The sequence below is a fragment of the Gorilla gorilla genome, chromosome 5 (assembly GCF_029281585.2).
Source record: "Gorilla gorilla gorilla isolate KB3781 chromosome 5, NHGRI_mGorGor1-v2.1_pri, whole genome shotgun sequence".
NCBI classification, from domain to species: domain Eukaryota; kingdom Metazoa; phylum Chordata; class Mammalia; order Primates; family Hominidae; genus Gorilla; species Gorilla gorilla.
The window spans coordinates 121,292,040-121,580,397 of NC_073229.2; the positions used below are offsets into that span (position 1 = coordinate 121,292,040).

General features: G+C 36.8%; 1 protein-coding gene across 6 annotated transcripts; it reads right to left on the minus strand.

Moving 5' to 3' along the window:
• Positions 1-1,721: 1,721 nt before the first annotated feature.
• MMS22L (MMS22 like, DNA repair protein) lies at positions 1,722-138,944 on the minus strand. 6 transcript variants are annotated; one of them, XM_019028661.4, is made up of 25 exons: positions 138,704-138,944; positions 137,980-138,218; positions 136,903-137,028; positions 134,494-134,543; positions 128,611-128,698; positions 128,340-128,517; positions 125,531-125,621; positions 123,528-123,658; positions 118,997-119,110; positions 110,247-110,423; positions 102,296-102,358; positions 89,082-89,201; positions 86,641-86,867; positions 84,083-84,592; positions 41,693-41,886; positions 37,109-37,259; positions 34,609-34,760; positions 33,643-33,785; positions 28,288-28,447; positions 23,305-23,474; positions 20,476-20,687; positions 17,222-17,385; positions 6,964-7,060; positions 5,043-5,210; positions 1,722-2,073 (listed from the first exon to the last, which is right to left on the minus strand). In XM_019028661.4, the coding sequence occupies exons 2-25, from the start codon at positions 138,183-138,185 to the stop codon at positions 1,992-1,994; spliced, it is 3,774 nt and encodes a 1,257-aa protein (XP_018884206.3). In that variant the 5' UTR covers positions 138,186-138,218; positions 138,704-138,944; the 3' UTR covers positions 1,722-1,991. The 6 variants fall into 6 exon arrangements, with proteins under 6 accessions (XP_018884206.3, XP_055247979.1, XP_055247977.1 ...); XM_055392004.2 differs by having other exon boundaries at positions 138,763-138,915; XM_055392002.2 differs by having other exon boundaries at positions 138,646-138,912.
• Positions 138,945-288,358: the final 149,414 nt, after the last annotated feature.

The window sequence follows — 288,358 nt, forward strand, 5'->3', positions numbered from 1 at the left end:
AAAAGCTTTAAAAAAAGTTACTTATACATAAATACAAAACATATAATACACACACATATTGTTACAGACTTTGTTGTTACCATTCTTAAGTACAAATTTTAGTTATTCTTAGTATCTATAGATATATGTCCTAAAGCATGATTCAGTAGCAGCTTTTCCTATCCTTTAAACGTTTCATACTCTAAGGAGCAAGATTCTCAAAGGTATCTTTATCAATCTCCTTTGGAAAAAAAAAACCCACATATATACACACACACACACACACATATACACATAAATAACCTCTTTGAAGGCATCACCTTAAATAGATAAAACTCCTTAGTGACTGCTGGAACTTTCCAAGCCATACATTATTTGTTTAGTAAGTCATTATCATGATGAAAAGAAATTCAGTGTTATGAAGTCTATTAAGCAGCCTTAAGCTTTCATTTATTCCCTTTGATGAAGCTGATTTGAAAGAAGGACCATTTATATGTTATGAAAATAACAGATACTCCTTTGGATTTCACAGATTATAATTAAGAGAACGCTATTAACTACAGAATGCTGATTGCAAAGTATTTCATTTTTAAAGATACTCCTTGAGCCAGAGAAGTGTTGAAATGTTTTCTTGAAGGAAGAGTAGAACCATGATAAAGACTATAATCCCAAGAAGGAAACAAAGTATTTCAAAGTTAGAAAACATGATGTAAGAAAACATTGGAAAGTGTGATCATTCAGCTGGGACATATCATTAGAGAAAGATAAAATTGAGAGGTGTTCTTTGCCTTAATTGTGCACGAGTAATAAACTAATCATGTCTGTACATTTCCCAACAGAATTTGGGCCACCAAATATTTTCACCTACATTATCCCATTGATTCTCACAATAACACTGCCAAATAGTAAAGGGATTCTTCTTTTCTTCTCCATGAAGAAACTAGACTGAGAAAGGTTACATAATTAGCTCAAGATCATAAAGCAAAGCTGAGTTTGAGACCCAGGTGGGTTCCCAAAACTACGACTGGAGCTCTTTCAACCAAATAATGCTCAATAGGAAAAGGAGTCAAGGACAAGCTCCAATTGGTAAAACAATCTGGATGAGTTAAGAGTTCAAAAGTTGAGAAACAATGTTGTTAAAGGAAACTAAACAGGTTTCTTGGATAAAATGCTAAGTTATAAGAAGCTCTGGCTAAAGAGCAAGAAGATAGATCAGCTGACTTCTCAGACCACTACTATTGTTACTTTTCTAGAATATTTTTATTTACTCTCCTCTTAAAGTCTCCTTTATTTCCTCCTCCTGATATGATTTTTTTTAAATGACGACTCCAAAAGAAAGGATGAATAAAAAAAAAATTTGGCAACTCTTGGAACCTAAATACAAACCCTGTTGGCATGTTTACACTTCTTTTTGGATATCAGCTGTATAATCCTTTAGCCAGATTCAGTCTCATTCCTAACACAGTTAAGTGTGCTTTGTAAGGGTTTTCTTTGTTAACTTGCCTCACACATATAAAAAAGAAAAACAAATACACAGTCACGTTTCCCAACACCTTTCCCCCACCAAAAACACAGTATAGGGTAGCCAGGTACTTTGAAAAAGTATCATTTTAAAACATAACTATTATTGTAAAAATAAAAAATAAACATGACAAATCAGTCACAAGGCAGGGAGGCAGGAAGTCATACTACAACAAAAAGTCTATGGATGAAGTATCTGCTTAATACTCATACACAGAAAACACTCTCAGAAAATGTTTCTTTAATTTAGTTTAACTAAAATTTCATCAAGGTAGAATGCAGTTTTGTAAAAAGTTCCAAGGATCCTATTACACAGTTGCTAATTAACCTTCAGTTCCTTATTTATACATTTTTTACTTACAGATATAAAAGGAAAAAAATCCTAGAAATTATTTTAAACAGAACATTATACAATTAATTAAAAGTAGGAATTAGAGTGGAACAATGTGGCTTTAGATACTGATAATTAATAGGATGAATCACAAAATATATTAAGTATTATCATTTTCCAGTCTCTGCATCTCATCTTGTCCCATCTGTCCAAGGTGAGACAAAAGTTTGCTATAGGCTTCCCTGTTTAAGGAAAAAGAAAAGAAAGCAAATATATTAACATTTTCATTATTTTTCATTTACGTATTTACAAATTAAGTCTGCCCATCATCCATCCATCCATTTATTCAGCCATCCATCCAGCAGGCTTAGCACAACACTTCTTAAAAAGTAATGCTTTATAACTATTGTGAGTAAACCTAGATGTTAAGATGTATTAAGTATGATTTTTATATATAAAATGTGTGCTAAAAATGACATGTAAAAGTTCATTAACCTTCTGAAATATTATAATGCTCACGGGTAATAAAATGCATTCATGGAATATTATTTAAGGACAATGATGGTATGATTACAATGGGAAGACTTGTATCACAAGCATAAGTATTAAAACAAAAATTCTGTAACCATAAAATAGACCTGTGTAGCAATTTCAGTATATATCCCATTTTCTACTTTTAACTTCTTATAAGTAACAAAGTTTGAAAATAAAATATTGTTTCTCCTCCTACATTCTCTAGTACTTCCCTGTATTTGGAAGGTGTTTTAGATGATTTATTGTGCCTAGTAGTCATCTCACTAGTCTAAATACCTGTTCTATTCAGAATCTTTAGAACCAAACTTCTTATGGGCCTGCATAACCACACAAGGTAGTAGGCCAGAATATTTGTTTTAACAACATACTGCATTAGGGTGGTTCACACACAGCCTCTCTAGTTTTTTCACTCAAATTTGAAGACTGCTCAGAGAAGCCAGATGTGAGACATGTCTGTGCATGAGCTTGTTTTGTGACATGACAATAAACACCATTTCTTCAAGCTACAATTTGAAGTGATTCAATCTTCTCTCTTTAGAAAACCATAGGAGGCTAGCCAAGTCACCATGCAGAAGGAGATGTTCCATTCTGGCATACAAAAGCTTTACAAGGATGATCTCTCCCGTCCGCACCCCCTGCCTTTTATATGGTTTTCATTTACTGTATTGAAAAAATGGATTCCATTAGTTAGCTAAAGCTATAATCAACATAGTTATGTCTTCAAGAAAGATCTCATATATTGTTTAATAAAAAATTTTTGTCTAAAAATTGGAATATGCATATTCATTAGAGTGTGTATTTGTACAGATAAACAGACACACATGCATATGATTATAGTCATGCACTACATTAACAACATTTTGGTCAATGATGGGCTGCATTTTGGTCAATGATGGATCCCATTAAGATTATAATGGTACTGAAAAATTCCTAATGCCTGGTGATGATGTAGCCATTGTAATGTCTTAGTGTAATGCCTTACTCGTGTTGTTTGTGGTGATGCAGGTGTAAACAAACCTATTGTACTGTCAGTCATATAAAAGTCTAGCACACACAACTATACACAGTATATAATACTTGATAATAAGAAAGAATGTTACTGGTTTATGTATTTACTATACTTTACTTTTTATTGTTATTTTAGAGTGCACTCCTCTTTATACTTATAAAAATAAAAGTTAACTGTAAAACAGACTCAGGCAGGTCCTTCAGGAGGTATTCCAGAAGAAGGCTTCCTTATTGCAGGAGACGACAGCTCCATGTGCGTTACTGACCCTGAAGACCTTCCAGTGAAATAAGATGTAGAGGTGGAAGACAGTGATGTTGATCATCCTGACCCTGTGAAGGCTCAGGCTAATGCGTGTGTGTCTTCATTTTTTACAAAATAGTTTAAAAATAAAAAATAATTTAAAAACAGAAAAAAGCTTATTCAAGAATATAAAGAAAATATTTTTGTACAGCTATACAATGTGTGTGTTAAGCTAAGTATTTTTACAAGAGTAAAAAAGTTAAAAAAAGAATAAGTTTAAAAGGTAAAAAAGAGTAAGCTAAGGTTAATGTATTATTGAAAAACTAAAAATTTTAGAAATAACTAATGTACTCTAAATGTATTATGTTTATAATGTCTACTACAATAGTATACAGTAATGGCCTAGGCCTTCACATTTATCACCACTCACTCGCCGACTCACCCAGAGCAACTACCAGTCCTGCAAGCTCCACTCACGGTAAGTGCCCTACATAGGTGTACCATTTTAAAATCTTTGCTACCATATAATTACTGTACTATGTTTTCATATATTTAGATACACAAATACTTACCATCATGTTACAACTGTCTATAGTATTCAGTACAGTAACATGTTATACAAGTTTGTAGCCTAGGAGCAATAGGCCACACCACATTGCTTAGGTGTGTGGTATAGGCTATTCCATCTAGGTTTGTGTAAATATACTCTATTTGATGTTCACAAATGATGAAATCGCCTAACTACACATTTCTTAGAACTTATCCCTGTCGTTAAGCAACACATAACTGTATTTTGATTCTTTAATAACCTTTAGGACACAAAAATTCCACTGTGAGTACTGACTACTCTAAAACAATTTCTTTAAGAAATAAATATAGGCTTATTCCCACAATGTTGAGACTCTAAATAGTCCAGCACTATTTTCAGTTGAGTTATGAGCCTATTAAAAAAAAGTCTTATTTCCTATTTTTGACCAAAACCTATACTGTCTAATTGGGTCACTTATTCACTAGATACACATGGTACAGTTGACTAAATAAATCAAGCATCCCTCAAACGGTTATGATTTGCCACCATAAATTTTATTAAAAAACAAGACATCCAAGGCTATGAAGTCCACTTCCCAGTGAGGAACACTGAAATGCGTTTTGAGCAACAGCAGCACTGCTGAAATATACAGCTTTCTAAAGCGGTCACTTTGAAAGGAAAAACATGCAAATTTATGTATTGATTTTGCTAAGTTTGCTGATGAGCCATGCTACTTCTATTCACACTTTGTAAAACTGATAATCACAGTACTGAAACATTTTTCATCTCAAAAGAACATACCCAAATTTTGGGGAATAAGAAAATAAATCATTTCCATAAAATGAAATATAGATTTTTTAATCACTGCCCCCCCAATGTAATTAAATTATCAAACATACCTTTGTGCTATATTCCTGCCAAGGCCCCATTTCTGCTCTGAATCCTTCAGAGACTGAGTAAGGGTAGAAATCAAGTGGATGACAACCTGCTGGTCCAATGTTGCTACTGTTTCTAAAATGCTGTAAACCTGGTAATAGTACCTCATACCATAATCCTGGATAAACTGCCTGAAAGTAAAACAGGTTTATTTAGGATTACTCCTGGGGCAATTCCTTGTGTTGGTATCTACGTGGCAATCAACTATGAACTGAACATAACAAAGATCATTTCATAAAAGATTACTGTAAGAATCTGGATGCAATATGAAAACTATTTAAAACACTTTAAAATAAAGAATTGAAGTGGCTTATTTAAGTTGAGCCATGACCAGAGTGAAAGCACTGTGGGGAGGAGCGGGGAAGGGAAGAGTTGGAAGCTTGGGAGGGAGAAGAAGGGGTAAAAATCTAATCCCGGGACTTTTTTGCAATATTCTACATATTCAATCTGAGTGGAAAGGATATGGGAGACAGTAACAGAAAAGTCAGATTTCCTAGTTATTTTTTAGTTCTTTGTAGCTCTATATAAGTCAAACAATATTTTTATGAGGACAGCAAGTTATTCCCAATATATTTTATGTTCCTTAACTGAACAAAAGACTTTAGACCCATAGAAGGTCTTTATAAATAAAAATTCTATATTTTAGCCTTAAAACCTCTACCCTCCACTACCAATCAACAAAATGAAAAGCCACCTCGCTTAGTAAATTATAGATAACATTCAATCTTTGATCATAGAAAATCCTTTTCTCCCCTCCTAGGGCTTCACAATTTTCACAAATCCATTGTTACTGACTGATCACAATTTAAATAAACTATAAATAAACACTTGACAGGCACTAATTATGTGATGAGAAAAATGAAGGTATCAAAGATCCAACATAGAATGAAGGAAACGAACACAAATTATTTATCATGGTAGTGGTAAGGCAGAGATAGGAATAATAAAGGTGAACTGGAAGAAATCTTCAGAAAGAAATACAAAAACGTACTGCCCTAACAGCACAAGACTCTAAAGGGAACAAGACAGGGAAGAAAAAGAAAATATGCCTCAAGTTGCACTGTTATTCTTATGAACAATAGATCTACTTCTATAAAGTCCATGCTTCACAAGTTAAACATAACGGAGCTTTCTGAAGCTACAGTTAGTATATTAAAGCAAGTCAGAAAAGCAGTGACATGTACTTCTACAATGGATCCAGCGGAACATGTTTAGCAAGGTCTGAAGGCCTGTGTACCTGTCATCATGACTCACATTTCCCACTTTACTCTCTCAAACCCAGTCTAGGACCACGTAATGACATTTCAGTCAATGACAGATAGCATGTACAATGGTAGTTCAGTACAATAAGATTAAAATACTGCATTTTTACTGTACCTTTTCTATGTTTGGATACATTTAGATACACAAATATTTACCACTGTGTTACAACTGCCTACAGTATTCAGTGCAGAGACATGTTATACTGATTTGCAGCCTAGGACCATTAGGCCATACCATATAGCTTAGGTGCAGAGTGGGCTATAGCACCTAGGTTTGTATAAGTACACTCTATTTGATGGTCACACAATGGTGAAACTGGCTAACTATACATTTCTCAGAACTTATCCCTATCGTTAAGAGACACATGACTATTCATGAAAGATTCTTCCTCACTAAATTCACAGGTAATTTTAAGTACCCTCACTTATCTTTTTCACTGGCACTTTTATTTTTCAATAAAACATCACAATGTAACAAAACTACTGCCAAAAATACAATAATTGAAATACTATGAACAAGTAGTAACACATTATGTTTTGGATAATTAGTTATTTAAAAAACATGTTGGCTGTCAAATGGCTGGCAATAGTTTCCTTGCCAGTTGGCATATTTTCCAGTTACCTAAACACAGAAGTCAGCTGGGAGGAAGGTTCTTCGTCTGACCCCACTTGGCAGGCTTTTACCATGTATTGCAGGTTCTCTGTGGCCAGCCTTTTAACTAGAAGGAAAAATTACAGCATTACGCACTGTGTCTGAATTGACCATCTGGATCCTCATTTTTATGAACACTCTTGATTTAGAAAAATATGTTGTTTTCTTAAAGTATGTACATCCTTTTTCTATTTTTCCAAATGAAATAGTTCTAAGTTTTTGTTTTATTCTAAAGTATACCTATCTTCCATTTTAAGAAAATATAAAAGTTTAAAAGTCTACTTTTTAGTCTGAAGTAATACATGAAGACTTATTTTTCTCTTAGAAAGGTGCCCATATTCAAAAAAGTTACACCATCCTAATCCTACAAACAGTAACATACCGACAAAAGAAAGCCTTTACAAATTCAGCTGATTTACAGACAGGCAGATTGATTTTTTAAAAATTCATAAGCATATTCCTCCCACCCCCTCACAAACATGTAAGTAGCAAACTAGATACCATGAACAATTTCTTTTCACTTAAAATTAGCCAAATATGTATGCAAAAATGTTGTTTGTAATGCTATCTTCCTTTCAAAGGATAACAAAGTATAAAAAGAATACTTACATTCTTTAAATATTTAACTAAATCCTTTAAAATTGTGTGCTTGTACACAAAAATAATGCAAAAATACCAAGAAAGGATGTAGAAAACCCAATATGTTCTGAATGCTACTAAATTCTTATGTTGTTTTTGACACATTAAATATAAGAAACCAGAGGAAAAAAAGTGCTTTTTCCAAGAATAAAAAAAAGTTCAGAAACTGTAACCCTAAATTATAGCAGGAGCACAAAATATATGACGAACATGAACATAATGAATATTAGGTAGTAGAGAATGTTTTCCATGCGATGAGGCTCGTGGCTAAAGAACACAGAGCATCCTTGCCTTTTACTTGAAAACTTTTTACAACTTTTTAAAATAACTTCTCATTTTAGATGCAGTTTATTTTTTCTTTAACTGAACTACCTTTTTTTTTTTTTTTTTTTTTTTAAATGAGTATTTTCTTTTTTTTTTTTTTTTAAGAGGCAGAGTCTTGCTCTGTCACCCAGGCTAGAGAAGTGGTGTGATGATAGCTCACTCTAACTTCCATCTCCTGGGCTCAAGCAATCCTCCCACCTCAGCCTCTCAAGTAGCTAGGACTACAGGTGCATGCCAGCCTGCCTGGCTAATTTTTTTAAAAAGCTTTTTGTAGAGATGGAGGTCTCGCTATGTTGCCCAGGCTGGCCTCGAACTCCTAGTCTCAAGTGATCCTCCCACCTTGGCCTCCCAAAGCACTGGGATTACATGTGTGAGCCACCACACCTGGCCTTTTTATTTGTTAAAAGAAGAGCTTTATTGTCATATAATTCACATACTATATAGTTTACCCATTTAAAGTATACTGTTCGATGGCTTTTAGTATATTCAGAGTTGTACAACCATCATCACAATTTTACAATATTTTCAATATCTTAAAAAGAAATTCCACACTCTTTAGCTATCCTGATTCCTTCTAAGCAATCCCTTAACCTACTTTCCGTCTCTACAGATCTTTTTTTTTTTTTTTTTTTTTGAGACGGACTCTCCCTCTGTTGCCCAGGCTGGAGTGCAGTGGCATGATCTCAGCTCTTTGCAACCTCTGCCTCCCGGGTTCAAGCAATTCTCCTGCCTCAGCCTCCTGAGTAACTGGGATTACAAGTGCATGCCACCACGCCCGGCTAATTTTGTATTTTTAGAAGAGACATAGTTTCACCGTATTGGCCAGGCAGGTCTCAAACTCCTGACCTCAAGTGATCCACCTGCCTCAGCCTCCCAAACTGCTGGAATTACAGGCGTAAGCCACCATGCCTAGACCTGTCTCTATAGATTTAACTATTCTGGATATTTCATACAAATGAAATAATATGTGACTTTTGTGACTGGCTTCTTTCACTGAGAATAATGTTTTCAAGATTCATCAATGTTATAGCATGTTTCAGTACTTCATGCTTTTTTATAGCCAAACAATATTCCATTGTATAAATGTATCAAAATTTTTAAATTGATCCATCAAATGATGAGTATTCTACTTTTTGGCTATAATAAACAATACTGCTATAAAAATTAATTTACAAGTTTGTGTGTGGACATATTTGTTCATTTCTCTTAAATATATATATATATCTAGGGGTGAAATTGCTGGGTCATACAGTAACTCCATATTTAACCGCTTGAGGAACTACTGGACTATTATCCAAAGTAGCAACACGATTTTACATTCCCAACGGCATTAAATGAGAGTTCCAATTTCTCCACATCTTCCCCAATCTTTTTCATTATCTGACTCCCTCATTATAGCCAACTTTGTGGGTATGAAGTGATATCTCAGGGTAGTTTTGATATGCATTTCCCTGGTGACTAATGATGTTGAACACCTTTTCTGGTGCTTATTGGCCATTTATTTTCTTTGTAGAAATGTCTATTCAGATTCATTGCCAATTTTTAATTTCAGTTATTTGTCCACTTATTCTTAAGAGTTATTTATATATTATAGATGCACACTCCTTATCATCACATATAATTTACAAGTATTTTTTCCCATTTTGTGGGTTGTCTTTTCACTTTCTTAACAGTGTCCTTTGAAACACAAAAGCTCCTAATTCTTGATGAAGTCCAATTTATCTCTTCTTTTGTGGTTCATGCTTTTAGTGCCATAGCTAAGAATCTGTTGCCAAATTCGAGGTCATGAAGATTTTTTTCCTATATTTTCTTCAATGACTTTTACAATTTTAGCTCTGACACTTAGGTCTATGGTTCATTTTAGGTTAGTTTTCGTATGTGGTAGGAAACAAGGGTCCAACTTCATTCTTTCGCATGTGGCTATCTGACCTAGCAAAATTTGTTGAAAAGACTACTTTTCCCCAATTAAATTGTCTTGGCACTCTTGTCAACAAACAAAAAAACCCCAGTTGACCATAAACATGGGTTTATCTCTGAATGCTTAATTCTATTCTATTGACCTACATATCTATCTTTATGCCACTATCACATTGTCTTGATTACTGTTGCTTTGTAACATGTTTTGAAATCAAGAAGTATGCGTTTTCCAGCTTTCTTCTTCTTTTTCCAAGATTGATTTGGCTATTCGGGGTCCCCTCTAATTCCATATAAATTAGTAATTCATATGGAGCTATTAGTATAGTCACTTAAGCTTTCTGTGGTTGCTGTTTGCACAACTATCTTTTCCCATCCTTTTACTTTCAATCTATTTATATCTGTGAATCTATAGTGTTTCCTGTAAATATCATATCGGTAGATCTTGTTTTTTTAAGAATCCATTGTGATCATCTCTGCCTTTTCATTGGACTGGTCAATCCTTTCACATGGTATTATTACTGATATAGTTTGATTTACATCAGCAATTTTACTTTTTGTTTTCTTAATGACTCATGTGTTTGTTTCTTTAATCTCCTTTACTGTTTTCTTACTACATTAAGTGAATATTTTTTAACGTAGTCTTCCAAATTTTCAAATTGTTATTATTACTATAAGTTCTGGGGTACATGTGCACAATGTGCAGGTTTGTTACATATGTATACATGTGCCATGTTGGTTTGCTGCACCCATTAACTTGTCATTTACATTAGGCATTTCTCCTAATGCTCTCCCTCCCCCAGTCCCCCACCTCCTGACAGGCCCCAGTGTGTGATGTTCCCCTCCCTGTGTCCATGTGTACTCACTGTTCAACTCCCACTTATAAGTGAGAACACGTGGTGTTTGGTTTTCTCTTCTTGTGTTAGTTTGCTGAGAATGATGGTTTCCAGTTTCATCCATGTCCCTGCAAAGGACATGAACTCATCCTTTTTTATGGCTGCATAGTATTCCATGGTGTATATATGTCACATTTTCTTTATTCAGTCTATCATTGATGGGCATTTGGGTTGGTTCCAAGTATTGATGACTTCAGAATAGACTTCGCTATTGTAAACAGTACTGCAATAAACATATGTGTGCATGTGTCTTTTTAGTAGAATGATTTATAATCCTTTGGGTATATACCCAGTAATGAGATTGTTGCGTCAAATGGTATTTCTAGTTCTAGATCCTTGAGGAATTGCCACACTGTCTTCCACAATGGTTGAACTAATTCACACTCCCAACAGTGTGAAAGTGTTCCTATTTCTCCACATCCTCTCCAGCATCTGTTGTTTCCTGACTTTTTAATGATCACCATTCTAACTGGTGTGAGATGGTATCTCATTGTGGTTTTGATTTGCATTTCTCTAATGACCAGTGATGATGAGCATTTTTTCATAAGTTTTTTGGCTGCATAAATGTCTTCTTTTGAGAAGTGTCTGTTCATATCCTTCGCCCATTTTTTGACGGGGTTGTTTGTTTCTTGTAAATTTGTTTAAGTTCTTTGTAGATTCTGGATATTAGCCCTTTGCCAGATGGATTGCAAAAATTTTCTCTCATTCTGTAGGTTGCTGTTCACTCTGCTGATAGTTTCTTTTGCTATGCAGAAGCTCTTTAGTTTAATTAGATCCCATTTATATATTTTGGCTTTTGTTGCCGTTGCTTTTGGTGTTTTAGTCATGAAGTCTTTGCCCATCCCCATGTCCTGAATGATACTGCCTAGATTTTATTCTAGGGTTTTTATGGTTTTAGGTCTTACGTTTAAGTCTTTAATCCATCTTGAGTTAATTTTTGTGTAAGGTGTAAGGAATGGATCCAGTTTCAGTTTTCTGAATATGGCTAGCCAGTTTTCCCAGTACCATTTATTAAAGAGGGAGTCCTTTCCCCATTGCTTGTGTCAGGTTTGTCAAAGATCAGATGGTTGTAGATGTGTGATGTTATTTTTGAGGCCTCTGCTCTGTTCCATTGGTCTAGATATCTGTGTTGGTACCAGTACCACGCTGTTTTGATTACCGTAGCCTTCTAGTATCGTTTGAAGTCAGGTAGCGTGACAAAGTAGCCTCCTGCTTTGTTCTTTTTGCTTAGGATTATCTCGGCTATGCACACTTTTTTTTGGTTCCATATGAAATTTAAAATAGTTTTTTTTTCCAATTCTGTGAAGAAAGTCAGTGGTAGCTTGATGGGAATAGCATTGAATCTATACTTTGGGGAGTATGGCCATTTTCACGATATTGATTCCTCCTATCCATGAGTATGGAATGTTCTTCCATTTGTTTGTGTCCTCTTTTATTTTATTTTGTTGAGCAGTGGTTTGTAGTTCTCCTTGAAGAGGTCCTTCACATCCCTTGTAAGTTGGATGCCTAGGTATTTTATTCCCTCTGTAGCAATTGTGAATGGGAGTTCACTCATGATTTGTCTCTCTGTCTGTTATTGGTGTATAGGAATGCTTGTGATTTCTGCACACTGATTTTGTATCCTGAGACTTTGCTGAAGTGGCTTATCAGCTTAAGGAGATTTTGGACTGAGACGATGGGGTTTCCTAAATATACAATCATGTCATCTGCAAACAAAGACAATTTGACTTCCTCTTTTCCTAACTGAATATGCTTTATTGCTTTCTCTTGCCTGACTGTCCTAGCCAGAACTTCCAACACTATGTTGAAGAGGAGTGATGAGAGAGGGTATCCTTGTCTTGTGCCGGTTTTCAAAGGGAATGTTTCCAGTTTTTGTCCATTCAGTACGATATTGGCTGTGGGTCTGTCATAAACAGCTCTTATTATTTTGAGACACATTACATCAATACCTAGTTTGTTGAGAGTTGTTAGCATGAAGTACTGTTGAATTTTGTCAAAGGCCTTTTCTGCATCTATTGAGATAATCATGTGGTTTTTGTCATTGGTTCTGTTTATGTGATGGATTATGTTTATTGATTTGCATATGTTGAACCAGCCTTGCATCCCAGGGATGAAGCCGACTTGATCGTGGTGGATAAGCTTTTTGATGTGCTGCTGGCTTCGGTTTGCCAGTATTTTATTGAGGATTTTTGCACTGATGTTCATCAGGGATATTGATCTAAAATTTTTTTTGTTGTTGTGTCTCTGCCAGGTTTTAGTATCAGGATGATGCTGGCCTCATAAAATGAATTAGGGAGGATTCCCTCTTTTTCTATTGATTGGAATAGTTTCACAAGGAATGTTTCCAGCTCCTCCTTGTAACTCTGGTAGAAATCAGTTGTGAATCTGTCTGGTCCTAGGCTTTTTTTGGTTGGTAGGCTATTAATTACTGCCTCAATTTCAATACCTGTTATTGGTCTATTCAGATGTTCGACTTCTTCCTGGTTTAGTCTTGGGAGGATGTATGTGTCTAGGAATTTATCCATTTCTTCTAGATTTTTTAGTTTATTTGTGTAGAGTTCTTTATAGTACTCTCTGATGGTAGTTTGTACTTCTGTGGGATCGGTGGTGATAACCCCTTTATCATTTTTTATTGCATCTACTTGATTCTTCTCTGTTTTCTTCTTAATTAGTCTAGCTAGCGGTCTATTTCGTTGATCTTTTCAAAAAACCAGCTCCTGGATTCACTGATTTTTTTGAAGGTTTTTTTGTGTCTCTATCTCCTTTAGTTCTGCTCTGATCTTAGTTATTTCTTGTCTTCTGCTAGCTTTTGAATTTGTTTGCTCTTGCTTCTCTAGTTATTTTAATTGTGATGTTAGGGTGTCAATTTTAGATCTTTCTGCTTTCTCTTGTGGGCATTTAGTGCTATAAATTTCCCTCTACACACTGCTTTAAATGTGTCCCAGAGATTCTGGTACATTATATCTTTGTTCTCACTGGTTTCAAAGAACATCTTTACTTCTGGCTTCATTTTGTTATTTATCCAGTAGTCATTCGGGAGCAGCTTGTTCAGTTTCCATGTAGTTGTGCGGTTTTGAGCGAGTTTCTTAATCCTGAGTTCCAATTGGACTGCACTGTGGTCTGAGAGATAGTTTGTTGTGACTTCTGTTCTTTTACATTTGCTGAGGAGTGTTTTACTTCCAATTATGTGGTCATTTTTAGAATAAGTGCGATGTGGTGCTGACAAGAATGTATATTCTGTTGATCTGGGGTGGAGAGTTCTGTAGATGTCTATTAGGTCTGCTTGGTCCAGAGCTGAGTTCAAGTTCTGGATATCCTTGTTAATTTTCTATCTCATTGATCTAATATTGACAATGGGGTGTTAAAGTCTCCCACTATTATTGTGTGGGAGTCTAAGTCTCTTTGTAGGTCTCTAAGAACTTGCTTTACAAATCTGGGTGCTCCTGTATTGGGTGCATATATATTTAGGATAGTTAGCTCTTCTTGTTGCATTGATCCCTTTACCATTATGTAATGGCCTTGTCTCTTTTGATCTTTGTTGGTTTAAAGTCTGTTTTATCAGAGACTAGGACTGCAACCCCTGATTTTTTTTTTTTTGCTTTCCATTTGCTTGGTAAATCTTCCTTAATCCCTTTATTTTGAGCCTTTGCACATTGAGATGGGTCTCTTGAATACAGCACATTGATAAATCTTGACTCTTTATCCAATTTGCCACTCTGTGTCTTTTAATAGGGGCATTTAGCCCATTTAATTATTAGTTATTTTTGAACTATTTCCTTTGTGGTCACTCTAAGCTAACCATATATACCTTAACTTATCAGAGCTTCAAATTTATACTAATTCTAGTGAAATACAGAAACATAAATCCTATGCACTATATAGCTCTATTTCTTTCTCTCCCTTTTTGTGGTATTGTTATACTTATTATATAATATCTACAAATGTTAAAACTTAAAAGTATACTGTTGTAATTTTTACTTTATATAAATTTATGTCTTTCAAAGAAGCTAAGAAAAGAGAGAACAGCAAATACATATCTTAACTTCTGCTATATAGGTCCAGCATTCCAAAGATCCAAAATTCCAAATGCTTCCAAATCTGAAAGTATTTGAGCTGACCTGATGCCATAAGTGGAAAATTCCACACCTGACTTCATGTGACAGGTTGCATATACTATTTATAAATATTGTAAAAAATTACCTTCAGGCTACATGTTTAAGGTATATATGAAACATAAATGAATTTCATGTTTAGACTTGAGTCCTGCTGCTAAGATACCTCATAATATATATGCAAATATTCAAAAATCCAAAAGAATCTGATATATAAAACACTTCTGTTCCCAAGCATTTTGGATACGGAATACTCATCCTATACTAACCTTCTTATTTATCATTTCTGTTTTTTTTTTTTTTCATTTATTCCCAGATATTTGAGTTGCCATGTGGAGTCCTTTCCTTAGCCTAATACTGTTTTGCTCTCACCACCTCCTTTTTATTGTTATTGATAAAATACTATATTTCTATAAGTTATAGGCCCAACAATATTATTTTATACAAATGCTTTTTAAAAACCAGTTAAGATAATAAAGACGAAAAAATGTGAATTTATACTGTCTTAATAATTATATGATAATCTTTACTAGAATTCTTTTGTGTGTTATGTGGATCCAAATTACTGCCTGGGGTCAGTCTCAGTCTGAAAACCTTCCTTTAGCATTTTGTTAAAAGGTGGGTCTGTTAGCAACAAATTCTCTCAGTTTTAATTTATTTGAGAATGTCTGTTTCATCTTCAGTTTTGAAAGGTAGCTTTGCTGAAAAAAGATTCTTGGTTGACAGGTCCCCCTCTACACTCCTGCTTTAATTCCTGTGAATGCTATCCCACTGTCTCTGGCCCCCAGTTTCCTCTGAGAAGTCAGCTGTTAATCTTACCGGGGTTTCTTGTAGAGGATGAGTCATTTTTCTCTGGCTACTTCCAAGATTTTCTTTGCCTTTAGCTTTTGGCATCTTTACTATAATGTATCTGTTTGTGGATCTTTTTGCATTTACCTTACCTGGAGTTAGTGGAACTTCCTGAATGTATAAGTTAATATTCTTGAATAAACTTGAAAAAATTTTAGAAATTATATTTTATTTTCAATTTTTTTGGCTTTCTCTCTTCTTCTGGTTCACCTGTTGTATATATGGTGCACTTAATGGTGTTCCATATTTCTCAACAGCTCCGTTCATTTTCTTCATTTTTTTGTCCTCTGTGCTTTAGATTGTATGATCTATATTGATCTATTTTCAAGTTTGCTAATTCTTTCTTCTGCCAGTTCTAATCCACTAATGGGCCCCTCTGGTGAAATTTTCAACTCAGCAAAATTTCCATTTGGTTCTTTTCATAAAATTTCTTTCCCTATTGCCACCATACTTTCCTTTTCTTCATTTATCACACATTCCTTTAGTTCTATGAATATATTTATAATAGTTACTTTGAAGTCTTTGTCTGTTAAAGACAGTATCTGACTGCTCTCACTGGCAGTTCCTGTTGCTTGCTTTTATTCTCAGTATATGGATTGTATGTGTCTGTTTCTTTGCATGTCCTGTAATTTTTTGGTGAAAATTGGGCTTTTTAAATAATGAAGTCCACTCCTCCTCTTGCCCTCTCACTGCCTTAGATATTGCTTCTGAGGTGATGTAACCTCAGGTATGCCCACAGTCTCCACGTGAAGACAATGGTTTTGGCAGGACTCTCTTTGACTGTCCCTTTCCCTGATCACACTCAGCTGTTAAGCTCCACTAATTAATTTCTGGGTGATTGTTTTAATGTTTTTAGTAATACACTGGGGCATAAATTGCTTTAAGGACTAATCTAATCAAATTTAGGCTCCTTTGAGGTCAGTGCTTGAGATTTATTCTGACCTAAGAGCTCTATCCCAAAGTGCTGGGATTACAGGTGTGAGCCATTATGCCAGGCCAATAAATGTTATTTTAAAGCAATCACTGGAAGTAAGGCTGATGAGACTGAAAACAAAAGGAGTAGAATCAAAGGACCCCTACCGGTTTGCCTCAAAAATCAGCTTAGATATTCCAGCAAAAACCTGAATAAAAAAAGTATGATGACCTCTCATTAGTTGATATTTAACAAATTGCCTTTAATACTGAAGTCAAAATGAACAAATATTCTTTGAGAGGTTAACAAATCTAATCAAGGGAAGTAACCCTTAAATAAACTATTTGCCTCAAGGGGAGAAAAAAAGCCAAAACTAAAATGGACCAAAACATCTCAGTTTTTAACCATTTTATCATACTTAATCTGAGCTGCTAGCTGGAGTTTATTCTTTAACCATGACCCATATCAAGAGATATAAAAGAATCACACACATTTTGTAACTATCCATTAAATTGAGGGGAAACAGTAGTTTCTTAACTTGTAAAAAGAAAATGGTAACAAAAATAAGCTTACAAACAAACCTTGTGGTTCACTGACTAACACCAAGCATTTTAAAATGCCAGGGAGGAGTAGTTCAACTTCATAAATGTCTGTGTTAGTTTCCTTGAAGAGTTGGAGGATGAAGGCCAGAATGGATGCTAAGCGAGGAGGAGGTGAGGACCCCTTATACTCAAGGTAGGATTTCCTGAAAAGAAGCAAAATTTTGTTTATTCTCTGCTTAAAGCTTCAATAGAGCAAGACCAAATGGCATATAATTTAAAGATATTGGCAAAATTTACCCCCCAAATTAATACAGTGCCACTTATATAAAATATGTATATTTTACCATGCTATCTTCAAACATAGGATTTTAGAAGCAATGACTGACTGTATATCCTTTTGGTGTGTTCTGAGGGCCAAAGCACAATATAGTCACAAACTAAATTGAAAGCAACCTTGTTTTAAAACGAACTCAAAATCCAAATGAAAGCCTAACTGTTAATTTGTGGGGTTTTTTTTTTTCCCTTTCTAATACAAGTCTGATCTCCTCTATTGGGTCCTCAATGCCGCAACATTTTCTCTAATGTCAAATTTGCATAAAGAAATCTCTCTTCATATCTGTTTATTTAAGGACTTGGAAGGAGTCTTATTTTTCCAAACAAACAGAGGACTGTCCTAGGAATAAGATAGGACATTCAAGCTTTATCTCCTTCCTTCCTCCAGCAAGTTAAAGACTCAGAGAACTAATTTAGGATTTAGCATTATCTCTCAAGACAAGACAAAATTTAGTACTAGAACTCAAGAGAGATCATAAGGATAATAATTTGACCCATCTTTGTATATTCTCACCTCTTAGAACAGGTCCAGGCCCATAACAAGTGTTCAGTATACATTTATTAAGTGAATAAATAAAAGTTGGAATTGCTTAGTTTCTACAAATGTCTAGACAATGTGAAAATCTGTCAAATACAGCTAAATATAAACTAGACATCCATATATATATATATTTGCAAAGTAATAATAACCATAAGGAAGAGAAACCACTAAGTATTATAAACATAAGGACAGGAACTATGTCTTAGTAATTATTTCTATTCCCTACAGTGACTTCCAACAAATACTACATATTAGAAAATTCATTCTTTGAGGTTTTGTCCAATTTTGTTTACTGCTGAATTCCTAATGCCTAGAACAAACATATATTGGGCGCCAGTGGAATGCCAGGTACATGTCTTAAGAACAAGAATATAAAATTGAATAAAATATGGTCTCTGAAAGCAAGAGGCCCACCATTGAGTGGAGAAGTTAAATGAGAAAAAGAAAAAGACAATTATAATATAGCATAATGGTGCTTTTGACAAAGATAAGCACAGAATTCTCAGGAATTCAGAAAAAAGAGCCCTAACTCAGATGAGGGAGTGCAGGAATAGAGAAGCATGGCATGGAAGAAGTCATAGAAGACAATCTCTATATCTTTCCTGAGTATTAAAAAAAAAAAGCCTTCAACTATAAACCACAAGAAAAACATTTTCACTGTGTGTTAAGTAAATAGGAAAGTCAACTAATCCTGGGATCCTAAACACTGGGGTTTTAAACAGTTTTACAGATTCAATTTCACTTCAGCATCTGTCATTTAGTTTGTACTAAAATTACTTCTGCAATATCTCAAACACTGTGTTAGGTTACTACAATCCTGTTGGAAATTCAGATACAAGTAAGGCAAAACTATCATAATTCTGCAAATTGAGCTGTACAGGGCATATGATTTCAAAAAAGGAAACATACATGGTACACTGACATATCAGGTGTAGGTTTTATAAAGGATACGTGGGATTTAGCCCCAAAAAATGACATTTTAATGGAGAAAGCAATTTGAATAAAGCTGTGACATAGGGAGGTATGAGGCATTTTGGAGGGGCAATATGAATCTTATTAGGGGTTGTATGACACCATATGTAATACATTTGGAAACGGTTAAGTGATGGATTGCAGAGAGCTAAGGAGCATGAAATTTATTTCACAGACAAAAAAGATATTGCAGGTTTAATGGCAGGGAAGTTTCATAACGAAAGAGTATTTTAGGAAAAGTAATCTGGGGGCATTGTTCAGGGTGGACTAGAAGAAAAGACTAGAGATGCAGAAAGCAGTCAGGAGATTCTGACAATAGTCTAGGTATAATGCACTAAAGGAAGAGAAATAGGAAAAGGAGGACAGGATTGCCAAAGGATGGGCAAGGAAAGGAAGCAAAGAAGATAAAGCTTCCAAACCTGAGTAACAGGACACTAAGAACTCAAAAAGGTGAGAGGTGAGATAGATTTTAGGCGGAATTCTATGAGAGGTAACAGATATTATTGGGTCATTAAAAAACACAGAAAACTAATACTAGATAAGAATAACATATATCACCATAGCATCTTAAAGTTTAAAAGCTAATTTCATATAAAAATAAATAATACATGAAGACAATGACAAAACATTTTTTATTACTGAACTTTCTAATGTTAAAGTTAAAGGATATGGACTTAGTAGAATATTTAAGAAGTTTTGTTTTTCATTTGCTTAATAAAACTGAGTTAAGACTAAACTAACAAAATAAGACTTCAGGGTGCTTCATTTCCAATATTAGCATTCATTTTTTCACTAAATTATCTTTATAAAATATAATTACTGTATTTTATTTTTTTGAGATGGTGTCTCGCTCTGTCACCCAGGCTATAGTACAGTGGCACAATGTCAGCTTACTGCAACCTCCGCCTCCCAGATTCAAGCAATTCTCCTGCCTCAGCCCCTGAGTAGCTGGGATTAGAGCCATCCGCTACCATGTCCAACTAATTTTTTTGTATTTTTAGTACAGACTGGGTTTCACCATGTTGGCCAGGCTGGTCTTGAACTCCTGACCTCTAGTGATCCACCCACCTCTGCCTCCCAAAGGGCTGGGATTATAGGTGTGAGCCACCACACCCAGCCAAATATAATTACTGTGTTTTATACAGTATAAAATACAAATATTGTTTATCTGATGAAAAACTAAAAAGCAAAAATATACCTTTAGGACATATATAAGGAAGGTAATAGCTACATAGAGAAAAGAGAAGGAATTTAAAGAGCATTGTCTTAGGCTGCCATAAGCAAATGTCATTTTAATAAATTCTTAGATAATGCTTCTCAGGAAAAAAAAAAAGCTTCTGAACTACTAGTATCCTAAGGGTTGCCAATATGTTTGAAATGCCACTTTATCACTTTAATAGAGCTTAATAATTTGTACATACCACCTATATTTAATATTTAGATGTACCTTATGACTTGTACAATGCATTTCTTTAGAGATGGTATTGGCGGAATAGTGGCTGTGTTTCTCAATGCCAACAAAACAGGATGTTGTCCAAGATCTGAAACATATGGTGAAGCTGGAAGAAATCGCCCAATATACTGCTCAATAACATTCCCTAGCAATTGGTTCAAATAGGCATTCGGATTTTGAGATTGACAACACACGATACACATGCCCTACAAGGAAAAAAAGTAAGAAATACTAAGAGGTAAAGTTTCAAAGAACAAACAATATTTAGAAACTCACTAATGAAGTCCCCAGCATTAATAATCATGTGAGAATATAAAAATCAAAAAGGATTCCTCACGTAATCCACAGACAATGTACATACGAATTACAAGGAGTTAAGCCTGGGCAATACATATGATATGGTATCTAATTAAGCATGTGTGTCTTTGAGGCGTGGACAAAGGAAGCAGGGGAGAACAGTAGGAAGACAAAGGCAGATTCTTTTCCTCTAATCATCAGAACACTTGAACATCTTGCTCATCAACTACATTTATGTGTACTTACAAAGTTATAAAACACCTTTAGGTCATTTTTTTCTAGGTACTGGTTATTTTGTCTAAGACTATACAATTTTTGCTAAAAGTCTTCCATGCTAAAAATCTGATAATTTTTTTTAAAGTAATAACAAAGGGCGAGGAATATGGAAATTAAGACTCGGAATAACAATTTACTTAGTTTTCCTATAACAGGCACTGTGCTGTGTGCTTTATATTCACTATTTCATTTAAATTTCTCAAAGAACCATTGAGTTAGTAATATTGTATCTCCATTTTACAGCTAGGATAACTAAGGTTTAGAAAAGTGAAGAGTTTAATACAGTCACACAGAACTCTTGATATCTGGTTGCACGTCTGTTTATTTAATCTCTTACATTTGTATAGCAGTTAACAAAATACTTTCATATATATTACAGTATTTAATACTTAAACCAATGCTCTGAGAGAAAATAATGTTTTCTGCTAGTATTAGTAAATATTAAATGCTACTAAATATAGATAATCACCAACACAGCAATACATTATATTATAAAAGTTAACTCTTAATTTGGTACTTGGTGACTCACAATGTATTTTCCAAGAGAAATAATTTAAAATGTTTGAAGTCTCCATTTTAGTTGTAAACGGGTACTTACCCAATAAGAAATTCTGAAAGTTTATTTGTAATGAAAAATAGCATACAGCTGTTAAAACTGTACCAAATAAACAACTGAAAAAAATCAAACAACGAACCCCTCCCCCAACCCACCCGCCACCACCAACTCTGTTTCTTGAGTGGTTTAAGGAAAAGCACATTAAATCAGAAGAAGATGAAGTAATAAATGAATATTTTCTGAAAATTCCGAAGAGGAGAGCTGGGTACCATGAAGAAATTAAAGACATAGCTCCAGTTCTGCCAAACAGATAATACACCAAACTTTTAAATTTACCACTAACGAAGCTTAAGAGAATTCTTATTAAATGGACTGTTTGGGCTTAGGAGGACCACATGGAAGAAATATTCCAGACTCTCCTGCTGCTCACCACTCCCCTCTATTCATCTCTCCCTCTGTGGGATTGGCGGTTCAGGCTGTGGTGTGGCTGCCTCCCCTTTTTGTCATTCTGCTAGATTAACACACTAAACTTCATTTTAAATGCTATTATGAATAAAAATTAGAGGGAAAATTTAAAACTTCTCAGAGATCTTAAAACTCTGTTAAGAAATACATCTTTGAAAAGAGATTGTTACATAATCAAAATCCATTTTCCCTTTCCTCCTCAGCTTCCCTTGTTGGACCTCAAATTAAGAAGCACTTATCTTTAATATCAGACACTAATGAATAATAAAGTACACCTCCAGTCTCATCCTTTCCTGAATGGCAGATCAATATTTCCAACTGCCTACCTCAAACTAAAGCTGCTCAGAAACCAATCCTTACCTTCATCCCGACATCTCCAGGATTTCCCATGTTAGTAAGTAGAACTACTATCTACGCAGATAGCCACTCTGGAATCTAGGAAGCATTTCACTTCTTTGAGTTCCTCCACAACACTCAATTAGCAAGTACTCTTAATCACAGCTCCCAGATGTTTTTGAAATCTGCTGTTATGGGTTTTATTCCCACTGCCTTAGGTCAAAACCTTCTGACAATATGTGGATTATTACAAGGAACTAGTTATCACTGCTTTCCAAAACCTCCACACCAACTATCTTACATATGGCCACCAGAATCATCTTTCTAAAATGTAAATATCATTATGTCACTTCTACTTCTCTGCTCCAAATTCATCAGGTCCCCATGTAAAAGATTAAGTCCAAACTTCTTAGGATGGAATATAAAGCCCTCCATTACATGGCTCCTCCCATATGACTCTCCAGCCACAACAGAACCATTCCATATTTTCTTAAAGCTCATGCCCTTGTACATGTTGCTCCCTCTGAAATGAAAAGCCCTCCAACTCCTACCCATTTTGCTCTTTTACCTCTGATGTCCTCTACAGTGTATTCTCTTATATCTCCTCACCCATAGTCTAATGGATGAGGTCTGAAAAAAAAAAAAATACTGAGCACACTACCATAAGTGTCTGTGCTCATCTACCTCCTCTCTCAACTTTAAGCTCCTCTGCTTTTTCATTTTTGTTTCCAAAGTCAAACATAAAAGCAATTTAAAATATGTTCAATAAATGTGCCACACAAGCATTTGAGATTATAATGTACAGTTTTTAAATCTGCATTTAGTAAACTATGTTTTTAAGGCAAAGTTTCAATATTTTTTTTTAAACTTTTAAGCAACCACGCATACTATACCTGGAGATACAAAGGAAGACTTTTCTGAATTGCTGACAACATAGGTGCAGGCAGTTCCTTCTCTTGCTGTAATACTGCATGTGGCAGCAGTAAACAATCTATGATCCGGAATAGTAATTTTTGGGCTTTAGAAGTGGCAAAGATTTGTGCCCATGATTTCACAAGAATTCCTAACAAAGAAGAGAAGTAACAGCATGTTGTTGTTATCCTCTGACCAGAACATTTTGTCACTTAATTTAAAAATTTGTATTGAAAGCACATGGGACCAAATTAAAGTAGGGAATAGGAAGAGACATATAGTAGAAGTAACAAATATTTATGTCAATTCATATATTTCACTAAAGAGACAAATTTTTCATAGAGTTCTGGGCCAAGGAAAACATACATTTTCCGAGCAACTGGCATTTAATATATACACTGGTTAAGTATCCCTAATCTGAAAATATAAAATCTGAAATGCTCCAAAATCCAAAAGTTTGTGAGTGCCAACATGATGATCAAAAGAAATGCTCATTAGACCATTTCAAATTTCACACTGTTGGATTAGGGGTGCTCAACTGGTTAAGTATACTGCAAGTATTCCAAAATCCAAAAAAATCTGAACTCCAAAATACTTCTAGTCCCAAGAATTTTAGACAAGGGCTAGTCAACCTGTTTACACTCACACATACAGTGGAATATATTTATACATTATGTGACTACATTGGCTGAATGTTGAAATTATTCAGATTTCCCTTTTTGCTTTCCCTCTGAGTTGCTAGGATGCCCAGATGCAAATTAACAATCCACCTTTTAAAGAATACTGTAGGATTATGCATTATGGTTTTATATGCATACTAATTTTCCCTGGGCCTCATCATGAAACTCTACATTTATTTGTTGGTACCCCTATTTCTTCATATTTTAATCTTACATGTAAGTGGCCTCAATCCAGTTTGCAACAGAAGTATAATTAAATTTAATTGTTAATACATGGAAAGCAGGATTAGCTATAAGCTAATCACTTAACCTCCACAAACTTCAGTTAACCTCCATGAACTTCAGTTTTTACACCTTTCCATTATTTAATATAAACAAACAAAATTTTAATTCTGAATGAAGAGAAACAGATTTCTTTGCTACTTGAAATATATTATGGCTTCCTTGGTGCTAGAAGTCTGTTAATTGCCACATCTGATGATAATAAAGCTTAACAAATGAGCACCTTTTGTTTAATAAAGTAATTAAGAGCAGATATATAATTCCCATTAGGATATATTATTACTATTGAGGTCTCCTTACTGAAAAATGAATTTAAAAACAGATTAAGTGCTTATCCAAAAAGCACAGTGGTACATCTACTGCATAAACTTTTATATTTTATTCCATCCTAGAAAGCAAAAACGGTAAAATTCAAAGTCATTTCCATCAAATAAAGAGTTTAAAATTTAAGCTCTGAAGGAAAACCAAAATATACTTATGGTAAAGTATACTGATGTTAAAGAAAAAAACTCAACAAATTATCACTTCTAAGAACAAACAGCAACATTCATCTTTTGTTATAAAAGGAAGTACAATAATCAATCATAAAGAAACATAATGTTCACTTAGCAAAGTTTTAAATAATGCTGGCTTGCGCCTCATTTCTTCAGTTGGTGGAGAATTTCAGTATGACAGCAATATTAGAAGAACTTATATTCTAATAACATTAATATACCTGTAAGGGAAACTGCTATCATCACTGGCATATGAAATGATTCTTATTACTCTCAGGTGTCATACAGGTATGTTTCACTTTCTACAGTTTTAGTTACCTGTGCTATAGGGTACCACATGGTATAGTTTAGTTACCGGTGATATAGGGTACCACGTGGTATAGTTTAGTTGCCCGTGGTATAGGATACCAATAAGATATTTTGACGAGGGGGTGGGGAAGGCAGTCAGAGAGAGACACAAAGTTCACATAACTTTTATTACAGTCTATTGTCACAACTGTTCTATTAATACTATTATTAGTTATTATGTTAAACTCTTATTTTGCCTTATTTATGAATTAAACCTTATCATAAGTATGTATGTACAGGCAAAAACACAGCATACATAGGATTGGTACTATCTGCAGTTTTAGGCATCCACTAGTGGTATTGAAACATATCCCCCATGAATAAGGGGAAACTACTGTATTTCATTTTCTGCAACGGTTAAAACACTTTGCTGAAGACTGTAAGCTTTAGGAGTTCATATAAGGTGGAGATATTTGTTTTACTGCTTGCTATCAGACACCTACTTTTTAGGTTTCAGCAATGAATATTTGTGTGTGTGTTATTAAAAATGCAAAATGGAAATATAAAAAGATTTTTAAAGTAAAAAACTGGGAAAGGTTTAAATACATACAGTACTTTTGTAAAAACCTAAGTTTTTTTTTTCTTTTCCTGGCTATAAATATATTATTTATTAACAAATAAAACTGAAAATACAAAAAAATTTAATACAATCTCTCCATTCAATGATAACCACTATACAAGCTCTTGAGTATTTACTCATTTTCTATCCTCTGTATTTTCTATCCTATGTATTTTGCCTACTTTCTACCCTACGTAAAAATTGGGATCACTACAATATACATTTTTAAATCTTTATAGTTAGAAAGTAATTTTGTTCATTTAAGAACATTAAAGGCTGCGTACAGCGGCTCACACCTGTAATCCCAGCACTTTGGGAGGCTGAGGCAGGCAGGCTGCTTGAGCCCAGGAGTTCAAGACCAGCTTCGGTAACATAGTGAGACCCTGTCTGTAGTAAAAATACAAAAATTAACCAGGCATGGTGGTGCACATCTGCAGTCCCAGCTACTCAGGAGACTGAGGCACGAGAATTGTTTGAACCCAGAGACAGAGTTTGCGGTGAGCTAAGATCACGCCACTGCACTTTAGCATAGGTGACAGAGGGAGACTGTCTCAAAAACAACAACAACAAAGAAAAACAAAAAGAACATTAAAAAATATATACTATTGCTAGATTAATAAAGTTATTAAATTCCAGAAATATTTATATAGTATACACTATCTCCTTCTTTGGAGCTCTTTAACTAATGTATCCCTAACTCTCAATCCAGCACCTGATACATAATAATTGTTCTTTTTTGTTCAAAATACATGACGATGGGAATAAAAAATTCAAGAGATGGCTACTATGAGTTTGAAATTTGGTGGGGGCATGTCATGTACACAAGTAATTGTAACAAATGGCAAACTATAAATAATATCATATCACAAGAAAAGGATAGATGAAGTGTAACGAGAGAGATGATCAAGTCTACTTGGCAATGTGGGACAAGTGGGGAAATTTGCGCTTGGCACCGAAGGGTCATGACTTGAATTTCAATTACAAAGCAAAATGGGGAAGAATGGCCAAAGAGACAGGGATGATTGAAAGCTTTATACATGGAAACAGAAAACTATCAGATATGAAGAATGAGAAAAACAAAACAAAACAAAATCTACAGAGGAGAGAAGTTGATGGATCCACCATGCCTTTTCAGCAATAACTGAGCTACAATTAAGATCACAGATGCCTTCTCCTTAATATGAAAGGCGATTTTATCAACAGTTCTGTGCCTTTCACTAGCAGTCTTGCAACCTTGTAAGTGAACAGCAGAGGTGTCCCCAGTTAGGAACTGTCAAGGTAAATAAAGTACAGTGTTTCAGTGGTTAACTCCTTCCCTCAAATGGTTATGCTATCCCAACCCCAACACATTTTAAAACACCTTGGAGCTCTCCAAAGTTTATACTTTGCTCTTTCTGTTTTATTCTAAACCTTTAACATGAAGAAATCATTAAGTTACCTATCCTAATTCCTAACAAATAAATGGGCAACACTGTAGCAATATACTCTTCCTAGTCTTTGAAACCTAGACAAAAGGAAAGAATACAGATCTGCCATGGAGACAAAAATCAACAAGGCAGCAAAGCAAAGAAAGTCTTCAATTTTTCCTAAGTAGAATTTTGTCCCATGTCTATATCAGACATTTATCTCGGCAAAAATCTAAATCTGGAAACAGAAAACTTTTGTAGACACTAATAAATTATAAGCATGAATGCCAATATACTTATTAATGTGTATTTTACTATTACACTTATAAATTCTCACTTACATTTTTCTCTAAAATTAAGATGCCTGAATTGCTATAGCTTTTCCTATAATTTACATCTTCTATTTTTACACATTTTCACATTCGCCTTTATCTTTTACAACAAAGATAAAAGGTTTCAGACAGCCCGAATCAGGCTTATTCATAAGATTAAAGGGAACAGATAAAAGGTTTTGACCACAGAGAAATAAAGGAAAAAAAACAAAAAACTTAAATTCTATATAAAAACTTCTAAGGAAATCTTTCTCATTTACCTTTATCCAATTCCTAGTTTTGGTTAGCACCATGGTTTTAGTAAAAAAAAAAATATGTTAATCACTGACTTCCTAAAGAAAGATAAACTCCATTGTTATAGAACAGGCATAGAAAATGATTTCTTTTTGAAAAGGGAAGAGTATTGTGAGAAACAAGATTTGAGGCATAAATATTTTTAGTGCTGTATTAAATCCTATCTCCTTCATACAGAGCAGAGCATAGAAATAGATGTAAGCGATAGTTTTCTGATGTTTTTAATTCTAACAATAGATAAGCGTTTTTTTAAAAAAGGTCCATTCTAGTTATTCAGGCATTGAAATGCGACTCATGACAGACTACTGAAAGCAATTGGTGCTAGCATATTTTCTGTATTGATCATAATTTTAACATTAAAACAATCAAAAGTATTGAAAAGAGATAGAGCAAGACAGAGATAGATTTGAAGGTCAACATGAATTACTTTAAGCTAAATCACTGTATTTCAGATTACTCTTATGATTGTATGGAGGGTAGTGATTTACCCAATATATACCTATCCATCATGATAGTATAGGCTCAACCTAAGGAAATGTTACTAGCAAAATAATGCCAGGAATACATACCCATCATTCCATAAGTCAGCTGCAGCCCTGCACTGAAAACTTTTTTTCCCAAATAAGGCTTAATATATTTTAATACTTCACCAAGGTATTCCAAGGACTTTGTGACCATGGCAGATTTATCAGAAGGTGTCTGGAGATTCCCGTAAGTTACACCAACAGCCTATAAATAAAGAAAAACATTATTTAACTTTCCAAGTTTTATACCATAAAGATTTGGAACATAAAGATAATTTTTTTCTCTTTTTCTACACACGCACCCATAGCCCTTTACATTTAAGCCTTCATTTGTAACCTTCCAATAAAGATACATAGGAATTAAAATACAAGTAAAAAGAATTAAGTCTTGTCTTTTATTATTAAAATAAAGGTTAAAGGAAGAATTTTTAAAAACTCACCAATAACTACTTATAGAAGGGCCGACTTAGCAAAATATCAGTGAAAAAAAAAAATGTGAAACTTATGTACACATACCTTGTAACTAAATCACATCATGACTTCCAGACAGGTTGGCTCACCATATTTCCCAGTAGATTACTAGGAATTCAAAATCCCCAAATTCCCCTACAAGGAAAACCTACAAGTAATGCCAACTTTTTACAAGCAAAACCTCTAAAAAGTTCAGCTTTATGATATGAATTCACTTTTCTTCCTAGAATTTTATGAGCCATCTGATGCCAGCTTAACTTCTCGGAAAAAAAAAGGATGGGCAGAGAAGGTAGAGATGGCAAAATGGAGAGTGGTAGAGAGAAATGTGAGGTGAATCAGTAAGAGAAGAGCAGAGACATGAGAAGAAGAGGAAAGAAAATAAATGAGAGAATAAATTGAGGAAAGGTTAGAATAAGCAAGGGGTGAAAGGTCACAAAAGAATCAAGAGAAGACTGGCTAAGAGATGGATTAGAAAGTTTAAGGAAAGTGGCCGGTGCGGCGGCTCACGCCTGTAATCCCAGCAGTTTGGGAGGCCAAGGTGGGCAGATCACGAGGTCAAGAGATCGAGACCATCCTGGCCAACATGGTGAAACCCCATCTCTACTAAAAATACAAAAATTAGCTGGGCGTGGTGGCGTGTGCCTGTAGTCATAGTTACTTGGGAGGCTGAGGCAGGAGAATGGCTTGAACCCAGGAGGTGGAGGTTGCAGTGAGCCAAGATTGCGCCACTGTACTCCAGCCTGGTGACAGAGCAAGACTGTCTCAAAAAAAAAAAGAAAGTTTAAGTAAACTAATAAAATTTTCAAACCATTTTTGAGAACTTATAATGAATTCCAATGACCCAAATTGGACCATGAATTGCACCAATACAAACAGTTCTGTGATTTTTCTTCTGCAGCACTCAGCATGTAAGACAAAGGAAAGAGAAGAGGTGGTTGCACTGAGCCAAGGTTGAGGGTTTGTAGATGTGACCAAAAGAAAAAAGATTCAAGATTGTGAGAATGTTGGTAAGAGTAGCTGAAGTAAGGCCCCAAGGGGTCTAATTACGGTGAATAGGGAAGGAAGTGAGGCCTTGGGAGAATGTTGTCCTAGGATAACAGAGAGGGGAAGATTACAGTGTGGTCACTCATGAGCTGGAAGGACAGATGATGGTAGTCAATGAGCTTTCAGATGCTCCAAGAGATTCCACTGCTCTGGGTTTAGTCACGGAAGTGGGTGGATGAAGTAGGGCAGAAGTGAAAGACTACTTCTTTCACTGAAAGACTGAAAGAGTACTACAGAAGCTTTGAAATGAAAGCTTAATAGAAGTCATCCATGGTGACATTAAAGTTGGACACGCTGACAATAAAATGTGAAATGAAAAAGATAAGAGAGTCAGTGAACCTAAATGAGTGACTGTGAGATTAGCAGATAAGAACAAGAGATATACTTGACTAATCCCATTCCTCTCTATTTAGCTCTCTTCCCTTTGTTTTCTACACTTCTTTCCCTTGACTAGACGTTCTCAAACTCTTTGGTCTCTGTTCCCTTTTGCACACTTAAAAATGGAGGATCTTGAAGAGCTTTTAATTATTTGGGTTATATCTATTGATATTTATGATATTAGAAAATTTTATTTATTAATTCATTGAAAAGTGATAATGAACATTACATGTAAGTAACATATTTTAGTGAAAGACTATTTCCCAAACAAAAAACAAATTTAGTGAGAAAAGTAGTATTTTTTAACATTTTTACAAATCTCTTTTATGCCTGACTTAATAAAAGACAGCTTGATTCTTGTATCTGCTCCTGTATGATTTATTGTGGTATGCTGCAGATGAAGAAAATACAGATTCAAAAATATATGTGGCTGGAAGAATAAGAAATATTTTGAAAGATTTTTCACATAACCATGAGAATTCCTCTTTGCTATTATACCAAAACTTGACAAGCGGTATTTCCTACAGATTAGTTGTAACTAAACCATGGTGTCTGAAACCATGTCAATAAACATTTTATATTCTGTTAAATTAAAAGCCATTGGTCTACCCTGTATTTTGAGTGACTCTTTTACATCCATGAATGCTTTTTAAAAAGCCTGTATTCGTCATTTGGAAAATTGTGGTTCACTGAGTTACACAGCTTCCCAATGTTGACACACTTCATTATTTATATCAGGAAAAAAAAATCACACCTGCTAATACCACCACCATTCTCATCAGAAAATAAGTATCGGGAAGCTCTCAAGATCACGATGACAAATACAAGTTTCTCAAAATTCTAATTTTCTTGAAAGCTTGAATTATGTTATTAGCAACAAATACTGTCAGTTGTTTGCTTTGAAGTGGCAGGCTCACTTCATTCATTTTTTGAGAAAATGTCTGCCAAATAGCCAAGTCTGAATAACCATACTTTGTCAGTTGTTCTTTTAAGATAAAAGCAGTCAGTTGAGCTTGCAACTCAAATAATCACACAAGTGCTTTTCATTTAGACAACCACATTGCTTTGGTATGCAGCAAAAGTGCTTTAAGTGCACTTTGCATTGTCATTCACGGAATACTGAAAGTACATGTACTCAAGAGTCAAAACGTAATAAAATAAATAATTTTACTGCTTCATTGAAGATATTCTTAAGTGAAACTGGCTTTTTCTTCTGTAAATGCATGGCAGTATCAATTATAATGAATACTAGTATAATCTTGGGCCACAGTGTTGATTCATGTAAAAGATTTTACACTATTTGTGCAAATATTAATACTGTTTTGAGCAGGTGGTATCAGTAATTCCCAGGGGTCTATGGACTACACTTTTGAACACCAGTGCCTTAGACTTCTCAATATTGCTCTATGCTTAGGCTTAACTTCCCTAGCCTAAAAAACATGCATTTCTCGGTACCTTGATAATAATAACTTAGATGTCATACTATCATTTCTGTGCAGAAAAGAGTTAATACAGCAGACCCAAGACTGCTACTCTTAAAATGTCCTGCTTGCAAGGCTGGCTCTTGGCTGGTATTTGGGGTCTTAGATTTTGAAAAGCTTCCTACAATTCCTTGATCCTAAACTGGTCTATGCAAATAATATGGTTTATGCTGAATACCTGCTTTCCTTCTGGAACTGGAATTCTCTAAGTATGAGGCAAAGAGGGCATATGTGACCAGTCCCCAATAATAACCATGGGCACTGAGTCACTAAGGAACTTCCCTGGCAGGTAGTGTTTCACATGTCTTGTCACAATTCCTTGCTGAAAGAATTAAGCATATCCTGTGTAATTTCACTGGGAAAAGAATCTTGGAAGCTGTGCCTGGTTTCTTCAGACTTTTCCTCATGCATCTTTTCCTTTTGCTGATTATGCTTCATATCCCTCTGTTAATAAGTCATAGCTGTGAATACAACTATATGCTAAGTCCTATGAATCACAGAACCGAGGGATAATCTTGGGGAGACCTGACACAACTTAAAAATGAATAAATTTAAAACTGAATTCCTCACCTACTTCTGTCACCCTAAATCATGATGTTCCTATTTCTCCTTAAGGTATCATCACTCTTTTAGTCAAACACAGCATTTATTTCATACCCATTCAGAAATCCCACAACCATTCAATCTTTGATTCCTTCTAAACCTCACTAGCTTTTGGCCAAGAGTTTTCTGCACCTTTAAGTTACACTATTGTTACTTATTTTCATTAAAAAAATTATTTAACCAAATCATATCTACTTAAAAACTTACAAAGCCTTCACAATCTTCACAGGATAAAATCCAAACTTCTTATACCAAAATGCTTTAAATTCTTTACCTACTGATTGATCTGTCAACCAACTGGCACTTAGCATATAATGCCTTGTGTTACTATTTTAGTCTTTGTGTATGTCTTATATACACAGAGAAGTAAAGGCTACCTGAGATAAAAAACTACTTCTTTTGGTTTTTCAAATCACTACGAAGTTCTAGCATAATATTATCTAGCATTCAGCAAAAAACTCATTTTCTTAGTTGTGAAAGAACAATTAATTTGGGCTAGATGAAAATTATCAATGAAGAACTTGATTTCTAGCTCCATTTCTGATCCATTATAGCTCCTAGCACACCACAGGCATTTGATTGCAGGTTCAGATCCAATCAACAACTAAATAAGGGTCCAAATGGAATGTGTATTTTATATCTGCATTTACTATTATCAAATATTTTTAGAGATTGCATGACATCTCTAATTGTCATACAATTGTACCTTAACTTAATAGAAACCAATGGAAGAATTAACATTTATGGAAAGAGCTTATTGATTTTAATTATTTTCACTGCAGCTAATACCAACCACTCTGTGGGAAAATAAACCAACTTTTACAATTAGTAGCTTACAAAAGACACTAATCCAAACACATTAACAACTAGGTTTGTAAAACAAACACTCTCACATAGATAAATTTCTGTACAATAATTAATAATAAAATTTTGAATGGTACTGTTTATTATGGAAACAAAACAAAACAAATGGATTGGATTTTAATGCTCCAACTATACTATCATATGAAGTAGATGGTGCTTATGCCTACACTGTTCGCTACAGGGTGATAAACACTAAGGTGGGAGTATTATGGAATGTTTACAAGGATATTCAGTTCCCAAGCATCTGAACAATGCGGTTGTCCAGCAACTGTGTCAATATTCCTACAATTTAGATTAGCCTTAGAGTAAAGCTTTTTTGTGGTATTCTTTAGTTTTATTATTCTTCATTAATGTAATTTTTCTGCTGTCCTTAAGTGTGAATTGTACTATACCTTAGATTCACATTTTTCTTCCTCCAGAACTTTATAATAGCAGGCAATCAATAGTATGATTCAATTTATAATAATTCATTTTATAGAAAAACTTTAAGAATACTTCAGGTTTTTCTGAAAATTAATTGTAATTAATCTGGACAATTATACTAATAAATGACAAATACCTCAAAGAATCGAACAAGTGCTTTTTTAGGGTCTTCTGAGATGGATAAATATTCAACTTGGGCCTTTGAGAAAATACTCTTTACTTCTGAGAGATTAAATAGTAATCTTGTCAGTTCGACCAACTGTTTCATGTACTCTTTTTCTGTTAAAATAAAATAGTATTTGTTATATCAATTTATATAACATACTATATACATAACCACACGTACAACATATATATAATGTATATATGAGAAGTAATACAGCATTCTTCACTTATGACATGCTTTCTTTTAAAATTCAAATTTCCACACAAGGACTTCAAATTAAATTTCTCTCACTTATGAACATCCTTTCCCCAAAAGTTATTCATGCAACACCAACTGATATAATAAAATATTAAAGTAAATTTGGATGATTTTTTTCAGGCCAACCTTCATGAAAATAACAAGTGGCCACAAACAATAGCTTTGGGAAAAGACATGTCCTACAGACAACAGAACTGCATGGGACATTTTTTAAAAAGTACAGATATCACTCAACGACTACTTGTAAAGCAGAAGAAAGGCAAAATATCTAATATAAAATGGGAGAGAATTATTCATAATTGGGTATTTTTCTTTTTAGGGTGTTCACAGTGTGATATCTGGTTACTCGCTTCAGAGTTCTACTTTTTTCGTGATCAGTTGCTTTAAAAAAAATAGCTTGTCACCTGAGAAGCAAATTTCTGTTCTTGGCTTCCAAGGAAACAAGTTCTTTTATCTTTTATAGCAGAGAAGTTTGTCATATATAGTAACAGGAAAATAAAAAAAAAACAAAACAAAAAAACGGAAACAGGCTACAAAAGGAAATTAAGTTCTGCTTGTATTCATACCCAATTACGAATATTTTGTATATTTTCTATTAATTACATAACAAATGATCTAGACAGCAAATAGCTTTCCATAGATACCCCCATCCTCCCCAAAAAACGTACACTTACTTACCAACTGCCTGTTCCAGATTTTTATCTATGAGCAAATCATCAGGCCCAGAGAGGTTTTTAATATACATTTGCAAAACACAACGAATCCATGATCTTACGGTTAAGGCTTGAAAAGATACATAGCCTGAATGAGAAAGTGCTTCACATAATGTGCTGTAAAAACAAATTGACAAATATTTTTAAAACAAAAACAACGTTTCCTGAGTATAGAGATTAAGAAGTAAAGAAAAACATTCTAACATCCCCGCAACTCCTTGGCCTCATTTATTTTTCAGACAAACACACTAACGTAGGCATGCATTGTTGAAAATGAATACTACAGATAAACCCAAAAAGATGTTAAACAAATATCCTTCTTTTCATTTTTAATGTTATAATTTTCAATTTTCCTTTTTCCACTGATGGCATATGTGTAGGTTTATGTTAAGGAAGAAGACAAGAAAGAATGTGGCTACCAAGGAAAAAGCAAGGGCTTATTATAACTAGCTAGGTGAGATAATAATGAAGGAAGTGGCAAGTAGAATAAATATCAGTGGTCGTTAGAATAACAGAGAAGTAGTCATGAACGTATGCTCTCTCACTATACGGAGAGTTGTTACTAAAAATTACCTCACAAAGAATTCCAAAACCATTTGCCAGATTTAAAAAATAATTATCTATATGAAGACAATGGGCTGGCTAAACTTGTTTTTTTTTTTTTGTTTTTTTTTTTTTTTTGAGACGGAGTCTCGCTCTGTTGCCCAGGCTGGAGTGCAGTGGTGCAATCTTGGCTCACTGCAAGCTCTGCCTCCCGGGTTCACGCCATTCTCCTGCCTCAGCCTCCCAAGTAGCTGGGACTACAGGCGCCCGCACCATGCCCGGCTAATTTTTTGTATTTTTAGTAGAGACAGGGTTTCACGGTGTTAGCCAGGATGGTCTCGATCTCCTGACCTTATGATCCGCCTGCCTCGTCCTTCCAAGGTGCTGGGATTACAGGCACGAGCCACCGTGCTTGGCCACTAAACCTGATTTCTAACCCATTCATTAGTCAGGGTAGAGAGGATGGGGATGGTCTTAACCTAAATATAAAATGTTATGTAATGTCCAAAATTTTTAAAATTCATACAAACCACAAATCTAAAAATGTTTTGAAATACCTCGAATATAAGTTGTCATAAAAAAGTACACAATGAAGAAGAACACAGACTGGTTATTTATTACCTTATAACTTTCCCAAAGCTATATAGCACCTTTGCAATTCAGTTTCTTCAAATGTTACTAATACGCTAACAATATCATTTTTTAAGTAGAAATTATTTCAAATTATTTCAGCAAAAGTCTTTAATGCATAATATAAATGTTCATTACTATTAAAGAATTCTCAAACTGGAAGGGATTGTAAAAGTAATCCAACTGAATTTGAACTCTCTTACTTGACAACTGAAAGGCCAATGATAAAATGTATACTTAATGATACTGCTTATTGAAGCTTCCTTAGGAAAAGACTTAGCTCACCAACTACATCTCTCTTCATTTCCACTGATGGGCAGCTTGGACAAAAACTATGTTAAGATGAGGGAAAATAAAATAAATACACAGGCCTAAGAGGACCGAGATCTCATAAACCTACACATATGCCATATGTACACATGACGTATGTGTAGGTTTATGCTAAGGACGAAGACAGGAAAGAATATGGCTACCAAGAGAAAAGCAAGGGCTTATTATAACTAGCTATGTGAGATAGTAATGAAGAAAGTGGCAAGTAGAATAAAAATAAAAACCCTAGAAAAAGTAAACAGAGAAGTGGTCATGAACATATGCTCTCTCACTCTACAAGCAGTTGTTACTAAAAAGAGGACTAAGACCTCTTAGGCTTGTATATTTATTTTATTTTCCCTCATCTTGATGTTCTTATTCAAGTCTTCCTGACCACTCTACACTATTTCTATTGTAACTTTATTCATTCTATTTTTTTTTCCAATGAGGTTCCTCAGATCTCTTGTGTAATGTGGCAGGAAATACTTATAGATAAGGAAGACATTGTTCAGGTGAAGTATCTTGTTCATGATCTCATGAGTTAAGAGTGAAAACTCATGATCTCATGAGTTAAGAGTGAGTTAAGAGTTAAAAATCTAGCAGTAAAAAGGAAAGCTATCATTAAAACGAAAACTGTAATAAATACCAGTATCTTACAGATTTAGTAATAATAAATGTGTAATTTCTTTCACAGTGGGATGTGTAGAAAGGTCACTTCAGTATGATGATAAGGCAGTCTTACAAAAACAGTTTTGAAAGGGCTTAACAAACAACTTTTTTTTTTAAAGCAGGCCACAAAATATAAGTTAGTGTTCTTACTATTACTACTGTCGAAAGGCTGATATATCTGAAAGTAAAAACCTGACAAAGTGAGAGTATATGTAGTAGAGATCAGTCCTCATTTGTGAAAATTCTTAGCTTCCTAGGATACTGATCTGTCACAGGTTTGCATTAATGTGTATGCCTGAAATAAAAGCACGTACCTATTTTGTAGGACATGACTTAAATATCTTGCTACAACTTGAGGGCAGATGATATCATCCCAACCAAAAAGTTGAATAATTGATATAACTGGCTGAGGCTGAAAATCTGATGGAGCTGTGCTTGGCATGTCCATTGCTAGCAAAGTAAAGTCTAGATTCAAAATGAGAGAAACTTAAGGTCAGGAATCTTTAAAAACCATTTCTGACCCACACACCCCTGGCCAATTATAACAAGTGTTTTTTTTTTTTTTTTTTTTTAGTACCAAATAATAAAATGTTCTACTTAGAAATGTAGAGCAAACAAAAAGCTAAAACTGAACAAATTCATGTTGTCATAGAAATTTCTGTAGCATCTAGATCTCCAAGAAAGGCCTAGAAGAATTTATCTCTGCATTATCATTACAGATCTATAATGGCTCCCTCTAATTACAAATTCTATGCCTGAGGTTTTGGCTAATGTGCCTCCACCATTCAAAAGACCTATTTATAAAATATGTCCAGCATCTAGTCTTCCAAGGAAGCAAATGTGCCTGTCATCTGCCACAGGTGAACAGTTCCTTCTCACCTTAGACACTGGACATTCTCTTCTATTAAACAGAGATCTCCTACAATCAATGACACTCCACTTCCTTTAGAACCCACAAAGTCTAGGAACTAGAATTCCTTAGTTAACCATGCTAAACAAATATGTTTTATTTTGTGATTTTTCTTGGGAACCCATAAACTCATTTTGTATGATATTAATTTGTTTGTCAATACATTATTTATTAAGAACTCCTATGCAGCTTTCCGAAACGGGGTGGCTGTCTATTCTCCCACTCCCCGTATACCACTTGATCTACCAATAGGGTGAGATTACTCCTTGGTCCACATTGCTGCTTCTAGACTATTCTCCCCTCTTCCTCCCTAAAACTGCTAGCTTTGAATTTCATATCATCAGGTTATATTAGTCACTATCTTTGTTGCATTTACCTACTACTTCCTAGTTCACCTCCTCCTCTCATTCTTTGTAGACTGTAGCTCACTGTCATGCTCTCCAACAGCACTCCTGCCATAATCTTTTGTGATTATTTTTCTCCAGTGTCATGGACTCTTGATTTCTTGAACTCCTCTGATTTAATGAATCTATCTTCCATTCTACGTCAGCCATTCACTCCCATGCTGATACCCAGAGACCTTGGCATTACCAGTAACTACACTCTCAGTAATTTCAATTGTAAAGTACCCCAATTTTTGACTCCAAACTAGCTTTCCAACTTTCCTCTTCTCCCCCAACTCCAACAATTCTTTGATTCCCTCAGGACCTACAATCCACTGATCCTACAACCATTTCCTCATCCCTCCTTGTCTCCATGCCTTCCCTGTCCCTCTTTAGGATGCTTGATTGCATGGTCCATTATTATACTCATTCATTTATACTACCAACTCTTGCTCCTTTCTTGATTTGTGTACTTGCCTGGAAAAATCATCACCTGTTTAATTCAAACTCTTGGCCTTTTCCCCAAGTGTACCAGTATTAAATGGCTGAAGAAGAACCATGCTGACTGATACCACTTAACATTTATGACTACAGACTTCAAGTAGGCTCTTAGAATTGGCCAGCATTCCTATGACATTTCCCTAGTCCATTCAGTCTTTTATTCTCTTAGGGTACAATTGCATATCTTCTCTTCACTCTTCATCAACAGCCAGCACCTTCTGCCCCTTCCTCATTTTCAGCTGATGGACTGACTTAATACTTCACAGAGAAACAAGAAACATCAGAAGAGAACTAACAAGCTGCTACCACATTTACCCAGTTGCCTTCATCTGGGCTCACTTAGCCTTCTCTTCTGCTACTAGAGATGAACTGAGGCCAAGTTCTCTATAAGATCCCATTTTCTCTGGGCACTAAAACAAAAGTGACTTTGTACCATGCAATTTTCCTTCACTTTGGAGCATTCCTGTCAGCATTTTAAATATACTGAAATGTCTCCCATGTTATTTAAAAACCAAACAAAAACAAACCTTCCTCTTTGACCCCTCTAGCTACTATCCCCATTTTTCTACTTCTCTTAAACAGTGATATTCAAAAAGATTAATCTAAATTTGCAGTCTGCAATTGCTCTTTTCACATTTTGTCTGGAATCATCCTCTATCAGGCCTTTGCCTCTCCACTACATACAAACTGCTCTTTCAGGTCACCAGTGACTTCCCTCTTATTAAATCCAATGACTAATTCTCAGACCTTATCTCACTTGATCCATCTGTAGAAACTGAGCTGTTGATCACTTTCCTCTCTTTGGGCTCCATGGCACCACATTTCCCTGCTTTTTCTTAACTTACCTTCATTCCTCTCCAGTCTCCTTTCTTGTTTCTCCTGACCCTACAAATCTGAACAAAGGAATACCCTAAGGCCCAGTCCTCAAACTTTTCTTTTCATCCATACTTGCTCTATGGGTGATCTCATCCAGTTTCATGGTTTTAAAGAATTATTTATATATGGATGCTTTCCAACTTCAAATCTCTAGCTTGGACCTCTTCCTGAACTCTAGGATCATTATCTAAGTGCCTACTTAACATGTCTACTTGGATTTAATGAACATCTTAAAAAAAATTACCAAAAATGTTAATCTTCCCTCATAAAATCTGTTCTAGCCTCAATCTTCCTCATCTCAGCAAATGGCTATAGTTACCCTTAATTCCTCTCTTTATCTATTTGGTTACCGTATCTTACCCACTTAGCAAATTCTGTCAGCTCTACCTTGAAAATACTTTCTTCAGATGGGAAACCCGACCACTTCTCACCACCTCTACTGCCACCACTCTAGCCACAGCTGCTCATTTTTGGGTTATTACAATAGTTCCCTAACTGCCTTCCTGCTTTTCCCCTTGCCTAGTCTTCCTACAAGTCTAGCCTCAACCTAGCAGCCAGAGGACTCTTATCACTCCTCTGCTCAAAACTTTTCAACAGCTTCCAATCTCAGAGTAAAACCAAAAGTCTTTATAACCACTTACAAGGCAGAACACAAACTAGCTCTCCATTACCTCTTGATCCATCTCTTAGTTCTCTTTCCCTTTCTCATTCCACATGAGCCTTTGCTGCTTCCCTATAGTTTCTCAAACACACCAGACATGTTCTTGCCTTCAGACTTCTGCAAAGCATGGTCTCTCATCTCCTTCAGTTCTTTGCACAAATATTACTTACTTGGGCCTTCCTGACCACTCTATTTAAAATTACAACTGCCTCTGGCCTTCTGTATTCCTATCCTATATTCCACTCTTTCCCACAGCATTTATCACCACACATTACACTATTTATTCATTTAGTGGTCTTCCTATGCCCCAACACTAGATTATGAGCTCCTTGAGAACAAGTATTTTTGTCCTTCTTCTCCATTAGTATCTCTCCAATGCCTATTAAACTAGGTATTCAGTAACTTTTTTTAAATGAAGAAAATCATTCTCTCCTAAACTATCAAGTCTTTATTTCAATCAAAGCCAAAGTACGCATATTTTGCTTTCTATTTATATACCATTTATCTTCAGCATCTAAGACAGCACTGACTGAACTGATGCATTATTACTTTTGTTGACTGGCAGTTGGGATGATGCATGTACACAAGTTATATCATTAATGACTGCTTAAACTGGTTGAATATCAATATTTATTTTCATAGATATTACAGTAGTTGGAAAATTGTTGTCCTGTCACAATTCTTTAATCTATCATTGTAAAGTCTTAATTATAGAAGTGTTATCAGAATTCAAAATCTTTTCAAATTTAAATCATTAGTCTTTTACACAGCACTTTAAGCTCAGTTTTCCTCGTACACACTAGGATAAATATTGGTTTAAATCTTAGGTTTTTAAAACTATTATTTAAAAATGAATTAAATACCTTTAAATGGACTTCATTCAAGTACATGGAGTTACCATACTAATCACTGTCTATTCCAATACTTCTTAACATATTTTGAGCAAAATACCCCCTTGAGAAGACAATGCCCTCTTCTTAGAAATGATATATATGCACATATATTCAAATTCTTGCCTATAATTTCATGAGATCCAGAGTCCCTTAAAGCCTAAGGACATGTCTTTAAGTTAATAATCAAATTAAGTAAAAATTACAACTTAAAGTAGAATCTAGTAGAAGTCAGAACAATAACATCCTATATATTCAATGTCATTCTGATCTCGTCTTCTTGGGGTTGAAGTGGTATTTATTTTATATTCTTTTGCTCTTTACACAAATTAACTTCATCTTATACCTATATATCTGCTCATACAATTTGAAAATAAACTACTTGAATCACACGTAATCAAATGCTAGTTTACCTTCCAAAATATTACATGCATAAAAAAAGCTTATGTACATTCAATACTTTCAGGATAGAAAATTATCTTATTTTTAGTAAATAATCATTTAATTTTTAGCAATAAATAAGCCAAACGATCCCAATTTATTAATATGTAATTTGTTTCATCTTTCTGGCTGACAAAATGTTTGCTATACAAGAGTTTGTTACTAAGAAAATAAAGGAAAATACTGACAAAGAGTCCGCAAAAAGAGAAATTAGCAAATTAATAATTAATGCTGACCTGCAGCTGCATCCGCAAGTTGTGAGAAAGGCACTACCTGTGACATTCTCTGACTCTTCAAAAATGAAAAGAAATGTCTCCACAGTGCACTGGCAACTGCAGCAAGGTGGCGCTCTTTCGCCGATAATGAAGACTGTACAAATAGGTCCACATTGTCCCTTTGAAGTTCCTGACACAATTGTTGATGCATACTCCTAAAAAGAAATAAAAATACAGCTAACACCCTTCACAAATGCTTACAAAAATCTTCTTAAAGTACATTTTGAGCTTTTTCCATTTATATCATATGAGAAACATTTTATATAATTAAAACCTTTATGCCAAGACATTATGCATTTCTGGTTGTTTGATGGATGAATGATGGCATATTAAGCATCATAAAGTTAATGTTAACTACTAATGTCAACCATTAATTATATGCTTTTTAATATGTCAGATCCAAATGAGAAAGAGGCAGCTTCAGAATGAAGGTCTGCATTTTGCAACTCACACATGACAAGTGATTTTTACTTAAAATCTAGACATGAAAACAATTTTTTAAACAATTTTCTCCTGAGGGCTTTAGGACATGGATGTACCAAGAGGAAGGTAAGTACAACTGGCTTATGCGTGGTATTTTAAATTAAAATACTTTCCTTGTTTAGAAGACACAGGCCTTGTGTAGTAGACAAAACTATGCTAGATACAATCTTACTACTTTGGTCCCAAAAGATTCATAATCATTCTCACTTGGTAGGCAATAATATACAATAACAAGTTACTCTTCATAAAATAATAAAACATAATTCGATACTGCCTCAAATTTTGATTAATCATTTACTCACCTTTGCTGATTAATTCAATCAAAAATTTAGATATCTCTAGACCTTAATAGAAACATGTGCAGGAAATTGAGGTTACCAAAGAGAGGGAAATAAGAGATCTTCTTAGTGATGTGGAACAGAAGGCATTTATGTTGTGCACCCACTGATAATATGATTATTTAAAACTAAATGTACAACCATGCTATTATTCCTGTTTCTGTTTATATTACTGCCAGATCAACTGAGTAGACATAAATGTATGGATACATTTACATTTGCATTTTTTTTTCAATTATACAGAAAGCAGCAAAAAATAACCAATGGAAATGATGGAGAAGACTTCCTTTAATAGAGATAGCATTCCACTAAGAAAAATAATTAAGTACTTTAAAAAAGATGTTTGATGTTTTTAAACAGTTTAGGGGAAGTGGATAACATAAAAGAACTATACAAAACACAGAACTAGCACGTGTATCTAAAGCAATCCCACAAAAAGATCAAGCTGGTTATAAGATCACATCTTAGAATATTTCGCATAACTACCCAAGAGTGAGTAAAAATTCTAAGTATAAACTGTATAACATTAGGGCCTTGAGCCCCTTTACATTGGAATTCCTGGAAAATTATGGGATATTACTTAATACTACATGAAATATTGAAAAAACAAGTGAACAAATGGCTGGGGAAAGAGTATACAGTAAACAATTCTCATAAAAGCTAACCAAATATCTGCTATGTCCTCTCTGTAAAAACTTACTTGAGATGCTTTCAACTTGAACTAGTGGCTGGAGAACCATTTCAGTTCCTTTATCTTAGAGTGAGATAAATAACAAACCACTAAAATCTATCTGGCAACTAACTCAACTGCCTATATCAACATAGCAAATTTCAGAGTACATTTCTACATAGTGGAATCCATGTAAAATAATACCACCATTTCTACTGCCCTTTATAGCTTTTTCAAAGTATATTGGTTTCAAAAGACAATAAATAACTTATGGTACTTGAGTAGGATGGATTTTGCTCACCATATCTAAAAAAGCCATTTTATTTACTAACTAAAACCTATTCCCTAGGAAGGAGTAACATTTCTGATCGACCTCTATATATGTGCTAGAAATTCCTTAAATTAATTAAATTCTTCTAAAATCGGAACAATTCTATGAGATAGGTATCATTAATCCTCTTTATAGATGATGAAGCTAACAGTAGGAAAGCTAAATATGCCCAAAGGTCACATGGCTAGAAAGGGCTGGCCCCATCATCTGAACTTAAATCTGACTCTGAAGCCCACTTTTCTTTTTACACACTAAGACATGCACCCTTATCCACCTACACATACACAAGTTTTAAGTGAATTAAACATTGATAAATTATCTTCTCTTTCTACTTAGGTTAAAGAAATTTCATCCCAGCACTTTGGGAGGCCAGGGTGGGTGGATCACTCGAGGCCAGCAGTTCAAGACCAACCTGACCAACATGGTGAAATCCCCTCCCTAATAAAAATACAAAAAAATTAGCCGGGCATGATGGTACACGCTTGTAATCCCAGCAACTCAGGAGGCTGAGGTAGGAGAATTGCTTGAACCCAGGAGGTGGAGGTTGCAGTGAGCCGAGATTGTGCCACTGCACTCCAACTTGGGTGACAAGAGCAAGACTTTCTCAAAATAATTTAAAAAAATAATAATAAATAAATAAAAGAAAGGAATTTCAAAAAGCTTAAGAAAAGGGGCTGGAAAAGCCACATGTAGCTGTGTCTTTTGAAGGGCCAGGAGCAACATCAGAATTCTAACATTAGGAAAGACTATAAGAAGAGATGCTAGAAAACATGTATTCAAGGCAATAATGAGAAAGGCCAACAAATGTGAACCACCTTTGACCTCTCCAGAACAAAACGTTGAGGTACCAGGGAGTATAAGTATGAGCTAACGTGGGGATAGGATTCAAAGTTCTGAATCCATTAGGTTTAAAAAAAAAAAAAAAGCCGAGTGCAGTGGCTTATACCTCTAATCCCAGCATTTTGGGAGGCTGAGGTGGGTGGATTGCCTGAGCTCAGGATTTCAAGACCAGCCTGGGCAACATGGTGAAACCCCATCTCTACTAAAAATACAAAAAATTAGCCGCACGTGGTGACAAGTGCCTGTAGTCCTAGCTTCTTGGGAGGCTTAGGCTGGAGGATTGCTTGAGGCAGACGTTGCAGTGAGCTGAGATTGCACCACTGCACTCCAGCCTGGGCAACAGCGAGACTATGTCTCCAAAAAAAAAAAAAAAAAGAATAATTAATAGAAAAAAAAAAAAAACCATTGTGAGGTAAAAAATTTTAAAGCTATATATTACATCCTCCAAGGTTGAGTTAAAACAGCTAAGACAAGTTTCAACTAAGGGTAAGACACTGACCCCAAACCACACTTGTTTTGGAAATATGCACCCACTTTGTGTTTTTGGATTTGAAAAGCAGCTAATATCCCCGGGAATATGCAAAATGCTTCCTGCTCAATAGTTTGAAAGTTCAAGCTTTTTCAGTCTGGATAAGAAGAAATGATTACCTGCTATTTTAAACCAGAACCTAGCTGTTTAAGACCTTATAATAATAATTTATTTAAGCATAAAGAAATCAGTGAGTGACAAATACAGGAAATGCCAAGGGTGTACTGTAATAGAAGTCTGAAGGAAGAACCAAATTTTTGCACTATAGCCAAATAGCTAGAAATACTCCTTGCAGACACTGGTAATTTTTAAAAATCACATGTTTGAACCAGAAAACTAATTATACAGACCACTGAAAAATAAATTATATTAGATGTGACCACTGCATATCTGCTGAAGGTACATTTACAAAAATGCAAAGAAGAAGCTCTGTCACTAGAGGTAACAATGTAAAAGAAAACACAAAACATACGTAAAATATTATAAAGAATGTAATATAGTTCTAGGTGATGGCTGTTTTATGAGGCATTATTTACCTTCTTCAACACAAACAGAAATACGTAAGTAGATTTTTTGCATAAAAGGAAAAATATGTGATTTCTGGTCAGAAACTGAAAGACATAACACAAGGATGTAGGATCTCCCAACACTTGGCAATTGTTTTATTTGAGTAAAGACAGATTTCACGTTAAGATCAGTTTGGAAATACAAGATCAGATAAGGAAATACACACATGTAACCAGCTCTCTTACATTATAAAAGATACAATACAGTATAGTAGAAAATAAATTTGCTGAATGTCAAGTTATTCAAATTGCAGCTCTCACGGTGGAAATAACAGCAACATCCAGCATTTACTGGTATTTACTATGAGACCAGCACCATGCAAAGTGTTTTATAAGCATCGTTTCTCATCCTATGAGGTAGGCATAATTATTATTCAAATCTTATATATGAGAAAATTGAGACAAAAGGAGTAATTACGCTGCGTAATAAACATGGTTATTAGCATAGCTATCCAGAGCAGCGTGGCTTTGGAAAAACAAGTAACCTCCCAACTCGCTGTTTTCTTTAGAGTCAAGAACAGGAACAATTGTTGCTATATCCACCTAACAGGGTTATTGTGAAGACCACAGGAAATAACATTCTGAAAAGTTTAGAAGCCTATCATTACACTATATAAACACCCACACTTTCACATACCAATTATCCAGGTATTCCTACTCTTCTATTTTAGCTCAGTTACCCTGCCTCCTTTAGCTTTCCTCATTATCTTCAAGTATTTTCCTGATTCTTTCATCTGACTGCTCTTTTGCCCCACTTTCCAAGATTTCCTGTTTTTATTTGTCTGCTACTTCTTGCTTTGATTTCATGTTTACTTATCCATTTTGCCCCCACCTCTCTACTCCCACACAGATACCTTATCCCCACAGACACACAAATTTATTGAGGCATCTATCATATGAGACGCATGGAACCCTGTACCTGAAACTTCTACCTGCCAGTCTGGTCTCTCAGTTTCTGCTCCTCCCTAGTAACTTAGGCAGGCTTCTGGGAACACTTACTGGACCACTGCTTATAGTTTTCGCCTCTAATCTTGGCATACCATTGTTTCTCCTGTAACTGTTATAGAATAAGGTATGATATCCTATATACCACTTTCCTGGTATTCACAGTTGTATATTAATTGTTTCTAATACATGATGCCTCAAAGTTTAAGGAAAATTAAAATTGTCTATTGATGGACTTTTCTTCATCACATGGAAAAAGCATAATATAATAAATATGACTGGTAAGGATTAACAGCAATAATTGAATTCTTTTAACTCTACTGCAAACATGGTAACTTTTAAAAAATCTTTATTAGTGAAAAATATAATGGAAAATTTTAAGTCAAAAAGTTGTTCCAAACCACTATGAGTAATTATTCCAAGTATCTTATTGATCTGATGGAAAACTAAATGGGAATCAGGACACTCTATAACCATTTTTAGCTTCAGCTAAACTCACTAAAAAACCTTAGACACTGAATCCTCTTGTCATACTTGCTTGTATCTGTGAAACAGGGCTTACTCTGCCTTATTATCCAGGAAGAATATAACATAACTAAGGTAATGGCATTATCAGAAAAACAAAAAAAGCCTGAAATTTAAACAGTGGAAGTTACCCAAAAAATCATCAATCCAATCTTGTCTTCAAAAAATGAGAAAAAACAACAAACAACTTCTAGGTATGAAGAGACTTTTACAAAGCCTCAATTTGAGATAATGGTAGTTTCAATCCTGAGTCCCAATCCTGTGCATGCCCAAATTATCAGGGAGAAACCAGGCTGGCAAGTAGCAATTCAAGCACACTTTGCAATGCCTCCATGTAACAGACACCCCAGTACATCTGTGTGTCTGTGCATATGTGGAGGAGGGGGTAAGTAGGTGGTAGATGGATGGATGGATGGATGGATGGATGGATGGATGGATGAATGAATGAATATGTGAAATCAAAGCAAAGAGTTTATTGACTGTTTTGATGATAAAGCACAGCAGCGGCAATGATGCTTACCGTCACATATAATTACAGAGAAAAATAAGGACTCCTTGAGACGCTAGGAGAATTCTTCAAATGAGCTCTTGTCTAAGACAGAAAAGATCAGCTTGTGACTCTGGAAAACTACTAAGCCTCAGTTTTTCATCTGTTAAATGGAAATAATGCCCTACTTTCCTCTATGGAGCTGCTAAAGCATTAAAGTCACAGCATTTAGGTAAAAATACTTTGTAGACAAGGCAAAATAATATGCACTTTCATAGACTGTAAGGCAAGACAATATGCACTACTGCTTCTAAATCCTAATAAACATGTTCTTAGAGGCATTCGAACATCACTAGAAAGATACAAGCTTTGGAGACTGACATACTAAAGTATACATCCTATTTTGCCAATTAGCAGTTGGATGGTCATTTCCTCATCTGCTGCAAGAATTAAATAAGACATATTCAATAAAGAGTAACTATTATGGTTGGCCAGAGAATTAAAAACTGTTTAATGATAATATATGTACTAGCCCTATTCTAAGTGTTTGACCTTTAATAACTAATTTAATCTGTAGGTACTTTATTGTCCTCATTTTATAGACAAGGAATCTCAGTACAGAAAGGATAAGTAATTTGCTTGGGTCATGCTGAGACCCAAGACCCATGCTGAGCAGCAGAGCCAGGATTTGAACCCAAACTGTCTAGCTTCAATACCCCAATTCATAATTACTATGCTACAGCTGCCTCAAATACCATTTTACTACACAAATAAATAGTACATGCTCCAAATGTCGCATTGCTGTATTCACTCATTCATATGTAAGTTCTTAATAAAGGTAGTTATAAAGTAGTATAACAGCCAATCCCAGGTGATATACCAGATGCATACACGTTAAAAGTTTAATACTTCTGGGGAGTGCCAGGCTCTATAGGGATTCCAAAGGTCAATGATGTGTGATAATTTACAATTTTCCTATGCTCCAAAATTGAGTTAGTTTGCAAGACTGGGAAAGAACAACAAATCAGGAATCCAGTGATGAACCTAGCAAACCAAGCATGCCTATAATAATGCTGTCTTATATACAATAAAAGGGGTGAAGTGCCTAAAATGAAGTTGCTTGCCTGTGTCCCAAAAACAGTAACTAGCACTGGTATGAAAACATACCAGTAAGAAGTCATCATTTTTAGAATTTACCCTCATATTTTCATTAGTCTTGACTTTGTAGATGATTATGAGTATAAAATTACTTAAGTTTTTCAGTTACGTTTCACTGTATTTTATAACACAGTAGTAACAAGGATCCACTTCCTTGTTATTATTGTAAGAAGTTCCCAATGTTGACTACCACCAAAATTATCTGTATATCTTTCTACAAATACTAATGTCTTGGCCTCACTAAAGATCTTTCTGCATCTTCAGCATTGGGCCCAATCATAATATTTACTATTTGTTTTTAATTCCTGATGCAGTTGGTCTGACAGTCTACATTTCATTTGTTTATTTTATTTATTTATTTATTTTTTGAGATGGAGTCTCGCTCTGTCACACAGGCTGGAGTGCAGTGGCAAGATCTCGGCTCACTGCAAGCTCCACCTCCTGGGTTCACACCATTCTCCTGCCTCAGCTTCTCGAGTAGCTGGGACTACAGGCGCCCGCCACCACGCCCAGCTAATGTTTTTGTATTTTTAGTAGAGACGGGGTTTCACCGTGTTAGCCAGGATGGTCTCGATCTCCTGACCTCGTGATCTGCCCACCTTGGCCTCCCAAAGTGCTGGGATTACAGGCGTGAGCCACCGTGCCTGGCCTCATTTGTTCATTTTTGAGACAGAGTCTGGCTCTGGTGCCAGGCTGGAGTGCAGTGGCGCCATCTCAGCTCACTGCAACCTCCACCTCCCAGGTTCACGCAATTCTCCTGCCTCAGCCTCCCGAGTAGCTGGAACTACAGGTGCGCGCCACCATGCCCTGCTAATTTTTGCATATTTAGTAAAGACGGGGTTTCATCATGTTGGCCACAATGGTCTTGATATCTTGACCTTGAGATCCGCTCACCTTGGCCTCCCAAAGTGCTGGGATTCTAGGCGTTAGCCACCATGCCCGGCCGAGGGTCTACATTTCTACCAGGCAGATGCTGCTATCCTATGGTGCACCATGCTGTGGGCAGTCACCTTCTTGGCTTTCCTCATCTAAAAAAAAAGGGATAATAATAGTACCTACAGAATTACATTAATAAAGGCCAAACACTTATAATAGATCTGGCATATATATTTTCAATAAACAATCTTTGATTTTCTGATCAATAATTATTTCATTTATTGAATAGGCCTTATTTAATTCCTGCAACAGATAAGGCAATGACCATGCAACTAGCAGTTCATAGACTAAGTAACAAGATCATACATCATCCTGTCATGGAGGAGGATTGAAAATACTCCTTTACTCTATAGGTATAAGTGCAAAACAAAGTATAAGATTGTTTTACCAACTCAGAGGAGAAAAACCTTTGGGGGGAAGCACAAGAAAATGGGCGTGGAAGAGATTCTCAAAGGATAGGTAAGGAGTGTTTAGGTGAAAAGGAGGAAAGTAAAAACACAAAGGTATATAAAATCAAATCACTTACTCTCTAATTCAACATATACAGCATACGTTCTAAGCAGTAGGGTACAAAACTAGCAAACAGACAAAGTCTCTGCCCTCTGGAACTTATATTCTAATGAGAGACAGATAATTAAACATACAACCATGTAATACCTCAACTTGTGGTGAGTTTTATGTATAAAAAAGAAATCATAGTATGGGGATGATGACTGATAGAACTTTGTACAAGAACATTGTACTTGTACAATGATCAGGAAACATCTTTTAAGAAGGTGACATTTGAGCAAAGAACTAAATAAGTAAGGGAGGGAAACACACAGGTATATGGGGAAGAATATTCCAGTGAGAAGAAAAAGTGCAAAGGTGCTGGGCCTGGCACAGTTTCACAGACTCAAGGAACAACAACCAGGAGTCCAAGGTGGCTGAAGCACAATGGGTGACAGATGAACAGCAGATGAACTGGAGAGGTGGCAGGGTTCCAGACCATGTAAGATCTTGTGAGCCATGTAAGGACTTTGGATAAAATCAAAGTGGATAACAAGCCAGAAAAGCAGAAGTGTAATATAATTTACATCTTAAAAGGAATATATAAAAGAACAAGGTGTTTGAAGAATGAAAAAAAAGTAACCACTTTGATTATAATAGAGAATTTTTATAGTAGCATTGGAAGGCAATAAATTTAAGAATAGAAATGGTGTTCCATTTGTTCAGTCATATGTTTTCTTCATTCACTTCAGAAGAAGTTACTCAGTGCTAGTCACTATGTCTGATGCTAGAGATACAAAAATGGTTAATCCTGCTGTTAAAAGAAAAATCAAGACTTCATTCTTAAAGTGGTAAGAAGACACTGAAGGATTCTGAACTGGAGGGTGATATAATGAAAAAAGTGCTTTGGGAAAGATTAATCAGGTAATGGCAAACAGAATGGGTCAGAATAAGAACTGACTAAAGATAAAAGAAACTAATTAAGAAGCTTCTGTAAACATCCAGGTAAGAGCTAATGTGCATTTTCAGTTACTTTATGAAGGAAAAAGCCAACACTAATTATTTCGCATTTTGTGAGGGAAAGGAAGGAGCAGCCTGTCATTGCCAAATTTTGGGGGAGAAAAACTGAAAGTTATGAGGGACAGTTAATTATAACAGGAGGATATAATTTGATATGAAAAGAGAAAATTGAAGTAACACTATCGAAAATGTTTTTGGAAATCCGGATCTAGAGTCGAAGAGTACAATCAGACTCAGGAATCATTCTACCTAATAGTTCAGATCATCTTAATGAACATGTCAATGTCTGTTAATTACATGAGGCATTGTATTAGATGTTATCAAATATAGTCCTTCCTTTCAAAGAATGTACAGTTAAGTGCTGAGACAGAGGTATGTAAAGAGTAAAAAACAGGATTCGAAGAAGACTTCCTGGAGAAGACATGCCATTACCTGTTAAAGAAGTCATATTAGTTAATTAAAAAAATAATAGAGTTGCAGAAAGTTAAAATAATAGAGTTGCAGAAAGTTAAAATAATATGAGTAAAGCATAGCGACATGAAATTGCATGGTACATGAAGGGATTCACAAACAGTGTGGTATTACTAGTAGATGGTATTACCTTTAGTCAAGTGCCAGTAACTATAGTATTGATAAGGAACTGTAGTACTGATAAGGAACAATGTAACTATACATTTGTATAATGTAACTATAGTATTGATAAGGAACAGGTCATAGAGGATCATGTCATCTCAAAAAGTTGGAGCCAAAAGTAAAGTCTTTAAGGTAGCTGGAAATGAGAGAAAACCAACTTATATACCCAACATATATATTCCTCATGGTTTGTTCCCAGATAATCTAATGCTTATTAAGGATTGCCTAATACATTTATACATTTAAACATCCTCTTTAACTGCACTGTGCTAACGTTACAATGCTAGTTGTCTCTGAAATATTTTCATTAAAAAAACCCAACCTGATGAGTATGTGCAGTGTGACTTTGTACATATACGAATCTATATTACTCATTACAACATACTACACATATATAGATACGTAATTATATCTATACATTTGTATATCTATATCTATACATTTTGCCAATGCTTGAGTGTTATCTTATGCTCTCATCTAATAAAAGTGAGCATGGGCAGAGCCACCCATAAGCTTCAGTGCTGACCCATAAGCATCAGCTTCACCTATAAGCATCATTACGACCAACAAGTTATAGTCCTGAAGTTAACACACACACAAAAATAAAAATTTTCACGCTGGATGTTAAAATTTAAGTTTTACAGCATCACAAGATGCCTTCAAGGAAATGGTTGAGGGTAAAGGCCACAATTAAGGCTTGGGTACATCCTTTGGCATTATAACTATAAGGAACTACAGACGTCATCGTAGCTTAGTAATTTCTAAAAGAAGAGCAGAATGATCATCATCTGATTGTGACAACTTGCACTGCTTGTATTCAGTTAGGGCTCCCATTTCCAGGAACTCATCCTCCAAATTTAATAGCAAGTGTGTGGGTACAAGGTAATGAATGAAAGTAAAAGACGGGGAGATTATGGCTGAATATGAAGCTAGTCAGTCTCCAAGTTTTCTACTACCAGAGTATCATGTGGGTAGTACCACTAGTTAAGGTCCAGGATCTTTGTCCTTGGGGTTAAAGGCACTCAGAGGTGAGATCATCTCCGAAAATAATCTCACAACAAAATGTACATGCCTTATAAAATATGTGAAGTTGTTATACTGGTTTTTGGGATTTCATATATAATTATCTTCCTCTTCAAATGTAAATGGATAGGGTATAACTGTGCAAGCACACATGCACTAGATCTTATCCAAAATGTTATGTATTGAATTCTCATAGAAGAAAAAAGAATGAGCTCAGGCCGGGGGGCAGTTAGGAATTGGTGACTAAAAAAGAAAGTTAGAATATAAGCAACAGTGTGAACAAAATATTTATGGAATATGCCCTCATTTTCATTTTGGAAGAGACCACCAATCTATCTAACTTAGCAGCACTGGAGCCAACAATTACTATGATATTAAGAACACCTCACAATCTTTAATTTTCTTCCTCCTCCCAATCCTCCCCCACCCCGCATCTCTATCTCTGCCTTGCTTTGGCTATTCCACTGTTTGCTGAAAAACGTGTAATTTTTAAAATATGGCCACAATTCTTTGACACTTCTTGATTCTGAGAGATCCTGTGACTGATTTGACCAAAGAGCACAGCAGACATGACATTATGTGGCTATAAGGTTTGGTAATAAAAGGCCATAAAGCTTCTGCCTTGTTTGCTGGGAATACTCACTTTTAGAGACCTGAAATGCAATGTAGGAAGTCCAATGACCCTGAGAATACCCTGTTCGAGAGGCCACAGACAGCACTCAGGTCAACAGTTCCAGCTAAGCTTGTCCACCAGCCATTCTAGCTTAAAAACTAGATGTATTACTGAAGAAGAAGCCATCTAGGAACTGGATCCTCCAGCTTCAGCTGTTCTAGTCTCGGCCTTTAGAGTTACTCACAGACATTGAATTAGAGTTACTTCCAGACATTGAATCATCCTAGCTGAGGCTCCAGACGTGGTAGAGCAGATAAGAGCTGCCCTTGGCTTTTCAAAGTCCTGACCTACAGAATCTGTAAGCATAATAAAAGGATTGCTGTTGTGGTGTTTTACCCACTATGTTATTACATAGTATATTATGCTCTAAAGGGCATATAAGAAGCACTATGTAGGAATTAGAGATTCAAAGATGAAAAAGATGAAGACCTGACCTAAAGGAATTCACACTTGGGAAGGTTGGGGTGGGAGGTGGGAGGAACAAAGAATTTTATTAGAAATATAACCACAGGGTAGTATCTACAATAGTACAAAGGCAGACTTAGACAAAATAGCTGTTTTAAGTCTCCTAGAAGCCGTTCCCAACAATCTAAGAAATTCTGGACTGGTTTCAGGACAAATGAATTTCAGAGATAAGGGTAATTTTAAGAAAAACTACTTTATTTTTCTACCTATCCAGCACAGAACACCTATATGAAACATATGTTGAGACATTTTATGTGTATTATCATATTTCCTCTCAATAAACTTTATTCAGCTCTTGCTGCTTTCAAAAGTTTCATTTTAGTTTTCCCTAGATGTAAGGTATTATGTTTATGAACCTATGGAGACCACCTTTTAAAGCTAATTAATAAAACTATCCTCTAAAAACTAGCTTAGCTCTCACCATCCCAGCAGTCTTTTTCGAAAACAGTAGTACACAGTCACTGCTACCCTCTAATGACAACTGCAATCATTCTACCACATTTTACATGTGGTTAGTGGCTATATGCTATGTGGGGGAGCGTGCATTGCTTCAAAAAAGAAATTTGGAGTCATTTTATTAAAAGTAAAGAGCCAAAGATTTTTGAGGTCAACTATTCCACAGTAAGTAAGCTAGGGCTGAAGTCCATTTGTGAGCATTTTTCCTAATTGTTGGTAATAAATTTTTATAAATAAAGGGTCTAATGGTAATGTTGACTGATTACTAACTACATCAACCCAAATGTTCCTGTCACAGTGAAATTTGCCCTATAATTTACCTTAATGGAATATGTGTATCAATAAATATTCAAAATGTCCAGTCTCTTCCCCCCACCTCCATTTAAATCAAATCCAATTCTATGTGAACAGATTGTACCAATGTATAATTACAATAGCTAATGCACTGGAAAAGTAGTGTTCTTTGATAAATAATTTTTCGAAAGCCTCTTAAGCATTCTGCATCCTCAACATTTCTCTCACACTCAAAAAATGCAGTAAATTATACAACCAGAAACTAGTGACCATTGCCAATTGTGTTAATGGATCTACAAACCTCATCATCAGCTCCAATAGTGACTTGTTTTTTTTTTTTTCTTTTTGGATTTCAAAACTCAGTCAAGTAAGAGTCAAAAACTACCTAGGGATATTTTTTAAAGTGTTTATTCATCAAATAAACACTATATGGAAATAACAGTCTAGTCACCATTGTAATATAGTGCTAAACCTGCAGTACATATATAATCTTTAAAAATCTGCAAACTCCTTGAAATTATGTGTAAAGTTTTGTGTATACATAAATGTGTATAAGCCCCATCCCCTTTCTTCTGCTTTGCACCACTTTATAAATACTTCTAAGTACAAGTTGAATGCCTCCTCTCAATTTCTCTCCCTGACTCCTCTTCTGCCTTATTTTGATCTCCTCACTCTGTGCCTCTGTTTTAGTCAACAATCCAACTGTAACCTCACGTACAAAATGCACTAACTTAGGAGGAATGTTTAATATGAATTCTATGTAGAAAAAGCAGTGACTAATAAATGTTTAAGATCAATTATGAAAATCATCAAAAAGTATAAGCTCGTTTAGAATAATATCATATTTAGCAGTAAATAAATTTCTTAATTTTAAATTATGGTTTTCCAGATACGTAGTTTCATACCACATACATTCCCTATAGAGATGCTATTTACCACTTTTACTGTAGTTCTTTAAAAGGGAGGAAAAGATAGAGGAGGGGAAAAAGTTTCCTAAAAGATTATCCATTGAGTCAATGATCTGTGGGGTTTATTATAAAGCTCCATTATTAGGGCTGAGAGCCTCAAAGGCGTTTATTATAGCACTAATTTCTTTTTGCAAGGCTTCAGCAAATGAACCGATTTATCTGGTATCTGCATGCTTAGGGCTTGATACATGCTATTTGTACATGACAGGTTTCATCTGCGTAGCACCATTGATAACATTTATCTGCACATCAAAAAAGCTCATCTGATGAAAAAAAAATCCATGCATATGCTGGGATAAGAAATGTTAAAGTGGTGAGTAAAAGATCTGTGATATCTCATAAAATGGAACAAAACTACAAAAAGATCACTGATTCAGTATGAATGTGCAACAGTGCTATAGGAGCAGATATAATGTCAAACAAGGAAGAAATGGAAAGATACTTGCTTACACTGATAAAAGAGTAGGGCTTTGTTACCATCCTGTGAATTTTAACTAGAAATTGGAAAAAAAAATTACTTTCAAATAAGACAAAGTTTCATAAAGCTTTAAGAGCAACGCAAAAGTAGTTCAAAATAAATCTTAAGACAGTACCCACTGTTTGTAACTGCCAGTAGAAATTAACCCCTGAAAGTTACTCTTATGGGAATAAAATGTTTAGATTGACTGTTGCTGTAGTTCAAAATTAAAAATCTTTGATAAAGCTTAAAGTCCTTATAAGAAAGTAACTTTAAAAAACACAGAGAAAAAGATGTAACCAAAATGTAAACCTGCTTTCCTTTCAGAAACAATAATCAGCTTAAAACATCTGTGTAAAAGATTGTGAAAGGTGGACACAGCCTACATATTTGAATAATAATGTAATAATAAATTATTTCCAACAGATAATATATAATATATTCTTTTGAGAAAAATCAGTGTTTTTCTTTATGAAGAAGGTATACACTGAGTTAAAGAGCTTGTTCCTATAATTCATGATCTTTCAGAACATGTGGTTACGTTAGGCTTCAATCACCCCTTACTCTTACTCTTCCCAGCATTTGGTAATATAGACAGTGGAGCTAATTTTCTGTCATTCAGGAAGAACTGTTGGATCACTAAACTTGTATCATCATCATCTCTGAAACACAGTAAAAATCACTGTTAGACCCAATAGTTTATTAGATCGAACCCACCACCAACAATGTCAACTCTGCCTGGTCGTGTTAACAGGAAAATGTTTTACGAGTTCCACCACTGGGCATCAATTTAACTTCCAGCACCAGCTATGCTGTAAAACCGTGAATGTAATTCATATGGTGACCCGCGTGTGTGGGAAGCAATATCTAGGGAAACTTCTCACAGTCTGACAAAATGCTTTGATTTGCACCATTCAGATGATTGAGCAAAAAGAGTTTAAGCAATCACCACCAATAGCCTTTATCTCCAAATTCACTAAAAATTTATTACTCTACGAGTGCAATCTATTGCTTTAGAGCCTAGATTGACAGAATAGAAATGATTGGATAAATATTACATTTTCAACTGGTACACATCTTGTCCATTAGGTTTAAATATTGGACAAGCTATGTGTTTAAGATAAATATCAGTCTTAGCTGATTCCCTCGAACAATACTTTTAGAAAGCCTACAAATGTTTCCATAGTAACATTTTTGTGCTTACATATAGCAGAGGACACATGTTCACTGCCAATTAGGAGAAAGTAAACCAAGAGACCACTGTATTCTTCTTATAACAACATACCTTTGTCTTTTACTTAGCACTTAACACAGATGACAATATTTACATATATTTTGCTGTGTACTAAACAACTGAGTAATCACTCAAGCTGGAAAGGACATAAATAGAGCTCACCCACCTATCCTAAATAACAGTTTACCATTCAGGCCTTCCTAGGAATTTTAAACTAGCATAGATTTCATACAGATGGCTTTCCAAGTAGCTACTCCTGTGCACTAACAGAAGGGTGTTTACCTGGCAACCTCTCTATCCACTTGCCTGAGATCATATACCTTTAAATATGGCAATGGATGTTTCAGATCTATATATATAGAGCAAAGCTGCGAAGATCGCTGCAACACAACTTTTAAATATCCTTTCTAGCATTATGGGAGGGATCCTATGCATATAATCTTTAATGACTTTGGGCTCCTGAGCTATTACCTTAGCGTTGACTAACCTGATTAACTCAGTACTACTTTCTACTATTTTCTAATTTGGTTTTTTAGATACTGTAAAGTAAATAATATCATCTACAGTTTGGTGATGAAAAAATGGACTCAGAGGTTAAATAACTTGACCACTAAGTAACAGAAATGGAATTATAACCCAGGTGTATCTGACTCCAAAGCATTTTTCATTATAAACCATCTTTGTTCAAGATTTAACTGTAATAATTAAACTCTTACACTTGAAGGTTTAAAAGAGTACCTAATAGTAAAATAAGACTAAAGCACACACAGAATTATTTATAAGAGGTGTATTTTTATAATACTCTTAATCACCAACATTTATTCATTAAAGAACTATACTACTAATCAAGGGATGATCAGGTTAAGATGACTACTGGTCATTAATGTTGGCAGTTGAGTTCTTTTCCTTAAGGTTTCCAGCCTTGTTTTTACGCATTTTGTTTGCCACATCAAAAAAATAATTGCTTTGTACAAAAAGGATATAAAACAAAAACTTACTACTTAGAAACACATCACCCATATTCCATATACAAAGCTTTTTGTTATTGCACTACTAGAAGAAACTTAAGCATTTAACTTGGAATGCCTAGCAAGATCTTTTAAGCTGTTTTTCTTATCTTGTTCTTCAAAATTCGAAACTAGAAAATCCCACTTGACTAAAAAGGCAAAAAAAGGAGGTTGTCCTTTCTAGGGTTAACAGATGCTTTTTGTAAGATTTTAGGTAAGATTAACCTTTTGCTCACAACAGGACTGGCTATTTATTTATTTTTTTTTTTACTGTCTTTAACTCAGGTAAAAATCAATATACAGCGAGACAAAGGGCTCTAGAGGGTCTGGCTACACCAGCTTTTGGTTTGGCTCCTGCACAATTCTACAACATGCTGAGGCTGGGAAGGATTAGCCTGCTTGTGTTGAGTAAACCGATGATACTCAATAAACAGTTTCTGTTGTAAACCCCTTAGGACGTGCAAAGCCACACTAGTTGGCAATAGACCAGATAAGCTGCAGAACCAGCTGTAATCTCATTTAGACCTGAGCTGATCCTCCTGTCCTTTCATTCCACAGGATCAAAGCAAACCACTGAGGAGGCAGCTGTATTATAGCAGCTCTGCTTGCTGGATGCAGCAAACATTTCATAAATTCCACTCCTTGAAGCAAGTCTCTACCTAATCTACCCAGAGCTGGGACAATCAATGAATTTCTGAATTCATTAGACTGATTATTACAGGGGAACCATTTTTTCTTTGGAGAAATATGATGATTGTATGCCAACTTTACAAAGCAGCTGTTTCTGACCATCTCTTTCCTCTGGAAGGGCCTAAATTTTCCCCCACAATATTGAATAAAAGTGGTTTAAAACTACTTAGCTCATTATATTTAATGCATATTAACAAGTAAACAATATATGATGCTAAATTTCTCCAGCAGTAGTAGCTGACTACCACTTAAAGGCAGCCAAACTTTAACAGTGGCCCATACTTTCCATGTTCAATGACACAGTGAGGAATGCCAAACCCTACTGTAACACAGCAGCATAGATTAACTGATGCTCCGAAAAAATTTACAGAAAAAGTTGCTGTAGTTTATTAAAGAATATTATTTGGCATGTATTTGTATTTTTTTATAAAACAGGATAAAATTTTCAAAGTGTTCCAAACTGACATTGTTAAGTGTTTCAAAGTCAGTCAAGCATTTCATCCCCATGCCTCCCCTTCAATAGAACTGACATCTTAGTATCTGTTACTAGGAATTCCTTTCAGTAGAAACCTAAATTTCAAGTTATGAATCTTCAGAAAATTTACCATCCTCATGGTTAAGATAATATTAACTGGATGTATAATGGACACTGAAGAGGCAGGTATTAGGCATGACACCACAGATCACTCTAAACAGTGAACGTGAAAGAAATGAAACCCAAAACAAATGCATAGAGCTATAAAACATTAGCATTTTAAAAGAATCAACTAGGGCTGGCCACAGTGGCTCATGCTTGTAATCCCAACACTTTGGGAGGCCAAGGCAGGAGGATCACTTGAGCCCAGGAGTTCGAGACTAGCCTGGGCAATAAGTGAGACCCAACCTCTAAAAAAATTAGGTGGGGGTAGGGGGTGGGCATGGTGGCATGCACCTGTAGTCCCAGCTACTCAGGAGCCTGAAGTGAAAGGACCACTTGAGCCAGGGAGATTTAGGCTGCAGTGAGCCATGATCGTGCCATTGCACTCCAGCCTAGGCTATGAAGTGAGACTCAAGTGTCAAAAAAAAAAAAAAATCAACTATAATTTAATACTGAATGTCAATTGAGAGGAGCCTTAGAGAACATCTAGCCAGAGAACTGGCAATTTTTTTTTTTTTTAATATTTGTGCTTTGAGGGCCATGTACAGTGTCATTTTTTTTTTTTTTTTGAGATGGAGTCTCACTCTGCTGCCCTGGCTGGAGTGCAATGGCGCGATCACAGCTCACTGCAAGCTCCGCCTCCCAGGTTCACACCATTCTCCTGCCTTAGCCTCCGGAGTAGCTGGGACTACAGGTGTGCGCCACCATGCCCAGCTAATTTTTTGTATTTGCAGTAGAGACGGGTTTTCACCATGTTAGCCAGGATGGTCTCAATCTCCTGACCTCGTGATCTGCCCATCTCGGCCTCCCAAAGTGCTGGGATTACAGGGGTGAGCCACCACACTCGGCCACATATTTTTTTTTTAAGAGACAGGGTTAAGCATTTAAGTCCCCTATGTTGCCCAGACTAAGTTGCTGTGCCTACAGATGCAATGTCTAGCTCACATATTCTTCCTGTTGTTTTACAATTCTTTAAAAATGTAAAAAATATCCTAAGTTCTATGGCTATACAATAATGGGCTATGGACAAGATCTGACCAACAGTGCCTTAGTTTTCCAATCCTTTCTAGTCTAAACTACTCATTTTTCAGATGACACGACAAACTTTCAGGGAGATGAATTGTTCTGCATAACTAAGCGGCAAGTGTCAGCATCAGAATTTAGATCTCCTGAGACCCACTGTGTCTCTCTACTGTTTCCTAACATTTAACCCAACACTACTTTTCTTAGAAAATGGTGTGAAGATTCTACTATAATTCAGAAACACTTGAAAAAGCACAAAACAGTTTTAAGAATGCCTGTGACACGTCAAAGCAGACAGCATGCAAAAATGACCACACATTAGCTGACCCAATCATTTCCAAGCTAACAAATGCTACATTTAATAATGATTCACCTTCCCTCCAATCCCTTCTTCAGACATAAAATGGTCCCATTTAAGATAATCACCTAATAACAGCAAAAGTGAGAAATATGGAAACCTTAACTCTTCTGTTTGCAAAATCCAGATCTTTGTAATAATAACTCCACAATAGGAAACTGCAAAACTGTGTAATTATACTTTAATTGTATTGTGAGGCATGCATTAATCACAAAGTTTAAGTACCAAGGATAGAATTATAATAATTCTGTAAAACAAATTCAAGCTAGCTAAGTAGGTCAGAACCACTAACATGCAACAGGAGACCTCTGGGAATTTATCAGTTAATGGCTATTTATGTGCAAATGAGTGCCCTCCAACCCTCCAAAATCCTGTGTAGCTGAAGGGTATTTCTGTTAACCAGGAGCACTGCTTAACTGCAGAGGCATAAATTAAAGCATTTTATTGAAATGATTTTTAATTTCTCTACTTTCCTTTTCCACATTCCTTCCTACCTCTTTCAAGAAGCACAATTTATAGCACACATTTAACAAGGAAAAAAAAAAGCCTGCTGGAGAATATTCAAAACTGATTTCTCCTGAACCTCGCATGTACACACACACACACACACACTAGACCTTCAACAAAATTAAAGGAAAACATGTCTCACATTAAATTTAAAAACTTCAATATAAGCACTAAATTAACATGCTTTTTATAATGAACTATATAATAAAACAAAATTCTGTTTTATGTTCTTATATTCTTATCCTACAGAAAACAAAGAAATTCAATGGTGTTTGTATCTATCATAATTCTTGTCCTAACAGTCAAACAATATACCTATCAAAGGTACACTTGGAGAAGTGGGGAAAGACTTTTTTGTTAAAAAGAAAGTCTCTAAGTGTCTCATATCTGATTCACCTTAAAAGAAAATGAAACATTTGGATGTTTTTTGAAAGGGGTAAAAGAAAGGCAGAATACAAATTTTCAATACGATCTAAACACGGCTAAAAGAGACACTAAACGCCCATCATAAGGACCATATCAAATTTACTCAGTACAAAGTTGGCATAAAACTAAGTACTGTCCAATGTTTAGATTTTAGGTAGAATAACAGTTATCTAAAATCACTGTTTTTAATGATTTAATATAGTGGCAATTTAAAAGTTTTAAGTTATGTTAACACTACCTTGGAGCTCTTTCTTTCCCATCATTAACTGAAATAAAATATAACCTAACCCTAAGTTAAAGACAAGTAAAGGCCAAATTAATCATATAATATCTTTAAAATTATAATACTTTTTAATGTAGTGAAACTTCAGCACTTTAAGCTACAGTCAAAAAACTAAAATGTTCGTGAGAATTCTCTATTTTAAATATATAGGCAATACAACTTTGTGGTAAACTCTTTCTCAAAAAGATTTTAATGTTCCACTCATTTTTCCATAATTGAGTTTTCCAGAGTTGTAAGTAAATTATAGCAGAGCAAATGATTCTATCAAGTTTGCTTCTGATTAGTTTGCTCCATATCACTCCTGGATTCAGAGGGCAATAATTGAAGGAATCAAGTGCTCCTCTGGTCAATTGTGTTTGTATATGAAATAGGAAACAGAAGTCTCTGGCCTAATGCTGTGTGTTATACTTCAATGTACAAAACATGTAAGTCATAGGAATTAAGATATATTTCTGGCCTAAAAACATAATTTCATTACAACTATTTGCTTTAAAAAAATTATCCCATAAATGTAACCATCTGTTAAAGGCCATCACCCTATTTCAAAAGGGAACTCTCAGAAGCTGTAAAGCAAGGGCTCACTTGAGGCTCTCCTCTCTCTTTGGTCAGGGGAAATACTGTGGTCACACCAGTCTTCCAGTCACAGGAAGATTCTAAGTCAGATCTCTGTGTACCAAGCACTGCACTAAGGCTTAATTAACCCTGTTCAGAAAAAATAAGACCTTCTCTTAACTGAAGAGACAACAGATACATAGTCAACTTGCTGAAGGAGTACAATTAAGAGGTATGTCTCATATTTGGACTATCCCCTCCAAAATGTCTTAACATTACACATGAAAATAACTATACAGGCATATGGAAATCATTGAAAATTTCCAACCTCTGCATTTATATGGCTGAAACTGAAGAAAAAATGAGATGATATTAAAGTGTTTTGATATCCTTAGGGTGATAAGGTCAAGAGCACCAATGAGAGAAATCTTGGACCACAGGAAGAGTGAAACATTTTATCGGTAGTTAAACATAAGTAAAAGATGTATTTAAGTATAAGAAGCTATTAGGTTTGTCTAAGTCATAATTCCTAAAATTTCCTAATTACTGAAAATGTTGGTTAAATATTATTGCCTGACTACATACAGGACCAACCTGAGTCATCCCTTTCCTTTATTCCCTTCATCACTCGATCCCAGTCATGACTTCAAAACTAATGTACTCTCCTACCTTTATGTATTTTTAAAAATTACTTTGGCATTTTTGTATTATTAGCCTTTATTACCACAATGATTTCCTACCTAGTTTCCTTGCTTAAAGTTTGCTTAAAGTTCTCTTTCAATTCATTGGGCATATTACTGCCAGAACCATCTATATAATCACCATTCAACAGACACGTCATGCACTTTTAGCTGGATACCTAAGTGCTGAAGTTATAATTATGAATAAGACAAATTCCCGGCCCTCAATAAGTATCAGTCTAGTGAAGGAGATATTTCAAGTGGTAAATGTTCTGGGTGATACAAATATGAACGGGGCAAACAAGAAGGACAACACTTGCCTCCTGGGGAACCTGGAAACCCTTAATAGGGGAAACTGCATATTTCATTTACACCCGAAAGGAAATAAACTTTCCAGGCAGAAAAGAAATCAAAGAGTATTTCAAGCAGACGGATTAAGGGAAAGAAACAGGTAAGGTCTTTCTGTCAAGGATCTTATGATTCAGGGAGACAGAACAGCATATGAAGGGTATAAAGAACTGCTCTCATCACACCCCTCTACTTAAAACCTATAGTCTTTGATTTCCTCCTCACCCAGGTCTACACTCTGGCCCTAACTTCAAAGTCCTTCATAATCTGGTATAACTTTCTACTGGAGCATGTATCCTCTGCATTCATCAGACTAGTTTGTATCGCTACCTAAAAAACATTTAACCCGTCCCAACTTCCAGTTCTTAAGTCACTCTCCTGTTTTAGCATTTTTTTCCTCACTTCTCTTCTTCAACAACTTAGGTAATTGCCACTCACATCCAACTTCTTTCAAGAGGCTCTCCCTACCCCTCCTCCTTCCTTATCACAGGTATAAATCCTACTTCTTGAATACCCAGTTCAAAGGCCATCTATTTCAAAATATCTTTCCTAATCCTTTCTTTCCACCCTTTTTCTTCCTTCTACTGATGAATCCCCCAAATATCTTCAAGTGTTCATTACTCATTAATTTTCACTTTACACTAGTTATACACATGTACGGTTTACTAAAAAATAATTTCCCCAAGAACAGAATCTAATCCTTATTTTTGCACACAAACCAAAAAGCATTTTGCACTAATAGCACTCAAAAGCGTTACTGAATTACTACAGTATCCCACTAATACTTTTTAATATTCTGTGTGCTATCATGTACTCCAACTAGAGAATATCTTGTGCTTTTCTCATATCCTATCCAGTACCGGTAAGAGAGTAAGTCCATACAAAGCACCCAAGAAATACTTGCCTGGGTACTCTTCTACCTTCACTGACCTCAAGCTATCTACAATTACAACCAATTTGTTAGTAATTTTCTCTTCAAATCTCTCCCCAACCCAAAGCAAAAGATAATGAGAACTCAAACTGCTTAAGGTCTCTGACATACAAAAGGCCCTAAGCAAATATGCTGTTTAGTAATCAACTATGACATAGTTATTATGTCTCTATCGAAAAAGATTTCTTGAATAACACAGCTATCTCAGTATTTTTTGACTAAATTATTTAACTAATACATATATAAAAATCACTCAAAGTAAAATATTTGATAATATTTGTAGCACTATAAATTGATGCTTAAGAAAAGTCTTTCCTATGTCATTCTTTTTTTGTAATTTTATTTTATGCATGCTACATAAAGTGAGAAAAAGCAGCTCTATATAAGCAGAAAACTAAATAATGGTAATTTAGTAAAATTTAATTTAATCGTGCTGGCAGTGTAAATCACATTTCCATTTCCTATATCAACTTTAAAGAGAAGAGCAAATTTGCTTAAAAATGTTAAAATATTCAATATATAATTGATATAATTAGAAACACTAAAGTAATCTAATCCAATCCTTTATCCTTCAGATGAAAGAAATAAAATATAGGGACCTGCCTGAGGTCCCAGAGTTAGAGCTGCATTAGGTACAAAAGGCTCTTTCCATCACTTCATATCCAACCTTTTGCTTTTTCCTAAAAATCTTATATATCCCTAAACCAGTAGTTCTTGCTCCTAAAATAAATGTAGATACTGTATTAATGAATAACCAAGGAGATATAAAAAGTGCTTAATATGCAAGATAATAAGTGAACAGAATCAGGTATCAATTTTAACCTATCCCCTTCACTTTGAATCTTTGTATTAAACATAAAGAAAAGAACTAAAGCAGACAACAGGGTGAAGAAAGGATTCTCTAACTTCAGGGTTTCCAAAATAAATGCCATAAAAAACAGTAAGAGAAAAGATTCATTTATGTATATGAAATTTAATCTGACTCATTCTCCCACAATCATTATTCCAATGAGAATAAATACATCTGTCCAACATGTAAACAAGTTCATATATTTAAGTTATTCAAGTTCCTGGTGCCCACTAGTACATTCTAAATGACAAATTCAGAACAGCATACCAAAAGACAAGACATGACTGTCTTAGTCTATATAGAAATCATGTAAAGATTGAACTGTGTTGTATTAGTCCATATAGAAATCGTGGAAAGACTGAACTGTGTTGAATCTCTAAATTAGGCAAAATACACTTGCCTTCTGGGAAACAAGGGATATTTTGGTTACACGTTCTCACAAAACTTCTACTGTAATATAATTCTGAAATAGCTGGACCATTAATTCAACCTAATATATGTAATTTCTTATATTCCAGAGGCCACTTACCATCTTCCATGAGTAGTCTGCAGAATGTAAGAGATTCCATATTTTGTATCAAATTAATGGTCCAACCATTTCAGAATTTAAAAAAGAATGACAATGGAGACATAAAAACTTGGTGGCATTAAATGGCATGATAGTATAAACACTTTCTACTATACTATAAGCTCTACAAGTGCAGGAACATTTTCATGTACACAAGAGTACTTACTAGCACAGTTCTGGGACACAGAAGCATTCAAAAAACATTTGCTGAATTACATTGGAATTCCTCTTAGGAAACCACAATTAAAAAACTGTTAGCTGTTTACTTTTGTGTGTGTATATAATTTTTTAAGATTATGACATTTATATATAAAAATCCCTTAAAACTTTTACACATCCAAAAAAATACATAAAATGCAAATTTCAAGTGGGGCCAATATATTTGCAACATACGTAATGTATAGAAGATTGATGTATTTAGTACAATTTTGTGGCAAATTAATATTAAAAGAAAAAATAGATTACTTAATAAGAGGGTATCAGAACAATCCACATTCTGTGTTATAGGCTTTTCAAAGCAAACATATCAAAAGATTTCTTCTTCTTGACTTAATCTTTCATTTCCCTACTGTAAAATCTTCATCTTCTAGTAGTATACCTCAAAAGTGTAATGCATTAGAAAAAAAGTTGCACAGCTCTATGTAGCATCCATGTTGTTAGCATGTACACAAACTTTTTAAAATGCACAAAGCAATACTACATTGGTTTTAGAATCTATTTTTTCATATTAAAATATTCTTCTGACATCTATTTTTCTTCTATTCCCATTCTCTGACACCTAATGTCAGAAGTAGAAAAGTAGACGTCAGAAGAAAGAAATGCGGCAAAGTGTATCAATAACACAGTGCTATAATAACAATTCACTAAAGACCTTAAATATGTGTACAAGTAGCAAAGTTAATTATTTTTATTATTAATGGAATGTGTGAAAGATGTCAGAAAAAACTTTAAAAACTTTTGAACTGCTATCTAAATAAACACAAACTTCTAAAGACTTAAAATTCCTCCCTTCTAATATTTGCCACCTATCATCTATATGACATAGTGTAGCTGACTTACTGCCACATAATCTAATCACATGCTTTATTTTATGTAGGGCAATCTCAGAGAAAATTCTGTAAGTGACATGGAAGTTTTAAGAAAAGTCTCCAACATCTGTCTATTATTCTATCCATCACAGTGTATTTCATTTATTTGTTTATATGTCTACCTCACTACACTGTGGGGCACTTAAGAGCAGCATTCTGATTTTATGCATCTCTACTTTCTCCAAAACCAGCACAAAGTCTGTCATGGCAGGTACTTGATGGGCACTCAATAAGTGTACTGGCTGGAAAATACAGACATTTCTGTTTCATGCATAAGCACAAAATTAATACAGCAGAATTTTCTCCAAAGACATAAGAAAAATAAAAGGGGACAGAGATGTGACCAAGAAAGCAATTTATGTACTTAAAGCATAAATAGTATTCTTTTCATGGAATACCTATCATTATACTGATTCAAAATGGAGCCCTAAAAAATCTTAATTTAGAATGGAAATCTCTGTCTAATAAACATTCTCTCACTTTACTTCTCTGAAACCAACACACAGTAATGATTATAAAAGCAATCACCACTAGGTACTCTGTTAGACATGACATATATTATCTTTTTTATTCTCCAAATCAGCTCTTCAATATGTATCATTATACACATTTTACAGGTTAGAAAGACTGGGATTCAAAGAAGTGACAAGACTTGTTGAAGACTACAGTGAAAGAGCAGAGTCAGGATTCAAATTCACATTTGTAACATTTTGAAAAACACAGTAATTTTTTTTTACTATAAGCAAAAGACTACTCTATGTATGATTCACACATATGAAATGACTGAAGTGAAAATTTGCTCGAATGGTTTTGACAATGGATATATTAATGACCCACAAAATTGAAATACAGTGAATATCCCAGTTAGATAAGCTAAGCAAATCAAATTTTTAAGCAACTAGGATCTTGGAAACAAGAGCCAAGCCAACTAAAAACTATGTACAGTTCCTAAACATTCACTGGGTTAAATGACGTTTGATTTATATACATGAAGTTTGAGATATTACACAGTCTTCAACAGTGCATGAGCACATTGTGTGTGTGTGTGCGTGTGTGTGTGTCTGTAGACAGAGTAACATGTCTTTGATATTTTTTTCTGTGAAGAAAATGAGGTTGCAGCCGGGCATGGTGGCTCACGCCTGTAATCCCAGCACTTTGGGAGGCCAAGGTGGGCAGATCATCTGAGGTCGGGAGTTCAAGACCAGCCTGACCAACATGGAGAAACCCCATCTCTACTAAAAATACAAAATTAGCCAGGCATGATGGCGCATGCCTGTGGTCCCAGCTACTCAGGAGGCTGAGGCAGGAGAATCACTTGAACCCAGGAGGTGGAGGCTGTGGTGAGCCAAGATCGTGCCATTGTACTCCAGCCTGGGCAACAAGAGCAAAACTCCACCTCAAAAAAAAAAAAAAAAAAAGAGGTTGTAGAAATTTCCATAGTATAATCCCAATTTTGTCCCCCCACCCTTCAAAATAAAACAGGTGGTAAAGGAGGCAGTGTAGATAAAAGGAGAAGCAATAGCAGCTGGGAAAAATATTCTCCAAAGTGTTCATAGTGGCTCCCTTTGCGGACGAAGGGTAGGGTTTAGGAAAAGAATGAGTTTCATCTTCTACTATATATAATTCTGTATTATTTACATTCTTTGCAAGATACATAAATTTGATAATATAAAAATGTAAAAGAGAGGCATTAAAAACTCTCTAGAGCCTTCAACTGCTTCAGAAATTACACTGAAAATGTTATTTGATATTTGATATTAATAGTAAGAAAAAAGGCTTAGAGAAATAGTGGGGTACCTATACTAACAAGCATAGAAAATATACTAATACTGGAAAATAAAAGTTAATTTATTAATCTTTTACCTATCATTTCACCACAGGCTCTAGAAGCCTCCTCTCTCTGTTTTTCCATCTACAGAACTACAGCTTTGTTCTAAAAATCTGGAAAAAGTTAAAAAAAATTTTCTTGTCTAAGGTTTTTCTACTAGTTAAAAATTTGCATCTGTTGGATATATGTAATTGGATCTTGAGCATACGCTATGGCTCCCATTCATTTTTAAGAATTACATCTAAGGTTCTATTTTTTAAATCAAATCATTAAAAAAATACCTTCTACACATAATCAAACAAGTCCATGAAGATCAAAGCCTCATTTACACTGCTGTGAATGGTACCCTTGAGGTTATGCAGCACACAATTTGTACAATACCCAAGAGCCCTGCCAAGACACACAGGAGCACATTCCCCACAGCCTTGTATCTAATGGTGAAAAATTCAAAATAGCAAAAGTTTTCACAAATAAGAAATAGTTAATCCACACCATGGAATATTATGGTGTATCTACACAATGAACACCAATAATAACGTAGATGTCATCAGTATGGAAAGCTGTTGATGATATAGTTAAGCGAAGAAGCCAGCCCACTAAACAGCATTTAATCCTATTTTTGGCTTTAAAAAAGTATATGAATAGGAATGTGTAGAAGAATATAACAAAATATCAATAGTAGTTCTCTCAGCATGGTGAGTTAAATAACTTTTTAAAAAATCCATCCACATTTTCTAAGTTTAACACCAGAAACATATATAATAGCAGCCTAATATTGATTTCTTAAAAAATTACAGCTGTAGGAGTAAAATGAAACAAAGAGATCTTATATCATAAGATTTTACTATTTTTTTGTTTTTTTTTTCAAATCATTTGACTTACAGGAGAAACATTTTTCTTCCATCCCACCTCCTCCTTAAGAGAGAGATTTATGCAGCATAAGCCACATAATCGGGGCATTTTTTACTTTATATTTTTATCAGCTGCCTTTCAAACTGTGCTAACACTGTGGTTTCTGGATTTTAAAGATTAGTTGTTTGCACAGTCCTGTTATTGATGATGAAAAAATACATAATTAAGAGATCAACCAACCCAGTTGAGGCCCCCTGAAAGAATATTATTCCAGGAAGTGTGTACAAGGTTTCTTGCCCTGGGAGTTTCACTTCATAAATGGATTAATCCTTGGTTCACTAGAAAATTCTAGAACAATCAACTTCCCAATTTCTGATGTTTTTTCACAATTAATCATGTTTTAAATATATATATATATATATATATATATATATTTTTTGCACTGTTTCACTAGCGGCTGTTCACCACCAAAGAGCTCAAGATTCCTTGAAACCAACAAGGAGGATTTTTTCTTTATAATATTTTACTAGTTTCCAGGAAAACTGCCAGTAGGAGGCAGCAATGACTGGCTGTGGCAACAGCAGTGGCTCTGCTCTGCACAGTAGTTAGCTGCTGACTTCATTCTTCTGTCATTATATAAGCAAGATGACACTGTTCTCTAATCCAGCCAAAGCTGATAAGTACCATCAACCTGTCACTTCCTACATTTCAAATTCTAACATCACAGCATCAAAGAGTTTTTACATTTCGATTTCTTTTGCTGGCAGCAGCCGGTAGCCTCTCATTCTCCCACGGTGTTCTAATGCTGCATTTGCACACCAGGGTTACTCCCAGACTGAATAGCAGGTCATCCCCTGCTCACTGAGCTCATCTGTGGCCCATGTGCTAGGCAATTTAGATCCAATCAGCCCTTATTTAGCTCAAGAGTAATGAGCAGCATAGTGACACAGACTTAAGCCTGACCCTCAGGACACTGCTCATCAAGCAGTAAAACTGTGACAAAATCATTCATCTTCCACCCGCTGGCAAGAAATAATACTCGCACTCACTGTATTACTTTTCAAGATAAAAAAAAAAAAGTCCTGAATTTTCATGATGTGAGACATTAATTTGCAGAAGGCTGAATTCCCTTAAACCCCCCTGTTGCTATGAGCTCACCAGGGGGAAATAGGCCTTAGGAGACTGAAATGGAATAAAGAAAATTGCTCCAGCTTTCTTTTCATTTTAAATAAGCCTTAAATCTGACAAGAGATACCCTAAAGAGAGAAAAATATATATCTTGTAAGGTAAAGAAGAAACAATTGAAATTAAGAGTTTCAAATGCTAGTTTCACTCCTTGTTTGTCCTCAATTTCTTTAAAATATAAATAAAATTTGAAACAGCAGTTACTCACCTTTTTCCACAAGGCGGATGAAGAAAGCTAAGAACTGCTTCCCATAGACAATATGGTGGCAACAGTAAATTCATATCATTAAACATGTACTCTGATGTTTTCTACAAAACACATCTTAAAGAAAATAGCTTTAGGGTAACAGTAAGATGGTGAGAATAGCTAGAAGTATTTTAAAACTATAATGAATCTATTTTTTCCACAATTTATAGTGCCTTCTGAGGTTTTATTAATCCAAAAGTAATTAATTACAAGAATAATTAAGATTGGTTTCCTTCCCTCACTGTCATATCACATCATTAAAAAAAAAAGTCTGGTAGCTTATTCTAGTGCATTTATTGAATATAAATGCTGAAATTTTACTTGCTTCCCAAGTACTTCCCTTTTATAACCAAAAACCACAATGCCAGTTTATCATACTGAGTTTCTTTAAACTAGGTCAATGTACCAAAGTCACAATTTTAGGTGTTTTTAACCTATTCCACAGTCAGAGAAGAGTTAACTTTAACCAATCTGTCACGAATGGGATTTACCAGTCTTCAATATACTTACTATGACAGCCTGTCTTTGGTTTAAGAAACAGCACCGTGTGGTGCCATGAAAGAGCACAGTAGTGATGTCTTCCTACAAACTCATTGCTGAATTTCATCTAAAGCTTCAAAGATCTGGGTGGTCTAAACACCTATAGTGAACCACAGGGTTCAGACTAGGAATCACAGTGACATAAATAAGATTGGGAAAAGTAGCTTTTGCCTCATCCCAGCATCTTTTGATTTACTGCCATTTGCTAAAGAGAAATATTCCAGTGGCTGGTAAAGAAAAATAATCATGGCACTTCTATTCCCTAAACAACTGAATTGATCCACTTTCAAAGGAATGAAATGCTTTCTTTACAGAGTATATTTATTTTTTCCTTCTCCTTTTATCCAATGTTCTTCACTCCAGTTTCTGTTTTACAGTGTTCTTTCTCCACCCTTATGTTTTCTCTTTTTCCTCTGTAATTATGAGAAAACAATTTTCTGGGTTTCATCCTAGAAAAATCATATTACTGGTAACTTCAAATTTTGGTAATAACTATAAATCAGAAATCATAAAGCTCTATTCTAGTCTATGCTTCTTGAAAGTAGGAGTAATCTTGTAAAAATCTAATATATTTTTATTTTTAATTCATTATTTATTTATTTTTTTGAGGCGGAGTTTCACTCTTGTTGCTCAGGCTGGAGTGCAATGGCGCAATCTCGGCTCACTGAAGTCTCCACCTCCCAGGTTCAAGCGATTCTCCTGCCTCAGCCTCCTCAGCCGTTGAGTAGCTGGGATTACAGGTGCCCACCACCAAGCCCAGCTAATTTTTTGTATTTTTAGTAGAGGTGGGGTTTCGCCATGTCGGCCAGGCTGGTCTCAAACTCCTGACCTCAGGTGATCTGCCTGCCTCAGACTCCCAAAGTGCTAGGATTACAGGTATGAGCCACTGCACCCAGCCAAATAAAATCTAATATAAAGCTTCATTCACCTCCCACGTTAATTATATAATTATTAGGAACTGAGGTTAAATATCAGCTCTGACCTAGATTACAACTACAGATTATAATCAGGGGCATAGCAAATAAAAAACCAGAAGACTAACAAGGGTGACGAATGTTTGTGAAAGCTTTGATATCTTTTCTTTGTAGCTAGTATTTTGAATTTCTCACAGATGGGCCCTGCTGTGATTCTATTTTCTTATGTTGTGCTGGAGTCACTCAATAGGCCCTTTCATTACAGAATCTTCGGTTCTGAGAAATTTTCTTAAATTGTTTTATTGATTATTTCCTTCATTCCATTTTCTAAGTTCCCTCTTCCAAATGCCTTCCTTCCACTCTAATCCCAATACAGACAATCTGCACTTGTAGATTCAAAGTGTTCCTGCAGACCCAGCCTTGAGAGACTGGTTCCGAAATGTCTCAAAAGGAAGGTAAAGGCTCAAAGGACCCACTTGCTGCACCTGTTTCCATAGTTCAGTGGAAAAAATTCAATGATAACTAGTGAATTAGAAACATAAAATAATAATAGTCATCCAGAAAATACTAAGGAAAACACACTGAATTTTTCAATAACACCGAAAACCTTTCGACTGGGAAGAACAAACCTCCTATCATCCTCTAGAGGTCCCTTCTACCCATGGGTACTTAGAAGACAATAAACACAGAGATGTAATTCAGATTATGCATTAAATCCGTATCCTGACTGCATGGATACTGTTGTCTGCTTGCATATGGACACTGGCAAGAATTGTTGGATAAGCATATAAAATTTCAGGACAACTATAAACCATTATCAAGTAGTATGAAATGGTGAAAAAGTAATGGTTTAAATAAATACAAGTTTCTTTGTCCTTCCTCTCTACCATCTTAGTCTTTCATGTAAAAAATACATGAGTGCATACTACATATGCTTCATGTGACTGGTTCACTGATATATCCTAAGTGCCTACTATCGTAATAGGCATTCAAAAATAATAGTTAAATTTGTTGAATAAATAGTTTTTCATGAATATGTCTCCCCTTTAGAAAATAATTACAACACAAGGTAAAAAACAATAAAGGACATTAGAGATTTAGTAACTATTCAGGAAATTCAACAGGAATAGAGATTATTCAAGACTGGTGTATTAGTCGGTTCTCACACTGCTATAAACACCCTAGACTGGGTAATTTATAAAGAAAAGAGGTTTAATTGACTCATAGTTCCCCATGGCCAGAGAGGCCTCAGGGAACCCAAAATCATGGAGGAAGGTGAAGGGGAAGCAAGGACCCCTGAATTGAATTTTTTATTTTATATTCACTAATTTAAACTGTCACACATAGCTAGTGCTACCCTACTGGACAGCAGAAATCTTCACATGACAGCAGGAGGGAGAGCTGCTAGCAGGGAAAATGCCAGATGCTTATAAAACCATCAGATCTCGTGAGAACTCACTCAATACTACAAGAACAGCATGTGGGAACCACCCCCATGATCCAATCACCTCTGTCCATTGACACATGGAGGATTATAGGTCTCTCCCTCGACACGTGGGGATTACAATTTGAGATAAGATTTGAGTGGGGACACAGAGCCAAACCATATCAACTGGTAACACACGGATAAGCATACATTTCTCTTGAAATGTACAAGCATGCATTTCAAGAGAAGCTTGACATGAAGCTTCTTGACATGAATATTATTCACAAAAAAATGAAGAAAAGATAAATGAAGAAAACCAACATGTATTGAACATACTGAAAGCTTATTATGATTCATGTTCTGGACAGGTGCAGCATCAAAGTCAGTGCTATCCCTTGGCAAATCTTTCTGCTGGTATCCACTACATTATCCACTAGTTAAATATAGCTATTGAGGACTTGATACATAGCTGGTGTTACAGAACAGTTGAATTTTTTATTTTATATTCACTAATTTAAACTGTCACACATAGCTAGTGCTACCCTACTGGACAGCAGAAATCTAAGCAGATGTTCATGGAAATCCTGTGAGGTGGATATTATTTTACAAAGATGCAGCTGAAACTTAGAAAAGATTAAGTAACTTCCTAAGATTGCACTGTTGGTAAATGAAAGAGAGTGATCTGAACTCAGGTTTACTGACCTTAAAGCTCCTGCTTTTTAATACTATGTTTTGACAGCAGCAACTATCAGGCACTACTAGAGGTTCCTTAAGAAGCAAAGGCAAAAAGCACAACTTGCTGTGTGCCTAAGTCTCCTGCCTGGAATACTGGCTCCTCCCATATATGATGCTCTTTAATTCCATCTCTACCTCTCATCGACATACTACTAACTTCTGAAAACACTTTCCATTCTCCTCAAATACCTCTAGTTTTTTCTTTTTCTATACTCTGCCATCTCACCCCTATGTCTACTATGACCCACACTGACCACTTCTGACTCTTGATTTAGACAATTACTTCCATTCCCCCAACTTAACCTTTTTCTAAGCAGTGACTCTCACATGACATGCTTATTCAGTCCTCAGCTTCAGCTCTGCTATACTGGTCATGCTCTGGCCTGAACCCTCAACTGGTTTTGACAAGAGGTCAAACTTGTCAACTTTGACCCTCAACTTTGTTGGACAAGAAGATATAAATAAAGGTAGAAAGACTTGGGGATTTCTTGAGAACCAGTAGCTCCATCTGACTAAAGGAGAATCACAAGAAAAAGTTACAGATGAAGGTAAAAGAAGACTGTGGATGGCTTTAAAGACCATGATAAGAAATGGGAAATTTTCTACTGTGTCTATTAGAGTGTCACTAAAGGTTTCTTTTTAATGTAATGAAATGTTCTAAAATAGTGGTGATGGTTGCAAAACAACTATGAATATACTAAAAACCAATAAATTATATGGTGTGTGAATTATATCTGAATAAAGCTAGCGAACTCTATGATATGTGAATTATATGTCAATAAAGCCATTAAAAAAGATAATCTGAGGAAGGAAGGCATTGGAGGCAGGGTGATTAGGCAAGTAGTATTAATGTTTTAAAAACAGAGGTAATGACATCTGTGAGAATAAAAGAAAGAAGATAAAAGGAATTCACCAAAGAAGACACACGCTCCCCACCTTACCAAAAGAATCAGCTGGTTATAAAAAGAAAGGGTATACATATATGTCACATTTGTACTTTTAAAAATTACTTTTTCTACAGCAGCACTCAGTAACATAGCATTACAATTTCCAATGGGTCCACTGCAGTGAGGCAATGTTGTTTCCTACAATTCTTTGTTTTTAAAGAAAACGATTCATTACACACTAAAACAACAACAACAACAACAACAACAAAACTTGCTCAATGGTCACTATGCTAGAAGTATTATATTAGGAATGGGTAAAAAAACCATCCAAGATAAGACCCCTGACACACACACACACACACACACACACACACACACACATCCATTGATTTTGCCAGGCATAAAGCATAACGAAGAAATGATTATGAGTTCTTTTGAAAACAATACTTACGATGATGATAGCACTATCTAACATTCATTGAACACTTACTGATATGCCAGGCAATTTGCTAACTGCCTTATATTCATTATTGCATATAATTCCCAAAACATTCTAGTGAGGTAGGTGGTATTATCCTCATTTTACAAATAAGTAAGTCAAGATTTTGGCACATAAGTTTTTCCTCACATTATTTTAAATGAATCGCTTTATACTTATTTAAGGAAAACTCGTATCTATGTACCGGATTTAGATGGGGACTGAAAAAGTGACCCAAATACTAATTCCTATGCGTGAAAAACTGAGGAGATAATCTATGTTTCAGCAAAACACAAAAAAGTGGAACTCTGCAAAGCTAATATACTGAGTAGTTTATATTACTGCATGGGATTATAAAATATGTAATAGAAATACATTATGCCAAATTCAAGCCTGATAAAGAGTAAATAAGGTGAAAATACTAATTTATAGTATATATCTAAATACTCAGCTGAAAGATATAAAAAATATTTAATTAGGAAAAAAAGTTTTTCTTTACATATTTTATACATTCCTGAAATACTAAGATTTATACTGTATTCCCTTAGAGATACCCATGCTTTCTCTGAAGGAATGAAAAATGGCAATGGATCACTCCTTGTAAGCAACAATATCTCTACTTGGTTTTTCAAATAAAAACTGGTAATAGATTTTATTTATTACCATGAGGGCATACACATGTTTCCCAAAAATTATTAGAACACTGCCTCAAAATTTCCATAAAATTATATATAATGAAACAGCAGACATTTTGAGCAAACTATAGAAATAACTCATTTGATTAAAAATCTTATCCGGTTTCAAATTTGTTTGTTGTAAACTGTCAATAATTAAAAGCTGTAACCCATTCATACTAATAGAACACCCAATAACAAAAGAAAGAAAAAGCTTGCATGCTGTCAAAAGTATCATTTCTATTTTTCCTGAAATATTATATAAATTATTTGGCATACAGCAGCCCCTCAAGTGAACAGTTCCTCTTGTACCTCCTTTTTTGCCTAGGCAATCCCCAGTTCTCTTACAGAAGCAAAGAAAAACCAAAAATCTTTGGGGAGAATAAATAATACCATACCAATAAAACTACTGAGCATAAAAATATTTGAAGAGAATAATAAACAGTTTTTCTCTACATGCTCATACACAAACACTTCAAATGTCAAAACAGTTATAAAACAAGCAGATGATCTTCTAGCCTTATAGGGAGAGAAAAAAGGAATTTAAAAATATATATATTTTCAAAATGTATTTTGAAGCCAGGGAAAATAACCTTAATCTTTGAAGAAGTTGTAGTTCAGCACACAGCATCTCAAAAAGGTAATTATCGCTTTTGAACTATTTCTTAGTCTCAGTATTTAGCATTTTAGGCAAGTTCTCAACTGCCTTTAGACATCTTTGAAACTAGTCTCTTGTTTAATATAAAATAGGATGTCAGTTGATCAATATCCATTTGGCTTAAATTCATAAGTCCACAACCTCCCTTAAGTGGCAGAACAAACAGGTACAAATCCTGAAAATTTATTGTTTCTTTTTAAACTCCAAATGGTATTTGCAGATGCCAAAAGGCATTTTGAAATCACTCACCCTTACTTCAGTAAAAATGAAAAAGGGGGATGGGGAGGGAGGGAGAATCTCATGAGGCCTTGTATGTCAAGTTTTTGCCCAGAGCTAATTTTCATAGCTGTGTTATAAAACCCCGAAAATGGAGGTTTATAATGGAAATGCTGACAGACCCTCAACTATAGCAGCATGAATGGATATAATTAAAGGAAAGCTTTTGGCTACACCTAACTCCACAAATGAAAGACTGCCATTTTTATATTAACCTCAAATAACAGCAAGTGAGAACTTAAAATGTGATTCCAGAGAGGTAATGTGAAATGTTAAAGATGACTGCTAAAACTATTTGACATTCGAAGTTTTAAACATAGGCATTTAGTTAACATAACCAAGTCAGTATTTTCATAATGCTACTTAATCAGCAATAAAGAATGCTCTGGTGAGCCATCAGCTCCAGTTAGCAGAAAGAAGCATATGAAGTTATTATTTCTTAACAGCCTAGAGGGAACTGCTTTTCTCTTTAATCAGTGATCTTAGATCCTTCCTACCTATAATTTCTCTGTCATACAGTTATAAAACTATTACCCAGTTCAACACACACACACGCACACACTTTACACACACATTTTTGCAAGGACTGGTACCTATTCCCACCTGAATTTGAAAACAGAAGAGATGGCTAAGGTAAAGTATTTCATTATTTCCCTTGTCAGAGATGCAGCCAGGAATAAATATGATCAATCTATATAATCCATCTTCCTTACCTAAACCCAAATTCAAATAACTTAGCTCTGCTCTTAACTAAAGGGGGCGGCGAGCTTATGCTTTAATTTTTAACAACTATCCAAAATGTTTTTGACCTAATAGTATTAACAGTATATGGCATATCTAAAAAACTACTATCAAAAAATCTTGAATGAAGTTCCAGATTTGGGGTTAAGAAATTAGGAATACATCTCCATAACTGAATACCTAAATAACTTTTTCTTGTTTCCTGTCCAACTCTTCTTCCCTTCTTTCTTTATTTTTAAGGTAAACAATCCTGAATGATCTCTTGGGCCCATCTCCAATAAATCCCAAACTAAAGGCTGGACTGCCTTGATAATATTTGCCTTGGAAATGCTAAAAATTGATGGGATAAAATGAACCTATCCAAGTCACAGTTCCTTTTATTACACACAGTAATCTGTTTGCAAATTACTAAAGTATGTTAGTACCTAAAATACAACAGCATTAATAAAGACTTGCATATTGCTGCACTGTTTTTATTCATACATTGACCTTATACTTGTATCTGTTAAAACTGCTGATTTGGGCAATATAAGCTGAACATGATTTGATGGGTTTTTTATGGCAATTGTTTTCAATCATAGTTGATAGCATAAGACAAAACCAAAACAGACATTTGTGAAAGGAATCAAATGTTATCAACATAAACATCTGATCCTTTTTGCACAGGCTAATCCTGAAGGCCAATAGCACAACCCCCTATCACCTACTCACACTCCAGAGGACAGCAAACTACAAATTGAATCCAGGTGCAGTTAAAAGAAACTCTTCCTATCAATGTAAACTTAACTTCACTTTATATAATTGTCAGTCTTCATCATCCTTTTTTGATTTCTACCTCTGTACTTCTGAATAGTGTCCCATAGACTAACAGATACATCATAACTCACAATATATTTGCAAGAAATATTTTTCTAACACTCCTGAAATAACTTTGGCTTTAACGCTAAAGGATTTCTACTAAATTGAATTTAAGGAGCAAAAATTTGTTTTTATCGCAAGAAGTGAAATTTAGAGGGTTGGAATAGTGCTAAAAAATCAAAGACAAATTATTATAAATAAAATGTGATATACTTGTCTCCACACCTCTCAAATCATTTTTTCCAACTGACTCATTTAAAAAAAAAAAAAACTTACAAAATAAAAAGAAAGTAATCAAAAGTCCCCAATAAGCAACTACCCTTTTTTTTGTAGCAAAAACAAAATGTAAAAGCACTCAGAATTATACAAATAGTGGTAATAATTTCAGGTTTGCAAATAAGTTTGCAGATTTCATTCATTCAATTATCTCTAATCTTTTTTTTTTTTTAATGTAGTGGTATGGTTAGTTTTGGTTTAGTTATCTGTAAACTTATAAAGACAGTATAAGCCATTCAGGTGATGGTTACACTAAAAGCCCAAATTTTACCACTACACAATATATGCATGTAACAAAACTGCACTTGTAACCTCTAAACCTGTAAAAATAAAAAGAAAAGAAAATTAAGTAAGTTAATTAAAAATATAATGTAAGAAGGCAGCTGTGGTATAGTTGGTTAAGAGTCTGAGTGCCAGTTCTGAAATTTAAATGTGTTATTTTAGATGAGCCACAAAAAAGTCTCTGTTTCCATTTTTTTCACCTATAAATAGGGATGGCAGGATTAGTAAAGAATAAAGAAGACAGTATTTATAAGCATTAAATCTTTCAAGAATATAAGAATTATTCTTGTTTCTAGTTACTATTTTTAAAGAATTACATACCAAGAAAAGTTCCAGTTAGGAGATTCAAGATAAGATGAAGTTGGTGAATGAATGTGAAATAGAGAAAAGAGTTCCTCTCTTTTTTGCTTTCTTTGTATTTTTATTTTTAATGTCTATTCAGCCTTCAAATTAAGTCTAATTCGCCTATTACCAAGCTTCAACTGACACTGTTAACAAACTTCTGTGTTTCATTTCTTACCTTTTTTTTTTTCTTTTTGAGACGGAGTCGTGCAGTGGCGTGATCTCGGCTTACTGCAACCACCACCTCCCGGGTTCAAGCAATTCTCCTGCCTCAGCCTCCTGAGTGTCTGGGATTACAGGCACACACCACCATGCCCATAACTTTTGTATTTTTAGTAGTGACGGCGTTTCACCATGTTGGCCAGGCTGGTCTCGAAGTATTTTTTTTTTTTTTTTTTGAGACCCAGTCTCGCTCTGTCACACAGGCTGGAGTGCAGTGGCACGATCTTGGCTCACTGCAAGCTCCGCCTCCCGGGTTCAGGCCATTCTCCTGACTCAGCCTCTCGAGTAGCTGGGACTACAGGCACCCGCCACCACGCCCGATTAATTTTTTGTATTTGTAGTAGAGACGGGGTTTCACCCTGTTAGCCAGGATGGTCTCATCTCCTGACCTCGTGATCCGCCCACCTCGGCCTCCCAAAGTGCTGGGATTATAGGCCTAAGCCACCACGCCCAGCCTTATTTCTTATCTTAGAATGCTTTTCTAAATACACTCCATACAATGATCTAAAAATGAGAATGGAAGCTTTTTCATACATTATCAGTGAGAGTAAAAACTGGTACAATGGGTTTTTTTGGTATGAAATTTGGTAACATCTATTCACATTTAAAATGCACATACACCAATTCATTCTTAAGAATTAATCTATAGGTATACTTCCACAAGTACACAGAAATACATTTACAAAGATGTTAAATAAACATAAACTGGTAAACAATACACATTTCCATTATTAGCAACTGGATAAAGTTTGGCACATCTATATAATGAGACAGTAAATAGTCATTTAACAGAATTAGGTAGGTTTTCATGTTTTAACATGAAAAGCTGTTCAGGAAATATTAAATAAAACAAGGAATTTGCAAAACAAAGATCATCTATTTTGTGTTTTAAATATACGGCTGGGCACAGTGGCTCATGCCTGTAATCCCAGCACTTTGGGAGGCTGAAGCGGGTGGATCACCTGAGGTCAGGAATTTGAGATCAGCCTGGCCAACATGGTGAAATCCTGCTTCTATTAAAACATAAAAATTAGCTGTGCGTGGTAGTGTGTGCCTATAATCCCAACTACTCAGGATGCTGAGGCAGGAGAATTGCTTGAGCCCAGGAGGCGGAGTTTGCAGTGAGCCGAGATGGCGCCATTGCACTCCAGCCTGGGTGCACAGAGTGAAATTCCGTCTCAAAATACATATGTATATATTCTATATACACATATGTATACATTCTTTATACATATATGTATATATATAAAAATACATATATAGTGTGTGTATATATATGTATGTAGGTAGGAAGGAGATATCTGGAAGGTTCTATAGAAACCATTTTATTTCTATGGATTAGAACTAGAGCAATGTATCTCAACCTTAGCACTGCTGAAGATGGGCGACATAATTCTTTGTTGTAGGAGTTGTCTTGAGCACTGTAGAGTGTTTAGCAGCATTTCTGACCTCACCAGTGCTGTTCCCCTAGTTGTGACAACCAAAAATGTCTCCAGGCATCCAAATGTTCCCTGGGGGACAACTCACTCCCAGTTGAGAACTACTGAACTAGAGAATGAAGAAGTGAAGCTGAGGAGACAGATTTACTTGTCACTTTATATCTCTTTCGTCCCCCATTTGTACAATGATAATATATTACACAAACAATATAAAGATAATTTTAACAAAAACCAAAAAGATTGCCAGAAATTTTTAATTAACACATTAAATTTAAAGTACTTGTAGGATACGAACCTATGAGGAAAAAAAAAAACTATGTAAGAAGCAATATAATTGTTAAAAAGAATTAAAAAGGACTTATCTATTTTCAGAAAAGGCAGAAAGATATATGGATTCTGCTACTTTTTTCCCCATGACTGCCTCTTCTGAAGATGCCCATACTCTTTCTTCCTTTCTTATTCCTATGCTCTGACATCTTTTGGAGACTATAGTTCTCCATGACCAGGATGGCTTAGACCAACACCCTCCTCTTCCTTCTTGTTTTGTATATTCAGACAGATATATAGAGACAAACCAAAACTGATATTAGAAACATAAAAATTTCTAATTTTCCCAAGAAGCACAGGGAATCACTTAACATTTATTTAAAAACTGAAGAAATAAAACAAAGTTGGCATTTGGAAGAAGTATAAAACCTGCCATGAAAACACAGCATAGAATAAAGAAAATTAAGCTAGTAATAGAAATAAATTTGATAATAAATAAATTCCCAAAATTTGGAAATCTTGCCAAGCTTATGCACCTCTGAAAAACAGATGCAACATTTGTAATACGATATTAGGAGGAGGGAAGCAGTCTGTTTATCTTTGGACATGATTTCAAATACAATCATTTTCTGTGACAGTGAGTAACTATACTGAGTGGTAGTATTTAACTTCTTAAGAACATGTACTTCAAAGGTAAAACTGCTATGTGAAAAGGGCCTAAAGGCAATAAATATCATAACCATTGTTCTTATCCACATCAAGTTTGTGTCTGAGTGTATTTAACATATCTGCATAATTTAAGTGGATCTGAAAAACAATAAGTTTTGTATAGGTGATTGGTATTATTAATAGAATTATCTATGTTAATTTCAGAGCAAACTGGTTTATTTCAAAGAATTTGATGCAGCTAAGGCTATGACTTTGCTGCAAAAATTTAAAGAAAGTCACTTTTAAAAAATGGTGTAATGTGACCAAAACTTCCTTATGGGCACAAAATTACAAATGCTTCAGTAAAAGCCACCTCAGACATGAGCTCATGATCTTGCTCAGAATATCTGTAACGTATCTCTGGGTAATAATACACTTTTCTGAGAGGTAGCAGGGGAAGGAAGGGCTAAGAGAAAGCATGGCTCTCAGACTGCACCAGAGCTGCTCTTGACTTTAGTTCTGCATCTTGTGTTTGCATATAAGCTTTCTTTTGAAAAGCTATTGTTTGAAAAACAGCTTGAAAACTACAGGTTGAGCCTCACTAATCTGAAAATTCAAAATCCAAAATGCCCCAAAATTCAAAACTTTTTGAGTGCCAACATGACACTACCAGTGGAAAATTGGATCTGGCCTCATGCGATGGGTTGCAGTCAAAACTTTGCTTCATGCACAAAATTATTCAAAATGTTGCATAAAATTACATTCAGCCTATGTGTATAAGATGTATATGAAACATAACTGAATTTTATGTTTAGACTTGGGTCCCCTCCTCAAAATATCTCATTATGCATATGCAAATATTCCAAAATCTAAACAAATCCAAAATTCAAAACACTTCTAGTCCCAAGCTTTTCATATAATAGCATTTTAGTACACGGATATATTCAACCTGTACTGATTTATGCCCATGTAGTAGAAAACTAAATCCTTCCTTACATTTGGATTTCATGTGAATTTGTATATATGTGTATATATAACTTTAATATAAAATCGACATAAGTAATTATATAAAACAAATCATAAATTAGCATATGACTGAAAACCATACCTGATTCTGGCCAGAACAGCTTGTAGAAAGCTCAATACTGTCCTAAGTTCAGATTCTCGACATGCTCGCAGAAGCATACTAAATCCATCATTAAGCAGTTTTTCATGGGAAGGATACAAGCAATAGCTGGTCTCAAACACTTCTTGAACACCATCAATGTATATGGAAAGAAGTGTCCAGATAGTCTGTCTCTGTACCATTTCCTCATTCTTAGACACCAAGAATTCCTTTGCTTTCTCCCGGAAAGCACATGAAAATTTCTCAGCCAAAACACCGATGTCCAGATTTTTCTGGGCATACATCAAGAGGAAGGCCATGTGACCCTTCCAAATGAGGGCTCTCTGAGACGTTACAAAAGCAGGCTTGAGGAAATTCAGGAGGTCTAAAACATGACTTGCAACATCTTCTACCTCTGCAACAGCTGCTAACAGTAGAAAAAGGCTAAAAAAGTTCTGTAGACCAACTTCAGTTAGTTCTTCCATTCTTTTTTGATGGAATTTTGAATATACTCTGTAAAACATTAAAAAATGCTTTAATAAAATTGTTTCATTCACAAAAATCTGTATCTCTTAAAAGAAAATTTGTTTCAATACTCATAACAATCTCATTACATTTTAAGCTAATTCTTCATTTTGATGCTGCCTTGTCACTTTTTTTACTTAGAAAACACATAATGGCCCTACCTTGAAATTTCCCAATGATGCAGCAAATCACCTGTAAGTGAATCAAAGGATTCAATGGCTTTCCCCAAAGGAAAGTAGAAATGTTTTCATATAGTACATGGCTTTTCCTTTTATTCAAGTCCCCCATCACCTTTCTTATTTTGATTAGTAAATAAGAAAGAATATATAATCTTTTAAATACAATTTGATATGCTTTTACAGAGATCTTAACAGGACAATTTTATGTAACAATTTTCCTTAAACTCTTTTCTCCCTGCACCCCCTCACAAACACTTGCTCTTATTTTACTTATACCTTAAGACAATGCAAGGCGTTTGAAAAATTCTTTGTAGCCATCTGCAAAGAACTATGCATTTAAAAATCTCCCATCAATACTATTTAATACAATAGCTGACAAAATAGTACAATAGATAATAATATAGTTAATAGTTGACATTCTTTTCTTTCATCAATTAAGGGGTTAGAATTGAAAACAATTCATCTGAATTCCTACTTACGAATTAAGTTGTTGTTGGTTTTTTGTTTTTTTGAGACGGAGTCTCACTCTGTTGCCCAGGCTGGAGTACAGTGGCGCAATTTAGGCTCACTGCAGCCTCCACCTCCCAGTTTCAAGTTATTCTCCTGCCCCAGCCTCCTGAGTAGCTGGGATTGCAGGCACGCACCACCATGCTTGGCTATTCTTTTTTTTTTTTTTTTTTTTTTTTTTTAGTAGAGACAGAGTTTCACCATGTTGTCCACGCTGGTCTCAAACTCCTGATCTCAAGTGATACGCCCACCTCAGCCTCCCAAAATGCTGGGATTACAGGTGTGAGCCACCACACCTGGCCTTAAGTTTTGCAACTTCTATAACTGGCTTATTCAGGACAGAAATGAGTAATGCTCATGAGAGTTAAATGTTTATAAATACTTAAAAGCTGACAAACTCTTAAAAGTAAAAATCTGTTTAATTATTTTTGTATTGTCTACTACTATCCCCACTATAGTGCTTGACATATAGTATGTGTCTAATAAACAGACTTGTTATTGAATAAATTCCAATGACTTGTTATTGAATAAATTCCAATGACTTCTTTTAGCCATAAAGTTCTGAGTATTATGTCTTCCATAAAATTGCTTAAGATTCAAAAACAAACTGTCAAATAGAACAAAATAAAAAAAACTGTTTAAGCCATGTGATTCTTGTAGATTTAATAAAGAAGCTGCCATTTAAAACAGTATATGATAAATAAAATATCCAAACCATATCACCATACCCTTATAAGAATTACTCACTGTGGGACTCAAACAGGAATTTCATTAAGTGATTCTTGAGAAGTCCCTACCTAGTATTCTCTTCCCTGAGAGGTCTCAACAAATAATCTGAGCAAGTGGTAGATGGTGGTGTACTGCACAAAGAAGGCTAAGAAAAGAGCTAATATAGGCAAAGGAAGTAGAAAAAAGAAAGACAATTTAAAAGTATACTCATTGAACAAGCAAAACTCTCAAAAGAGACAGAGAAAACAATGGACTAATGTGACCAAAGTTTATTTTATCAGAAATGAAAACAGCATAGTTCCCAAATGAGAACATTAGTTATCTGGTTCTACTATACTGTGGTCAGTTCTCATTTAAAAAACAAAACAACCAAAAAAACCAGTGCTTGTGAACTGCTGGGCTCAAAGAACACAAAAGTTTTATATGTTGAAACTATTACCTACCAACGTACAACTTGAAGATGTGTGTTTCTATCACTTTTAATCAAATGCATATAATGGATTACCTAGTAACATTATAACTAATTAAGACTCTAATCCCAAGTAAACATAACAAAATACAAATAGTAACACCTATCCAAAGATATCAGTGCACACTCATGACAGAAGATACTGCATATACCTTCCTTTGACTTGTTTCCAAGGATGAGGGCCATTGCTCTTCATTGCCTTTTTAACAACTTTTGCCAGAATACAAAGAAAAATAGTAAAACTACTGCTGGATTTATATAGCTCCTGATCTTGTTTATCGCAACAGCAAGTCTTCACCATTTCAAGCATAGACAAGGGTGACTTCATGGTATTAGCAAGGCCTTTAAAAGGAAGCCAAGAAATACTGAAGGAACTATTCTAAAAGGTGGGAAAAAAGATAGAAAACAATTATTAGTCTCTTAGTAAATAAAATGGTAAGCTGCAAATCCCAGTTAGTTGGTTCATCAAAAGTCTGACTCATCTTAATCACAAAAACTACATGAACACGATTCCCTAAAATAAAAATTCCATGAAAGTACAGAGCATCAAGAGGTGTCCAAATTTTGGATTGTCCCCCAAATGTGTTTTTAACAGTTGATTTGTCCAAATTAGGATACAAACAAGATCCATACATTGCATTCAGTGATATGCATGGCACTGTGGGCTCTTTTATTCTTTAAGTTTCCCAATGTTTTTGTTATACCACTTGTTTTTAATATCAGGTCATTTGTTGTATAAAATTTCCCATGTTCTAAATTTAGCTGCTTGTATGGCTCTAGTGTTACTTAATCTTTTATCCCTTCCTTTTTCTGTAAATTGGTGGCTATATCTAGAGGTTTCATCAGATTCATGTTGACTTTTTTGACAAGAATCTTTCATCAGTAGTACTAAGTAGTTCCTATTGCATTTAGTAAAAAGGCACATAAGTTCTGACTTTTTGTGATGTTAAAACTGGTCAGGTTATCAGCCTGGTCCACCCATTTTAGTGGTCCCACAAGCCTTTTACTTAACAGTTTTAGTAGCATTGATGATCATTGCCCAGATGCCTTATTTCATTAAATGTACAAAATGGTGACTTCTAATTCTATCATGTTTTCTTAATTAACTCATGAGAAATCTGATTACTCTAAAATATAGTTTGTATTTTCTTTACAGTTTTCAGAATTAGGTGTTTCTTTTTCCAGAGTAACTTTTTACAAAGAAGCATAAACTCAGAGATTTAAACATATTTAATATGTTTTAATCTATTGCAGTCATTATTCTTTCTTATGCTCAAATTTTCCCATTTTCTGGGCAATGAACGTTCCTTCAGGTTGGCTCCTGTGTCCTTCTGACATGACTCTAGCTTAATTTGATACCTTTCCTGCTTTCTGGTATGACAAGACACCCTAGACTCACCCTGGACTCTTCCTGCCTCAAGACTACAATCAGTCATTTCTCCAACTAGCCTAAAATCATGCTTCAGAGAAGGGCATTTTTCTAATTTTTTAATAAGCTCCATTATCCACAAATCCAAACGTTATTTACTTGTAAATCTTCCATTACCATTTTCTATTTTGATTGAGAGGTTCACTAATTATTTACCCCAAACCCAAAACATCCCAAATTTCCTTTCTATACACAAAGTATAAATCCTTTAAATGTACCTTTAAAATTTTAATCTTCCAAACTAATCCTCTCCTTTCTAAATATATTGTCCCTATTTCAGTTCTCAGCCATGGTATCATTTGCTCATACAACTACAATAAACCACTAAGTTGTCTGTACCCAATTCATTTACACCACTTTCAGAAAAAAAAAAAAAAAAAAGCTTTCTCAAACACATACCTAAGTCACATCCTCGCTATTTAGTGTCTCCTGAATAAACCAGAATTAACTGTACATTATCTTCAACCCTTCATAGCCTAGCCCCAGACTGCCTTCTCTAGTCTCCTATCTTCGGTCTCTCCATAGTTATCCGAGGCCTATAATTCAGAACTATTTAACATGGTAGGAATAGACCATTCTTTCTCATACCTCCATGTATTTGTCCATATTGTTCATTCTGCCTGGATCCCTTTTTCTTCTGTTCTTAGAAAATTCTACTCATTCCCAAAGCCAAGTTCAAAAATTATGACCTCATGAAGTCTTCCACAAATACAGATACCGGGTTAGATACCCCCTCCTCTGGAGTTCCACAATTATAACTTTTTTCCCACAATGTATGTATACCCACCCACTAGTAGCCTATAAGCTACTCAAATGCCAGGATTGTTTCTTACTCAGGACAGCAGTGCCTGTTCAATGTGTCATGAGCAATCAATTATTATTAGAAACATTTATAAATGAAGATTTTATAAATATCTGATACATTTTAGCTACTTTGTTTACCCTTGCTCTCAAGAGAAAAAGGATACCAAATGCTGTCTCCCTTATGACAAAGCTCTACAATGTTAAAGATAAAACTATTCATGAGCTACTCCAATCTACTCTGAAAAAAATTAACTTTTTAAGAAAAATCCATAACTATTCATAATTAAACCATAAAGACATTCCTCAAATATGTACAAATTTTTAAAATTCCTGGAGCAAATTCATATTCTATTCACTCACCAGGTTCTTACTATAATATTCCCATAAAATGGTAACAATTGCAATGTTTGGCTCCCAGAAATCACAAAGTGTCAAACAACAGTGAAGATACATTCGTAATTGTTCTTCTAGAATGACACCCTAAAAAATAAACTGAAGTTATGAGAAGGTAAATGGGCTCTGGTAATATAAACATTTTCACTTGATATTGTGCTGTATAACCTGCAGCTAAAAAGAAAATAAATATGTGTCACCCAATCATACCCATTCTCATATGCAGACTAGGTCTAAATCAACATAACACATACTTCCAAAAACATGTTTAAAACACCACTAACACATTCAGATAACAGAAATCACATAACTCGACTTTTAATTCAATTATTTAAAAATTACAGGTGTTTCATAATTGAATGGTACTGGAAACCCAGAAACCAGAAAAGGAACCCAAACCAGAAAGAAGTGGCAAAAATGATGTAATGATTAAGATGTACACAAATTCAGAGTGCTTGGTCATACTTAAGTACTTGGTCAAATCTTTTTATAGGATTATAGGAGTTGTTCTTTCTAAAACCAAAGGATTGTCAGAGTACATCTATTTTAACCTTTTAGGAGATAACAGGAGGAAAAGGAAGTAGAAAAAACATAGATGCTTTTTCTTTGACGATATAGCCATGCACATATTTTTAAAATAACACACTGAATTCCAATCATTCAACAATTGTATTTAAAACTTACCACATACTAGGCACTGTTTTAACGTACTAGGCATAGGACAACAAGTAAGTCAGAGATAGCACATGTACTGGTAGAGCTTACATTTTTGGAAAGAAAAGAAAAGGACACTAAAACAAGATAAATTTGAACAGAAATAACTGCTGTGAAAATGAAACAAAGCAAAGTAATGTGGCAAAGTAATTGGTAAAGGATAAGCATCATTATTTTATTAGCTGCTATGAATGGAAAAGCCTTTTGAAGGGCTGCAGTTGAACTACATGATTAAATGAAAGTCAATAAAGACTTGGAAGAAAAACATTCAAGGCAGAGAAAATGAGTGGAAAGTTCCTCAATTATTAGTAGGCTTGGTATTATAAAATTCCAGACAGGAAGACATCATATCTCATTTGAGGCTTTACTGGTCTTGGTAAGAAATTTGGATTGTATTTTAAATATGTTGGGAAGCTACTGGAAGAGAGTAAGCACAGAAGTGACATGATATGATTGTTTCAAAAACACTGCTCTGGATTACACATAAAGAGTGAATAGAGGGGATAAGAAGAGATGCAGGGAGACCAGGTAGGACGCGATTGTGCGAAACTATAAGACTGAAACTTTAAAGATATGTTTGGAAAAAGATTCAGTGGGATTTGCTGGTAAATTACATTAAAGTATGAAAGAAAGAAGTTTCAGGTTTTGGCATAAGGAAATAGGTCAATGGTGCTATTTCCTGAAATGGCAAAGACTAAAGGAAGAACTTATGAGGTGAGTGTCCAGGGTATACAAGTAGAGCTATTAAGCAGACAATCTGACCTATGGGTCTAGAGTTAAGGGATTAAAGTCAGAGTTGTTGACATAAATTTGGGTCAATGATAAAAGGATCCATAACTGAGAGCCATTTGATATTACAACATTTTCATATGAAGCAAGTGGAGAATATATGCAAAAACAAGTGGTCAATGAATTAAAAAGGAAACCAGGCATTGCGGATGCCAAAAGAAGTACTTCAGAAAAACGACAATGGTGAACAGGATTGACCTCTGCTCAGAGGTTACAAAAAGAAGAAATAAGAACCCTTGGAAGAAACAATATGGAAGTCATTGACGGCCTTCCCAGAGCAGTTTGGGGCTTGATGAAGACTATGATGAAGAAGCTCAACTATGGATGGCTGAGGACATCTAGGAGGTGAGGAAGTAAATATTTAAGTGAAAATACATAAACAATAAAGTCCTTGAACAGGTGAGAAGAGTTAAGATCCAGTGCACGAGGGAAGGAATTAGCTCTTGATAGAAAGTGACACTTCTAACATAAAAGAATAGTCTGAGAGGCTGAATATGAAGCAGATGTGTTGGGAGATTTAAAGCTGTAAAGATAGGAATTCTTAACTGACCAATTCTATTTTTCAATGATTTATGAGGCAAGATGTTAACCCGAATGGATTGGAGAAGAGTACGCATTAAATTTTATGTCAAAGAGAAGTTCTGGGCCAGGCACGGTGGTTCACACCTATAATCCCAGCACTTTGGGAGACCGAGCTGGGTGGATCACCTGAGGTCAGGAGTTTAAGACCAGCCTGGCCAACATGGCGAAACCCCATCTCTACTAAAAAATACAAAAATTAGCTGGACGAGATGGCAGGCACCTATAATCCCAGCTACTCGGGAGGCCAAAGCAGGAAAATCGCTTGAACCCAGGAGGAGCCAGAGGTTGCAGTGAGCCGAGACTGCCATTGCACTGGGAGACACAGTGACACTCTTTCTCCAAAAAAAAAAAAGAGAGAAGTTCTGAAGTAAGTCATTAAGTCATTTTGGAGAGCAGAAAAGCAAACATTCTAGAGCTGATGGCCATTTGAGATTATGATCAACAATTTAAAGTCAATCATCTTAGTAAAAATGAATGTATGATTTTCTCTCACAATATTCAGTTGTGGGTGGTGTGGGAGATAGGAGAGAAAGAATGGCTTTTTCATGGTTAAAACAAGTTAAGGGCTATGGAATTAAAGATGTTTCTTATGGAGTAATGCCCAAATGTAATATGCCTAAATTTGATTGTTCAAAATTAAGATAAGACATTCTTTTAAAAAGGACTAAAGCAGAGATTAAGGCCGGGCACGGTGGCTCACACCTGTAATCCCAGCACTTTGGGAGGCCAAGGAGGGCGGATCACGAGGTCAGGAGATCGAGACCATCCTGGCTAACACGGTGAAACCCCGTCTCTACTAAAAATACAAAAATTTAGCTGGGCGTGGTGGTGGGTGCCTGTAGTCCCAGCTACTCAGAAGGCTGAGGTAGGAGAATGGCAAGAACCTGGGAGGCGAAGCTTGCAGTGAGCCCAAATAGCGCCACTGCACTCCAGCCTGGGTGACAGAGCGAGACTCCGCCTCAGAAAAAAAAAAAAAAAAAGGACTAAAGCAGAGATTAGAAGCAGGCATATTCATTTAATGGACTTATTGGAATATTCATTAAAAATAATTGGTTGTGTACATTGTTTAAGAAACAAAGTGAGGAAATGGAAGAGGACAGAAAAATGAAAAGGTCAACAGTAATGGGCAAAGTGAAAAGAAAAATGAAAAGTGAAAAGCTGTAGAGTATAACCATGGGAGGAGGTAGATAAGGCAAGTAAAAGAAAATCTAATAAGAAGTGAGGCTATTAAGAAATTGAAAGGACAGTTCGATTATACCCAATAACGTCAGGGTGACTAGCAGAAATAGTGTACAGGTAAAGAACAACACAGTGATCTTGGTACAAAACCTTTTCAATGAATGAAGAGTGACCCAAATATGGGTAAAAAACTGCAATGCACAATTTTTTTTGGACAAGGCCTTAACTCTTTATTCATTATTTAAAATACACTTCAAACTACAAGTTCTCCAGAAAACTTCCTAACTCCCCTACTAGATAAGTGGCCTTTCTTTACGCTTTTATGGCACACTAGGCATACCTACATCATCATACTTACCTTGTTAAGTTTAATGTTTATCTGCTTTCAAGTGTCTAAGAGCTCTCTGAAAGATAGAATAATACCCACATGGTATATACGCCATGGTGCCTGTTTCACCAAAGAGCCTCATGAATAAAACTGAGATCTGGGTTCTGATGCTCCTTCCCAACAAGTGGAGTTATGGCTTAGGGAAAGACATTTAGCTTCTCTAATAAACAATTAAGCTTATTTAACCAAAGAAGGCAAGGTTCTGTCCATCACTAATATCCTCTAATTTTATTATGAAAATATTAAACTAGATCCAGGTTCATATTGATTCCTATGGCACACTACTGAATTGAAATAAAGCATACTAATTTTATCATGTTTATAAGGTAAAAAAGTAGGTTATGTTATCAAAGTTCATATTGAAGGGTTTTATTTAACATCTGAAATTCATTTTACCATGTAAAATCCAGAAAAACATATTTAAACTATAAAAAATATACAAAGTTTGGGAAAAGCAAAAGTATGAATGCTAGGTACCAAACAGTGGAGTTAAACATATATGAAAATTCAAATCTCAGTTCTGCCATTTCCTAAGCTAGCTGTGTGAACCTGGACAAGTTCTTCAAACATTCTGGGCCTCAGTCTGTAAAAGTATAAAATGGAAACAGAAATATCACTACACACGACTGTCATAAGTATTAAGTGAAGGTATGTGCAGTAAGTGTTAAGCAGAGTGCTTGCATAGGGATAGCTATCGTTTTGTCATCTGCAGGAGAGAAATGTACTTTAGATCAATGTTACTCTTTTGATGATCAAATAATAAATGCAACAGGGTCATAGTATTGTTCCTAAAGATGATACATATCAATTTTGTCAGTTTTAAGCAAACCCTACCTAATCACAGAGATTTGATTAAAGACATGTAATTCCATGCCCTCTGATTAAAGATTGTTTTTAATAAGCCATAAGGCCTGTGGGCCTCTTTTCCACAAAGCCTTAAACCTGACTGGCTCAAGGAGTACTACTCACCTCCCACATTTTCAGAAGCCCTTATGGGCTCTCAGCGTCTCATCTCCTGTGTGTGTGTATGTGTGTTTGAGTGTATCAGACGGGGAGAGAATATGAGCTATTTAATGAATATTCCAATAAGTCCATTAAATGAATATGCCAGCTTCTAATCTCTGCTTTAGTCCTTTTCTAAAGAATGTCTTATCTTTATTTTGAACAATCAAATGTACGCATATTAATTTGGGCATACTACATAGGTCAAATCTTTAATTGGACTAATAAGGAGCACATTCACTCTTTTAGCTCTTTTTTTGAGACGGAGTCTCGCTCTGTCACCCAGGCTGGAGTGCAGTGGCGCGATCTCGGCTCACTGCAAGCTCCGCCTCCCGGGTTCACGCCATTCTCCTGCCTCAGCCTCCCGAGTAGCTGGGACTACAGGCGCCCGCCACCGTGCCCGGCTAATTTTTTGTATATTTAGTAGAGACGGGGTTTCACCGTGTTAGCCAGGATGGTCTCGATCTCCTGACCTCGTGATCCTCCCTCCTCGGCCTCCCAAAGTGCTGGGATTACAGGCGTGAGCCACCGCACCCGGCTAGCTTAGTTATTACATAGAAATGGCAATTTAACGGCCGGGCGCGGTGGCTCACGCCTGTAATCACAGCACTTTGGGAGGCCGAGGCGGCCGGATCACGAGGTCAGGAGACCGAGACCGTCCTGGCTAACACGGTGAAACCCCGTCTCCACTAAAAATACAAAAAAATTAGCCGGGCACAGTGGCGGGCGCCTGTAGTCCCAGCTACTTGGGAGGCTGAGGCAGGAGAATGGCGTGAAGCCGGGAGGCAGAGCTTGCAGTGAGCCGAGATAGCGCCACTGCACTCCGGCCTAGGCGAAAGAGCGAGACTCCGTCTCAAAAAAAAAAAAAAGAAAAAAGAAATGGCAATTTAACAACTGGTTATTATATATAATTTAACAAAGACTCATTTATTTATGCATAACTAACCTACCTATCAGAAACCATCACAAGAAGAAAATTTATTCACAGTCTAAACAGTAACTGTTACCATAAGTTTGCCTAATTGGATTTATTTTTAGGAGAGAATAGAGTTGGGCTTCAATATCCCAGTTACGATCCTTCTACTCAAGAAACACTGATTTTTAGTTAGTTATTTAAAGACTATTGTCCCACATTATTTAGATCTAATCACATTCTGAGTTGGTTCTACTCCTGGACTCTCCAAATTAATGTGTTTAAAAAATCAAAATAATTTTTTAAAATCAGGCTTACTTTTTAAATACCCTTCCATAACCTTTATAAAACTAAAAATTACTTCTGTGATCTCAGAAAACAATGAGGCTTTTCAAAAGCAGGCAGCAAAAGATGAAAAATCTTTCTCATATGAAAACAATAATGCTGTTCCCAAAGGTAGAACACACATTTACAATTAGCATTCACAAATATTAAATAGGATTACCTCTAAAAAATTGTACTTAAGTAAGTAAAATTGAGCAATATATGTTCTCTTTACTAAAGTAAAACTCCACCTCTGTTTCTGGCAGATCCTCTCTAGGTAGAAAAAAGAATTCGAAATATTTGCTTGATTAAAGCTGTAGTGGTCGGTTGGGTGCGGTAGCTCCTATCTGTAATCCCAAGCACTTTTGGAAGCTGAGGCAGGAGGATTCCTTGAGGCCAATAATTCAAGATCAGCCTGGGAAACACAGCAAGATCCGTCTATAAAATGAAGATATTAGCCAGACATGGTGGCATGCACCTGTCCTAATGACTCGGGAGAAGGAGGCAGAAGAAGTGCTTGAGCTCAGGAGTTCAAGGTTATAGTGAGCTATAACCACACCACTGTACTCCAATCCAGCCTGGGTGACAGTGAAAAACTCTGTCTCTTTAAACAAAAAATAAAAACAAAAAGTATAATGAAGTGTACACTAATTTTATTTGAAGGCTGCTGTATATTTGGAAGATTTTTATTTTGTTTAAATACAGCAAACGGACTCTTTCACCACTGTCACTGTTGGAGATCAAGTCAAAGTACATGACCATGGTCAGATTTCAATTTATCTCAATGGGAGGAAAATAGATATAATCAAACTGACAGTTCTATCCAAATATATTATTCTTTACAACTACCTACTACTGCTCCCACAAAATTGGTTTCCAGAAATCCAACACATAGTCCTATACTACTTATAGAATATAATTTGATACAATCGAGGAACACTAAAACTGAAGGAATAGCAGAGAACCACAGAACTACTTCATAAATATTATAATCGCCTCTTTTCCCATAGGAAAGATATTTTGACTTTATGCTAGACCTAAATTCATAGAGCATGCTTCTTAGATTAGTCATATTATTCCTACTTCTAGGATGACTAACTCATCCTGGTTTGCTCAGATGTTTCCTGGTTTCACACTGAAACTCTGGGCCATGCAAACCAGGATAGGATGGCTGGTCACCTGACCTACTTTTTTCCCCACAACCAATAGTCTTTGGGGAACAGGTGGTGTTTGGTTACATGAATAAGTTCTTTAGTGGTGATTTCTAAGGTTTCGGTGCACCCATCACCTGAGCAATATACACTGTACCCAAAGTATGGTCTTTTTTTTTTTTTTTTTTGAGACAGAGTTTTGCTCTTGTCACCTAGGCTATAGTGCAATGGCGCGATCTTGGCTCACTGAAACCTCTGCCTCCCAGGTTCAAGCGATTCTCCTGCCTCAGCCTCCTGAGAAGATGAGATTACAGGCACATGCCACTACACCCGGCTAATTTTTGTATTTTTAGTAGAGAGAGAGTTTCACCATGTTGGCCAGGCTGGTCTTGAACTCCTGACCTCAGGTGATCCACCTGCTTTGGCCTCCCAAAGTGCTGGGATTACAGGCGTGAGCCACCACACCCGGCCTGTACCCAAAGTATAGTCTTTTATCCCTCACCCTACTCCCACCATTCCCCTCAGGCCCTCAAAGTCCATTATATCATGCTTACACCTTTGTGTCCTCATAGCTTACCTCCAAGTTAAAAACGAGAACATATGTTGGTTACTTTTCCATTCCTGAGTGTTGTCACTAAGAATAATGGTCTCCACTCAATCCAGGTTCCTGCAAATACCATTATTTCATTCCTTTTTAAGGCTGAGTAGTATTCCATGTTCTATATATAAGAAGTTTTCTCTATCCACTCATTGATTGATGGGTATTGGGCTGGTTCCATATTTTTGCAATTGCAAATTGTGCTGCTATAAACATGCATGTGCAAGTGTTTCATAATGCTTCTTTTCATCTGGAGAGACACCTAGCCATGGCACTGATAGATCAAATGTTAGATCTTCTTTTAGTTCTCTAAGGAATATCCATAATGTTTTCCACAGTGTTTGTACTAGTTTACATTCCCACCAGCAACGTGTTTCCTTTTCACCAAATCCACACCAACATCTATTATTTTTTTTATTTTTAAATTATGGCCATTCTTGTAGGAGTAAGGTGGTGTTGCATTGTGGTTTTGATTTGCATTTCCCTGATCATTAGTGATGCTGAGCATTTTTTCATCTGTTTCTTGGCCATTTACATATCTTCTTTTGAGTATTGCCTATTCATGTCCTTAGCCCACTTATGGATGGGATTTGGGTTTGGTTTATTCTTGTTTCTCTAGTTCCTTGAAGTGTGACCTTAGACTGTCTATTTGTGCTCTTTTAGACTTTTTGATGTAGGCATTTAACGCTATGAACTTTCCTCTTAGCACTGCTTTTGCTGTACCTCAGAGGTTTTGATAGGTTGTGTCACTATTACCATTCAGTTCAAAGGATTTTTAAATTTCTATTTTGATTTCATTATTGACCTAAAGATCATTCAGAAGCAGATTATTTAATTTCCACGTATTTGTATAGTTTTCAAGGTTCATTTTGGAATTCATTTCCAATTTTATTCCACTGTGGTCTTGGAGAGTACTTGATATAATTTCAATTTTTTAAAAATTATTGAGACTTGTGGCCTATCATATGGTCTATCTTGGAGAATGTTCCATGTGCTGGTGAAGAGAATGTATATTCTGCAGTTTGAGTAGAATGTTCTGTAAATATCTGTTAAGTCCATTTGTTCTAGGGTATAGTTTAAATCCATTGTTTCTTTGTTGACTTTCTGGCTTGATGACCTGACTAGTGTTGTCAGTAGAGTATTGAAGTCCCCCACTATTATTGTGTTGCCATCTATCTCATTTCTTAGGTCTAGTAATTATTTTATAAATTTGGGAGCTCCAGTGTTAGTTGTGTATGTTCCCTATTTAGGATTGTGATATTCTTCTGTTGGATACTTTTATCATTACATAATGTCCCTCTGTCTTTTCAAACTGTTGTTGCTTTAAAATCTGTTTTGTCTGACACAAGAATAGCTACATCTGCTCACTTTTGGGGTCCATTTGAATGGACTATCTTTTTCCACCCCATTACCTTAAGTTATGTGAGTCCTTATGTGTTAAGTCTCTTGGAGACAGCAGATACTTGGTTGGTGAATTTTTATCCATTCTGCCCTTCTATATCTTTTAAGTGACACATTTAGGTCATTTACATACAACGTTAGTATTGAGATGTAAGGTACTATTCTATTCACTGTGGTAGTTGTTGCCTGAATGCCCTTTTTCATTGTGTTATTGTTTGATAGGCCCTGTGAGATTTATGCTTTAAAGAGGTTTGTTTGGTATATTTTGAGGTTCAAGATTTAGGTCTCCTTTCAGCAGTTCTTATAGTGCTGGCTTGGTAGTGGCAAATTCTCTTAGCATTTGTTTGTCTGAAAAATACTTTATATCTTTCCTTCATTTATGAAGCTTAGTTTCACTGGATACAACATTCTTGGATGATAATTTTGTTTAAGGATGCCAAAGATAGGACTCAAATCCCTTCTAGCTTGTATTCCGCTAAAATAGCTGCTGTTAATTTGATAGGTTTTCCTTTGTAGGTTACCTGATGCTTTCTGCCTCACAGCTCTTAAGATTCTTTCCTTTGTCTTCACTTTAGGTAACCTGATGACTATGTGCCTAAGGTGACTATCTTTTTTGTGATGTTTCCCAGGTGTTCTTTGAGCTTCTTGTATTTGGATGTCTAGATCTCTAGCAATGCCAGTGAAGTTTTCCTAGATGATTCCCTCAAATAAGTTTTCCAAACTTTTAGATTTCTCTTCTTCTTCAGGAACACCAATTATTCTTAGGTTTGGTCACTTAACATAATCCCAATATTCTTGGAGGTTTTGTTCATTTTTAAAAAAAATTCCTTTTTCTTTGTCTTTCTCGGATTGGATTAATTTGAAAACCTTGTCTTCAAGCTCTGATGCTCTTTCTTCTACTTGTTCGATTCTATTGTTGAAACTTCTCAGTGCATTTTGCATTTCTCTAAATGTGTCTTTCATTTCCAGAAGTTGTGATTGTTTTTTATTTATGATATATATTTCTCTGGAGATCTTTTCATGCATATTTTTAAATTTCTTTAATCTGGTTTTCACATTTCTCTGTTGCCTCCTTAAGTAACGTAAGAATCGACCTTTAGAACTCTTTTTCTAGTAATTCAGAGATTTCTTCTTGGTTTGGATTAATGGCTGGTGAGCTAGTGTGATCTTGTGGGGGTGATAAAGAACCTTGTTTTGTCCTATTACCAGAATTGTTTTTCTGGGTCCTTCTCATCTGGATAGACCATATCCAGAGGAAAGATCTGAGATCCAAGGACTAATGTTCTTTTGTACTGCAGGGTGATCCCTTGATGTGCTGTTCTCCGCCTTCCTGAGAGCCAGACTGCAGTGATTGTTATTGCTCTTCTGGGTCTAGCCACCCAGCAGAGCTACTGGGGTCTGGGCTGGTACTGGGGTGGGGGGTGTCTGCAAAGAGTCCTGTGATGTGATCTATCTTCAGGTCTCTCAGCCGTGGATACCACCACCTGCTCTGGTGGAGGTAGCAGGGGAGTGAAATGGACTCTGTGAGGATCCTTGGTTGCAGTTTTGTTTAGTACATTGGTTTTCCTGAATGCTGGTTATGCTAGCAGTGAAGTTGTCATGTGGACAGACTCAGGACCTCTGGTTAAACAGGATGTTACAGGTAATGAAATTAGATGTTGTTTTCTCCTTCCTTGGTGCAGGGTTGTTCTGTTATGAGTTGCCGTAATGGCTTGAGTTGGTTGGCCTCCAGCCAGGAGGTGGCACTTTCAAGAGGGCATCAGCTGTGGTACTACAGGGGGGACATAAACTTGCCCTGAAATCACCTGCATAAGTATTCAGGTTTCTCAGGTGATGGATGGGGCCATGGAGCTCCCATGAGTTTATGTTTTCTATCTTCGGCTACCAGGTGGGTAGAGAAAGACTGTTGATAGTTAATACTGAGTGTCAACTTGACTGGACTGAAGAATGCAGTATTGATCCTGGGTGTGTCTGTGAGGGTGCTGCCAAAGCAGATTAACATTTGAGTCAGTGGGCTGGGAAAAGCAGACCCACCCTTAATCTAAGTGGGCACAATCTAATCAGCTGTCAGCTCGGCCAGAATAAAGAGCAGGCAGAAGAACATGAAAAGACTGGACTGGCTTAGTCTCCCATCCTGCATTTTTCTCCCGTGCTGGATGCTTCCTGCTCTCAAACATTGGACACCAAGTTCTTCAGCTTTGAGACCTGGACTGGATTCCTTGCTCCTCAGCTTGCAGGTGGCCTATTGCAGGACCTTGTGATCATGTGAGTTAATACTCCTTAATAAACTCCCATATATATTAGTTCTGTCCCTCTAGAGAACCCTAATACAAACCATAAGATGGGGGAATGGTTAGGCATGTCTGAGCTCAGACTCTCCTTGGGCAGGGCTTGATGCAACCACTGTGGAGTGGGTATGGGCGGGGGCAGTTCTCAGGGCTACGAAATTATGTTCGAAGGGGAATTACGGCTGCCTCTGCTGCTTCATACAGGTCTCCAGAGAAGTGGGGGAAAGCTGGCAGTGGCAGGCCTCACCCAGCTCCCATGCAGCCAGCAAGGTCACTCTCACTCCCACTATGCTCCCCCAACAGCCAACAGAGCTGAATTTATATCCAGGCCTCTGGTGTGCAGGGCTGAGATCTATGTAAATATATATAATATATATATTTACCCATATAAACCTTTAAAGCGTCCTAAGAAATATTCTGTAACTTAAAACCAGCTGAGTGCAAAACCATAAATTCATACACTGTTAGAGCTGAAAGGGAGTTTAAAAATTATTAAATACAACAGAAACATGGGTCAATGAGAAAGAAATTTAAAGAACACAAGCAGTTACAACTTAATTGAAAATTAAACCCCTAGTTACTGACTCAGATTCAGTAACTCCCAACAGAATAATAATGTTATCCAGACTTTACTGAAATTCTTTGGATTTGGTTAAAGCATTAAGACTGAATTAGTAACTGATACAAATGACAATGGCCACTGTAATATGCATCTTATTTCACAACCACTTTTTAGTAATTCCCTTCATTCTGAAATAAAAAATATACATAAAAAACTTTTTAAGTTACTAAATCAATATGTTCTCAAAAAAAATGAGGACAACCAATGAATATGATATAGGACAAAATACAATAAACAAAACCTTTTACAGGGATTATGGGAAAGATTATAAAAAGATAATAGATTTGTTTCTGATCCAATTTATGTATGCAGAATTCTTTGGCATTCTAAGCTAAAATTTTTAGTTCATAATTATGTGATTCATACTATAACTAAATGCCTTTATGTTTCCTAAAAAAGTAAGAGTTAATGCAGATAATGGTAAAGGAAAATTTCAAGCAATTAAAATGTTTTCCAAAGACATAGCTACTACAAACACACACACACACACACACACACGTATAAAGCAATATTATACTACAATATTTTTTATTCCTCTTCAAGTTTTAAATAATCTTTATTTCTTAAAAGAAAAATATTTCCCAAATTCCAAAATATTCTTTAATTCTCCATAAACTCTTACAAAAATGATAACATATTACAAAACTTTACAGGGCTTCCATACAATATGTTTAAAAATGTGATGAACAGCATGTTTAAAACTATTTTAAAAGGAGGTCAAGTCTGACCTCTAGGCCATGAAGCACTACATTAACAGCTCTGCAGAAAGAAAAATGATAAGGTATGAAATGAATGCTCAGAAACTAGGACCTTATCAGTTAGAATATGATTCAAGCCTGTAAGACAAATTGCTCAGCAAGGCAAGTCACCTTCCTGCTGTGATGAGGATATAGCTGAATTTTCAATGCCAATGACTATCTCCCTCATTGTGTCACCTAGTTTGATATCATACATTCAAGGAATGGCATACAGTTCTGAAGCATCTACCACTTATTTTGAATACATTTTGTCAAAGTCATCAACTAGGATATTATTGTCCTTTAACTGACAACTTAGTGTTAAAAATCTTTAAAGAATAATCACTAAAAGAAACTACTGTGAGTTAACCCTTCAAAGCATGAAAGTTATTTGTTATCTGAATCATTTTAACAGCTTGCTTGGTTTTAAAAATAAAATTTGTAACATAAAAATTAAGCAAAATCCACAAACTGTCTTACTTTCATTGCATACCTGAACACTGATGGACTTTTTCAGCAGTTCTTCTACAAAGTTCCAATTTGATTCCACTTTTCTCTAGAAAGGGAGAAAATAGTAGTGCATCAAAATTATTGCTCTTGATTATGCCTATATTTAAAATTAGGGTATAGCAAATTAAGTGTGCAGTACATTTTCCTCTATCATTCAGCATAAATGTGATTTCTTGAATTTCTAATATTCCTTTGGTAAAGAGTTAACAAACTTGGCAGAAAAAAATGTACAACTATTCCAATCCAATAAAAACCATATCAGGAGTTGTAACAGTGGTGCTTCAGTAAGATTATAAATATCCTACCAAATATTTAATTTCTGCTTTCAGATACAAAATCCAACAGGGAAAAAAAAAAAACCCATTATATAGCCACATGTATTTTTGGTGTTTGTTTTTTTTTTTATGCTGAGTAATCATCCCTATTTTCCACTTTAATCACTAGAGCTTTTTCCTTCATTTTATGAATAACAAACCTGAGACCATCTACTTTAGTAAACAAAGTAACTAAAAATTTTATACAGAAAATAAATTGACAACCTCGACTATCTAGAATGATTTCCATAAGGAAGAAAGCTAAAAAGGACTTTCACAAAGGCTAGGTAGGCACTTAAAACAATTCCACATTTCCAAAAGGAAAGCCTGGAAGACATTCTCACAGGATACTCAGTTCACTTAATATTCAGTTCTTAAAGTTCTGGATATGTGGATACTGGACAAAACCAAAAGCAAAGAAAGCATTTTAAAGAATAAGCAAGTAATAACCAGCTTCTAATGTGGAAGGGAAAAAAAAGGTATAAAAAGTAATCATGGCCAGGAGCGATGGCTCACACCTATAATCCCAGCACTTTGGGAGGCCAAGGCAGGTGGATCACGAGTTGGAAACCAGCCTGGCCAACATGGTGAAACCCCATCTCTACTTAAAATACAAAAATTATCCGGGCATGGTGGCGGGTGCCTGTAATCCCAGCTACTCGGGAGGCTGAGGCAGGAGAATGGTGTGAACCCGGGAGGTGTAGGTTGCAGTGAGCCCAGATCATGCCACTGCGCTCTAGCCTGGGTGACAGAACAAGACTTCGTCTCAGAAAAAAAAAAAAAAAAAATTAATCATAAGACCTCAAAAAGCAAAACCTGAGGCCCTAAAAAGTAAAAGAAAGACCTTCATCATACCCTTCTTATCCCTGTTATAAAGAATATGATGTTCAGAGGTATGAACTCAAATGATCAATAAAGTGTTAAAGCATAATGAATACTCATGATTTTAAATGGCTAGGCAATATTCATGTAAAATGCTAAATACAGTAAATCACTAAATCAATAGTTTCTTAATAAAGAGCACAGTGAGTATGGTAGTCAGCCTCTAAGATGTCCCCCAATGACCCTTGTCTCCTGGAATTTATGCTTTCTACAATTCCCTCTCACACTGTACTAAGGTTGGTCACTAACAGACTACCAATACCAATATAAGTCATAGTATGTCACCTCCAAGAATAGGTTACAAGACACTGAAGCTTCCATCTTTATGACACTCTGATCTGTTAACTTGATCTGGAAACAGCTATATTGTGAACAGCACATATGATGAGAAACTGAAGCACTGTGCCAACTAAAGTAAAGCTGAAAGCAAATTCTGCAGTTCCAGTTAAATCTTCAGATACTGAAGCCCTGGCTGATAGCTTCACTGCAACCTCATGAGAGACCCTGAGCTAGAACCACCCAGCTAAGCTTCTCCTGAATGCCTGATTCTCAGAAATTGAGAGTGTGAGATAATAAATGTTTGTTTTAAGCTGATACTTTTGTGACACAGCAATAGATTACTAATACAATGATTTAGTTATTTTTAGCAAAATTGTTGACTTTTTGACATACACAAATAAAATGAATGCAAAAAAACATTTATTGGGAGAAAATGTGGAGTAAAGAATTTGGCCTTGCCCAAAGAAAAGATCTGGCCTGCTGGGCTCACTCCTGTAATCCCAGCACTTTGGGAGGCCGAAGCAGGCGGATCACTTGAGGTCAGGAGTTCAAGACCAGCCTGGCCAACATGGTGAAACCCCGTCTCTACTAAAATACAAAAATTAGGAGGGTGTGGTGGTGCGTGCCTGTAATCTCAGCTACTCGGGAGGCTGAGGCAGGAGAATCGCTTGAACCCAGGAGGCGGAGGTTGCAGTGAGCAGAGATCGCGCCATTGCACTCCAGTCTGGGCAACAGAGGGAGACTTTGTCTTAAAAAAAAAAAAAAGATCTGACCTTTGCCCATAGCTTCCTGCAGGTCATCTCTGGGCCCTGGGAATGTTATGCCTGATAGTAGCATCTTTGTTTGACTAGGGTCCTATGGTCATACTGGATAATCTAACTATGTGATAGAGAGTGAAGGCTGGACACACCCACATAGTCTTAGCTTAGGGCCTGGTCACACCCAAAAGAGCAACAATAGTCTCAGGCTGGGGGCTTTGAGTCAGTTGACTTGGAAACTGAAATCAGCCATGCGAGCAATTCAGTAGTCCACCCCTACATAATGGAACTCCCATAAAAATTATGAACACTGAGGCTTGAGTGGGCACCCGTTTTCCAACACTCCCTGCATACTGTCACACACTGATGCCAGGAGAAGAACGTGGCCTGACTCCATTAAGAGAAAACAATAGAAGTTCCACATTTGGTACTTCTGGACTCTGGCCTATGCCCTTCTTCCCTTGGCTGATGTTAATTTATATCCTTCCCCTTTAAGAAAACAAAATAATAGCTTTCAGTGAGTTCTGTGAGTCCTAACAAATTATCAAACCTAAGGTAGTTTTGGGAACCCTGAGCTTGCAATTGGTGTCAGAAGTAAAGACAGTTTTAGGGACTGTCCCCTGAAACTTGGTAGTTGGCCCTAAAAGTCTCTCTCAAAAAAAGCTCATTTTCTTCTATCAATACTGTATGTCTACTGTGTTACGTTCTTGACACAGTACTTCCTCAAAAAAATTTCCCCATTTCACAGAAAACATAATTAAGTCTCAGAAAGGTCATGTATGTACAAGTCAAAGAATGAATTCAAATCCAAGGTTATCTGGCACCAAAGCCTGTATTTCTTCTATTATAACACGTACCAGTAACCAATTTTTTTTTTTTTTTTTTTTTTACTTAACATGCCTTCCCTCAGATTTCAGCAATTCATTTTTGTATCATTCTTTATTAAGAAAATGTCACCTCCAGTGCCAAGTGAGAAGGGCCATGACAGGGTTGATATAATTTAAGTTTTAGCTTTATAACTGGATAGTGTTGAGTATATTTCAATCATTCTGTTATCAAAGCATCTGAATCACAAGAATTACAGAAAAACTGTAATTCTCACCCAAAGAATTTCAACTATATAAATCAGTTTTGTGGCTATAATCTAAAACAAAAATAAACTGTAATTCAAAGAAAAGAATGACAACTATGTCATACCCAAATCAAGGGTAAGAGAATATGTATCAAAGAGATACAGATTTTTCTTCCACAATAAAATTTCACTTGGGCAGCTACAGCATTTTTTTTTTCTACATACCAAGTTAAATCTGCTGATAGAAAGCAGGTAGGATGTCATCAATTTGAGGCTACATTTTATATTTCTTATTTCAGCATTAAAACTAAGATACCCATTTAAACATTAGTATAGGTAGGATCTCTACCAGATATGTAGAACAGATTCTCCACCCTCCACTTCCAGCAGACTAGGTAGTCTGGTGCAACTCTCATTTTAAGGTTACATTTCACACTTTTATCTGGTTACTATTTCAGACGTTTCAAAGACGAGCATCAGCTAGCCTGACTAATTGCATTATGTTCTGGGTACAGAAAACACTGTTAAAACTGACCCCTTGCAATGCCCAGAAGTAATTTTCCTCTTTAAACTGTATTTGGTTTTAAAATAGATGACTAGAATCGTGAGAGAGTAACCCACTCTCATCTTGTCTGAGAGAAAAGCATTAAACAGAAACGTAAGAAAATCTAATGACTCTAATATAAAAAGTGAGATACCAGATTTTTCTTATAGGCCTACACTAAGAAATTGGCTAGCTTTGTGAGTTAAATCCATTATAGCTTTGTGATTTAAATCCACTATAGGTTTACATTTTAAACCTATTTAAAATGTAAAGATTTCACATTAACCTTCAGGGCAAAGCAGTTCACGTTTAAAAATTGAAACATCGCCACACTGCCACAAGATTATAGATATTTCTCTGGTGAAGAACATATGACTAGCCATTATTACTTCATATCATCTCTCACTCCAGATTACTTGTTAGTAGAATAAAGCATGCTTACTGCACAACCATTTTCTCTATTGTAGTTGCTTATGTTAATATATCATAAGGAGAAAAAAAAATTTTCAAAATTCTAAACAGATTCCAGACCCAAACTAACATCTTATATAATCTCTCAGAAACCATACGTCAATATGCCTTTATGTTCATGGATTAGAATGACTATCTGATTTGTCAATTAAGCTGAAACACTTTGAGGATAAAAGGAAAAATTAACCAGTTAGGATAAATAGATAATAAGGTATAAAGTGGGACTGTCTGCACCTGGCAAAATGGAACACATGGTTACCCTACCAAAGACCTATTCGTAAGAGGCAATTCTTAGGAGAAATCTAATATCAAGTTTATCTAAGAGATAAAATAGGGTGATATTTAACCACTGTGTATCTCAATTTCTTTACCTGTAAAATGAATATATTACCCTCTCACCTACTTTAAAATATTTCACTGAGATAATACACAGTCACTGTGAAATACTAAATATGTTGCAAATGCAGCACATATTTTATCCCTAATGAAAACTATTATTAACTAGAGAGCTTTTCTTTAAAAACCTTTAGGAATTCCAGAAATAAACTCTTTGAGGACTCATATATAAAGGCAAAGTTTATCTTACATGTGCATATACACATATATATTACACATCCTCATCATTTTTATCATATCCTTTTTCTATTAATTATCACGGCCTTTTCTTTTAAAACCTTCTACATAAAATATGTGATTTTTTAAAATCGTGGCAAAAGAAAATGAGGAACTGCTGACAAATATTAAAAGACACAAGTTAAGCTATTTTAAACACAGACAATTCATTTACTATCTTGATTCAGAGCTAATAAAAGCAATAATCTCCTCTGGAGTTCTCTGTATGAAATAGAAGAGTAGGGCTAGGCACGGTGGCTCACGCCTGTAATCCCAGCACTTTGAGAGGCCGAAGCGGGCGGATCACGAGGTCAGAAGATCAAGACTATCCTGTCTAACACAGTGAAACCCCGTTTCTACAAAAAATACAAAAAATTAGCCAGGCGTGGTGGCGGGCACCTGTAGTCCCAACTACTCAGGAGGCAGAGGCAGGAGAATGGCATGAACCCGGGAGGCGGAGCTTGCAGTAAGCCAAGACTGCGCCACTGCACTCCAGCCTGGGCGACAGAGCGAGACTCCATCTCAAAAAAAAAAAAAAAGAAATAGAAGAGTGACTTCAGCACTGCAACCATAGGTGGTTATATCACTGCAATTCCATATTACAATAGCAATGGCAACGATATATCCTAATGTGACTAGATTGCCTACCACACTGAGAATATCTGGCGGGGTCAATATCAACTAATATTAAAATATACTACACACTCAAAGAAGTGTTAATACAGTTCCAACAAGTTTTTAATAACCTAAAAGCATGTTCCTTGAAGCAAGAAGTAGTAAAATCTGGCAGGGTGCGGTGGCTCACACCTGTAATCCCAGCACTTTTGGGAGGCCGAGGCAGGCAGATTAACCGAGGTAGGCAGATTAACCGAGGTCAGGAGTTCGAAACCAGCCTGGCCAACATGGTGAAACCCCATCTCTACTAAAAATACAAAAATTAGCTGGGCGTGGTGGTGTGTACCTGTAATCCCAGCCACTCGGGAGGCTGAGGCAGGAGAATCACCTGAACCCGTGAGGCAGAGTTTGCAGTAAGCCGAGATCACGCCACTACACTCCAGCCTGGGTGACAGAGTGAGACTCCATCTCAAAAAAAAAAAAAAAAAAAAAAAAAAAGTAGTACAATCTATTTCATGTGTATTCTCTGATAGGCACCTAATATTATGCAAATACACAACAGAAACTCAGAAACACTTAACTAATTGCCATACTTACTTACATTGATTAAAATGAGAAATATATACTTGGAGGAACTAAAGTTGGAGAGGAAGAAAAATGCAAATGCTTATATTACGACCTTAGAATTACAGGTAAATTTTCTTAGTTCCTTTAATATAGTTCTAATATTCTAATAATTAAAAGATGTGAAATCACATTAACTCCACAAAAACACTTAATAAAAGCACTACTATAGTAATAATGGCAATTGCTAAAATTTATTATTTACTCTGTATTAGCATGGTAAATAATCATGGATACAAACAAAAAACATATAATTCTTTTCTGTGAGAATTTCATTGACTTTTCTCAATAAATTGATAGAATACTCAAATACACTGATACTGGGCCGTGTGTGAACTTCTCAGAGCAATTTCTGACTATTTCACTATATTCTGGGATCTCCTACAGGACCTTTTATTATTAGGGGGATTATTTAGAGGACTTTTTGAGACCCTTTCCATTTCTATGATGCTATATTAATACTAACTAACCCTCAGATTCCATGGATGACTTCTCAAAGCTGGGTCTATCCAATATTCCAAAGAGGAAAATCTATCAAGCCTATTAAAGAATATGTTTCATAAAGCAATGGCTCCCATACCTCGTAGAGGATGAGAACCAAGGAACTTTTTAAAAATCAGGATTTCCAAACTCCAAATCAGGATCTCCAGAGTTAAGATCTAGGTATCTGGATTTTTTTTTTTTTTTTTTTTGGATGGTGTCTCACTGTGTTGCCCAGGCTGGAGTGCAGTGGTGTGATCTCGGCTCACCGCAAACCCCATCTCCGGGTTCAAGCAATTCTGTCTCCGTCTCCCAAGTACCTGGGACTACAGGTGTGCGTCACCATGCCCTGCTAATTTCTGTATTTTTAGTAAAGACAGGGTTTCACCACATTGGCCAGGCTGATGTCAAACTCCTGATCTCAAGTGATCCACCCACCTTGGCCTTCCAAAGTGCTGGGATTATAGGCATGAGCCACTGCAGCTGGACTAGATACCTGGATTTTTTAAAACTCACAAGTCTAATGATCAGCCAGGTTTGGTAACCACTGCCATAAAAAATGGGAATTTTGAAAATATAGACAAGTTGGCTTCATGATTCCAGATGCTTATTTTATGGAGCTGATAGGCTGATACAATAATACAATACTATTAATTTCTGAATATGGTAGAAATTGTATAAAAATAGGGCTTCAAAGTAAACATCTGTTAGCTGATTTTATTCATAGGGTTTTTAAGTAACACTGTAAAAAATGTTTCTAATGAGAAATTAACATACTAGTTAAAATCTCTTCGTATTTGAAGCAAACTTCATGGTTGTTTAATAAGTTATCTTAGCAAAAAGCTTCACTAAAGAAGTGCTATTCTGAAGTACTTTTATTAAATTATTCACAAAAATAAGTAATTCATTCCTCGAGAAATTTATTTGCCAATCATAATAGATTTTAAAACTAGAAGGAACCTTTGTGACAATCCAATCCCATGATTTTTTGTTAAGGGAAGACAAAGCTAGAAAGGTTTAAGTAATTTGCTCAGGATCACACAATTGTTCAGTAGCAGGGCCAGGACTACATACCAAATCTTCTACAAGTAATTTTTTTTAAATTAAACAATTAAAACATAAACTTTATAATTTTTCAAGATGTTTACAGAAACATTATACATAAATAATTTACCTCTGTGATTGTAGTCTGACTTTTCTTGTTTCTGCTCATTTTCTAATTTGTCCAAATAATTACATATTAATTGACAATATAAGAAAGTTTTTAAAAAATGAAGTCTTACCATTTCATCTGGTACTCCATGGCGATCAAACTTGTAAAATGATGCTACATGAGTAATAATCCACCAACTAAAACCTAATGGATCCCTGGACTGGATTACAGGCATAGAGGATCTTCTTCGGTCACTTGATTTTTCAAGCAGTGTTTTAAGTAGTTTATTCAACCAGTTCCAAAATGACTATAGAAACAGAAGTAATTTGATTCCATTAAGACAGTTTCAATAACCTTTGATTTCGTGGTTTTTCTCTATTTTTATAATGAAGCATATATACAAAAGACAAAACACATATATAAAACTGAAATAATAAAAATACCCAGGTTAAGAATCAGAACATAACTAGTACTTTAGAAGTACCTTACAGGTCACCACATCTTCTTCCTCCATCCAGTAGTAACAATTTTGCTGACTTTCATGATAAATCATTTCCTTGCTTTTTTGTTTTGCCACACAGGTATACCAGCCTATATTATATATTGTGTGGTATTTTGTTTTTTTTAAATGCATGTCTGTATTCTCAAGCGGCTTGTTTCTAATTCTTTTGTAACTTGCTTCTTTGGTCAATGCTGCGTTTCTGATGAACTCATCTATATTAATGAAAACTGCCATAGCTCACTGCAATATTCCAGTATATGACTATATGATAAAACATTTATTCAATCTACTATTGCAGAACATTTAGTGAGTTTTAGGTTTTTCTAGGTATTTCATGTAAATGTTCAAGTTATTAGACATAAAGTTGTCGACAGTATCTCTTACCTTTCTAATGTATACAGAAACTGAAGTCATGTTCCTTTTTATATTTCTAGTATTGAGTATTTTTGTAATCATCGTAAGTAACATTGGCCAATTTTAGGTATCAATTTGAGGAACCAACTTTTGCTCATTTTATCCTTTTCATTGTTTTAATTTCATAATTTTTTGTTATTTTTATAATTTCATTCCTTTTACCTTCTTTGGATTTACTATGAAGGGCTTATTGCTAACAACTTGAGATAAATTATTAGTTCATTTGCAATCTTTTTTTCCTGTATTTGCATATACAGTTACAAATTTCCCTCTAATTATAACTTTTAGCTGTAGTCCCAAAACTTTAGTTTACAGAATGTTATTTACTTTAGAATATTTTCTAATTTCCATCATCTCTTCTTTAACTTATGAGTTATTTAGAAATATATTTTATTATTTCTGTGCATGTGTATTTCTCCTTGAAAATCTGTCCATTTTAAAGTGCTACAGTTAACACCATGTTATTAGCCACATGCAAATTTAAATTTATATCCCTGATAAAGTAAACCTTTCATCGCTATAAAACAACTTAATGCTTTTTGTTTTAAAGTCAAAATTTTTCCAATATTTGTTTAATACGTCACTTTCTTGTATCTTTTCTATCAATTTTGAACCTTGATATATTCTGTTTTAGAATATATTCTGACAATATGTCTTTTAAATGGAGCTTTTAGTAGTACCATTGCAGGTAATATAATGACTAATATATTTAGTTTTAAATCTACAATCTTATTCCATATTTCTATTTGTATACCTACTGTATCCATCAGCACCTCCTTCTCTGGGGTTGAATATTAATTTTTTCCCCCTCTACCTGCTTGGAAGTTAAAAAGTCTACTTTTCTTCTTTCAGTGATGATCTTAGAAATAAACAGTATACATCCAAATGTCTTGGTAAATTAACATAGACCTTTCTCTTAGAGCAAACAAGAACCTTAAAAGACTAGCTCATTTATGTCCTACTCACTTTAGATGGTACTATTACTATGTGCTTTAGCCGTTTTTAAATTCCAATAAATTATATTACTGATTTATACAAAACATGTACCACTTTCTTTGCTCTTTATTCCTTCTACATGTCAGAATTCCCATTTTGGCATCACCATTCTTCTGCCTAAATATCCTTCAGGATTCTCTTCAATTTTACTTCAATGAAAATAGCTTTATTTTACCTCACTTTTTAAAGATATTAATAGGTAAAGGATTTTAGGTTGACAAATATTGTTTTGATACAATAAGGATATCATTCCCACTGGCCTCCATTGTTGTTGAAAAGTCAGCTGTCCAATTGTCACTCTTTTAGTGGTACTATATTGGCCAGCTGTGGCAGCTCACACCTGTAATCATAGCACTTTGGGAGGGCAAGTCAGAAGGACTGCTTGAGGTCAGGTGTTCGAGACCAACCTGGGCAGACCAGTGAGACCCTGTCTCTATAAAAAACAAATTAGCCAGGTGTGGTGGCATGTGCTTGTACTCCCAGCTACTAAGGAGTCTGAGACAGGAGGATCACTTGAGTTCAACAGGTTGAGGCTGCAGTGAGCTGTGACCACACCACTGCACTCCAGACTGGGTGACACAGTGAGACCTTCTCTCTTAAAAAAATAAATAAAATAAAGTAACATATTTTTCTGTCTGATGCTTTACATTTCTTCTCTTTGTCTTTGGTCTTCTGTGATTCCACTGTGATGTTATCTGGGTGTGTTTTTTCTTTTTATTTACCCTATGTGGGTGCACTGAATTTATCTGATTAGCTTTCACTAACATCTGAAAATTTTCAAGTCATTTTTTCTTCAAATATTTTTGTTGTTCTACTTCCTTTTTAACTATAGTTAGAAGTATATCAGACATCCTCTCCATTCTTAATGTCTCTTAACCGCTTTCATGTTTTCCATCTTTTGTTGTATTATGCATAACAGATCTTATTCAAAATTAGCCTACTATACCATTATGCAGCAATCATAAGATGCATTTAGCTATCACATCATTTAATGTTTCTTCAGCTTCCTTTAATCTGTAAGCGTTCCTCAGACTATACCACTCATAACCTTGACATTTTTAGAGTATACCAGTTTTTCAGGTTTGTCTGACATTACACATTTGATTCTTTTTTTGTGGGGGGGAGAGGGTCTCACTCTGTTGCCCAGGCTACAGGGCACTGATGCAAAATTCTGGGCTCAAGTGATCATTCCACCTCAGCCTCCCAAGTAGCTGGGACCACAGGCATGCCACCACCACACATAGGTAATCTTGTTTATTTTTTGTAAAGATTACGTCTCTATGTTGCCCAGTCTTGAACTCCTGGGCTCAAGCAATCCTCTCACCTAGGACTCCAAAAGTGCTGGGGTTACAGGCATGAGCTACCACACCTGGTCTATTTTTGTTCTTTCAAGGCATCATATGATGGTACATGATATCAATCTGTCCTATTACTAGTTAACTTTGATTGTTTGGTTAAGGTAGTACCTGCCACATTTTCTGTACTATAAAGTTATTTTCCCTTTTATAATTGATAAATATTATGTAAAGATCTTAGCAAACTATGTAAATGTGCTGTTTTTCATCAGTTTTGTCCACTACTTTAAGCATCCATTGAGGATTCTTGCCTGAAACAATTACCATGGAGGTTGTCAAATGGTGATTTTCTAATTCCATCACGACTCTACATCTATTAGGAAGAGCTTCCCTTTTCCCAATTTGTTTACATCAGTAGGGACTCACAGATTCCTAGTGAACAGATTACAATCCCTTACTATTTTGTAGCTCAACAGCAATGGAGGCCAGTGGGATGATATCCTTATTGTATCAAAACAGTATTTATGAACCTAAAATTCTTTACCTATTAATATCTTTAAAAAGTGAGCTAAAATAAAGCTATTTTAGCCTATAGACCTTAATGCTGACTCTCATGTCCTTCTGACATGTACTCATCATTTTTTGAGCACTTCCTTAGTTTCTGGTACAAGATGTTTCAGGCTCATGTTTACTTTCCATGCTTCATCCTGTAATCAGCCATTTGTTCAAAGACTCATTTCCTTTCACTACAGAATGTTTATTTTGAAACTAAGATATAGCTGCAATGTGTATATTGTTACTCAGTATCATTGCTTGTAAGCCCACCCAGTGAAAAAGGGAGGAAATGGAGGTATGCACACACACACATATACATTTATATATAGTCCTATATATTAAAAAGAAGTATTGCATACTATAACAAATTCTAATCCAACATAATGTGCTTCATGCTGGCTTTCCTTCTTTCCATATGTGTAACTCAATTCCCCAACACAGACAAACCTGACTCCAATTACCCACAATGTATTTATTAATTTGTCCAGTCCAAGAATACAAATATAATAGATTTAAAATTGCTAATCCTCACATAACAATGTAAAAAACAAATCTCCTAAGTATTTACAATTCTTTATGATTCTTTTGTCTTTAGCCTTATAGTATAGTGTCAAAACAGTACATTCTAAAGTTACCTGGGTTAATATTGCCAATCCCCGCAAAGAGTGTTATTCATTTAAAATACATTTAAGTTCAGTTGTTTCTGTTATATTCCACTGAGTGCACCTTTCATACAGATTGATTTAATTTTAGGGCATGTGGAACATTAACATGATTCTAAAGTCAGAACTACCCAAATAATTACATCAAACCCTTCCACTCCATTTTCACCCACCCATCTTCATTTTTACCCACCAATCTCAATAGTTTGTCTTTCCAGTATTTATTTGTGCACAATTGAACACACATATATATATACACACACACATTGCCTTTTTCCTAATTTCTTATACAAAAGGTAACATCATCCTATATTGTTTTGAACTTTATTTGTATCATTTAACAATACCTTCTGCAACTCACTCCGTATCAGTTCAGATATCTTCCTCATTCTATTGTACAACTATAAATAGAATTGTTAATTTTATGTGTCAACTTGAACAGGCCACAGGATGCCAAGATATTTGGTTAAATATTATTCTGGGTGTGTCTATAAAGGTTTTCTGGTTGAGAGTTACATTTTAATTGGTAGGCTGAGTAAAGAGATTGCCCTCTCTAATATGGGTGGGTGCCATCCAATCAATTAGTGGCCTGAATACAACAAAAAGTCCTCCGAGGGTAGAGAAGACTCCCTGTGCTTCATACTGAAACACTGTTCTTTTCCTGCCTTCAGACTTGGACTCAGACTGGAAATTACACCATTGGCTTTCCTGGTTTGCAGACCTTTGGACTGAGACTGGAAACTATACCATCAGCTCCTCTGGGTCTTCAGCTTGCCAACCTCACATTCAGGACTTCTTAGCCTCCATAACTCTGTGAGCCAATTCATTATAATAAATCTTATATATATATCTATATATCCTATTGGCTATTTCTCTGGAGAACACAAACTAATACATAATAATACTTCAGAGTACAGATACACCATGGTTTGTTCAACTACTCTTTTACATAAGAATTTAGTTTCTACTATACTATTATAAAAACAATACTGCAATAAATAAACGTATGCATATGCATTTTAATTTTGGAGGGTACACATTTAGAGTAAATTCCTGGAAGTGGGATTGCTAGGGTCAAAGTTACAAAATCCTTGGCTCACACTTTTTCATTGAGTCATTTTAAATGCTGCATTGAGGCCTTGCTTTAAGCTGACTTTGCAAGTCTAGTGCCAATAAAATTATTTTGCTCTTATAAGTTGTTTGGTCTTTGTGCCTAGAGAACTTGGAGATTTTTTCCTTTATGTTTAAAGTGAAACAGTTTTAGTAAGACTTGTCTTCGGGTGGATTGCTTGGGGTTAATCTTTCAAATTATCCAGTAGACTCTTTCAATACGTAGATTTAGATCTTTTATTTCTGGGAAGTTTCTTTTGATTATAGTTTTTAATATTAGCTATATCACATTGTTTTCTTCTCTAGGGATTGCATTTATATGTACAGTTATTTCCTCCTTGCCTACCTTCCATCTCAACCATTTTCTCACTCTCTTCATATTTATCTCATTTTTATTCCCTTAGTTGTTTTCAACCTTTCTTCTATGCCCCTTATTAAATTTTCATTTAAGTCTATTCTCCCTCAGTCATGTTGTAATTTAGTCAATACTGATATAATTTTCCTCTTCCTATTTCTTTCCTGCATTGAATGTATTCTTTCCATCCATCCCCGGTTTTCTGTCCATTTGTTTTTAATATTTGAGTATCTTATTCAAGGTGTTTTTCTATACTCCCAGATGTAGTCTGAACAGACAAACTAATTCAATCTACAGTGTTGTCATTTTCTTCTGTTTTATGGTTGTTTCTGGGGGAGAGGGTACCATCAACTAAAGTGTATCAAATCTGTTTTCTTCTAGTAAGTTTATAATGGTCTAGTTTCATTCCATTCATTTTGTAGATTAAGACTAGCTTAAAAGATTCTTAATTCAGGGTTACCTTCTTTTGACAATGCACCAAAGTCCCATTTCTTTACTGAATTTCCTTTCCTTTTCTTTCTTCTTTTTTTTGGTGGTGGGAGAGGGTATGAGTCCTTTGATTTATTCTTTTTTTGGTGGTGGTGTTTTAAGACCCTAAATTTTCTGCTTTCTCTTCTGGTGCCCTTCACCACCCAATCGCCAATGTTTACCATGATTCATTTTTGCCTTCTACAGAAACTCCATGTCATATGGACACTTTTATGTTTCTTTCTTATCAGTTCTCCGATCTACAAGAAAACTTTTTCAGTATCTTCACATTCTGGCAATGATTTTAAAGCAGTTTTATAACCACTGTTAGTTCTCTTCTCAGAGTAGTTTTTCTCAGACTGCCCTGCCTTGTTAGAAAGGCTTGTGGTAAGATCTTTAGAGGTTTTCTGTTTTTAAAACTGACTGTACTAAGCACTCCCAGCTGACGTTTGAACAACATGGGTTTGAAATGCATGGGTGCGCTTATACATGGATTTTCTTCCATCTCTACCACCCCTAAGACAGCAAGACCAACCCCTCCTCTTCTTCCTCCTCCTCCTTAGCCTACTCAACATGAAGATGAGGATGAAGACCTTTATGGTGACCTACTTCCACTTAATTAAAGAGAAGTAAATATATATTCTCTTATGGTTTTCTTAACATTTATTTTCTCTAGTTTATCATGTATATAATACATACAACATACAAAATACATGTTAATTGTTTCTTTATGTTATGGGTAAGGATTGCAGTCAATAGTAGGCCACCAATGGTTTTTTGGGGAAGTCAAAAGTTACATGCAGTTTTCTGACTGCATGTTGGGGGGACGGTCAGCATCCCTAACTCCCACATTGTTCAAGAGTCAACAGTAGATATATTTGATTTTGCTGTTCTATATTTTGTTGGAAGGTTATGTAGGGAGATGTGGGTTTAGGCATCCATCCATTTTTCTTGGCTACCCAGAATTCAACGCCTTGAAATTTTTTTTTCTTTTTTCAAGAGAGGGTCTTGCTTTGTCATCCAGGCTGGAGTGCAGCGGCACAATCTTGGCTCACTGTATCCTCGATATCCTGGGCTTAATGGTTTGAAATTTTTAATAAAATCTAGGTAACATGAACTCAGTCTGTAAACCCACATAAGGGCTAGAATACAACAAAAAACACACAGACGCAATTTTAAACTTCTGAAAAGCACCACAGTTAAAGACAGTCAGTTTTCCTGACAAATCTAGTTGAGTTTCTACTTCATCTTTCTGAGTGCCCAGTTTTATGGATAACTGGTGTAGTTGTAGGCTACCAACTTGATAAACTCTGAACTTTATCTTCTATTCTTGTACCCCTTAATGCCTGAAAGCCAAAGTTCAAATTTACACAATTCAGCAACTGCCTTTAGGTTATGAAAATAAATTTTTTTACTCAATAAACAAAAATATATTGTTTCCACTTATTTGATGCTAAAATAATAATTCAAAATAAATACAGTACTTGCAAACCTACAAAAATAGAGTTGTTATTAAAAAAAGATAGCAGGCCAGGCATGGTGGCTCATGCCTGTAATCCTAGCACTTTGGGAGGCCAAGGCAGGCAGATCACTTGAGGTCAGGAGTTCAAGACCAGCCTGGGCAACATGGTAAAACCCCATCTCTACCAAAAATACAAAAATTAGCTGACCACGGTGGTGCATGCCTGTAATCCTAGCTACTCAGGATGCTAAGGCATGAGAATTGCTTGAACTGGGAGGCGGAGATTGCAGTGAGCCGAGATCATGCCAAGGTGGAGGCTGCAGTGAGCACTCTAGCCTGAGCAACAGAGCAAGACTGTCTCAAAAAAAAAAAAAAAAAAAAAAAAAAAAAAAAAAAAAAAAAGATAGCAGCACCCAAACCCCAAATTACAGAAAACTGGAAAATTTTAAAATCCATGAAAAATCAAAAGTACCCTTTCATATAACATAAACCATTTTTAATACCGTTTTACAACAGACTGTTTTACTTACTTCTGCCTAGGGATACTTCTCTTTTTCAATAACCTACAGCACTTGAAATAAAATAAAGCCCTGTTCTGAAGACATGACTGAAAATGAAGTGAAAGTTTCTCATCTTCCCTTTTCTGCTTCTCTTCCTCCCTCCTTGAAATTGCTATAAAATTGAGTAATAGAAACCTGTTTTATTTCTCCACAAATCTTCTAAATCTGCCATATTTCCTGACTAAAATGTTTTCTAGGTTACTAATGGATAGTAAATACCTTAGTCTAAAAGATTTCTGATACAACAACAACAACTAAACTTGAAAAAAAGTAAGAGTTGAACCTTGTACTGCTCTTAGATTTTTCATATTACTAACTTGGGGCTAAAAATAATTAGGGTTAAAAATAAAGTAGATATTCAGTACTCAGTTATTGCTCTATTGGTGGTTATTATTGCCTTATTATAAAAAAGGAAGTTAAGATTTTTCTCAGTCAAAACCATTGGATTAAATCAATATAAAGGTTAGTAACAATAACTGACACATCAATTTTCCAACTTACTTCTGAGACAAACCATTTACTTCTGTGGTCTAGAAGATGAATAAGTAGAACCCATAATTCTTTAATGCATAAACATGGACACTGGTCACTCATTAATGATTCAGAAGACCTAACCTATAGAAAATAACCAAAATGTGTTATTTATAAGACAGCAGCAGAACTTTAAATGCCATATATCTTTCAAATACTTTTAAAAGAATGATTTAGATAACTAAGAATTTATTCTCAATTAGACAAAATTATTTATTGAAAATGTGCAATTTCATTTAACTTTTAAGACAAATTTCCATTTTAAAACAAAAAGTACAGATTAATTTGATTTCAACTTAAAAAAAAATTTTAATCATCTAGTGCCGTGGTCAGCAAACTTTCTCTTTTTTTTTTTTTTTTCTTTTTTTGAGACGGAGTCTCACTCTGTCACCCAGGCTGGAGTGCAGTGGAGCGATCTCGGCTCACTGCAAGCTCCGCCTCCCAGGTTCACGCCATTCTCCTGCCTCAGCCTCCCAAGTAGCTGGGACTACAGGCGCCCACCACCACGCCCGGCTAATTTTTTGTACTTTTAGTAGAGACTGGGTTTCACCGTATTAGCCAGGATGGTCTCGATCTCCTGACCTCGTGATACACCCGCCTCGGCCTCCCAAAGTGCTGGGATTACAGGCGTGAGCCACCTCGCCCAGCCAGCAAACTTTTTCTATAAAGGGCTAGATAGGACATATTTAAGAGTTTGTTGTCAATACAGTCTCTGTCACAACTACTGAACTCTGCCATTTCAGTACAACAGCCGCAGATAACTGGTAAGAGAAATGGACCGGGTTATATCCCAGTAAAACTATATTTACAAAAATAGGTAATGGGCTAGATTATACCTCAGGGCTACTTTGCTTATTTTGCCCTGAGTCATCTACAACAAAAGACTTCTAATGAAAAGATTAGAAAATAAATTTTGATTCACTGTAAACAGAGTAAACATTTTGCAAGACAGAATGAATACAGTTATTAGGGATTTATAAAGATTCAGTAATTTCTAAATTATCTACCTTTTTTTAACAAAAAAATCCTCAACAGCCCTAGATAATGCACAGAATGTACACTATATTTGCAAACATAGCTAGGCTTCTTAAATTCATAATGAATGCAATATTTTACATAAGTTATGTACACATTTCTAACCTAATACAAAGTTAAAAAAAAAAGTATTAGGATGTTACTAGAAATCCTAGCCACAGCAATTATGCAAAAGAAATAAAAGGCATCTAAACAGAAAGAAATAAGTTAAAATTGTTGCTGTTTGTAGATAACATGATCTTATATATAGAAACCTCTAAAGACATCACCAAAAATTATTTGAATAAATAAATGCAGTAAAGTTGCAGGATACAAAAATCAACATACAAAATACCATAGCATTTCTATACAATAACAACAAACTATCCAAAAAAGAAATCAATAAAACAATCCCATATATAGTATATACCTACAAAAATAAAAATACTTAGGGATAAATTTAACCAAAGAGTGAAAGGCCTATACACTGAAAAATATAAAACACTGATGAAAGAAACTGAATACAACACAAATAAGTAGAAAAAATATCTTGTGGTCATGGATTGGAAGAAATATTATTAAAATGTCCATACTACCCAAAGTGACCTACAGATTCAATGAAATCCCTACCAAAATATTTAATGACACTTTTTTACAGAAATAGAAAAAACAATCCTAAAATTGGTAGGAAATCACAAAAGGTCCTGAATAGACCCAGCCATCTTTAGCAAAAAAGAACAAAGCTCGAGGCATGACACTACCTGACTTCAAAATATACTACAAAGCTACAGTAATCAAAACAGTGTGCTGCTAGCACACAAACAGACACGGAACAAAACAGAACAATTGATTTTTGACAATGATGAAAAGAGCATGTCACGGGGAAAGGACAGCTTCTTCAATAAACAGGTTGGGACAACTGGATATCCACACACAGAATGAATTTAGGCCCTTGTTTCACATCACACAGAAAAATCAACTCAAAATAAATTAAAGACTTAAATGTAAGACCTGAAACTATAAAACTAGAAGAAAATATAGGGGAAAAGCTATATGACAATGGTCTGGTAAATGATTTCTTGGATATGACCCCAAAAAGCACAAGCCATGAAAATGAAAACTGACAAATGGGATTATATCAAAATAAAAAGGAAATATCTGCAAAGCAAAGGAAAAAAAATCAACGGAATGAAGGGAAAATCTCGAGAATGGAAGAAAATATTTGCAAACCATACATCTGATAAGGGGTTAGTATTTTAAATATATAAGGAACGCAAACAACTCAATAGCAAGAAAACAACCCAATTACAAAATTGGCAAAAAATATAAACAGACGTTTTCTTTTTTCTTTTTTTGAGGCAGAGTCTCTCTCTGTTGCCAGGCTGGAGTGCAGTGGCACAATATCGGCACACTGCAACCTGCGTCTCCCAGGTTCAAGCAATTCTCCCGCCTCAGCCTCCCAAGTAGCTGGGACTACAGGCACGCACCACCATGCCCGGCTAATTTTTTGTATTTTTAGTAGAGACGGGTTTCACCATGTTAACCAGGATGGTCTCGATCTCCTGACCTTGTGATCTGCCTGCCTCGGCCTCCCAAAGTGCTGGGATTACAGGCGTGAGCCACCGCACCCAGCTGACATTTCTTAAAAGAAGACATACAAATGGGCAAGCAGTACATGAAAAATGCTCAACGTCACTACTCATTATGGAAATGCAAATTAAAACTTGATGAGATATCACCTCAAACCTGTTATAATGGCTATTACCAAAAAGACAAAAGATAATAAGCGCCAGAGAGGAAGTGGTGACAAGAAAACCCTTGCACAGTTTGGTGAGAATGTAAATTGGTACAGCCATCATGTAATACAGTATGCAAATTCCTTACAAAATTAAATATAGAACTACCACATGATCCAGCAATCCTACTAGGTATATTTGCAAAGAAAATGAAATTAGTATGTTTAAGAGATATCTGCATTCCCATGTTCACTGCAGCATTATTTATAAGAGCCAAGACATGGAATCAACCAAATTGTCCATCAACAGATGAATGCATAAAGAAAATGTGGTTTACATACACAATGGAATACAGTCATGTGTCACTTAACAGCAGGACATGTTCTGAGAAGCACGTCTTTAGGCTAACATGATTTATTGTACTTAAACTTTTTCAGCCTACTACTGCACACCTAGGCTATGTGGTATAGCCACCTTGTATATGTGGTCTGTCACTGACTAAAACTTTGTTACACAGTGTATGACCCTACTATTCAGCCTTGAGAAGATGGAAATACTGTCATTTGCAACAATATGGATGAACCTGGAGGACATTAAATTAAGTGAAATAAGCCAGGCACAGAAAGACAAGTAACACATAATCTCACTTATATGTGGAATCTAAAAAAGCTGAACTCACAGAAGCAGAGTAGGATGATCCTTACCAAGGGCTGTGAGGAGGATTAGGAGGGAGGCGGGGTAGATGTTGATCAAAGCATATAAAATTTCAGTTAGATAAGAGGAATAAGCTCAACATGATGACTACAGTTAAAAACAATGTACTATATTGTATTCTTGAAAATCACTAAAAGCATAGATTTTAAGTGTTCTCACACAAAAAATAAGAATGTGAGATAATGCATATGCTAATTAGCTATATTTAGCCATTCTACACTGTATACACATATCAAAACATGATGTATATGATAAATATATATAATTTTGTCAATTATCAAAAATAAATAAATATTTAAAAGTTATCATTCTATCATATCTGGTTAATCCACAAATACACATACACACTAAGTTGTAAAAATATTGATAATGCATAAAAAATCTAAATTTTGAAAAATTATAAAACTCCTTTTCCCTCAATCTTGATTTCCCAAAAACAGTCTTTACGCTTGTAATCTAAAATAACAGATAATACTCTATAAACATTTATACTACTTAAAAATGAACATGTTCTGTAGCACCTTTAAATCACTGTCTCCATTAAACACTCTATGATAAACACAATTTAATAAAAACACATAATTTTACCCAGATTCGAGACCTTTTATGAAAACAAGCAAGACAATCCTCTCTTAAAATGTGTAAAGTAACTTTAAGTAAGCATTTATTTTATTATTACACAACAGTAATACAATACATTATTAAAGAGCTGGCCTCTACTATTTGGATAGAAATTAGGCTTCCAGTGATTTCGGTAAACATCATTTTTATTTATTTATTTTTGTCAAAATAGAAAAGGCTATTTTTCTTAAAAAAAAAAAAAAAGCAAAAAAGAAAAGCTCTAAAATACCAATTCCAGCCTCTTTTAGATGTTTAAATAAAAATTGTTTTCCCTTTCAGCTCCCAGATAATAGCAACTAAATATAAAATTAGAACATATAAACCATTTTAGATTAAATTCTTACAGATTAAACGACATGCATTAAGGACTGAATACTGTCTTTAAGTCTCAAAAATACAAACTCTTAAAGCATTACCTTGTCATACCTGTTGAGTGACAGGCTTATTAAATCACAAAGGAGAGTTTCACAATGTTCTTCAAATAGGCTGATATTGGTTAAATTGTCACTTGCCAGATTCATAAACTGATGACCATATACAACTTGTTCTGAAAATGTAATAAAAATAGTTTTAAAATACAGATTTTACTAAGTCAGAAAGGAAAAAGTGACTGTACATCTTTAAATTATAACAAAACTAAAACATACAGTTTTTAATTTTTTTGCAAATAAAATTTGAATTTGAGGACAACCTTCTCATATGAGCACTGATAAACATTATCTTCAAAAGTTTCTTTTTTTTTTTTTTTTGAGGCGAGGTCTCTGTCACCCAGGCTGGAGTGCAGTGACACGATCTCAGATAACTGCAAGCTCCGCCTCCCAGGTTCAGGCCATCCTCCCGCCTCAGCCTCCCAAGTAGCTGGGGCTATAGGCGCCTGCCACCTTGCCTGGCTAATTCTGTTTTTGTATTTTTAGTAGAGACGGGGTTTCACCGTGTTAGCCAGGATGGTCTCAATCTCCTGACCTTGTGATCTGCCCGCCTTGGCCTCCCAAAGTGCTGGGATTACAGGCGTGAGCCACCACGTCCAGCCCAAAAGTTTCTAATTCTTCCAAGTAACATCTAATAAACTTCTCTTTTCCTAATAAGTCTATCTTTAAGAAGCATTAATGCAACACAACTTAAAAAAAAAAAGAGAGAGAACAACATAAAATCTTCATCCACATTTCTAACCAACAAAGCCTTTAAAACATTATTTTTTTAACAAATACTGATAAACTGATCCCATGCAATTGTTTTATGGCATAAAATAGGGCAAACCAAGGTAATATATAACCAAAATTTATACTTACCAGAATAAGTCCACTTGAGTATTACTCTAAGAATATATTAATGTGAAATACAGAGTCCACATGAGAGAGGAAATTATATACTGGTGTACATCTTTGTATGTTTCTGTGTATTATGAATATATGTAAGTATATACATATATAGACATATATATGTATGTATTTATTAACAGAAAAGCAGGTGTAGGAGTAATAGACATCTTTACAACCTAAGTGACAGGTTGCCAATGGAACTTAAAAATGCCAAAGAGCAACATCAAGAAATAAATGGGCAACATATCCACAAGGATAAAAGATATTTATCCATAATATGTATAAACTCCTACTAAAAAAAGAGGAAAATTTGCAAAATACAATGAGTAATTAATAAAGCAAATATAGACAATAAAACGTAAAGATGTTCAACTTCACTAGTAACCAAGAAATTGCAGATTAAAAAAAGCCATTTCATTTTTCACATGTTAGCTGGCAAAAAATAAAATATAATTGATAATATCAACTACTGGCAAGAGTATGAAGTAAAGGCACACTACAGTTAATGCCTATATATCAGCAGGACTTACTATTCAGCAAAACAGCAGCATATACATATTAAAACTACAATGTGCCACTCTACTTCTAAGAATATTTTACAGAATAACTTGTACACAGATTAAAGATATATATCTATACACAAGGGTGTTCAGTGAAAAATGATTTGTAAAATCAAAAAATGAAAGTAACTTCAATGTTTAAAAATAGGCATGGCTAAACATAGTAGAACCATAACATGCAGCCTTTAAATGGATAAAGTAGAACTATAGGTACTAACATAAACAGATCGCTAAAACACTGATAAATGAAAGATCACACTGAACAGTATGATGATCATATCTGTGGTTAAAAACAAAAAACAAAGTTTTACCTATGAGTTTCTATATATGTATACTAACAGATAGAAAGTAAATATGGAAAGATAAACCAAGCTGTTCCCAATAGTTATCTCTGGAAAAAAAGGAGTAAAACTTTTACTTCATACTTTGTTTACTATTTGATTTTTTTTAATATCAGAAAGCACTTATTACTTATGTAATTTTAAAAAGCAATAAAAGCTGATTTTAAAAAGAATATAAATCATAAATCCATAAACTTACTCAATTTTTCACCCAGCATGTAAAGAATTTCTAGCACCAGCCAATGTATATCCAAGTGGAGATGTAATAAATGCCATGATGGTGGAAAAAGCTGTGGATGACATTATCAACTGTGATTGAGAATTCATTAATATTTTACTAGGTATTTCATAGCATGTCACAATACTCCTCCATAAACACAAGGATAAAGAACCAATTAACCTACCACTATTCAAAAGCTCAGGGAAAACCTCTGTCTTGTTCATTAGAGGATTCTTTCACTGAAGATCTTTGAAAGCAGGAAATATTTTCATCTGTTGGTTTAAGACAAACCCACCTTGGGGCTGCTGAATAGACTTGTATAGTAAAGGTACCTTCCAACCAACCTCTGATTCTACTACAGCTGCAAGGCAGTAAAAGAATTTTTTAACACGTATTTTCATAATTTTGTTTTAGAATTTAGCTAGGAAATTTTTTTTAATGTATGAGTACCCAGGAACTCCTATAAAATATTTTAAAAAAAGAACTTTAGACTGTCATGTAGACATTATTGTCATCTCATTAAGAAACAGAAGTTAAAAGAGGTGAAAAAATTTACCTCTCAATTCATGTATTAGTATTCAAACTCAATTCTATCTGAGTCAAAACCCAGCACTTTCAAGTATTGTGTTATACTGGGTTATCAATAACCTCCCTCCTGTCAGCATTTAGCATCACTATAAAAATAAATACAATGACATAACATGTTCCATTAAAAAAAATAGAAAGAATGATGAAGAGTAGACCTGCCTTATTAGGTATACAAACAAAATAAAATGCTACACTGACAAAACAATATTGGGACAGAAATAGATAACAAACAGCAAGAACAGAGAAGACAGAAATAAATTTATGTGGCATCTGAAATCGATGGGAAAAGTATGGGTCATTCAATAAAAAATAAGATTTTTAACTTTGCAAGAAACTAAAGTTAGGCTTCTCACCTCACTGCATGTTTAAAAATAACATGAATTAAAGAAATAAAAGCAACAATCAAAATATTTTAACAGCATAGATAAAACAAAAAATGGAAAAAATAACTATCTAAAAAATTCAAATCGACCTAGAAAGTCAGCTTACTTGATGAAAAAGTAAATAAAAGAAAATATTTGCAATACATAATTCTGAACAACTAATATATATCTAGAGAGTTCCTAAAAAATAATAAAAGAAGCTCAACTGGAAGTACCAATTAAAACAAGACATTTCATATACAAGACTGTTATAACAAATATATAAAGTCTTGAAAGATGCTTTTTATTTTATTATGCTTTTTTGTTTCAGAAAAGAACAGTATTTTAGTGTGTGATTTTTTATTTTTTGAAGACTGTAAAGTTCCCCTGCTTTAAAAATTTAGTCTTCTGAGCTTCAAATAACCTATCTTTTCAAGTCTGCCTAATTAAAAAGCCTATGAAAGGCAAAACCTAGTTTGAGGACCCTAGTGCACAAATTTTTATTTCTGCTGCTACATAAATTATTCATTTTTATTTCTTACATATTTGATGGATAACCAGAAAATAAAAACCAGTCCAATTTACAGAAACTAGTAAGGAAAATATTCCTCCCTCAACAATCTACTCATGAATCTTTTTATTAAATGATGTAATTAAAAGCAATTACCTATTTGTTTTCTATCGATTAGATATATTAACTTGTAAATTCAGTTAGAACTTTGCTTTTATTATTACATATATTGATCTCTGATGAAAAAGTCAACTTGTTTCTGCTTCATTTCACAGAAATATGTAAACATTTAATTCTACTTATTTTATTTCTTGAGATAGGGTCTTGCTCTGTCATCCAGGCTGGAATGCAGTGGTGCAGTCATGTCTCACCACAGCCCCAACCTCCTGAGTTCAAGGGATCCCCACACCTCGACCTCCTGAGTAGCTGGGACTACAAGGTATGTGCCACCACACTGGACTAACTTTTCAATTTTTTGTAGAAAGGGGGTCTCGCTATGTTGCCCAAGCTGGTCTCAAATCCTGGATTCAAACAATCCTCCTGCCTCAGCCACCCAAAGTGTTGGGATTACAGGCATGAGCTACCATGCTTAGCTGTTTTTATATTTTAACAAAGATATGTTCATAGAGAGTAAATATTATTCAAAACGGTAAAGTCAAATATAATGACAGGGGTTGAGACTTGAGGGAATCTCACTGTGAATTACCATAATTTGTTATTCATATAAGCTCCCATTTTCATAGGCAGAATCTATTACTTATCTATAAGCTAGGCATGGTAACAATATAAATTTTTAAAAACCAAACTTCAGAGGGAATGATTATCACAGGTAGGAAAAAAAGGGCACAGTCAAAACAATCTTAATCACATTCCAAAAAGGCCTCAAAAGTCAGAATACACATAATGATGTGGTCTTGAAAGTTTTTTTTATAAGCTGATCTTGAATCTTACTGTAATATATGATAAAAATTTCAGAAAATAAAGATTATTTCATTTGCTTTAAAATTTTCAGACATTTATACTGTCATAAATCAAGAGAATAGCTACTGATTCAATGACTACTATGTTTTAATAACTTCATGTATATGAATTTATTTAATTCATCCAATGATTCTGGTAAGTTGTAAGAATTACACAGATGGGGAGGCTGAGGTGTCGTTTGCCCAAAAGCACACAATTAATAAAAGGACGATGGGGGGCAAGAATTTCAACTCAGGCAGTCAGGTTCCAGAGCTGTAATTCTGACTAATTTCTCTCCTTCTTGAATGAATACTCCTTGTGGGGAGAAAAAGCTGATAATTTAAAAATCAAATGAAACAAGTCAAACCTTAATCTGGTTTTGATTTACAAATGCTCCTATATTAACACTGGGAAGTTCAGATAGGTGTCCAATATACAAGAGTAATCCATGAAGCTCATCAATCAACAATGAGGGAAGTTGAGCCTCCAAAGCCTCATAAGGATGGACAGGAACATGACTCTCAGCATTCTGTACTTTCAGATACCTAAAAAATAATTAGATAAAATAAACAACTAGAGTCTGTGTGAATACACACAGAAATTCATGCAGTGATCAAAATACTCATCTGATATCCTACCTGAAGATGAAAACTTTAACATAATGGAGAAATAGTACACACTGCTGCCTAATATTGTCTGCTTTGCAGTGTAGAGTTGATACCTTCCCTGAAACCAAAATAGACAATGTTAATCATAGTTCAAATAATTATCATGAGCAGTGACAAAAAATGTTGTAAGCCACACCGGCAGCAATTCTCTATCTTGTAACATTTTATATTAAACATTCTCTTATGGTTCTTGCTCCCCGCTACTCCTCAAAAAATGCTCTTATTAAAGTCACCAATCAAACCCACATTGCCCAATCTAATAGACAGTGCCTACCCTCAAGTAACTTGCTCCCACAGTAGCAGTAGCTACACCTGGCTTCATGGTGCCAGATAATGACAGTCTTCTTTCTTCCTCATGTATCCTTTGTCCTACCTCTTTTATTGGCTCCTCCTCCTCAATTCTATTATTAATATGGTCTCTTCAAGTCTCAGTCCTGAATCCTCTACTCTCTGTATATCTCTTCCCATATGTATGATCTCATCAGTTCCTTTATTAATAAATGATAATGACTCTAAAAGGGTTATCTACAACCCACATCTCTCCTTTGCACTCCAGACCTTCCGTGTTAAACTGCCTAATACCTATACTTGGATTGCTCAGACAGTGCAAATAATATCTCCTTTGATTTCTTTCAAAACCTGTTCATGCTGTCCTTGTTTTCAGCCTTTCATAAAATGGTGCCACCAGTAGCCTATATGGTTCTTGATTCTTGCATTTCCTTTAACCTCATATCTAATCCTTCAGAGTCCTATTAAGTTTATAACCAAATATACACTGAAACTATCCATTTTCCCTATAAACACTTAAACTACCACAATAGCACTCTTCGCAGGTCTTTCCATGCTCTCTTTTGTCCCCCTATACACTAAGTAAAAAATCTGCTTAAAATGTATATCAATTTATCTTGTTCCCAAGTCAAAACTCTTGAAAGAATACCTATTATATTTAGAATAAAATCAAAACTCCTAATAATAATTTATAAAGCTCTGAACGACCTTTTAATACTTGCTGCCTTTCTCCCAACCTCACTCCATGTCAGCTTTCCCTCACTTACTTCAGCATTTATATCAGCAATAATTATCTAGGTAGTTACTATGGGCAAAACACTGATAATCATTATATAGAGAATGAGTAAGAGACAATCTAGTAAACAAAAGCAAAGAAAACATGATGAGAATTATAGGCTACAAATTTACAGCCATACTAAAAATGAAACTAAAGTTTAATTCAAATGAACAATCATGCCACTACTGTGGCAGAATAGAAGCATAAGTGTGAAGCAGTTGTGTAAATACCTCCATATTAAACTGCATTTTTATGGCTTTATTTCACCCATAAAAAGTCATATCATCCCAATTTTCACAATTCTCGGCCACAATTAAGGCAGTACTCTCTTAAAAATAACTGCAATGAACATCTGCATCCAGGCAAGATGGAGTAAAATAATCAGATTGCTCCATCTCCCACTGTAAAGCTGAAAACCATAAAAATTACGTCAAGCAAGTTTTCAGGCTCTGGACACAAGACAATATAAGATTGCTCTCCCAGAGAGAATCTGAGCCCTACAACTGCACCAGCTCCCCACCTGGAGACAGTTTCCAGGCTTCAATATGAGGAAGAGAACCCAAATACAGCCCAACTCACTCTTTGAGATGAGGAGATACGGGATCCAAGTTTAGGGAAGTCCAAATTTGCAGGGCAAAAGTACCCAAGAAGAAAGAAGCTATACAAAATAGAGTTCTGGAAGGGTACAGAAGGGTCCCTCTGAGATTTAAGTACTGATCTGTTCAAGCATGAAAAATATTACCCAAGGCCAGGGAAAAACACCAGAAAACAATTCCCTATAAAGAGTACACAAGCCAGGTAATAGTTCAAGTTCTCACCAGCAAGCATGAAAAAAAATCTCATAATAGACTACGCACGAGAAAGAATTCTCAAAGCCTTACTAGGCTAATTTACTAGGCTAAATTAACATTAAAGGCTGCTTTTTAAAAGTCCTACCAAAATTTAAAACAAGCCTCAAAAAGAGCCAGTGGATTACAACTACACAATAGCGACCCAGAACAAAATTCAACATCTAGTTTAAGGAATAAAAATCCAGAAAGCAACAATGTGAAACCCACAATGTTCATCTAACAATAAAACATTACTATATATTCAAAGAAGCAGAAAAATATATCACAGAATCAGGAGAAAAACTAATCAATACAAATAGTTTCAGAAATGACAGTGATAAAAGAATTATTGGCCGGGCGTGGTGGCTCACGCCTGTAATCCCAGCACTTTGGGAGGCTGAGGCAGGCGAATCACGAGGTCAGGAAATCAAGATCATCCTGGCCAACATGATGAAACCCTGTCTCTACTAAAAATACAAAAATTAGCTGGGCGTGGTGGCGTGTGCCTCTAATCCCAGCTACTCGGGAGGCTGAGGCAGGAAAATTGCTTGAACCAGGGAGTCAGAGGTTGCAGTAAGCCGAGATGGTGCCACTGCACTCCAGCCTGGTGACAGAGCAAGATTCCCTCTCAAAAAGAATTATTATTAATAGCAGCAACAACAGTGGTTATAATGTATACTCCATATATTCAAGATGGATGAAAACAAGCATGAAGTCAGAAACAGAAGACATTTTAAAAAATCCATAAGGAATGTCTAGAGAAAAAAAACACACACACAATAGCTGAGACAGGGTAACACCAACAATTATATTTAAGAATAGCTCTTGGCTGAGTGTGGTGGCTGATACCTATAATGCTAGCACTTTGGGAGGCCAAGGCGGGAGGATCACTTGAGCCCAGAAGTTTGAGACCAGTCTTGGCAACATAGTGAGACCTTATCTCTACAAAAAATTAAAATATTAGTCAGGCATGATGGCGTGAGCCTGTAGTCTCAGCTACTTGGGAAGCTGAGATGGGAGGATCTGCTTGAGCCCAGGAGGTCAAGGCTGAAGTGAGTCATGATCGCACCACTGCACTCCAGCCTGGGCGATGGAGTGAGACCCTGTCTCGAGACAGAGACAAAGAGAGGGAAAGAGGGAAAAAAAACAGCTGTCAGCAAAACATGTCATTACGTATGTTATTCTGCCTCAACTGGAAATTAACCCTGGAAGCATAATGACTAGAACAAGAACTATACTCATCTGGCAGTAAGTAACTACATAGGAACTTCTTGGCACAGCTGAGGTCCAAGGGTAGCTACACAAGTTAGTGAACACAGCTACATGGCAGGGACATGTTCATGTATGGATAATATTTAACACCACTAACTTGTCCAAAATCTGTCATTAAAAGCTTTTTTAAGCAACAAAAACAGCCAAAATGTCAGTGTAACAAACAACCATCTTAACAAATAGTCCACTGCAGTGGTTTCAGGTTAATAAGTGTAATAATAATAATCTATCATAATAAATGCCTTCCATGAACCCAATTTACTTAAGTTATTCTACGTAAAGATATTTTGGTTCTTTCCACTATAATCTTTTAGTGGCTCCACAGGAGTTCCAAAATAAAAATCATACTCTCTGTCATGGTTTACAAAGCCAACTCTGCTTTTATCCCTTCCAAATTCATCACTCACACACATTCTGATCCAACCATATGTAATTAATATTTAATCCATGCTCTCTAAACTTTTATGTTTTTACACACATCACATCTTTGTTTATACAGTTTTATTTTTTTCTGCCTGGAATTCTTCCTGTCCGAAAAACTTTTCCCAAATCTTTTGCCTAGCTAATTTCTTCCCATCTGTGAAGACCCAGATCTGGCATCATTTAGTGAGGAGCTCACAGATAGACAAAGCCCTTGGCTTCCACAGCAGCTTGTACATTCCTTTATCACCGTACCTTTTCATTTACCAAGCTGACGTATGCTTGCATGTCTAGCTGTCTACACAACTGCAAACTCATCAGCAGCATATTTTTCCTCTTTGATTCGTCAGTACCTTGCAAAGTACCTGGCATGAACCAGGGACCCATCAGATGATAATGAAACAATAATACATAACATTTACAAATCACGTAACATACTAAGAAAACAAAAAATATAAAACAGCCTAAAAGCTGATAGCTAACAGCTAGGCCATGGTATCCCCTACTGAAAATAAACAATTTTCATAAAACATAAAAAATAGTCCAGGCACGGTGGCTCACGCCTGTAATCCCAGAGCTCTGGGAGGCCGAGGTGGGTGGATCACAAGGTCAGGAGTTCGACACCAGCCTGACCAACATGGTGAAACCCCACCTCCACTAAAAATACAAAAATTATCCAGGTGTGGTGGTGTGCGCCTGTAATCCCAGCTACTCAGGAGGCTGAGGCAGGAGAATTGCTTGAACCCAGGGGGCTGGAGGTTGCAGTGGGCCAAAATCACGCCACTGCACTCCAGCCTGGGTGACAGAGCGAGACTCCATCTCAAAAAATAATAATAATAATAAATAATAATGATACAGGGCCACTCCATTACAGTGAAACAAGAGAAAAACAAAACCTCTGTAACCATGTCTGAATACAAAACATGGCACTATGCAATCACACACACTCCAAACAAAACACACACACACACACAAAATGAACAAAAAAACACATCCTCCCTCTTCCAGTGACCAGGACAATACTTTTTTACTAATTAGGACCCTCCCTTTGTTTGTCTCACCTCCTAGATAAAAATTAAAATACCCACTCTTCAAATTGCCCCTGCTAATTAACAGCATCCAATCCAGAATATAGCCTTATCCCCCTTAAGCCCTACGGAAAATCACCAGAATGAGCCCCAAACATATCACAAGTCCCTTCCTACTCCCTCTTACTGACAAGCCCCAGCTTTTCCTTGTAATGTGTATTTTTCCTTTTTTCATAATCTAATAAACCTCTGTTTGACCAAAAGTGTTCCAGGTAGTCTTTGGTTGCTAGGCATCAATAATGGTAGACACTGTGTTAAGCACTTAACACGCTCAACAAAGTTAGAACTATTACTTGACGTAAGACCCACAGTTAGCTAGGGTTGGAAGCCAGGGTGACAAGGCCATGATTCTAAACACTGCACTGCACCAAAATTACTAGAAAGGAGAAGCAGCCAGACTGCACTAAAACACACTGCCCTTCAATTCCCTTTATTACCTTAGCTATACATGCAGTGGCTCATGCCTGTAATCCTAGCACTTCAGGAGGCCAAGGCAGGGGATCACTTGAGGTCAGGAGTTTGAGATCAGCCTGGCCAAAATGGCAAAATCCCATCTCTACTAAAAATACAAAAATTAGCTGGGGGTGGTGGCAGGTGCCTATAATCCCAGCTACTCGGGAGGCTGAGGCAGGAGAATCACTTGAACCCGGGGGGCAGAGGTTACAGTGAGCTGAGATGGCACCCTTGCACTCCAGCCTGGACAAAACAGCAGAACTCCCTATCAAAAAAAAAAAAAAAACAAAAAACAAACCCAACTATACCAATCTAAACAAAAGAAAAAAAAATCAGTAATCCATCACACACCAAAAGCAAACACAAAAGCAGAAAGCAGAAAAGAAAATCAAGAAGACAGCATGAGGTCTGGCACTTTTTAGTTCTCATTTAAGTTCTCTATCCCACTCCCTACCTCCAAAACAAGTACTAATTCTCTTCAGAGAAGTTTAGCTTCCTTAAGTCGGTTTTACCTTTAAAATCTACAGATTTGGGAAAATACTATATATCTCAGCTACAACAAAATTTAAAAAGTCATACTTTTCTGAACACTAAATTCGTAAACTTCTGGCCTAATGCTTCCTCTGTATTATCATGATATGCCAATTATACCATCACGGACCCATGTGCAACTCACTATAATGGAGCACCATTCCCTTTTGCATTAAACACACCTTAAACTTACCAAAATCACAACTGGACTGTAACAAGGTTTCCAAGTTGTACAGTTGTTGCCTAATTTTAAAAATGTAAGGTGAGAGTTAATTTTAGAACACTTTAAAGCATGTAACAATTATATGGACAATGTTTCCAAATTACACAGCTTCAATACCTCTTTTATTTGGGGATGATGATTAATACCTTGTGAATGTTAATTAAAGGATCAGCTTCAGGTAATGAAAACTTTAAGAAAAGATAAAATACATCTTTGCCTGACCTTCCAAAATTATCTATTAAAGACTGCATATATCTCAAAAATTATTTCAAATACCATAGACTTCACCATCAGCAAGCTACTGTTTATATCTTTAAGTTTACGGCCGGGCGTGGTGGCTCTTGCCTGTAATCCCAGCACTTTGGGAGGCCGAGGTGGGCGGATTACGAGGTCAGGAGATCGTGACCATCCTGGCAAACATGGTGAAACCCCGTCTCTACAAAAATACGAAAAAATTAGCCCGGCATGGTGGCGGACGCCTGTAGTTTCAGCTACTCGGGAGCCTGAGGCAGGAGAATGGCGTGAACCCAGGAGCTGGAGCTTGCAGTAAGCAGAGATCGCATCACTGCACTCCAGCCTGGGCGACAGAGCAAGACTCCGTCTCAAAAAAAAAAAGAAGTTTAAGACGGGGTGCAGTGGCTCCCGCCTGTAATCCTAGCACTTTGGGAGGCCAAGGCAGGTGGAACACCTGAGGTCAGGAAATCAAGACCAGCCTGGCCAGCATGGTGAGACCCCATCTCTACTAAAAATACACAAAAATTAGCCGGGCGTGGCGGGGGGGACCCTGTAATCCGAGCTACTCGGGAAGCTGAGGCAAAGAAGCGCTTAAACTCGGGAGGCGGAAGTTGCAGTGAGCCAAGATCACCCCACTGCACTCCAGCCAGGGTGACAGTGCGAGACACCCTCTCAAAAAAAAAAAAAAAAGAAGTTTAAGATACATAAAACATTCTAGGTTAACAGTTACATAATAAAATTTTAAACTGTATCATACAGTTATACAATAGAAGTTCAAAAAAGGAATAATGTAGATTAAAGTATCAGGGAAAGCTGTTATTTATCATGTTCCATCTTAATTCCTGATAGTAATTTCTTGCTATTCCTCCTAGTTGATTTCAAACTCTTTAAAAATTAACCCATATTTATAACCTATGTCCTAGATAAAGACTCGCTCATTCTGTAATGTTCAGGATTACAGAGGATCACTCACTGAGCCTGTTCTATCAATAAAACGTATGACACGGCGTAGATACAGTTAAGTCTCTTCAAAAGGTTTCATGGGATGATGGTGAGAGAATTCCTTCCACCTCTCCATTTTCCTTTAAATGTATCACATATAGATTTTTACTGTGTTTTGGAATAATTAGCTTTCAATAACTGACTCCTGTTTAAAATTACCTAAAATCTGAATATGAACTGTCTTAAATGATAATGAAGAACTTTAATTTTTATTAATTGAGATGATTTTTTTTTTGAGACAGAGTCTCGCTCTGTCACCCAGGCTGGAGTACAGTGGGCAATCTCGAATCACTGCAACCTCCGCCTCCTGGGTTCAAGCAGTTCTCCTGCCTCAGCCTCCTGAGTAGCTGGGATTACAGACGCGCGCCATCACGCCTGGCTAATTTTTGTATTTTTAGTAGAGAAGGGGTTTCACCATGTTGGTCAGGCTGGTCTCGAACTCCCGACCTCGTGGTCTGCCCGCCTCAGCCTCCCAAAGTGCTGGGATTACAAGCATGAGCCACCGCGCCTGGCCGTCCTCATCGTTTTTAAAAAGCACATATTTTTAAGAAATTCATACTGAAGTATTTACGGGTGAAATGACATGATGCCTAGGATTTCCTTACAAATACTTAGGCCAAAAGAAGAGGAGACAAGACACATGAAGGAAATGTAATAAAAAGTTGTTGTTTACTGCAACTGAAGGAGGGTATATGGATGTTCATTATATTATTATTTTGTGTATGCTTAAAATTTTTCATTAAAAAGATTTTAAATGTTGTCCAAATAATTAATATTTCTATTACACAGTCTAAACAATTTATTTGGAAAGACCATACTCTAAAGATCACTGAAAGACTATGGCTATTGCACAACAAAAATATTTTAATTTTCTTCTAAAAAATTATAGTTCAAAGCCTTAAATATTTGTCAATACATGTGTCAAATGCAAAGAATAAAGATTCTGAAAATAAAACGCAACTCATTAAAACCATTATTCATCAGGCATTGCTGCTTGATTATTGTTACTGGTAAGATAATCAAGTGAGCAACCAGCACAATTCCCCTGGTCTTTTGTAATATCAGTATTAGAAGCCACCCAACAATGTAATTTACAAAAGTGAACAACACCCACACTCACAGAAAGTTAAACCGAAGAAATACCTGAATAAATTAAAGAGTTCTCTAGATGAATTCACTAATGCTGTTTCAGTAACCCACTGAATGCCAAATATTTCCAAGGTATCTTCTTCAAAATTAGTTGGTAAAGGGTCAAGATTCAAAATCAATCTGAAATGAAAATTGTTTTAATCTCATAAAAAGTATACTAAGTACCATAATACGACGGCTCTCTTCTTTACATTATTTGAATCCATATTATACATGACATGTATAAAAAGTCAGAAAATGCCTTGGTACTTTACACATTCAAGATTACAATAGCTAGACTGTATTAAAACGTCAATCTTCTATATTGATAAAATGTACGACTAAAGTGTAATGTAACTTAAGAGGAAAAATCAACAATTCTAAAAAACATATTTCTGCCTGTCTTCACCAGTAGTCTTCAGTTGTAGAATTTCATCCTTTGAGGGGACATTTAATTTTAAAACTGCTAGCAGTTATTCTGAGCCATGTCTGGAGAATAGTATCCAACTAATGAAGTTGAGTATTCTATTTAAGGTTTCTAACAAGGTACAACTATAAGGTCAACAAAAATAGTTTCCTGACTGAAACTGCCTCAGCAGGTATTACCAAAATATTTCAAGAACAGCAGTTTTACTGTAATATATATGTACCTGCCCAAGGCAAAATAAGTCTATACACTTCTATATGTGTAGGTAGGATTAGAAGGAACAGGGACAATAAAAAATGTTTGTCTCTCTTAAAAATTACTGGAAAGCTCTAGAATATTATCACACTCTTTAGAAGGAAATACTATTGCAAAAGGCTCAGATAGTTAGGAATTCATTTTAAGTAGAAGAAAAAGTAGTGCCCAGCTCCCTACAGTAAGGGAACATCAGTTACCAAGGAAGTTTTCCCTAATACCCCAAATACTTTAGATATGCCCTTACCAAGAAGCCAGCAGAACTGATAATCATTTGTACCCTTATGATATACTAAGCTGATTTATAAAACATGACTTGGTGAACACCAAAGTTTAATGGGCTGAAATAACTAACATTCCTAAAAATCTGGTGAATAATCAGATGAGGGAAAATGTCTCTGAGTTTTACCTACCGCTTAAGGGCTCCGCTGCAGAGGTAGGATTCTCCAGAAAAATGTTTTCCTCCTCCTCTGTTGTCAACAGCACAAGAAAAGTAAGGAGGCTTGCACCATTCCGTCCCCAGCTCCAGCTCTAAGCTGTCAGTCAGGAACGTCGATGCAGCAGAACAGTTCTCCATGTTTACTTCATGTTCTGAAACACTTGGGGTTCGTCGTATCATTAAGGGCTCCAAAGAGAAGGTGTGAAGAGATTCCTGTGGGGGGGGGGGGCCGAGAGAGTGGGGATTACTTCAGAAAGTTCCCAAGACGTCCGCCAGCAGGAAGGAAAAACAAACGAACAAACCCAGAGGCCAAATTCCCAATTCCCCCTCGCCGCTCCGCCCATCAAGGCTGTCAGAACTTAAGACAAAATGCACAACCAACTGGCTGTGGCAGGGACCTCGAAATCCGGCCACTAAATCGAGCTCTGCAGCCCAGGACAAGGTGAAAAGCAAAGAAATGTCTGCAGGACATAGCGTCCCGGGCTTGCCTAGAACTGCGTCCTCCGCAACGTTTCTAAACCACTCTCCGCCCGTTTCCCAGCAGCAGGGTGGAGAACGCTCCCTCCCCGGCTCGGGGTGGAAATTAGGAAAGCAATCCCTAGAGCCAACCCCGACCCTCCAAGGAGGAGGCGAGACCCACCAGGCCCACGCCCGGCAGCACTCGGGCGGAGAAGGCGGGGTGCCGGTATCCCGCGTACCCGGCTGCAGCAAGGACCCGGGGCGTCGGTTACCCGCGGTGCCTGTCGTAACCGCTCACATTTCCAGCTCCCGAAACCTGCCTCCTGTGACCCAGACCACCACCAGGAATCTTTGGGGTCTAAACCGCAAACAGGCGAAATTCCCGCCACCGCGCGCCCGCGCTCCGGAAAGGCGGGGCCACGGCGCAGCCCTCCCCCGGCTACCAATCGCCTCGCGATATCTGCGCGGAAACAGTCGGAGCTCCACGAATTCTCGCGAGAGTCCGTCAGCCCGGGACGAGGTACTGAGAAACTTTTTTTTTTGTACCTTTAATTGGTGCGTTCGGCTGAAAGGCGGGGCCTGGTAAAAAAAAAAAAACCAGAACTGCTGCTGAGGCGGAGAGGATTTAAGGGCTATGGGTTTATCCTCTGGCCGGACCAAAGAGAAGAGATTTACTCCAGTGAGTGCGAAGTGAGTGCCTCGTTCACACCCACAGTCGCGCCGTCCCCTCTTCCCGCTCTGGGGCCAGCAACTCTTGTTAGAATGCAGATGCCTTTTGTCCATGGACTGTGAGGCAGGCAAGTGCAACATTGAATTTTCTCTGTAACTGATGGAACAAGTAGACAGAAAATTAGTATGGATATGGAAAACTTGGAAAGCACTAACCAACTTGACCTAATTGACGTTTATAGGTGACCAACCCAACAATAGCAGAATACACACTCCTGTCAAGTGCACATGAAACATTCACTAAGCGATACCATATTCCGAGCCATAAAACAAATGTCATCAACTTTAAAAAGATTTAAATCGTACAAAGTGTGTAGTCTGATCGTAATGGCATTAAACTAGAAATAAAGTAGATACTTGAAATACTCTAAATATTTGGAAATTAAGAATCATACTTCTAACTAACCTGTGAATCAGGAAAAATCACAGGAAAATTAGAAAATATGTTGAATTAAATTAAAATGAAAACACTAAAATTTGTAACAGTACCTGCTTACATTAAAAAGAAGAACTCAATTCAATAAACTTTTGTCTTAAGTAACTAGAAAAAACCCCCAGCATATTGAAACCAAAGCAAGCAAAATGAATGAAATGATAAATAGTAGAAATAAATGAGATGAAATAAATGGAAGGAAACACACGCAAAAGTTGTTTTTCTAAAAGAGCAATATAATTGATAAACCCCCTACCCAAACTGATAAAGAAAATAAACAAATTATCAGTATCAGGAATTAAAAAGGTTTCATCACTATGAAATTTAGTCATTAAAAGGACAAGGATATTAAAAGAACATTATTAACATTTTTATGCCAATAAGCATAGGTGAAATGGACAAATTCCTTAAAAGACGCAAACTGTCAAAAATCAACAAAAGAAGAAAATTTGAGTATCTCTGTATTTATCATAGTACTCAGAATCTTTGGTTAAGCCTCCCTCCTCTCTCTCTCTGCGTGCACACACACACACACACACACACACACACACACACACACCACTTCTAACAAGAAAACTTCAGGCCAGGGCGGGCACAGTGGCTTTGGGAGGCTGAAGTAGGTGGATCCCTTGAGACCAGGAGTTCCAGACCAGCCTGGGCAACATGGTGAAACCCTGTCCCTTGTCTCCACAAAAAAAAATACAAATATTAGCCAGGCGTGGTGGTGCTCATCTGTAGTCCCAACTACTTAGGGAGGCTGAGGTGAGAGGATCACTTGAGCTGGAGAGTTCAAGCCTGCAGTGAACTGTGAGTGTGCCATTGTACTCCAACCTGGACAACAGAGCAACACCGTTTCTCAAAAGCAACAAAACAAACAAACACTCTCCAGGCCAAATGGCCTTACTATTAAATTCTCCCAAACATTTAAGGAAGGAGTAATACCAATTCTATACTAACTCTTAGAGAAATTAGGAGATTGGATGCTTGTTTTATGAGGCTAGCACCACACTGGTATCGAAACCTGACAAAAGACAATTACAATACAATATCACATGCAAACATAAAAGCAGAAATGTTAGCAAGCAAAATCCAGCAGTACATAAAAAGGATGACATATGATGGCAAGGTGCAGTGGCTCACGCCTGTAATCCCAGCACTTTGGGAGACCAAGGCGGGTGGATCACTTGAGGTCAGGAGTTCAAGACCAGCCTGGCCAACATGGTGAAACCTCGTCTCTACTAAAAATACAAAAATTAGCCGGGTATGGCGCCATGTGCCTGTAGTCCCAGCTACACAGGAGGCTGAGGCAGGAGAATCGCTTGAACCTGGCATGGGGAGGTCACAGTGAGCCGAGATCGCGCCACTGTACTCCAGAGCAAGACTCCGCCTCAGAACAAACAAACAAAAAGGATGACATATGACAAGAAAATTAGATTCGTGTTAGGAATGCAAGGTTATTCAAATTTCTACGAGTAATCAGTTCATTATATCAATTCTATAAAAAGAAAAACTGTAAAAAGACACTGAAAGATCACTTGATAAATTCAACATCTATTCATGATAAAAACTCTCTGCCAACTAAGAATGGAAGAAAACTCCCTACCTTATATGTGATATCTATGACAAACCTGCTATTAATATCATACTTAGTTATAAAAATGAATGTTCTTTTCCTAAGATTGAGAAAAAGGCAATGATGTCCACTTTTTCCACTTCTCTCAACATTTTACTGGAGGTAACTAGTCAATGCAATAAGGAAGATGAAGAAATAAATGTCATATAGATTGAATAAGAAGAAGTAAAACTGTCTTGATTTTCAGATGACATAATTATTCATATAGAAAATCCTAAAAATATCTCTACAAATATCTATAAAAACTATGAGTTCAGCAAGGTGGCGGGGTTCAGTGATATACAAAAATTAATTGTATTTTATAGACATGAAAAGACAATTTGAAAATTAGAGTTTAGAAAACAACACCATTTAATGACATAAACAAGGTTTAAATTTAACAAAATATGCATCAGATTTTGTTTGCCAAGGATTCCAAAATATTGCTGAAAAAAATTCAAGAATATTCAAGTAAATAGAATGAGATTGCATAATCATAAATTGGAAGACTCAATATTATTAAAAGTTCTCCTGAAGTTTATCTATGGCTTCAAAGGACTGCCAATCAAAATCCTAATCCCAGAGAACTTTCTTTTGTAGAAACTGACAAATGCATTCCAAAACTGATATGGAAATGCAAAGGGCCTAGAGTAACCAAAACAATTTTGAGTAAGAATAGTGTTGAAAGAATTCCAGTACCTGATTTCAGGACTTGCCATTAAGTTACAATAATCAAAACAGTATGATTTTGATCTAAGGGTAGACATAGCCAGTGGAAAAGAATAGAGACTCCAGTAACAGGCACCCATACACATTTGATCATCTGCTTTTTGGCAAAGGTAATTCCATGGTGAAAGGATAGTCTTTTCAACAAATAGTGAGAGAACTATTGGATACTGATACACTTAAAAATGAACTTACCTCATATTATAAAATTTAACCCAGTAAGGATCATAGACCTACATGTAAAAGCTAAAACTCTAAAAACTTTTAGATATTCAGCTTGCTAGTAATCAAGAAAATGCCAGCAAAGAAAAGCAAGAAATAAGGCTAGTCCACAGAAGAAAAATCAAGTGTGTGTGGTATGGTATGATGTCTGTCATGAAATCCAAGAGAAGTATTTTATGAAAGAATGGGTAAGCTACATCAAATATTGCTGATAAGTGAAATAATAAAGGAAAACAGAGTAATCACTGGTATTGGCAAGAAATAGGTCATTACTAATGTTGATAAAAGCTGTTTAAGTTGAGTAGTTGGGGAAAAACATCTGATAGGAGTGGGTCATATAGAAAATGGGAGGTGAATCAGCAAATATCAAAACTTTACCCAGGAATTTAATTGAAAATAAAGCATAAAAATAGGACAGAGGGACATATAGGGATCAAGAAATGGTATTTTCAAGATAAAAAATGTTAGAACATGTTTGTGAGGCTATGGCAGTTATTAAATGGAAAGAAAAAAGATGCTGAACAGAAGGGGAATAATTGCGAGAATAAAGGCATTGAAAAGATGAGAGGGGATAGTATTCATTACACAGATGACATATCAACCTCTGATAGGCTCAAGAAAAAATTTTTATCCTAATAGGAAGAGTAAAAAAAAAAAGTAAATCTTAAAAATACAGAATAAGATGGCTGGAGGTGGTGAACTACGTGTTGGAATGTTGAGTTGTTTTTGTTTTATTTCATCTATTTCTCTATGACACATCAACTGGAAGTGAGAAGAAAGAGTAGTTGTTAGAAATTAGAGAAGAGGTGCAATATTGTCATATTGGTGAGTAGAAAAGTATATTTACTAGGCAAAGATAATAAGAATGTCTGGAAGTGTTGAGTTATCATTTGAGATTTGTGACAAAAAATTAGAGTTCAGTCATCATGGTTTTGTCATTTTCTCCAGCACCATTCAGCTACTTGGTAAAAGAGGGCAGGACAGGCCAGGTACGGTGGCTCATGCCTGTAATTCCGACACTTTGGGAGGCCAAGGCAGGTGAATCACTTGAGGTCAGGAGTTCAAGACCAGTCTGGCCAACATGGTGAAACCCTGTCTCTTCTAAAAATACAAAAATTAGCCAGTTGTGGAGGCACACACCTGTAGTACCAGCTACTTGGGAGGCTGAGGCAGAAGAATTGCTTGAACCCGGGAGGCAGAGGTTGCAGTGAGCCGTTATCATGCCACTGCGCTCCAGACTGGGGGACAGAGCGAGACTCCATCTCAAAAATAAATAAATAAATAAATAAATAAATAAATAGAAAACCAACAACAACAAAAAACAGGGAGGACATATGATAGAATTTGAATGTTGTATAATAAATGAACCCATTCTAACTTGCTGCTTTTTAAAAAATATACCCACAAACCATCTATTTAATAATGTATTCTTGTGTTTTCAGGTATCAGACTCAAAGTCAAACAATTTAATATGAATGTCATGTTTTGTAGGAGGGAAACTTTTCACAAATTCAACTTAATATGATATATTCCACTGATTGAAAGGTCTCAGTTTCAGAAAGTTTATGTTTTAATTGAAATCTTATTTAAAGTTTAAGACTGTTCCTTCTTATCCCTTAAATGTAAATGAGGATCACCTTACCTCTTTATAGTAACTGCTGTTAAGTCTAGAATTGGATTCAACATTGTAGCAATATCTGACCAATATTAACTCCAGTTCTAACGATCTTATTATTACAGTTGGACACTGTTGAGGATACACTGAGATAGCTCAACTTAGTTATGGCTTTTAGTTCTGTGCTGTGCTATGGAAAATATTAGGTTATCTCCATGAGCTATCTATTGTAAATGTTTATACAACCTACTGTAAGCTGACTTTCTGTTGACCCACAGTATTTTAATGCACTAATTTTGTGCAACAGATAATGAACTCTTAACCTCTCAAGTGCTACTCCCTGGCACACATATTGTGATTTAAACAACTACTTCAGTAGCAACAGAGAAATGTAGTTGGTTAAGAAGGAACAACTTTCCTATAAAAGGAAAAGGACTTTTCATACAACTGTTCAAGGCACTTAGTCATTAACAAGGGAATACACCACATAGAACTTTGAAAAAATCTACGTACAAGAAAAACTCCATTATTGATCCTCATTCATTTTTCTATAGCTTTATCATCTTTCCCTCCTGCTTGTGCTCTTAATCCATTTTCTTTTACCTCCAGGAGCTTGATCCTTCAATTACCACTATTTCTTCAACCTTCAACCACTCCCTCTCTCCTGTCTTCTTTCCCAAAGCCTACTGTGATAGACATCTTCTAAGATTGCTCTCAGTAATATCTGCCAGTACTCATGTCCTTGTGCAGTCTTCTCCCCTTGTGTGGGCCGAACCTAAAGACTTGCTTCTATTGAACAGAATAAAGCAAAAAGTGATGAGATATCACTTCCACAATTAGGTTACAAAAGACTGTGATTACATCTTGCTAGAACTCTCTCTCTCACTAACATTCTTCCCCTGTCAGCTTCTTGATTAGTTCACTTCGATGCAGTAAACTTCCATGTTAGAAAGGCCCACATGGCAAAAACTGAGAGCAGACGCTGGACAATAGGTAGTGAAGAACCATGGTCCTCAGTCCATCAGTCCACAAGGAACTGAATTCTGCCAACAATCATCTGAGCGAGTTTGGAAAGCAGATTCTTCTGCAGTTGAGCTTTGAGATGACTAGGCCTATATCTATTGTATCTAATACAATAGATAGCTCATGGAGATATATAGTAAATAATTTAATCTTGTCCAAAAAGGAGTCTGGGCCTTTGCCCTTGGCTTATGAGAGGTAATTTCTAAGCCTCTGGAATGTTGTGTCTGATGAGAGTGTCTTTTTTGCCTGGGGCCTAGGATCATACAGGATAATCTAACAGTGTGATTTGGGCTGGCAGTTGGCCATGCCTGAAAGATCAAAAATGTAATTTAGGGTGGGTCTTTGAGTCACGTGATATCAGTCAATCTGGAGACTGAGATCAACCATGTGGGTAATCACTCTAACACGCCTGCATAATGAGGACCCACTAAAAAGTCTGAACACTGAGGCTCAGGTGAGCTTCCCTAGTTGGCAGTATTCTGTGCATATTTTCACACGTTGATGCTGGGAAAGTAACACATCATGACTCCACTGGGAAAAGAAAACAGAAGTTTCACCAAACAGAAGTTTGATACTTTCTCATATGGGTTTCTTCTCTTGGCTGATTTGAATCTGTGTCCTTTCCTTGTAACCATAACTGTGAATATAATAGTTTTCAATAAGTTCTGTGAATTTCTCTAGCAAATTATCAAAGATTAGGGTGGTTTTGAGAACCCCTTGGACCTATAATTGGAGTGAAAATTGAGGGCAGTGGTAGTGTGGACTGTCTGCCCCCAACTTCACGGTTGGCTAAACTATTTTAGCAACATTGCTGCCAGCTAACCACCCATGGTGACTGACAACTTGACTGCACCTGTGAAAGTCCTTGAAGCAGAGGATTCAGTTAGCCCACCTCCGGATTTCTAGATGAGATAATAAATTTTGTTAATATAATAAAATTTTGTTATCTTGAGAAACTATGAGATAATAAATTTGTTGTTTCAAGCCACTAAGTCTTGGTGTAACCTATTACATAGTAATAGATAATTAATATAACTAATAGCATACTTTTAAAAAAACAATAAAGCTTGCTTCAAGCCAAGAGTTCAATATCAGCTTGGGGAACAAAGCAAGACCCTGTCTCTACAAAACATTTAAAAAATTATCTAGGCATGGTGGCACATGCCTATAGTCCTAGCACTTTGAGAGGCAGAAACAAGATGATTGCTTAAGCCCAGGAGTTGGAGGCTTCAGTGAGCTATGATTGCACCACTGCACTTCAACTTGAGTGAAAGAGCAAGACTCTGTTTCTGAAATAATTTAAAAAATTGAAAAAAAATAAAGCAGCCAGGCATGGTGGTTCTTGCCTGTAATCCCAGCATTTTGAATGGCGGAGGCAGGTGGATCACCTGAGGTCAGGAGTTTGAGACTAGCCTGGCCAACATGGTGAAACCCTGTCTCTATTAAAAATACAAAAATTAGCCAGATGGTAGTGGTGCTCGCCTGTAATCCCAGCTACTTGGGAGGCTGAGGCTGGAGAATCACTTGAAACCGGGAGGCAGAGGTTGCAGTGAGCCAAAATTGGTCACTGCACTCCAGCCTGGGTGACACAGTGAGACTCTGTATCAATCAGTCAACCAACCAATAAAGCAAAACAAAACAAACCTTGTTTTCTTGTATTTAAATAGTCACATTGATTCCAAATCTAACCAAATGATAATAAGCACCCTCCAGGTCTCATGCTCTCTATATATCTTTTAACTAATATCCTTATTTTTAGAGCATTTTTAGGATTATTAAAAAAATTTTTTTTCACCTTTTATTTTTACAGATGGAGTCATGCTATATTGCCCAGGCTGGTCTTAAACTCCTGAGCTCAAGGGATCCTCTCATTCTCAATTCAGCCTCCTGAGTAGCTAGGACTACAGGCATATGCCACTGCACCCAGCTTGAATTTTTAGGTTTACAGAAAAATCGAACAGAAAGGACAGAGAGTTCCCATGCATTCCCTTACCCTTCTTCATACATAAATTACCTTACCCTTTTTCACACTCTATATTTTTTCCTAACCAACCTACTCCAAACACATTTTCTATTACTACTTCCATGCAGATTACCTATTTAAAATAAGCTGGAGTGCAGTGGCGTGATCTCGGCTCACTGCAAGCTCTGTCTCCCAGGTTCACACCATTCTCCTGCCTCAGCTACTGCAGGCGCCCACCACCACGCCTGGCTAATTTTTTGTATTTTTTTAGTAGAGGCGGGTTTTCACCGTGTTAGCCAGGATGGCCTCAATCTCCTGACCTCGTGATCTGCCCGCCTCGGCCTCCCAAAGTGCTGGGATTACAGGCGTGAGCCACAGTGCCTGGCCAAAATTGAGATTTTTATTGTTATGTCCTCAGGATTTAGGATAGTACCTGTATACGTGGTAGGTCCTTAAAAATATTTTTGATTAAATGAATAGAATGTTGCATTTAGTGTTTAACTACTGATAATCATATCTTAGTTTTGGAAATCTTTTTGAAAGATGTTATTATGTCACTTTCTTTTCGTCAAAGTTTCTGCTGAGGGACAAACCTGAGAAAAATAGCTGTAATGTATCCAATATTCTAACTGAGGTGCTAGACCACTATTGCAAAGGAGGTGGCCAAAATTTACTTTTATCAGCAAATTTGCTTTTATTAGCTCACTGTGTGTGTGTGTGTGTGTGTGTGTGTATAAAATAATTCACTAGGGGGGATAAAGTTTCTAGAGTTAGGATTTTTTTAGAGACTAAATATGGAAAGGTGCAGTGTTTTCACTCTCCTTTAAGCTAAATAGGGGAACTACAGAGAATCACTTTGAGAGGCTCACATGTATCTTCTGGCACTTGGAACGCATAGAAATTGATCCCTGTCTGGATGCTGACATCTGAAGGCAAAAGGTTGGCTAGAGTGGCTCTTGTTGGCAGGGCAAGGAGTGAGTGCTGTGGAAGGAATACGCTGTATTGCCACTGGGGTAGGGAAGTAGTGTGTGAACCCCTGAGGCAGGGAGCCAGACCTGGGTTGTCTTGGGAGGGAGCTTGTCCAAGAGGACTGCTTGCAGGCATCGGGTAGCATCAACAGAAAGAGACTGGAAACCAGGTGCTGAGGGGCAGTCAGTGGCAGCCGGCAAGGGAAGGCACAAATTGGATCAAACCTCTTTGCTTAAAATCCTGCAGTGGCCTCCTATTGTACTTACGGTGAAATCTATACTCCTCACCTTTGTGATTTGAGCCCTTCCTATGCCCACAGTCTTATCCTTTACTATTTTACACCTCTCTCACAAAATGTCAGCCACATGACCTTCTTTCAGTTCTTCTCATACACTGTATTCTTTGCTGCCTCAACATGTTAGCACAAACAGTGCCTTATGCCAGGACGATTTTTTTCTCTTGCTTTATCTAGGCTTGCTCCTTTTTGTCTTTGAGATCTTGGCTAAATTTCCTTGCCTCTTAGAGACACTCAATGGACCCCTCAATTTAACATAAGTTTAATAATTTGAGTTTGGCAAAGTTGCAAGTGGCATAAAACTCAACATAACCGTAACTTAACAAGAAAAAAGGTTTCTATTCCTTTTGTGAGTCATGTAGTCAGTCTAGATCTGGTAGACCTTTATGGTGTCAGGATCCAAGGATCCCTAATCATGTCTTCACAGTGTGTGGCCTCTACTTTAAGTGTACATCATTGTCCATGAGGGCTGTTCCTGCTGCAACCAGTACACATATATTCCAACTGGCAAGAAGGGGAAAATGGGAAAAGGGCACTTCTAAGGTCAATTCTAGAAGTTGCTCATACTACATCTGTTTACATACCACTGGCTTGAACTTAGTCACATACTCCCATTTAGCCACAAATTAGACAAGCTGGGAAAGATTATCTTTATTCTGGGTGGCCACATGCCTAACTAAAATTAGGGGGCAGGTTAAAATGCATCTATGGGACTACTGATAGTTACTCCCACAAACACCCATCAGTTCTGTTTTCTCACAGCACTTAAGTTATAGAAGCTAAAACTTTTCTCCCTTGTGGAAGCTTTCTTTGATCACTCTGTCTAAAACAAATTTCTGTAATTTACTTTATTCTTTATTTACTTTAATCCCACCAGGCAGAGAAGGGGGTTCAATTGCAAGTGACAGAAATTTCAGTTTTAAAATGGCTTAACAAGGAAACAGTTTCGTTCCCATTCACGTGGAAGTCATGTAATCATTCTAGGATTTGCATGGTACTCTATGGTATCCAGAAAGGGAATGAGTTAAGTTATATCAGTCATCAAACTGTAGCCTGTGGGCCAAAGCCACTTACCACCTGGTCTTGTAAGTAAAGTTTTATTGGAACATAGCCACACCTATTGGTTGAAGTATTATTTATAGTTGCTTTCTCACTAACTCTTTCTAACTTATGGTAGAGTTGAGCAATATAGCCCACAAAGTCTAAACTATTTACTGTCTAGCCCTTCAAAGAAAATGTTTGCCAATACCTGAGTTATGTTAATAGGTTTGCTGAATAGCATGTATTTACAGGCATTACTCTCCTTGGAGCTGTAAGATTTTTTCCTTAGAAAGCCAGTAGTTGTAAGAAGAAGTGTTTTAAATTTGTTCCTACAACACCCCACCACACCCCCAATTTCTTCTTTAATTTCTGTTTTCTGTGGGAGGTTAGTGAGATTAAGACTCTTTAATTTTCTCCCTTAGCATTGTTAGCTGTCTAATCCTCATAATATCACGATTCTAAGAATCAGAGTACCAGAGCAGGAAGGTGCCATATGTCTTACCCTATGGGGCACTCTGGTGTGCCACCTAGATTCCCCCTCCAGGATCAAATACTTATTCCCCCAGCAGCTGAAGTGTTGTTGTCAGCTGTTAGCTGTCAACCGTTTTCAAAATTGCTTTGGGTAAAGAGAGCCTACTTGCTCAAAGTGAGGCATCTGTCATCCAACTGTTGGCCCAAAGGTATAAATGCCCAGTCTTCTCTATTCCTCCCCTAGCTTGGGATACCTATGAAGGGCCATCTCAACTTCCAAGCTCCTATTAGTTGGCCGAGGCCTTATTGAGGTTCCATTGCAGCCCAGCATTTCCTTCTGCCCAATTATACTTCTCTTCTCTTCCTTCCACAAGTTGTTATTCCCAAGAGTATACCTTGATACATTTCATGCATATTAATCTCTACCTCAGAGTCTTCCTACAACCCCAACAACAAAAATAACCTAATCCAATTTTCTAATTTTTAGGGAGCTAAATCTTGTGGACTTACCAAAGCATAGAGAAGGGAAGAGGAAGAGCCAGAATTTTGGAGCCCAAAGGTCTGTGCCCTTTCCACAATAATATGATAACTCATTTAATTGCCAGAGAACTCTGATTACTGTGTAATCCCTTGAGCTTCTGTAAAAGCAAAACTTAAACAATCTATGAATTATTATAGCTGCCACTTGATATTTTGACATTATAATGTCAAGGTACTATATTAATTAAGCTTCACAGAAATCTGTTCACTGGGTTATGATGGATGAGGTGAAGTGAAGATTGTTTAAAGAATCAGCATACCTGAGTTTGATTCACATAGATCAACATACATGAGTCTGATTCCCACATTCTATACTTTCTAAACTGTATGATCTTGGCCAAAGTTCTTAAACCTTCTTAGTGTCAGATTTATTATCTGAGAACTGGATGTCAACACTACTTATTAGAGGCATAGGGGACCTTCTTTTTATTCTATTAATTTAGTTTGAGAAGTATCATCCATTCTATTCCATGAGGAATTGCTGAGAATTCTAAGACATTTCCATCAATATAATAGTTGAAGAAGAATGAGAACTCATGATTCTTACCTTCAAGAAATCTGTAATTCTGTCAGAGAGACAAAACTTGAAACAAAACAATTAAGAGAAATATATATAAGGCAGAAACCAAATCCACATGATATGGGATGGACAGTGTGTAATGAAATGAGGATCAAGATGCTTTTAATATAGGTAAGCTTTCCATGCTACCACTTTATAATTGTCCTCTGAAGGATCAGTGGGTCAAAGGAAACTGAATTCCTGTTTTTCAAATTAGAAGGATGAAAGGAACATTTCCATTTCATTCTATACAATTGAAAGAATAAGAAAAGTATGAAATATTAATTTTTTATTTAAAATTTTTATATAGTAAAATTTACTCTTTTTAGAATTCGATTCTATAAGTTTTGAAAAATTCACTATGTCCTAATATGCAATATAGTTCTGTCACTCCCCCCAAGATTTTCTCATGCAGGCACTTTATAGTGAAACCCTCTCCCCTTCTCCCCAAAGCCCTAGTGAACACTGATCTGTCTGTGCCTGCATTTTGGCTCTTTCAAAAATGTCACATTCCTGGAATTATGTAGTATGTAGCATTTCGATGTGGCTTTTTTTACTTGGCATAATGCATTTGAGATTCATCCATGTTGTATATATCAATAGTTTTTTTCCTTTTTGAATTGTTTCCACTTTGGGGGTATTATGAATACAACTGCTAGGAACACATCTGTACATGTTTTGTGTGTGTATATATCTTCCTATTGTCTTTAATAAAAATGGAGTAGAAATGGAATTGCTGGGGACCTAAGGTAAATTTATGTTTAACATTTTAAGAAATTGCAAAACTATTTTCCAAAAAGGCAGTACCACTTAATATTTCTACCATCAATATATAAAGTTTCCATTTTCTGCATATCCTTGTCAATACTTGTGACTGTCTGTCTTTTTGATTATGGCCATTGTTGTCTAAGCGAAGTAGTTTTAATTTGCATTTCTCTTATGACTAATGATGGTAGGGCATGTTTTTATTGTGCTTATTGGCTATTCATATGTTCTTTGGTAAAATGTCTTATCAGATATATATGTTCTAATTATTTTCTCCCAGCATATGGCTTTTCTCTTTTCAATTTTATTAATTTCGAATCTCTATTATTTATTTCCTTCTGTTTGCTTTATCTTTAATTTTCTCTTCTATTTCTAGTTTTTTAAGGAAGAAGCTAGATTGTTGATTTATTTTTTTTTCTTTTCTAATAAAGGCCTGGTCAGGCGCGGTGGCTCACGCCTATATTCCCAGCACTTTGGGAGGCCGAGGCGGGTAGATCACCTGAGGTCAGGAGTTCGAGACCAGCTTGGCCAACATGGTGAAACCCCGTCTCTATTAAAAATACAAAAATTAGCTGGGCATGACGGCATGTTCCTGTAATCCCAGTTACTCAGGAGGCTGAGGCAGGAGAATTGCTGAACCTGGGAGGCTGAGGTTGCAGTGAGCCGAAATCGCGCCATTGCACTCCAGCCTGGGCAACATAGTGAGATTCCATCTCAAACAAAAATGCATTTAATGCTATTGATTTTCCTTTAAGCAATTATTTAGTTGTATTACACAAATTTTGTTATGTTGTATATTCATGTTCACTTAATTAAAAATATTTTCTAATTTTCCTTGAGACTTTCTTTTTGACCCATGGGTTATAGCAGGTCTTTGAATAACATTGTTTTTCTCAACATCATTTTATTATAACATTGATGAGGAAAAAAAAAAACAACAATTCCCAGCCAGGGCCGCTGTCTGTTTGGAATTTACACATTTTCCCCACATCTGCATGGGCTTTCTCTGGGTACTCTGGTTTCTTCCCACATCCAAGATGTGCACATTGAGTGAGTTGACATGTCTGTCTACATGGTCGCAGTGTGAGTGAGCAAGTGTGTGTGTGTGTGTGTGTGTGTGTGTGTGTGTGCACTCTGCAATGGGATGCCATCCTGTTCAGGTCAGGTTCTTTCCTTGGCCTCTGAGCTGCCTGGATAGGCTGCAAACGCCCACAACCCTGAACTGGAATAAGCAAGTAAATAATTATCTTATTTGTTTTTACTAATCTTTGTTAACTGTATGTATAGTTCACATTTATTTCAATGTTTAATATTAGACGTGTTTTGGCATTTATTTAGAAGATTGGTAATGCTTTTGTGACCAGAAATATGCTGTGAGAACTTAACTCTTGTTTTTATCAATTAGCCTGTAGTAAAATTGTTTCTTTTTGTAGGTCGTCTAGCTCAAAGTTGCAGTTTCCAAGAACCTAATGATGATATTAAATGAGGACTTACTGTATTTAGTAGTGTGTTGCTTGAGTTTCAACTATTTGGGGCTTTTTCAAATATTTTTCTGTCATTGATTCTTATTCATCTCATTATGGTCCAAGAACATACTTTGTATGATTTCAGTTCTTATATTTTTTTTTCAATTTTTTTTTTTTTTTTTGGAGACAGTCCTGCTCTATCACCCAGGCTGGAGTGCAGTGGCGCGATCTCGGCTCACTGCAACCTCCGCCTCCCAGGTTCAAGCGGTTCTCCTGCCTCAGCCTCCCAAGTAGCTGGGGCTGCAGGCGTGCACCACCATGCCCGGGTAACTTTTGTATTTTTAGTAGGGATGGGGTTTCACCATGTTGGCCAGGATGGTCTCGATCTCCTGACCTCATGATTCGCCTGCCTCGGCCTCCCAAAGTGCTGGGATTACAGGTGTGAACCACCCCGCCTGGCGAGATTTTTTTTTTTTTCTTTTAAACGGAGTCTCGCTCTATCGCCCAGGCTGGAGTACAGTGGTGCAATCTCAGCCCATTGCCTCCTGGGTTCAAGCAATTCTCCTGGCTCAGCCTCCCGAGAAGCTGGGACTACAGGCGCACGCCAGGACTCTTGGCTATTTTTTTTGCTTTTAAGCTAGGATTACAGGCACGCGCCACCACGCCCAGCTAATTTTTGTATTTTTAGTAGAGACAGGGTTTCAGCTGGTCTCGAACCCCTGACCTTGTGATCCACCTGCCTCGGCCTCCCAAAGTGCTGGGTTTACAGGCGTGAGCCACTGCGCCAGGCCAATTTTGCTTTTTTATTCAATCCAGCAGTCTGTCTTTTCAGTGGTGTGTTCAATCTGACAGTCTGTCTTTTCATTGGTGGTTACATTTTAATTTAATGTAATTATTGATATGATTGCATTTAGGTCTACCCTTTTATTATTTTTCTGTTTGCCCTGTAAAATAAAATAAAAGTAGGCCCCTAGGCAAAACAAAATGGACTCCTTGTGGCAAAAAGACCCCCCTGAAAACTTTAAAATCAGAGTTTACAGCTTTAACAAAGCAAGAGGTCAGTCATGCTTCAATATTCACTTACCTTACTAAGTACCACAAGACTTTCATTCCTATAACTAAACAGAAACTAGTTCCTGAAAAAAATGTCTGGAAGATTTCTCCTCCAACCTCAACAGACCACCTGATGTTGTGGCCAAACTCCCTTCCATCTTCGTGGCTTCGCCATGACAGCTCACCAGCATTATGAAGCATTTCTTCCTGATAAATGACCACCAACTAGAGACTGTTTCTGGCCAGACCACAGAAACTGCACAAGATGCCTTTGTGCCCTATGTTTACCTTTTGACGTAAAGAGCCCAATTGCACTTAATGGTAATGTGAAATCAGTGTCCCAAAGTGAACATGGAATGGATATAAAATATTAATATATGTTTACTCATTGAGCATGCATTTGGTTACCTCCATAAATATTCAGAGATTCTCCTATAACCTGCGAAATGTATACGTTATACCGAACCCCCTGAGACATAAATCCCAAGTTCTCTCCTTCGTCTTTGAAGCATGTACTTTTTTTTGTTTGTTTTGGCTAGAGGCTTTGTTTCTGAACCCACAGGATATAACCCTTTATAGGAAAAAAGCTCTTCTTTTTTGTCCTCCACAGCAACTATCTTTTGTTAACAGCTCTCTGGGTTTTTGTTGTTGTTGTTCCCATGTTCCCTCTTTTTTGTATTCTTTTAGATTATTTTGTAGTGTAATAGTACTTTTTAGTATTCCATTTTAATTTATCAGCTAGCTTTCTGGCCATATTTCTTTGTAGGATATTTATAGTGATTTATCCAGAGATCACAATATACATGCTTAATCTCTCAGAATATGAGCTAATATTTATCACCTCAAATAAAATATAATCTTACTGCCATACAGATCCCTTTACCCTCCCCCTTTTATAATCGTCATATTATTATACCACCTATATTGAAAAGTTACCCAAACATCATAATTTTTCATTTCAAGTCATAAATACTATTAGATAAATTGTCTGTTAAATTTTCCCAAATATTTACTGCATAGGTTACTCTTCCTTTATTTCTGAAGTTCCAGAGTTCCCTCTGGTATCATTTACCTGCTGCCTGCCTGAAGAATTTTCTTTAGCATTTCTTTTGGACTAAGCATGCTGGCAATAAATGCTTAGTTTTCCTTAATCTGATGATGTCTCTATTCAACTGCATTCCTGAAGGGTACTTTCAGAAGATATGTTATTCTGGGTTGACAATTATTTTCTTTCAGCATTTAAAACATGGTGTTCTACCATACTCTAGCCTCAATGTTTTCTCATAAGAATCTGCAGTCATTTAAAAAAAATTGTTCCCTTAGTGTAATGTGTCATTTTCTCTAATGGCTTTTAGTATGTTTTTTAATCTTTGGCTTCCAACAGTTTTATTATTTATTTATTTTTTTGAGACGGAGTTTTGTTTTTGTTGCCCAGGCTGGAGTGCAATGGCGCCATCTTGGCTCACCACAGCCTCCAGCTCCTGGGTTCAGATGATTCTCCTGACTCAGTCTCCCAAGTAGCTGGATTTACAGGCATGTGCCACCACGCCCGGCTAATTTTTTTTTTTTTTTTTTTTTTTTTTTTAGTAGAGACGGAGTTTCTCCATGTTGGTCAGTGTTGTCTTGAACTCCCGACCTCAGATGATCCACCCACCTTGCCCTCCCAAAGTGCTGGGATTACAGGCATGAGCCACTGCACCCAGCTGGCTTCCAACAGTTTTATAAGGTTGAGTGTAGTCGTAGTTTCCTTTAATTTGTCCTGTTTGAGGTTCATTGACCTTCTTGATTCTGTAAATTTATGTCTTTCACAAAATTTGAGACATTTTTAAGACATTTCTTCTTTAAATATTTTTCTGCACTTCTTATCTCTTTCTTATTTTCTTCACGAAATCCAATTACATGAGTGTTAAGTCTTTTGATATTGTCCCACAGGTCCATGGGGCTCCATTTACTTTTTTCAACCTTTTTTCTCTTGTTCAGATTGTACAATTTTTATTGATTAACCTTCAAGTTCACTAACATCCCCCTTGTCATCCCCATTCTGCTTCTGCTGTCATCTTGTGAACTTATTTTAGATATGGTGTTTTTTGGTTCTAAAATTTCTCATTGGTTCTTTTTTACTTTCTATTTTTCTGCAGAGAACTTTTATCTTGCTATTTATTTCAAGAGTGGTCACTTTTACTTCTTGGAGGATGGTTATAATAACTGCTTTAATACCTATGTGTGATAATCCTAATATATGATCATTCCAGGGTTGGCATCTGTTGATTGTATTCTCCCTTAAAGTTTGGTTCAATTTGCTGATTTATTATGTGTCTAGTAATTTTGGATTACATCTTCTGCATTTTCAATTTGTGTTGTAATACCTTGTTAAAAATCCTTCCAATTATGTTTTTTAGGGGGAGGCAGGGGATGGAGAGAAGGGTTGTTTTAGGAATTAATCGGTCTAGTTAGCTTCAGGTTGTTAGTTTTGTTTCACTTTCTTTTGGTGAATATCTATGTCTTTTCAGTTTTCAAAGCATTTGTTATTTTCTTTGGGTCTCTCCCTCACATATGCCACTTAAGTGTTAGTTTGAGGCTTGGGCAGTGGTTTATTAAAGCTTTTGCTATGCTTCTTTGGTTATGTTTCACGCATGCGTAACTTGAGGGTGAGCCAGGGACTTGTGTTGATTCATATGCAGAAACGGGTGATCTCTTCCAGCTCTATCTGCACCAGGATTTTCCCCAACTCTCTGGCTCCTAGGGACTCTTCTAGTTCTTCTGAATAGAAATACAGGGTTCTTTCAGGTGAAGTCCTCTTGAACTGCCACTTAGTTTCTTGTGATAAGGCTTCTCTCCAGAAAAAGTGATGAAAGTAAAGAGGAAAAGACAAAAACAAAAACAAAAACACGGAGATCTTTCCCCGCAACACACACTGTGCAACAAAGGCATCTTTTTCTACTCCTTCTATACTAAGATGGTTTTTTCTAAGTTTTAGGTGCCCACTCCACCTCCATCAGTTAATGCAGCACCATGACTATGCCTGGCCTTGGGGAAAGGCTGGGAGAGAAAAAAAGAGAAAACAAAATGAGGGTTTTTCTCAACACTCTCCTGCTTGAAAAGGTCCCTTTTCCTGGTCCTCCAGCAAGAAAGAGGGGTTTCTCTTAGAGATTTTGTTGTGCATGCTGACAATGGAGTTCCCCAATTCAATCTACCCTGAGTCAAAACCGGGAGATAGAGGAAATTATAGAAAACTCATTATCACCATACCAGTCATCCTTTTAATTTTGACTTTCCCTACCAATTTGGTATTCTGTAAGCTCCAAAATCCTCAGCTATTTGGTTTTTTTTGTTTTTTTTTTTTTTAAATTATCCAGAGTTTTTAGTTGTAATTGATGGGTAAGATAGACTCTAGTGGGGTTACTCCATTTTGGCCAGCACTTTACCATAGGTAAGCCTATCAAACATAATTGTCACAATTGTTGGATAGGAGGATGCAAAGACTAATCAAGAGGTCAGTAGCTACTACCATAGGAAGCCATCTGTTATTTAACTTCTGTCTCTTCATTTATTAGAGATAATACCGCCTTGCTGTGACTTTTTTCCAAGGTGTTTTTTAAGTTGCAGTTTAATATATGTGATATGAACCCATTTATGTATCACAACAAAAGTTATATGTGTAAGGTTACACAGAGATTACACACAGAACTAGCTACTAGTTAAAATTGTGGAAGATGGGAATGAAGGCATATCTTTTTAAAACGCTATACATGTTTGTACTGTTGGAACATTAGAAATGACCAAACCAACCTACCAAAGAAGAGAAGAATCCTCCTTATCCTAAAACTTATAGTTAGTGTCAGCTTTCACAGATTTCAGATTATTTATGTCTGATTTCTAGCTGCAGTAGAAACCTTTGGTGGGTGTCTGCTCAGCTCATCACAACTTTCTCTCTTTCTTTAAGAATACTCCTCCCAATACACACTTCCCAGAAGGCCAGGCACTTGGCAGCCATGTAGATAGTAAAGACCCAGTCTCACTGGCCAACTGAAGGATTCTGTCTCCTGAAGATTTATACTGGGAACTGAAGGGGCTAGCTTATTCTGGACTGTACACTTGATCTGATGTTATTCTGCTTAAGGAGCTGTAGGACAGCCACCTTCTACCACATATAGCAATAAGTAGAGAACTGGTCACTGTGGCTAATGTCTATAATCCCTGCACTTTGGGAGGCAGAGGCAGTTGGATTGCTTGAGGCCAGGAGTTTCACACTAGCCTAGGCAACATAGCAAGACCCCATCTCCACCAAAAAAGAAAAAAATTAACTGGTTGTGGTGATGTGCATACCTGTAGTCCCAGCTTCCCTGGAGACTGGGGTGGGAGGATTGCTTAAACCCAAGAGTTCAAGGCTGCAGTGAACAGCTATGATTGTGCCACTGTGCTCCAGCCTGGGTGACAGAGTGAGAACTCATCTCTTAAAAATAAATAAATAAAATAAGTAGAGTAAACCATTTAGCAGAAAGAGGAGGAAAAAAGCACAGAAAAGTGCAAATAAAAAAACCAAGTGGTCAGAGAAAAGGAGAGAATTAAACATAATGAGAATTAGGTGGAGAATAAGCAAAAAATAAACTGAGAAAAGCGCTGACTTGTTCCTAAAGGCTTTTAAATTTCCTAGTTGTACTAGTCTATTCTCACATTGCTAATAAAGACATACCCAAGACTGGGTAATTAATATAGAAAAACAGGTTTAGGCTGGGCGCAGTGGCTCATGCCTGTAATCCCAGCACTTTGGGAGGCCAAGGCAGGTGGATCACCTGAGGTCAGGAGTTTGAGACCAGCCTGGCCAACATGGTGAAACCCCATCTCTACTAAAAACACAAAAAATTAGCTGGGCGTGGTAGTGCATGCCTGTAATCCCAGGTACATGGGAGGCCGAGGCAGGAGAATTGCTTGAAACCAGGAGGCGGAGGTTGCAGTGAGCCTCTATCGTGCCACTGCACTCCAGCCTGGGCAATAGAGGAAGACTCCGTCTCAAAAAAAATAAAGAAAGAAAGAAAAAGAGGTCTAATGGGCTCACAGTTCCACATGGCTGGGGAGGCCTCACAATCATGGCAGAAGGCAAAGTAGGAACAAAAGCATGTCTTACATGGCAGCAGGCAAGAGAAAATGAGAACCAAGTGAAAGGGGATCCCCATTATAAAACCATTAGATCCTGCGAGACTTACTACCACGAGAACATCATGAGGAAAACCATGATTCAATTGTCTCCCACCAGGGCTCTCCCACAACGCGTGGAAATTATGGGAGCTACAATTCAAGATGAGATTTGGGTGGGGACAGAGCCAAACCATATCACTAGTTCCACCACCTTTTGTGACCTATCAACATTGTTATCATTTTATTCAAGGGAATAATCATGTGTTTTTATAATAATTATTTCATTTTCCTTAAACTCTCTGAACTAAGACATTATATTTCTAGCAATAAATAGAAAACCAATGTTATAGAGAAAATGTGACTTAGATAACTATGATTTTCTTATTGTTTTGAAAAGAAAGAGATGGTTGAGATTGTACACATATGAAACAGCTCTAAGAAGGCATAATCCAGTATGCTATCACTATGGCCAGATCTTATCTTAAATGGGGAGCATAGTGAGAAAAAAATTGTATAGTAAATTTGGGAAAGTGTGGGAGCATGTGGATTGATTAGGACAAAACAGATTTCTGGCAATCTTGGAATGAACAATTATGTTAGTCCATTCTTGCACTGATATAAAGAACTACCAGAGAATGAGTAATTTATGAAGAAAACAGGTTTAATTGGCTCACAGTTCTGCAGGCTGTACAGGAAGCATGGCTGGGGAGGCCTCAGGAAACTTACAATCATGGCAGAAGGTGAAGAGAAAGGAGCCACATCTTACATGGCTGGAGCATGAGGAGGAGAGAGGGGAAGAGGTGCCACACACTTTTAAACAACCAGATTTTGGCCCAGTGCAGTGGCTCAAGCTTGTAATCCCAGCACGTTGGGAGGCTGAAGTGGGCAGATCACTTGAGGCAAGGAATTTAAAACCAGCCTGGGGAACATGGTGAAACCCCATCTCTACTAAAAAACATACAAAAAAATTAGCTGGGGGTGATGGCGCCTGCCTGTAATCCCAGCTACTTGGGAGACTGAGGCAGGAGAATCACTTCAACCCAGGAGGAGGCAGAAGTTGCAGTGAGCCGAGACTGTGCCACTGCACTCCAGCCTGGGCCACAGAGTGAGACTCCAAAATAAATAAATAAATGTCTCAATAAATAAATAAATAAATAAACAACCAGATCTCACGATAATTCACTTACTATCATGAGAATAGCAAGGGGAAAATCTGCCTGCATGATTCAATCACCTCCCACCAAGCCCCACCTCCAACATTAAGGATTACAATTCTACATGAGATTTGGGCAGGGACACAAATCCAAAGAATATCAATAATTTACTCAGAAAAAAACTACCTGTATGCATTCATTCAACAAGTATATTTTGATTAGCCACTACATCCCAAGTATTGTAAGTGCTGGAGATGGAGTAGTGAATAAAACGAGGCCTTGCCCACATGGAGTTTATGGTCTAGGGGCAAGGAGGCAAAACAAACAAATACGAAATAGGGGTGATGGGTACTCTTTTTGAAAATAAAGTGGGGGTTACATAATACCTTGGCAGGTATGATACTTTGTATAAGAAGGCCCAGGGAAGCCTTGCTGATAAGGTGGCATTTAAGCTGAGACCTGATGGAAGTTTGGGAGAAAGCCAAGCTGATCTCTGCAGAGCATGGGTGGCATCTTTGAGCAACAGCAAGATTTCCTGTGTGAAGTATAAAGGGGAGAGGGTGGTAAACGACGGGACCATGAATGGACATGTCATGAAGAAGGCCAGATCATCCTGGCCATAAGTACTCTGGTTTTTACTCTGAGCACAGTAGGAAAATGTTAGAAGGTTTTGGGCAGAGGGGCAAAACAACTAAATTCTTAGCAAATCACTCTTACCACAGTGGGAAGAATAGACCCTATGGGGTGAGTCTGGATGTGAGGCAACAATTAGTAGGCTCTTGGAATACTCTAGGTGAGAAAATTTAGTAGTTTAGACAAAAGCAGAAATGATGAATATGGTCTAGATGTATTTAAGATGGTGCTGACAGGATTTGCTGATGGGAAAATTGTGAGTTGTGTGAGAGAGGAGTTACGTTTTTTTTTATCAGTAAGTTTTTGGATTAAACAGCCGGATGGCTGGAGATACCATTTACTGAGATGAAGAGTCATGATTTCTGTGTGAGGTTGGGGAGAAGACACAATAGCCCTGTTTTGGGATGCCTGTCTGTAGCTAACAACATGCCATGTGTCTAAATACTGGACACGGTTATAAGACATGCTTTAAATCTATTTGCTTGTTTAAGCAATCATCTGAGACAGAGTAATAATATTGAGCCATTTTGATTGAGGAAACTAGGCAAAGAGAAGTCACATATCCCTTGCCCGACTACAAAGTTAGGATCTACATCTAGGGAGCCTAGCTCCAGAATCTGCACTCTTATCTATCTAAATGGATGTATCAGCAGGCAATTGGATACAGTCTTCAGTTCAGGGTAGAAGTCAGGTCTAGATAGAGGTATGCAGTTGGGAATTATTAGCACATTGATGGTATTTGAAGCCACGGTACTGTTTGAGATCATGTAAGGAGAGAGCATGGATGGAAAAGACAATCAGTTCAGGGGCTAAGTCTTGGGGTATTTCATCATTTGGAGCTCAGAAATGAGAGAAGGCACCAGTAAAGAAAAAAAAAGTTGGCCCAGCATGGTGGCTCACATCTGTAATCCTAACACTTTGGGAGGCTGAGGAGGGAGGATTGCTTGAACCCAGGTGTTTGAGACCAGCCTGTGCAACATGATGAGACTTCATTTCTACAAAAAATAAAAAAAAAAAATTTAGCTGAGTGTGGTGGAGTGTGCCTGTAGTCCCAACTACTTAAAAGGCTGAGCCAGGAGGATTGTTTGAGCCTGGGAGAGTGACGCTGCAGTGAGCTATGATCATGCTACTGTACTCCAGCCTGGACAACAGAGCAAGACCCTGTCTCAAAAAAAAGAAAAAAGAGAGGACTTGCCTGTGGAGTAGGAGGTAAATCAAGACCGTGTTGTGTGTGGGAAGCCAAACATAGAAACTAGGCTGGGCATGGTGGCTCATGCCTGTAATTCTAACACTTTGAGAGGCCAAGGTGGGAGAATCACTTCAACCCAGGAGTTTGAAAACAGCCTGGGCAACAAAGTGAGACCCAATCTCTAAGAAAAATTTTAAAAATATATGGGCAGGGTGGTGAATACCTACAATGCCAGCTACTCAGGAGGCTGAGGCGGGAGGATCCCTTGAGCCCAGGTGATTGAGACTGCAGTGAGCTATGATCACACCACTGCACCCAACCTGGGCGACATAGTGAAACCCTGTCTCTAAATCAATCAGTCAGTCAACCAATCATAGAAATTGTTTCAAGAAGGAATGATCAGCTCTGTCAAATACTGCTGATAGCTTGAAAAAATGATGACTGAGAATTGACCAATAGATTTGACAATACAAAAGTCATTGGTGGCTAAGCATTTTCAAGGAAAGACAGGGGCAGAAGCTTGAAGGAGTGTGTCAAGGAGGGATAGGAAGAGGGTAAATGGAAATCACCAGCTTGGACAACTTTTGAAGATTTTTTTCTAAATAAAAGGAAGCATAACTAAGTTCTCTTTTCTTCTCCCCTAGTGGCTCTCTACTGACTCCTCCAGATTGTGACACTCCATTTTTACCAAACTTGTAACTCCCAGAAAAGTCATATCTGGGGGCCTTACAAATCTCAGTTGTCAGAAACACACCTGACCAACAGCCAATCATATGCCCATTCTCACCTCTGCCCTTTTCTGGTTCATGGGCCAGTTATCAACCTAGCATCTGGTCCTATTAACCCAGGTGTCTCCCTCAAACTCTACCTCTTAACAGCCTTCCCAAACTCCCAGACTGGGTCAGGCATCTATAATTATGGGATCCTGAACTTTGCTCTATGGTGCTTATCACAGTTTGTAATTATACACATTTTTGTATGATTGTTTTATTTATGTTTGTCTTTTCTACTATGCTGTGCTAAGAAACTGGGCTCTGGAATCAGATCGCCAAGGTTCAAATCTTGATCACACGGACTAGTTGGATGGGCAAGTAATTTAGTCACACTGAGACACAGTTTTCGTATCTGTTAAATTAAAGTAGTATTCACTTCATCCAATTTTTATGAGGCTGATACTATGTAAAGGGTCTAAAGACTGGTGCCTAGCATTCAATTAACCTGAAAATCATTGTGAATATATTAAAGTAGAAAATACATATTTTAATATAGCCAAAATAACCTAGAGCTAATCTGTTTATTTCCACCTACTCTTCCCTCCTTCCACTGCTGCTCAGGCTCACTGTGTTATATATTAGGCACATATCTTTTTTTACCTCTATTATACCCAACTGCAAAAACCATTATCTTACTGAATTTAGCAACTAATAGAATTTTTTAATGGAAGTGGTCTAAAACATTATAAGAAATTCCACCTTACTTTTTCCCTACAGTACAGAAGCCCCTTTGTTGTTTTGGGGGAATACCTAACAAGTAAAAGGCACTGAGTGAGTTTTCCAGTTGTCTGTTACTCCATAACAAACCACCTCTCCACCTAGTGTCTTAAACCAACCATTTGCTATGTTTTATTACGATCTGGTGGGTAAATTGGGCTCATGTGAGTAGTTCTTGCTTGTCTCTCTCATACTATTGCAGGGAAAGAGATCCTGGAGCTAAAGTCATCTGTAGGCTTCACTGTGCTGGATGTCAAATGTGGATTCTTCACTCACATGTTTAGGTGGAATAGAGTGATGGAACAGCAGCTGAGGACTAGCTGGATCGATTTCTCTCTCTCTCTCTCTCTTTCTCCCTCCCTCCCTTTCTCTTTGTCTCTCCTCTCCATAGTCTTCTCCATGTGGTAGCTTGGCTCTTTAATAGTATGGAGATTTCAATGTGTTCACACTTCTTACATGATGGCTGGCTTTCCCAGAATGAGACCTAGGTGGAAACTATAAGACTTCTTACCTTGGCTCAGGAGTCACACAGTGTCACTTCTACTGCACTCTGTTAGTCAAAAGCAAGTCACACAGGACCAAGCCAGATTCAAGTGGCAGGGAATGCACAAAAGTATGCATTCTGAGAGGCATGGTTCATTGGAGGGCCATCTTTGAGGACTAATGACCAAAGTGAGCCTATACACATATACAGTAAAACCACAAAGACTCTGCCTTTAAGAAGCTTATAGTATTGTACAGGGCAGGGGTTTTTAACTTTTGCACTACTGACTCTTTTTATTAAATACATTTTATTTTTAGAGTAGTTTTAGATTTATAAAAACATTGCAAAGATAGTACAGTTCACATATACCCTACACCCAGTTTCCCCTATTATTAACATCTTACATTAATATGGTACATATATTACAATTAAAGAACCGATCAATTGACATTATTATTAACTACAGTCTATACTTTACTCATATTTCCTGAGTTTTAACCTAAAGTCCTTTTTCTGTTCAAGGGTCCCATACATTACATTTAGTTTACATATCTCCTTAGACTCCTCTTGGCTATGATAATTTCTTACACTTTGTTTTTGATGGCCTTGACAGGTTTTTTTTTTTTTTTTTGAGACAGTCAGGCTGGAGTGCAGTGGTGGATCTCGACTCACTGCAACCTCTAGCTCCTGGGTTCAAGCAATTCTCCTGCCTCAGCCTCCCCAGTAGCTGGGACTACAGGTGCGTGCCACCACACCCAGGTAATTTTTGTGTTTTTGGTAGAGACGGGGTTTCGGCATGTTGGCCAGGATGGTCTCGATCTCTTGACCTCGTGATCTGCCCACGAGGCCGAGGGGCCTCCCAAAGTGCTGGGATTACAGCCATGAGCCACTGCATCTGGCCAGGTTTTGTTTTTTTTAGAGACAGAGTCTTGCTCTATCACCCAGGCTGTAGTGCAGTGGTGCGATCACAGCTTACTGCAGCCTCGACCTCCTGGCCTCAAGTGATTTTCCCATCTCAGCCTCCCAAATAAGCAGCAATGAGAGCAACCATGCCTCACTAAGTTTTATATTTTTTGTACAGACAGAGTTTTGCCATGTTGCCCAGGTCAGTCTTGAACTCCTGGGCTCAAGTGATCCTCCTGCCTCGGCCTCCCAAAGTGCTGAGATTACAGGCATGAACCACCACACCTGGCTCCTTGGCAGTTCTGAGAAGCCTGGTCAAATGTTTTATCAAACGCCCCTCTATTGGAATTTATCTGATGGTTTTCTCATGATTAGATTGGGGTTAGAGCACACACATTATCGACATGACTTACCATTGTTGATGTACCTTCTCACTACCTGGCTGAGGTAGTGTTTGCCAGGTTTCCTCTGTAAAGTTACTCCCCCATGAAACCCCCATGAAACTCCCCTCCCACCTTCTACTGTGGAAGTCAGTAATCAGCCCACACTTTAGGAGTGGAGAATTATACTCCCTCTCCTTAAGGGAGGTTATTTATATAAATCATTTGGAATTATTTGGCAAGGAAGATTTGTTTCTTCTCCTCTGATTATTTTTCAATAATTTACTTATATTAATATAGACCCATGGTATTTATATTATACTTTGAGTTATAACCCAATACTACTTTGTTTATTTTGTTGTTTAAATAGTTCTAGTTTTAGACATCGAGAGCTCTTTCTGATGGTTCCTGTGTCCCTTTGACATACCCCTAACAATGTGGGTTTTGTTTTGTTTTCTGAGCACTTCCTATTTCCTAGCACTGCAAGATACTCCAGGCCCACTTTGTATATTTTCAGCCCCAGTCCTAGAGTCAGCCTTTCGTCTAAGGACCCCCAAGTTCCTTTTATTAGAAGCCAAAATTTGTGGGGTGTATAACAGTATCCTTGGCCTCTGCTTATTACATGCCAGTAGCAACCTTTCTCCTGTGGTCATGAAAATCAATGATGTTTCCAGACATTGTCAAGTGTCTCCTGGGAGGCAAAATGGCCCCAAGTTGAGAACCACTGCTATAGAGATAGACCTGCTGAAAATTACATTAAGATAATATGATGGAGGGCAGTGGGAGCATTCCAGAAGAAGCTTCTGAACCTGTCAGCAGATATTGCTGCAGAGGAGGTTTGCCAGAGGAGGTGCCATTTGAACTGAGAATTGATTTGCAATTCTCAGTTTTATTGAGCAATTATCACAAGCCAGACATAAGGTAATGTTTTACTTTAATTATTTCTTATAATTCTGACCTTAAAAAGCAGGTATTATTGTCAGTTTACAGCTGAAGAAACTAAGGTTCAAAGGGACAAAGTAACTTGCTTAGGGTGCTTGAGCTGGTCTTGAAAGTTCCAGCTGTGCATGTGGATGGAAAGTTACAAGGGTACTGACATGTGCCCACACTGCTTGAGTCAAGACTATCTCAACTACTTTCTTTGTTTACAAACCTGCAATACCACTTCATTTTAAATTTATTTTTTTCCCATTGAATTCTGGGTTCTCGAGAGCAGGAATCTTGCAGTGTTCATCTTATGTCTGCTTTCTAGCACAATGTTTGCAGTGCTAGGTGTTCAATAAATGTTTAACAAGTGAATTAATATTAATCTATGTCATCAAATTCACCACTTACAGCTTATGGAATTAATTCAAGTTCCTTCCGGTCAGATCACTATCCTGGCAGCACCTCTGGTAGAGGACTCATTGCTAGACACACCAACCAACCTCCAGGAGTCTTTTAGTCACTCTGTCTCATTGTTTTACTCTCAGCATCCCGTAAGGCTAGTTGGCTGGTATTATGACTTCCTCAAATGATTATGGTATGTGATCATAATATGTTGCCATGGGTTAGAGCTACAAAACAGGAGTTCTCTAAGGAAGGGAAAAATATGCTACATCTCTAATATTAAAATGTCAGAATGTATTGTTACTAATTTCCACATGTAACCCCAATTTTATATATATATATATGTATATATGTGTGTATATATATATTCTTCTGAAAATCCCTTTATCTTGATTGTTGTAGCATTTTAAGATGAAATTTTATGTAGATCATGAAAGAGTTTTTTTTCCTTTCTTTAAATTCCTTCCCATTCTCATCGTAATTTCCTTTTATTTAATTTATTTATTAATTTTTGGTTGTGAGGATGGAATCTTTCTCCTTGTTTATTAAACAAAACAAGGGGAGAAATGTCCTTTTTTTGTTGCTTTTCTTTATTCTACAACTTTTGGATCTGCTATTTGCAGTTGCTCTGAAATTTTGTCCATTGAATTAGAAGTTGCTCTCTGGTTTCAAGACTCTTTCTTCCTTTCCTTTGCTAAAATTTGGTCTAATTAAAAAAACAGTAGATCATAGTTAAATAAAACTGTACCCAGGATAACCCTAATTTCCATATGCAGATTTATCTGCACTGACAGCCACCCCCCTTACACACACACACTCTCTCTCTTTCTCATTCTCCTTTCCCTCCTCTCCATCTCCCTATTGCATTGTGTCTGACTGATTTTCAGAGCACCTTCGCTGTTTCCCCCTTCTCGTTCCCTTCCCATAAAATATCTAGACAGGAAGGAGGTGGCTGCAGAGGCTGAACAATCTCATATTCTGCCTGCAATGTCATCGTTTCTTTCCCCCATTTTAGGGGGCTGAAGTTGCCCAGCAAGGGATGCAGAGGAGCTGGAAAGGAAGGGGGGAGCTCTCCAGAGGCAGCTGCGGTCAGGGGCAGGGACTGCCGCCAGATGTGCCTGCCTTTCTGGGCTTTGATGAGAAAGGGGCAGCAGGAGGAAATATTGGGAGACAAAAGCCCCGGTTTAAATGATCATTTTCTTTATTTAACATGGCAGCAGACACTCTCTGCGTAGGATCATCATGCCGAGCATAAACTGGACTTTCCCACTTGCCTGGCAGGAGTCACACAGATCCCTGTGTGCTAAATGAACATCTGAGGTAAGACCCACTGTTTCAGGTACTTGCTTTTTTCCTAATCGATTAATTTTCTTAAATATATGTTTCAGCCTCAACCACAAACAGCATAGTGGGGGCAAATCTGTGTTAATGTGTATCTAAAAAGCCAAGAAAAACCAGAGGTATAATAGATTCAAGTCAATTTGGGGAGGTTAGTTACTTTGTCAATTCTATGTATGCTGTTTGTTTTGTAGGAAAAATATTTGGTTTAAGAATAGACTAGTGTCATCCTAATCCACCACTGGTGATAATACTGATGTTCAGACTCTTAAAAAAACTTTGTAAAAAGACAGTGAGCTACAGATGCATGTGCTGTATTTTTAGCTCACATACAAATATTAGAACTCTTATTAAAATGATAGAGTTTTTTTTTTTAGCAGAGAAGGAATGAATGCTGCATAATTAAGTACAGTATTTAATTTGGCTGTTGTGAAGCAAAAGAATAAGGTAATAATTTTTATTGTACTAATCAGTCTCAAGATGTTCTCTGTGTTAATTGGGTTAAAAAAATTGCAGTACTTATTAGAAATTCTAATTTCACAATGCAGCACTGACAATAAGCTCAGCCAGTGAATTATTCACATCTTTAATTTGCTCACTTAATGACAGTGTTCTGTAATCAGAGTGCAGAGACTGCTGCCTATGCATTATGTATGATGCTCAGGACTTAAATGCAGGACATTATGAAGCTCTCAGTGGTTCAGTAATTAGTTTTCCACAAGACAGGATTTAGATATTCAGAGATAAAAGTCCACAGTTGGATAATATTAAGGTTGCAACACAAAATAACAAAGGAAAGGAAGCTCAAAGTTTGGACTGAAACTTTGTCTCTAGGGCCTTGTCCACCGTGGAAACAGAATCGTGCCACCTGAAATAGTTGCCTAGCTCTGATCACATGTTTGAAAACTGTTTTTGAACAAAGTTGTAGCAGGCAAGGCATTTGAACAATTTCAGTGGACCAGAGGGGAAAGATAAAACCTTTTTAATTAGTGTTCACAGAAGCCCTGCAATATATCCTCCTAACAAGTCTGTAGTATGCATAGCAGGCATCCTCAATGTGCTTTGTAACTTAGTTAGTGCAAATGCAAATCAGGTTACAATAGTGTTTGGCTGTAATTGTGTTTGTAAAAGGGTTACATGCCCAAATGGAGATTGAGCTTGCTCATGGTTTTGTTCCAATTGCTTCTGAGGGAAGGTTTGAAAATCAAATGAGATATTAAGTAAATCTGGGCATGAAAGGAAGTAGATCCGAATTGTCAGTGCAACTTTGGAATTTCTTACACTTGTCAGTTTGGAGTTGTCAGTTTTTCTTTAACGATGCTATGGTTGTTCTGTCATAATTATGTAACTTTAATGGATTACCCAGCCCATTAGCAATACTTTAAAAATGTATACTAGGTTTCAGAAAACATGTCACAGTATCATTTCTGAAGTTTAATAAGTAACTTGAAATCTTTAAGTGATTTTTTTAAAAGAAGAACATGCTGTTACGGTAGACTATATGGGATATTTTTGAGAGCTTAAATATTAATATTTACTAATAAAATCTCACTGCTTTATCATTTATCAGTCTAAGATTTGTGCTCATTTTCAAAATCCAGGAATTAGAATCCTTAGTAAAAATTGGTATCCAACATTGGAATACACAGCAATACTTTGTAAAACCTGCCTTTTATAGGTTACAGCATTATCTACAAGAAAGTTGGTTGAGAAGCCTTATAAACAAATGTAATGTTTAGTAAATAATCAAGGGTCAAATTTCTAAAAGTTACATTTTACCATACATTTGAAAAATTCAAAATTAAAAAATGTAAGTCACATCTCCAAATTTGACTTCTAATTTCTAAAACTAAAAAGTTACTTCAAAAAATAAAAAAAAACTTTTTCATAAATGTTTAGGAAGCTATTGCCTGTGTGATACTTAGAACATACTTTTTGGAAATGATGCTTGATTGGAGCAGAATTAGGATACTAGTCAGCTGAGCAGGTGACCTGGCTTTGACTTGGGTTTGGATACAGGTTAGCATCCATGTATGGATAACATGTGGCAGTCTAATCAGATGGTGGCAGTGGTGCTGGTGGTAGCTGAACAGAGTTTTAAAAATAAATAAATAAATAAAAAGAAATAGAGAAATGGTTGAGAATTAGGAAACTTGAGTTCTGTTCTCGCTTTTGCCACAAAACAGCCATAAAGTTGTTACAGGGATAAATGAGGCAGGAGCAAAAGTTTTTTTGAAGATTATAAAGCACTAGATAAAAACAAGGGAGCTATTTAACATAAAGTTAAATGTATTTCTTTGAACCTGTGTTATTCATTATGGCAGGGATTGCCATCCAGATTTGCAACACTCTATAATGCTAAAATGTCAAAATATTCTCAAGCAAATCAATTTAAATTTAATTAAATGAAAAATAAGCCATGAGAGGAAAAAAAGTATTCTTCTTAGGTATTTTGGGGAGAATAAGAGCATTTTGAAGTTTCATAAATGTCAATTTGGTGTTACCACTCCAAAAAGGTTAGCAATCATCATGCTTTAGAGAGTTCTTCTACCCATAACTTAAGAGACACTTGCATATTAATATTCTAAGAAGTCTTATGCATGAAATGTCTGCTAATTACTAAGATTTTAGCCATCTTTTTCATTATAGATTGTATGAGTCAGGTTGAAATCATTTATACGACTAGAATTTTGGAGCTCTTTTCCTCACTAAAAGTCAATTTATATATCAATCAATCAATAATTGACTATCGGCTGGGTGTGATGGCTCACACTGTAATCCCAGTACTTTGGGAGGCTGACATGCAAATGGAAAGCAAGCTGGTCAGATGTGTGTTTCACTTGAGGTCAGGAGTTCGAGACCAACCTGGCCAAAGTGGTGAAACCCCAAATCTACTAAAAATACGAAAATTAGCCAGACCTGGTGGTGTGGACCTGTAGTCTCAGTCATTTGGGAGGCTGAGGCAGGAGAATCGCTTGAACCTGGGAAGTGGAGGCTGCAGTGAGCCTATTGTGCCACTGTACTCTAGTCTAGGCAACAGAGCAAGACTCCGTCTCAAAAAAATTTTTTTTAAAATAGACTATCCATTAATGATTTTTTTCAACACCTACTGAGCACTTATAATGCTAAGAAAAATAAGGTGATAACTTCCTCTCATTCTTGAGAGGCAGTATCCCCATATTCCAGGTGAGAAATTGAAGACTAAAGAAGTTAAGTAGGCTGAGCGTGGTGGCTCACGCCTGTAATCCCAGCACTTTGGGAGGCCGAGGCGGGCGGATCATGAGGTCAGGAGATCAAGACCACCCTGGTTAACACAGGGAAACCCAGTCTCTACTAAAAAGACAAAAAAATTAGCCAGGTGTGGTGGTGGGTGCCTGTAGTCCCAGCTACTCAGGAGGCTGAGGCAGGAGAATGGCGTGAACCTGGGAGATGGAGCTTGCAGTGAGCCGAGATTGTGCCACTGCACTCCAGCCTGGGTGACAGAGCAAGACTCCGTCTCAAAAAAAGAAAAAAAAAAGAAGTTAAGTAACTTGACAGCACGACACAGCTGGTGAGTGGAAGTTGGAATTGAACCAGCTTTAGGTCCTCAATTTTCAACAAATAGACCATATTTTCAGTTTCCAAGGCCTTCTGCTAAGGCTGAAAGAAGGTAGATTGAAAGAGGTTCTTGTCCTCAAACTACTCACAGTGGTAATACTTGAATTTCTTCTACCTGGCTCAGTTGTTGGTCAAGACTCTTGCTCCTCTTGGTGCAGTCCAGAGACCAGCAGCATTGGCATCATCCAGAACTAGGCTTGGGTGCTTCTCAAACATTAATGTGGACTTCGAATCACCTGGGATGTCTTTACAATGCAGACTCTTATTCAGTAGGTTTGAGATGGGGCCCAAGATGCTTTTCTGACAAGTTTCCTGGTGATGCAATGTTGCTGTTGGGGAAACCTCCATTTGGTGAGTTCTACAATTTGTCTTGTTTTTCAGTGTGTCTAAGGTAGGCCCAGTATACCTTACTGGGTTCCTTACTGAGTCGTAGCTTTCGTCCAATTCTGATGTTCTCTTGATTCAAATAAAAGAGCTTTCACCTTGGCTTCTTGGCTATGGCCCTCTGCTGCCCTGGGTCCCAACCTACATAGCTATGGCCCTGCCTGCCTGCTTATCTCTAGCTTAGACTTTCTTTTGAGTCCACACTCCCCGTTACCAGTGATGTTCTAACATCAGCCTGGTTGAGGATCTTCATTCCCTTCTCTTCATCAAAACCAACTGTGAAGCCCATTAAAAACCTGCAAGCCTTCTAGGTCTACAACCATAGATTTTAATTCTGGGGCTAGTCTTTGGAATTTTATTTTCATTTACAAAGTTTTATAGTTGATTCTGATGGGTGTCACATACTGAGAACAACTTCCCTAGGGGCCCCTGCTATGCTCTGACCTGATGGGAACCTCTTGGAAAGTAATATTGGCATGGCTTGGGTTCAAGTTTGCAATACACTGAGAACTTTTTCTCTATGCCTCTGTGTTAGCAATGAGAGCACAGCATGGAGAGAACTTAAAACTTTACTGAACTAGTTTCAGAAGGCTTTGCTGAGTGATTGGCATTTGAATTGGATAGCCGTTGAATGAACAGGTCCTTTGTTCAGGCCAAAGGAGTGGCATATGCAATGATAGTTAAAAGTGAGAAGTGCCTTAAGTAAACATCCATTTGGACAAAAGTGTTTGTTTAACACATGGAAAGGAGAAGTAGGAGATAAAATTATAAAGGTAGGTAAAAGCCTCACTTTTAGAACTTCATGTGTTACACCAAAGAGTATGTGCTTTATTCTACATATTGTGAGGATTATCAGAGATTAAGATGGAAAGCAAGCTGATCAGATGTGTGTCTCAGAAAGATAACCTTGGCATTGAGGGAGATGAATTCAGTGAGGCAAGACTGAAGACAAAGAGACCAGTTAGGTATGTGTGGTAATAGAGTGTGAGAGATGAAGAGGGATCCTTTCCTTGTGCCATATGCCTGGGCCCTGAACCTAAGTTCCTCTGTCTCAGACACTGATGCTTTTTTTTTTTACAGTTACATTTCATAGCAATAGCCTGCTAAGCCTCTTAGACCTTATAAATGGCATGGACTTGAGAATTCAGGTAACTCAAAGCTTTTATGAGCCATCAGTGGTTCTCACTTCTCCTGATTATTTTATTTTATAGTGCTGAGACAGCTAGCTCTAGGGTTCTTCCCTCAGGAGATACTTAGAGCTTTTAAGGTAATTATTTGGTAGAAAATCTTCTACTAATGGCCTAAGATAAATTTGAAACCAGTTAATGAGCAGCTATATGAATCCAATGGTTGGGAGAGTTGTGTCTAGGCCTGTTGAATGCACTGCTTTTGCCCTACCTTTGGAGAAAGACTTTGCGTTATCCTTGACCTAGCTTGATTTTTTTAGGTACTGCCTCTGGATTTGTTCCTTTTAGAGTGACAGCTCCAGTCAGTTGCCTTTCAAAAGTAAGTGTAGTTGTGGCTGGGCGCGGCAGCTCACGCCTGTAATCCCAGCACTTTGGGAGGCGTTGGTGGGTGGATCACCTGAGGTCAGGGGTTCGAGACCAGCCTGGCCAACATGGAGAAACCCCGTCTCTACTAAAAATACAAAAATTAGCCAGGCATGGTGGCGGGTGCCTGTAATCCCAGCTACTCAGGAGGCTGAGGCAGGAGAATCGCTTGAACCTGGGAGGGGAGGTTGCAGTGACTGAGATTGCACCATTGCACTCCAGCCTGGGCGACAGGGTAAGACTCAGACTCAAAAAAAAAAAAAAAAGAAAAGAAAAAATAAGAAAAGTAAGCATAGATGTATTGCTTCACCAGCCTTCATTTACTCACCTCTATGTGGAAAGCTCACTAAATTCTAACCACTACATATATTGTATCATAGAATATATTTTAGGGACAATAATACTCTCAGATGTGCCTAGGCATTTCAACAAGTTTTTGACCCAGCCTAGTTTGTTCTTATTTCCATTTCTGTTCTGTACTTCCTTGTTATTAGCTCAACTCTGTCTTCCTTTGTGGGGTAAACTGAGTGTCCCCCTCCCATGAAGATTTCCACTTCATAACTCTCAGAGCCTGTGAATATGTTACTTATACAGTAATCCTCTCTTATCTGAAGTTTTACTTTCCACACTTTCAGTTATCCATGGTAAATCACAGTCTGAAAATATTAAATGAAAAACTCCAGAAATAAATAATTTGTAAGTTTAAATGCTGTTCTGATTAGCGTGATGAAATCTGTCACCATACCACACTGTCCTACTCTGTTCCACCTGGGTGTGAATCATCCATTTGTCCAGTGAACCCATGTTGTAGACACTACAGGCCCATTAGTCACTTAGTAGCTGTCTCCATTATCAGATCTACTGTCGAGGTATTGCAGTGCTTGTGGTAAAGTAACCCTTATTTAATTAATGATGTCCCCAACATGCAATAGTACTGATGCTAGCATGTTGTTAAAATTATTCTGTTTTATAATTAGTTATTGTTGTTAATCTCTTACTCTGCCTAATGTATAAATTACATTTTATTATAGGTATGTATGTATAGGAAAAAACAGAGTATATATAGGGTTCATTATTATCCTTGGTTTCAGACATTCACTGGGGGTCTTATCTCCCTTGAGAATAAGAGGGGGAATACTCTATGGAAAAAGGGACTTAGGAGATATAATTAAGAATTTTGAAATGGGAAATTATTCTGGATTTTCTAGGTGGGACTTATGTAATCACAACGGTCTTTTTAAAAGGTAGGCAGGAAAGAGTCAGAGAAAGGAGGTGCTACTGTGCTGGATTTGAAGACAGAGGGAGGGACTATGAGCTAAGGAAAGCAGGCATCCTTTAGAAACTGCAGAAGGATGGAAACAAATTTTACCATGCAGCCTCCAGAAGGAACCAAACCTGCCAGTATTGGACTTCTTATATCCAGAACTGTAAGACAGCAGATTTGTATTATTTTAAGCCACAAAGTTTGTGGCAATTTGTTACCCCAGTAATAGAGTATTAACATAGCATATGGTGTACCTTTAACTGCTTTGTTTCTTTGCTCAGTTTGTCCTACTGATAACATTTTTATTGGTTCATCGTTGTTCTTTCTTGACTACTTCTCTTTTATTGAGTCAGCACCCTTACTTTTTCTGAGCGTCCATTTCCTCACTTAATGACAATAGTGTTATCTAGGAGATGAATGACTGCTGGCACTGTTCTGAGGTGAATGAGGTAAGGCCAGCAAAGCACGCCACCGTGTCTGCTGTACAGCAGGTGTGTAATGAATGCAGCTCCTGTCACTTGGTGGGCTTTTGCCAACCTGATCATTGGGGTTTTACTCACAATCTTGGAGAAATTTAGAAGCTGTTTTGCATATTGGCAGCTTACAGGATAGAAAAGTTTCATTTAGAATTTAGATTAGTAAGTGCTTATTGCTAATAGCATTTCTAGATTAATTTCATTTTCTTCAATCCATTTCAAATCTCATTTAAAATATATTTTAATTTTGAATTCTTGACTTTTGTGGTAAAATACATCTCATTTGTGGCCATGTCTACACTTTAAATACTGAACTAGCTAAAGCTAAGCAGAGCAGAATTCCTCCCCCCCTACCCCCCCAACACACTAGAGTCCACAGTACAATTAGTGTCCTATATAGATAGAAGCCTTAAGGGTTAAGTGAGAATGCAGGTGAAAGTACTTTGTGAAGTCTTTTGCTGTACAATGTAATTTGTTGGTACATTGTTGCATTTATAAGGTTATGAGCTCCTTGAGAATAATACTGTGTATTATTTCCTTGGATCCCCAAGGCCTTACAAGATTTATTAAATAAATTACTAAATAAGTTAGAAAATTAGAGTGGGAAAGGAAATGAAGAAGTGTTAGAGAAAAGGAAGATAAAGAACTGGATTTGGTAGTTCTTTGAGTAGGATCACTCACTAGTTGTCTTGGAAATGGCTCCTGATCCCTGTATTTGCGCTCTCACCCCCTTACCTATACACTGCTGGTGTGTAAACGCTAAACCCTCCCTCACATAACTTGTCTCAGTAACTCAGACTGCCCAACTAGGGTGGGCATGTAAAGCAACCCACTCCCTAAATGAGTTTCCTATTGTTGCCATATGCAATAACCATAAATGTGGTGGATTAAAATGTCACACATTTGTTATCTTACAGTTCTATAGTAAGAAGTCTGGTCCAGAGACTTAGCTCTCACCAGGCTAAAACCAAGGTGTCAGTAGGCTGTGTTTCTGTCTAGAAGTTCTAGGGGAGAACCTGCCTTGCTCATTTGAGTTGCTGGCAGAATTCAGTTCCTGGTGGTGGTGGGGCTGAGACCGCACTTTCTTGCTTACTGTTTGAGGGATATTTCCAGCTTCTTAAGGTCATCCACATTCCTTGGCTCATAGACCTGTTCCTCCATCTTCAAACCCCACAATGGCAAGTCCAGTTGCTCCCTCACTTCAGATTTCTCCTCCTCCTTCTTCCATATGATCTTTCTGGCCCATTCTTTTGCCTCTCTCTTTCAATTTCAAAAACTTATGATTACTTTGGATCCACATGGATAATCCGGAATAATATCCTCAGCTAAAGATCCTTAACCTAATCATACCTGCAAAGTCCCTTTTGCCTTTAAGGTAAAATACTCATAGTTTCCACGGATGAGGAGGTAGAACTCTTTAGGGTGTCATTATTCTGTTTATCATAGCCCCTAATTTATAACATTTACCTATATTTTAATTATTCCACATTTAGTTTTCTGATTTGTGTAGTAGCATTTTTTTTTTTTCTTTTTGGAGACAGAGTCCTGTTCTGTCTCCCAGGATGGAGTGCAGTGGTGTGATTTCAGCTCACTGCAACCTCCATCTCCTGGGCTCAAGCGATTCTTGTGCCTCAGCCACCTGAATAGCTGGGATTACAGGTATGTGCCACCACACCTGGCTAACTTTTGTATTTTTAGTAGAGACAGGGTTTCACCATGTCGGCCAGGCTGGTCTCGAACTTCTGGCTTCAAGTGATCCACCCACCTTGGCCTCCCAAAGTGCTGGTACTACAGGAGTGAGCCACCACGCCCTGCCTTGATTTGTGTAATAGTATTTTTAGTTTCTCTCTAAACCTCAGTTATCCATTCTCAGAATTCTATCGGGCATCTGGTTCAACTCTGTTGTCAGCTTCGTTTTTCTGCAATATAAAGTCATTTTTACCCCACTTTGTTTCAATCCAGTTAGATTCAATTCAATTCAACAACACTTTATTGTCTGCTGAAAACATTCCTAGTATGATAAGGTAAGGTAAGGTATAGAGTTTGTAATCTGCTTGTAGAGATAAGACATATTCACAGGAGATAGAGAAAAATGCAAGACAGAATACAGTCACCTGCCATGTGTATATTACAGACAAGGGAGCTAGAAGGGGAAGATTAACATGCATTGGTGGGATTAAGTAAACAAAGTTGTGATTATGCCTGGCTGAAGTCACTTATATGCTGTGATTTAAGGGACAATGGAAGGGCTTTCTGCTTGAAACTATCTCCCTGCATAGCCTGAAATTTGTTGCATCACTTTGTCACTATTAGATCACATCCATTTAGTTTAACAAACATTCTGTTTTATCAAGGCATCCTGCAGAACTCTTGCTCTCTGTTTAAATATATATATATATGTTACTTTTTGTTTGTTTGTTTGTTTGTTTTTTTCTAGACGGAGTCTCACTCTGTCACTCCAGGCTGGAGTGCAGTGGCGCGATCTCGGCTCACTGCAATCTCCGCCTCCCGGGTTCATGGCATTCTCCTGCCTCAGCCTCCCAAGAAGCTGGGACTACAGGTGCCCGCCACCACGCCCGGCTAATTTTTTTTTGTATTTTTAGTAGAGAAGGGGTTTCACTGTGTTAGCCGGGATGGTCTTGATCTCCCGACCTTGTGATCTGCCCACCTTGGCCTCCCAAAGTGCTGGGATTATAGGCGTGAGCCACCATGCCGGGCCAAATATATTCATAATTTTTAATTGAACCACTGTATACTAATCCCTGTACTTTAGTTTGAGTCAACTTTCTGTAGATCTTTTTTTTTTTTTTTTTTTTTTTTGAGACAGAGTCTTGCTCTGTTGCACAGTCTGGAGTACAGTGGTATGATCTCGGCTCACTGCAACCTCTGCCTCCTGGGTTCAAGCAATTCTCCTGCCTCAGCCTCCCGAGTAGCTGAGACTACAGGCGCCTGCCACCACGCCTGGCTAATTTTTGTATTTTTAGTAGAGATGCGGTTTCACCATGTTGGTCAGGCTGGTCTCAAACTCCTGACCCTCATGATCTGCCTGCCCTGGCCTCCCAAAGTGCTGGGATTACAGGCGTGAGCCACCACGCCTGGCCACTTTCTGTAGGTCTTTAAAGAATATTTCCCTTCCAAATTTGTTGTCCTAATAACTTGATAGGGTTTCTAGCAGCAGACATTTCGAGACCTCAGTAATACATAAGTCAAGTAAGTCAGGACCAAATGAGAAAAAGCCTTAGAAAACTGATCTAGGCCAGGACACCTTTTATTCTCTGATGATGCCCCTAAGAGAAATTAACATGGCAGTAGTGCTGACTCCCACGGAGTGTGGCCTGGAGTCCATATTCCAGTGTTCAAGGGCAAGTAGTTCAAGTCTGAAATAAACTACTATTAACATCATAGAAGTTCTTAAAATGTGAAGTAGTGACCTAGCTATAGAAGTATTTGGACAAGAGCAGATAATTATAGTCAGGTAGAGGTAGCTTGTTTTCAAAATACTAAATCCAGAACCTTAGCTAGTGTCTGAGGATACAGATCTAAGTTCCAGCTCCATTAGGGAGAGGTGGCTGACAAGAGGTAGATAAATTCGGATTCCAAGCAAATGGCCTAGAGTTCAGAAAGGAGGCTTGAACATAAAGTGGGCACCATGGCTGAAGCCCAGAATAGAGTGGGACAAAGGGTCAAGCTTGGAGCTTGCAGCACTAGTGTCATGGGAGACATGGGCTTTGGATGACAGGACAAATTTCAGACCACTGGGATCATGACTCTAATATCCAATGGGGCCTCATTCTCTTTGACTCTGGCAGAACAGGACTCACTGACTATTGTTCTGTAACCTGTAATGGCACAGCCCATTGTAGGCTCCAATTGTCAGCCTTAGAGGAATAGGAAGAGCACAGTCAGTTACCATTAGGGGTTTTATGGTAAAAATAACATCACAGGCATTTGTCCCACCTATGTTGTAGAGTCTGTCTAATGCCATATGACTCCAGTCATGATTGAATTAACAAGTTATTCCTATTAAAGTGTTAGTCTAAATCTAGACCTTGGTCATTAAATTATTTGTTCATTTTATTCATTTTCTAAGCCAAAAATTTAGGTTGTATTTTAGCTGAATAGAAGAAATAAATTCTAATAATTCAAGTTCTCTGAAGATGAAATGAGAGGCCATAGGCTCCCTGAAACTGCAAGAATCAAAACATACATTGGATGACCATTTGGCAGGTGAGATGCTGAGGGATTAAACAGGTGACATTTAAGGTCCCTCCTAATCTTAAAACCCCATCTAAGCCAGGATAGTACAAACATGCCTAGAGTTCACAGACATTAGTTTTATTTACTGAACACCTGGCTTCTTTTAAATTTTAGAAAAACACTTATTAATTAGAAAAGAGATATTAAAATGGAATAATTTTCATTAAGCATACTTGGCCATTTTTAATTACTTTCTTCAACTTAAAATCCCCTTAATACACTGATTACTTATTAGATAAACCAATAATCTTCTATGATTTGCAGTAAAATGGAAATTTATGCATAAATATTTAAATGTTACAGATAGTCATATACAGTGAGGATCCTCCTTTTTTTAAGCATAAAATTCATACTGGTATATTTTATTACAAAGTTGTTTGTTTTAATCCTGAAGTAAAACCAAAGTTTGTCTCCTAGTTGCACTGAATTTCAATGGCCTTTTAAGTTGCAATTAAGCTCAGAGTTCTTTTAGAAGAAGAGCCTATCTGTACTTAAGATGTAAGTTGCCCTAGGTAAGGCTTTCAATCCCTGCTGTGCCTGGCAGTCTGTGAAGAAAAAGTCTGAGAGAACGGTGTGTGATTTTGGAATTGATGTCTATATCTAGGAATAGGGTCCACTGAGAAAGGCCTTTTCTAAACTTTTGCTTTGGTGCTTCCAGTTCAAGTCTGGAATTACCAAATTTTTGTGCTTCAGAGATCATTAGTGATGGCTCTTGCCTCATTGAGTCACAGTGAGTTTGAGTGGCTCATCTATTCATCTGTTGTACCTAAGAGTTCTCTAAGCTCTGTTAGTTCCAATTTGACAGTGACACATAATCTCAATTATGGGATTCAGTGACACGGACAAGATCACACTTTCAGTAGATCAGAGTCGTGTTACCTCCTCTTGTGATGCTGGGCTACGGCCTTCACAGTACTTCTTTCCGTTTTTATTTCTCTAATGACTACAAGGTGACTAAATCGAACCTTATTTGTCTGATGGTAGGTAAAATAAGGTTACAATCTAGACCATTAAATGTAATTCTCATTTATTGAAAAATAATGTTTGTAAGATTTGTAATTACTTAAAGATACTTTTTTCCTAAGGCATTTACTAAACCTTATCGTGTGTAGTATACATTTTATAAATAATATAGATGTCAATCATATGTATTAAGATATCAGATATTTACAGGTTTCAGGATACTTAGCATTTTAAAAATAAATTACTGCTTATACAGTAATAGTTCACTTGTTGCCTTGTGATTGTTAGTCTTAATGAATATTGTTATATGTAGTTGGAACAATCAGGAGCAGAAACTTGATCATGATTCAGGCTGAAAGTTATTCTCAGAATTTTAATTTCATAATGTTGTACATTATAAATAACTGACTTGATATCTCTTGATCTCTATGTGCCGATTTTAAAAAAGTATTCTTAATTACCTGCCTAAAGCTAGAGGTAGGCAGGTATTTTGATTGCAGCATTCTTATATCTTGTTTCTAAGAAGTTGCTTGTCCAAAGAAATAGCACCTTCCTTGCACCTTCCTTTTTCCCTCCCCCTCTCTCTTTCTTTCTTTTTCCCCTCTGAGCTCAGATGTGATACTCCCACAATTTCTCTGTTGTCATCACAAGAACTCTCTAGCATAGGGAAGATGTATCCAAGCCACTTTCCCTTGACCTTCATGACTGTACCTAGACTCACTGCTGGGCTCTTTACAATATGCCATCCCTTTTATTTTTATTTATTTATTCATTTATTTATTTTTTGAGATGGAGTCTCACACTGTCACCTGGGCTAGAGTACAATGGCATGATCTCGGCTCACTGCAACCTCTGCCTCCCGGGTTCAAGCGATTCTCCTGCCTCAGCCTCCTGAATAGCTGGGACTACAGGCGCACACCACCATGCCTGGCTAATTTTTGTATTTTTAGTAGAGACGAGGTTTCACCATTTTGACCAGGATGGTCCCGAACTCCTGACCTCGTGATCTGCCCACCTCGGCCTCCTGAAGTGCTGGGATTACAGGCATGAGCCACCGCACCTGGCCACCATCCTTTTTATTCTTACGACATTCCTGAGACCTAAGCATTGCATTAGGATTGTTGTTCTGTAAATGAGGGAACTGAGGTTTTGAGAGGTTTATTGTGTCCAAAACTCATTCAAGATATCCTTTCTACCACACCCAGCTTCTTAATTATATTTATTTGTTGGTGGGGGGGAGACAAAGAGAATAAAAATAAGATAAAAAATGGCATTTCACATCTGTAGACCACTTTAGAAATTTTTCTTTGTCTCCTAGCCCATTATGTTTTATATGTATATTACAGTGATCTCTAGAGAACTAATGTGTTAATGATAATAGTAATATTTGTTAAAAACTTGCTATATGGCAGGCACTGTGCTAAGTGTTTCACATACATTATTTCATTTCATCCTCACAGCAATCCTATGAAGTAGAAATTATCCTCATTTTTAAGATGAAAAAATGAAGCTTGGAGAGATTAAATAGTTTGCCCAAGGTTACTGCTGTTTAAACCAGAGCAATCTGCAAATTTCTATCCCCTAACCACTCCTCTCTGCTGCTTGCACTGTACCTAAGGCTCTTCTTGTTTTGCTACAACATTTCTTCTCTTTAGGAAGGGTTGCAGGGGAATGACTTCTGCACTACCACTATGCTATTAGGAGCCACTGCTACTGACCAATGCCCTCAAATTTTAATGTGCATGGAAATTATCTGTTGTTTTCTAAGGCAAATGGTCCTAGACATTTCTGAAATTTTCATATTACACTAAGTATAAAATTTAAATGAATTAGAGTTGCTTAGTGGATAAAACGCTGCAACTTGATATTGTCAATAAATATCTAAAGTAAATAATCATTTCTCAACTTATTTTTTATATAAAATTAGATTTTGTAAAGTCAATTGCTTTAAAAATTTTCTTTCTTGTTTTTTTTTTGGGGGGATGGAGTCTTGCACTGTCTTCCTGGTGCTGCATGGTGCCTTATCTTTGTAATTCATACAATTGTGGGATATAATCAGAAAAGATCTTTGTTTTTATTTCTCTGCCCCTTTAAATTTCTTTAGTGGCCTTAGCTTGTCTGCTACTGAATGGAAACACGGGCAATTCTATCACTTTACCACTCTCTCCTAGGATCCTGCAGTGTCTGTATCTAACATACACAGTCTCAATTTAGTAATGAGAAGTGTCCACTCCCATGTATTGGCAAACACTTCCATCTTCATTCAAAATACAATTACTTACTTACCCTAGCTGAAGCTTTTTGCAGGTGGGAATCCAAGTGGGGAGTGTGGGCCTTCCTTTCTTCTCTTTTTTGAGACAGAGTTTCACTTGTCACCCAGGCTGGAGCGCAATGATGCAATATCGGCTCACTGCAACCTCTGCCTCTCGAGTTCAAGCGATTTTCCTCCCTCAGTCTCCCGAGTAGCTGGGATTACAGGCGCCTGCCATGACACCTAGCTAATTTTTGTATTTTTAGTAGAAACGGGGTTTCACCATGTTGGCCAGGATGGTCTCAAACTCCTGACCTCAAGTGATCTACCCGCCTTGCCCTCCCAAAGTGCTGGGATTACAGGCGTGAGCCACCACACCTGCCTTTTCTTTTCTTTTTTATTTTTTTGAGACAGAATCTTGCTCTGTCTTGCCCAGGCTGAAGTGCAGTGGGCCAAGTGATCACGGCTCACTGCAGTCTTGTTGACCACCTGGTCTCAAGTGATCTGTTCACCTCAGCCTCCCAAGTAGCTGGGACAACAGGTGGGATGCCACGCCAGGTGAATTTTTGTATTTTTTTGTAGAGACAGGGTTTGCCATGTGGCGCTAGTCTCGAACTGGCTGGTCTCGAACTCCTGGCCTCAAGCAAAGTGCTGGGATTATAGGTGTGAGCCACCGTGCCCTGCTGGGCCTTCCTTTCTATTTCCCTATTTCAGTGGTTCTTAAAAAGCATGATCCTGTGGACTAGTAGCATGAACAGGGAAATTGTTAGGAATTGATATTCTTGGTTCCCACCCAGACTTACTGAATCCGAAAATCGGGATGAGGCCAGCAATGCATTTTAACAAGTGCTCCAGGTAACTGATAAACATTAAAGTTTGAAAAACACTGCCCTATCTGACACTTATTTCCCTCCTCATCCTTCTTGGTATTCTTAGTTTCTGTGACTAAACCAAAGGGAGCGGGGATAGAAAAGGGGCCAGTAGGGTTATTATTCCTCTGGTATTGTTGTAAGATAACTTCTTGCATTAGGGCCTGGGTCTTATCTATAGTTGATGCTTTCTCTGGTGGCTGCTTTTTCAAAGGCCTTGGCTAAGAATATACGTTTATCCCTTTTCTTCTCTTCCCCTTTTTTCCCTACCCTTCTTCCATGTGAAAGGATCTCTCTGTTGGGGTCTTACTGTCCTTTCAGGGCCCAATCAGAATGACCCTAGAAATGCTTTTATTTGATATAGTTTACAGAATACAAAGTTGTAAAATAAAAAATGAGTCTATTCCTTTATGAACAAGATTTTCTTTTCTCCCACTGACCCCCTGCCATTTTCCTAGTGTAAAGAAGTTTATGAATTGATTGATCTGGGGTTTCCTTGATAGTATTTTGAGGTCTCTCAGTCCAGAGTGAGATCATGAAACTAGACAGCAGTCAGGGATTAGGTTAGAACTGCCTGATCATTACCTACTGAACTGGACCCCTCTTGTACACTATTTTACATCATCTTGTCCTCACTTATTACTCTAGTCACTGCTATAGTTACTAGGTCTAGAGAGACTTGACCAGTCATGTTGGTGCAACATGACAATGCCTCAGCCTGGGTCAATTACATCCTGTTTCCTGCCTGGTGCTTCTCTGATGGCCTAGTATCTGCTGGGCTTTCATGCATGATCAAACAAGAATTGGGTGCAAGGGAGTTAATGCCTATGGCGCCATTCTTGGCTAATAGGGAACACATTTACCAGATAAAAACTTCCGCCTTTTAAGCCAGGTGGGAAATTCTGAGCTTCTCAGAACCTCCTACAGAATTGAGTAATTATTGCCTATAGAAGTTTCCAGCTAGATAATGCATCTTTGTATTGACTTTCCCTCCTTCCTCACTCATTCTCTCATTCCTCACTGCTGTTCCCTGATCGCTTCCTAAACAAATGGCCTGCTTACAAACCTTTTTCTCAGCCTTTCAGGGGGACTCAGGCAAAGACACCAATATGAACCTTTCGTATTTCATATCTTTTGAAGATTTTGCAGACTCAAAGATTCAAGGTGATAAATTCATTTGAAACTGAGGATATCTGCAAAAGGGAATGTCTGAGATTTGTTGGCTTCAACTGAACAATTAGTCACCAAGAATTGAAATTACCCATATGTGATTCATGAAATACTATCAAGCTGCCATCATTTCTGGAGGCAGGGAACTACTAGATAACATCTTTGAGAAACACTGAGGATTTCAGTGACTATTTTATAAGAGGGAGGCACTTATTTTTTTCTGTCTCAGCAAAGTATCAAAAAATCTTGGCATTTATCAGGGCTCACAAGTGACTATACACTGAAGAGATGACTTATAGTTCGCTTTAATTTAAAAGCAAGACATACTTGTCACAATTCAGAGTTCTCTTGGGTGACAGCGATGCCAGTATTGCCTCAACTTGCCTTTGTGCTACACAGAAGAAGCCATGCAAGTGCATTAGCTTTTTTAGCCTCAGAAACTACTGTGGTTGTATGCTAATCTAGCCAGTGGTTTGAGAAAACTGGCTATGAATTGATTATATTGAAATCACTAGAGAAGCTTTTTAAAAATACATGTTTCTGAGTTCCATCTCTGGGTATTTGGATTGGGGCTGGTGTGTGGGCAGTGGTGGCCTGAAGCTGGCTGTGAGAACTGATTGTGCACTTCTCTTCCTTACTCTATGTTGAGTGACTTTATGTTGGTAGCTTGAAATCAGCTCTAGTGGGAGTATGTATACCATGAAAATTGGCAAATCCTACAACTTGGCAATTTATCCCCCTAGAGAGCTGGTTATAAAACATTTACTAGAACATCACTAGATTGAGCCTATGAATCCAATGCAATCTTCTACCCAGGTAAGGAATCTGCCTTTCAGGAATGTTAATATTTTTATTTCTGATTTAATATGAGCTGTTCAGATGTCAGTACAATTAGTCCACTATCCATTTTTTGCAAGTATAATGTTTAAGGTAGATATTAACCTTTTGTATTTGATATATTATTGAAATTACTTTAATAAAAATACCAATTTGACTTGTATTACAGAAGCTAATGTAAATGACCTCCCCTTTGTACCTGATTGGATTTTCTAAAGGAAAACCAGTCCACATTAATTTAACTCCCTATGTGATACTGTTCTACAAAATTAAAATATTTATCTGGCTTGGTTTAAGGACAGTTGTTAGAATAATTGTTTTAACAGAAACTTGGACAATATATTCTCACACATATTATACTTTAATGAACGATTTCTGTGCTAAACTGAATAGTTATCATTATAAGATTTTATCTGGAATTTGGAGAGGTGGCCCGTTAGAGAGATTACAGGGGAGTTCCTATTTCTCTCTCCTATTGGTACCATTAATTATTAATATTAAACGTTAGACATAGTGAGGTTGGAGAATTCAGTACATATTAACAAAGAGAAGGAATAATAATTTTCAATACAATGCCTATATTTCTGTACCTGGCAATAATGATTTAAAGACCAGTTTAGGTCATTTATGCCATTTCTAACAGAGTTTACGCTGATAAACTTGAAATACAAAAAATCACAATGTGGTTTTAACATGAAGTGGAAACGTCAAATTGTTTGATATGGTATAATATTCTGAAAATTGAATTAGATGTAAGGAAGAAATGTGTTCTAACCTCAGCTTCATCATTTCCTATTCAAATGCCATGGGTCAATCACATAATCATTCTCAACTTCGATTCCTTATTCTTGAAATTAGTGAATTTATACTACATAGTTTATTCCGAGGATCAAATAAGATAGTGCAGGTGTGAGCACTTTGAATATTCTACATTACTCTTCAAATGCAAGAAATTATTAATATTAGTTTTTTATTTCAAAGACTTTGGAAGGATATTATCTTTTTATTAAATGTGATTCAATCTAAATAGATATATAATGTATCTAGTGTTGATAAATCCCTTGTTAGAACTTTAAGTGACAGGATGAATCTTAATTCGCCATTGACAGATGTGGTTATCTTCTTTTGGATGCTATCTGCCATTGACAAATGTGGTTATCTTCTTTTGGATGTTATCTTCTTTTGGATGTTATGAAATCATTCTCAAAATTCAAATAAATCTCTTAATAGCTACAAGCATTATTTTGCAATTATTTTATGGAAGAAGAGTTGTATTGCTTAAAATATTTCTATCTTCTGTGAAGGTGTAGTATAAATAAAAAAAATAGCTAACTTATGGAGTTCTTACTGTGTGGGAGGAACCATGTTATAAAGTAGAGTAGGTATTATTAGTATCCCATTTTTTTTCAGATGAGAAAACTAAGGCTAAGAGAGAATAATCGATTTTCCACGTCTAACAGCTATAAGATGATAAAGCTAGGACTCAGAAATTATTCCACCTGACATCCAAGCTCAGACTCTGAAACAAAATGCTAATACTGCCTCTTGGATTGTTCACCTTTGCCTTTATTCTCACTTTACCCACTATATATGAATGTATATATTTTATATGTGTACATCACTATACATCTTCATCACTATATATGAATGTACATAATGTATATAAAACTGTCCCTACGTTTAACAGTGGCTGCAAACTACCTGGCATCCTGACAGTCTGGTTTCTGTCAATCACATGCATAGCAATTTATAACTGTAGTTAATGGTGTTATTTCCTCAATTAACCCTAGATTTGAAGGTCAAGTGGACCTTCAAATTTCCCTCAAAGGACACTTATTTAGTTTATTATGGGAAAGTAATAATAGGCACAATTTTTATTATTTGTTAAGTACCTAGCAATTTGTACCTATAACCCTTACTATAGGCATAGATATTATAATCCTCATGTTGCAGATAACAGACTGAGATGGACAGCACCCTGCTGGAGGTTATGCAATAGCTTAGTGGCAGAGCTGGAATTTAAACTGGTCCCCAAACTCCGTAGCCCATCATTTTCTCACTAACAACAAACACATGGCACACCATGTGTGATACACTGGGGGGATGTCCTTGTTAGAATTGGTCATCTCTAGATGCTAGTGTGATTTCAAAGCTTTGTTGACTGAGGGGGAAAAGTTAATTCTGTGCTACATTTATGATTAATTAGCAAATTGAGGGTAGAGCTGTTTTAGTTGTTCTCAAGATAATGTAGTTTGGGTCCAAACCAGGGATCTCTAAGAGAATAAATACTTTACACTCATCCTCTGGAATTGTGATTGATATGATGTAAATAACATCAAAATTAAAATTAAAATTTTGATGTTATTTAAAATTATGTCTGTGATTTTTAAGGTTTCTATACATTAAAATTTAGGTAGTAAAGAATACTGCTTGCACTAGAGTTCTTGAAAATGATACGATTTTACATTTTGTTTGGAAACCACCAAATTCTAAATTCAGGGGATGAGTTGGAGAGGGAGCACTAACCTCTTTTTGTTCATTATCGTGTAAGTTATATTATGCAATCCTCAAAATAGGCTTTTAGGCCATTACTCAGATGGAAGAAGCAGATTTTGTTTTACAACTAGAGGATAATATAGTACATCTCCTGTAAAAACAAACTCAAGTCTTCATATTCAGAGACCTATTTTAGTTTTCTAATTAAAAAATGAAACAAACAAAAAATTGTTCTAGAATTACGAAAAAACTGAAGAAAATATACTAATTAAAATATCAATTTGGCAGAAACATTAAAAAAAGAATTGTGTTTCTCAAGTATACCAAAGTTTTAAATAAAATCTTACAGGGGATTTTATTCATGTGTAGGCAGTCATAAAATATCTCAAGTTGAATGGGGGTGGGAAGGCATTCTTAAAGTTAGTATTACTTTTGTGGGTCAATTCTTTCTGAAATTTTTTATTATTTATTTATTACTTTGAATCCTCAAAAGCTATTTTAATTAATTAATTAATTTCTACTTTGAACCCTGAGAAGCTATTTTAAAAATTTAACTTAATTTTTAACCTAAATATAGCTCTTTTTTAAACTTTTTTTTTATTTTAATTTTTTTCTTTGTTTTTTGAGACAGGGTCTTGCTCTGTTGCCCAGGCAGGAGTACAGTGGTGCAAGTGATTTCAGCTCACTGCAGCCTCGACCTCCAAGGCTCAAGTAATCTTCCCACTTCAGCCTCCCAAGCAGCTGGGATTACAGGCATGTGCCACCATACCCAACTAATTCAGAAATTAATTCATATCTACACTCATATGTAGTCCAGAGTGTTTAGGTCACTAACAAAAATAGTTCACTTACATATCTTAATATGATACTTTATGTAAAAGAATTTCAAAGTTTAAAAACTATAAGCAAACATAGGTTATTATTATTTGGGCATTTCCCCTTCTTAATCAGTAAATACTTTTTAAGTGCGTACTATGAATCAAACACTGTTAGGTGCTGATATTGTTTGGCTCTGTGTCCCCACCCAAATCTCATCTGAATTGTAATAATTCCCACGTGTCATGGGAGGGACCTGGTGGGATATAATTGAATCATGGGAGTAGGTTTTTCCTGTGCTGTTCTCGTGATAGTAAGTCTCATGAGATCTGATGGTTTTATAAAGGGGAGTTCCCCTGCACATATTCTCTTGCCTGCCACCATGCAAGACATGACTTTGCTCCTCATTTGCCTTCTGCAATGATTGTGAGGCCTCCCCAGCCATGTGGAACTGTGAGTCAACTAAACCTCTTTCCTTTATAAATTACCCAGTCTCAGGGATGTCTTTATTAGCAGCATGAGAACAGACTAATACAGTAAATTGGTACCAGTAGAGTGGGATGCTGCTGTAAAGATACCTGAAAATGTGGAAGTGACTTTGGAACTGGGCAACAGGCAGAGGTTAGAACAGTTTGGAGGACTTAGAAGAAGACAGGAAAATGTGGGAAAGTTTGGAACTTCCTAGAGACTTGGAGTACTCAGAAGACAGGAAGATGTGAGAAAGTTTGGAACTTCCTAGCCTTGTTGAATGGCTTTGACCAACATACTGATAGTGATATGGACAATGAAGTCCAGGATGAGGTAGTCTTAGATAGAAATGAGGAGCTTGTTGGGAACTGGAACAAAGGTGACTTTTGCTATGTTTAACAAAGAGACTACCAGCATCTTGCCCCTGCCTTAGAGATTTGTGAAACTTTGAACTTGAGAGAGATGATTTGGGGCATCTGGCAGGAGGAATTTCTAAGCAGCACATTATTCAAAAGGTGACTTGGGTGCTGTTAAAAACATTCAGTTTTATGTATTCACAAAGATATGGTTTGGAATTGGAACTTATGTTTAAAAGGGAGGCAGAACATAAAAGTTTGGAAAATGTGGCTGGGTGCAGTGGCTTATGCCTGTAATCCCAGCACTTTGGGAGGCCGAGGTGGGCAGATCACGAGGTCAAGAGATTGAGACCATTCTGGCCAACATGATGAAACTCCGTCTCTACCAAAAATACAAAAATTAGCTGGGCATGGTGGTGCACGCCTATAGTCCCAGCTACTTGGGAGGCTGAGGCAGGAGAATCCCTTGAACCCGGGAGGCAGAGGTTGCAGTGAGCCAAGATCATGCCACTACACTCCAGCCTGGCAACAGAGTGAGACTCTATCTCAAAAAAAAAAAAAAGAAAAAAAAAAAGTTTGGAAAATGTGCAGCCTAATGATGCAATAGAAAAGAAAAACCCATTTTCGGAGGAGAAATTCAAGCTGACTACAGAAATTTGCCTAAGTAATGAGAAGCCAAATGTTAATCACCAAGACCATGGGGAAAATGTCTCCAGGGCATGTCAGAGGTCTTCACAGCAACCCCTCCCATCACAACCTGGGAGACCTAGGAGGAAAAAATGGTTTTGTGAGTTAGGTCCAGGGCCTTGCTGCTTTGTACAGTCTAGGGACTTGGTAACCTACGTTGCAACAATGGCTAAAAGAAGCCAACATACAGCTCAGGCCATTGCATCAGAGGGTGGAAGCCCCAAACCTTCGTGGCTTCCACATGGTTTTGGGCCTACAGGTGCACAGAAGTCAGGAATTGAGGTTTGGGGACCTCTGGCTATATTTCAGAGGATTATGGAAACACCTGGATGTCCAGGCAGATGTGTGCTGCAGCAGTGGAGCCCTCATGGAGAACTTCTGCTAGGGAAGTGCAGAAGGGAAATGTGGGGTGCAATCCCCCTCACAGAGTCCCCACTGGGGGACTGTCTAGTGGAATTATGAGAAGGGGGCCACTGTCCTCCAGACCCCAGAATGGTAGATCTACCAACAGCTTGCACTGTGTCCTGGAAAAGCCACAGACCCTCAATACCAGCCTGTGAAAGCAGCCAGGAGGGGGAAACCCACCTCTTGCATCAGCATTACCTGGATGTGAGACATGGAGTCAAAGGAGATAATTTTGGAGCTTTAAGATTTGACTGCCCTGCTGGATTTTGGACTTGCATGGGCCTGTAGCCCCTTTGTTTTGGCCAAGTTCTTCCATTTGGAATGAGTATATTTATCCAATGCCTGTATCCCCATTGTATCTACGAAGTCACCAACTTACTTTTTTTTTTTTTTTTTTTTTTTTGAGATGGAGTCTTGCTCTGTTGCCAGGCTGGAGTGCAGTGGCGCGATCTCGGCTCGCTGCAAGCTCTGCCTCCTGGGTTCATGCCATTCTCCTGCCTCAGCCTCCTGAGTAGCTGGGAATACAGGTGCCCACCACCATGCCTGGCTAATTTTTTTGTATTTTTAGTAGAGATGGGGTTTCACCGTGTTAGCCAGGATGGTCTTGATCTCCTGACCTTGTGATCCACCCGCCTTGGCCTCCCAAAGTTCTGGGATTACAGGTATGAGCCACCGCGCCCTGCCACCGACTTACTTTTGATTTTACAAGCTCGTAGATGGAAGGGACTTGCCTTGTCTCAGATGAGACTTTGGATTGTGGACTTTTGAGTTAATACTGAAATGAGTTAAGACTTTAGGGGACTTTTGGGCAGGCATGATTGGTTTTGAAATGTGAGGACAGGATGTTTGGCAGGGGCCAAGATCAAAATGATATGGTTTGTTTCTGTGACCCCACCCAAATCTCACCTTGAATTGTAATAATCCCCATGTGTTGTAGAAGGGACCTAGTGGGAGGTAATTGAATCATGGTTGTTTTTCCCAGGCTGTTGTCATGATAGTGAATAAGTCTCATGAGATCTGATGGTTTCCTAAAGGAGAGTTCCCCTGCACATGCTCTCTTGACTGCTGCCATGTAAGATGTGACTTTGCTCTTTATTTGCTTTCTACCATGATTATGATACCTCCCCAGCCATGTGGAACTGTGAGTCAATTATACCTCTTTCTTTTATAAATTATACAGTTTTGGGTGTGTATGTCTTTATTAGCAGCGTGAGAGCAGACTAATACAGGTGCTGTGGAAGATTTATAAAAAATGTTTTTGAATATATATTTTATTTTATTTATTTATTCTTTTGAGACGGAGTCTCGCTCTGTCACCCAGGCTGGAGTACAGTGGCACGATCTTGGTTCACTGCAAGCTCCGCCTCCCGGGTTCACACCATGCCATTCTCCTGCCTTAGCCTCCTGAGTAGCTGGGACTACAGGTGCCCGCCACCATGCCTGGCTAATTTTTTGTATTTTTAGTAGAGATGGGGTGTCCCCGTATTAGCCAGGATGGTCTCGATCTCCTGACCTCGTGATCCACCCGCCTTGGCCTCCCAAAGTGCTGGGATTACAGGCATGAGCCACTGCACCCGGCTCCTTGAATATATATTTTAAATAATCAAATAGTTTACAATTTGAAAAGTAAAGAAAGGAACATAGTGAAAATACCTTGAAAATTATTGTTTCATTCTTATTCCTATGCCCAGAGGCAACAAATATTACATGTTTCTTGTGCATCCTTACACAGATAATTTATGCAAATATAAGCAAAGCAGGGATTGTTCTTTCCTTCATACCTGTTGTGCAGCTTACTTTACATACATGGTAGTAGATCCTACAAATAGTTCAGAATCTTGCCTCCAGCTCTCCATCCCTGTTGCTGCAAAGGACATGATTTCATTCATTTTTATGGCTTTTATAGTATTCCATGTGTATATATACCACATTTTGTTTAACAAAACAACCATCGAGGGACACTTAGGTTGTGACTCTTGCTTTTTCACATGCATATCTTGCAAAGTATTTCAAAGCCCAGGTCATAAGTTTACTCATTCTTTTTTTTTTTTTTAATGGCTGCAAACTATTTCCTTTTATGGATGTTTCATAATTTATTTAACTAGTCATCTGGTATTGACACTTAAGTAATTTCCAATCTTGCTGTTACAAATCATATTGCAGTGAATAAACTTCTGTATAGGTCTTTTCACCCATAAATATCTATGTCTTCAAGGGAAGTCCTTGAAGTAATGTTGTTGGGTTAAAGGTATATGCTTTTGCAACTGTGATAGATACTGACAAATTAAACTGCATAGAGGTTGTGTCAGTTTACACTTTGGCTAGCAACATGTGAAAATGCCTGTTTCTCCAGCCTGGCCAACATGGTAAAAACCCATCTCTACTAAAAATACAAAAATTATCCAGGCATGGTAGTGGGCACCTGTAATCCCAGCTACTCAGGAGGCTGAGGCAGGAGAATCTTGTGAACCCGAGAGGCAGAGGTTGTAGTGAGCTGAGCTCGCACCACTGCACTCCAGGCTGGGCAACAGAGCAAGACTCCATCTCAAAAATAAAAAAAAAAGCCTGTTTCTGAACTGTCTGGCCAAACAGTATTATGAATTTTTTGTATCTTTGCCCATCTGCCAGATACAGAGTGATGTTAGTATAGTTTTAATTATCATCACTCTTATTTCTTTATTCATCTATTTAAGAGTTATTTGTGTTTCATGTCCATGAACTATCTGTGCATATTGTTTGCTTATTTTTCTATTGGGTCATTTATTATCAAATAGTAGGTATTCTTTACTGTTTATTGGTTTGTGATATGAATTTCAAGTACTTATCCCAGCTTGTCATTTTTCTTTTGTCATTGCTTATTGTGGTTTTTGCTGTAAAGATTATTTAAAATTTTTTGTGTTGTGCAATTTATCAGTCTTTTGATTTATAGCTTCTGTGTCATATTTAAATGGGCCTCTCCTCTACCAACATTATAAAGATACTTCTCCCACATTACTTCTAATAATTTTAGGCTTTCAGTTTTACAATCATATCTTTCCATTTGAAATTTATCCTGATATAGAATATGAGGCATAACGCCAATGTTATTTTTTTTCTAGGTAACTACCCCATGTCGTTTTTTCTTCACCTATTTGAAATGCTGCCTTAATATGTTTTGTTATATTAATAATTATGGTGTACACCCTATGAATAAAGCATTGTGTCAGGCACTGTAGGAAAATTTATAAAGTGTAACGTAGTTCATGCAGCCAGAAATTGCCATCTAGTTATAGTTACAAAACTAACACTCACAGAAATAACCAAATGGTGGGTTGTATCAGAGAAGATTTTATGGGAGGGGTCGTCATTAGTTCTCTAACAGTTGTAAGTGGATTTAGAGAATAAAAACACAGAAGAGGCTGGGTGCGGTGGCTCATTACTTTAAAATTTTTAACAATAGAAGATTTAGAAACCTCTGTAAGGATGATACAATTACATGTATTATTTTGTCGTTGTTTTTCAACTTAATCTTTTTTTTTTTTTCGAGACGGAGTCTCCCTTTGTCACCCAGGCTGGAGTGCAGTGGCGCGATCTCGGCTCACTGCAAGCTCCGCCTCCCGGATTCACACCGTTCTCCTGCCTCAGCCTCCCGAGTAGCTGGGACTACAGGCGCCCGCCACCACGCCTGGCTAATTTTCTGTATTTTCAGTAGAGACGGGGTTTCACCGTGTTAGCCAGGAAGGTCTCGATCTCCTGACCTCGTGATCTGCCTGACTCGGCCTCCCAAAGTGCTGGGATTACAGGTGTGAGCCACTGCACCCGGCCTCAACTTAATCTTTTTTAAAAAATTGAGATATAATTCACATGCCATTAAAATTCACCATTTTAGGCCGAGCATGGTGGCTCACGCCTATAATCCCAGCACTTTGGGAGGCTCAAACTCCTCGCTTCAGGTCAGGAGTTCGAGACCAGCCTGGCCAACATAGTGAAACCCTGTCTCTACTAAAACATACAAAAATTAGCTAGGCATGGTGATGCACACCTATAATCCCAGCTACTCGGGAGGCTGAGGCAGGAGAACTGCTTGAACTCGGGAGGAGGAGGTTGCAGTGAGCTGAGATCCCACCGCTGTGCTCCAGCTTGGGCAACAGAGTGAGACTCCATCTCAAAAAAAAAAAACACAAAAAATTTTGGCATTTTAAAGTGCATAAAGTGGTTTTTAGTAAATTCACAAAGTTGAGTAATCATCACTACTATTTAATTCCAGAACATTTCCATTACCCAAAAGAGAAGCCGTGTATGAGTTAGCTGTTACTTTTATAATAACCCACTCCCCAGCTCCTGACAGTTACAAATGACTACTTTCTGTATCTACAGATTTGCCTATTTTGGACATTTCATATAAATGTAATCATACAATATACAGCCTTTTGTGTTTGCCTTCTTTCATGGAACAGTGTTTTGAGGTTCATCCATATTGTGGAAAGTATCAGTAGTTTGTTCTCTTTTTATGGTTAAATAATATTCCACTCTATGTATGTAGCACATCTTGTGGTGTATGTGTTTATCAGTTGATGGATGTGGGAGCTGTTTCCACTTTTTGGCTATTATGAATAATGCAGCTATGGACATTTATGTACAAGTTTTTACGTGGACATATATGTTTTCGTTTATCTTTTGTATTTATCTAGGAGTGGACTTGCTGGATCATTGATAACTCTATGTTTAAATTCTGGAGAAGCTACCAAACTTTTCCATACTGACTGCACTGTTTTATATTCATACTAGTAATGTATGAAGGTTTGAATTTCTTCACATCTTTACCAATACTCGTTACTTATTTATTTATTTTTTTGAGACAGGGTCTCACTCTCTCTTCCAGGCTGTAGAGCAGTGGCGTGCTCATGGCACACAGCAACCTTGATTTCCTGGGCTCAGTTGATCCTTCCACCTCAGCCTCCCAAGTAGCTGGGTCTACAGACCAGGTTTCACCATGTTGCCTGGGCTCGTCTCAAGCTTCTGGGCTCAAGTGATCTGCCTGCCTCAGCCACTCGTTATTTTGTGTTTTATTTTTAAAATTATAATCATCCTAGTGTGTGGAAAGTGGTATTTCATTGTACTTTTAATTTGCACTTCTCTAACAACTTACGGTGTTCAGTGGCCTTTCGTGTACTTATTAGGCATTTATATGTCCCTCCTTAGGGAAATATCTATTTAAACGCTTTAACCATTTTTTAATTTTGAATTGGTCATTTTGAATTGATCATTTTATTACTGAGTTGTAGATTTTTTTATATATCATGAATACTAGAGCCTTATAAGATATATAATTTGCAAATAGTTCCTCTTGTTGCTGGTTTGTCTTTTCACTTTCTTTATAGTGTCCGTTGACACACACAAGTTGTTTTGTTTCTTATTAAAATTGCATTAAAAGCTTTTGTTCATTTTTAAATTTGAAAATGAATCCAAGTTATCTTTTTCTTTGATTACCTGTGCTTTTGTTTATAACTAAGAAACTTTTGCCTAACTCAGATTCATGAGGATTTACTCCTGTGTTTTATCTTTAGAGTTTTATGGTTTTAGCTTTTACATGTAGGAGTTGGATCTATTTTGAGTTATTTTTTATGTGATTTGAAGTAGGGGTCCAACTTCATTTTTTTTTTTTTGTATGTGGATACTAGTTGTCCTAGTGCCATTTGTTGAAAACACTGTTCTTTCTTCATTTAAAAGTCTTGCCATCCTTGTTGAAAATTAATTGACCAAAGATGTAAGGGTTTATTTCTGTACTCTCAATTCTATTCCACTGATCTATATGCCTATCTTTATGTCACTATCACACTATCTTAACTATTGTAGCTTTGTAGTAGACTTTAAAATCAGGAAGTATGAGTTCTCCAACTTTGTTATTTTTAAAGATTTTTTTGGCTATCTTGGGTTACTTGCACTTCTATGTGAATTTTAGAATCAACTTGTGTATTTCTGTAAAAAAGAAATTTAGAATTTTGACAGGGATTGCACTGAATCTGTCAATCAGTTTGGTCATTCAGTGTTTCCAAATAAGTTGATTCTACTATGTTTAAAATATTCAAATATTCTTCACTTATAATTTTTTCTAATATCTGATCTAAATTTTAGGGTTAATACTGAATTTGTTCTCCTAGATCTGAATTTAGTGTGCTTTCCAAATGGTTACTATTGTCACATGCTTATTTTTGCAACTTTTCCTCTGGAAGAGTATTTTGTCTGACTTGAATTCACTTCGTGATGATCCTGGTGGTAAAGGTGCTGATGCATGTAATACTGGTTTTAAAGATACTAGACATCAGGCAACAAGGGACATTTATCCCTAGTGAGGGTCATATGATTTATGGTACAGATTAAGTGAAGGTTTTGTTATAGTTTGAATAAAGAAAAGTATGGGAAAACTGAGTTATCATGTGAAATATAGTAGATGCATGTGCAGACCAAATTAAAAAGAATCCTCAATAGCTGTCTCAACCATATTCATATTGTAAGCAGCATTTTTTTTTTTTTTTGAGAAAGTCTCGCTCTGTTGCTGAGGCCGGAGTGCAGTGGCACCATCTCAGCTCACTGGTTTCAAGCAAGTCTTGTGCCTCAGCCTCCTGTGTAGCTGAGATTACAGGTGTGTGCCACCACGCCTGGCTAATTTTTTGTATTTTTAGTAGAGACGGGGTTTCACCATGTTGGCCAGGCTAGTCTCAGACTCTTGGCCTCAAGTGATCCACCCGCCACAGCCTACCAAAGTGCTGGGATTCCAGGCTTGAGCCACCGCGCCTGGCCTGTAAGCAGCAATTTAATTTCAGGTAAATATCATGTGTTGGCTTCAATTAATATTATTAATTTGAATTTTATTAATTTTGGAGTTTTTGAGTGATTTTAATTTGAAAATTTGCTTTGCCTTTACAATTAAGAGCTATGAACAATAACAAATATTTATGTTAACTGGAATTTATAAGAATTTAAAAAATATATTACATTAGGGGTCCTCAACCTTTTTGGCACCAGGGACTGGTTTTGTGGAAGACAGTTTTTCCAGGGACACGGGTGGGGTGGGGATTGTGGGGGATGGTTTCAGGATGAAACTCTGCCATGTCACATCATCAGACATTAGATTCTTATAAGGAGCGCGGAACCTAGGTCCCTCACACACACAGTTTACAATAGGGTTCTCACTCCCATGAGAGTCTAATGCAGCTGCTGATCTGACAGAAGGCAGAGCTCAGGTGGTAATGCTTGCTCGCCCACCACTCACCTCCTACTGTGCAGCCTGGTTCCTAACAGGCCACAGACTGCTACCAGTCTGCAGCCTGGGGGTTAGGGACCCCTGTTTACATGATTGAGAATTTCTGTTCTTAGGCAACCATCATCTAGCCTCCTATATTCTTCTAAAATAAATATGTAGGTGATGCCCATATCTTCAGTCTACCTCTACCTCTTCTTTTCTGGCCACACTGTTTCACCCTAGTGCAGAATGCTAACAATTTGTTGTCTATATTATTGTTCTAGCCTTCTAAGTCTTTCTTCCACTCATTTTGCCTCTCAACCACCTCTTATATACACTTCTATTAGATTAAGTCATTTTTGTGTTTTCCCATGCACAAACACCAGTTTTCCAATATCATGATTCTACTAAGCCAAGTACCACTTACACAACCCTAATCTTTGCCTCTACCTTGTTCTTTAAATTTTTCTTGGATGTTCTTGGCCTGAATTTTAGGATAACAATAAAAGTTTTTGAAAATCTGTGCTGTGACATTGATTAAAATTTCTTTGAATTTATAAATTATATGGGAGGGAAATTTAACTTTTTAAATATCCAGTCTAAAAATATGGTGTATTTCCTCACTTATTTAGAATTTCTTTTATGTTCTACAATTTTTAAAACGTTGCATGAGGTCTTGCACATCTTTTGTTAAATTTATAAATTTATTATTAGTTACCTTAGAATTTTTATCACTGTTGTCAGTATGATTTTCTTTTCCATTAGTTTTCCAATTGTTTATTACTGGCATATAGAAGCATTTTTTGTTTTTTGTACATTTACCTTAATGACTCTTATTAGCATAAAATTTAATCTGTAGCTGTTTTTAGAATTTTACACAAGTCGACCGGGCGTGGTGGCTCATGCCTGTAATCCCAGCACTTTGGGATGCCGAGGCGGGTGGATCACAAGGTTAAGAGATCGAGGCAATTCTGGCCAACATGGTGAAACCCCGTCTCTACTAAAAATACAAAAAATTAGCTGGGCGTGTTGGCGGGTGCCTGTAGTCCCAGATATTTGGGAGACTGAGGCAGGAGAAACACTTGAACCTGGGAGGTGGAGGTTGCAGTGAGCCGAGATCACGCCACTGCACTCCAGCCTGGTGACAGAGTGAGACTCTGCCTCAAAAAAAAAAAAAAACAAAAAAATTTTACGCAAGTCATCTTTCTCAAATGTAAACCTGATAGTTTCTTTTCTTCTTATAAACCTTCCATGGCTCCTCATCCCCTGCCTGGCATACAGGCTTCTTTATGATCTAGCTACTTCCTTCATCATGCTTACTACTTTTAGCCAGACTCCAACCCCTGCAGTTCCCAAATGTTCCATGCTACTTTACATACATGTCTTTGTTCTGATTCTTCCAGCCCCTGGAAGAAGTGCTGAAGAAATGCTCAGTACTTTTTTTTGGTGTTGTTCAGAGACAAGGTGTCACAATATTGCCCAGGCTGGCCTGGAACTCCTGGGCTCAAGCAATCCTCCCACCTCAGCCTCCTGAATAGCTGGGACAACATGTGTGAGCCACTATGCCTGGCTTAATACATTTTTTTCTTGAGTGATTGAAGGAATAATTGAGTGAGCTTCCTCTGCTTGAAACATTTTTCTCAATTTTTGTCCATCTGCTTTAGATCAGCTAATACTTTATTCTCCCTCTAAGACTTTACCTTCTTTTAAAGTCCTCTCTGACCATACCTAGGCAAATTCCAGCACTCTTTTTCTGTGCTTGCCTCTGTTACCCTGAATCATGTATGTGCATCTCTTGTAATACTTTTTATGTCTTGTAATTGTTCACATACATATACATTTTTATCTTAAAAATTGGAAGACAGGGATATTCTCTTTCTCTTTGTGTGTGACCCCACATCTAGCAGAGTATCTTATATGCAGACTTAATAAACATATATTAAATATAAATAAGAAAAATATGATGTTTTCCTTTTTATGCTGGCTTTATTGACTCTCTCTCTCTCTCTCTCTATATATATATATATATATAGCTTATTTATATATATATATATATAATCTTGGTCCAGAAAATTGGACCAAGATTTCAAGGATGAAAAATGTGGCACTCATGCAAATATCTAGAGAAAGCTTTCCAAGGAGAGAGAGAAAAAACAGCAAGTGCAAAGGCTTCTAGGTAAGGATGAGCTTGGCATATTCATGTAGGAGATACATAAAGAGAGCTATTATAGATAGAACATTTAGGAAGGGAAGGGAGTGAATGAGAGATGACATAGAGGTATGTAGAGACCTATCATGTAGGGGCTCTATGTGTCCTGCAAAGAGACTGGAGTTGGAATTTATTATAATTATAGTAAAAATTTATGGAAGGGTTTTAAGGGAGAGGGGTAGAAATAAGCTGCCCTAAGAAGCTTATGCACAAGGCATAGCTCTGAAATTAAATTCCAAACAGAGCAAATTTACTCAAATGTAAAGATGAGGCTGGGCACGGTGGCTCACACCTGTAATCCCAGCACTTTGAGAGGCTGAGGCAGGAGCATCACTTGAGGCCAGGAGTTCAAGACCAGCCTGGCCAACATGGCGAAACCCCATCTCTACCAAAAGTACAAAATTTAGCCAGGCGTGGTTGTGCGCATCTGTAATCCCAGCTACTCAGGAGGCTGAGGCAGGAGAATTGCTTGAACCCAGGAGGCGGAGGTTGCAGTGAGCCGAGATCGTGCCACTGCACTCCAGCCTGGGGGGCAAAGTGAGACTCTGTCTCAAAAATAAATAAATAAATAAATCCAAGTAAACAGTCCCGTCTCATAGAAGTCTCTCAAATATTTTTTGACTAATTATGACTAGTTATAATACTGTTTTCTCAACATGTACTCCAATTTTTCTTTCACTTATTTTGGCATATGATTAGTTTTTCTCCTGTTGCTAAACCTAGTCTTTTAAAGGATGTCTCTAAATCAAAATTCAATTGCTTTATGGCAAATAAACCCAGATGTGTTCAATCACACAAATAAACTCTCAATTATTAGGGCCTTTTATAAACTATATAAACAATTGTGTTGCTCTTCATTTTAAAATGCTAGTTTTCTGTTGTTCTGAACTTCTGTTTAACAATGTATTACTGTTATTTATTTTCTCTTATATATTTTGCCTTTTGCCAACTAGACCATAAGCTACTAGAGGCAGGGAACATGTTCAGTCCTTTGGATACCTGTGATGTCGAGTAGAGTGACTGAGCAAAGTTTCAGCTACTCGCATAGTTGTTTTCATTGCAACTGGAGTCAAGAAACAAAGAGAAAAAGAGCCAAATCAACTAGACATTACTAATAATGATCATCATATCTTTATAACAGACTTGGTGAAAGAAGGATGTTGATGTTTTTAAAAATGTGGTTTATGTGTTTTGTTACAAAACTTTCCAAATTAGCTCTGTTCATTGTGTAAAAGCTATTGTTCATGTTATCAACGGTTATAATGGCACGGCCTTTGTAGCTGATTAACCTGTGTAATTTAAAGCCTTTGAGGGCTCCTGCAAAATATATTTGGTATGGAGAGACACTAGAATTACATCTATGTTATGGACTGAATGTTTGTGTTCTCTCTGATTTCCAATTTTGTATGTTGAAACCCTACCCTCTAATGTGATGGTATTATGAGAAAGGGCCTGTGGGAGGTAACTGGATTAGATGAAGTCTTGAGGGTATAGTCCTCGTGAATGAGACTAATGCCCTTGTAAGAGTCCTGAGAGATCTTGCTTCTCCTTACTCTCTGCTACATGAAGATACAAGCAATTGGCAGTCTGCAACCCAGAAGAGAGCCCTTGCCAGAACCCGACCCTGTTGACAACCTGATCTCAGAATTCCAGCCTCCAGAAGTGTGAGAAATACATTTCTGTTGTTCATAAAACACCCAGTCTGTGGTAATTTGTTATAGCAGCCCAAACTGACTAAGACACTTCCTTTTAGGAACTCTTAATTTCTTTAAGGAAAAAAGCACAAAAGTAAATGTTTTAACATCCTAGTAGGGTTAAGATCTCAGTTGGAGGCCAGGCGCGGTGGCTCACGCCTGTAATCCCAGCACTTTGGGAGGCCGAGACGGGCGGATCACGAGGTCAGGAGATTGAGACCATCCTGGCTAACACGGTGAAACCCCGTTTCTACTAAAAATATGAAAAATTAGACAGGCGTGGTGGCTGGCGCCTGTAGTCCCAGCTACTCAGGAAGCTGAGGCAGGGGAATGGCGTGAACCTGGGAAGCGGAGCTTGCAGTGAGCCGAGATCGCGCCACTGTACTCCAGCCTGGGCAACAGAGCGAGACTCCATCTCAAAAAAAAAAAAGATCTCAGTTGGATTAAAAATATAAATTGGTAAACAATGCTCTTTCAGCAAATCTGATGGCAAATTACTTTTTCACTATAATTGAAAGAGATGTTATTACATTATAGCATTTGTGATATGCTGAATTTATTTGCAGTGTTTATAATATCTCTCATATATTTTATGGAAGAATTTTAGTATGTGTTTATCAAATTAAAAATTGCCTCTAAGATTGTTCATTCTGTTTTTAAACTTTATCACTGATTATAGATACAAGGCACTTCTATCATTTATTTTAAAGACTGTTTATTAACTTGTCTTTAGGCTAGTTCAGACTGCATATTGCTAAGAAATTAAGTGCTTTGGACAATCAGTAATTTGCATAATTATTGTTTTGGAGATAATTCTGTAGGGAATAGTCTGCATCTATGAATATTTATAAACTATCTGATTTATAAGCATGGAAACAATAAGTATAAGGTATTGTTGCCTAGTTGTTTGAAAGATAATAAAATATCCACAGAGAAAAAGTGTATTATCTTTGATACAGCTCAAATAACTTTATCACTAATCATATAATAGAAAAGAAACAGAGTAAGGGGAAATTTTCCATTATTTAGATTATTCTTTCACTTTCAGAACACAGTTCCTGAAATACTCAGTATAGTACTTTATATTCAAGTGTGTGTATCTGTGTATGATGATGCATATGTAACATGTCTGCATGATGTACAACATATCTTTGTATGGTGAGATGTAATCTAGATCAAGATCTGGCAAACTTAGTGCCTGTGAATTGAATCAGGCTTCACTTACAGTTTTTGTGTATAAGGTTTTGTTGGAACACAGCAATGCTCATTCATTTGCATATTACTTTATATGGCTGCTTTAATGCTCTGTCAGCAGAGTCGAGCATGGCCTGCAAAGGTGTGCCCTTTAAAGGAAAAGCTTGTGACCCCTCACCTAGATATTAATTATATAGATTCAGCTGACCCTCATGCCCCAGAAACACTATGTTGCTGTATTTTTAAGTGTTCCATTCGGTAAATGCTTTTCTTTCTAACATACAGGAAAACCGAGGACAGTCTACAGGTATCAACTTAAACAAGATCCAATAAATCTTTTTGATCCTTATCTTGCATCTATATTTATAATCATAAGCATCCAAAGTAAAGATATATAAAACACATTAATTCAAAAACCAAATATTCTGTCATAAAATGTTGTAAATTCTTTAGTGCTTTTTGAATACACGGGAATACCTGATTAATAGCTTGGAAAACTGAACACAAAAGGTATTATACCCTTGATAGTATGCATTGTGACCCTCCAAAGCCACTCCGTCCATCACAAGAATAGTTTCCAACAATTCTCCTCCCTTATTTTACAACTGAAAAAAAAATGAGGAAAGCCAATTCCAGTGTAACTATAAGAATATTTTATATCTTTATTTAAAGACTTATAATTTCAATAAAAATATTGAGTCAAATGACCTCAAGGGTTTTCTTAAATTTTAAAATCTTACAGTTTTTTTCAAGGTAATGTAAGATTTTATCAAACAAAAACAAATTTATACTTTTAAAGAACCAGTTTAGTTTGTTATTAGTAATAAAAATGGCTGTTTTTCATAAGCTCATTCTCTGTAGAGATAAGTCATAAGAAAATAACTGCAGGCCAGGTGTGGTGGCTTATGCCTATAATCCTAGCACTTTGGGAGGCTAAGGTGGGTGGATCACTTGAGCCCAGGAGTTAAAGACCAGCCTGGGCAACATGGCAAAACTCTGTCTCTACAAAAAAAAAAAAAAAAACATTAGCCAGGCATGGTGGCATGTGCCTGTAGTCCCACCTAACCTAGCCGGGAGGCTGAGGTGGAAGGGTCACCTGAACCTGGGAGGTTGAGGCTGCAATAAGCCATGATCATGCCACTGCACTCCAGCTCCTGGGTGATGGAGTGAGACCCTTATTCAAAAAATAAAAAATAAAAAGAAATAAAGAGATATACCATGTTCATAGATTAAAACTCAAGATTGTTAAGATGTCGATTCTTTATAAATTCTCTAGACTCACTAAAATCCCCAACAGTATCCCAGTAGGCTTTGTCTTTAGCAGAAACGGGTAAATTGATTCTAAAATTTGTATGGAAACATATGGGAATTAGAATAGCCATACACACAAAAATCTTGAAGTAGAGCAATGTTGAAGAACTCAGACAAACAACTTGATTTTAAGACTGAATTTGAAGCTATAGCATTAAGGACAGGTCTGTTATTGGCATAAGGATAGGCAAATAGATTATTTGAATAGAATCAAACACATTTGTGGTAGTCTGTTATTAAAAGTCAAATCTACAACAAATGGTCCTAGAACCAACGGGAAAATGAACTTTTCCCCTTACATTACACATAAAAATATCAACATGTATCATAGATGTAAATTTAAGACCTAAAAGAAAAGGCTTCTAGAAAAAAATAAGAGAATATCAATGTAGTTTTGGATATTTGAAGATTCCTGAGACAAGAGCAAAAATTCCCAACCACAAAAGGAAAAAATAGATGAGTTGGATTTTATAATAATTATTTTTTTCTCATCACAAGGTATTGTTAAGATAATAAAAACAAGGTAAAAACTTGAAGAAAATATTTGCAATATTTACATCTGTCAATCTGTACCTATACATAAATAATATATATTCCAGAATATATCAGTAATCTTACAAATCAGTAATAAAGACAACCCAATAAAAAAGCTAATAAACTAGAACAGATACTTGAACGAAAAGAATAAAATGAATGGCCAATAAACATATGAAAAGGTGTTCAACATCATAATAGAGGTGCAAATTAAAATCACAGTGAATTACCATTTAATACTCAAGAAATATCTAAAACTAAAAATTTTGACAAGAACAATGATTGATGAGAATGTAGAAAACTGGAACTTTCATATTGCTGACAGGTGTATGAAATTGTACAACTACTTGGAAAACATTTGGCAATTTTTTATAAAATTAAAAGTAGGTTTATCTTATAATCCAACAATTTCATTCCTAGGTATTTACTCAAGAGAAATACAGATACAAAAAGCATGTTTATATTTGTTTGATTCATAGTAGATAAAAACTGAAAACAGCTCAATCACTCATTAAAAGGACAATTAATAAATAAATGGTGGTATAGTCATACAACATAAAACTACTGGGCAATATGAAAGAGCAAATAACTGAAACCTGGAACATCATGGATGGGTCTCAAATTTTATGTCAAATGAAAGAAAGCAGACACAAAATACCACAAACAACCATATATTTCAATTTATATGAAGCTCAAGAACAGGCAAAACAAAAAACTGAAAGCAATCTAAATGCCCATCAATTGGATAAACAAAATGTGGCGTTTATACAATGAAATATTACTCAGTTAAAAAAATGAACATCTGATATAACTGATCCATCTGATACAAGAGGTAAAGCATTATGCTAAGTGAAAGAAGCTAGACACAAAAGATATGTAGTGTCTGCCAGGCACGGTGCTCACGCCTGTAATCCCAGGACTCTGGGAGGCCAAGGCAGTCAGATCACTTGAGGTCAAAAGTTTGAGACCAGCCTGGCCAACACGGCAAAACATTGTGTCTACTAAATATGCAAAAATTAGCTGGGCATGGTGTCGCACGCCTTTAATTCTAACTACTCTGGAGACTGAGGCAGGAGAATCACTTGAACCCAGGAGACAGAAGTTGCTGCAAGCCAAGATGGTGCCACTGCACTGCAGCCTGGGTGAGGGGGTGAGACTCTCTCTCAAAAAAAAGAAAATTACATAGTGTCCAATTCCATATATATATACATGGAGTTTTTCAGAAAAGCCAAATCTATCCTGACAGAAAGCAGGTCAGTGATTACTGGGACTGCGAGTGAGAGTAGGGATTGACTGCAAATGGATATGAAGGAACTTTTTTTTTTTTTTTTTGAGATGGAATCTTGCTGTCACCCAGGCTGGAGTGCAATGAGGCGATCTCAGCTCACTGCAACCTCCGCCTCCTGGGTTGAAGTGATTCCTCTGCCTCAGCCTCTCGTGTAGCTGGGATTACAGGGATGCACCACCACGCCTGGCTAATTTTTGTGTTTTTTTAGTAGAGATGGGGTTTCACCATGTTGGCCAGGCTGGTCTCGACCTCCTGAGCTCAAGTGATCTGCCCACTTTGGCCTCCCAAAGTGCTGGGATTACACGCATGAGCCACCGTGCCTGGCCTGATTTGGGTATTTTTATAGTATATAAATTATACCATAAATTAAAAGAAAAAGTCGTTACAAATTTAGACTCTGTTGACTTGGAAAAAAGTAACAGTGGAAGTTACCTGGATTAAACTTTGCTTGATTCTGAGACATGAAGGAAACAGACATGGAAGAAGATGATGACTGTTAATTTTATCATATGTGACGTGATTTCTGAGACAGTAAAACATGCAGAAGCTTGAGGAGAGAGAGGTGATGTCAACACAGAATTTATTTGCTCCTAGATACACATGATTAGTAAAAGGAAGTAAAATTAAGCATCTTTTATTTTTAAGAGGCCACATTTCTGCAGTGGAGACCATTGTCACTTTTTTTCAAGCCAGTACTTTAAGAAGTTTGTTAGGCACGTGGAGCTCTCCTCAGTTTACAACTAGAAGCACTATGAATAAGATAAGGTAAAAGTTTTTTGAGGAGTAATGAAAAGCTCATGTTTAATTGAGTAGTAATGAATAAAAGGTGTATAGTCTACACCTAAAATTTTTTAACCTCATTTCTTATTCTCTATTGGATGCTCTAGAGGCAGAGCCTGAGAGAGGGATTCTTGTTCAAGTGACTCATTGGAGGAGTGTTCTCTGGGGAAGGAGAGTGAGGGATGTAGGACAAGACAGGGAATGTGTCTCAGCTGGAGACTGGTTTCACTCAGATCCTATTGGGAAGGTCTGGGATGAAAATTACACTGAAAAGCTGGTCCCATCATGAGGTAAGTGGGTCCTTTTTACTCTTCTATCAGTTATTGGCTGAGGTTTCAAGGGCGGTAGTGTTGGAAAGTGTAGCCTTCCTGGTGTGGTGTCTTTCTTTGGTGATTGTCTTAGTCTGTTCAGGCTACTATAACAAAATACCTTAAACTGGATAATTTATAAATAATGTAAATATGTTTCTCATGGTTCTGAAGGCTGGGAAGTCCAAGGTCAAGGCACCAGCAGATTCACTGTTACTGTCTGGTGAGGACCTGTTTTTCCCAGGTGGTGCCTTCTCTATGTCCTCACTTGACAGAAGAGGAAAAGGCAGTTCCCTTCAACCTCTTTTATAAGGGCAGAAGTCTCATTCATGAGGGCAGAGCTCTCACGACTTAATCACCCCCTAAAGGACCCACTTTTTAATATTTTTGCATTGGGGGTTAGGTTTCAACATGTGAATGTTTTTTGTTTGTTTGTTTGTTTGTTTTGGTGATGGGTACCAACATTCAGACCATAGTACTTTCCAGGGAATGGAGTCATTTGTGAACTATTATCAACCTACACTCACAACAGCCAGAGGATGAGAGCACCTGCCTGAAAAGGGGCAGGGTCGCACAGTGTCCACTACAATATAGTATAAAATACATAACTCTGGAGAGTGACTTTTTAGGGAAAGGTTATGTGCATGTTCAATTAAGTGTTTTAAAACTCTTTTCCCCTTATGCTTGGAAAAAGCTATTTTCTGAATCAAAACTCAGGATATTTCGTCAAGTCATGTATCCTGACTTGGGATTTAGAAATGTATTTCTCTGATACTTTATTTTTATGAAACATGTGACATATAAATTTAACATATATTTATTGATATACTTAAACATTAAAATAATAAATAAAGATGGGCCATTGAGATGCTTTGGAACATAAAAGGCTTATTATTCCCAAGTATCATATACAGAGTCTCAAACCAGATTTGATGGACAAAATTTCTCATTTGCTTTACAAATCTCAATTCCTTTTGTCCCACTCAAACGTCTATTCAAATTTTCTCTTCCTTTAAATTTTTCTATAATTTAAGTAACATCTTGTTTCTATTTGCTTTTTTTCTTTCTATAAATCATATTTATTCTTCTTTTGCTTGCTTTTCAGGGCATGGCTTGAGGTTTCTCAGGAAACTTATTCTTTTCATCTAACCTATTATATCTATTAATTGTTATCTCTATCATCATTTTTTTTCACCTCATTGACTCATTATTCTTAGAGTCAAGCAAATGGGAATGCACTTAAGTGTACAGGAGAGAAATAGTAAAATGTTGACAATGTGTAATAGTGTTTTATTGCTATCATCATCTGTTATAACTCCTCTGACACCCATTACATATGTTTATGAAGAGCCAGGTTGGAAGAGCATGGAGTCTGCTTTTGGGAAGGCATTTGAGCTGCCTCCAGCCTGATAAAGAGTTTAGAATGGTTACCCACTCATCCCCAGATGATAATTATATTACCTTTATTCAATATTTTCTTATGCTAGACATCATTTCATTGTAAAAGCCAAATAAAATTTTAAATGTGTTTTGAACCAAAAGTGTTGCAGATTTCATCGTCTTTTAATTTTTTCTGTCTTACTTTGCATTCCTTATAATCCTAATATTCTGATTGTCTTGATTCTTCTCCTGTTCATGAATGATCCTTAACATGCTCAGGCTACTTTTCTATTTCTGAACCATATTTAATGCTAAAGCATACTGCCCAGAAATCCTGTTGTCTTGTAATGGTCCCTACTTCCTCATCAAGACCCTCTCCCTGCCTACAAATACCTTGGCTTCACCCAGTTGCTAAAATTTTCATCCAAAGACCAGAGTGGGAGCTGCCATTGCCAGTGCTTCCCAAAGTGCACTCTCAGGGATCCCCTGAGTACCACGAGGTCTTCCCCTTGTGCTTTTTCAAAACCTAGTTTTTTTTTTTTCTTGCTTTTGATTTCCGTGGACCTCAGATTACTTCACTACTTCTGAGGCAACATGACCGTCTCTTTTTGACATCTCATTTCCTCAGAAGCAAGGCCTCGCTTTTTTTTCATTTCCATTTAACAGTTCTTGGTCTTTTTTCATATGGGTTTTCATATGCCTTTTAAAAGACCAACTCCTGGGACTTATTTCTCTTCTACCTGCTCAGATCTAGGACTCTTTTGGATCTGAGCTTTCTCTCTTTTTTTTTTTTTCCTCTTTGTGACCATTCTTACTTTAATGTCAAAAAAAAAAAAACCCAAAACTTTTAAAACCCAGTTTTTAAACTGTTTCTATGGGAGTTTCTATTTCCTTCAAAAGCTCTGGCAGTTGTTTCTATTTATTTAATAGTAAATTTGTTTTTTGGTTTGATGTGTGTGTGTGTTTACTCTGTTTTCTGCTGCTGTAGCACAAATCAGATTCCTAAAATCAGTGTTTAGGCACAAGACCAAAAACACCTTCTTACCCAGGAAATATTGCATATCTCCTCTCTGCTTCCAGAATTCATTCTTACTTTTTCATCTCTCATTAAACTTCACTTTGAATAATCCTGCACTCTGGATTCTCAAAATTAGTGACAATGATTAAATCTTAGTAACATACCACTCCCTTCCCTCTTAAAAAACAAGATTAAGAGGGAAAAAAAATGAGCTGGAGTAATGAAATCCAACTCACATATTAAAGCAAAGGTAAAACTGCATCTCAGATTTCAATCTATTTGAAACAAATCTTTCCTGGCTTCCAGAATGACTTCTTACCTCCTCCACAACCAGATTTCTGCATGCTTCACATGATGTAGGGCCACTTATGAATGTAGCTACTATTTATAGAGGCTTCACTGAAACCAGACTGAATCTCTATTCACTCCATCTCAGATTCCTCCTATTTATTATCTGCTGTATAAAACTTACATCTACTAAGGATTCAGAGTTTTGAGATACATGGCTCTAAAAGTATGATTTTTTTTTAGTAATCTCTTTTCCCAATTAACCATCCACTGTGAAATTATCATCAGACTGGAGTGTTTCTTCTGGAGGAAAAATTACCTGTGAACCTAGATGCACAAATATCCCTACAACCTCATACTGTTGTACATTGCCAAGATGCATAAGCATGGGAGACATTCTTTAGGCAAATGCTCTGCATACGTTATTACTAGCTGTGGTTTGGATCTCAAGCTTGTTTAAACTGTGATACTAAATGTAGTCCACCAGAGCCACATGTTTTCTTCTAACTCGAATGGGTCAAGTGACTCCATTCTCCTAGGCCTATTTGCTGATCTAATTATTTTGGACTTATCATCAGTTTTGGAAAAGGAAGTAGACAAAATGGAATCCAAGAAAGTAATACCAGAGACAGAGCTAGTCAGAGACAGAGCTGACCTAAACTATCTCTTCCACGTCTTCCTCCTTTTGGAGCCCAACGAAGTCCATTATACCCAGTACCTTTCATAAGATTGAGAGATTCAAGATAAATAGAGATAATAGATTTTGGTGGGAAGATAATAAACTTAATTTTCAATAATAACATCCTTCTAAAATTCTAGAAAGTAGTTTGAAATGCAGGACGAACCTGGGAGAGGAGTTAGGACTGGAAAAAGATTTCGAAGTCATCTGCATAAAGTATTTAAGGCCATGGGAGTAGGTGGAAGATTGTGTAAGTGAATCAGAAGTATAATAGTATATATCTGAGATCAGAATGCCTAGGTTTAATTCTATCTCTGTCATATTTTAACTGAAGTCTTGGGCAAATTACCATCTGTGATCCTTGGTTTTCTCATGTTTGTAATGGGGTTTGATTTAGGTTATCTTTAAGTTCCCTTTTATCTCCAAAATTCTACTATTTTAAGAAATTGTTAAAGGTGGAAATGCAGAGATAAAATATAGAGAACCTATAAGTACGTAATAGAATTGAGACTTAAGGCAGGTTTCAAAGCTGAGAACAACTTAAGAATGTGTATATTTGAATGAGATTTTTTGTTTCTTGATTAACACATGAACTTTTCCCCCCTGGTGGGTATTAGGACCCAATTTTCATTAAAATTTCCTCTTCACAAGGTAAAATGTAGTACTCTAAGGAGATTACAATAACTGAGACTAATGATGGTTTAAGCATCAAAAATTAGAATAAAACAAGTGAATTTTAGGGATGATATTTCAACGATAAAATAGCAACTGATGACAACCTGAATGTGGTATGAGAGAAGCAAAGTCAATTGGTTCTAAGACTGCACACTATTTGATACTATAATTGAAGACATAGTGTAAGAGGAGATGGAAATTAAGAAGTTGTAACCATATGGGTGCCTTTATGAGGCACTCAAAACACTTTGCACACATCAAGTGTTAATCCTTATTATATCTTTAAGAGGCAAGTAAGAGAACGGGTATTATTCTCACTCAGAAATGGATGGCTTGTGTTTATGGGGTAAGCACGTGGCACATGCAGAGGCAGCCAAATGTCGCCACTGAAAGGATGTGCTCTACGTCACAGGGACTGCATTTAGCTCCCCAAAGCACCACCCCACACATCGTGTGTCCTGGGGCGAGTTCTTATTTGGGCTTCAATGTTCTTGCCTACAAAATGGAAATAATAATGGTTATTAGTAGCTGTTAGGTTTAAATAATGTGTGTAAAGTGCTTCTAATGGTATCTGCCACATAGTAAATATAGTCAATATAATTTACTACTACTGCTATTACTGCTACAATGACAATCAGCAACATACAGTGAGGTTTTGATACATGTAAAAGGAAATTAATGTTTCTTCATTCTTATTTTGGGGCTTCTATTCTGTAAGTGGGGCCTGGGGAGAACAGGGACTATGAAGGTCCCTGTGGAAGTTCACTGCGTGGTTCCTATTAATATTAATATTAATATTAATGATACCACAGTGCCTTCACTTTTTTGAGTACAAAACTTGTTTATGACATTTTGTTGAAGACAAATGGAAGTTAAAAACAACAGCTTTTTCTTTTCCCATTAATTTTGTGTTTTTAATGGAGCAGGAACTGGGTTAGAGGCATAGTTTGTTTGAAGAATATTTCTTCTCATGAAAGGGGTCAATGAAAAGCAAAAGCTTAGGAGATTTTGTGCTGGAGTATAACGGCAGGATAATAAATTAGTGATATTTTTAAAAAGATAGGTGAGAAAAGTCAGACTAATAGCCTGTTGCATAGTCTTTCAGATTCTACTTCTACCCCACACTGCATCAGGATTTATTTCTATCCCATTCTTTCAGCTAAGCCTTCTACCCTCTGAAAAACTTTCCTTCCTCAGCTCATTAATCCATGTCTTTTTGATCCTTTAATATGTGATTCAAAACATTCTGATTGTCTCCCCTACTTAGATCACCCACTGGATCACCTCAGTATACATATATTATTTGCACTATTTTAATTTTGCACTAATTTATGTTTCTTTGGAAACCCTATTTTAGTCCATTTATATAGCATGAATAATCAGTACTACTGAAAGTTCCTTGTTGTCAGGAACCATATTTTCTATTTCTATTGCATCTCCCTAGGGTATCTGTCATAATGTTCAGAAACATTTATGAAGTACCCAGTAATGCTTAATGAATGTTAGTGATGACAAGACTCTCATGCAATTGAGATAGCAATACAACATCTGAGAGATTTCTGGGAGACAAGCAGAGAAACAGAGGCCAGAGGTGTACAGATTTGAGTTTTATCCATGTAATGAGAGTAGTTTCACTAGACAAAAATTCCAGGTTTCTTAAACCTTTTCATTCACCTAAGTGCTCCATGTCTTTTTAAGCATTTTCAATGCCTTTTTTGGTATACTCTTACAAAATTTGTATGCCTTTTCTCTCTAAGGAAGATGACCTTAACTGATTGAAAGGTGAAAGAATACCATAATTTATATAATGGTATTATATTTTCTTTCTAATATTCTCCAATTATGGAGAGCTTTAAGATTGTCCCTGTTAGCTATGGGATGTCATAGCTATAATCTTGTACTATGCCATGTACTATAATCTTTAAAATGAATTCATTTTTGACATTTTTATTTTCTTGTGACATAACATCATCAAATTTTCAATAGTATATGTGACTAGTATATAAAAACCTAAAACAAATCATACATTCTTTGAAAACTATGGAGTGAAAATAAATTACAAATGTAATTTGGTATGTATCTTAGCTTAAAGTGGGAAACATTCTAGGAGATATTTTATATAAAAAGAAAACAAAAGAAACCTAGTTTTTCCCCTTTTTACGATTTCCAGAATTAGTGCTATAAATTGCAGAAGAAAATAGAAAATTATATAAGCGATGCAATATATGTTGAAGATACATTCTTGTAAGGAAACACTATGGTACATAATTGTCATAGTATTAATAATTCTTTATCTTGAAAAGTAGTCAAATGATCTTCACTTCAGACAAATCATAGGACCGTAAGTCAGGTATAATCACAATATAAATATTCATGTATAGCGTATATATGAATATATGTGTGTGTAGTATATGTGTGCATATATGTATACATGTTTATAATAGGTTCTGTTTAAAATATGTTATAGTAATGGAGAAAACTTTTGAGACAGTAACTTTTAAAATAGAAATCTTAAGGAAGGAAAAAGAAAAAAATTGTCACAAACCCTGAAATTTACATAGTATAGTACTTCTCATGGCAACTGTCATTGATATTCATGTGGTCATCCATGGAATGCAATGTGCAATGAGGACAAGAGCAGTGATATCAGCAAAACAATTTAGTCGTGGATGTAAGCTCATGTCTGATACGTAAAACACTATACTTGATTTTAGCCAAAAGGCTGAGAAGTGCTGGCATATAAATGACATATAAAATAAATTTGGTTCTCTCTATTAAGCATATTAGGAATTAGCATCAATTAATTATATTTCAGGGGCTAATATGTAACTAATTTTAATGGGCCTTGGGCCTCAGTGAATTCAGTTATTTTTATAGAAAGTACCTTTCACTTCAGGTGCCAGATTAAGGTAACAGTCTGATAACAAGCACATGCACTAAGAATAAATGAGGGTTTATTTGCCTCAGAGTGGTTGGAGTGACTTCTTTCATTTGTTTTCATCTTGCTGATCTCAAGCATTGTTACTTTCTGTCCCTTCTCCAGATAAACAAGGCATAGGTCTACTAGCAAGAGGGATTTCTGTAGTTCCCAATTATAGCTCATTTTGAAGGAAATGTGTATTAGACTTTTTGTGAAGAACACTAGTAGCCTTAAACAAGCCATTTAAATGCAAATACAAAATTATCTAATTGGAACATTTTTATGAATTGCTAGAATAATTTTTACATATTTTTAGAAGATATTACTAGAGTCTTTAAAATTTTAGTAGTAGTTCTGTGACTCAAATTTAGTGTTTTATAGAAAAGACAAGGTTGGCATACCTTCTGTTTTTAGGCATACTTAAGTTGAGATTAGAAGAAAAATTAGTGTCTCTTTTCCTGCATTCATTGGTGTATTATGTGGAATTTTGTCAAAGTCATGATCAGTAAGTAACAGAAAGCTGTGTAAATGAAAAGCAAAACTGCAAAAATCAGCTGCAGTAAAGGTTTATTTTTCATTCATAAAATTTTCTAATTCCCAAACAATCTGGAGTCTGGCAAATATGTAGTAGTATAGTAGTTTCATTAGGCAGGTTTATATGAGAGAAAAAAACAACGAGGAAAAGGTTTGCTTAAGCATGTGAAGGCCACCCTGATGATATCTAGTGTTTGAAATAGCTGTGCTTTAGAATTGTGCAAAAGGGAATCAAAGGAAATGCCTTAAAATTCTACCCAATATGTTGGTTATGGAGTATCTCTTGGGAGTCACATTAAAACAAACACACACACACACACACACACACACACACACACACAAACAAACAACAATTCATCCAAAATTGTTCAAATTGTGAATAGGTGGATATATCGCAAAAACATGCATATCAAACTCTAAAGAATGGTTATAACTATATGCAATTGAGCAATATAATATAAAACTCACAAAAAAATTAAAACATTTATTGTTCTAGCCCAGCACTTCTCAAATGTCATGCCTAGAGCTGCAACTACATAGATTAGATTCTGACTTAATTTGTCTTACGTGGGACTGAGGACTAGGTAATTCTTTCAAGCTCTCTTAGTGATACTGGTATGAATACATGGTTGAGAAATACTGCTTTACACCATGGATCCTTGAGAGGAAAGCAAAGACTTTAGGGTGGATTGGCCCTCTGTTGAAATCCTAGCTCTGCCACTGGCTGTGTGGCCTTGTGTAGGGAACTCTCAGAGGCTTCATTCTCAATCGTATGGGAAATGCAACACCACAGGATTCTTATGAGAATTATATTTGGTAATGTTCTTAAAGCCTTTGGTATAGATCAAAAATACTTGTTTACTATCTTTATACACTTCTCAGTCTCTGATAACCCGAGGCATAAGGTCACCTTGTCTTATAATATTAGGTAATATTAGTGTCACTACCCCCAATATATTATCTAGTACAATGTTCAGCATTTTTGAGGATTCTTTGGGGATGAGGTTAATGCATGTAATTATTTTTGACTCTTTTTTCCTGCTTCTTAAATTCACAGTGTCTACCTCCAATTTTGCTTCTTGCTTCTGACTCTATTTCTATTTTGTAATGTGCCACTGGACAAGGTCTCTATCCCTTTGCTATCAAAAGTATCAACTGTAGCTAATTTTAATGAAGGTTTGTGATTCAACAATCTAAAATTGTTGATAGTCAATTTCTTAAAAATGTCGCAACCATTTCTGGCTCTGAGGAATTTTTATTGTCTCTTCTAATGGGGTTTTGACCTCTTTTTATGTTCCTGTTCTCTCTTTGTTTCTTTTTAAAACTCCATTACATGTTTTCCTAGATGTTTTTGCTTCAAAATCCCCAAATAGCTAGTTAGTCCTGAGTTCTCCATTTGGCTCACTTTGAGGCAATTCAGTTATATGCTGATTAATGTCTTTTCACCACAAAGTTATTGAACACAATATTTTGCTAAATAAAAAATTGTTCTTGCCTCAAAGAGGAATTTTTCCATTCATGAGAATGATAATTTTCCTTGCTATTTTACAATGTTGGCACAACTGATTTTTTTTTTTTTTAGTATGTATAATTGGCTGAACAATGACACAGTTGAGATAGCAGAATACCTTCCAGAGATCAATAGAGCTAGGGTTGTATCCTGGAAAACTAAGTTTTGTTTGTCAGTTCATAGCTTTGACCTAACTAAATTTAAGAATCACTCCATATAATATCTGGTGTTGAATGCCACTGTCTTTATGTGACTTTCAGGATTATGCAAAATGGCTGAGAGTATTGACTTAGAAGTAAAATAATTCAATGGGTCCATCTGAAAGTTGGAACATACTTAGAATTTTTAATTTTTTTGTATAGTTAATACCTGGGTATCTGTTTCTTAGTTCTTCTCCCTCTTTTTAATGTATTTAAAATTTTTTTTTGTATACACAGTGATATCTGTCTGTTTTAGAAAATCTAGAACTTAAAACAAGTAGAAAATAAGAAAGTAAAAAGGATCTGCAATGTTACAATCCAATAATAATTACCACTGACATTTTCATTTTAATCTTTCTTTCTTTTTTTATACAAACATTTTTGCTTACTAATAAAAAAGAGGTTAATATAAATACAATTATGTAATTCACTTTATTCAGCTTAACATTAGGCAAACATCTTTCCATGCCATTAGATATTTACTTATACTATTACTTTTAGTGATATATATATATGTGTGTGTGTGTGTGTATATATATATATATATATATATATATAGTGTCCCATTATATGGATACACTAATAATTCATTCAATTTTCTATTATTGAACCCTTAAGGTTTTTTCCCTTACCATTTTTATTATAAAAAACATCCTAGTGAAAATTATTTTAATTAAATTATTGCATACATTCGGGATAGACTTCTTAAAATACTTTATTTTTTAGAGCAATTTTAGGTTCATAGCAAAATTGCAAGGATGTACAGAGATATTTCCTATACCCAGAACTCTTGCGTTTGCATAACCTCCCTTACTATCAACATCCCCAGCAGAGTGGTATATTTGTTACAATTAATGAACCCACACTGACACATCGCTATTATCCAAAGACCATAGTTTACATTAAGTTTCACTCTTGGTGTACATTCTGTGGATTTTGGTTTGGACAAATTCAAAATGACATGTATCCACCATTATGGTATCATACAGAGTATTTTCACTGCTTCCAAAATCTTGTATTCCACCTATTCATTGTTTATGGTTATAAAACAATAATCCCATCTCATTTTTAGAGTAGTACTTAGTTTTACTCTAATTTTAAAAATAAATCTAACCTTTGTGGAAAATTGCAAAAAAACATGAAAAGGAAATAAAAATCAACCTTAATTTTAGCAGCTATAAAAAATTAATGTTTTGGGTATATGCTCCTTTCTATGTATGTTTTTCCCTCAAATTATAAAGTAAGATGTGTTAATCATTGAAAACATGATAGTAGAGAAACCTGCAAACAGAATAAAATTTTATTTATTATCTCAGTTTCCTGAAGTGACCACTGGTAACAATGTAGATATAATATATACCTTTCTTCTTTATGTTTTTATTTATTTAAGCTCATATTGGATAGATTTGTTATGATTTCATTAACTTTCTACTGTTGTAAAATAATTTCCTGGCGTTATTAAGAACTCTAATTTTTAATACTGCTTAATAGTCTATTTTGTGGAAGTATTTTCTATTATTTGGCAGTTAGCCTATTATTTGATAGCAAGTTTGTGTTATTTTTAATATAAATATTATGAATACTGCTGCTTTATGTAAACTAATGCATTTTTAATGTACATTAGGCTTTTTTTATAAGATTGGTTCTTCCAAGTGGAATTAGAGTGTAAATGTTATGAACTTTATTTCTGCTGTTTCTTATGTTTCTCGTTAACTGATGCTGGTAAACTCACATCAGTGGCATTAAAAGGCATGTTCATCTTCCTATTTTCTTGAGAAGGGTAAATGTAATTTTCAACTTTTGCAAATTGTTTCTGTACAAATGAAAAAGAGAATCAAGAGCAAATATAAATATAGTGGTGGATATAAATATGTTTTCCTTTGTTTTTGTGTCTTAGAATTCTCATATGTTTTCTTCAAATATCTCTTTTTGAATTAGCAAATTGTGTGAGAAAATACATGCTAAATGTTTTTAAGTGATAGTTATGTTAATAATGGTTATTCATTAATCAAGTATTTTTTTTAAACTCCTATGTACCAGACATGTTCCTAGGGGTTTGTTTTATCTTTTCTCTTTTTAATGTATTTAATTCAGTGAGAAACTGAATGAGGAGATCTAAGTAGATTAATTCATTTAATGAATATTTATTCCATACTCTCTGCTGCATGGGGGTTAAGTGCTGGCAGTACAGAGAAGAATAAGACATGATTCCCGTCCCTAGGAGCTCCAGGTCTAGTGGGGGACAGTGGGTCAACAAGTGATTGTAATCCAAAGTGGGAGATGCAGCAAATTGGTGTGCTTGCTGTCCGTGGGTGCAAGGAGTGAGCAGTGATGCTCTGCAGGGGGAGATGATCAGTGGAAGCTTCACCTAGGAGAAGGCACTCGAGATGGTTCTGGAGGGATTTAGGAGTTGGCTAATATGAGAGGTTGGAAGGTGAGGGGATACTTGCTACCTTAGTCTCAAGGTAAAGGGAAGGATCGAAGATGTATAGCAGGTTATGAAATGGCATTAGCCTTGGTGAAGTCAACAAAAGCCTTATGGGTCAATTAGACAGTGATTTTGTGAAATTAAGCTTGAATAACATGAGACAGCTTTATGTTGTGCTTGATTAGTAGACATTTACGTGTGTAATAATACAATTAACTAAGACAAATCTTTTTGCAGTAGTTATATTTTTCTGTGTTTACAGACTATATATTTGCTCATTGAAAAATTGTGAAAATATAGGAAAAAGAGGAAAATAAATATTCAGGCATAATCACTGTTAACATTTTAATGGACATGTTTTAGACATTTTTTTAAACATATAAACATCCTTTAAAAAATGTAATCATATAATGCATATGGCTTTTTATCTGTTTCTTCTCACGTAATACATCATGAAATCTTTCTCAAAATAAACATAAGCTAATATTTCATATTAACATATTCTGCTATATGGATATGCCACAATTTGTTGACAAATTCACCTCTTCTAGTACATTTGAGGTTATCCTTTTTTTCTATTAAGAAGAATGCTAAGGTAAACAGTCTTTTATGGTCATCTTTGTTCACTTCTTCATATCCTTAGGAAAAATTACTGGATTAAAGTATTTATGTTTCAAATGTTGCCAAATTGGCTTCTTGAAAGTTTGTATCATTGTAATTATATTTTCACTAAACAATGTAAAAGAATATAAGCAAATCTTACTCTGATTCAAATTGCTTTCCTTGTAAAACTAACGTTATTCTGCTCAAAATAAAACCATTGGTGCCAATATACTTCAATTAGGCTTGTGATTAAATTATAAATAAAGAAGAGATCAGTAACTCTGTGCTTCTGAGTTTTCCCCTCAAGAATATTAAATGAAAGTGTAACAGACAAAATTGAACATAAATAAAATTTCTCCAGTGAATTAATAGACATTTATATTTAAACCAAAATTTGAAGAAACTGAAGAAATTTGTATTTTGGGGATGTCTTCATACTGAGAAGCTTCACATTTTCAGTTGTGTTCTATTATTGAATAATAAGATCATCCAGATTTTTGTACCCATAAGCTAATGTTCTTTGTCTTCAAAGAAATTCATAGAATAAGTTATGCTAACTTAAATAACTTTCCCTTTCACGAGAGTAAATTTCACGAGAGTATTTCAGTGTTCTAAGTCAACCCCTAGTAATCTCAAAGAATTAAGACAACTTTTCAAAGTATACAATTTAACACTAGAGTGTTTTAAAATATAAAACAAAATGGGCCGGGCGTGATGGCTCACGCCTGTAATTGCAGCACTTTGGGAGGCTGAGGCGTGCAGGTCACGAAGTCAGGAGATCGAGATCATCCTGGCTAACACAGTGAAACCCCGTCTCTACTAAAAATACAAAAAAACATTAGCTGGGCGTGGTGGTGGGCGCCTGTAGTCCCAGCTACTCGGGAGGCTGAGGCAGGGGAATGGAGTGAACCTGGGAGGCAGAGCTTGCAGTGAGCCGAGATTGTGCCACTGCACTCCAGCCTGGGCAATAGAGCAAGACTCTGTCTCCAGGGGGAAAAAAAATATATTATATATATATTATATACATATAATATATATTTATAATATATATATAAATATATATATATGATTATATATATTTATAATATAAATTATATGTTTATAAATATATTATATATAATATATATAACAAAATTAAATGAATCTAGAGGTTTCTGTGTGCTTTTATTATTATTTAATATTCAAAGTTAAAAAAATTACATTAACTTCCTCAGATTTAATAGCAACTCAAAGTCCTGTATAAATATATTGATCCATTCTTTATAATTACTATGCATCAATAGTCTAGGCACCCCAAATTCCTGGTGAATGAGTCATTTTAGATAGCCATTTTCTAAGTAATAGAATTCCCCCCCGCCACTAAGAAATAGAAATATTTCAGAATTACCTTTTAAACTTCCTTGCCTTATTTAAGCAAGCCTCAGGTAATTGTTATATACTGTACTGCTGCATTGACCTCAGGGTCTATCGAATTTTATTTTTGCCCCTGCTAATTGATCCCATATTTGTTTGCTGAAAATTCTTGAGCTTGCTTTGTATTTTTCAGTCTTCTTTGTCAGTTGTCATATTTTTCTGTCAGTGTATCTACTTTATCTAATTCTAATTTGCTGATGCTAATCTGGCATAAATATGCTTGTTAAGATTGTATAAAGCAAAAGTAAATGAGAACTTGGAAAGGAAATGACAGCTTCTTTTTGAGCAAAGAACAAGTATTTTCCTTTATAAATATAAATCTTATTAATATACTGACTGGCTAAGGAGTCAAAATTACTAATTTCCTACTCTGGCTATCCTATTTTGAATAGAAAAGCTAATTTTCTTACTCTAAGTGCCCCTCTTGACCCAAACTAAGTGTCAAGCAAAAGGGAGTTTTAGGGAAGGCAAAGAATAAAGCTGTCATGGCTTTCTCCTACACTATCATCAGATTAAGGTGCAGCTTCACCTTAAATTCCACCAGCTGTAGTGTCTGTGTGCAAATTTCCCTGTTTTCTATGTTCTTCTAAAATGAACTGACTTCTGCTGTGAGGTTCCGTAAACTTATGAACATCAGCTCTTGTTTTCACCCTGCGTCACCCACTGTTCTAAAATCTGCTTTGATTTTTTTTTCTTTTTGGTAAAAATAAGAGCAAGTTCCAGGGGGTTTTAGCTCATTTTTAGCAACATATGCATTAGAGAAGAAGAACTAATCCTGTTGTGATTCAGGAAAAATAGGCATACCATATATTTAGAGAGTGTCTGGACAGAGTTACTGGATTAAATTGGAGTTAAAGTCTTCATTTGAGTTTGATGGTGTTTTGTAGTCCAATATACACAGAAATCTTCCTTGGCCTGAAAGCAAGTTAGAAGTAGCTGAGCAATACAATTAAGAGATGAGGAAAAAATGTTTAGAAGAATCACTGGTAATGAACACAAAGTTTTTAAAAAGTTAGAAAGCAAGTCTAGTGATACAAGTTATCATAAAAAAAGGTTAAAGTAGAAGTGTAATCTTCTATTTAATATTTGATATTGTTTTTTGTTACCTAACTTAGGTAACACAATTATGAGTAATTCAAAGGAAATAATAGCTTTAGGGAGCATTAGAAATGACATTTAGGTATTGTGTTTGACATGGAAGCATCTGAGAATGTACCACCCCTTATTTAAAGACAATGTGGCTAAAAATAAGTAGATCATTTTCTGATATGTATGAAGTTTATTGTTACTGAATTTGCTTCCCATTTTTACTAAGAACGGGATAAATCATATGTAATCTATTCATTATTCTTCTAGAATTCTTTTTGGATTGTACCTATAAGAGGCAGGGGACTCTAAGAGCCTCATGATTCTATTTTTAAAAGACCAACAAAAAGAATGGAAAGATATGGGCATTTTCTCATTTAAATGATACATAAAGAGGAAGATCTTGCTCAATTCTGGATTAAAGATGTTGGTCATTTTCTTCCCATCAGCTATGCTGCTGATGGGGAGCACTGACCTCATGCTTTCTCCTTCCCATTATCTGCAGATAAGTCACTTTTCCATTTCTGAGGGAAGTGCTTAACATATTATATGAAACTACCACAAAGGCTTTGCCGTTACTGTTTTTAAAACAAAATTATTATATACATATTCACGTAGTTTTGGAACTCTTGTATTTCAGTTTTACTGCAACTTTTTAAAACTACAAAATACATGCTTATATGATAACATGTAAATTTTTTTAATGAGAGGAAGACTGATGATCATGTTTTTATTATTCTTCTTGCCAATCTCTTCCATGAGTAGCTTTGACAAAAGTGTTTGGCAATTTATTTTTACTAGATATAAATTACACATTGTGCAAATATTTCTTTTGTAAATATGATTAAACCAGGATGATTTTTAAGAATATGTTGTGCACTAATAGGTTTGAATAATTTTCAGGACACTTACGCAAACATGGTCACCTATCAGATTATAAGGCTCAAAGTGTTTTCAAATGTATCTAAAAACTGTAGAATTAACTATTACAATGCAAACATTAATTCTAAATCCTCAAATTATTGCCTATTCAGATAATGTAGCCACATGAGTAAATCATGTGAAGTATTCTTACAAAGCATGTGTAACTATAAAAAGACACACTGAATTGGATTTGTGGCAGCAAACCTTAGTGATAAAGAGCACAGAGTGCAAAGTCAGACTGTGAGACCTTGTGCTAGTTACTTTTCTAGTCTGTGCCTCAGTTTCCCCTTCTGTGAAAGGGGTATTAATAATAGTACTTACCATGTAGAGCTGTTGAGAGGATTGAATTAGTTAGTCCATTTAAAGTGCTTAGAGCAGGGCCTTACCCAGGTAAACTCTACAAAAGTGCTGGCTGTTGAATGATTATGTAAGTGAGAGCGATTGCAACAATAACTATGGAATGCCTGTACATTTCTGGGCGCCAGGCGCTTTATTTATTCAGATTCTCACAACAATCCTTCAAGACAAATAGTATGCACATTTTATAGATGAAACTAAAATTCATAGGTTAACTAATTTGGCAAGGTCATATTGCCAGCATCTACTATAGCCATGATTTAAGTTCTGGTCTGTTTGAGTTCAAAGCCTGGCCCCTTTCTACTAAGTCATATTGTAGTTATAAGCTTTGTTATAATCATAAAATTATATGAGAATAGGAGGATACTTTTTCACGCACAGAATATACTGAATATTAAAGTAGCTGCATCCTCTACAATTGAAAAAATAATTGCGGTGGCTGACGCCTGTAATCATAGCACTCTAGGAGCCCGAGGTGGGCGGATCACCTGAGATCAGGGGTTCGAGACCAGCCTGGCCAATGTAGTGAAACCCTGTCTATACTAAAAATACAAAAATTAGCTGGGTGTGGTGGCGCACGCCTGTAGTCCCAGCTACTCAGGAGGCTGAGGAAGGAGAATTGCTTGAACCCAGGAGGTGGAGGTTGCAGTGAGCTGAGATCACGCCACTGCACTCCAGCCTGGGTGACAGAGCTAGACTCCATCTCAAAAAAATATATATATATGTATATATATATACACACACAAATAGAATTTTTATATGAATAGAATTATATTTCATATTATATATTGCAGTTTTGCCACGTCGGCATATATAAATAGACCTTATTTTTTTGTTGTTGAATAATATTTTTCTAGTTTTAATTATTGATAAAAAGTGCTGTGATGAACATGACACAGAAGTGCTGTAAGTTTAATATTGTGCTTGTTTTGAATTTAGCCACCTTCTGTTCTTTTTGTGTGTAACTGACTTCATTTATACTTCCTGGGCAAATGTCTCCATTATTATAGCAGATCACCACAAAGAGGTCCTTTTACTTCGATTTTGGGGCTCTTTTTTCCTCAGGCATCCCCTTCTTTCGAAACAAATTCTGCCCGTTACCTCCTGTTTCGTGGTTCACAGTCTCTCTTTCACTAGCAGAATTCTATGAGAAAAGACTCCCTGGTTTCTCGCCTTTCTGCTACCTTTACACTTTATTCTGCCCTGCCTCCAATACCATGTCTGATTTTTGGCCCTCCTCTTCATCTATTCCTTAGGACAACTTAGTTACAGAGTAGGAATGAAAGCAGAACAGGTACAAGGAGTTTGGGGTAAGGATAAAGTCATGAATAGTCGTGAATTTAATGTGTTAAGGGAAGCAGTCATGATAACAATAGTTGTTTTTTGTTGTTGTTGATTTTGTTGTAGTTTTGAGATGGGCTCTTGCTCTGTCACTCAGGCTCCAGTGCAGTGGCGTGATCACCACTCACTGCAGCCTGGACTTCCTGGGCTCAAGTGATCCTCCCTCCTCAGCCTCCTGAATGGCTGGGACTACAGGCATGTGCCACCATGCCTGGCTAATTTAAAATTTTTTTTTGTAGAGATGAGTTCTCACTATGTTGCCTAGGCTGGTCTTGAACTCCTGAGCTCAAGTGATCCTCCTGGCTTGATTTCCCAAAGTGCTAGGATTACAAGTGTGAGCCACCATGCCTGGTCATAACAATAGTTTTTATCTGTTTTGTTAAAAATGTACAAATATGGCCAGGCGTGGTGGCTCATGTCTGTAATCCCAGCACTTTGGGAGACCGAGGTGGGTGGATCACCTGAGGTCAGGAGTTCGAGACCAGCCTGGCCAACATGGTGAAACCCCCTGTCTACTAAAACTACAAAAACTAATGGCATGATGGTGGCAGACGCATGTAATCCCAGCTACTCAGGAGGCTGAGGCAGGAGAATTGCTTGAACCCAAAAGGCGGAGGTTGCAGTAAGTCAAGATCACGCCACTGCACTCCAACCTGGGGAACAAGAGCGAGGCTTCGTCTCAAAACAGAAAAAAAAATGTTCAAATATTTACTTGAGACTGCTAGTCTTTAGCAGTCAGATTCTTCAAACAAAAACTTAGTTTCAAAGGAATGAAAATTGTCTGTGTAGTTTCCTATACCAAAAATTTGAGTTTAATAAAGAGGAAATATTATTTTACATCTACCGTCAATAACAGCATAATAGAGTAACGGATACATCATTAATTTGATTAAGTAATATTCCTGATCTAATGATATGGGAAGGTCATTACCTATGTACATGGAATAATGTTTAGTTTTATATTACAAACCAGGCAAAATGAGTGCATATAATTAGAAAGTGAAGTTATATCATCACAAAATATCAAGAAGATGTTTCATCAAGACTAACACTATTAAATGAGGAAATGTTTATGGACATTCATAGTTTAATATATGAGTTCTGTGAGGGGAAATACATAAGGTGGACAATGTTATGTGTAAATAAATGCAACCATTAGAATAGAATATTAGAGCTATATAATTAGCTGAATGTGTAATATGCTAATACTGAATATTTAACTCATCTTAATTCTGTGTCAAAGTGGAGAAAATCGATTTAGAAAACAGAGTTTAGTGGTCATTATACTCCCCTTTTTTGAAGACGTATCTCTTCATTGAGCACTTTAGTTTCCCTGTGGAATGTTTGTGAACATTTAAAAGATTCAAACTGTGATTACTACATTAAAAACAAAGGTCTTTTAGGTGTAATTCGTTTGCAAGCAATTAGACTATATTAACAAAAGAACATGAGTTTTTACTTTAACCTCCGGTACTTTTTGTGAACATTTATTAAAACACATAGGTGTGTTATTAAGATACTATTTGCCATAGAATAAAATTCTAAGCCTAGTCTTTACTGAATGTTATATTACAGGCTTTAGATGCTGAATTATCTCATTATAAGGGGCTTTACTTAAGGCAACATGACATTACAAATTCCAATAATAGTTCTATAGGAGACTTACAATAATAAATACATGCATATAAATATTCATGAATTATATGCCAATATACATGTATATGCATTTATTTACAAGGATAACACGTCTGATATCCTTGTGGGTTGTTTGGAGCAGCACTGTGTTAAGAAGTTAACGTTATCAGTTAAGTCTTGGCCAGGGGCTGTTTTTATTCCAGATTGTTGGATGGTCATAAGAGGGAGAGGGAATGAATTGGTTCAGAATTATTGCTTCACCTGGTAAATTTTAAACTAATGCCCACTATTTCCCAGAAACTATAGGTAATAGGTATATGATTATTACAGGAAAATAAGTAAATGACTATTACAGGAAATTACTATTTAAATAGGTAAATGATTGTTACAGGAAAATTTTTTGTATACCCTAGTAATAATTTTTCAAAAGTTTTTGAACATTTATAATGAGGAAAGCTGACCTATATGTATTTTTGTTCCAAACTTTTGGTCGTGGTACTGTTTACATATTTGTATAACACCAATAAGTGAACAAAAATCCTTTTCAGGTTGAGCATTCATTCATTCAACCATTTTCTAAAAACACCTTTATTTATATGTAGTCAAATTAATCTTTTTCTTTATAATTTTCTCCATTACTTTTGGAGAAAAGCCTTTTTCTCACAGAGTTCAGATAATTATTCGTATGTATTATCTCTAAACTTTTCATTTTTGACTTTTTGCATTTAACTCTAATCATCTGGAATGTTTTGAAATATGTGCAAAATTGGGTACTAATACATCCCTAATATTATTATAAAAAAGTAGAGCTGTATATACAGTATTTGGCACTGAGCACTCTGCTAGGCTCATAACTGGTGCTCAACACATTTTCTGAATCCACCCATCTACTTTCCCAAATCCAACCAGGGAATATACTCAGTCAGTGTCCCAGAGAATAAACATCTGACCTAAGAAGGGCCCAGTTCTTGATGCCAAGGCACTCGCCAAAAAGAAAAGGAGGAGATGCAAACAAATGACTCTAATATAACTTTGGTGAGACAAGAGGACAGAGAAACCTTCAAAGGGGGCATTCAACAATGCTACCTGAGATATGAGTTGAAATTTATGAAATGAGTGGAAGAGAAATGACTGTCCAGGAAGAATGTACCTAAAAGAGTCTGGTGTGTTCAGGGGCTTCTCAGAAGCACAGCAGGATGCTGACATGGCTGACAGGAGGTGGAGGATGGAAAGAAGGCCTAGGCCAGATAATGAAAGAAGTGGCAAGCCGTGCTGAGGATTTTGGTCTAGAATTTCTTGTATATACTAGGATGCTAGTAGCATAGTTCATTCAGACTTTTTGATTCTTACATTTCTAGTACAGTTTTTAGAGTGGGTATAAAATATCTTTCATGCAGTTTTGTGGCTGAATCATTAACAGTTCATAATACTCTTGGTTAGTCTGAAATTACTAGAGTACTTAATTTATAGTAATGTTTAGATCATGTGGGTTGAAAAAATTTGCTTGCCTTCCCCCATTGATATTTTTACTTATGTATGGGTCTATTTACTTAAATATTTGGGAGCATACTTTTGTAGCATACTCATGGAGTAGAAATATGGTTTTGCAACATGGGACTATGCCATATAACTTGTTTTCACTCTGAAGCAGAAAACTATAATGAACTGTACCAAGACCATTTTACTTTATTCACAAGTTTTACAAACATACTTGACACCATTAATATTTATTAAGCATGCTTGGCAAACCACGAACTTTGTCAACAATCTAAAGTGAAGGCTTGCTAAGTATTACTTGGGCATATCTGAATAATGGGACTTCATCTAATTTGTTCTCATTAACAGATGGAATGAGGAAGTTTTCACCTTTAATATGTATCTACTATAAACAAAGAGTATGTTTATATATACATAGTCTCTGAAGATTGTCTACTTATACATTTGCCTCAAGATAACACATGATTGACTGTTCCAGTTGAATCTTATTAGAGAATGAATCATTGTATTTGCATGGATTGTTTTGTTTTTGGGCTCTGAGAATTTTCCTGTGAAAAAAGCACTGATGTTCAAGTAGGCATGGCTGATACACTGTGTTAGAATGGGGGAAATGGGGAAGTTGAATGTTAAAGAGGGACTCCAAGAAGGCTGGGAGAAAATACAAGTTAAGGGAAGAAAGTTTGGAAGAAGGAGCTGCATTGAAACAGAGGGGTGGCAGAGGAGAGTGGTTCTAGGGATAAAGTCATTGCTGTTATTTAAACTTACTTCAACCCAGCTATTCCGCTCCTTAAGAGAAAGTCTATGAGCATGTAAAATTAAACGATACTACAGCCTAGTATCTCCTTATGGGCACCTCTAAAAGATCCTGACATAATGGAGAGGAAGCCATTTTGTTTCTCATTTCTTGGTAGAATGATGGCCAGGTCTTGAGCAGAGTAGTAGGCTAGCATTAATGATATGGGTAGCTGCCTGAACACTGGGCAAGATTTCTGCTCATTTATGGGCCTAGGAAGGGAGTAAACTGTATGAAGTGGTTCTGGAACCTTGTAGCAGAAATGGTATATTCAGATGCTAGAATGTGGCCTGGAAGTGGTGGGTCACTGGAGTGGTACGAATGGAACCTCAGATGTTTGTGAATGTTGGTCTACAATAACAAATGATGACAAAGCTGCAAATTGAACTTGCCTGATTTGTGACTGAGGTATTGGGAACTGATTCTGTTGGGAATTCTGAAATAATTGAGAACTGAGATGAGAAATATATTCAAACTATGAAAACTGGTGTGGCATATTGATATTATCTCATTAGTAACCCTGTGCTGATGAGGGCTTGGAATACTTGGGTCACACACTGATTTGACCATTATCTTTACAAACGTCAGTTGGAGTTTTCAGTCAATGGCTAGGCCAGACATAAATAACTGTATAAATCAGGAAGGTTTATTTATTGCAAAAAGTGCTTTTCAACCATGTTTACATCATAGAATGCATAGAAGATGATGTATTTGTTTGGTATCCAGGAGTAAAATGGAGGAGGTATGGAAGAGCATTTCCATGAGGCTTAGTTAAGAAAAAATTGTTTTCTTTATGTTATATAACAATGAAAGGAGAACTAAATAAAAAAAATTAGGACAAAATTGCATGTATGTCTAACTTTCAAATAAATTTTATTGAACATTTTAATAAACTTGACTTGCTTTAATGAACTCATAGTTTCTGATCAAAACATTTTAATGATAATTTCTTTAATACTTGATACTATAAATAAGAAACTGTTTTAAAACTATTTTTTTCAACAATCCAAATTTTTCAACAGTTACAAGTGAGAATTTGAAGAATTCTACAGCTCTTCTTTTCTTTCAATGTCAAATGTTATGCTAAAATTTCTTGTGAATTCAAATGGACTTCAATTCCACCTGCACTTTTTTATATCAAAGATTTCAAAAGAACAGTCAAACTCTAATTGCAGAATATACGTGCATTTTTACTCCATAGTCAGTTTGAATGCCCCTAGGTGGCCACAAAGTCATAAACTCACAAAAGTATTGGATATATGGAAACACAGAAATTTGGAGTGAGATTTAAAGCTGCGTCGTTCAGTAGTTCTCCCAGCCCACCTCTGAAAATTGTTCCCTGAGCTGTGTTTCTTCACTTCTGGAGTGTGAACTCTTCCATCAGCTTCACAGGCCTCTTGAGCAAGGCTGGTGGTAATTTGGTCTGCCCCAGGCTGCTAAAGCAGATATCCAGGTAATAGATCACCTCCCTAGGGAAACTCATGATGCCACAGAGGAGCAATAAGTGTAGCACATGTCATTTCTTGTGCACCCATCTGAGGGTATCATAGGGTGAGCCTAACCCTAACCTCTAACTTTTCTCCAAGAAGTCCTGGAAAATGCTTATTGAGGTCAAAGCCATCCAATGGGGAACTCCAACCCCAAGGCCCAAGTGGATCAGGCTTTCTGCATACACTTTTAAGCCACAGAATGCATATCAGTGTTCTGCAGTTCAACAGGTGGGAAACTAATCTAAATCCTACATGGGTGAGTAACACAACAGAAATATTAGCAGTTATCTCCAGTGACAGATTAAGATGTTTCTGTGTCTCCCCAAAATACTTCACACATTTGCAGATGATAGGTCTGGATTAAGAAGAGTCAGTTTAGAGCTTGAAGAAGCACAAATGCTCCCCTTATGGCCTGACCTTAAATACAAAAGGCTAAATTGTTCCAAAAGACAACTTTGCCAGAACATGGGCCCCAGCACATTAATCTCAGAATTACAGGCCAGACACCATGGCTCACACCTGTAAACTCAGCATTTTGGGAGGCAATGTCTCTCAAAAAAAAAAAAAAAGTCTCAAAATTACATACATAATATGTAGCATACAGTGTACTTGGCCCTGAATAAACTCCTTGGCTATTGTTCTCAGCCTCCTAGTGGGACACAGATTGGATCAAATACAATTAATTCAGTGGAATTTGAGCAAGTGGCAGCAAGATTTCTGGGATTCCTTTTCATATGTTGTGAGACAAGCCAAAGGCCAATTGTGTACAACACATGATCTGTACAATTTCTGGAAAACAGTTCAAAATATAGCTGGAACTGGCTATCATAAAGATTATTGTACGCAGTATTTGGGAGAATTTTCTGGTCTCTTAAATATCCTGTATTTTTCCTCTTTTGTGGACACAATGAGAAGAGGGGGAAATGTGAAGATTGAGATATCTTTTTACTTAACATTTCAATGCGTAGATTTAATTAAGTTTGATTATTAAAATGTAGACAATATCAAGATGAATTTAGAAGCAGTGGATTATGTTAAATGTGCATTAGTCTTTCCATAGAAATGGATACTCACAGGACATTGAGGAAACTCATTTCCTGAGGAGACAAAAAATGGTTTGTCAAATGTCTTATAAGTGTTGGTGTCTCAAATCTGAATGCAGCCAGGAGTTGCTTCTGGCAACTGCAAGATTTTAACATCACTTGTCTGTAAAGTTGGCTTATGCCCTGGAGCCAAGGCACATTCTGCTTCCTTGCTCCTCTGAACTTTCCAGGTTAATTAAAAACTATCATTATCACTGTTTCAGCAGCTGGCATGCTATAAAATGAGCTTTAACAAGTGATTAATTGAAAGGTAGAGGGTTATTTCAGAAGTCTTAAGTCAAGAGGGAATGTACCTCCTTCACTACCAAAATAGTACAAAAATTAGTTCACACGGGGCAAGCATAAGTGGGCCCACAGATGTCTGCCAGTCCCCTTGTCTTGGAAAACTTGAGATCCATCTTTCTTCAGACCAATTCCCTATTCTGATTCTGACCTCACGAGCATCAGCCATAAAGGAATCACTAAAGGGTGCCTGCGATTCTGCAAATAGAGTATAGAGTCCTGTAGTGCCCCTAAAGTAGAAGGATCAAAGTGTGGGCCCCTACTCACATCATTCTCTTGCCCTTCTCCCCATTGCAACAGCAGGTAAATCCTACATTCTGAGAATGTGCTGGGTTTTTGCTCTTAATTGGCAAATGGTTGTTATTTTTGAGACTTATTTAATGTTCCCAGGGTTTGTGAACTGTCCTTTTTGCTTGGTGGGGAACAATTCCAATGTGCATCTTTTCCCAATCAAACCAAACCTAAGTGATTTGTGTTAGTATACTCTTACAAACATCTGCCTTTCAAATAAAAGTTCCTAAGGACAATGACTTCTCCTTTGATAGAGTAAATTCAATTCTAAGGGCTTTTCATCATTCTGATCTCAAATCAAATGTTTCTTTTCTGTGAACTCTTTCATAACTCTCCAGATAAAGATAATTGTCTTTGCCTCTGTACTCCAAATCTTGTCCCTTTGTATATATTTCTGTAACAATGTTTACCATACTAAACTGCAGTGATTTGTTTATATTCTTTTTTGTTTCATTAGGCTGTGAACTCCTAATGGGCAGTACCTTGTTTTTCTTTGTATTTTCAGGGTCTAGCACTAGAGAGGAATAATAAGGACTTAATTAGTGAAAGAGCGAATAACCAATTTGTAATGAATCTTAACCAAAGAATTTTAGTTTCTTAGGTGCTAAGTAACTACTTTAAAGTTACCAAGGCATGAAGTGTAAGAACATTGCTCTATCAATGTATCAGTATTTTGTTTATAGATTATAAATTTATATTCCAAGGAAGATACTAGATCCTAAAGTTCCTCTCCTACTTTCTATTTGAAATACTGCAATTCTTATATGTTATTTTAATGATTATATTAGATTTAGGACCTTGAATGATTTTCTGATATGCAAATTAATGCCTGAATATACTGTCATCATCGGACTTACATAGGAGATAATGTAGGGCTTAGTACTTGGGGTTCGATGGATTATAATTCTAATATCAAATATATTAAAAGTGGACTACTAATCTCTACTTTATATAATTTGGTAAAAATTACTTTCTTAAGGAGATACTGCAAATCAGAATTTAAAAATCAATTTTTAAGAGTTTATTCTGAACTTCTTCTGAAAAACTAAGCCATAAGCTATATTATTTTTTAATAATTCTAAGGAATTACTCAGATTACAGATAAAAAATAAAATAACAGTTTGAGTTTTTTCCTTCCCCTTTCTCTTATACTTGTTTTTAAGTAAGATCTCTCACAGATATCTAAATTTTTTTTGAGAGAATTGCCAAATAATGGGGGATTGATCACCTATCATAGGTATGATATAGGCTGAAGCTTTGTATTTCTTTAGGCAAAAATATTATTCCTAAAGTGCTCATGCTTCCCTTCTCCTGACATTATCTGTTTACAAGTATGATTTTATTTTCCATTTGGTTGGATCATAGTTGAATCATATATTCAGATTGAAGATTATAGAATGAAATCAAAAGCATCTGCAAATACAAGCAAGACAATGAATAATTAACAAAAGGAGAAACCTTGATCTTCAAAGTGCTTTCAAGTAGAGATTTAAAAATAAGGTTTTACTTATAGAAAGATGAAGCTGAACTACTACTGTGGAATCTCTTTATTTCAAAACCTCAAATTCAGGTTATTTTTGGAAAATCTTTTTTTTTTTTTTTTTTACTTTTTTGCCATTATTGAAATTGAATTATTGTGGTTTAAATTCTTATGGTGATTGATTCTTGGGTTCCAGATGGTGATAAGGAGTTCCAGGCCTATATACTCCTAGGTTCAAGTTCAGCTGGAAGAATCACATACCTGTCTTTTGGTATACATAGCAAAATCCACAGACTAGATCCCATTGGCACTGAAAAAGTCATGTTCCATTTCTGAGCCAGCCCTAAGACCAAAGGAATGAGCTCCTTTGACTACTAAGATTAGAGTTATATGCATCATCCCTGGAATTAGTAGTAAATTCACTTCTACAAGAAGCATATAGATTCAAGCAGAGCAGTGCATGATCCCTCATACAAAGATCAGGATTGTATAATGTCCTGGGATTACCAGAAGGTGAATGAGACATTACATAGAAAATACAATAGAATCCCACTACAAAGACATTACAGGTATGCCTTGCTTTATTGTACTTCCTAGATTTTTTTTAACTGATCAAAGAAAGGTTTGTGGAACCCTGTGTCAAACAAGACTGTTGGTGCCTTATTTCCAACAGCATGTACTTACTTCATGTTTTTGTGTTATATTTTGGTAATTCTTGCAATATTTCTAACTATTATTAATATATCTGTTATGATGATCTGTGACCAGTGATTTTTGATGTTGCTATGTAATTATTTTGGAGCACCACAAGCTGCACCCATATACGATGGCAAACTTAATCGATAAATATTGTATGTGTTTTGACTGCTCTACTCACCAGCCATTCCCATCTGTCTCCTTCTCTTCAGCCCCCCCCCCCCATTTCCCTACATACAACAATATTGAAATTAGGCCTATTAATAGCTCTACAATGGCCTATGAGTGTTCAAGTGAAAGGAAGAGTCACATATCTCTGACTTTAAATCAAGATCTAGAAATGATTAAGCTTAGTGAGGAAGGCATGTCAAAAGCCGAGAAAGGCTGAAAGCTGGATGTCTTGTGCCGAACAGCCAAGTTGTGAATGCAAAGGATAAGTTCTTGAAGGAAATGAAAAGTTCTACTCCAGTGAACTCATGAATGATAAGAAAATGTAGCAGCCTTACTGCTGATATGGAGAAAGTTTTAGTGGTCTGAATGGAAGATCAAACAAGCCACACTATTCCCTTAAAGCAAAAGCTAATCCAGAGCAGGGCCCTAAATCTCTTCAATTCTATGAGAGCTGAGAGAGGTGAGAGAGCTACAGAAGAAAAGTTGGAAACTAGCAGAGTTGGTTCATGAGGTTAAAGGAAAGAAGACATCTCTATAACGTAAAAGTGCAAGATGAAGCAGCAAGTGCTAATGGAGAAGCTTCAGCATTGTCCAGAAGATTTAGTTAAAATCATTGGTGAAGGTGGCTACATTAAACAACAGCTTTCAATGTAGATGAAATAGCAATGAGCCTTCTACTGGAAGAAGATGCCATCTATGACCTTCATAGCCGGAGAAAAGGTAATGACTGGCATCACATCTTTGAAGGACAGGCTTACTCTTATTAAGGGCTAGTGCAGCTGGTAGCATTAAGTTGAATTTAATGCTCATTTACCATTCAAAAAATTCTAGGGCCCTTAAAAATTATGCTAAATCTACTCTGCTTTTGCTCTATAAATGGAAGAACAAAGCCTGGATTGCAGGACATTATTTATAGCATGGGTTACTGAACAATTTTAAACCTACTATTGAGAGGTACTGCTCAGAAAAGAAAAGATGCCTTTCAAAATATTACTACTCATTGGCAATGCACCTAGCCACCCAAGAGCTCTGATGGAGATCTGCAAAGGGATTAATGATGTTTTCATGCTTGCTAAAACAACATTCTGTAGCCCATGGATCAAAGAGTAGTTTCAACTTTCACATTTTATTATTTAATAAATACATTTAAAAAAACTTTTAAGTTCAGGGGTACATGAACTGAAAATGTTACATGGGTAAAGTTGTGTCGTGGGGGTTTGTTTTACAGATTATTTTGTCACCCAGGTGTTAAGCCTAGTACTCATTAGTTATGTTTCCTGCTCTTGTCCCTCCTTTCACCCTCCACCCTCCAGTAGGCCACCATGTCTGTTGTTTCCCTATATGTGTGCATGTGTTCTCATTTTTTAGCTCCCAACTATAAGCGAGAACGTGCAATATTTGGTTTTCTGTTCCTGCCTTAGTTTGCTAAGGATAACGGTCTCCAGTTCCATCCATGTTCCTGCAAAGGACATGACATAATTCTTTTATATAGCTGCATAGTATTCCGTGGTGTATATGTACTATATTTTCTTTATCCAGTCTACCATTGATGGGCATTTAGGTTGATTCCATGTCTTTGCTATTGTGAATAATGCTGCAATGAATGTATGTGTGCATGTGTCTTTATGATAGAATGATTTATACTCCTTTGGGTATATACCCAGTAATGAGATTGCTAAGTTGAACAGTATTTCTGTTTTTAGGTCTTTGAGGAATCGCCACACTGTTTTCCACAAAGGTCAAACTAATTTACACTCCCACCAACAATGTGTAAGTGTTCCTTTTTCTCTGCACCCTTATCAGCATCTGTTTTGTTTTGTTTCATTTTTTTTAACTTTTTAATAGCTATTCTGACTGGTGTGAGATTGGTATCTCATTGTGGTTTTGATTTTCATTTCTCTTATGATCAGTGTTGAAATTTTTTTTTTTTTTTTTTTTTTGAGATGGAGTCTCACTCTGTCCCCCAGGCTGGAGTGCAGTGGCGTAATCTCGGCTCACTGCAAGTTCTGCCTCCTGGGTTCACGCCATTCTCCTGCCTCAGCCTCCCCTCCCGAGTAGCTGGGACTACAGGTGCCCACCACCATGCCCGGCTAATTTTTTGTATTTTTAGTAGAGACGCGGTTTCACCGTGTTAGCCAGGATGGTCTTGATCACCTGACCTCGTGATCCACCCACCTCGGCCTCCCAAAATGCTGGGATTACAAGCATGAGCCACCGCGCCCAGCGAATATTGAACTTTTTCTCATATGGTCGTTGGCTGCATGTATGTCTTCTTTTGAAAAGTGTCTATTCATTCCTTTGCCCACTTTTTAATGGGATTTTTTTTTCTTGTAAATTTGTGTAAGTTCCTTATAGATTCTGGATATTAAACCTTTGTCACATGCATAGTTTGCAAAAATTCTATGCCATTCTGCAAGTTGTCTCTTTGTTGATAGTTTCTTGCATTTCTCTTATGATCAGTGATGTTGAACTTGTTTTCATATGCTCGTTGGCTGCATGTATGTCTTCTTTTGAAAAGTGTCTGTTCATTCCTTTGCCCACTCTTTTATTATTATCATACTTTATAAATTCTGGGGTACATAGGCAGAACGTGCAGTTTTGTTACATAGGTATACATGTGCCATGGTGGTTTGCTGCACCCATCAACCCGTCACCTACATTAGGTATTTCTCCTAATGACATCCCTCCCCTAGCCCCTAACTGCCCGACAGGCCCTGGTGTGTGATGTTCCCTTCCCTGTGTCCATGTGTTCTCCTTGTTCAACTCCCACTTATGAGTGAGAATATGTGGTGTTTGGTTTTCTGTTCTTGTGATAGTTTGCTGAGAATGATGGTTTCCAGCTTCGTCCATGTCCCTGCAAAGGACATGAACTTACCCTATTTATGGCTACATAGTAGTCCATGGTGTATATGTGCCACATTTTTTTTATCCAGTCTATCATTGATGGACATTTGGGTTGGATCTGAGTCTTTGCTATTGTGAATAGTCCTTTGCCCATTTTTTAATGGGATTTTTTTTCTTGTAAATTTGTATAAGTTCCTTATAGATTCTGGATATTAGACCTTTGTCACATGCATAGTTTGCGAAAATTCTATACCATTCTTCAGGTTGTCTCTTTACTCTGTTGATAGTTTCTTTTGCTGTGCAGAAGCTCTTTAGTTTAATTAGCTCCCATTTGTCAATTTTTGCTTTTGTTGCAATTGTGTTTGGCATCTTTGTCATGAAATCTTTGCCTGTTCCTATGTCCAGAATGGTATTGCTTAGGTTGTCTTTCAGGGTTTTTATAGTTTTGGGTTTTACATTTAAGTCTTTGATCCATCTTGAGTTGATTTTTATATATGGTGTAAGGAAGGGGTTCAGTTTCAGTCTTCTGCATGTGGCTAGCCAGTTATCCTAGCACCACTTACTGAATACGGAGTCCTTTCCCATGGCTTGTTTTTGTCAGCTTTGTTGAAGATCAGATCATTGTAGGTGTGTCGCCTCATTTTGGTGCTCTCTATTCTGCTCCATTGGTCTATGTGTCTGTTTTTATACCAGTACCATGCTGTTTTGGTCACTGTAGCCCTGTAGTATAGTTTGAAGTTGGGTAGCATGATGCCTCCAGCTTTGTTGTTTTTGCTTAGGATTACCTTAGCTATTTGGGCTCTTTTTTGGTTCCATGTGAATTTTGAAATAGCTTTAGTTCTGTGAAGAATGCCATTGGTAGTTTGATAGGAATAGCATTGAACTTATAAATTGCTTTGGGCAATATGGCCCAAATTTTAACAATATTGATTCTTCCTATTTATAAACATAGAATTTATAATATTTCTATTTGTGTTATCTCTGATTTATTTGAGCAGTGTTTTGTAGTTCTTATTGTAGAGAACTTTCACCTCCCTGGTTAGCTGTATTCCTAGGTATTTTATTCTTTTTGTGGCAATTGTGAATGGGATCATGCTCCTGGTTTGGCTCTTGGCCTGATGGCTGTTGGTGTATAGGAATGCTGCTGATTTTTGTTCATTGCTTTTGTATTCTGAGACTTTGCTGAAGTTGTTTATCAGCGGAAGGAGCTTTTGGGCTGGGGCTATAGCTGCCATAGATAGTGATTCCTCTGATGGATTTGGTCAAAGTAAATTGAAAACATTGTGGAGAGGATTCATCATTCTAGATATCATGAAGAACATTTGTGATTCATGTAAGGCGGCCAAAATATCAACATTACAGAAGTTTGGAATAAGATGATTCTTACTCTCTTGGATGACTTTGTGGGATTTAAGATTTTAGTAAAAAAAGTAACTGCAAATATGGTGGAAACAGCAAGAGAACTGGAACTACAAGTGGAACCTGAAGATGGCACTGAATTGCTGCCAATCTCGTGATCAGACTTGAATGGATGAAGAGTTGCTTCTTTTTTTTTATTATTATTATACTTTAAGTTTTAGGGTACATGTGCACAATATGCAGGTTACTTACATATGTATACATGTGCCATGCTGGTGCGCTGCACCCACTAACTCGTCCTCCAGCATTAGGTATATCTCCAAATGCTATCCCTCCCCGCTGCCCCCACCCCACAACAGTCCCCAGAGTGTGATGTTCCCCTTCCTGTGTCCATATGTTCTCATTGTTCAATTCCCACCTATGAGTGAGAACATACGGTGTTTGGTTTTTTGTTCTTGCGATAGTTTACTGAGAACGATGATTTCCAGTTTCATCCATGTCCCTACAAAGGACATGAACTCATCATTTTTTATGGCTGCATAGTATTCCATGGTGCATATGTGCCACATTTTCTTAATCCAGTCTATCATTGTTGGACATTTGGGTTGGTTCCAAGTCTTTGCTATTGTGAATAGTGCCACAATAAACATACGTGTGCATGTGTCTTTATAGCAGCATGATTTATAGTCCTTTGGGTATATAGCCAGGAATGGGATGGCTGGGTCAAATGGTATTTCTAGTTCTAGATCCCTGAGGAATCGCGACACTGACTTCCACAAAGGTTGAAATAGTTTACAGTCCCACCAACAGTGTAAAAGTGTTCCTATTTCTCCACATCCTCTCCAGCACCTGTTGTTTCCTGACTTTTTAATGATTGCCATTCTAACTGGTGTGAGATGATATCTCACTGTGGTTTTGATTTGCATTTCTCTGGTGGCCAGTGATGGTGAGCATTTTTTCATGTGTTGTTTGGCTGCATAAATATCCTCTTTTGAGAAGTGTCTGTTCATGTCCTTCACCCACTTTTTTGATGGGGTTGTTTGTTTTTTTCTTGTAAATTTGTTTGAGTTCATTGTAGATTCTGGATATTAGCCCTTTGTCAGATGAGCAGGTTGCGAAAATTTTCTCCCATTTTGTGGGTTGCCTGTTCACTCTGATGGTAGTTTCTTTTGCTGTGCAGAAGCTCTTTAGTTTAATTAGATCCCATTTGTCAATTGGTGTTTTAGACATGAAGTCCTTGCCCATGCCTATGTCCTGAATGGTAATGCCTAGGTTTTCTTCTAGGATTTTTATGGTTTTAGGTCTAACGTTTAAGTCTTTAATCCATCTTGAATTAATTTTTGTATAAGGTGTAAGGAAGGGATCCAGTTTCAGCTTTTTACATATGGCTGGCCAGTTTTCCCAGCACCATTTATTAAATAGGGAATCCTTTCCCCATTGCTTGTTTTTCTCAGGTTTGTCAAAGATCAGATAGTCGTAGATATGCGGCATTATTTCTGAGGGCTCTGTTCTGTTCCATTGATCTATATCTCTGTTTTGGTACCAGTACCATGCATTTTTGGTTATTGTAGCCTTGTAGTATAGTTTGAAGTCAGGTAGCGTGATGCCTCCAGCTTTGTTCTTTTGGCTTAGGATTGACTTGGTGATGTGGGCTCTTTTTTGGTTCCATATGTACTTTAAAGTAGTTTTTTTCCAATTCTGTGAAGAAAGTCATTGGTAGCTTGATGGGGATGGCATTGAATCTATAAATTACCTTGGGCAGTATGGCCATTTTCACGATATTGATTCTTCCTACCCATGAGCATGGAATGTTCTTCCATTTGTTTGTATCCTGTTTTATTTCATTGAGCAGTAGTTTGTAGTTCTCCTTGAAGAGGTCCTTCACATCCCTTGTAAGGTGGATTCCTAGGTATTTTATTCTCTTTGAAGCAATTGTGAGTGGGAATTCACTCATGATTTGGCTCTCCGTTTGTCTGTTGTTGGTGTATAGGAATGCTTGTGATTTTTGTACATTGATTTTGTATCCTGAGACTTTGCTGAAGTTGCTTATCAGCTTAAGGAGATTTTGGGCTGGGACAATGGGGTTTTCTAGATATACAATCATGTCATCTGCAAACAGGGACAATTTGACTTCCTCTTTTCCTAATTGAATACCTTTTATTTCCTTCTCCTGCCTGATTGCCCTGGCCACAACTTCCAACACTATGTTGAATAGGAGTGGTGAGAGAGGGCATCGCTGTCTTGTGCCAGTTTTCAAAGGGAATGCTTCCAGTTTTTGCCCATTCAGTATGATATTGCCTGTGGGTTTGTCTTATTATTTTGAGATATGTCCCATCAATACCTAATTTATTGAGAGTTTTTAGCATGAAGGGTCGTTGAATTTTGTCAAAGGCCTTTTCTGCATCTATTGAGATAATCATGTGGTTTTTGTCTTTGGTTCTGTTTGTATGCTGGATTACATTTATTGATTTGCGTATATTGAACCAGCCTTGCATCCCAGGGATGAAGCCCACTTGATCATGGTGGATAAGCTTTTTGATGTGCTGCTGGATTTGGTTTGCCAGTATTTTATTGAGGATTTTTGCATCAATGTTCATCAAGGATATTGGTCTAAAATTCTCTTTTTTGGTTTTGTCTCTGCCCGGCTTTGGTATCAGGATGATGCTGGTCTCATAAAATGAGTTAGGGAGGATTCCCTCTTTTTCTATTGATTGGAATAGTTTCAGAAGGAATGGTACCAGTTCCTCCTTGTACCTCTGGTAGAATTCGGCTGTGAATCCATCTGGTCCTGGACTCTTTTTGGTTGGTAAGCTATTGATTATTGCCACAATTTCAGATCCTGTTATTGGTCTATTCAGAGATTCAACTTCTTCCTGGTTTAGTCTTGGGAGAGTGTATGTGTCGAGGAATTTATGCATTTCTTCTAGATTTTCTAATTTATTTGCATAGAGATGTTTGTAGTAATCTCTGATGGTAGTTTGTATTTCTGTGGGATCGGTGGTGATATCACCTTCATCATTTTTTATTGCATCTATTTGATTCTTCTCTCTTTTTTTCTTTATTAGTCTTGCTAGCAGTCTATCAATTTTGTTGATCCTTTCAAAAAACCAGCTCCTGGATTCATTAATTTTTTGAAGGGTTTTTTGTGTCTCTATTTCCTTCAGCTCTCCTCTGATTTTAGTTATTTCTTGCCTTCTGCTAGCTTTTGAATGTGTTTGCTCTTGCTTTTCTGGTTCTTTTAATTGTGATGTTAGGGTGTCAATTTTGGATCTTTCCTGCTTTCTCTTGTGGGCATTTTGTGCTATAAATTTCCCTCTGCACACTGCTTTGAATGTGTCCCAGAGATTCTGGTATGTTGTGTCTTTGTTCTCGTTGGTTTCAAAGAACATCTTTATTTCTGCCTTCATTTCGTTGTGTACCCAGTAGTCATTCATGAGCAGGTTGTTCAGTTTCCATGTAGTTGAGCGGTTTTAAGTGAGTTTCTTAATCCTGAGTTCTAGTTTGATTGCACTGTGGTCTGAGAGACAGTTTGTTATAATTTCTGTTCTTTTACATTTGCTGAGGAGAGCTTTACTTCCAACTATGTGGTCAATTTTGGAATAGGTGTGGTGTGGTGTGGTGCTGAAAAAAATGTATATTCTCTTGATTTGGGGTGGAGAGTTCTGTAGATGTCTATTAGGTCTGCTTGGTGCAGAGCTGAGTTCAATTCCTGGGTATCCTTGTTAACTTTCTGTCTTATTGATCTGTCTAATGTTGACAGTGGGCTGTTAAAGTCTCCCATTATTAATGTGTGGGAGTCTAAGTCTCTTTGTAGGTCACTCAGGACTTGCTTTATGAATCTGGGTGCTCCTGTATTGGGCACATATATATTTAAGATAGTTAGCTCTTCTTGTTGAATTGATCCCTTTACCATTATGTAATGGCCTTGTCTCTTTTGATTTTTGTTGGTTTAAAGTCTATTTTATCAGAGACTAGGATTGCAACCCCTGCCTTTTTTTGTTTTCCATTTGCTTGGTAGATCTTCCTCCATCCTTTTATTTTGAGCCTATGTGTGTCTCTGCATGTGAGATGGGTTTCCTGAGTACAGCACACTGATGGGTCTTGACTCTTTATCCAATTTGCCAGTCTGTGTCTTTTAATTGGAGCATTTAGTCCATTTACATTTAAATTTAATATTGTTATGTGTGAATTTGATCCTGTCATTATGATGTTAGCTGGTTATTTTGCTCGTTAGTTGATGCAGTTTCTTCCTAGCCTCAATGGTCTTTACATTTTGGCATGATTTTGCAGCGGCTGGTACCGGTTGTTCCTTTCCATGTTCAGTGCTTCCTTCAGGAGCTCTTTTAGGACAGGCCTGCTGGTGACAAAATCTCTCAGTATTTGCTTGTCTGTAAAGTATTTTATTTATCCTTCACTTATGAAGCTTAGTTTGGCTGGATATGAAATTCTAGGTTGAAAATTCTTTTCTTTAAGAATGTTGAATATTGGCCCCTACTCTCTTCTGGCTTGTAGAGTTTCTGCCGAGAGATCCGCTGTTAGTCTGATGGGCTTCCCTTTGAGGGTAACCCGACCTTTCTCTCTGGCTGCCCTTAACATTTTTTCCTTCATTTCAACTTTGGTGAATCTGACAATTATGTATCTTGGAGTTGCTCTTCTCGGGGAGTATCTTTGTGGCCTTCTCTGCATTTCCTGAATCTGAATGTTGGCCTGCCTTGCTAGATTGGGGAAGTTCTTCTGGATAATATCGTGCAGAGTGTTTTCCAATTTGGTTCCATTCTCCCCATCACTTTCAGGTACACCAATCAGACATAGATTTGGTCTTTTCACATAGTCCCATATTTCTTGGAGGCTTTGTTCATTTCTTTTTATTCTTTTTTCTCTAAACTTCCCTTCTCACTTCATTTCATTCATTTGATCTTCAATCACTGATACCCTTTCTTCCAGTTGATCGCATCGGCTCCTGCGGCTTCTGCATTCTTCACGTAGTTCTCGAGCCTTGGCTTTCAGCTCCATCAGCTCCTTTAAGCACATCTCTGTATTGGTTATTCTAGTTATACGTTTGTCTAAATTTTTTTCAAAGTTTTTAACTTCTTTGCCTTTGGTTTGAATTTCCTCCTGTAGCTCTTAGTTTGATTGTCTGAAGCCTTCTTCTCTCAACTCGTCAAAGTCATTCTCTGTCCAGCTTTGTTCCATTGCTGGTGAGGAACTGGGTTTCTTTGGAGGAGGAGAGGTGCTCTGCTTTTTAGAGTTTCCAGTTTTTCTGCTCTGTTTTTTCCCCATCTTTGTGGTTTTATCTACTTTTGGTCTTTGATAATGGTGATGTTTTACCTACTTTTGGTCTTTGATGATGGGTTTTTGGTGTGGATATCCTTTCTGTTTGTTAGTTTTCCTTCTAACAGACAGGACCCTCAGCTGCAGGTCTGTTGGAGTTTGCTAGAGGTCCACTCCAGACCCTGTTTGCCTGGGTATCAGCAGCGGTGTCTTCAGAACAGTGGTTTTTCGTGAACCGCGAATGCTGCTGTCTGATCGTTCCTCTGGAAGTTTTGTCTCAGAGGAGTACCTGGCCGTGTGAAGTGTCAGTCTGCCCCTACTGGGGTGTGCCTCCGAGTTAGGCTGCTCAGGCGTCAGGGGTCAGGGACCCACTTGAGGAGGCAGTCTGCCCGTTCTCAGATCTCCAGCTGCGTGCTGGGAGAACCACTGCTCTCTTCAAAGCTGTCAGACAGGGACATTTAAGTCTGCAGAGGTTACTGCTGTCTTTTTGTTTGTCTATGCCCTGCCCCCAGATGTGGAGCCTACAGAGGCAGGCAGGCCTCCTTGAGCTGTGGTGGGCTCCACCCAGTTCAAGCTTCCCGGCTGCTTTGTTTACCTAAGCAAGCCTGGGCAATGGTGGGCGCCCCTCCCCCAGCCTCGCTGCCGCCTTGCAGTTTGATTTCAGACTGCTGTGCTAGCAATCAGCGAGACTCCGTGGGCGTAGGACCCTCTGAGCCATGTGCGGGATATAATCTCCTGGTGCACCGTTTTTTAAGCCCATCGGAAAAGCACAGTATTTGGGTGGGAGTGACCTGATTTTCCAGGTGCTGTCTGTCACCCCTTTCTTTGACTAGGAAAGGGAACTCCCTGACCCCTTGCACTTCCCAAGTGAGGCAATGCCTTGCCCTGCTTCGGCTCATGCACAGTGTGCTGCACCCACTGACCTGCGCCCACTGTCTGGCACTCCCTAGTGAGATGTACCTGGTACCTGGGATGGAAATGCACAAATCACCCATCTTCTGCGTCGCTCACACTGGGAGCTGTAGACCGGAGCTGTTCCTATTCAGCCATCTTGGCTCCTTCCCCCACCGAGTTGCTTCTTATGGATGAGCAAATAAAGTGGTTTCTTTGAGAAGGAATCTACTCCTGGTTAACATTGTTGAAATGACAGTAAAGAATTGAGAATATTCCATAAACCTTACTTGATAAAGCAGTGCAGGGTTTGAGAGGATTGACTCTAATTTTGAAAGAATTTCTATTGTGGGTAAAATGCTAAAAAATCAAACAGCATTGCATACTGCAGAGAAATCTTTTGTGAAAATAAGAGTCAATTGATGTGGCAACTTTATTTTTATTTTATTTTAAGAAATTGCCACAGCCACCCCAACCTTCTGCAACCACTAACCTGTTAAGTCAGTAGTCATCAACATCAAGGCACAACCTGCCACCAGCTAAAATATTGCTACTCACTTAAGGCTCAGATGATTGTTAGTATTTTTCAGCAATAAGGGATTACTTTTTTTTTTTTTTTGTAGAGACAGGAGTCTCACTAGGTTGATTTTAGGTTGGCTAGTTTTGAACTCCTGGCCTCAGGTGATCTTCCCACCTAAGCTTCCCAAAGTGTTGGGATTACACACATGGGCCACCATGCCTGGCAGCAGTAAGGTATTTTTAATTAAGATGTATACATTTTTTTAAAACATAATACCATTGTAGACTTAGTAGACTACAGTATAGTGTAAACATAACTTTTAATGCACTGGGAAATGAAAACCTTTGTGTGACTTGCTTTATTTTGATATTTGCTTTATTACAATGGTCTGGACCTGAACCTGCAGTATCTCTGAGGTGTGCTTGTATAGTCATTGTTACAAAAATAGCACATAAATTTGCAAACGTAGAGCAATTGTTTTAGGACTGTAAATGTTCAAAGTCAAATGATAGTACAGAAAATACACTTTAGACCAAGAAGTACTCACTGAGAAGGTCCAAAGAAGACTTAGGCTTTGACCGGGAAGGGGACTTAATGGGTGTATTAGGTGCTTTATTACTCTCATTTATTCTACTCTTGAAAATACATAGTAGAGTATGTTACTTCACTTGTATAGATGACAAGCTCAAATTCAGAGAAGTTAAGTTACTTAATAATGGTAGTACATATTTATTAATGTTTTCTATATGCTGGAAACTGATAAGGGCTTTATTTATATATAGTATCTATCTATCTATCTATCTATCTATCTATCTATCTATCTATCTATCTACATCATCATCATCATCACCACCAACAACCCCATAAAGATAAAGAAATGGAGAATTAGAGATATTAAGTAACTTAGCCAGGGTGGCATACATGATAAATAGTAGCCCTGGGCTTTGAACCTGAAGAGATTTAGTCACGAACCAATAGGGTCAACCTGTGCACTGTGACTTAGTCAAGGTTACATTGACAGTAAGTGATGGAGCTGAAATTCGTATTCCTGACTTGTCTGACTGCCAAGCCTATGATCATTTTCTCTGTATCATTGTTTTTGGTAAAATTTAGATAGGAATTAAATATTTGGTAGAGTAAGTTAAATTATTAGGGCTGTAATGACCAAACTAATGTTCCCATAGCAAAAAATCCTCAAAAGAGGGCATATAGATGGAAAGGCAGTAATATATATATATATCTTGTTAAGTGGTTTGGCCAGTATTAGCTCCCATTTCCCATTTTGATAAGCAGGATCTTCCATTTTATGTTTCTTTCCATATGTTTGTCTTAGACCTGCCACAATTCTAGACAATTCTTGTTCTGGTTTTTACCAGACATTGGATTGGCACTTTGTTTCTCCTAATGCTATGTTTCTACAAATCCAACTTCCTTGTTTTCAATCCTTTAGCTTCAGGTTCTTTATACATTCCATTATCCAATCCAATAAACCAACATATGACAGAGCATTCATGGAAAATCTGCCTGGGTAGATATTTTCTCCAATTTTTTTTTTAGTTATAATCTGTCTAAGGGCAGTGATTCTAATGGTGAGAATTTCAAACTTGGTAGGAGAGAACAATTCTGTGAAGCAGGTCTCCCTTGGTGAAACCATCAGTTCAACTGCACCAAATTTCACTTTATTCCTGATTCCCTCTATGGATCTTTAAGTAATAAACTTGAATATTAGAAGTGAGCCTGAGGCCAGGTGCGGTGGCTCATGACTGTAATCCTAGCACTTTGAGGGGCCAAGGCGGGCAGATCACGAGATGAGGAGTTCGAGACCATCCTGGCCAACATGGTGAAACCCCATCTCTACTGAAAATACAAAAAATAGCTGGGCGTGGTGGTGTGTGCCTGTAGTCCCAGCTACTTGGGAGACTGGGGCAGGAGAATTGCTTGAACCCCGGAGGCAGAGGTCGCAGTGAGCTGAGATTATGCCACTGCACTCCAGCCTAGAGACAGAGAGAGACCCTCTCTCTCTCTCTCTCTCTCTCTCTCTATATATATATATATATATATATATATATTTATATATATGTAATAGAAGTGAGCCTGCTTTTCTTCCCTGCAAGTCAAGAACTAAACATAGCTTAAGAGTTTTAGGAAATGAGAGGATCTGTGATTAAAAGGTGACTTTGCCGTAAATGATATTTTCTCAGTAAATACTGTTCAATATATCTAAATTATCTCATATTGAATCGTATTATAATTCTTTGAAATTTGCTAACCCATCCATACTTTATATGCACCTTCTATTAACCAGAAGGGGAGATTAACTTACTGTTGGGCCATATTTTGTTGCAAATTGAAATACTGATTTTTTTCATTTTAAAATTCCATTTTTGTGTTCATTAATTGGATCATCCTTTGAGTAGATACAGAAAAGCAAATTTAGATGTGGCAAAGCAAATTTATAAGATACAGTTTTTAACTTAAAAGCCTTTACAATTTAGTTGAGGGTATGACACAGACATATAAACATTAAATTATAGTGGAAGAGAACCATACTATTTTAGTGATTATAGTTTAGATATGAAAGGGCCACCAAAATCTTTAATCCATTGTTTTTCACTTGTTTTTTTCAGAGGCTTCTTAGAAAGATTGTTTTTAGAGGTAGAGGGAAGAGAGGCTAGAGAAATGGAACCAGCCTGCCAGAGAACTACCCTTCTCCTTATACTTCAGCTATAGATACTCTACTGTCATCTATATTATATAAGGTTTGATTTGAACACAGAATTGCCGTACTAAAAATGTGTGAGACTCACTGATCCAATAGAATTCCTATTATTTTCAGATGAGATAATTGCTTGAAGCCAGCATAGATTATAGGACTGCCCTAGTTTGAAGAGTTTGGAGTTAAAGGAAGGGTTGAAACTGGTTCTGTTAATGTCCTAGTATTGGTCTAGTGTTATGCTATTTGTGGATGCCCACATTTTAGTAGCATATATAAAATATTTTACATAAATTTGACTTTATTTTTAACATGTATTATATAAATATGCATTATATATAAATATATATAATATATAATATATATATTATATATAAAATATATATATTATATATAAAATATATATATTATATATATAAATATATATATTATATATATAATATATATAAATATATATATAAATATATATAATATATATAATATATATTATATATATAAATATATATATTATATATATATAAATGTAGACCACTCTTCTTACATCTAATAAATTAGCATGTAATTTTTCACTTTTCTTCCTGGTCTTTTATGTATAAGTAATTTTTATATAATTATCATTCTACAGATATATATGTCTGTGATTTTTTCAACCTATTTTGTGATAAATATTTTTCTTTCGAATTTATATTCATATTTGTAAATTTTATATTTATAAATTTTAATTCTTGTACAAAGTCCTATTGGTTGATATAGCATACTTTATTTAATCTTTTACACGTTATTGGACATTGAGGGTATTTTTAGTTTCTTTGCAATTTTGTTACATCCATATACCTTTCCTTTCTTTGGGATTATTTAAAAAAATAAATTGTGAGGAGTAAGGTTAATGTATCAAACGGACATAAAAAATTTTGTAAGCCTTATATATTGCTTTCTCAAAGGGTTATATAAGTAGCATTTACCATGCCTCCCACCTGTAGGTATTATCAATATTTTGCAATGTTGTTAGTTTTTTTTTGTGCTACCACATTGATTTTTGTTTGTTTGTTTGTTTTTTTGAGGCAGAGTCTTGCTCTGTGGCCCAGGCTGGAGTACAGTGGTGCAATCTTGGCTCACTCTATCCTCCACCTCCTGGGCTCAAACGATACTCCTGCATCAGCCTCCCGAGTAGCTGGGATCACAGGTGTGCACCACCACACCAGGATAATTTTTTAATTTTTAGTAAAGACAGGGTTTTGCTGTGTTGGCCAAGCTGGTCTCAAACTCCTGGCCTTAAGTGATCTGCCTGTCTCAGCCTTCCAAAGTGCTGGGATTACAGGTGTGAGCCACCATGCGTGGCCTAATGTTTTGATATTGTGTTTTGATTATTAGTGAAGATTGTTATTTTTATCATTATACTTACATGCCAATTATCATTCTTTGGATGAATGGATTGCTGATTTGTACACTTTTTTCTTTTGTGGTTCTCTTAATTTGTAAGAGCTCTTTACAAATATATCATTTTGCTAAAAATACATTCATAGTCACCTTTTAATATTTTTAACCAGTCACTTTCACATGTCTAACTCAATTTCCCACTATTACTAATGCTTTTAACTAGGTTTTAAAAATATACATTGAAACGTTTATTTTTCCTTGTTAGAAACTGTACTATTTTAATAAAAATGAGAGAATAATTTTTATAAAAGAATTGATTGCAGTATCTAATATATAGAGAGGATTAATTTTGGGCTGGATAATTTGGGCAAATAACAACATTTGTAAAACTCAAATCGTTTTAGATTTGCCCTACCATTTCTTACATAAAACACATCTTCACAGCTAGCAGTTGTCCTGTTTTTACTAGCAGATTTCCTCTTTGTAAACCAATTCAGATTACTGACAATTATATATAAAATACTTTAAGTTCTAGGGCACATGTGCACAATTTGCAGGTTTGTTACATATGTATACATGTGCCATGTTGGTGTGCTGCACCCATTAACTCATCATTTACATTAGGTATATCTCCTAATGCTATCCCTCCCCCATCCCTCCACCCCACAACAGGCCCCGGTGTGTGATGTTCTCCTTCTTGTGTTTCTTTGAGAGATGTTGGACTAAAGCATTTCATTGATCCTGACAGTTTGAAGACTAAAATTATAAATGATAAAAGTATAAGATTAGAATTGTCCTTGCAATTCTAATAAAAGTATAAGATTAGAATTGTCCTTGCAATTCTAATCTCATACTTTTATCATTTATAATTTTAGTCTTCAAACTGTCAGAATCAATGAAATCGTTTAGTCCAACATCTCTCAAAGAACAATTCACTTGTTATGCTTATTTCTATCTAAATAAAATAGAAAAAAAGCAGAAAATTGTATAGTCCTATGCAAGCCATCCTTAAGTTACACATTTGAGCTGGTAAAGTTGAGAAGGAGTCTTCTTTATTTGGGAATATTCTTATGAATGCATAAACAAGCAAGCACTCTGGGGTTTTGTTGTTGTTGTTGTTGTTGTTGTCGTCTTAACCCTACAAACAAACAGAAAAGGATGATTTAAGAATTTGACACTTGTGCACATATTTCCCTACTGGTGTTTCAGAGCTTCTGGAAACATCAAATACAGTTGGAGGTTGTTCAAAACTATGTTTGCTTGCTACTGCAACTGGTACAGTGAACTAATTTTTCTGAAGTGATTGGCCCCTAACCTGAATTTCTCTTCAGCTGCCTCCATCAAATGGAGTTAGAGTCTTTTCCATTGCTGTGAGGTTAATAGCATTTTCAGATTCTAATCTAGTCTGTGGAAAATTGTCTTTTTAAAAAATTAATCAATAATACTCATTTATATATCAGTATGTCAAACAAGGCAAAGTCTACCACATCAGGCATTTCTGCCACTAACTGTACTATCAGTAGATATTCCTACATGACAAAAGTCAATAAACTCACCATGCTTGCAGCGTTGCCATTTGTTCATGCTTTTAATTCACTCGTGTATTAAACTCAGCCTGGAAGACTCACTGGGCAAAGACACTAAATTCCCCTGAAGCAAATAATTTCAGGAAAAAGTCTTAAATACATTTTCGTGTGTATATCCTGACTCTTTCTCTTCAGGGATACTGGACAAATGCTCTCTGAAGACAATTTATGTGTACTGCCACAAAATAATCAGTTAATGAATTAATTTCCAAAGTGACCTGGAGGTCACATCAAAGCAGATTTATTGAATAAGAAATCATGAAGAGTTGTTTTAGGGATTTCATTAGATAATCATATAAAAACATATAGTTTCATGCCAGAAACATAATACACAGTTGATATTAGCAATAATGAGCATTAGCAATTATTACTTACATTATATCAAATAACAATTACGGGTTGTAATTGGGACTCTGTATAGGGCAACATTAAGCATAACCATTTCCATCATTGATATTACCATGGTAAAACATATTGAGTGCTATATAATGGCAATATAAATGCAAACCAGGAATAGGTTTGTTTCTTTTTCCCAAGAGAACCAAACTGGCCAGAAATAGACTAAACTGTTAATAAAATTACTCATGGAAGAGATTGGGTATTAGACCGGTTATGGCATAGCACTTTTAGCTCAATTCAATTGACATAAAGCCTGTACTATGGGTCAGATGTTATTCTACAGGTATTATTGTATCCCATAGGGGTATCAAATGTAACTTTTAGTTCCTGTCTTAAAGGAACTGTGTGGTAAAGTATGGGAGACACAAATGTAAATTAATTATATTACACTGTGGTAAATGCAGTAATACAACATGTAGGATACAGAAGAGGACAAAGTGATTACGTGATTACTAACAGGCAAGATTGGAGAAGGCTACCTGGAGGAATATTCGAGTTGGATTTCGAAAGATGTAAAAGTTAGGAAGCATGTTATGACAGAGAATAAAGTTGCACAAAAGCTTGGAGGCTGGAATAAACATGGTTCTTAAGGAAAATTTAACATGGCTGCAGTGGTAAATGTGAGAGGAAGATGAATGAAGAGAGATGAGACCACATTTTGAAAAGGTTTATAACTACGGAATTTGGACATTGTTTCAAGGTCATGAAATAGAGCCAACTGATCATTCTTAAATATTATAAAGAATACTTTAATTCTAAAGTGTGAATGGGCGTAGTGGCAGGTGCCTGTAGTCCCTGCTACTCGGGGGGCTGAGGCAGGAGAATCACTTGAACCTGGGAGGCAGAGGTTGCCACTGCCACTGTTCAGATTGTGCCACTGAACTCCAGCCTGGTGACAGAGCAAGACTCCGTCTCAAAAAAAAAGGATTGCAAGAGGCAGGAATAAAGGCAGGGATTTATAATTTCAGACTTCATTCATTGCTATAGAAACTTATAAATCCAAACATGATCAAAACTCTTACTTATCAATGGATCATTGATTAATGGTTTGAGGCAGTGGTAATATGTATATTTTGTATTTTCATCTTTGAAGATTGCCACTGAGGTCCCTTTTGGTAAGCTGGGCTCATACTTTAGGTTTATTTTCTGATTCCAGGAGTTTATGTCAACATCAAGCTGAGAATAAAATATATTACATTGAGGGCAATTACACACACACACACACATACACAATTGTGTGTTTTGTGTGATATAATGCATTTAGGAATTCATGAGTGAGGCAAATGAGTATGGAACAATTTGGTGAGTCTGATTTCTGGTTTGTGACGCAGGATAACCTGAAGAGAAGAGCGGTTTTGAAGGATGTGGAGTTGAAGGGTGGAGAAGATTCAGCATGGACCACTTTTGCTTTGGAAGGTCACTGGGAACCTAGCTTTCTTTTAGGGCTGTCTGATGATCCCAAGCTCAGGACTGGACACAGGTTATACACAGTATGCTAGGGCTTCTGTGGATGAAGCCTAGGCTAGACCCTTGGTGCTGTTCAAACCTCCTTGTTATAGTCTGGTCTAGTTCCAGGGAGGGGCTGGAAACTGGCCCTATTTCTACAGGAGAAGGTTGGGTCTTCTTATTGGAATGATCTTCTATGCCGGTTATTGTTTCTTTTTTTTTTTTCAGTTATTGTTTCTACAGGTTGTATTGGCAGCTGGTGGGTTTCTGAGTTAAATATTTTGTACTACTTGTGAGACTGTTGAGTATTTTATGTCCCCAATTACAGATATAGAACTTTATGTACTCAAGTGTATCAGACTTACATATATATAAGCACCTAAGGATAAAGGTGAATGGGTTCTAATGGACAAGTAGTTAATTTGGATCTAAAATTGAGAGACACTCATTTCAGAAAACTTTTAGGACTCAAATTTCAACTGTGTTAGTAAAAGAATTTTGAACTTCAATCAGAAAGTTAATAGGCTTTAATTACCTTTATTTCTCCTTTACTAGCCTTCTTGTTTATTGGATTTGGAAATTTTCTAACTTCTAAGGACTAAGCCAAGATTTTGCTTTCCCCAGGGAGCATTTCATGCTACATCCTCGTAGTCCTTTTTTCCATCCTCTACCCATCCTTTATCTCTAATCCTGGCCTTCCCACATCATACTGTATTATAATTATATGTTTATATATGTTCTGTCAGACTGTGAGCTCCAGTGGAGCAAGCCCTGTCTTGTTCCACTCTGTCTTCTGGGCACCTAGCAGAATGTCTGCATAAGAAAGAAAAGAAAAGAAAAGAAAAGAAAAAGATGGCGGATTTAATGAATGCAGCAAGTATTGCTGTCTTTGTTTACATATTAGATTCAGTGACTTCCATCTATACCTCAATTTCTAGAGCTATGACAGGCACATAGGTTTCTTTGTGTTTTCTTTTTTAAAACCGTTAAAAAAATAGCATCAAAAAAGCAGCCCTAGTAAAAGCACTTACTTGCTTAGATCGTATGTTCATGTGAAACACACACATACATACACACACACACTATTTTAAAAAGCATGAAACAAACTAGTTCAGCATGGTGGTCATTTTGATGGGAGAGAGAAGTATGGTCAATGAATGGGCCCTGGGTAGGACTCCCACTATATAGGTAATGTTTTATTTTGATCTGATGATACATGAACATATGCTCATTGCATTCTTTATTCATTTTTGCACATCCTATTTTATGCATATGAATAGAAGTTACTGTAATCTTGAATAGAATCTTCCTATCATAGGACATCTTGTATTAAATGTTTCAAATGAGAATTAGCAGATTTGGGGAACTATAGAGGCTTTTTTGATTTGTTTTACCTATAGGAATTGCATTTTGGACATAGATTTTAATATTATGTTGAAATAAATCGTCTAATCAACATTTTCCCTAAATATTTTATAAATATGCAAAATTTATCAAAGTGCACTTGTATGTAGATCTTTTGACTATATATATAGTCTATATATATTTATATATTTATATGTATATATATAAAAATTCATATATTATATATATTTATATACTACATATATAGTTAAAAGATCTACATACATAAATACATGTATATCTAATGATATAAATATAATAAATATATTAATATATTTATTACATATTAATATATTTATATTCACCAAAGCTGAAGTGCAATAGAGTGATTATAACTAACTGCAGCCTCAAACTTGTGGACTCAAGTGCTCCTCCTGCCTTAGCCTCTCGAGTAGCTGGGACCACAGGCATGTGTCACCATGCCCAACTATTTTTTATTTTTCATAGAGATAGGGGCTCACTTCATTGCTCAAGCTGGTCTTGAACTCCTGGCTTCAAGCAATACTCCCTCTTCAGCCTACCAAAGTGCTGGGATTACAGGTTGAGCCACTACACCCAGCCACTATTTTTTATACATAGCTTTAAAAGTTTTGAAAAATTTTCCTGGGGGACTGATATTACTAAATGTCTATCTTTTCATGACTCCTCCATGCATAAAATATAATTAAGGAAATGGAAGGGCTAATTTAATCTGTAAATATTTTAGTAATGATAAGATATTAAAGAAAGCAGAAGGACAAAAGGAAGGAAAGCTGGGTCAGGGCGGGGGGATAAGGAAGACTTCAGGGAGAAAGCAAATGAATTGAGCTTTGAAGAATGAATAAAGGTTTGCCAAAAGGCTGTGGAGTGTGAGGTCAGAAGCATTCCAGACAAGAAAGAATTTCATGCAAAGTTCCAGAGCTGTGAAAGGATGAATCATGTGATTAGAGAACTTGGGTTAATTAGGAATTGCTGGATTTTAAATTGCAGGTGGAAGACACTATTCAGAGGAAGGTAGAGATCAGAAAACAAAGAACTTTATTTCCTTCTAAGGAATCTAGGCTTTATTTCTAAGTGATGGGAATTCTGAGGACTTTTGAGTGATAGGGCCAGGTTTCTGTGAAGTTAAGTTTAGATTTGTGGGATGAGATCATAGAAGGAAGGGAGTTAGGAGATTATCGAATGTTTGGGGCAGAGATAATGAGGTCTTAGGCTCAGAGCAGAAGGTTGAGGAGAGAGAACTGAGAATAGAGGCTTAGAAGGGAGGAGGGAAATCGATGTGGGAGCAAGAGATGGGGAGGGAAAATGACATAGAGGAGCAGAAGTGGGTTAAGGAAGTCAAGCGTCCTGAGAATTCGTTATTAACTCATACACATATATAGGCAAATAATGTTTTGTTGCAGACATCTGTTGTACAAAATAGAAAATAGTAAATCTGAATCCCATTCATTGTATAGATACTGATTTTTAAATATATGTCACACAGGCAGAACACGCAAAGACATACTGGTGAGTGGAGATAATTTTCAAAACGAAACCTCTCAGTAAGGAAAATCACAGGTTGCTTGCTGTTTGATTCAGAATCAAAAGTGTTAATTGAAAATTGTTATTTATATTTCCCTAAAGTCTCATGGCACTTTTTTGGTCTACTTATATTAAAATGCGGATAACACAAGGTATGATGAGGTAATTTTTTGCCACTTTCTAAACTTCTTGTTATTCCCTCTAGTTGTTTAAGTGTTGAATTTCTTTGTCTTGTTAAAAAGTGTCCTGTTGCTGAATGGTACAAGTACTAGATCTGTTCATTAGTAGCTAATTTTATTTATATTTAAATGAAGAAGTTATTGATGGAAGGAGCAATGTCATAAAGAAAATCGAAGTAAACATTTTATGTATAAAAATTAGATAAATGGTTCCTTTTGAGTGGGAGAAAGAGGGACCAGTCCAGAAAGGAAGAAGGGTACTTCCTTGGCCATAAATGCTTTTCTTATGTTTTTGGTGCCTTGTTACCTGAAAGTAGATTTGAGGTGTGTGAGATGAACAGCATTAGTGGAACCGTTAGAGAGGTGTAGCCCACCTCTTTTGCTTTGAGATCTGTTTCTTAAACTGAGAGAATCAGAGGGATGACTAATCCAACTAGGGGGAAATTGATCTTAGATTAAAGAGTCCAGGGTGAAATATAGTAAATTCCATTTTGGGGTCTGTAGAGTTAGAGTAAACTGCTAATTGGACAGCTAATATGTAGTGAGGTAAGATATCAATTACGTATCATAGAATTCTAATTTCTTTTAAAAATTTAAAGTGTATTGATACTTGTTCACATAATAATTACATTACTTTTTGAAATAATTTTTAAGAAAGAAATTATCTCTGACTAAAATACTGATAATACATGCTTTTAAATCTGTGAGGAATTGGGTGCAAAGAACCAGCAGCCTAGAAAAGAGACTTCTAGGTTTGTTGAATGAATGAATGCTTCTTGTGTATCAACACATCGAGGTGCTCTGGCTGCTTACACTGCTTCACTGAGCACTACTCCCACCTAGTGGCAATCTACCTGTAGTGCATGGGTATTTTAAAGGAATGAAAACTGAAGTTCTCTGGAAGGGAACTATGTACTTTGACCTCCTGTCAATCATACTTCAACATTATTAAATTTATTGAAGGAAGAAGCCTTATAACATTCAATTCTGAATTTTCTATAAAAATGTAGTTGAAGATTTTGTTCACCATATTCATGATTCAATGTAGCTTATTTGAAAGAACAGTCTTTTAATAATTCCTAGAAATAAAAAAATAATTTACAAATAAAAAATAATTTACAAATAAGAAAAATATAAATTGCTAATATATGGACATATTTCAACCTCATTAAGTAACAAATAAATGAACATTTGGATACTATTTCTCCCTGTCAAAATAGCAGATTACAAAAAACAATAATATTGTGCTATAAGGAAGAAATGAAGGAAGTATCTTCAATAATTATTATTGGTGGGTGAGCAAATTGGAAAAATCATTTTATTTTAATTTTTAAACTTTTTACTTGTGAATAATTTCAAACTTAAAAAAAGTTACAAGAATATAATTAGTACAAAGAACACCTGCATGACTTTTACCCAGATCTATTATTAATATTCTAACCCACTTGCTTTATAATTACCTTGCAGACCATTTGAAGCTAAGATACAAAAATTGTGACCTCAACACTTCTGTATGTATTTCCTAAGAATAGGGATATTCTCTTACATATCCACAGTACAGTTATTGGCTTTGATGAATTTAACATTGATGCAATGATGTTTACTATCTAATCTACCATTCATTTAATAATTTTGTCAGTTGACTCAATAGTCTTTTATATTGATTTATTCCCCTTCAGTACAAGATCCAGTCTAAGATCAGCTGTTGCATTTAGTTGTCATGTCTCCTCATCCTCCTTTAATCTAGAACTGTTCTGCAGCCCTAGTTTGTCTTTTATGACTTTGACTTCTTTGAAGAGTATAGCTGCTTTCTTTTTCTTTAATACATGATTCTACATGTTGTGTTTGTCTAATGTTCCTCATTAGATTCTGATTAGACATTCTTTGTTGAAATGCTTTTTATGTGATGTTGTGGCTTTCTCAAAGTATCACATCTGGAAGCACATGATGTCCATCTGCCCTTCCTTGACAATGTTCATTTCATTTACCTGGTCAAAAGTGGTCTGATTTCTTCATTGTGTAATTATTTTTTTTCCTGTGTAGAAACACTTTAAGAACATAAAAATATTCTACTCTTTATAAAATTCTCCTGTAACCTAGTACCTATTGATCATTTTGTTAGTTGCTATCTTTACTGTGATGGTTGTAGAATGCTGATTTTCAACTCCAGTACCCCCTTTACATTTATCACCTGGCTCTAAGCATTCTATTGTAAGCAAATTGCCTCCCTTCTTTCTTATTTGTCTGTATAGACTCATTAATTCCAATTTTTTAAAATGACTTATAATTCATTACTGTACTCATTGTCCCAGATTTGGCCAGTAGAAACCCCTTCAAGATGACTCCTTCAAGGTAACAAAGAAAGAAAAATAAGAAAAATGCACATATGTGATCTTGCTTCCTTTTTTTTTTTTTTTTTTTTGAGACAGAGTTTCACTCTTGTCATCCAGGCTGGAGTGCACTGGCACAATCTCGGCTCACTGCAACCTCCACCTCCTGGGTTCAAGTGATTCTCCTGCCTCGGCCTCCTGAGTAGCTTGGATTGCAGGTGCCTGCTACCATGCCCAGCTAATTTTTGTATTTTTTTAGTAGAGACAGAGTTTCATCATGGTGGCCAGGCTGGTCTCAAACTCCTGACCTCAGGTGATTCACCTGCCTTGGACTCCCAAAGTGCTGGGATTACAGGTGTGAGCCGCCGCGCCCGGCCTGCACCTTGTTTTTTAAATCTACCAAAATGTTGTGGAAGTTATTCCATATCAGTTCATAGTGATCTTCCTCATTCTTTTATATAGCAGCATACGTATCACTCCAAGGATTGTCTCTAACAGCAGGATCTTTAAAATGTTTATACCCATTGATCAAGTAGCTTCAATTTTAGAAATATTTTTTAAAGGAAATTGTCAGAGATGCAGATAAACGTTTCTATACAAAGATGGTCAATAAAATACCATTTATAATGGTAAAAATTTATGAATGATCTGAAGAGCTTAAATTAAAGTAATGATTTGTTTACTATGTCCATGTAATTAAACATTATGTAATCATTAAAAAGGTTCATGTTAAGCAAATCAAACAAATCTCAAAATTATATACTTGGAACTAAAGTAGGTAGAATGCACAGAAAAGAGATAGGAAGGAAATACACTGAAGTGATAAAAATGGCTGTTTCTGAGGGCAGGATTTCTGATTTTTTTTTAAAAAAAGTATGTTTCATATTTTTGTACTCTCTGATTTATCTTCGGTGTGTATATATTCATATTATTTTCAGAAAAGTTGAAATCAGTAATCTAGTGTTATAAGAAGCTTTTCTCCCTTAGAAACTGGAATGCTTCTTCACTGTGAACTGTAATAGTCTTTATTATATTGCATTTCTCTTTATGCTCTGGGTGCCAGGAGCCAGGTTTAAAGGTCAAGCACAACAACTTAGAAAGCAGACACTTGAGTTCTCTTTTTCTTAACTTTTTAATATCTGTTTTTTAACCTTATTATGACATCTTGTTGAAAACTATCTCAAATCAGTTTTTAAAATGGGTGGGATATAAATAAATAGAATCTAAATGAAATTTCTATGTAACAATTGTCCAAAAACTGCTGAGGTAGACATTATGGATACATAATAGATTTAGTTTTAATATTTAAAGTGTTTTATCATAACCATAGTAATAAAATAGTAGATTTCTCTGATGGTTAGTAGGTGGAATCTGAGAGAAATTTACCCATATTTCTATTTTCTGGAAGAATAAAAAAAAAGAAGGAAAAATTAAATCCACAATACTGAGTTGACACTGTAGAAAATCTACTCAAAAGCAGATTTAAGTTGGACCTTAAAAAGTTATATTTTTAGAATAGCAGATGTCTCCATTCAAGATAGAACCCACTTGGTACTTCTGTTCCCAGTCGTCCAACCCTACTAATGTTAAACATATGCTTGCCGACCCGCTCTACTCTTCTCTGCCTAGTACCTAGGAATTGTCTAACCCAAATCTTCCATGTTCTCATTTAAGCCAATTCCTTGTGGCGTTGGCCTCTAAGGACATGTAGAACAATTGTTCTAATTTCCATGTGGTGTTCTTTCATAACAATGAAGACAATTGTTAAATTCAGCTCCTCTTTCTCTGTCCCACTCTTTCAGAATAAATTTAAATGAGAGATAGTAGATCCTTTTACATAACTATAGGGAAATGAACACCAAATAAAAGTAGCAGGGATTTCTGGATTTTGAAAAATTAGAGTTTATTTTCACATATCCACACAATTTCAGACACAAAAGAATGTCACTTCTTATTCAAAGAATTAAGGAAATAAAATTTTCTGTTTTTTGGCAATCAATTATTTAAAAAGTCTTACAGTAGGACCTTCCCGCCACAAATCTGACTGTACCTTTATGCTTCAATTTGAGCACTTGTCTTCAGTGGAGACGGAAATAAGCAGAAGTTACATAACTGAATTAACCTGACAACTCTTACTAAGCTTCTTTTGATTTTTTTCTGTCTTTTAGGATAACAAATTTGGTCCTTTAAACTTGTTCTGTAGATATTATTTTCTAACCAATTAACCATATCTGTAGCTTATCTATGAATTGTTTCCAGATTGTTCACATATAGTGATGTGTCACTTAATGTCAGTATATATTCTAAGAAATGTGTCCTTAGGCAATTCTGTCATTGTGCAGACATCACAGGGTATAGTTACACAAACCTAGATGGCATAGCCTACTACACACCTAGGCTATATGGTCTAGCCTGTTACTACTAGGCTATAAACCTGTACAGCATGTTACTGTACTTAATACTGTATGTGATTGTAACACAATGGTAAGTATTTGTCTATCTAAACATAGAAAAGGTACAGTAAAAATATGTATTATAATCTTATGGGACCACTGTCTCATATGCTGTCCATCATTTACCAAAATGTCGTTATTCTGTACATGGCTGTGCTTCCGTTGCCATGCATCTAAAACAAGACACAGTCTATAATCATCAAGCTATTATATTAAATAGATGAAAATATCTTCTCACATTTTATGCTCTTTGTGTTACTCAATTTGCTTCTGGACTTGCTTTTATGAAAATGCTACTTTATTACAGATTTCTGTTTTAAGTGCACCAATCAGCCTAAGATCACTAATAATCATCATTCAGACTAGTAACCATAATTCAGCATCAGGAGGGGGAGAAACTATATTTGTTTTGCTCATGATTATATTTGCAGTACCTGACACACAGAAGACAAATATTTGTAGCTGACCAACTGAATGGGTGAAATTTTCTGTAGCATTTCATAATTGGCAGCACAATTTTTAAACAGAATTTCATTTAATTTTCAAAGCCATTGGCAAGCTTGTTATTATAAGCTGTGGGAACTGGAATTCAAAATAATCTGTGAAAGGTTACTCTTAATCACAAAGTAGTGGAGCTGGGTGTGGTAGCTTGTGCCTGTAATTCTATCTGCTTGGGAGGCTGGGGTGGGAGGATCGCTTGAGCACAACAGTTCAAGGATGCAGTGAGCTATGACTCTGACACTGGAAAAAAAAAAAAGTAGTGGAACCAATTGTTTACCTACATCACTGTGCTGTGTAGAGGTAGTGTGCGCCTTGGAAGATGGTGTGGTCTCAACTTGCAGAACAGCTAAGTTACAATGAGTGTCAGTGTGAAACAGGCCAGGTCAGGCCAATGGGACTTCAGAATGTGGTATAGAAACATAAGCAAAATTATTTTCTCGCGTTATGTTGGTTTCTTGGATAAACTAGTGTTTTTGAGCCTATTTTTCTCATCTGCGTAATGAGGGTAAGGGTGATACCTATTAACTATTTCACAGAGCATGTCTTATGAGCACAAAGATACAGAGAGTGTGTGAGTTTAAAAGTACTCTGTAGACTGTAAGGTACAATGCCTGTGCTGGGTGGTGGTGGCACTGGTGTTACTGCACCATGTACTGTGTTCCTCTTTCTTGACCGGAAAAGGTTGGCTAACCCACAATTTAGATAAATGCTCCTCTCACTGACAAGAAGTAGTCAATATATGTGCACAACAAATATAATGTAAACTGTATTTCCAGTTTTAAAAATCTTTCTGTGTTTGGTCCCTCTATCTCACAGGCTGTCACTTTGGTTACCAAACAACCCCCAATCCCCACCCCCACCCCATCATCCCTATCCATTAAAATGAGAAGACTTGCATTGCTTTAGGTGAGGTACCCTGTGAGACCATGTACTTTTAAATATAAATACCATATTTATTAGATATTTGATAATGCTAGTGCATTCAGTGTTGTTTTTTTCTAGGCATATCTTAAGGTATCAGTGATGATCTATATATTTCTTAACAGTTCAGGTCTTTTTTCTATATGAACAACTCAGAGTAGGTACGGCACTGTGGAAATTAATTCTGAGGTTCATTATCTGGTGACAAGAAGATTTGTGGAGTTTGGTGGAGGCTGTAATTATTCTTGGCAGGGAAATCCAACCTATTGAGTTTGGGGGCATCTTTATGAGAGCTACTTGGTATTGTAATATATGCTGATGGCTGCTGCTGTGCTTTATGTATTTTAGCTAAATTTTTTATGTTTGTATTTGTACCTTCAGGCAATTTAATCCTTAAATATGTAAATTGATAAATTTTAAAAAGACACAAAATAAGAAATGTAAAAAATAAAATGTAAATAAATGAACTTCCTCCTAAACAAAACCCAAATAAAGATAACAACAAACCAGAATTTTAAAAAATTGCCTTTTAGAGGCTGATGTGAAGAGTTATCTTTTCCTCTAACCCAGGTTGTTTATTTATTTATAATCTTAGGCTACTGTTCCTTTTAGAAGTGTGTACTCCCTGTTATCCCACAGTTACTAGTGTAGCAAGACACTACTCTTGAATGAATTATGTCTCTCAGTTGTGTTGGGGTAGAAAAGACATTTGATTTCATCAGATGCAGTCAATTCTCCAGGATGCCAAAGGGAGAGAGAAAAAGTATAGGAAGTACATTGTGAATAAGAATGTAGCTTTAGGAAGAATATAGTACATTTAAAAGCAATTTAGCTAAAAAAAAAATAACTTTTAAAAGAAAATATGGTTGACCCTTGAACAAAGAAAGGGTTAGGGATGCTGATCGGCCATGCAGTAGATCCATGTATAACTTCTCACTCCCCCAAAACTTAACTACTAATAGGCTACTGTTGACAGGAAGCCTTACTGATAACATAAACAGCCGGTTAACACATATTTTGTATGTTATATTTTTATATTTGTATTCTTGCAATAAAATAAAATGTAAACAAATGAACTGCCTCCTAGACAAAACCCAAACAAAAATAACAAAAAAAGAGAATTTTAAAAAATGACCTTTTATAGGGTAAAGTGAAGAGTTACTTTTTCCTCTAACTGCAGTTGTTTACTAATGAAATAAAGTAAGTTAGAGAAAAGGAAATCTTATTAAGAAAATCATAAGAAGGGAAAATATATTTACTATTTATTAAGTGGAAGTGCATCATCGGAAAAGTATCCTCGTCATCTTTATGTTGAGCAGACTGAGGAGGAGGAAGGGGAGAGGTTGGTCTTGCTATCTCAGAGTGGCAGAGGTGAAAGAAGCAGAGAAGGTGAAAGAGGAGGCAGGAGAGGCAGGCACACTCTATGTAGCTTTATGGAAATACATTGTAATTTTTGTCTGACATTTTTCCTTTTAATTTCTCTAGAAATGTTTCCATGTAGTACCAATCCTTCTTCTACCATTGGCTTTAGTTTCAGTGATCCACAACATAGAAGGGTTCATGTTGTAAAATAAGTCAAAAATAGGCTTGAATAATTGGAACCCTTCTGCCAGATTGTCTAATGCCAATTTATTTTCTGGCACTGCTTCTTCTGTGTCCTCTTATTCATTATCCGGCACTGGTTTGGAAGCACTCATATTCATTAATTTGTCTTCTGTTAATTCCTCTGGTGTGGTAACTGTTAGCTCTTGAATTTCTCCAAAATCCACGTCATGAAACTCTTCACCCTGCACCCCTCACTTTTTTTTTTTTTTGGCCATATCCATAATCCCTCTCATGATTTTCTTGCTTGGTTCTGCTGTAAATCCTATGAAGTCACAAATGACATCTGGACACAGTTTTTTTCCAGCAGGAAATTATTGTTTCAGGCTTGATGACTTTCCTGGCTTCTTATGTAACAAAAATGCATCTTCAATGATGTAATCCTTCCAGACTTTCACAATGATCTCTCTATTGGGGTTCTCTTATTGGCAAGGTACTTGCTGACTTCAGGGACGAGGCATTAATGGAACCAATCCAGGAAGAGTTTTCATTGTTCAGGCCTTCCTGTTGTACAACCAAAAGATGTCAGCTGATGTTTATCTTTTCCCTCAGGAGATAGCAGCTTTATAGTTAAGGAAAGTCCTGATAAAAAACCCAACTGTATTTGCACAAAACAGCAGAGTTAGCTTGTCCCTTCCTGCCTTAAATCTTGGTCCTACTCCTCTTCTCTTACTTGCTAATAAATGCTCTTTGTGGCATTTTTTTCCTCCAGAATAGGCACTTTCATCTGTATTAAAAACCTGTTCAGATAGATATTCTTTCTCCTCACTGATTTTCTTAATGGCACCTGAGAACTCGTCTGCTGCTTTTTGGTTGGCAGGAGTTCCTGCTTCTGTTATCTTTACATTCTTTTTTTTTTTTTAGGATTTTTTTTTATTATACTTTAAGTTTTAGGGTACATGTGCACAACGTTCAGGTTTGTTACATATATACACATGTGCCATGTTGGTGTGCTGCACCCATTAACTCATCATTTAACATTAGGTATATCTCCTAATGCTATCCCTCCCCCCTCCCCCCACCCCACAACAGTCCCCAGTGTGTGATGTTCCCCTTCCTGTGTCCATGTGTTCTCATTGTTCAATTCCCACCTATGAGTGAGAACATGCAGTGTTTGGTTTTTTGTCCTTGTGATAGTTTGCTGAGAATGATGGTTTCTAGCTTCATCCATGTCCCTGCAAAGGACATGAACTCATCATTTTTTATGGCTGCATAGTATTCCATGGTGTATATGTGTATATGTGCCACATTTTCTTAACCCAGTCTATCATTTGGGTTGGTTCCAAGTCTTTGCTATTGTGAATAGTGCCACAATAAACATATGTGTGCATGTGTCTTTATAGCAGCATGATTTATAATCCTTTGGGTATATACCCAGTAATGGGATTGCTGGGTCAAATGGTATTTCCAGTTCTAGATCCCTGAGGAATCGCCACACTGACATTTCTTAAATCCAAACCTTTTTCTAAAATTATCAAACCATCCTTTGCTGGCATTAAATTCTCCAGCTTTAGGCCCTTTATCTTCTTTTTGCTATAAATTCTAATATAATGAGTTCACTTTTTCTTGAATCACATCAGAAAGACATAAAAGGTATGCCTTTCTTATAGCAATCCTGCACCCCATAAAAGCTGCATTTTTGATATGAGATTAAAAAGTATTTTGCACAAAGTGCAGGGTTATTGCACCTGCTGGAGTAGATGCAGTGACAAATGTATGAATTTCCTTTTCTTTTTTTTACATGCTGGATTCATTTTTCTTGAAATGGCAGGCAACTGCAGCTGCAGACTTCAATCTGTGGTACTTGTCAAGCAATTTCACTTTTTCTTGTAATGTCATGACTTTCCCCTGCTTCTTGGGAAAACTTTCAGCATCACTTGTGTTACTTTGTATAGGTTCCATGGTATTACTCAAGGTTTACAGTATTGCAACAAACGTGATGAAAAATACACAAAGACCATGAGAAATCACCTTTTACTGCTAAATTCATTTTATTGGAGAGAGGAGCAACTCACTAAGAGATGATCAGCATCACATGGCGTTTTAAGCTAATACTAGCAACACTTGAGCACATTGCAATAGCAACAGGGGTTGGCTATGAAATTATTACAGTAGTACAATATGTACTACAGTTAATTTTATATAGTTATGATTTAATACTGCATTTTTGTATTTTATTATATGTCTCTGGACTGGAGATGGCACCATGTATAGTCTGTAATGTTTGTGTGCATAAGTTTTGATAGTTTTAAAATGTTTATAATAGATTTGTATATACTTTAAGTGGTGAATGATAAAATGGACTGGTATCTACATATATTTTATACATTTATGACATTCCTAATTTTTTCTTAAATTTTTAAATATATATGGGCTACCTGGTTCATCTGTGAGGTTTTTCAAATTGTTGCAAATCTCCCAAAATTCTTTCAGTATATTTATTGAAAAACACAAGCATGTAAGTGGGCCTGTATTGTTCAAACCTGTGTTGTTCAAGGATTAACTGTAATATTATAACATCTTCAGTAAAAAGCTTTATTAAAAGTTTATTATTATTATTATTTTGAAACAGGGTCTCACTCTGCTGCCCAGGCTGGAGTGCAGTGATGCGATCATGGCTCACTTCAGCCTTGACCTCCCGGGGCTCAGGTGGCCCTCCCACCTCAGGCCCCTGAGGTTGCAGGCCTACAGGCATGCAACAGCACGCATGGCTAATTTTTGTTTGTTTTTTTCTCTTTTTTTGGTTGAGACGAGGTTTCACCATGTTGGCCAGGCTGGAAAACTTCCAAACTTCCAAATATTTTGGATATTTCAGTTTAAGAAAAGGATACTGTTTTCCTCCATATTTTCTAAAGAGAGAACTTGTTTAAGCAAATTAGTGGTTGAAATAATGTTGTAAGGAGATATTTACTTAGAAGAACTTAAACAGATTTTTGGAAATATTTAGTTATAAAAAAACAACAAATGGCCTTGTATATGAGGTTAGCATTATTTAGACTAGTACACAGTAAGATAGTACTTTTCCAAGGTAACATGGAATATTTTCATATATAAGGGATATATCTGTTACATTAGGCAAATATTTTAAATATGTATTACATATTATATATCTATTACTCCATATGCATTCTAATAGAGAAGTCTAAAAAGTTAAATAAACCCTTAGTGATTCTACAAATAAAGGAATTAAATAATTTATTAAAGCTTACCAATGCTGTCTACTATGGAAATAAGCAGCACAACCTCAACTTAAATGTGCAAACTCAGGTACTGTATCTGGCCCTCTGCAATATCTTTCATGAGCACAATCCTTAATTGATGTTCAGTAAAGGGAGATATTGTTCCACTTTTGGCTCACAACCCTTAAGAAATCATTCTGAAAAAGTGTTGTGCTGTGACCCAACACTTTTTATTGAACTGCCAGTTCATGTGTGAGAGGTCCTTCTGTTTGCCCTTCAATGTCCTGGGGTTTAAAGGATAGCAAAAGCCTGACTTAATCACCAGGCCTGCAGCATGGCCACAGTGCAGAAGGACCATCTTTCTCCACCACTCTAATGTTCACAGTTCCTTTTGAGATGCATTGGTTCCCAGAGGTGTTTTCTTCAGTATAAGCTGGCCTGGGTCTCGCTGAGCACCTATTGTCCTTTTCCTTTAGTATCTCTTCAACTCTGAAGAAAATACTTTGCTCAGCAGCTAATCTGCTTTCCCTCATTGCCTTGATATCATGCACAAAGAAAAAAAAAAACTTCTTAAAATCCTTTTACAAAACTTTGTCCATGATAATAGAGTCTTTGATAACTCTTCACCACTGGGCAAGTGCAGGCTTTCTTTGGCACTTCACATTTTTCTGAGGGTCATGATTCCTGCAAATAGTCATACTCGCAGGTTAACCATGCTTTCAACTTTCACTGAAGTTCTATCCATTGATTGGTGAATTAATTTTTCACTATTAGAACATTCACTTTTGGTGGATTTGCCAGTGCTCAAGTGATTGAGTTGTGGACTTCTACATTCTACACTTTAATTTATTCTATGCTTGTATTTTTAGACAACAATCACTTAAGAATTTTTATTTTCATTTTATTATATTTGCTAGCAGTTAACCTTTTCTGATAAACTTCTCTGATTTTATACAAAAACCAAAGCTAAGAAAAAAAAGAAAAGAAGAAATCAATCCCTCATGATCATTACTGTGCTTGAAATTATAGGCTGAAAGCAACAAAATAGGATGCTGAGTGTGACGGAGACCCAGGCTTACGTGCTATTCAAATAGCTTGCTCTTGACTGTCCAAGAGAGATCAGGTCGCTGCTTTTGTTAAATCGTGAATGACTCCACATTCTGAATCTGTAGGGTTGTTTTTAAATTGTTGAATTTAAAAACAATTTAAACATCATGAAACAATTTAAAAACATGAATTTAAAAACAATTTAAACATCAATTTAAAAACAATCGTGAAAGATAAACCTTGCTTTGCCCCAGTTCCAGATATTAAATGTTCTGCATAACAATGAAAATTGTGTTTAAAATGTTTTACAAATTTTATTCAATTATTGTTTTAAAGTGAAGTTTTTTAGTATGTGGTGAAATAAATACTTGTAGGTACATTTAGTTTGTTAAAAGAAAAACTTTAGAGAAAAAGTTAACAGGGTTTATTTGAGCAAAGGATAATTCGTGAATCAGGCAGCACTTAGAACCAGAAGTGGTTCGGTGAGCTCTGCCCAGTAGTGTCAGCAGTGATCTTTTATAGACTGAATACAAGCATAGAAAAAACAACAAAAAAAACTAGAAAAATCACTTGGTTAGGTACAAGTAGGAATCTGCATTATTCGGGCATAGTGTGATAAGTAAGGCATTTGCCTTTTTTGGGAATGATGCAATAAGGCATTTGCTTTATTTGGGCAAGGTCTAATCAGTTGGTTGCCTGCTGTTAGCTGAATCTTGACTGTTTGCAATGGGCTGAATTGCAAACAGGGCTGTAACTATGTGTAACTATTTGTTACAAAAAATATACTCCTAAATTACATTGTGGTTTGTTTACCTACTAAGTTAGGTGGAGTTGTTATGCCCAGACCATTAGTTCCCCAAAGAAGACCACCAGAGTCCAGAGTCAAAGCCAAGCGGCAAGGATCTTTACTACAAGTTCGAACCTGGTCCCTCCATTCCACAGCATACAAGAGGGCCCTGAACAATGCGAGTGTTTGCTTTTTATAGCCTGAGAGTTACAGGGGAACAAAGGAATTCTTTTGGTTCCCGCTTTTTCAGTAAAACTTTGAATGGCTGTCCCCTTATTGGAGACTTTCCTGGTGGTGTTTGTACTGGGCTCAGGAAGTTTGAGAGATATATGGCGATATGTGGTGAGATGGGAAGATGGGATGTGTTTGTACTGGGCTTGTTTGTTTTGAGCCCGGGGCTGAGGAATGTGCCCGGCTCCTTTCATTCCCCCCTTTTCTTTTCAGGTATTTTTAGAGCCAATCTTGGGTCTTATAAGTCTGATTCTGCTTCAGCATTTACAGGTTGGTATTGGGCTCTGAGGACCATGAGTTGTACAGTGTCAAACCTTTCTCTAACGAACCACAAAATTCTGTTAACAACACAAGGTCCTATGGTAAGCAGAAATAGTAGACTCAGTAGGGGTCCAAGGAAGGGGGCTAACAGAGAAAACATAGATGAGTTCCACCATTGGTCTGCAGCTGAAGCAAACTGCCGTGTTCTTACTTCTGTGCTTAACTTGCGTAATTGTTGGACCCGGTCTTCCACGAGCCCTGATTCATTTATGTGGAAACAACAGTCTTCCTTTAGAAACATACACGTTCCCCCTTTTTCAGCAGTGAGTAGGTCTAAGGCCCTCCGGTTCTGCAAGGTTACCTGTGCTAGGGACGTGAGCTGCCACTGGAGGGAGGCAAGGGACTCAGCTGACTCCTGCATAGCAACGGCAAATTGTTGGTACAGCTTGTTACTTTCTATAAGGGTGTGACCTGGGGCTCCCCCAGCCAGTCCGGCCGCCATGAAGGATGCGGTGAGGGAGATTCCTGCAATGAGGGGGAGAAATATGGCTCGTGCAGGTCTCGGTCTAGGGTCTGGGTGAATAACAGCACTAGTCCAGTTACCAGTATACCCTAGGAACTCGCCGGCAGTAAGCAGAGTTAACCGGGGAACTAATGTGACAGGAAGACACAGTAGGTTGGTAACAGAGGGGCTTGATAGGTTTTTAGATAATGTTCCATTACACCAGAAGAATATGCCTCACGGAGCCCTTAAGGTGATGTTAGGGGGCATTGCAGTGATGTTGCAGAGGCTGGAATTAGTTCCTGAGAAACAGTAGGGAAACTTTTCTTGACTGGGGTTTAGGTATAGTGGCACGTTAGGGATAGGGGCATATGAGAGGTTTCGGTGGTTGTTAGCTTGGGCTGAGGTGGAGGATCCCCATGGCAGGGGGACAGCGGTTAGCGGTGGACGCCCTAGAGTGGCACACAGAAAGCAGCCAGACAGGCTGTGAAGTCCTGTAAGGTTGACAAGTTCTAATCCTTCTTGCAATAATTTTAACCAGGAAAAAGGACGTAAGTCTTGTGTCAGGCGGTTTTCTTGTCGCTGGATATTTCCATGGACCAGGGGCCGTACCTGCACTAGACCCCGCCACAGATAGAGGTGACTGCTAGGCCATGTGGAGGCGAAGGAGTAGTATACAGCCCCGTGTTGAGGCGTGGTCCAGCGGGAGTTCCAGGGGTCTCTAACTATCCATGTATATGAAAGGTCACTATCTCATCTGCGATGGAAGGGCCATCTGGGATCTATCTGTTCTTTTCCACCCCACCATTGGTATTTATGGATGTTACAATAGTTATAAGGGCAGCCAGCACTTTGGTGCCACCAATAGTGCTTACAATTGTATTCAGTCTGATCATACTCGAAGCATATTATTGGTGCCACTGGTTTGGCTACTGGGAAATCGGTAAAATTTAGTAAAATTGGGCTATTGCACCCTGAGGAGGGGCAATCTGCACTGGCCACTAATTTTCCAGGCTTATGAGGTTGCCCAGGGTGGGTTTGGTTTTCATAAAGCCAGAATCTCCAGACAAAGGGATTAGGAGCTGGCTTTATGTTTTCCCCAGTGGCCACTAGGGCGACTAATGTTAGAGTTAGACTACCTAACGGCATGTTTGCAGTGAGCTATGCTGCCGGCGCAGGGTGAGTTTTAAGGGGATGTTCTTAGCTCTGTCCACAGTCCACGTGTCCGGTGCTTCAGCCGCCACCGTGATTGGCCCCAGAAGGTCGGAGGTTGGGTCCACTGGCTTGACGTGGGTGTAGTGGATCCACGATGCAATGCCTTCTACCTTCAGGGTGGTGGGTGTGGTCAGGAGTACTTGGAGTGGTCCTTTCCACCTGGGCTCTAGGTTCTCTTGTCGGTGTCGCTTAACCAGGACCCAGTCTCCCGGCTGGTACGGATGGGGTGTCGGTGGGGGACTGGTCTCATATAGCTCTTTCAGCTTGGGCCAGATTTCTTGGTGAATTTTCTGTAAGGCTTGTAAGGAAAATAAGAATTCAGAGACATTTTCTGTTTCAGACTTAAGCAGGTCATCTTTTAAGCTAGGAACCAGGGGTGGAGGTCTGCCATACATGATTTCATAAGGGGTAAGGCCCAGTTTGTAAGGGGTATTATGGGCCTGGAACAGAGCATAGGGGAGAAGGACTACCCAATTAGCGCCAGTCTCTATAGTCAATTTAGTTAAGGTCTCTTTTAAGGTCCGATTCATCCTTTCTACCTGTCCTGAACTCTGGGTCCTGTAAGCGCAATGTAGTTTCCAATTTGCCCCAAGGATGGAAGCCAAGTCCTGACTTACCTTAGCGACGAAAGCGGGCCCATTTTCTGACCCTATCTGGATGGGGAAGCCATACCTGGGAAGGATATCTTCCAGAATTTTCTTTGCTACGACCTGAGCAGTTTCTCTTTTGGTTGGGAATGCTTCAGTCCACCCTGAAAAAGTATCTACAAAGACAAGTAAGTACTGGTACCCGTACTTTCCTGGCTTTATTTCGGTAAAATCTACTTCCCAGTAGATACCGGGCCTGGTTCCCCTGAGCCTTGTTCCTGCTGCAGCTTGAGATTGGGGGTATGCTTTGTTAAGCTGGCAGACTTTGCAACTTGTCACGATACTGCTGGCCATCTCAGCTATATGTCTGATTTTGAGCTTGGAGCGTCTGATCAGGTCTATCATCCGCCGGGCCCCCAGGTGGGTGGTTCGGTGGATGTGTTCTAACACCTGTTGTCATAATTTTTCTGGTAGGATGGTTTGGTCATTAGTATCAGTCCACCACCCATTCTGGGTTTGTTTCAGGGGAAGTTTGTCAATCCACTGGAGATCTTGTTCTGAATATTCAGGGAAATATGGCAAGTCCCGGGGGCCCGGGTCAGGGAGCTGGAGTGCAAGGAGTTGGCTGGGAGCCTTCGCCACATTCCTTGCAGTTTGGTCTGCCAGAAAGTTGCCTTGAGCAGTTGGAGTAGTTAGTTTCTGATGCCCTGGGCAATGTACAATGGCTAACTTTTCTGGCCTCCATAGGGCTGTTAGCAGGGCTAGGATCTCTTGCTTGTTTTTTATCTCTTTTCCTTCAGCCGTCAGTAACTCTCGCTCCCTGTAAATGGCCGCATGTATATGCGCCGTTGCAAAAGCATATCGGCTGTCTGTATATACTGTCAGCTTTTTCCCCGCCCCTAAGGTAAGAGCTTGGGTGAGCGCTATCAGTTCGGCCTTCTGGGCCGATGTCCCCGGGGGCAGGGGTTCCACCCAGATTACCTCAGTCTCTGAAGTTACTGCCGCTCCAGCGTACCTCTGGCCTTGATGCATGAAGCTGCTCCCATCAGTGAACCAGACGAGGTCGGCGTCAGGAAGTGGGCGGTCCTGCAGGTCTTCTCGAACTCCATGCACCTGAGCTAGTATCTTGGTGCAGTCATGGAGTGGGGCATCCAGGTCCGGGTTGGGCAGCAGCGAGGCAGGGTTTAAGGTCGTTGGGGGCAGGAAAATTATCCTGAGAGGATTTAGTAGTAGTCCTTGGTAGTGGGTGAGCCGGGCGTTACTCATCCATCAATTAGGTGGCTGTTTGAGTACACCTTCGATGGCATGTGGAGTAACGACCCACAATTCTTGCCCCATGACAAGTTTATCAGCATCTTGCACCATCAGAGCCATGGCCGCAATCATTCGGAGACAAGGGGGCCACCCGGCAGCTACTGGGTCTAACTTCTTTGACAGGTAGGCAACTGGCCTCCGCCAGGGGCCTAAGTTCTGAGTTATTACCGCCTTGGCGACACCCTTATTCTCATCCACGTATAAGTGGAAGGGCTTGGTAACATCAGGTAGTCCTAGTGCAGGCGCGGAGAGTAGGGCGGTTTTAATCTGTTGGAAGGCCAACTCGGCTTCGTCTGTCCAGTTAAATGGCTGTTGCCCCCGTGTTGCCTGATACAAGGGTTTAGCCAGTTCTGCGAACCCAGGTATCCATAGTCTGCAAAATCCTGCCGACCCCAGGAATTCTCTCACTTGTCGGGTGGATTGTGGCCTGGGGATCTGCAGAACAGTTTGTTTCCGGGCGTCTGTTAGCCAGCGCTGCCCTCCCTTAAGCAGGTACCCTAGATATGTTACCTCTGGCTTACAGATTTGAGCTTTCTTTGCCGAGGCTTGGTAGCCTAGATTCCCCAGAGCTTGTAAGAGACCCTTGGTCCCTTGGATGCAAGTTTCTTGGGTCTCAGCAGCAATTAGGAGGTCATCAACATACTGTAGTAAAATTATTTCAGGGTGTTTACGTCGGTACTCACCCAGGTCTTCACGGAGGGCCTCATCGAACAGGGTAGGAGAGTTTTTGAATCCCTGCGGCAGCCTGGTCCATGTCAGTTGGCTACTTATGCCCCTATCAGGGTCATTCCACTCGAAGGCTAAGAGCTCTTGGCTCCGAGGGGCTAAAGGCAAACTGAAGAAAGCATCTTTCAAGTCTAAAACAGTGTACCATTGATGTTTAGGGTTTAAGGTACTTAGGAGGGTATACGGGTTAGGTACAGTTGGATGTATGTCCACAACCCTCTTGTTGATTTCTCTTAAGTCTTGTACAGGTCTGTATTCTCCACTATTAGGTTTTCGTACCGGCAACAATGGAGTATTCCAGGGTGAGTGACATGGGCGAAGGACCCCTTGGTCAAGGAGCCGGCGGATATGCGGGGCAATCCCTTTCTTGGCCTCTAGGGGCATCGGGTATTGGCGTACCCGCACAGGGTCTGTCCCAGGCTTTAGTTCAATAAATAAGGCAGGACGGTGTTTTGCTAGACCTAAGCCCCCCGTCTCTGCCCACGCTTCTGGATATTGCTGGAGCCAGGTTGCTATGTCCTGGTCAGGGGCCGCTTTCTCCTGGTGGAGCTGGTACTCATCTTCTAGGTTTATAGTCAGGACAGACACAGGTCGATTGTGGGAGTTGGTCACGACGGGCCCCTCAGGGAGGAAATGGATCTGTGCTCCCATTTTAGTTAGCAGATCTCTCCCCAACAGGGGACAGGGGCTCTCAGGGATGACCAGGAAAGAATGGGTTACATTCTTGGCTCCGAGGTTTACTGTTCTTTGTGTAGTCCATGGGTATTTCTTAACTCCTGTGGCCCCTTGTACCCACGAGGATTTGGAGGATAATTTCCCATTAGTTTTAACTAAGACTGAGTGCTGTGCTCCCGTATCGACCAAGAACTGGACTGGGGACCCCTCCACTTGCAAAGTTACCCTAGGTTCGGGGAGGGGGTCTGAACCCCGTCTTCCCTAGTCTTTGTCTTGAGTGACTAGTACGGGTGTAGACCTAGGGGGTCCGGGTCCCTGTCCTCGTGGTTTCTTTTTGGGGCAGTCTGTTACCCAGTGGCCAGCCTCCTTACAATAGGCACATTGGTCTTTGCTCAGATTATCATACCGGGGGGCCGCCTAGGTTGGGTGTACTCTGGCTGTAGATGCTCTTTCTGTACCACTGCTGCCAGGACCTTGGTCATTTTTTCAGTGGCCTTAAATTGCTTTTCCTCTGGAGTATCTCTGTTATTGTAAACCCGCTGGGCTATCTGAAGGAGGTCCTGACTCCGCTTCCCCTCCAAGTCTTCTAATTTCTGGAGTTTTCTCTTAATATCTGGGGCTGCCTGATTTACGAAAGACATTACAACAGCTGCCTGACTTCCTGGAGCCTCTGGATCTATGGGGGTGTGCTGTCTAAAAGCTTCCATTAATCTTTCTAAGTAGGTAGCTGGGCTGTCTGTCTTCCCCTGCAGAATAGAATATACTTTAGCCAAATTAGTGGGCTTGCAAGCAGCTTCCCGGAGACCTGCCATTAGAGTCTGGCGATAAAGGTGTAGCCGTCCCCTACCTTCTGCCGTATTGTAGTCCCACGCTGGCCTGGTCAGAGGAAAGGTTGCGTTTATGAGGTCGGGGTTGGCAGTCGGTTGACCGTCGTCCCCCGGGACCAGCTTTCTAGCTTCTATCTGTATTCTCTCTCGCTCCTCCGTGGTGAACAAGATTCGGAGGAGCTGCTGACAGTCATCCCAAGTGGGCTGGTGGGTGAACATGACACTATCCAGTAAAGCCAGTAAATCTTTGGGGTTGTCTGAAAACCGAGCACTCTGAGTCTTCCAGTTGTACAGATCACTGGTGGAGAATGGCCAGTACTGGAGCCTGGGGATTCCTGTGTCATCTGGGGGTCCTATTTCCCGAAGGGGTAAAGCCACCGTGGAGTCAGGCGGCTGAGGGGGGCTAGTCCGCGAAGTGCGCCCTCGCGTCTGCCCCGCCAGCCCTTCAAAGTTACTTTCTCTTTCAGCGGGCCCGTGTGTGCCGGCCGCCTCCCGTCCGCCTGCTCCCTCCCGCAGCTCAGCCAGGGGGGCTGGGGCCTGGGGCCTGGAGGGGTACGGAGGGGGTTCTGTGAACAGTGGGTCCCTGCTGTCAGGTAGAACAGGATGGGGGGGGGCAGTTGGCTGCTTGGATTTTAGTGGTCGAGCAACCAGTGCCTTACAGGGTTCAGAGGCTAATTGGAAAGGGGACAGCCAAGGAGGCGAGTTCTCAACAAGGTCCTGCCATATGAGGATATATGGGATTTGATCTAAGTGGCCCACATGCCCAGGTAGGAAAATCTTGGACTTTACTCTAGTGATGACAGCAAGTCGGAAGGTCCCTTCGGGTGGCCACCCCACATCAAAGGCAGGCCATTCGGAGCGACACAGAGTAATTAGCTTTCCTTTCCTGATTTCTATACCAAGATCATGGCCCCTTGCTCTAACTTCTTTGAAATTACTTGTAAGGAGAGATAGGGGAGTGCTCTGGGTATTACCCATCCTGTAATAATTTGTAGTCTCTTCCTATGAAGGAATGTGGGTTTGAATCCCTGTAAAGGAAATCTGATTTGACTTCTTAATGATATCTAATCGCAGGTGCGCTTTGGCAGCCTTGGTCAGAGTTAGCTGCCTAGATCGTAGTCATGCTGGGGCAGCCCAGATCAGCGACAGCCGCTGCCCGCCAAACCGGGGCAGTTCAGATCGCAAGCGCGCACCGGAAGCCCGGGTCAGAGTTAGCCGCCTGGGTCGTGGTCACGCTGAGGCAGCCCAGATCAGAGGCAGCTGCTGCCCGCCAAACCGGGGCAGTTCAGATCGCAAACGCGCACCGGAAGCCTGGGTCAGAGTTAGCTGCCTGGGTCACGGTCGCGCAGCCCAGATCAGAGGCAGCTGCTGCCCGCCAAACCGGGGCAGTTCAGATCGCAAGCGTGCACCGGAAGCCCGGGTCAGAGTTAGCTGCCTGGGTCGCGGTCGCGCTGAGGCAGCCCAGATCAGAGGCGGCTGCTGCCCGCCAAACCGGGGCAGTTCAGATCGCAAGCGCGCACCGGAAGCCCGGGTCAGAGTTAGCTCCCTGGGTCGCGGTCGCGCTGAGGCAGCCCAGATCAGAGGCGGCTGCTGCCCGCCAAACCGGGGCAGTTCAGATCGCAAGCGCGCACCGGAAGCCCGGGTCAGAGTTAGCTGCCTGGGTCGCGGTCGCGCTGAGGTAGCCCAGATCAGAGGCGGCTGCTGCCTGCCAAACCGGGGCAGTTCAGATCGCAAGCGTGCACTGGAAGCCCGGGTCAGAGTTAGCTGCCTGGGTCGCGGTCGCGCTGAGGCAGCCCAGATTAGAGACAGCTGCTGCCCGCCAAACCGGGGCAGCTCAGATCAGAGACAGCTGCTGCCCGCCAAACCAGGGCAGCTCAGATCAGAGACAGCTGCTGCCTGCCAAACTGGGGCAGCTCAGACCGCAATATAGATCAGATGAGAGCCAGGGGACGTCTCCCACCGGTCTCTGCTGGCTGTCCTATAGCGCATCCGCTAGGACTGTGCCAGCTCCAGTTTCAGACCTCGCGAGTCACAGATTCGGATTCAGAACAGACACAGACAGACAAACGGAGACGAGCCAGCTCACCTATCAGTAGATCGATCCTAGCAGATCCGTTGACCAGGGGTCTGGTGGGCTTGGGGAATCCCGGACGAGCCCCCAGATGTTATGCCCAGACCATTAGTTCCCCAAAGAAGACCACCAGAGTCCAGAGTCAAAGCCAAGTGGCAAGGATCTTTACTACAAGTTCAAACCTGGTCCCTCCATTCCACAGCATACAAGAGGGCCCTGAACAATGCGAGTGTTTGCTTTTTATAGCCTGAGAGTTACAGGGGAACAAAGGAATTCTTTTGGTTCCCGCTTTTTCAGTAAAACTTTGAACGGCTTTCCCCTTATTGGAGACTTTCCTGGTGGTGTTTGTACTGGGCTCAGGAAGTTTGAGAGATATATGGCGATATGTGGTGAGATGGGAAGATGGGATGTGTTTGTACTGGGCTCAGGAAGTTTGAGAGATATATGGCGATATGTGGTGAGATGGGAAGATGGGATGTGTTTGTACTGGGCTTGTTTGTTTTGAGCCCGGGGCTGAGGAATGTGCCCGGCTCCTTTCAGAGTTTGTAGGAACTCAAAGTAGGAGACAGCCTCAGGTTAATGTCCTCTTGCTTATGTAATTTAATGAGTTTATATGCAATGAAGCCTGGTTTTCCTTAAGGTTTGTGTTTTATAGAAGAATGGAGCTCCTAGAAAATAAGAAACCTATATTTCTGTAATTAAGTGAGATGTATTTTTTCCACTTGCATTCTTCTCATAGAGACATGATTATAGAAAAATAATCAATCTGTGATGATGATCTCTGAGCTGGATATTAACATCTTTTAAAATGGATTTTTCAGATCTTTAATTGGCAACTGATAGTATTTGGCTTTGTGATGATCTTTTGGATGGACATCATTTAATTCTTACCAATTTGTTTTATTTTCCAAATATTGTCTTATCAACATTGTTTGTAGTAAGTCATTAATTTTTTAGTAGATACAGATTTTAACTTTGACTTCAGCCTTAAATGAAATTGTGTCTATACAGCGTTTTTTTCCCCAAATGCTGATTTAAACTTTTTATTGAAGATATCACTAAAAAATTATCTTCTTATTTGGATTAATTGCTCAATACATTTTGTTAGGTGAGTTTCCAGTTACATTTTTAAAGGTTTTATGAAAGGCATTCTGTGATATGGAATGTTATATGAAATGATCAAATGTAGTAGGGTTTATACTTAATTTTACAAAATTTAAGTGCCTACCCACATTTAGTGATTAATTTAATGCATTAGTTTTAAGTACAACATGTATCATGAATAGTTTTTGTTGAATAGTGCCCAATACCCTTCCTTTTATTTGATTTTTAAATGGTGTATACTTTTTAAAAAGTAAAATACCCAATATAAATATAAATTTTGTGCAACATTTATATTGAGCTAGTTCATTACAGTCCAATAAATCCTCAAATAGGAAAAGAGTAACTCATTTAAAAATGACTGCTGCTTTACCTGTGTTTTATGTTTAAAGGTAAAAAAGGTAAGCCTAAATTCCATCTATAAAAGTGCCTTTTTGATGTGTTTTATACACTTCTCTGCATCTCAGATCCTTTTAATGTTTTCAGAAAATGTACTGAATGACCAGATGTTGGAATTTGAGTTACCTAGAATTCTCTTGTTGACAGTTTATAAACATAACTTGCATTTTTGCTTAAAGTCACGTGATATATTTGTTTTGCTTCCTAAGATCTAATGTATAGAAAGGCACAGCAACTTAATTTCAGTAGTGATTATTTAGAGCTATAGCATCTGAATATAAATAAGAAAAAAATGTGGTTATTCTGCTCAACTTATAACATCACCATTCATCTGTAAATGAGAAGGTAGGGAGATTTTGTTTCCTCCATTGACTTAACCTAACATTGTCTGTTCATTATCTTCTTTATTTAATATTTGTTTGTGTACTTTTGAGTAACAGAATTCCAGAGGCCAAATAAAATAAAAGCTTATCTATTAGTCAGGATTTTCCAGAGAAACAGAACTAATAAAGAACAAACTAGAGGCATCATGCTACCTGACTTCAAACCATACTACACGGCTACAGTAACCAAAACGGCATGGTACTGGTACCAAAACGGATATATAGATCAATGGAATAGAACAGAGACCTCAGAAATAACACCGCATATCTATAACAATCTGATCTTTGACACACCTGATAAAAACAAGCAATGGGGAAAGGATTCCCTATTTAATAAATGGTACTGGGAAAACTGGCTAGCCATATGCAGAAAACTGAAACTGGACCCCTTCCTTACAACTTATACAAACATTAACTCAAGATGGATTGAAGACTTAAATATAAAACCCCAAACCATGAAAATCCTAGAAGAAAACCTAGGCAATACCATTCAGGACATAGGCATGGGCAAAGACTTTATCACTAAAACACCAAAAGCAATTGCAACCAAAGCAAACATTGACAAATGGAATCTAATTAAACTAAAGAGCTTTTGCACAGCAAAAGAAACTGTCATCAGAGTGAACAGGCAACCTACAGAATGGGAGAAAATTTTGACAATCTATCCATCTGACAAAGGGCTAATATCCAGAATCTACAAAGAACTTAAACAAATTTACAAGAAAAAAACAAACCCAATCAAAAAATGGGTGAAGGATACGAACAGACACTTCTCAAAAGAAAACATTTGTGTGGCCAACAAACATATGAAAAAAACCTCATCATCACTGTTCATTAGAAAAATGCAAATCAAAACCACAATGAGATACCATCTCATGCCAGTTAGAATGGTGATTATTAAAAAGTTAAGAAACAACAGATGCTGATGAGGCTGTGGAGAAATAGGAACTCTTTTACACTGTTGGTGGGAGTGTAAATTCATTCAACCACTGTGGAAAACAGTGTGGTGATTCCTCAAGGATCTGGAACCAGAAATACCATTTGACCCAGCAATCCCATTACAGGTTATATACCCAAAGGATTATAAATCATTCTACTATAAAGACACATGCACATGTATGTTTATTGCAGCACTGTTTACAATAGCAAAGACTTGGAACCAACTCAAATGCCCACCAATGATAGACTGGATAAAGAAAATGTGGCCATGGTTCTGAGCAAACTATCGCAAGGACAGAAAACCAAACACCGCATGTTCCACTCATAGGTAGGAATTGAACAATGAGAACACTTGGACACAGGGTGGGGAATATCACACACTGGGGTCTGTGGTGGAGTGGGGGGAGGGGGAGGGATAGCATTAGGAGATATACCTAATGTAAATGATGAGTTGATGGGTGCAGCACACCAACATGGCACATGTATACGTATGTAACAAACCTGCACGTTGTGCATATGCATGTACCCTAGAACTTAAAGTATAATTAAAAAAAAAGAAAATGTGGCACATATACACCGTGGAATACTATGCAGCCATAAAAAGGATGAGTTCATGTTCTTTGCAGGGACATGGATGAAGCTGGAAGCCATCATTCTCAGCAAACTGACACAGGAACAGGAAACCAAACACCACAGTGAGTTGAACAGTGAGAACACATGGAGACAGGGAGGGGAACATCACACACCGGGGCCTGTTGCAGGGTGGAGTGCAACAGGAGGGAGAGCATTAGGAAAAATACCTAATGCCTGCGGGGCTTAAAACCTAGATGACAGGTTGAGAGGTGCAGCAAACCACCATGGCACATGTATAACTATGTAACAAGCCTGTGCGTTCTGCACATGTATCCCAGAACTTAAAGTAACATTTAAAAAATTGAAAAAAAAGAGATTAAATATATACATATGTATATATTTATGTATTATGTATATTATATGGAGATATTTACTTAATATAATATATAACACATATATACATAACATAATTTATGCATATATACTATATACATATATAGACATATACATATGTTAACTATATGTGATATATTACATATATGATGTATATACATATATAGTGTATATATACAATATACATGCATATACATATATACAATATAATATGATGTATTATATAAAAATATATAAGCACTATATATGTATATTGTATATAGTGCATATACATATATTTTTATTGTATATAGTGTGTATATATACAATATACATATATGATGTAAATATATAAAATATATGCCTATATACACTAAATGTGTATATTGTATACATACACACATATATAATGTATATATAAAATACATGTATATATACACTATATATGTTTATTGTATAGTATATCTATGTATAGGTACATGTATACTATACATAAACATATATTACATGATATAGTAATATATTGATGTATATGTATATATCATATATTTAATATATCAGTATATTACTATATCAATATATACACATACTGTATATATACATATATACACATACATATATGTATACAATGTATACATACATATATAGATATACATACATATGTTATGTATGTATATATAAACACAGGCATTCCTGAGAGATATTGTGGATTTGATTTCAGAGCATCACAATAAAGCAAATATCACAATAAAGTGAGTTACACAATTTTTTTAGTTTCCCAGTGCATATAAAAGTTATGTTTACATTATGTTGTAGTCTATTAAATATGCAATAGCATTATATCTAAAAAAAAGTATATACCTTAAGTAACAATACTTTATTGCTAAAAAATGCTAGTGATCTTCTGCGCCTTCAGTGAGGTGTAACCATTTTGCTGGTGGAGATTCTTGTCTGTATGTTGATGGCTGCTGACTGATTAGGATGGTAGTTGCTGAACATTGAGGTGGCTGTGACAGTTTCCTAAAAGAAGAAAATAATGAAGTATGCTGCATTGATTAACTCTTCCCTTCATGAAAGATTTGTGTGTAGAAATCTCTGATGGCATTTTACCTACAGTAGACCTTCTTTCAAAATTGGAGTCAATCTTCTCAAAGCCTACTGTTGCTTTATCAGCTAAGCTTATGAAATGTCCTAAATTCTTTGTTGTCCTTTCAACAATGTTCACAGCATCTTCACAGGATTACATTTTATCTCTAAGAAACTACTACTTTCTTTGCTCATCCATAAGAAGCAAATCCTAATCCATTCAAGTTTGATTGTGAGATTGCAACAATTCAGTCACATCACTGGGCTTCACTCGTAATTCTGGTTTTCCTGTTCTTTGTATCACATCTGCAGTTACATCTTCCACTAAAGTCTTCAATCCTTAAAGTCATCCATGAGGGTTGGAATCAGCTTCTTCCAAAATCTTGTTAACGTTGACGTATTGATCTCATTCTATGAATCACGAATGGTTTTTTTTAATGACATAAAGAATGGTGAATCCTTTCCAGAATGTTTTAAATTTACTTTTCCCAGTTGCATCATAGGAATCATGATCTGTAGCAGCCATTGCCTTACAAAAATGTATTTCTTAACTAATAAGAATTGAAAGTTGAAGTAACTCCTTGATCCATGGGTTGCAAGATAGATGCTGTGTTAGCAGGCATGGAATCAACATGAATCTTCCTGTATATACCCATCAGAGCTCTTGGGTGATTAGGTGCATTGTTAATAAACAATAATATTTTGAAAGGAATCTTCTGAACAGTGTATCTCAATACTGGGCTCAAAATATCCAGTAAACTATGCTGTAAACTAACATGCCATCATGAGGATTTTTGTTCTTCCATTTACAGAGCAAAAGCAGAGTACACTTAACATAATTCTTAAGGGGCCTAGGATTTGTGTCATGATAAATAAGCATTAGCTTCAACTTCTAGTCACCAGCTGCATTAACCCTTAACAAAAGAGTCAGGCTGTCCTTCAAAGCTTTGAAGCTAGGTATTGACTTCTCTGCAGCTATGAAAGTCCTAGGTGACATCTTCTTTCAATAGAAGGCTGTTGTTTTCTATGTGGAAAATGTGTTGTTTAGCGTGACCACCTTGGTCTATGACCTTAGCTAGCTAGATCTTCTCAACAACTTGCTGCAGCTTCTACATCAAGCACTTGGTGCTTCACCTTGCTGTTTTTTGTTATGGAGATGGCTTCTTTTCTTAAACCACATGAGCCAACCTTTGCTAACTTCCAGCTTTCCTTCTGCAACTTCCTCACCTCTCTCAGCCTTAATGTAATTGAACGGAGTTAGGATTAACTCTGGATTAGGGTTTGGATTAACTCTTTTTCAGTTTGCCTTAAGAATACTCACCAGTGGCACTTGTGGCTGCCGCATTTACCCCAAAATAACTTTGCCAAGAAATATCTCACTTTTATTATTATTTTTGCATCACTCTAGTACATCAACTTTGGAAACAAAAGACATCATTCTACTTATAACATTCTGTTTTTAGTAGTGGTATTTCCATTGACAAAATGTAGTAATTCTCGATCACTGAAAATGTCAAATCCTAGAAAACGCAGCATTTCTATGCGTAATGTTAACATCTTTCTTGAACAGTTATTGGCTGGATTCATTTGATGAATTCAATTTTTCTGAAATAGATGATTCTGATGTTAGTTCTGTTTAGAAATAACTCCAAGAACAGTTTTTATATTTTATTTTCACACTAAAAATCAGTCAGATTTTCTTCAGCCTCAAAGAGTGTGTTTATGTAAATTTAAATGAGTGCTGGCAGAAAGCTGCACCTTTTTTTTTTTTCTTTCTAAATGGGAAAATTTAAGCAAATGTTGTGGCTGGTTTGACCTTCTATTCAGACTGCTAAAACTTTCTTCAAATCAGCAGTAAGGCTGTTTAACCTTCTTATCTTTCAAGTGTCCACTGTAGTAGCACTTTTAATTTCCTTTAAGAACCTTTCCTTTGCATTCACAGCTTGCTTAACTGTTTGGGACAAAACTGTTTGGTATAGCTCAGCTTTCAACATGCCCTCCTCACTAAACTTAATCATTTCTAGCTTTTGATTTTAAAGTGAGGGGTACGTGCCTCTTCCTTTTACTTGAATACTGAGAGGCCACTGTAGGGTTATTAATTGACCCAATTTTAATATTATTGTATCTCAGAGAATAGGGGGACTCAAGGAGAGGATGAGAGATGGGGGAATGAGTAGAGCTGTCAGAACAGACCACTGATCAATTAAGTTTGCTGTCTTACATGGGTGCACTTCATGGCATCCCAAAACAATTACAATCGCAACATCAAAGATCACTGATCACAGATCACCATAGCAGATATAATAATAATGAAAACGTTTAAAATATTTCAAATATTACCAAAATGTGACACAGAGACATGAAGTGAGCACATGCTGTAGACTTGCTCAATGCAGTGTTGTCACAAATCTTCAATTTGTAGAAATCCCATCTGCGAAGAGCAATAAAATGAAGTGCAATAAAACAAGGTGTGCCTGTATATAAAAATTAGAAATTGGCTTATGTGATTACAGAGGTTGAGAAGTCCCACGATCTGCAATCTGCAAGCTAGAGAACCAGGAAAGCTGGTGGTGTAATTCAGTTGAAGTGAAAGCCTGAGAGCCAGGGGCACTGATGTCTGAGGGCAGAAGAAGATGGGTGTCCAAGCTGAAACAGAGTGAATTTGCCTTTTCTTTGCCTTTTTGTTCCACTGGGCCCTCCCTCAATAGATTGGATGGTGCCCACTCACACTGGTGTGGGTGATCATTTTTACTCAGTCAACCAATTAAAATTCTAATCTCATCTAGAAACACCCTCACAAACACACCCAGAAGCAATGTTTAACAGCTATCTGGGCATCCATTTGCCCAAACTGTTCATTTGTGACAAATTAGCCATCACAAGTCTGCCCCTTGTCAACTTGGCACACATATACATCTCCTTAAATCAAATTTAATCTTCAAATAAAGATAACAACAAGGTCATAATTCTACCTAATGTGATACAAGTATCCTGTGTACAAACAAAAACATACTAATCCTTTCTTTAGATGAGGAGGTAAGTCCTTTAGTGATGTTTACTCTTCTTTTGATATCCCTTTACTTAAATATTATCATGTAAAATTAACAATAGAGTCATTCCTCAGTATCCATGGGGGATTTGTTCCAGGAGCTCCTATGAATAACAAATCTGCAGGTGTCAAGTCCCTGATTGAAAATGGTGTAATATTTGCTTATAACCTATCCATGTCCTCTCATTTAATTTAAATAATCTCTAGATTACTTATAATACTTAACACATACAATGTAAATGCTATGTGAATAGTTGTTACACTGAATTGTTTAGGAAATAATCACAAGAAAAAATTCTGTGTATGTTCAGTACAGGTGCTTTTTTTCTCCAAAATGTTTTCTATTTGTTGTTGGTTGAGCCCGTGGATGGTAACGTGTGGATACAAAGGACTGGCTGTGCTTAAATACTGATATGCATCTTATGTTAATACATATTGACTTAACATAAGTTATGTAACATCTTATGTTAATGATAAGGAAATAGAAAAGAAAACAAAGATAGTTTGTTAACACAGGTTATTTACATGCAAACATATTCATAAAAATTAAGGAGGAAATACACATAACGATTAAATCCTCATTTTTTTTGGAAATACACATAACGATTAAATCCTCATTTTTTTATTGTGGAAGAGTTCTTATACATATGTTGCTTTTATTTATTATTACCTTTAATGGCAAAAACCGCGATTACTTTTGCACCAACCTAATATTTAAAAAAAAACTCTTTTGGCCGGGCGCGGTGGCTCACGCCTGTAATCCCAGCACTTTGGGAGGCCGAGGCTGGCAGATCACCTGAAGTCAGGAGTTTCAGACCAGCCTGACCAACATGGAGAAACCCCGTCTCTACCAGAAATACAATATTAGCCAGGCGTGGTGGCATATGCCTGTAATCCCAGCTACTTGGGAGGCTGAGGCAGGAGAATTGCTGGAATCTGGGAGGTGAAGGTTGCAGTGAGCCGAGATCGCACCATTGCACTCCAGCCTGGGCAACAAGAGCGAAACTCTGTCTCTAAATAAATAAATAAATCAAATAAGATAAAATAACTCTTTCTGTTTTAAAATATTATCGTTTGGCAAACTGAAAATGATCCCATAACTGGCCACCCTGAGAGATCTTTTTGTTATAGCATCTACTACAAGTGAATGCTCATCAAACTAGTAATGTGAAAAATTGGTTTTACCCAAAGAAGAATCTGAATTTTTGTACAGGAGCTATCATTTTTTAATTTTTAATTTAATTTTTGTGAGTACACAGTAGGTGTATGTATTGATGGGGTATATGAGATGTTTTGATACAAGCACACAATGTGTAATAATCACATCATGAAGAATAGGGTATCCATCCCCTCAAACATTTATCCTCTGTTGCAAACAATCCAATTATACTCTTTTAGTTATTTTAAAATGTATAATTATTATTGACTGTAGTCATCCTGTTGTGGTATCAAATAGTAGGCCTTATTCATTCTTCTAATTTTTTGTACCCATTAACCATCCCCACCACCCCTCCAGCCCTAACTATCTTTCAACCGTTCTTCCAGTCTCTATGTCCATGAGTTCAATTGTTTCGATATTTAGATCCCACAAATAAGTGAGAACATGAGATGTTTGTCTTTCTGTTCCTGGCTTATTTTACTTAATATAATTATCTCAAGTTCTACCCATGTTATTGTAAATGACAGGATCTCATTCTTTTTTATGGCTGAATAGTATTCCATTGTGGATATGTTCCACATTTTCTGTATCCTTTCATCCATTGGTGAACACTTAGGTTGCTTCCAAATTTTAGCTATAGTAAACAATGCTGCAGTAAACATAGGAATATGTTTTTCATGTAAGTAAGTCTTTGATTTACTGATTTCCTTTCTTTTGGATATATGCTCAGCAGTGGGATTTCTGGGTCATATGATAGCCCTATTTTTAGTTTTTTGAGGAACCTCCAAACTATTCTCCATAGTGGTTGTACTAATTTACATTTCCACCAATAGTGTACAAGTGTTCCCTTTTCTCCACATCCTCACCAGCGTTTGTTATTGCCTGTCTTTTGGATAAAAGCCATTTTAACTGGAATGAGATGATATCTCTTTGTAGTTTTTATTTGCATTTCTCTGATGATCGATGATGTTAAGCACCTTTTCATATGCCTGCTTGCCATTTGTATGTCTTCTTTTGAGAAATGTCTACTCAAATATTTTGCCTATTTTTCACTTGGATTATTAATTTTTTTCCTGTAGAGTTGTTTGAGATCCTTATGCATTTTAGTTATTAATCCCTTGTCAGATGGGTAGTTTGCAAATATGTTTTCCCATTCTGTGTGTTGTCTCTGCTTTGTTGGTTGTATCCTTTGCTGTGCAGAAGATTTTTAACTTGATGTGATCCCACTTGTCCATTTTTGCTTTGGTTGCCATACTTGTGGGGTATTACTCGAGAAGTCATTGGCCAGACCAATGACCTGAAGAGTTTACCAGTGTTTTTTTGTAATAGTTTCATAGTTGGAGGTCTTAGATTTAAGTCTTTAATCCATTTTGGTTTGATTTTTATATATGGCAAGACGTAGGGGTCTAGTTTCATTCTTCTGCATTTGGATATGCAATTTACCCAGAAGGATTTATTGAATAGATTGTCTTTTCTCCAGTGTATGTTCTCTGGGGAAAAAGACTTTGTAAAAATGAGTTCACTGTAGGTGTGTGGGTTTGTTTCTGGGTTTCCTATTCTGCTCCATTGGTCTATGTGTCTCTTTTTATGCCAATACCATGCGATTTTGTTTACTGTAACTCTGTAGTGTAATTTGAAGTCAGATACTATGATCCCTCCAGTTTTGTTCTTTTTGCTCAGGATAGCTTTGGCTATTCTGAGTTTTTTGTTGTTCCATAAAAATTTTAGGATTGTTTTTTCTATTTCTGTGAAGAATGTCACTGGTATTTTGATAGGGATTGCACTGAATCTGTAGTTTGCTTTGGTTAGTATGGACATTTTAATAATACTGATTCTTCCTATTCAGGAACATGGAATGTCTTCCATATTTTCGTGTCCTCTTCAATTTTACTCATTAGTATTTTATAGTTTTCATTATAGACATCTTTTACTTTGGTTAATTCATAGTTATTTAATTTTATTTGTGGCTATTGTCAATGCAATTACTTTTTTGATTTCTTTCTGAGATTGTTCACTGTTAGCATATAGAAATGCTACTGGTTTTTGTAGGTTGATTTTGTATCCTGCAACTTGACTGAATTTGTTTATCTATTCTAATAGTTTTTTGGGGAAGTTTTTAGGTTTTTCTAAATATAAGATCATATCATCTGCAAACAAGGATAATTTCATTTCTTTCTTTCCAGTTTGGATACCCTTTAGGTCTTTGTCTGATTGCTCTAGGTAGGCTATAGCCTGTGTTTTCTCGAAGCCCTGGGGCTCCACAATCAGAAGGTGGCAAGCTGGACAGGTTGGTGTCTTTTCCTTTAGGATAGCAAGCTCCCTCAGGTTCTGTGTTAATCTGGAGGTGCTATCTGATCTGGGAGCCAGGGACTACAGTCAAAAACCTTAGAAGTCTCTCTGATGAAGTCTCTCTG

Coding starts and splice junctions, on each gene's coding strand:
- MMS22L (XM_019028661.4), bottom strand. CDS start 138,185: ATGATACGACGAACCCCAAGTGTTTCAGAACATGAAGTAAACATGGAG. Junction 34,761..37,108: donor AGTCATGTCCTACAAAATAG/GTACGTGCTTTT, acceptor TTGTTTTTACAG/CACATTATGTGAAGCACTTT. Junction 20,688..23,304: donor GTCTTCCTTTGTATCTCCAG/GTATAGTATGCG, acceptor TTTTCCTTGTAG/GGCATGTGTATCGTGTGTTG.